General features: G+C 42.2%; 6 protein-coding genes and 1 long non-coding RNA gene across 23 annotated transcripts; 2 read left to right on the top strand and 5 right to left on the bottom strand.

Annotated features, from left to right (window-relative positions):
* Positions 1-15078: 15078 nt before the first annotated feature.
* CHST7 (carbohydrate sulfotransferase 7) lies at positions 15079-22098 on the bottom strand. Its single transcript, XM_075093948.1, is given in 2 exon segments — positions 15079-21525; positions 21528-22098. Coding segments are annotated over 2 exon segments (1392 nt in total). The 5' UTR covers positions 21688-22098; the 3' UTR covers positions 15079-20293.
* A 148-nt stretch (positions 22099-22246) lies between these two features.
* On the bottom strand, positions 22247-56131 carry LOC142057616 (uncharacterized). The gene is made up of 4 exons (XR_012660696.1): positions 56037-56131; positions 51394-51431; positions 41000-41234; positions 22247-30901 (listed from the first exon to the last, which is right to left on the bottom strand). It is a non-coding gene; the product is annotated as an uncharacterized LOC142057616 (long non-coding RNA).
* A 36-nt stretch (positions 56132-56167) lies between these two features.
* Positions 56168-82901, top strand: TUBGCP5 (tubulin gamma complex component 5). 3 transcript variants are annotated; one of them, XM_075093923.1, is made up of 24 exons: positions 56168-56331; positions 59402-59455; positions 59534-59642; positions 61691-61787; positions 62383-62493; positions 63083-63162; positions 63659-63794; positions 64825-64942; positions 66890-66979; positions 67519-67612; positions 67908-68154; positions 68371-68573; positions 69309-69424; positions 70729-70997; positions 71975-72173; positions 73610-73798; positions 74726-74908; positions 75189-75273; positions 75377-75497; positions 76475-76653; positions 77376-77501; positions 78084-78172; positions 80662-80762; positions 81825-82901. In XM_075093923.1, the coding sequence occupies exons 1-24, from the start codon at positions 56168-56170 to the stop codon at positions 81869-81871; spliced, it is 3207 nt and encodes a 1068-aa protein (XP_074950024.1). In that variant the 3' UTR covers positions 81872-82901. The 3 variants fall into 3 exon arrangements, 2 of the variants coding, with proteins under 2 accessions (XP_074950024.1, XP_074950032.1); XR_012660691.1 differs by lacking the exon at positions 78084-78172; XM_075093931.1 differs by lacking the exon at positions 62383-62493.
* Positions 82902-90696: 7795 nt separating this feature from the next.
* Positions 90697-169023, top strand: CYFIP1 (cytoplasmic FMR1 interacting protein 1). 4 transcript variants are annotated; one of them, XM_075093761.1, is made up of 32 exons: positions 90739-90881; positions 93144-93249; positions 109284-109407; positions 109558-109647; positions 111004-111081; positions 112142-112243; positions 113486-113667; positions 115070-115166; positions 115304-115432; positions 116725-116829; positions 117007-117098; positions 118332-118449; positions 119173-119295; positions 121773-121898; positions 122205-122371; positions 124339-124486; positions 126329-126482; positions 127702-127858; positions 128425-128521; positions 128872-128948; positions 129042-129150; positions 129746-129865; positions 131654-131853; positions 139343-139430; positions 152087-152230; positions 153785-153875; positions 161791-161921; positions 164166-164238; positions 165416-165510; positions 166650-166888; positions 167782-167929; positions 168401-169023. In XM_075093761.1, exons 3-32 carry the CDS (start codon positions 109291-109293, stop codon positions 168563-168565), a joined length of 3762 nt encoding a protein of 1253 aa, XP_074949862.1. In that variant the 5' UTR covers positions 90739-90881; positions 93144-93249; positions 109284-109290; the 3' UTR covers positions 168566-169023. The 4 variants fall into 4 exon arrangements, with proteins under 4 accessions (XP_074949891.1, XP_074949862.1, XP_074949872.1 ...); XM_075093771.1 differs by lacking the exon at positions 126329-126482 and adding an exon at positions 125878-126025; XM_075093790.1 differs by lacking the exon at positions 93144-93249 and having other exon boundaries at positions 90697-90881.
* On the bottom strand, positions 144999-146539 carry LOC142057592 (fibronectin type III domain-containing protein 9-like). Its single transcript, XM_075093910.1, has 2 exons — positions 146485-146539; positions 144999-145889 (listed from the first exon to the last, which is right to left on the bottom strand). The coding sequence occupies exon 2, from the start codon at positions 145752-145754 to the stop codon at positions 145086-145088; it is 669 nt and encodes a 222-aa protein (XP_074950011.1). The 5' UTR covers positions 145755-145889; positions 146485-146539; the 3' UTR covers positions 144999-145085.
* Positions 169024-171860: 2837 nt separating the features above from the next.
* On the bottom strand, positions 171861-185035 carry NIPA2 (NIPA magnesium transporter 2). Of its 11 annotated transcripts, none has more exons than XM_075093843.1 (9): positions 184744-184982; positions 183990-184028; positions 183869-183908; positions 177592-177652; positions 176996-177218; positions 175268-175324; positions 174394-174484; positions 173705-173865; positions 171861-172830 (listed from the first exon to the last, which is right to left on the bottom strand). In XM_075093843.1, exons 5-9 carry the CDS (start codon positions 177132-177134, stop codon positions 172199-172201), a joined length of 1080 nt encoding a protein of 359 aa, XP_074949944.1. In that variant the 5' UTR covers positions 177135-177218; positions 177592-177652; positions 183869-183908; positions 183990-184028; positions 184744-184982; the 3' UTR covers positions 171861-172198. The 11 variants fall into 11 exon arrangements, with proteins under 11 accessions (XP_074949944.1, XP_074949935.1, XP_074949925.1 ...); XM_075093834.1 differs by lacking the exon at positions 184744-184982 and adding an exon at positions 184456-184596; XM_075093824.1 differs by lacking the exon at positions 183990-184028 and having other exon boundaries at positions 184744-185035.
* Positions 185036-190447: 5412 nt separating this feature from the next.
* NIPA1 (NIPA magnesium transporter 1) lies at positions 190448-207540 on the bottom strand. Of its 2 annotated transcripts, XM_075093742.1 has the most exons (6): positions 206932-207540; positions 203676-203723; positions 198452-198499; positions 196809-196899; positions 195402-195562; positions 190448-194094 (listed from the first exon to the last, which is right to left on the bottom strand). In XM_075093742.1, the coding sequence occupies exons 1-6, from the start codon at positions 207332-207334 to the stop codon at positions 193583-193585; spliced, it is 1263 nt and encodes a 420-aa protein (XP_074949843.1). In that variant the 5' UTR covers positions 207335-207540; the 3' UTR covers positions 190448-193582. The 2 variants fall into 2 exon arrangements, with proteins under 2 accessions (XP_074949843.1, XP_074949851.1); XM_075093750.1 differs by lacking the exon at positions 198452-198499 and having other exon boundaries at positions 206932-207349.
* Between the last annotated feature and the right edge of the window lie 18162 nt (positions 207541-225702).

Here is a 225702-nt window from a genome sequence, read left to right as displayed (position 1 = left end):
TTCACATGCAACAATTACTTAAAACGCTTATCCGACATGGTGAGGAGAGGCCTGTCTACACAAGCTTAATTTTTATTCATATATTACAACAATGAATTTTATTCCTTGATTTTTATCTATCTTTCATTTTAAATCTTCTAAAATCAGACTTTGCCGCCAACAAAGGGTAAGCTAAAACATCTAGCCTCTTCTTACTACTGACACCGATCCTTGTACCAAATTCCCAAGGGACTCCTTTTCAGTAAAGGTGGGAAAAACAAACAAAAAAAACCCTCTCCTTGTCCTGAAACACTGCATATTTCACCAACTCTCTAATGAATCCTTTTTTCCTTATGTACACCCGTTTGAAAAAATAATTTAATCCTTTCAGTTCTTTTCCAGTAAGATCCTGAGCTAGCAAAAACTTGACCAAACCATACCAGCAGATGCATATTTTCTTATAAACTTGGTGTGAGGTTTTTGAATAGAAAACACAGCTTAAGATTGTAATGAACAGCAATCGATACATGTTAGTACCTTCTTCAAACGGAAAAAGACAACCTGTAAGATGATACTCTCCACTGAAAAAAGTATTGCTATGCTAGGATAGGGTGTTGCAGCTTATGTGGCTGCCCGTGTTCTTGGGACTGAGTGATTGCTCTTTGTAGTTTTTTCCTTGCCGCATCGTCAACTTACTGCTGAAAATCTTCACCTGAAGCTGCCACAGAATCTGCTAACGTCAGTCCCTGGAGAAGGGCAAAATGAAGTCCTTAACCTTATTTCAGTGCTTCGTAGGAGCTAATACGGACAGGAAGGCAAGCCTGTTCTGTGGGTGCGTGAATCCCCATGCAAACAAATCTTTCCAATTTACTTGTGCTAGAGGCCACAGCAGTCCACAAACAGTACGCTAACGTCATATTTAGACTAAAAAGTTATCTAAACCCTTCTGTGTATTCATATATAACACTTGGGGGGAGGGAGTAACTGGAAAGATTTTAATCAACAGATTTTGGAAGAACACAAAACACCTAGAAAACTGGCATTTTTGTGCTTTGCTTGCTGGTCAATTCAGGGTGTGTGAGAAATGATCATGTTTTGAGGCACCTGCACAACACTGCACGTGTTTTGTGCAAAAGAGCACATTCTCTTGAATTCTGTGGGGCCACAGGCAGTTTATCAGTTAAAGTTGAGTAGCTACGGGCAGATCCTGCGGCTGCTGAGAGCAGTGCCATAGCAGCCTCGCTACAAACGTGGGCGTAACACTGGATTTTTCAGGGTGCTGTTTGTGAGAGGTGTTCAAAGCACTGCTTACACTGGCTTCAGCAGTAGCTCTGATACTCTGATCTCAAGTTATCAGAAAGGAGGAACGCTGTGACAAGTGTGTTTATGCTGTATGTTCCATGTCTGCTATGCAGACAAGGGGTAGTGTAAGCTACCTTTTCTGATAAGATGGAACACGGGTAAAGTATCACATATTTGGTACTTGACCGAGTCTAGCCCTATTCCAAGAATGCAAGTGTTTTGGCCTACAGAAGGACCAAAAAAAAATTTTTTTTTTTTTTTATTACATTGAAGGAATGGACTTTGGGGAAAGGACTGCAGAAATTTTAACTGGAGGGGGGAAAAAAAAAATCTAAGCTTTTTTGGCTGAACCTCCAAAGAGCTGATCTAGAGCAAGTACCTAGCAAAGGTTAAAATGATGCCTACTGTTAATATGATAGCTTCTGTTTTACTCCTGGGGGGGGAAGACCTCATAGTAGGAAGTCTAGCAACCTTAATAGATAGCATGAGTAGCTTATAATAACTAGGAGGACAGATCCTGTGACTTTAATCTTTATAATCAGTGAGACAGTTTGCAGATTGGCATGGAAAGCATAGTCCTTCTTGCATAAACTCAATCTAACTTGAATTGTAGTCTCTCTTCGGCCAGTATTGGTCAGGGGAGATTCTTTGAGTCTGATTAGGAACAGTAAAACCCTGGAAACTTGCTTTTTTCAAAGAAAGGTTCAGTGTTTCCTTTAACTCTGAAGTAGCTCACGGGAATAACATGCTTGACCTCAGCCTTGGCAGAGATGGTCTCTGCCTCTGCACAAGTGTGGGAATGGAATTTGAGTAACCACGAGCCTCAACTTCATGTGCTTTTCTTTAAGATGTGGGTGAGGGGAGGGCCTTTTTTGGGGGAGAAACCAGAGAACTTACAGATGCATCAGCAGGGAGTATTCCTCTCCAAAATACTGAACTTGTGACCCGCTGAAACTTAAAAGCAAGGGAGAATAAGCCACGACCAGGAGACAGAGACCATCCAGCAGGAAAGCAGGTTATTCATAGCCAGTTTTGGGTACACGCTATCTCGGTCATAATCAGAGCCAGAGAAAGTAGGACAGAGGTGTATGAACACATTCCTAAGAGAAAAACATGTAGAATAACCATTTCAAATGCCCCTATATTGAAAAACCCTCTGTAAGAAGGGGCTTGCTTCTTACAGGAGGAGGGTCTCTCTTCCCAGGTTTGGGGAGGCAAGTTTAATATTGTGCAATGAGAAACCACGGACCTTTCTTGGCCTGGGATTTTTGGGAGTGCCCTTCTGAAAAACAACTTCCAGTAGAAATGAGCTTGCAAAGTGAAAGAGAAGGAAAGTGTGGAGGAAATAGTGAATTACAAAGCCAGGAAATGGCTTAAACAGGCAGCTTTACTGTGGGAACAGCACCGTAAACAACTGTTACTCTTCATCTTGCAGTCCAAAACACTGAGCTGTTTTGTGGACTTGTGCATACCTTATCCTGAAATAAAGGCAATGGGAGAATGCAAAAGTAATTAAACTACCCCTATCCTAATCGATCAAGAAATCCAAGGCTTTCACAGGAAGGCACTGACTTGCTTCTACTCCAGAGCAAGGCAAGTAACTTCAACCAATTTTAAAAAAAATAATCTCACATCACTACTATGTCTTCTTCAGTCAAAAGCTTTTAGTAATTTTGAAAGTAGTTCTAGGGTAACAGTCTGATAAATATGGAGGTGCCTTATGACATGTGCATACATACAAATGGGCTGGAAATGTTTGGTCAATCATATCTGAATCTGTGTTGCAGACTCAAATGAAATTATTTATCTTCATTTGATAGCTGCAACTTATACAAGCTTTTGCTATGGAAATTAAACGGTTGTGATAAAGTACTAGAATTGATTCAGATTTTCAGGTAATAAAACGATCTATCTGGTTTGGACGCTTTATCCAATACACCTTTATCCTATTTTACTTTCTTGATCATAATCTATTTTGCACCAGCCTACATGGACTTGCAGACTTCCAAAATGCCATTGGGTTTGAAGCTTTTTCAGTCCCTAGATACTTAACTGGGAAAGACAGCTCATAATAATATATACCAGGATAAAGGACTTTGTAGTTCACCTGCACTGTCTACATCAGGGAAGTTGGCGATGTAGAAAGGTGTCTGCAGGGAGGGAGAGAGGCCCTGGCTTTTGGAATACCTGGTTATGCCAGTATGGCTAAAGCCTGTGCCCCAGCCAGGTTAATATACTGTCATACAGAGGCAGGAAGGATTTATACTGGTGCATGCAAATGAGCAGCAATCTTCATTCTGGGGAAATTAAAAATGTTTGGGTTAATTCTAGCTCTTGTTCACATAATGCTTTTTTCATATAATGTTCTGATGCCCCTAGTTTCCTGCATTTTTTTAACCTTTTGGAGCTTGAAAGCATCCCATAAAAACATATTTGATATGCATTTTTAAAAAAGGGGGGGTGGGAGCAGAACAGTCAGACTTCATTTTTGTGCCTAAGCATGATGTCAAAGCTGTGCTGCATTGCTAGCTTACGCAAATTTGGTTAATTAGTAATATTTTGAAATGCTGCACTCAAAAGTCACTTTCCCAGTTTCATTTGGAAAAAAAGAGATTTGCATTCCCTTAGAGAACGTGAATGCTCATCTTAAAAGGCTTTTGCTGCAATGTTAAAATACTTACCTTCAGGCTATGAGAAATAGATTGGATTTATTTTTTAACTAGTGAAATCTCTGAAGTTGTTATTACAGAGGCAGGGAGAAGTAGGTCGTGCAGTTCCACGTTATTACATATTCATTAATTTAATTTCCAGATTTTGGCTTAACCAAGGAGGTTATCATCCACTGTCTGATTCTGAATTTCAGTCCTAAATTGCCTGGCTGAATGCCGTGATGTTGACAGAGCATAATACCAGGAAGCAGAATACCAGAAGATATTCTTCTGGATCACAACAGCTGATTAGTAATAGTTGTTGGGAAATAAGCTTCCAGCACAAGGGGTCAACTGAGGTAAGTTTGGCTGATTTTAGTTTGGGATATCGGAAGTAAAGAAAGGGATATGACCCATGTCTGGTTTCGGTGGAGCAGGGAGGATGTAAGCCATCTAAGGATGTCCCACATTCGCTTCCTTCCTTTCAGGGAGGCAGGCTGCTGTGCCTTTCCTTTGCAAGTTACAGGACATGCGTTACTGGTTTTCTGTGTATTAGCTTTGGTCCATTCATAAAGCAGAAAACCAGAAGCAGCATCTTACCCAATTTTCATCAGTCTACTCTCCTCAGAACTCTTAACCTCTTGTCATTTAAGATACAAACACATCAGTAAGGTTGCAGGTTTCAAACATAAAAACACACTAGGCATCTAAAGCATACCATGCCGTCCTGACTAAGACCGCTGTGGTAGATGTTCTGTCTAAAACTTTTGGTAACTTGTGTTCCCTTGTTATCAAAGCACCTAAAGCCTGCGTGGTATGATAGGGGTGGGACAAGTGCTGTGCTGGGGAGGGCCATAACTTAATATATTAAGTTCCATCCTTCCTCGAGGTAGTGTTTATTTCTTGTGTGCAAGAAATCAGGTGCTACTGCACCAAACGTCTTTACCAACGCTGAAGAACTTACTGTAAATGAAGATTTGGTAGAACTGGGATATAATACTCTATCCCCTGATGCATCCTCTTCATAGCGTCGATAGCTACAGCAACAACATTCTTTCCAATCTTTGCAGTTTAAGCTGTGAGGAGTTAAGGAGGACAGCAACTCTGCAGTTTCAGGCCTTGGTGTTTTGGTCTAAAGCAGTGAGTGCAATGATGGCGTGCAGGTGCTCTGAGCCCTAGTTTGGGAGCTGAGTATCCTAACGAGGTGAAATGGCAAGGGATTATCATTTAACTACAAGAGTGGGTGGAGCAGAGAGAAAAAGCAAAATATTGTGACAGCTCTCCATGCTGTGGGGGGGTACTAGTAGTGGAGGAGGGGTAACAGAAACACCCGCTGGGCTTTCTGCTGCTGGCTGATTTGTGTACATACTTAGCTAAACATTCAATTGTGTGGACAAGATATTGCAGTATTTTCAGTTTTGTTTGAGCATGCTGATTAAGGCCTCATCCACACATTACTTTCTAAAGAGAAGTAGCGGTGGTGCTGCTTGGAGCTCCTGCCCGGTCAACAAGTTGCGGTTAGATACGAGGTGGTAACACAGCCCTAGGTCAGCAAAGAACTTCATCTTTCCACTACTTCTCAGTACTCCCTTACTTCACACAGTCCTTGGGGTCACTGGGAAGTAGGAGGCACGCAGTGTTGTTAGCTGTTGTGGAGGTCAGTGTTTTACATGGAGTTATCCTGTTAGCTGTACCAGAACAAATGATCACGTTTGTCATCTGTGGTCAAGTCAGAAATATATCACCTCTTCTTATTTGCTTAATAATAATGGAAAGCTTATTGTGGTTTGACACATACATATAAACTCCATATTTCAGCTCAGAAGGTAAAAGGGTTGGTACTGGCAGGTCTTTCCTCAAGACAAAGCTAGCAACTCAACCTTCTTCTCACAGCGCAGAATTGATTTGGAGTTCCCTTCCTTAAAACACGATTAATGATTCCCACCTGGAAGCATCCAACAGTTGCCCCAATATCCTTTTTATTTTAGGAAGGGCTGCAAGGTACAACTAAAAGTAAACAATATTATACGCAGCAATAAAACATAGATTTATGTCAATATGGCTGTGACAAATAGGAGGTACAACTTCTAACTCTGCTCTTAGAAAGAGTGAATGTTCATACAGGCAAAGGACGGCATACTTCATTTATAACAAGATATTTGGAAAGTCTGTTAGCAGGAAGTCTTAGTTCATGCTGTCCTAGTCCCTGTAGGAAGAGGAATCTATCAGGATTAGTATGTGACCATTTATTCTTGGATCTCTTATCTTTTCATCAGTTTTCACAATGGAGAGGAGTTGCTAGCAATGTCATCCAGAGGTTTGCCCTGCTGGATCTGGAGAAGGGAGTGAGTAGGAAAGTGAAAAACATGTGGGATACTCGGTTACCTAGGATTATGGAATCCACAGTTGACTGTAAAGTGTGGGGTAGCACTTAGTGAAAAGCACCTCCAACTATACAAATTCACTGGCCTATAAAATGGCTCTTTCCTCATAAAAAGAGCTTGGAATCGTTCTGGTTAGTGTTCAGAAGACAGCAGGAACGTTGGGATCTGAAGTCAAAATAAAAAACCTGTTGCTCAGTAAATCCCCGCTGTGTCCCTGCTATGAGCACCCCATGTAGCTTTGGTTGTCTTTGAAAGTACATAAAAAAACCTGGAAAGGTACGGAGCAGGTCAAAAAGGTAACCAGAAGTACAGTGCAAGTTTCACGTGATGAGTAAACACTTGGGCTGTTTCAGCTGGGTGGAAGAGGCAGCAAAGGAAGATCTGATGTTTGTAAAATTAAAAATGGTATGGCAAAGGAGAACAGGGAATGTTTTCATCACAGAGCGCAGAAAGTTCACAACAGGTACCTGCTGACATGAAGCAGCAAATCAAAACCAAAGGCAATGTTGTTACCCTAAGCAAATAGCAAAACTGGCTGTCACGGGCTGCATGTTCAAAAGCATGTCAACAGGTTCAAAAGTCAGCGTTTCTGATAAGACCAGTTGCACCGATAGTCATTCAACGTGATCCAAACCTGGCCTCTGCCTTAGGCGCACCCCGAACACGCGCGGGGTTGGGGGAGGACTAAGGACGTATTCCGTTGCATCGCTTTCCCTAAGCGTGTCCCGCTAGCCTGGGTCAGGGACCACTGCTGTGAGGTTTTTCCCCCTTACACATAGGGAGCTAGCCTGAGCTTTGCAATAAGATATGAACGCTGCGGACAGGTGCCTTTTATGTTAACCCCTCTGCTGTACCTGCCCAGACTCCGGCTGGGGTGTTGAGGGCCCAGTGCAGAAGCTGCTCGTTGGCACTGTCCAAGGCAGCGATGCACGGGTGGCTTTGCCTGTCTTCGGAGAGGATGTGAGGTGGAGCCTAGGCAGAATGGTAATTCCAGTGTAAGATACCAGTGGACAGCCTTGTTTAGCTTGCATTATCTTATCATGCATTTTACACCAAAACCACACTAATTGCCTACAAATTGAGGTATCTGTTACTGTAATGACCAGGTAGCAGTGCAATTATTTTTCAGCTTAATGAAATCAGGAACTTATACCTCAGGATAAATGTTTCCCTCACACTTTGCACTTTTTCCATAAGAACACTGAAGAAATGGACACTTCTTGGTAGCTTATGAAATCACTGGCAAGGCTTCTGCTCACAGCGTGACCTTCTTTGAGCAGGGGTGGTCTTCCTCTTCCCAGTGACGCAATCTGAGGGCTTTGCTGTACTTTGCATGCAGTGACTCCTTTATTTTTTGATGGCAGTATGATCTACAGAGTCAGCAAATCTGAGCATGAAATATTACAGTTCCAGTCAAAGGAGGTGAAACCCATCTTATGCTATTCTTGTCTCACTTCCTTACCAATAGCTGGAAGCAGCAGTCATTAAGAGTTGCTGCATTTTGACTCTACTTGTCCATTCTTGTCAACAACGAGGTTTTAAAGAGACTGGGACTTGTTTTTGGAAGAAGTAGTTCTTGATCCCTTCCAGACGGAAAGTTTGGCTGCAGTGGACGGGTGCCCTACGTTCGGGAGCGTGACTTTGCTAGCTCACTCTCATACCGTACGTGCAAAGCGTGAGCTTGCCGACAAGGTGGTGCAGGTACCTCTGCCTGCTTTCAGGGAGAGCAAACTGGCCCCTGGACTGAAGTTCAGCCTGCGGTCAAGAAGGGAAGCTCTGCAGGCAGTCTGCAAGTGAGAAGCATATCAGGTTTTACAGTAACAAGTAGGTTTTAGCATCGTGAAAGCTTGTAATCAGGTAAGTTATGATGTTCAGAGCTGTTATTTAATGAGAAAGGGACTCCTTTTCACCATTACCAAGTGTTATCTTGGAAAACTAAGATCTAAGAAAATTGCAGCTATTTCCTGTTTACAACTACAGAACCCCTTTGTTTGGGAGGCTCAAGAATAGATACTTTTAATGGTACTTGTTTTCAACTTGTTTTTTTTTTTGTTCAATCCAAATAAACCATTCTTCTTTTGCTTTTGTAATATGTGTTCCTCAAATATGTGGGAATTTCCTTCTAAAAATAAGCTTTCTAAGAGTACTCAGAAAATTGTCAGAATGCTGACATCAGCTGAATATTTGAACTGGCTCAAACGAGGGAGGAGTGGAAATAACAATAGGGGGTGGTGATCGGAATAATACTGTGCTTGGAGAGCTCCAGACATTCTGCACACTTTCTGTCTTTATCCCACCCATTCTGTGTATTCTTAAATATAATCAGTAAAGGACGTTTAAGTGTTTATCAACCTCACATAGCTTCTGTTCCAAGGTTAACACACCTATGATACAAGTGAGTTCAGTTTTCTCAAAGAAACTGAATTTTGTTAATCCATTTACCTCCTATCACCAAGAGTGGTTTCACAAAGGAAAAACTGTTCCTGCTAAACTAATCCACACTCCAAGACAAAGTGATTTCTGTGAAGCACTTCAAATAACATAAGCTCTGTGTGTTTTTGAAGTTAGGAGGCCTTTTCGAAGAGAAAAATGTGACAGCTTACATTGTTTTGTGTAGTGTAATGCTTGAAAATGTGACTTTTTCTAAATACACTACGTGTTCTGAGCCATCTGATCAATGAAATAAAATTATCAAATCTATCTCTATTAAAAATCTTAAACAAAGCCAAGACTGCTATCTTGTTATGGGTCAAGAAATAGTACTTAAATACTAAATTATTACATACAATCTGAAAAATGGATGCAAAACCTGAGGTAAGACTACAGCTATCTTGAAAACATGCTTTGCTCTGGAAAGGATGAGTAATTAAACACATGCCCCAGCTACAGACAGAAACTTGGTTTATGGCATGAAGTTTTCAATACCAGCCACAGTGCTGAACTGTGCTTGCCTTTCTGTAGAAACTCCAACCTCGTCTTTCTGACAATGCTTTTAGTCCTTATACTAAAAAGAGGAGAGAGCTCTTCTCCATGCTTAGTCATACCCCACCTCTCACTGTACGCTAGTCGTCCTGTACAGAAAATTTTTTCTGTACTATTATACCGGTGCGTTTGTCTGTGGGGCAACAGTGGGGTTTTAAAACGGCAAAGAGGTAGGAGGCAGAGCATCCCTTCCTGGCCACTGTGGGGTTGGATGCAGCTGCAGAGCTCCAGCTGCCTGCTCCCACCTGGGTCCCTCGCTGCCCCCACCTTGAGAAACCAAGCACCGGCTGGGTTAGCCAAAGAGTGCAATTTCATCTGTATGTATCTGTTGGTCAGGCCTTTCAGCCAACAGTAGGAACAGTAGGGGTTTAGACCCCACAGAAGCAGCAGCGCTGAGTGGTTTAAGGCAGTGAAAGGGAGGACAGCCCAGGCGTGCATAGGTGCAGCTTTGTCCAATAGGCCATGGGAGAAAGTCTCCTCAGGCACGAGTAATGCATGTGTTGGTAAACCCCTACTGCAAAAATAAGAGGGACAAAGCAGGCTTTAGCCTGGCTACTGTTATTTAGAAAAGGAGGGGAAGGGAATACCATCAAACTTCTCCTATAGTTCTCCCTTCACTAGGAAGAAATTAACTGTTATAATATTATGGGCAAATGTAAACAAAGGCACCCTCTGGTTACTAAAGCTATCAGTAGCTGCATGCTTCTACAAAGATGCTATAGCTGTGTGGGACAGAGGCAGCAGTAAGGAAAAAAATGCTTCTAAAAAGGAAGGTTGTCTATTCTGGGCCTTTATTCAAGAAAACTTGCAAAGACCGATGCATGTTTTTTTCTTGTAGGAGTTCACACTTTATTTGGAGAGTAATATTATGCACATACAAAAGCACTTGGTTACAGTAATCAGCTTAATTTTACCTTTTGGCAGTTATTCCGAAACCTGACTGTCCAAAGGATGCAAACTTTGCTCTGTATTGCACTTAAACCATTACAGGTAGTCAAATCACTGCTTGCAGTTAGATGCTTCTAGTACTACAGCTGGCTTAGTCCAAGAAGTAACTATCTCCTTCCCTACCTAGCTTTTACCTTTACTGGTTTAAAATCACTCAATGTGGAATGAATATTTCATGGGCAGAGCAGTGATGAAGCCCTGCAGACATTCAGAAATAAGTCTCGGGAATTATTCTGTAGGGCCCTATACTGCTTCTGCATTCCCCAGATCAAAGCATCTTTAGAAGATGAAAAAGTTGTATTAATTAAATGTCTACCTCAAAATTATTCTAGCTGGTCTGTAACAGATCACAAGAGACTTCTCCCCCACTTATCCTTGGTCCTTCCTCTCCCATGCAATAGTGAAGATTTTTAAAATAAACTCTATTAAAGGCACAGCCTGACTCTTCAGAAGGGTGGGGTTTTTGCCATGGGGATGGGGCACCACCCACCTGCTCTGTAACCAATAAAGGGGTTTCACTTTCTGCCTCCAGCCGCTGAGGAGCGCGCCAAGGGCAGCTCAGTGTCTCGGAGCTGGAATTCCTCCCGGCAGGAACCTGTGGAGCTGTAGGTACGGGCATGACCGGACACTCTTTGACAGCTCCAAGCAACCTGCAACTCATTTTAGAAATAAGCTGGGTTTATTCAGTCTTAAAACTGCTTACTAGCGATTTCCTTCAAGGTTGGCGTTGCCAGTTTACGAGCAACACGTTAACCTACAGCAGAGAGCTAAGAGCAGCAGGATGGCCATTTTCCGGTGCAGAAGTATCAAGGCAGTTACACACAACCTATATCACTTGCCAAGATTTTAACTCCTTTCCCATTAAGGGACAAGGCTTAAGAGATATTGGCTAGTTACCTCCAGCCTGATTGTAACTAATTGCTTTAATCGTAAGAAGAGCCAACTAAGACAAATAATTTACTAAGAATTTACTGAGAATCAATAGGAAGATACAGTTTCCAAGTTACTATTTAAGGTGCAAACTGAAATTCATACTGAAGTGACCCCCCCCTTTGCTGCAGAGTATAGCCAGCAATCACTCACTCGATCAGAAAGCAGCTCGAGGCTGGGTCCTGCCTTCTCTCAGTTTCCATCAGTTTCCACATCTTAGACATTAGACAAACCTTTGTGAACAGCCAAGACTAAGTTTAGGAGATGTGGTAGTGTTGGGCTGACAGTTGGACTTGATGATCCTAGAGGTCTTTTCCAACCTTAATGATTCTATGAGTGTATGATTCTAAGTTTCCGTTACGCAAAAGCCTCTCTTTTCATGCAAGAGACTGACATTATATAAATGACTGAAATATTTATCTGGTATCTGATCTGGTGGCATTAAGACAGAACTGGGGAGTGAGTCAGACAGAATATAGAAGTTGCTGAATATGAGAGGATGGACAAACTGAAGTGCTTTATCAAAAATGAGAGTTGTAAAATTGAGACCTGGATGGGAAATGACCAGGCTTGAAAGCTGATGAGTTCGGTTTTTTGGTTGCTGTGTAAGAAAGAAATATACAATTACATGCTTGTGATAAGACCAGGTTAGCACAGAGCAATGGTAGCAGCCTGTTTTCCACATCTAGTAAGAGAAGTAACAGGCTTAAACCGAATTGAGAATGATTCAAGCAGGTGACTGAGAGCAGTTTTTAACAGTGCCTGTACTGACATAATGGGCGAAATGCCAGCTGGAGGATAGGAAAGTCTCCACCCTTAATGATTTTAAGAACTTGGGACAGGTGACAAATGTCCTGCCCTATCATCTTTAAATCTGAGATAAAGCTAGCTATTACTAATTGTTATTAAACTGTTTTGTTTTGTTTTAAAGGGGGAGAGACACGACAATTCACCCAAGTCACCCCTGCTCAAGCAGCAGCTGAAATGATTGTGGAAAGTTTTCCAAAACTTCCATCAGAGAGGCCCTTGCTGTACTTAGGCTGATCCCCCGCAGTCCTTTCCCATCATTTTAACAAGTGCACTTAATCTTTGCTGCACTTTAAATGCTATCCTGACTACCTGAAACTAGTACTGTTTCACACGTGTGTATAAATAAACAAGGGGCTAAACCTTTCACAGCTTTATGGCAAAACCTACACCCTACGCTTGCCTACACAGCTGGGATGTCTACCCATTGCGAGGGAACAACCACACAGGTTTTTCTTACACAAACACACACCGCCTCTCCTTTCCCATCAGTGCCTGCCTTCTCAAAAAAACAGGGCAAAAATTACTGAGCGAATGGTGTGGAGTTTGTTCTCTTGATTTATTGTACAGCTCTAATATATTTTATTCGAATCTTGGCAAAGACAAAACTACCAGATTTCTTCCTAGGAAATGTTATGAGACATTAACCTATTGCACAGCACTCAGAACAAACTCTTTTACAACATTTCCATGAAGGTCAGCATTGCCTCCTTCCCACACAGCACAAACAAAATGTACAAAGCATCTTTAAACAGGGGGCTTGGGTCTTTTTTGTACAGTAAAGCTGACTTTTTTTTTTTCCAGAAGTCTTCAGCACTCTATACAGAACTTTCCACAGGGCTCCTGGATTACACAGCTTCATCTTTTACCATCACGTGTGTGTCTACCATATCAGTTACTTTCTATTTCTAAATTAATGGAGTTGTCTCTTAAAACGCATTCTTTTTTCCCTCCCATCCTGCTCCAGAGCCACGCTGTTCTCATGGTTAAAAAAAAAAAACCAAAAACAACCCAACTTCTTCCAAGTTCCAGGCTGAAGTGATTTATTGCTCGTGTACAAACATCTGTTCCTATGCCAGTATTGTCCATGGCTTGATTACCTCGCTCCCACACTGCTGCTCATGCTGCCGTGCACCCCTGTCCTCTTTCAACCTTGACTTTGAGGCTAAATAAACCACACAGCTCGGTCTTCTCCAAGACAGAGGGCTGTTATTTCACTTGACATTTCTCTCTATCTATTAAAAATCTGAACCCACCCGCTTGGGCCTTGGACGACTAGGAGAAAGAACACGTTAATGCCACCATACGTTTGTCCTTTTCACAACTGGCTTGCTCAGTGCTTCGGAGTGCCCCCTCGAGCCGCCGGTGCTCCCCGACCAGGCACACCCACGTGCTGACTGCTGCTACAGCAGTTCTGCAAAGCCAGCTCCAGCATACCAAAAGTGTCACTCAGCATCTGGCAGCCCAATACGGACTTGGCTTCTTCAGAAGAGCTAACTCATTTGTCTAACATCTCACAGATATAGTCTGGCGCCAGGGACTGAGTCCAGTTCCTCTGAGAGCTTTTGAATACCTCAGCCATGAGACACTGCCCCCATCCTTTCTCCTCCTCCAGTCTCCTACTAGATTCCTGTGCGCTAACTGGCCACAGACCAGGCAATGCTCATGGCGCCAGACCTGCCGCATGGTCTGTTCCTGCCCCGGATGGGGCTAATCTTGTGCGTTGACCAAGTGCCATAGAGGAGAAAAACAAACCACCTGTAATAGGGGACTGTCAAGGCGCATGAAAGGGGAGGCAGCGGATTGCCTTCAGTGCTTGACTTTGCAGCACAGACATTGAATGTCTCTGTAACAGTGTGTGCATACAAGAGGTTTCCTGGCATTTTTTAAAAAAGCAGAGGTTTCCTGGCATTTTTTAAAAAAAGCTCATACTGAAATCAATAGATGTCAGTGATATACACGTGACTCACTGCCAGAACTGGGACTTTTAAATCCAATGTGCAAACATCTGTCACCAGGGCGATGGGCAAGGACCTCCTCCAGACCCCTCTGCTCTGCCAGCTGGTGGTGGTGGCTACTGCAGAAGGGACCGCAAAGGTGCTCCCAAATGCACTTCAGGCAAACGCAGGTGGATGAGACAGCTCTCACATCACCCCCTGCACTCACAAGCTGAGCCTGACAGTATCAGGAGGCGGGGGGACTCTATTTTTACAAGCTTAAGCTTTACAAATTCAGTTTTGCAGGAGAGCACTTCTTCCCATGCCTCCCATCCTGATGCTGCTAGGGGAGCTGCGGGACAGTTAATAACTTCCTTATGCAGCACAGAAGAGAGGAGTCTGGTTTGCAGGAGAAATGTGTTTGTATGGGCTAAGAAAGGGATAGCGGAAGGCAAGTCGCCATTGCTGTGTGGACCGGTGGGGCTGGTCCGCTGCCAGTTGTCTGCACAGGCATTTGAACAGAGAAGCGGGAAGACCCGATTTTGAAGAGCTACCGGTTTTTCCTCTAGTTCTGATTTGGCTTTCCATCCCCCTGAGCTCTCCCCCTCCATCTCCTCCAAACAAAGCTCTCGGGACAATTCTCAGCGCCTCACTGCAGTGCAGCTCTTGGCCCTACTTTGCCCCCCAGCTTGCTCTCCATGTCCCTTTCCTCCCTCCCACATGTTCCCAGCTGCCTTTTCCAATTAAACCAGTCACAGCTTCCAGCTGCCTCTCATCAAATCCCAGTCCCTCATCCTTCTCCCACCCAAGCCCTTTGACAACAAATCCCCCTCTCTACAACTCAAAGGCAACTCCTTTCCCCTGCCCCACGTTCACCCCACCCATCATCTACATCTTCTCCCTCTCCCCTATAGCCCTTTCCATTATTAAGCACTGGAAAGCTGAAGGCTGGATTCAGGAGTCTTCCTTAGGACCACCAGCAACAGGGAAAGAGGGGCTAGAGGAGAAGGCATCAGTGGGAGCACAGGAAGGGCAGACTCCTCCATGCACAGCCCCAGCACCGCAGCCCCAGCCCTAGTTACGTGGCTTTGATTCCCACTGCTGCATGTTCTATACCACATTGAGCTTTCCTATGGGAAAGAGAGGTGTGAGCATGCTCACTGAAGATAAAACCAGTGCAGATTTTATTTGGTATAATTAAAAAGATATGCACACATACCAAAACCACTTTTTACTGAGCACATGCTGGTTTTTTTTAACAACCATTAATATATTTGGCCAAATCAGAATAGAAGGCAGAGGTAAAACCAAAATGCAGCAGGCATCCTCTACACAGAGGTCACTTCCCCAACCTCAAATGGAGTTCCTGTCCCAAAGCACTGAAGTGACAAATGATTTCAAAGAAACATCTTCGAGTATTTGAACATAAGCAAAAAGGCCATCACATCCTAACCCTGGGTTCAAAAGAACACGTACGGTTTTGACTGAACTTTCCCAAAGAGACATAAACCCTAAGTTAAACCTTAAGTTTCAGCCTACGTGCAGCTGAAGTTTGGCAAAGTTCGACAACTGGAAACAGGGCGACAAATGTGGAAGTGCCAGGGAAAGACCCAATTCCCATTTAATAGTGCCAAGAAATGGCACTGCAGGTGCTGTAGGTCAGCAGCAGAGTTTAACGCCTCAGTGCTGGAAGCAAGTATTTCCCAGGACTCAATACCCAGACACGCTCCAAGTACTGAAGAGTTAATCAGCTTTCAGCTGTTTGCCTGGTGCTGAGACTGCCAAAGGTACGCCTCAGCAACAAGCAACAGGTCCCTCAGTCACTGAGAACCACCACCGTAACAAGGTTCGATTTAACGGTCACCTCTAAATCACAGTCGGAAGGACAATCCGGTCCCCGGCCCCTCACTCACGCGTGAGTAGCCAGGGAGGCAATGAAATCTTCTGCTAATGCAAGATTTGCTTTGACAATCTTGTTTTTCCCACATCCTTCTCCAGGGTGGTTGGTGACAAGTCAAGTTAGATAGGAATGGCGAAATAATGCCCAAGATAGTCCCAGCGCTGCATGGATCGCAGCGTGGTTCTGAGAAGTGACATGCACCGTACTTACTGTCCCTGTGCTCCAGATACCATCACAGAGTCTCAGTGGCAACTCCTCGTGTTCAAGAAGGGAACAGAACGTGCTGTCAGACTTGTTGGCGCGCACAGTCTTTCTCAGGAGCTCGGTTCTCCACTGAAATGTTATTTAATTGCATTACCATAATAAACCCAGAAATTCCGCACTATTTTTTTTATCATCGGGCTTACTGAAAGCGGTAATATCAAGAACTTAATGTAGAAACTCTGAACTTTTCTTGATGCACAGACTGATGGGGCAGAGGGGGAGATAAAACGACCCATGCGATACTGAAGTTGTTAAATACGTAACTCATGACCGTTTAACACCTCTCAGAGGATGCTGCAGCCAGCAGAGCTACTGAACTACTTCTGTTGGGCCTGAAGCATGTGAGTACATACCATGGGTATCCACAACGACTCCATCAGTAACGTTCCAGGGTGTGCAAGTAATGCCGGGGCTAAGTGTTTCTTGACCCTGGGCTTCAAGCATTTCTCACAAGTATGTTGCTACAGTTGCCTCACCAAAAGCAACAATTTAAATACAGATAGAATGCTGTAAGAGAGCAATTAACAATTCCAGCATGGAAATATCACAGCCTTCTATGTCCAATTACAGCACTCAAGTTTCCACCTCCCTTAAGGCAAACACACGGTGACCAGAAGTTAAGTAAAAAAAGATGACAGAGTCTTGTGAGCATTTGTCAGTTCTGTTCCCATTTCCCACTATGACTTTTTAGTATATTAAAAAGTTGTTAATTCATGATACGTAATGTAGCACAAATAGGTATTTTTCCCAAATCTCAGCCTGAACTACTAGAACTCTGTGGCTCAGTCCAGCTCTCCCATTTCAAGCCTGCCAAGTTCAGCTTGGCTGTAAGACATGTGTATTGTTCCCTTGCTTATCAGGCCATCCTCTGCTCTGAATGATGACGTTTTCTGCATCATTCAGGAGAACCAGGACTTCAGTTCAAAATCTCAGTTAAGCACAGTAACAGTAAAAAAAAAAAAAAAAAAAAAAAGCAGGTGACCGAGCCATAAACCTCCAGCTACTCTGAAAATGCGGTTTAGTCATGGGTGTCCTGCCTTCAGCAGGTTCTGCTTACTTCCAAAGACCTCTGCCAGTGAAACTCCACACTGGTCGTCCTAATCAGACCTGTTTCTCTCTTTTCAGGTAAGTACCAACACTGTCACTTGACAGTACTTTTTTTCTTCAAGCTACGGGTTACAGGGTGGACAAGGATATGCTGGGAGCATCTGGAACGATGCTTTCAGACACCTTCAAAACACCTTGACGAGAAAAATGGGATGCATTTGTTGGTGAGCCTTGGTTGTCCGCCTTAGGCGAGGGGATTTTAGAAAGCCTTCTAGCGACCAAAGCACACACGTTGCAACATCAGTCATTAAGCAACCGTCATGCAGTCTTAGATGCTCTTGCACGTCCTGCTCAAAGATCCCACTCTGGGCTACTTACTCCTTTTTCAGTTTTGGATATTTCTTGTAGATTGTTTGAGAGTCTTCTAATGAACTCGGGCGACCTGAATGCAAATCAGGAATTGCACTTGCTATATTTTGTACGCTTTGCCAGACAGAGCCCTTTTCACAGTATACAAAAAAAAAACCCAACCCCACAAAACCCCAGAAAAACAGCTTGGGGTGAAAAAAAATTTGAATTAATCACTAACAAAGAGCAACTGTGTCAGTGAACAACTTCTGCTGAGAGAAATAAGTCTTGATACAGAAAACGCATGTGTATCAAACATGGAAACTGCTTCAGAAAATAACAAATAATTTGCAATTAGTGGATTTCTTCCTGGCTATAAACTTCAAGTTAAGCTAGATGGCAACACTTCTTTCTTCATCATGATGAACTGGTGTAAGCGAAACTAAGCATGGATTTCTAACAACTTCTTACGAAAAGACATTTACCACCCGAAACAGCAAAATTAAATTCCCTGTTGGGGTGAAGCGGATGCTTAACAGTTGCACCGTACAAATCTGTGACAGCAGCTTGCTAAAAACAAATCAGCAAGATATACTGGACTTTAATCTGCCATCCGACATAAGAAAATAAGTACCGTATCATCATTTGGCATGCAAAAAACAAAATCTTATTTTCTTCCCAAACCTGCCAGTACAAGCCAGGCTGGGTGTATTCCCAGAAAAGCTTTCCAAATTAGGCTACCCAGCATAGGTTACCAAGGCATTAATACAGGTATTGTCCATCTATACAGATATCATTATTAAATACCACTAGAACACCCAGAGACAAGTTTTGCTCTCACGGTGCCTGTGAGAGAATGCAGAAACATCCCTTGGATAATACGAAAGGTTGTTCCAGCACAAAACGATTTTTACTTCAAGCAGAAGCCAAAGGATGCAGAATTGTATGAAACGTGCTACTGTGAAACAGATAGATTTACTCAAAAACATTCTTTATGACGTTTTGCCATCAGATAATGAAAGAAACCTGCTTCTTGTGCCGATGTACTCTCAGGTGGGAAGGTCAAGGAAGAAAAGGAGCTAAAATAAATGAAGGTTCATCCTAACTAACTGACGTGTCTTACAGCACAATATTCAGAGCACCAAAACCTACAGTGCAACTCAAATGTTTCCTCCAAGATAACATAATGTCTTTGAACCGCCTTTATTTCCAGCACTTCATATAAATATAGCTTTCTTCCTGATCCTAGATTATCCCCAAATTGAAGTTCATGTTTGGTTTGTATTTGAGGACTGCTTGTAAACATCCCTATAACCCTGGATACTCTTACGGGGCCATTTAAATGCTGCCAGACTGTAACAGACTCAAAAGCGGTCTCTAAGAAGTTAAATACTACATCCCTAAGTTACAGTTGAACCATCCATCCCCAAATTAAGACAAAAAAAAAAAAAAAAAAGATACCCGAACATACAAATACACAGATATACACTGTTCTCATAAAAGTTGCAGGATGTCTAAAGGAAAATGTCATTTTAAAATCCAAAATGAAACTTAAGTTTTTATTTTCTTTTCTTCTTTTTGTAATAGAAGTTTTTATTTGGGAAGTTTGTGATTAATTTGTCTTGGCCTCGTGAGGAAACTTTTGCTTTTGTCCAGGAGTTGCCAGCTGACAGGATGTTATTGTTCAGAAGGGATGTGACCAGGAGGACCCTGTGCACGGCACAATGCATCTGCCCGGAAGTGAGGGGAGAAAAGTGATTCTCCCATCTGGCTGAGACAACGAAATGGAAATAGCGAGCGTTTGCCTTCCAGTTACAGTCACCTCTATACACGTCCCCAAGAAATATGTTAGTCACCTGTACGTCACATGAGTACCACCACCTAATTAGATCAATGCTGTACAAAGAATCCCTATTTTAAAAAGAAATACAGATTTCTTCAGAAAAGCAAAGACTTCTGCCACAAACACCTTTGAAACACATAAGTGGGCAAATGCTTGCCCTCTCCGCACAACCGCTTACCCTGCTGCTCCGAACAGACAGAGGGAGTCGGACAGGTTTCCCCTTCCCTCAGCCGGCACCCCCCTCCCCGGAGCATTGGCACCCCGCAGGGCAGAGCCCAGCCCCACAGGGCCACCGGCCGGCCATTCCTCCGCGGCGGCTGGCACCCTCCTGCCTGTCCAGCTCCAGGCCTGCGCTGATCTCGGCAGCGACCTTCACAGAAGCCCCTCGTACGCCTTTCAGCAGCGATATGACAGAGCCGAGTGTGCTTCAGCACTCGGGAAGGGCGACACTCTTATGGCAATGCCTTTCAAGCCCTCTAGTCCCTTGCCAAGAGTCTTCATTTGGGGGATTTTTAGGTTTCGAGGCAGTTTTTCTGGAATAACACCCGTGCTTCGCACGTGGTGGCCGTTTCACATTACCGGGGCTCTGAGATCCACACCTTGTCCAGAGGTCGCCTCTTACCAAATCCTTCTCTGAAATAAAATATCGCTGGTGCCCTCTCCACACACCGGGGTGCAGGGCAGCCGCGGTCCCCAGAGGGCACACAGCCCCACCGACCACAAGGGTGGGAAGCGGGGGTCTTGGGCCCTACTGGGCGTCTTTGCTTCTGCCAGGGCTGCCCTCGCCCGGACAGCCAGGCGAGCCAGGCCGCCGCCATTCCTCCGCTCAGCCCCCGCCGCCTCTCCTCAGGCCGTCATGACAGAGCCGGACCCCTCCGCCCGCCCGCCCAGGCGCAGCTCCCCGCCCGGCCCGGGCCCGGGCCCCGGCCCTCACCTGGCGGCGGGCTCTCCCCGCCGGCCGCGGGGCGCGGGCGCTACCGGGCGTCGCCGCCGCTGAGGGGGTAGGCGAGGAGGCTCATGGCCTCGCTGCAGGCGGCCTCCACCTGCCGCACCTGCTGGCGGCTGAGGCGCTCCCGCCAGGCGTGGATGGCCTCCCGCGCGTCGCGGGGGGAGATGAGGAAGGGCCGGTCGGAGGAGTAGGCGGCGCCGCGGGTCATGTTGAGCACAAAGGTCTCCAGGGCGGGCGGCACCGGCAGCCCGGCGAAGCGCAGCAAGCGGCGCAGCTGGGCGCGGGGTTCCCGCACCAGGTCCTCGTAACGCAGCTGCGTGTAGCGGCGGCGGAGCCAGGCCGGGGCGCGGCGGGCCAGGAGGAGGTCGCGGAGCCAGGCCTGGCAGATCACCTCCAGGGCGCCGCCGAGGAAGAACTCGGCGCGGTGCTGGGGCTGCGGAGCCCGCCCGCCGCCCAGCAGGCCCGGCGGCAGCGGGGGCTGCTGGTGGCGGGGCGGCCCCCGCGGGTCGGCGCGGTGGCGGCTGCGCAACACCTGGATGCTCTCCCGCAGCAGCGCCTGCCGGGCCTTCAGGCGGGAGTTGTGGACGGCGCGGGGGTCGCGGAAGAGCTGCACCACCCGCAGGTTGAGGCCGGGCTCCCGCAGCAGCGGCAGCAGGGCGCCCAGCTCCAGCAGCCTCACGTCCTTGATGACCACCACCGGGTACTTGCGGCACTCGGCCTCCAGCTCCCGCAGCGCCCGCGGCGGGCACCTCTCCTCGCAGGAGGCGCCGTCGACGAGGCCGATCTCCCGGCGGGGCCGCGGGGCGGCGGGGCAGAGCGGCGGCGAGCAGATCACCTTGTTGGTGCGCCAGCCGAAGATGCTGGCTGTGGTGAGGTTGGCGGGAGCGGGCGGGGCGGGGGCCAGCGGGTCGCGGGGGGCGGGCGGGGCGGCGTAGAGGCGCAGGACGGAGAAGTCGCATCGGAAGAGGGCGCGCAGCATGTCGCGGAGGGCGCCCTGCAGGCTCAGCGCATCCCCCGGGTAGAGGGCCTGCCACAGGTGCCACATGGGCTCGTACAGGTAGAAGACGTCGGGGTGCTGGTTGAAGAGCTCCCCCAGGAAGGAGGAGCCCGTGCGCCAGGTGGCGTGCAGGTAGATGTGCCGCTTGCCCGCCGCCGCGCTGCCGTTGCCCGCCGCGCCGCCCTCCTCATCCTCATCCTCCTCCTCCAGCGGCGGCTGCTGCTGCTCCCAGCCCCACTCGCTCAGCGCCTCCTCCAGCTGGGGCAGCGCCGCAGCAGCGGCTCCTCGTCCGCCCGCCCCCGCCTGGCCCCGTAGTCCAGCGCGTAGGGCACCAGCAGCAGCAGCAGCAGCGTGTACAGCACCAGCACGGCGGCGAAGCGCCGGTGCTCGCCCCGCCACCGCCACCGCCGCCGGCCCTTCATCGCGGGGGGCGGCTCCGGGACGCCGGACAGACTCTGTCAACCCTCAGCCTGCCGGAGGGCGGCTCTTCCCGACGAGGCAAAGTTAGCGGCGGCGGGGGGTGTGGGCTGCGGGCGGCCCTCCCCGCCGGGGAGCACGCCCACGGGCACGACGGACAGGCTCGGGGCCGCCGGCCCCGCCGCCCGCCCGCCCTCGCCGCCGCCTCCTCCTTCTTCTCCTCCCCCTCCTCCTCCTCCTCCTCCTCCTCGCAGCGCGACGCGGAAGGGCCCGCACCTGCCCTCGCCGCCGCCTGAGGAGCCGCCGCCGGCGGGCGCGGGCTGCCGCTGCTCCCGCCGCTGCTGCGGCTCCCGCTGCCGCGGTGCCGGGCTGCGGGCCGCCGGGCCGCCCGGCCTCCCTCCCCCCGGGCAGGGCCGGAGAGGCGGGCTCGGCACCTCGGGAGTCGCCCCCGCCCAGAAAAGGGAGCAGCGCAAAGGAGGTACGTTAGCCAGGACAGGTGCCCTGCAGCTGAGACTGACCTGAGGAGGAGCGTTTGGTCCTCTTACCTGCCAGGTCTCCAGATAAAGAGCACGCTACAGTAACAAGAAGAGGTGTAAATGTATTTTTAGGATGGATGGCAGCTATTAAAATCTGCAGCAGGTTTCGGAAACACTGCAGTTCAGCGCTGTAGAGAGCTGTGGGATTTCTCAGCCACGCTTTTCTCTATGTGTGCGTGCTGATGGGATACGGACATCTTGATTGTGACTCATTGCTCCAGTTTATGAATCTAAAAGTTTTGCATCCACCCGAGCTGGTCACCCTTTGCAGTTGGTAGGAAGAAATGGGACATCCAATCTGTCTTGGATGTCTGATAGCCTTCTGGTAACCCTTCTCTTTATTAACTACAGTGGGAGCATAACATTACTGGCTCACGCTTCTAGTTTTTTTAGACAGCTAAGATTAGTTTAAATAAATCTCTTGTGGGATGGAGAGTCAGCAAGAGGTTGACTTCAGGTGTTTAAATTCAAATGTATAGTCTCAAAATCTCCAGCCCAGCCCCTGCCTGACCTTGGAATACGCTCACAGAAAGAGAGGGATCACAATCCTGTGCTCCTGCTTAAGGCCTCCACCTGGCAGAAAAGCAATGTCCCCTTCCTGCTGACCGTCCTAACCTCTAGGCAATGAGTGGTGTCCTCTGTAAAACACTACTGATATTTCAGTATGGGGTGCAGAGTAAAACTTGGCGAGGATAACACAGTTCTCACCCTCAGCGTGCGATGCTTTGTATGCACCTGTGGTAAGGCATATGACACAACCATAGGCAATGGTTTCACATACAACAGGGCACAGAAATGACCCACTAGATACATAGGTTCTAAAAATGTTCCTTCTAGAGTATAGAGGTCTAGATACGGAGTCTGCAGCTGCTGCATGTAGTCTGAATGTCTAGCTATTAAAGGATAATCTTTGTCAAATTTATTGGGCAAAATACGAGGAGCACAAAGCAATGTGAGAGAAAAAGCATGCTTCCCTTCTCCAGGTGGTGAGCCAGCAGTCTGCCTGCTAACACTTTACTTGACCTCTGTTAAGTAAGTGTTAAAGACTGGGTTTCCTGCAGTTTATGGCGTGCTGAGTGAGTAGATGGTGCCAAGCAAGGCTTATAGGCCCCTGAGCAGAAGAATGTAGAAATGATGGCATTGGAAAGGAAATTCTGCCCCAACATACCTTTCACCACTTATATTCATCATGGCTTTGGGTTTTTTAAACAGCAGGATACACCAGTGTGGGTTTCAGCTCTGACTCTGTAAAGGCCAGGATTTCATACAGACCCTCAAGCAACCAAAGGAGGACAACAGAATAAAAATACACTTGCCAAAACCAGGTCACAGTCTTCCCAAAAAACCTTCCCCTATCCAAAGAACATGCATATCTAGTACTTTGAGAGGTATCTCCAGCATAGTTGACTTCTCTGGCATCATGCAAAATAGTAATTTTGGAAGATTTACCAAGCTGGGGTCCTGAGAAGCGCAGAGGAGAATGGATAACTCTGAGCTGCTGGGCTTTCCCCTTTGTAAGCAAAATACTAAGTTGGCAGTAGCATCAGCACCACCACTGACAAAGGAACCACAGTGCAGTACATGCTACCTTAAACTAATTTTGTATTGGTTTCTATGACATGTACTTGTCTAGAAACTTAAATCAAGGTCTTTAAATTGCCTAACTAAAGTAAAGCTGACTTGAAAAGAATGAAACAACTCACTGAGTAAGATGGCCTGCCAGACAAATGAGAGACCTCAGAAATAAAACTACGTATATTATGCTGATTTTTTTTCAGACAATGGAGCTACAAATTTCTGTGGCAGCTGTTCTGGAAAAAGTGAACGACGCAAATCGCTTTATTGCAGGCTATGTCTCTACTAAGGTAAAAACACAGTCAGCTGTTAAAAGATTATCAAACCAGAAAAGAATCACAGAAAATGTTTTGTTCTGCACCTTCACATCGGTTCCTCGTCTGAAAGAGGATTAGCCTGGAAGTGTTTACTTTGGTTGTTTTGGGTTAGGGCTTTTTTGGCGTGGGGAGGTTCCAACAAAGCCAGTATTCATTCTGCCACCCAGCAGGTGCCTGCGCTAGGCTTGAAATCGCAGAGCTCCAGCCTTCCTGAAGGGTCATGTGAAGTACCCAGTTTGAGCATTGCTGGTCCGAACAGAGCTGGGAAGAGACTGGCTTTCGTTTTTCTTGCTTTTCAGTAATGTATTCATTTGTTCTCTCTTCAGAACAGATAAGGGTGATGATTTTCCCTCATCTAGGCTTTTTCTACGAACCATAATGACACCATTTACATATATATGATCTTCTGCATCTCCTTCCCAGAGCAGGACAGTTCAGTACCCGAGAGAGGCAGCCAGGTTCTTCTTCATTGGTCTGCCAAGCAGCCTGCCCATTTGGAATCTAGCTCCTGCATTTCTTGGTGATAATTCTGTGCTTTACATTATTTTATAAAGGGGAAAAAAAAAGAATATGGGCATAACATGTTCTGCATAGTTTAGTATAGCAGTATTTCCTTTCTAGTTTCCAAGCTTGTCACTGAAAGTACTGGCTGTTTTTAATCTACATAACATTGGCTTCCTGTGTATTATGTCTCTACCTTAATTTTTGCTTTTCCGTCTCTCACAGTACTTCTACTGACAGGAGAGACAGCAAACGCTGGAATGCCACGTTTCAGCCTCAGAATAATTTTTATCTCCTCAGCAGGATTTTCAAAACAGAATTAGTTGCCTCTATATGTAACCATCTTTCAGCACTTGCACGCTCTTGTCATTCTCAAAGAGCACTTTGTGATTAAAAATAGCTCGAATAGCTGATAAAATTAAATATGCTTTGCACAGGGAGCACCGCCCTCAAACATCCTGGTTGTTAATGAGTGCTGTGCTTGTATGTATTGCCACTGACAGGCTTCAGCCAAAAGGAAGTCAATGGTTAATGGCAGCTTAAAAAGCTTCAAGAAGCCGACAAACTAGGACAATATTTTTATTTTTGAAGTTGCTTTGTCATCAGATGTTTCAACATGTGCAACACCACATGTTTCACATATGAGACCAGTCTTAGTAGCTCACATTTCAGAAGGGACATGTTGAGAATAGCGGGATGGAGAAGCCGGTCCAGGCAAGGCGGCCAGTGCTGAAGGGATTTTTCACAGTGGGGTTTCCCCCAAAGCGGAACAGAGATTGAGAGCCTGCAAAAGGTCAGAAATATCACAGAAGTTTTGAGAGACTCAGTGGAAATTTACAGGATATGAATAAAGTGGAAAGTTGGACAAAAGGAGAGGAGACTTCTAACCCAGCGGCTGGCGAGCAGCTGGGTGGAAGGGACTTCAGATGCAAAGCCACGTGCAGAAGGTTGTAATTCTGCTCTCTGCACGTCTCTGAGGTCACTCTTCAGTACCTGCAAGAAAGACCAGGAAATGGGACAGGAAACCTGGGGTTCACAACTGTCTTGGTCTGTGTACTCCTTCTGCTAGTTCAAACCTTGAGTTTGTGGGCTGATTTGAGAGAAGGCAGGTGTAGAGCTTCAGGTTTTGGTTAATATAATCAATCAGTCACATGCAAATCATACCACCCAATGGCTCTCTGCAAAAGAGCGGAGACAGCAGCAAGGTACGAGACCCCTCAGTGCCCCTCCAGACTGAGGGGAGCTGGCAGCTGAGATTGCGGACCATGTGGAATTGGAAGGGAGGAGGCATATTCCTTGCTCCTCTCTCCCAAATTTCTCCACTTCTCACTGAGAACTGGTAAAGTTAACTGTAAAGTTAGGTGTGCTGCTGCTCTCCGCTGCCTGACGTAACAGCTGGGCGCAGAGCGTGAGCTGGGGAGGTGTTCAGATGAAGTGAAAACCAGCACTGCAGCCTGCTTTTGGGCTAAGGGATGCTTGATAGCACAGTCTGGCATCCCTGAACTGGCTGCAGCAGCCTGACAGGTACCCAGCTAGGGGAGCTCTTCTGCACCTGAAAGAAGAGCTACACTTCATTTCTGCTTCTGATTTTTAAAGACGAACCTATTGCTAATATACTACACTGTTAAGTGTCAGAGTGGGGGTTGCCTGTGGTCTCAGCTGGCTTCTCTGGTTTTCCAAGATGCGACTTTTCCAAGAATGTGAGACCTGGGTACTGAAATGGCGGAAATTAAAAAAAAATTGAAAGCAGGGTTTTTAAAAAATTTAAGTCATGGTCCCTTTTATGTCATCAGTGATCTTGTGATGCTCCCTTTTATGCCTCTAACTTCCTCTAAGAAAAGAAGATAATGCCCGCATTGAAGGTGATAGAAAATGCTACTAGGAAATGCAACAAGAAAATGCAGGAGGTAGAAGGCAGAGCAAAACAAGTTGATGCTCAAGAGGAAGTTCAGAAAGAAAAATATATCGTTATTTATAACAGTGGAAATTCAGACACATCAGTAACAATAAAAGAAGAAAACCTCTATTCTGTGATCCAACTCAACGCTAATGTAACTTGAGTATTTCTAAGTTACGCCAAGGATGACTCTAATCTCAAGTCTTTAAGCCTTTCCCCTGCAGAGCGTGCTCTGTTATCCCATTAGCAGTGAGACAGTCATCTCACAACCCAGAAACGGGCTCACGCTACACAAATAGCCAGCACCTCCGTCGAGCCTCCTGCTGCCTGGCAATTTACAGTAGCTGCCGAAGAAAATTATTCCAATGGTAATGTGTTTCGGGTCTCGCAGCTTCGAGTACAAGAAGTGCCTCAATGCTAAAATGCGTGGGAAATAATTGTTTTTAATGGCAGAAACCGTGAATCTTTTTCTGTTTTCTCCCATTGTCACAGACTTACTATTGCTGAGTTAGAGATGCTGATTAAGAATAACAGCAAGCTTCTGCAACTCAACAAGTTAAGCCATTGTGTCGGTATAATTAGGGAACTAAATCTTTTATATTTCAGTCAAGCGAAGAAATGAACTGGAAATTTGAGGCCTATTTTTAACTGGGGATTATTTTTTTCCCAAAAAAAACCCCTCCAACAGCCACTGTAACAAAATACAGCTCTCCTGTGCCTTCTTAAGGCAATACTTTCATGCACAGAATATAATTTTTGGACAGAGAGCTATCAGCCTTTTTGTTCATTTCAGTCTTATCCACAAATCCATACTGGCATGTGCAAATGAAAATGCTGAGGGCTCAATTGCTGCACCTACTTTATAAATCTGTCTCATCAAGCTTTCTAAAGATCATTTTGTCAATTCCGAATTTCTGATGCAAATGATTTCCAGGAGCCATTGCTGTGCCTGTATGGGAGAAAGACAAATGCCAGAATGTACAACAAGTCGCTTGAAATTCACGCTTGTAGATGCTTGTTTCAGATGACCTAACTTTGATGAGGAAAATGTTAGTGGGCAAAAAGGTAGCAATTCTGGGAAACTCCTGGATTCCTGGAACCTCTGGGAACCAGTTTAGATCCCTGGCTGTCATTACTGGTTATTAATGAGGAAGTCTTCCCTGGGTTTGTTATGCTGTTAATTGGAGTTTCCCAACTTGAATGGTAGTCAGCAGTCCATAATTTCTTTTTTCAGCTGTCTAATGAGTGCCACAGATTTAAAAATTGGCGGTAGTGTCTTGCTTTGGGCCTCGACTACAAGCCTTACAAAACCTGGCCAAAGGGATCAGAGCATAACTAGGTAGCTGCAGCACACCATTGATTTAGTGATGCATCCATATGCTTAAAACACTATATGAAAACCGTTTTGGTTTGACTGTAGCCTTTATCAGCAACGAACTTGCACACTAGCTAACCACACTTCCTCAGGCTCTGCAGGACAACCCTGCTTAAGTTTCCAGTGGCACCATTTCATTTTGTGGCTCCTAAACAGAGGTCTTTATGAGTACAGACATGTCCCACCGAAGCTGAGCCCAAGCTGATCATAAGCTGCTAGATATCAGTAGTTTTAAAAGGAAATCTTCATGGTTAAGGTTTAAAATAAACTACATATAGTTTTTTATATTAAAAACTGGAAGCAATAAGCTGTGTTATTTGCCTGTGAGGACAACAGAAGGTTTCCTGGTAGGACCCCGACGCATGCCCACGTGTGCAGACTGATGCATTTCAGAGAAGCCCTGTAACTACCAGAGACAACTGCATTGACATGCACATCAGCTATCGTGGATATTTTACTCCTACTCACTCTATCGAGTTTGTGGTTGTCAGGTAAGAGAGATTTGCTTCTCAAAGCTGCAGAACAGGGACAGGGTTCTGCTGTCTTGCAGTCCCAGGACAGGCGTCTGCTACCTGCACTTCTCATTGTTGGGACCGAGCTTAGGTGGGAGTGAGAAGTAAAGGATGTGTTTGGTATCAGTGCCCTGGCAGAAAAAAAGTGATCAGGACAAAATGCTTACACAGGTTTTCTGTGAAGGGGGGACTGCTTAAATTTACTCTGGGCAGTTAACAAGCATTAATTGTTTAGGCTTTTTGCTGCTTTAGCTATGTAGACAATTTAATGCAATTTTAGGTTTTATATGACAGTGAAAATCGTCTCACAAAATTTACTAAAGCTTTAGCGCAGAAGTCATCCGCTCTTCTGCTTTCGCAGTAGCTTCACTCTTACAGTATCTGTTATAACAATGAAAAGAAAACCCACAAATGCCACTCATTAAACAAATGGGTGAACAGAAGAAAACCACACGGTAAAAGGTCATTACAGTTAATTTACAAATGAGAGAGAACTAATATTCTAGCTGAACAACAAAAAAAATGTTACATGCAATTGCAGAGCTGCCACGCAAATTCATTTCAACCATGCAGCTCAAACAGAAAGTTATTTAAATGCATCCTGAAAACTTCAAGCTGATCTCAGCACAGTTTCTGCAATACTCCTCATGTTCTCCTCCCAGAAGAAATTCCTGCCCCATCTGCCTATTGCCTTCAGGCCAACTATAGTAATGTTTTTTATGATCTCTGCACCTCCTGGAATCATCCTCTGTCCAGGCAGCCTTCCCACATCATTCATTAGCTGCTGGTCTTGGTTCTACGGAGAAGAGATTGCAGGACTGAATGGGTCAAATCAGGCCATGAGGTTCATCAGCCAAGGTCTTAACGCCCTATAGGTCTGCTCTGCTTACAGGAAGCTTTATTTTAGTTTCCTTTGCTGTATGGTTTTTTTTGTTGTTGTTGGTTGGTTTTTCTTTTGTCCTTCCCTCCTTCCTCAGTCCTCTTATCTGTGGCCTTTTTTTGTTTATCTTCTTGCTGTATGGTCCAGTCACCCAACCTCCAGGGATGAGCATTGACCAGCTGAGGCTGAAGCAGCTGCCCAGGCAGGAGCTATAGAGAGCTGTTCACATTTGTTTTTGTACTGGGGTGAAATGGAAGGAAGCCCCTATTTTACATCTTGTTTTGACAAATTGCCATACTTTGTGGTTTTACTGTTTGGGGATTTTTTTGTGATTTCCCCTTCAATCTGCTGTTGGAAAACACCCCCTGAAAACACTGCAAGACTTCTGGTAAAACAGGCAGAAAATGTTACTAATTTTTCAAATATTTTAAATATTTGAAATTGTTGCCACAGCTGCCTCTCTCTGAGTTCTGATGAAGGCAAATTACCTCAAGCAATGTAACTCTGATCGGGACCTTCCTGACTGATGGCTCTGGACTGGGCTGAAATGGGGTCCTGGGCCATGTGAGGGTGGGGGGAGCCTGGTGGGGCTGGGCAGGGACAGTTTCTGCCCTCAGGGGCCCAGCACTTTGTAACTGACGGTTTTCTGCACTCTCAGCTTTCATTTCTGCCAAGAGTCACTTTGAGGGATGTGCTAGACACCCACCTACATCTGAGCTGACTCGCTGCTGTATGAACCGGGCTCTCCCATCTGTACTCGCTAATAATTGCTAAAAGAATAGAAACATACTAGTGGGTTACTGGCTGTATATCCCCAGAGTAAGCATAACACAGACGTGGCTAGGGTATATCTTCTTGATGCACGCACAGTGGTTCTGCAAAGGAGGCGGGGTGTCCTCTTTGAGTACTGGGACTGAGTCAAGTCATTTCTCTGCCATGAAGTCATGCCTGCTCCCAAACTGAGCAGGACCAGGTAGCTATCAGCCCCTTACATTTCAGCTATTTTGAGGTTTTACCTACACGGTCTTGGTGATAGGGCTCCCAAATGGGTTTCACCCAAGCTCACAGTCTACAGAATGACTTGAAATAAAGGTGATTTTTAGCAGTGGTGTCACTTCACCTCTTGAGTAACTCAGCCAAGCAGACTTTCACTTGATGAACGCTGTGAATCTTCTTTGAGGCTCTGGTTTGAGTCATCTCCTGAGGGACACCTCTTGAATACACAGACTCGGTCAGAAGTACATGGTCCTCTTCCAGCTGTCCTGAGCCCTGGCGTCCTGACTTACTGACAGTCATCAGGGTGTCAGTCAATCCACCCATGCCTGGTACTTTGGGAAGCTCTTTAATCTCAGTTCCCTCATTCTTGATCCATTTTGTTTGTTGTTCTTCTTATAAAACTTTTGTTGTTGTTAATTTACAGCACAAACTGTCTTCATCCGAGAGTATCTTCGGCTTTGATATACCACACCTTACGGTACTGACAAAAATGTTCTGTAGGAAAATCTAAATCACTGCTTTTCACAGTAGTTTGGCTTTACTGATTTCAAGGGTTCAGATGACGCCTAGGGATTGCTCAGGGATTGCTCAGTGCCGTCCCTTTTCCTCTGGGGAAGCCTGACGATTATTCTGCAAGGAAGTCAAATAGATCAGTTTGCTCAAATGTTTTGCCTGGGATCTAAGATGCCCTGTGTCTATTTACTTGGTTAATTTATCTTTATCCTGTGGGAGTCCTAAAAAATTGAGTTTCTCTTTAAAGGGCTCCTGCAAAAACAATTAAAGTAATTAAAATTATCTGTGTTTGTGTTAGGAGACCTGTTTTCCTTCCCTGCATGGCCCAAATAAGAGCTCCCTGTGATCCGAGTTCCAGCCCTACATATTGCAGGACGGAGTTTTATTGCCTCAACCACAATTCCTTCTGCCCAGCAATGTGCTCAAATAGAAAGCGTTTAACGCCCTTTCTGATTTAATTAACGATGCCTCCAATTGACTCATGATGAAAGTAAAACTGGCATCAACACCAAACTGTGTGGCTTTGCTGAATGCTGTGTGTCTCAGTTTCTGCTGCCATTGAATGAGAAGGCAGTCAAGAAAATTAAAACAATTTGATAGGTTTAATAGATTATAGTGATATGTCTCAAGTTTTCAAAGGATGGACGTTTGTCAGTCATCAGTACCTTCATCAGCAATCAGTAGGTAAGGAGATAGCTTCTCAGCTGAAAAATACACAGGTTTCTACTGTGCTCCAAAACATCTTAAACAGTATTTATAGGAAAATAAAAGCACGAAAGGATTTTAAAATTCAAAAAGGTTTATCTATTCCAGTTTGGGAAAACCCCAGACCAAATGAAATAGCACATGACTAATATTTCAATCCCAATTAATTTGCCAATCAAATTGGACTGCTGTCTTTCTATTATAGTTTTAAGATGCGTAATTTTGCAGTTCAGGAATAAGAAAATAATTCATTTTCTCAATCTGTCTTTGAGTAACATAGCTTCTGCAACAGACTAAAATAAATTACTTATAACCAAACCAGAAGGGCGATTTCCTGTTTGCACCCTGCAGTTCTCCTGCTCTTCTGCTTGTATTAACTCTGTTTGCCCTTCACACTATCCCTTTCTGCATCAGCCTGCATCACTCCAGAAGCACCATGCTCAGAAGGCGATTCTGTGGATAAGGCTGCAAAAATTGTAAGCTTATCAACACAAAACAGCTATAGTTTCAGTGTGGTAGGGTGATGTACTCCTGTTACCTGTGTCACCTATCGACAGAAATGCAATTTCTTGTGTGTTTCTGACATAGAAAACTGTATTTAGGGGTTGAAATACAATAAAATTAAATCAAGAAAAGATGTCACCAAAGCTACACGATGTATTATAATACTAAGTTGCAATAAAACCAATTAAAGTTTAAATGAAACTAAAGTCAGGTCTTGGTTATTTTTTTTTTACTATGCTATGCTCAGTACAATAAATTCAACATCAAAATCATTCTGTTAATACCAAGATTACCTTTCCTTATATAAACTCGAAAAATGACTTTGAGTTTGATCAGGAAGTCTAGACTAGAGAATTTTACTGACTAAACATAAAATGTAGCTTAACAGAAAAGCAGAACTGTTTGTTTTTGCATCACAAACTCAGAACCAGTTACAGAGCTCCCTTTAGTTTTTGTTACGATGACGGGATTATTCTTGTTATTCTCACATTACTGTCACAGAGCCTTTATACTACAAGAATGAGCAAAATAGTTTCAGTAAGGACCCTAACAACCCTTAATGAAACAAGAGCACATGACAGACTCCAATCTCTAAGTTCATTTAGGTGCATAGAACAGTCCAGAGGCTCTCTTTAAGAAAATATTTAGTATCAGGAAATTTTACTCACTTGCACTCTCCTGTCATTGGCCTTATTGACAGCTTTCTTTTTTTCTGCCCAACCCTACAGCCTTCAACTCTAAAAATCACTCTAGCAGTTTGGGACCTCCCCGCAGCTCTGGCTGGAGCGCTGCTGCTGTACTCCGAGCTTCTGCATTCTTTGAACTTCTGCTGGCCCCCACCATTGCCTGTGCAGGCACCCTGGGCAAACTTAAAATGGTTGGTTTGACTAACGCTTGCTGGACATGTGCAGACCGATTGCAGGAGCCCAGCTGATCTGCGTATTTGCAGCAAATTTGTCAGGTCTAAAAGATGCTGAGACTTTGTGGCCTGATCGCTAGTGTCTTTGGCTGCCGATGTTGGCTGGGCTGCGTATAGATACGTGCTCCTTACACGTGGCGTGCACAAAGCTATCACTTCTCTTGCAGCAACATTAAAAAAAAACCACACAAAAGAACATGGGAATGGATGCCCCTTCAGCAATATAAATAAACAAGAGAAAAAACAGGGAAAAGCTGTGGGCTCGCCTATTCTGTTTCCGCAGCCCTCGGGACTCTGGAAGGGCAGCGTCTGGCACTGCAGGCAAGGAGCTTGTCATATAAAATGGCATTTTCTGGCACAGTCCTTCTCGCTGGTTTGAGGGGAACTGGAGACCATCCGACAGACTTAGCTGTTGACATCAGGATGTTTTCTTTTCCCATGGTTTTCTGTTTTGGAGAGTCTGGAAAGTCAGTCTTTCCTCAAATATCAGACATCTCAGCCTCACTTGATTCTTTTTTTACGGACTTTTGCACACTCCAGCCTCCAAGATCTGCAGATCAATCAGGTATGAGACTCATGGCCACTTGAATTTGAAGTAGGTCTCTAAAAACGCAGTTATTTTTAGGCAAGCAAGAGAAAAAACTGCTCACCATTCTCCACATTACAGACTCTGTTCTGATGTCTTTCTCCAGAAAAACAGTACAAACGATAGAAACAGGTTTTTAAATTCTCAACACAGCCTTATCACTCTGAGTAGTATTAAAAACATGTTGCTAGTTTTTTAGAAGTCACTACAGAAATTACTGTAAGAAAATAACCTGTTACACAACAAAGCCAGCTGTACAAACAAATTAATCAGAAAAACACAACTAAGAACTACCTGCTTTTCCTTGGTGTTACCTAAAACAAGATGACTATCCTTGCTATTGGTAACATAGCAAGGAGGGGAACTTTCCTGTTTAAAACTGGGTCATGGATCACCTGACTCATTTCTGAAATCTTGGTCGAGGAAAATTGCATAAAGGCTTACCAGAAGGAAACCATTTGACATATAAACCTATTCCTAGGCCAGCTTTTATCTTCTCACATAAGCCTGTGCCTCAGCAGCTGCAGGTGAGGTACCACCACCCCGCTGCGGCACTCATTAGCCCGCACTGCTTTTACAGCTGGCGCAGGCTGACTGTCATTGGGATTTTGCACCCGAGGCAAGCCTGACTCAGCCGTGTAGCTCGTAAGCCCACGTAGGGGTTTGAGGGTGTTACGTTGGTTATCAAAAAGAATTACTAAATTAAAATCCCACTGCTCAGTTTGAAAAATCCCCTGTGCCAGCAGCTTTCTAATTTTTTCAGGCATTTTGGCAGAAAACATCTGATGGAAGTAGCTGGCATAAATGAAGGAGGGTATCAGAGGAGACTGCAGAACATCACCAGCTACAGCAGGGGGATTTTTCTGCATGTTTATAAATATATGAATATGCCAGTGTGTCTCATTGTTATTCTGATATGCCCCTATATTTATGTGAGTTGCAGCTATAAAATGCAAATGAGGCTAGTGAAGTTCTGGTTATTTAGGTGCCAAAGACTGATATTCCAGGCGACTGAGCATGGTCTCAATAAATGCCTGATATTCTCTGTCACCAGAGCTGTATACAGTGTATGGAACACTGCAAGTCTATCATGGCTTCATCCTGCAAAATGCTGAGCGCTCCTACCTCTCTTTCTCTGCTGAAAGTGAGAAAGTGCTGCACCAGAAAAACTCAGCTGATATTCTGTTGGATTGAGCCTTATATTAACCTACCATAATTACGTTTATTTGAAATGCAATGGTGTAGTCATACAGTTATGCAGTCTTATAAAAAAATAAAAACAGTCTCCATTTAAGAAAATAAAGGTTGGGAACACCAGCTTTGTTAATTAATTGAAGTTCCTGGTGAGGGACATTTAGGATTTAAATGTCCTAATAGAAAGCACTGATTCAAAGGGTAAGCGACAGCCACACAGCAGACAGTGTGTTGTTACAGATAAGGCATTAGAGTAGGATTCAGGATACCTGGATGCCATCACTTTTTCCTTTATACTGAATTATACTGCATGGCCTGGGACCAGTCATTTCCCATGTCTGAGCCTCTCAGCGTTTGTTCATCTGTGTTGATCTTGACTGGCAATACTACTGTAATAAATATAATAGGGACAAATATGTAGCTCTTTGCAAGAATTGAAAACAGTATTATCGTTCAAAGGACACAACATAAATATCCAAGTTTCAGGATAAATTGGAAATTCAGTGCTCTCTAGACACACCATCTGCTGAGATCTAAAGGCAGACCTTGACTGGTGTAGTATCTAGATATAAAACAATTTGCAGTGCAGGGGAATAAATGTATCTCTTCAGTGGACAGATTAAGCTGCTTTTTTTTTTTCGCATTCTAAGCTGTTAATCATGCACAGGGCTTAAGTATAGCTCAAGGCAGACCAGACATTGAATGATTCAATTTTGCGCTATTTATTGAACTGGGTTTAATTTGAAGATATGCTGTTATCCGCTGCTCAGCAGTTCTTAAAAAAAAAATGATTGTCCATAATGAGATTTCTACCATGAATCAGTGATTGTGTGTTTAAAATGGGTCACGGGGCTGGCCTTTCCGGGCGCCTGCAACTGCAGCTGCCTTTACGACAGTCACGCGGGCTAACCTTCGCAGGATTCAGCTGACAGTCAAATCTAGGGGCACTCCATTTAAAGTGCTTACCATCCCCCCCCTTTTTTTTTATTTTGTTTAAAAATAAGTGGTGGGGATCAGTAACTTAAGGCAAGTTCAGCCAGCACAGAAAGCAGAGAAGAAAAATTAAAAGAGGGAGTCACGTTTGGAGGTGAGGGGACGAAGTGGTAAATCTGAGCTCAGTCAAGAAGATGGAAGCCAGTGGCCCTGCCAGCCTAGGAAAGAGTCCACAGCAATTTCTGGGGAGAAGGGGACAGGCCCCAGTTTCAGGAGCTGAGAAGGGCTGGGGTGCTGAGAAGGTGTAAACATGGTCTGCCACCCATAATGCATGTAAATACTGACAGCATCACAGCAGATCCCGGAGAGAGAGAAATGACAAAACATGGAATACTACTTTGGGACAAGATAGAAAATCACCTAAATAATGGAGATTGTTAAAGCATGCTGAAAAGAGACTTCTATTAATTGCAGATTTTTTGCTTTTATAGTTTCTGGAAGGCTGTAAGCTCCTCCTGCAATGCTTTCACCAGCAAAGCTTTTCTTGGTTTTGTGCATGTGTGTGATTTTAGAGTTGAGTGCACCAAACACCAGAAGGTTCACTGGCCTGGTCTGGAGACACTGTGCTTGTTCGTAGGGCCAGATATTCTGGAGGCACTACAAGATACAGGACAGTGTATTTTAAAGTGACCGGTGTCTGCACCACAGCCTTGCTGATGCTGTGCACAGGAGTCCGTGTTTCTGAGATTTAGTCGTGGTTCGTGTCGGTCCTGCTGTGACATCTGCTGCTGTTCCTTAGCTCATCTCACATGTGCGACTTGCAAGTGCTGACCAGCAGCAAAGCCTGTGTGCTCCTTCAGGGCAGTGATTGTTGGCTGCCACGAACATTTCTTTTGGCTAGGAATGTGAGGAAACACTTTTGTGAGGAACTGAAAAATTAAATGGGACTAACCTAAAATATTCAAGTAAATAGGTCTGTTAGTTCGTCTACTCCCTTGCTACATAAGCTCACTTACTTCATTTAGCACAGTGAAGGACACAGGTATTACCTTCCACGATTTCCTCATTTAAAACTGGATAGTAAAGTGGAGAATCAGATCCCTCATGAACTGAATATATCAGGAAAGCAATAAAAAGGTTGAATATTGTCCTGGTTTCAGCTGGAGTAGAGTTAAATTTCTTCATAGTAGCTGGTATGGGGCCATGTTTTGGATTTGTGCTGGAAACAGGGGTGATAATGCGGAGGTGTTTTAGTTGTTGCTAAGTAGCACTTACACTGGTCAAGGACTTCTTCAGCTCCCCAGGCTCTGCCGGGTGCACAAGAAGCCGGGAGGGGGCACAGCCAGGACAGATGACCCCAACTGACCAACGGGGTATTCCATACTGTATGACATCATGCTCAGTATATAAAGCTGGGGGAAGAAGAAGGAAGGGGGGGACATTTGGAGTGAAGGTGTTTTTGTCTTCCCAAGTACCCTTTATGTGTGATGGAGCCCTGCTTTCCTGGTCATGGCTGAGCACTTGCCTCCCCATGGGAAGTGGTGAATTCCTTGTTGCGCTTTGCTTCCGCGCGCAGCTTTTGCTTTACCTATTAAACACTCTTTATCTCAACCCATGAGTTGCCTCCCTTTGACTCTTCTGATTCTGTCCCCCGTCCCACCAGGGGGGAGTGAGTGAGCAGCTGCGTGGTGCTTGGTCGCTGACTGGGGCTAAAATACAACAGTCCTTTTTGGTGCCCAACGTGGGGCATGAAAGGTTTGAGATAACGACAGATTTGATTGGAATGTGCTAGATGGAATTTATAGCGGTTATTGCTGTTTAGCTATTAATTGGCAGGCTTCTATGCTTGCTATGGGGCTTGCCTGCCTTACTGTATATACATACACTGTATGTATAGTATGTCTAGTGCTCGTTAGCGGCTGCTTTTTGCTTTTGCCGCTTGCTGTCCTGCTTATCACCTTACTCTGCTGTGCCTGGGAACACTCTGATAATAGCCATGGCCAGGTGCCTGCGCTGGCAGATGGCCAAGGCCCCACTGCTGTTCCTGTGCTGCTGTACAGGACGGGCTGGAACTCCAGTGTGAACTCAAGTTGAAGGGACTGTGACCTGTGGTTGAGTCCACGTGGGAGAAGGACACCCCGAAGCATCTGTGGCTGCATATAAGCCCATGCCAGAGCAGGTATTTCTCGAAGCATCTGTGGCCTTGGTTACGTCTGTGCCACAGCAGGTATGCCTCTGAGGCAATTGTGGCCCAAGGATAAGTCCATGTTGGGGAAGGTACACCTCAGAGTGTCTGTGGCTGTAGATAAGTCCATGCTTGTTGTGGTTCAGCCCCAGTCAGCAACTAAACACCACGCAGCCGCTCGCTCACTCCCCCCACCCCTGTGGGATGGGGGAGAGAATTGGAAGAGTAAAAGCAAAAAAAAAAAAGGAAACTTTTGGGTTGATATAAAAACAGTTTAATAATTATAATAAAATAATAATGACAATAATATTATTATAATATTAACGGTAATGATAACATAATAAAAAGGAAAAGGGAAAAAGGGAAAAAACCAGAAAACACAAACAATACAACCACTCACCACCCACCAACCAACGCTGCCAGTCCCCGAGCTGCGATTGCTGCCTCCCTCCCCCTGCCAGCCCCTCCCAGGTAACATACTGGGCATGACGTTACATGATATGGAATATCCCTTTAGCCAGTTTGAATCTGGTCTCTTAGCTGTGCCCCCTCCCCTCCCGGCTTCTTGTGCACCCAGCAGAGCATGGGAGGCTGGAAAAGTCCTCGACTAGTGCAAAAGCTACCCCGCAGCAACCAGAACATCGGTGTGTTACCAGCATTGTTTTCATACTAAGCCCAAAGCGCAGCACTAGGCCAGCTGCAGTGAAGAAAATTAACTCTATCCCAGCTAAAACCATGACAGTGCTGCAGCAGGTACACCTTGAAGCATCAGTGGCTGTGCATGAGGTCATGCCAGAGCACCTCAAAGTACGTGGCCATGGATAAGCCCACAACGGAGCAGGTTTAATTCTGGAGGCACTGCATCCATGGGCAAGGCCGTGTTGGAGCAGGTTTACTTCTGGAGGGACTGCAGCTGTGGGTAAGGCCATGCTGGAGCAGGTATAGCTCTGAAAGCATTGAGGCCCATGCAGAAGGTCACGCTGGAACAGGCGCACCTCAAAGCGACCATGGCTCTGGATAAGTCTATGCTGCAGCAGGTGTGCCCCTGGAGGGACTGTGGCTGCTGGGTAAGGCTCTACTTGGAGGAGGTACAACCCTAAAGGACTACAGTCTGTGTATAAGTCCAAACCAGAGCAGGGGCAAGGGGAAGAGTTCATTACAATGTTAAACCTGATGGTCTGGTCCAAACGGACCAGGGGTGGAGATTGTAATGGAAATACCTTTAAATTGTTGTAACCCGGGATTTGAGTTCCATGTTATGGAAATTACTATAGCAGAAACCCCTTGTTGCTAGCCAGGATAGGAGCAAGGGGAGGAATTCATTGCAATGTTAAAACCTATAACCTGGCCCGAAGGGGCCAGGGTGGAGACTGTAATGGATATACCTTTAAATTGTTTTAACCTGTGATTTGAGTTGCATGTTATAGGAATTACTACAGCAGGAACCACCTGAACCAATGGAGGACAAGCCTTTCAAGAAGCAGTGCGAGTGCAGCAGTGACCCGACCTGAGCTGGCTTTGGTGCCCAGTAACTCCACGCAGCACACCACCTCTCCTGTCTGCGTGACCACAAGAACAGAGGGAGCCCAAAGCTGTGGACTAAATGATATCTGTGTATTTTATCAAAGGATGGGAAGGGGGGTGGAGGTTAATGAGGTTGTACTGGATAGTGTAGAACCTGAGCATGATGTATATGGTATGGAATAAGGGGTGGATACTGTCCTGGTTTCAGCTGGGGTAGAGTTAAATTTCTTCATAGTAGCTGATATGGGGCCATGTTTTGGACTTGTGCTGGAAACAGGGGTGATAATGCGGAGGTGTTTTAGTTGTTGCTAAGTAGCACTTACACTGGTCAAGGACTTCTTCAGCTCCCCAGGCTCTGCCGGGTGCACAAGAAGCCGGGAGGGGGCACAGCCGGGATAGATGACCCCAACTGACCAACGGGGTATTCCATACCATATGACATCATGCTCAGTATATAAAGCTGGGGGAAGAAGAAGGAAGGGGGGGACATTTGGAGTGAAGGTGTTTTTGTCTTCCCAAGTACCCTTTACGTGTGATGGAGCCCTGCTTTCCTGGTCATGGCTGAGCACTTGCCTGCCCATGGGAAGTAATGACTGAATTCCTTGTTGCGCTTTGCTTCCGCGCACAGCTTTTGCTTTACCTATTAAACACTCTTTATCTCAACCCATGAGTTGCCTCCCTTTGACTCTTCTGATTCTGTCCCCCGTCCCACCAGGGGGGAGTGAGTGAGCAGCTGCGTGGTGCTTGGTTGCCGACTGGCACTAAACCACAACAAATATAAAATTTAACCGATTGCCAACCTATCCATCTTTCTCTCTCTACCTGTTTCTGAGTAAGACAAGGAGTACTTTCAATACTCACCATGAATGTTGATGTTTTGTTTTTCCTCCTCCTTCTCTCCTCAGTTTTCTCTCAGCCACATTCTGGCTTGGTTAAAACATTTATTTGCATAGTAAATGTACATTTTTGGGATATGAATTGGAAAGGAATGCTAACCACCAGAGGGAAAACTGTATTCTGGGGATGAATGCATACCTCACCTTGCAGCTCAGAGAGGGCTCTAGGTCTTGAGTACAGTAGGTAGGATTGGTGGGGTGGTGGAATTAGGGAACAAATTCATTTGTTGTCACTGTACTCCTAAATATTTCCCTTGGGTTTACTGATAAAATTGTGAGGGCTGAAAGCGCTGAAAAGAGGAAGAGTATATAAAGCAATATAAACTCTTTCCTCTTTCTGAGCAGCTGTTAGTCCAGTACAGCTGCCATGGATGTTCTTCTGTCCATGTAACTTGCTGGTACTTAGCAGTGTTTTGGACACACGAGAAAGGTTACTTCTGATTTTTTTTTTCAATTTCATGAAAGGTATGGAGGACCTTTTATGGTTTTCTTGGGTGGGAATTATGGCCACCGTATGTCAAGGTGCTCCTGGAGGGCCTAGCCAACTGCATCAAAACACCTAAGGGACACTGAAAAACAAATCCTATGATGATTACAAAGGGTATAACATTCCCTCTGTAATGCGGTCAACCTATGGGCAGTTAGATGCTGTATCTGACAGCAGTCGCAGAGGAGCACTTTCTTTTCCTCACACCTCCATACTTCTTCACACCCTACCAGCCCACTTTAATCTCTGACTCATAAACAGCTTGGAGATGACTACACTTACTCCTCTGAGCCGATCTATTTCCAGAAATTAATGTCAGGATGAGACTTTCAGGCAAATAAGGTGACCTCTTCCAAGATAGTTTCTTCTTTGGCCATTACGGTTTCCTCAGAAACACGCCATTTTGCTTGCAGGCCTCAATTTTCCCTTTTTCTGTGGCAGCTGCACATTTATTCCCTCCAGCCCAAGGCACTTTATATTCCTCAGCAGCTTGGGCATCAGTTCAACATCTGTTGGTCTGGTCATACAGGGATTAAAAAATGATTATTTAGTCATTGGCTAACTCTCATAATGTAAAAGGTTGTTTATTCAGTTCCCAAGTGCCGCAGTTTCATGTCTATCTGTTCTTGACGATGACCGATGGCAGACAGATCAATATCTTAACAAAATTAGGGCTGTCTGTAATAGGATCGACCTTTCAGTAAGTCTTCCTTTACTTTCCTGACAATCTCTTAATAAGATTCTGTATGAACTATCTTGTCAAAGCTTGCATATCTTACCCAGATGAATAAACAGTGACAATATCACTGCCCCCTCATGACTGTCCTGTTATCATTTCAAATGTTACAAAAGACTGGACTTACAGCTAGTTTGGATACATGCCTTGAGGGGCAGCTGCCTTTGGCTGTTCCAATTTTACATTTTGGTACTGCTGGAGCTTCACAGAATCACAGGATGATTGAGGCTGGAAGGGACACATGGAGGTCATCTGGTCCAACGCCCACTTCTCCTGACTTGGGTTCATACATCTGTTGGAAGCATTTACAGCTGAGCCGATCACCCTGTCTACCCTTTGCAGTCAATGGAGAGAAAGTAGCAGATTGTTTGATCTAGTACAAATATCAGTTTTCAGATGGGACAAGTCATACCCAGAAACACTGTTGCTCTCTATTGACTACAAAGAGAGCCCAATGCCAGAGCAGATGTCTGTACTGGGAATGTAGAATCTGAGCAGATTTAGCCTCCTCTCTCATCTTTGTATTTGTCTTTTAAGGTCTCCTGACACAGCTCTGTACACTCTTTGTGGTCTTCCTCCTTGCTGCTGAACTTGAAAACTTCACCCATGAAGACTGGGTTAAACCTGCATTGTCCTGTCTGAATTAGTTCACCTCTTGTAAGTGTACTGAAATTCCCACTAAGTGATGAAGGCAGAATTTTCCCATGCACCTTCAGATCCAGAATTTGCTTACTAGGAGTCCTTAAAGAAATGAAAAGGGCCTCTGCATACTGACCATACTGGTCAAGAAGAGCACAGTCCAAGAAATCTCTTGGTAGGCAAAGTGAAAATGGGGTACTATCACACTTCAGGCACGTCCTTTCCTACTTTCACTCATGCATACCTTCAATAATTCTCTTGCCATTTCCAGCTAAGTGGCTTTTTTCTGAGTGCTGAAGAACAGAGTCCAGTGCTTCTTCCTTTTTAACCACCCGTTAAATAAGAGCAATCTGTTTCTACTTTTATTTCCTTGAAAGAACTTAATATGTTAAATACACTGGGCAATACCCCCTCCCAGACATAACTTGTGCACTTAACCGTGTAATTGCTTTCTGGCAGCCCTCTCTAAGAATCTGGTGTCTCCCAAATGTATTTCTGCATATTTCCTGTGCATGTGAGGAAGTTTCCAGTATTTTTGACTGTAAGTGTCCCACTGGGTTGACATGCTTAGGCTGGAAGATGCAAGATCCTCTTCCTGCCCCCAGGCAGGCTCTCTCTGACTCCCACCTACACAGAGAGCAGATGCAAGATGAGAGATGGATGTCTCAGCCTGTGCAGCACCGAGCTGGGCTTATTCTGGAGACCCACCTGCAGTAAAGAAAACCACTCCTCAGCCTCTCCTTTCTTTTTAAAATTTTCTTCTGTTATTATAGTGTTAACTTCACTGTGTTTTGGACACAAGAATACAGTTTGAGCATTTGGTCAAAATCTAAGGTGGCCAAGTTGATCTTTTTTCGTGAGAACTTCTTCAAGTGTCTAGTAACCTGAAAAGTTACATCTGCCCTCTGATATCAGATCATCTTCTCGGTGTTGAGCTTCCTTATCTTAGTTCCATGAATCTTGGAACTGTCCCAATTTATTGCTATCTGCTTCTTGGTCAACAACTTCATGGCATTGCTGACTGATTTTTTTAATCTTTGTTACAGTTTTTCACTTTCCATGTCTTTTTTTTTTTTTTTTTTTGACATTTCATGTTTTATTTAGCCAGTATTAGCCTGCTTCTCTCCTAGTTTGGCCTGCTTAGAATGCCTTCTCTTACTCTTACTCTTGCTCTTACTCTTCTTTCACAGCTTCTCCTTGCACTACTTTCTTTCAGAAGGCAGCAGGACAGACTCTAATTTAAGCATGTGGGGCTGAATACCATAGGTGCAATTCAGTGGAAGTTTGTTGTATTGCTCTCCCCTGAAGACAGGCCCCTGAGCTGTTGCCAGCTCACGCTGAAAATGTTTTCCAAACCAGGTGACATTTGCCAGATGACCAGATGAAAAGTAAAATAAATTAAGAGACTAGTAAGCAGATTCAGAAAACAAACAAAAAGAAACAGAGCGGCCACAAATTTTATTGGCTATCTGTGTTTGGAGAGATTCCCAAAACCCTCTCTCTGTTTTGTTCAGCTAGGAGCTGCCGGGGCATGTCTGTGGCTGGTTGGAGCCAGGAGCTGATTCTCTTGACAAGCTGTATGCCCTGGCACTATCTCCCCTGCTACAACCTGCTGTGTACAGCAAAGCTCTGCCAATGAATTTCTCGGTACACTGGCGATTCAGCTGAATATAAATGCACTTCTGGAGACATCCTGTATCCCACGGTCACAACACTTCAGTTTTAAATAGGGTGCTAATTTATGACTTCCCAGTTTGTGAAACATGTCTCAGCATTAGTCTACGATCTGCCACTGCGCTTTGGAGAGGCCAGGCTGGCCACCTGACCTGCCCTCTGTCAGTATCAACTTATCAATGGACGGTTCACTTACCTAGTGCAATCCCTGTTGACAAAGACCTTAATTAAGAGCTGAATTTATGAGAAGCCAAGCATATACATTTCCTATGTTGCAGGCCCCAACAGCTACTTATTTTATGACCGTTTCAGTGCTAACAAGAAACTTAGCTTATTACCAGCTTTAGATAAAGAGTAATTATGATAACTTGGGGATTGCCTTGATTACAGCATGCAGGTTCCCATATTTCTGACAGAAAGATGACAAGTTTGATGGGGCTTGTAGGAATTTGGAGGTCATAAAATAAGGTGTTCTTCCTTAAAAGGATTAGAATCTCAGTGTTATAAAGCAGAACTAAGTCCAACAAAAATATGCAGGTGTTCCAGCCTCAGAAGGAAGTTCATGCATATGCAACCAGACGGGCAGGAATGACTTGTCTTCAGGCAAGTTAAGTACTCGTATGGCTCATGGGACCAACAGAAGTACAAGTTACTAATGTATACCTGATTATAAGAATAACCTGCAATATACTCTGGAACCCACAACCCTTCTACAGCTTTTCTGCTGCTTGTGGCAGCTAAAAAGACATTTCAAAATTGTTAGGATCCATCATGACAAATGACGGCAAAGTCAGCCAGTTTAGGTCCTTTCCCTGAAACCTTGCAAAATGAAACATTTGCTCCCCCAAAGCCATTAACTCTCAGAACTTCTCTGCCCATAAGTATGCTAAGACAGTGTACAAGAAAGAGAATTTTTATTATATAAAAATAATCACAGTCAGGAACTTGCACAAAAAAATAGCAGGAAAAAAATAGGGATCAACTTTGACAGAAGCTCATCCACATCCAACTCCCTTTCTGTGATTTCCAGATGGCATCCATATCATCACTTGTTATGGAAGTCATGTTGGTGTTGTCCTAAATGTGTCTGTCAATCGTCTTGCTGTGCTTGATGCTGATGTGGGCTTGTCCTAGTTAGAATTCTTGATGTTGTCAGATGATCCTCTCTGAGGATTTCCTAGGAGCATTTACTTTGAAATAGGTCAATCTTTTTATTAGTTACCCTAGTGGTTTTCTATGTCCCCTCACCGAAAAGTATGAGGTCTGCACTGAAAACATATATTTCTGGGACGTTCTTGATTTATGAAGGTTGGTTGCTGCTTAGACTTTCATTGCTTATTGCCTATGCAGATAAGTAAAACTACTTTATTCCTGTTCTTCCTGTAATACTTCTCTATGCATCCGGGTGTTTTGAAATGCATATAGCAATACACTTTGATTTCTTTTATTGAAGAACAAATTTCTTTTGCACTGACTAATATTTTTAACAGGTCAGGGCATTCGAATAATTAAGATAATCCAAAGAAATCCAACTGCTCGCTATAGTTACCTTCTTCATGGTTAGTAGGGCAGAAATAATACTGCAGTTAGGGTGATGTGCATCACACTTCTAATTCTGGAAAAGTTATCAGTGGCAGGTGCCACGCTCTGTGAGTACAGCTTGTGTCCAAGCTCGTAAGTCCTACCAGTACCTCAGCTGCCGTGCAGAGCTCACTGCCTTAGTCCGTATGGAGACAGTCTGTAAGTGGAAGGACATAATCAAATCCTGCGTGTCAGCTCAATGAAGAAACACTTCAGTGTTGCAATGCTGGGCTCCTTATGGCGCTGGGCTCCTTATCACAGCTGGAGCATGGCGCAGAGACATCTGCGTAAGCTAGGTGTAGAAATCTATTTGAACCTGACAGGTTCAGGTTATTCGCTTGGGTTCAGAGTAATGAGAAAGTGTTCATGTTGTCTCTGGACTTTGATCCCAAAAGCAACATAGCTACATTCATACTGTCTGGCACCCAAGCTAGTGGGACATGCATGAAACCAGCCTGTACAGCTCTGCACCTGCACCACTCTTCTATATAGGACCAGTAGAAAACGGCAGGCAGACAATATACCTTCCAGCCACTCCTGGTGGCCTGCTTAGCTGCTCTATACAGAGCTCAGGATATTCTTTGGGCAATGCTTGTCTCTTTACCTGTTTTGCATTCATGAAGCTTGCTTTGGTCTTCTTTCTTCTGCTTCCTGTTAAGCTGTTTTGCTATTGCTGTTGTTCTCCCCACTTTAAAAGCAGTTCTCTTATGTTTTTGCATGTTTTTCTTTTTGCAGCTGCTGTTATGAAACTGAAGCAGCTCTTCAGTTGTAGCTGAAACATTAGTGTTTCTGTCTTTTACTGGTGGACTACTGGAGAGGTGCCTATTGGCCCTCTGCATTTAAATGAGTTACATGCTGGTGTCATGACCATGTTCGTCAGCCAACAGGGCATGTACATTTGCCTGTAATTGTTAGATTTTCTAGAAGTGACTTTTCGCAGCACACTCTGGAGAGTTTCATGGCATTTTTTGTATCTGTAAGTAGAGCTCTGTGAACCAACAGTGTATTCACACAGCAAAATTTTACTCAATCATTCACCATTTTGACTAGACTCAGAACCAGTCCAAACATGCCCAAGATTTTAAACAAACCATCATTGTTATTTTGCATTAAAATTGCTACCTAGGCACTAGATATCATCCCTAAAGACCTGAAGGAACACATGCTGTAGCAAGTTATAACAAGAACCTTCACCTTTTCTGTTTTAAAAACGGGTATTCAATACTGTATGATTGCTCTTTTCTTATGATCTAGAAATAAACTCTAGTAGTTCTTTCACTGAGGGGTTCTCTCTGAGTCAATGCTTGCTCTGTTTCCAAGAGCCCTGAGACCGTGCTGCTAGATTTCTGTCACAGAAATTCTGGAAGTGGACAACGGTGATTTTTGTTCTGATGTATAATTTGTTCTAACTGGGCCACCTACTTATAGTAATTTTAAGGATATTAAAAGTGCTCTATTTTACCAGTTTCCCTCATTAATTTTACATTCTTCAGTTTTTCATTACTGATGTGGCCTACAGGACTTTTCAGGACCTGGCTGTCTTCTGTGTTTTGGCAAAGGGCCATTGCATTCTTCAGATTAAGCTACGGCCTCCCTAGCAACAGAGCTAGCTGGGGTTTATCACCTGGGAATGACCTACTAAAAAACCATTATTATGCATTCCCAAATCCTCCCTCCTTGCTTGTGTCTTTTTGGCAATGCTGTGTGAGGTCGTGGTGGGTAAACTCTGGTTAGTCCCATAACTCTCAAGGAAAATCATACAAGTAACTTGGTAAACATTCCTCATCCCTGCTCCCCAGGTTTAAACACTTGTGGTATCTCAGTCATAGATCATCTGGATGAAGATTCCTAGTTCCCAGATCACCTGGACAAAATGGCTAGTAAAACCTTCATAATTTATATAATTTATCTTGCTGAGCATCTCCAAAGGGACATATTTGCTAAGCTCAGCAAAATGTGTAAGCCAGCTACATTGTAAGGCATAAAGCAAATGCTAATTTGTCTGTAAAACTGCAGTCATGATCTATTGCAGATACTACCTTTTTCTACCGGCTACCTGCACAAGTCATGGGACTAAATTGCATGCAGACATAGGTTTCATCCCCACTAACGTAAAAGGTTTTTGCGGTATATACGTGTGGGATTTGGTGCAGTTGAGTTGATTTTAAAAGGAAAAATCATGAAGGATCCTAATCTCCAGCACAGTTCTCTGTACTAAAACAAACATACAGTGTTCTGCTTTTTTGAACATACAGAGAGTCAGACAAATTGGCACAGTTTTCATCACCAAGCTCCTTCTCACCAAGCACCCCACAAATATCTCTTTTCAGGATCATGCTGCTATGTTTGTTTAGGCTGCTCTGAGGTCTGCCTACCTCTTTCACCATCTGGACTATCTCTCATCCTTCCAGATCCCACTGGGTCAAAACAGTTCTTAGAAAGCCCATGGTAGTTCCTGAGAAACTTCTGAGCAGCTGTCATTTTTCTTTCTTTTAGGCAGGGATATTACCAGTGTTTTGGGTAAGAAGGCTGCCTTGATCCCTGCTGCCAGTTCAGATAAAGGAAATTGTAGATTTCTCACAGTTTTCTCAAATGAAAAATGAAGTTTGCTCCAATTATTTCAACTTGTTTTAATCCAGCTTGTAATCATATTAAATTACCAGGTTTTCTGTAATTTAGCCTATTATATAGCAATTATGTCATTTGCTATATGTTCATTAGAAATTTTCAGCTCAAGGACAAGTCCAAATTAATTTCTTGTACTTAATTTATTCTTGAATGTCACCCTTCCACTGCATCTTCCATTCTATGCCTGGAAATCAGATTCAAACCCCACCACCACCACTGGAGCCCCAACAACATGCTGCAATTCAATTACTCAGCTGAATAAGAAGAAATACCCTTAACAATACTAATGCTGTCACAGCTCGGAATGGGAAACCTCTCCAGCCCAATAGACAAGGCATTGCTCATTCCAGCATAACACCTGAAATGGTTTCAGATTTGCTGATTACCTCTACACCCAGGACCTAGTAACAGATTCACCTGAGCTTAATGCCTGGAGATAACCGAAAACTATGTAGGCTCTTTCGGAGAGGTATAAAGAGGTGTTTTCCAAAAAGCACCGCTTGGAATCTTCTGGAGGCCATGCAAGACAGTGGGACCTAGTAGTATTCCGCTCCCCTCTCACGTTTTCAGGAGGTAGAAGGCAGTAGAAAATCAGGACCAGATGACTGAGGTGTGTTTGGGTACCAGGACCAAGGCCGCTTACTTGTTTCAAGCGGGACAGGGAGTGCTTACTAGTACCATAATATAAAATCCTAGCCCTCTTATCGTTTGTCTTTGCTTGTCATTAGATTCTTCTTAAATGCAGACAGGTCCAAAAGCAAATACATGCTTTTAATTTCTGACTAGCTGGTGTACCTTATGTGAGAAACAGTGGTCAAGGACTTGGTATCAGTGTGTCAGCCAATGTGAACTTTTAGGATCATGGAGCTATGCAACCTACAGTAGTTGAGGATCTCTCTGGAGCTTTTTTCTTCCCAGGTGAATGACTGGACATTTTCTCCCATGACGCATGCCCTAGCACTCTGTGCTGCAGTGTTCTAGCAGTGATAATAAAACGTGGTGATAGGGAAAAAGCCTAGTGAATGCAGAGGAGTGCTAGAAGATAGGAAGGGGCCCAAAGGCAGTGGTGGATAGAGGTTACAATGGGTACACAGTCACAGAATGGCTCAGGTTGGAAGGTACCTCTGGAAGCCAGCTGGTCCCTGCGCCCTGCTCAGGCAGGGCCACCTACAGCCAGTTGCCCAGGACCATGTCCACACACTGAATATCTCGAAGGATGAAGACTCCACAGCCTCCCTGGGCAACCTGTGCCAGTGCTTGGCTACCCTGACCATAAAGAAGTGTTTCCTGATGTTCAGAGGGAACCTCCTGTGTTTCACTTTGTGCCCATTGCCTCTTGCCCTGTCACTGGGCACCACTGAAAAGAGCCTGCTTCTGTCCTCTTTGCACCCTCCCTTCTGGTACTTATACACATGGATAAGCTCCCCCTAAGCCTTCTCTTCTCCAGGTTGATCAGTCCCAGTTCTCTCAGCCATACCTCATAAGGCAGATCACCTCCCTCGGCCTGCTGGCAGCACTCCTCCTACAGCAGCCCAGGACACCCATTAACCTTCTTCATGGCAAGGGCATATTGCTGGCTCATGTTCAACTTGGTGCCTACCAGGACCCCCAGGCCTTTTCTGCCAAACTGCTTTCCCACCTGGGTGACCCTTAGCATATATTGGTGCTCAGTTATTGTTCCCCAGGTGCAGGACTTTGCACTTCTCCTTGTTGAACTTCTTGAGGTTCTTGTCAGCCCATTTCTCCAGCCTGTCAAAGTCCTTCTAATTAGCAGCACAACCCTCTGGTGTATCAGCCACTCCTGCCCATTTTGTGGCATCAGTAAACTTGCTGAGGGTATCCTTCCCCATCATCCAGATCATTAAGGAAGACATTGACCAGGACTGGACCCAGGATTGACCCCTCGGGTACACCACTAGTTACTGGCCTCCAACTAGACTTTGTGCTGCTGATCACCAGCCTCAGGACCCAGCTGTTCAGCCAGTTTTCAATCTACCTCACTGTCTGCTCATCCAACCCATAAATCACCAGCTTCTCTATGAGGATCTTATGGGAGACAATCTTGAAAGCTTTACTAAAGTCCAGGTAGATGATATCCACTGCTCTCCCCTTGTCTACCAGGCTAGTACATGCCTGAAGAAACTTAATCGGATTTTGAAAGTTAGATGCTCCGCTATTTAATAGGTTGAAGAGTTTTACAAAGAAAGCTTATATGGCCAGATGCCTTTGTAAAGAAGAGAAATCTGCATTTAAATCTGAGAAGATTTAGATGGTCTTGAAAGCCCATGTATAAGGTACTTTTTATGTACGAGGGAAGAAAGCTGTTAGCACATTCTTGTTTCTCTATAGATAAAATGATTGCACATCAGTGCAGCTGACAAAATCAAGCAACCATACTGCTAAACAAGTTGTAACATTTCTGCACATAGGAACAGGATAGCAACATACTCCCAGAAGGATCTGTCATGGGTGGAAACTTAAGCTGCTGCATTTACAATGGAAAGAAAAATCAAGACAGTTCTAGAAGAGCAAAATATTTTTAGCTGGAAAGGGTACATTAAAAGAAGAAAGCATCTACATTTTTTAGCAAAAAGAAAAGCAGCATATGGTAAAACTGTCTAAGAAAGTTTGAAGGCTTCAATGGGTGGGAAAAGTGAAGAAAGCAGAACCAGAATATAAATGGCTGTTGACAGGCTCCACAAAATGAAACACTCGCTAGCATTCATGAAGGTCAAGCCCAGTTCCCACATAGGATTAAAAGAATGGTTCCTCAGCCTAATCCACAAACAGGTAAGAAAACCTGGGGTCCAGGGCATTCACCTTTTGGAATTATATTACCGAAGGAAAATGCATTATATCCAAGTAAAAATTCAGAGTAAAGTGTCACAATTTCAGCAAAGAGGCTTTCCATGGATCCAGTTTCACTAAGCTACAACCTGACTGTTGAGGTGTAATTATTCAGTAACACTAGAGATATCTCAATATTCTAACAATTTGCTGTTGACAGTGAGATAGTGACCTAGGATGCAACATGAATTCTATGTTCTGTGGCTGAGTCTTCCATGAAACCAAACAGCGCGAGGTATTACAGCGCTACCACTACTGCCCTGATGGGATGAATCACATAAACCTCAACTGAACCTTACAGTCTGATACCCTCTATGTTATTTAATCTGTACCAAACTATATATCACACATCTCTTGCCTGTTCTTTTCTTTTTAAAAAGAAGGTTATTTTGAAGTCTCCTGCCCAGCTCTTGTTTTCATTTTTCTCTATTTGCTGCCTGCATCCCTCAAGGCCTCCAGAATCTGCTTTCTATCTCTTTCTTTACCCATCATGTCACATATGTTTGTGGATTTTTTTGTTGATGTATAAAGAAAACTTTACGAGTCTGTAAGGTTTCAGAAATATGCATACCTGAAGGGTGACTGCTGGCCCAGTCTGTCCTCCAAGGTCTGTAACAAAAAATTACACATAGTCAGAATTTTACCTAATATCCTACTCTAGTCAAAATAATGCCTCAGGTGCATCAGAACTGTGCAATGGTCTTTGCTGAAGCTGATGATAATGGTGTAACTGGAAGACTGGTAGTGTGCATTCTGTTTCAATAGACAAATAGACCCCTGCGTGGAAATTTAACTGCACATTAAATCCTGATTTTTAAGCAGGATGTTAATATAATAGCAAATTCCTCAAATTACCCCTACTGACCTACTGTTTTCTTTTCAGTTAGTCAGCTTGGTACTCTTAGAATTTATCTGCATTCCTATATCCTCTTTTTCCTTTAGGGCTACATCAAGTCTTTACCAGTCTCACACAAAAATCTGTTGGACTGGCAGTTAATGATACTTTTAACTAAGGCCCTGAAATGTCTGTTTAAACATATACCCAACTAACAGGAAGCATGAACCATTATAAATTTCAGACTTAAAGTCAGTTTCAGCAGTTTTTTAAATCTGTCCGTTATATTCAGTTGTGAAATACCATCAGATGGAGAATTGAGAGTAAGAAGTTCTGGTGCACTTCAAAAACTATTGTAGTAGAAAGTTATCAGATTACAACCTTCCTGTTAAGGATAAAGATCAGGTACATCATCTTCCTGTTGCTTTTCAGATGTATTTTTGCGTAACTTTGGGTGTAAATCATGAGCTTATAACCGCCCCCAGTATTCCATCACCTGGATTGATTTTTGCATGACCATAGAGGCAGGTCTTACTCTTTACTGATAGTTTAGCATTCACATTAGCCTTGTACATCCTAAATTTAGTGTTAAAGGGAAGAATAGCCACAACATGTTTATGATAAATAACGGTTTTCTGTAACCCCCTCCAGCTAATTATGACATAATAATTCCTATAGATACACTGAACATGAAAAAAACCTCAAAATGTTAAGTACTTCTTTAAACACAGTCTTTTAAATATACTTTCCATCAGTCCTGTGGAATTTATCCTATGCTTTGCTGGTAACAGAGGTGACTAATGAAAGTGATGGAAGACCTGACTAGTCTCATGCATGAAGCGTGAACCTCAGGTAGCTGGCTTGTCAAATGGTCCACTGCAGCCTCACACGTTTCACCTCATGCATTCCTCCTCCTGCCTTCAAATCCTGCTTGACAAATTGCCTCATCAACTGAGGTTGAGAAGCAGCGCAGAGATTGCCTGCTCGGAGAAGTTTCTCTAGAGGGCACAGAGTTCAGCAGAAGACTTGCATTGTAATTCCTCCTCCAATATGTGACGGGACACAGGTGTTCATATGACGTTACAGAGGGGGACACATCTCCCACATATGACCTAAACCTATGAGCAAGGGAGATCTTAGCTGAAATACATCTAGTTCATAGCAGTGTGACCTGGCAGGATAGCTGGGTGGGAAGTGACAGTTACCACATGGAAATCAAGGAACATAAAAGAAACTATTCCTAGCATTAAATCTTATTTTTAAAAAGTAGTTTAAATCTGCTTTTAGAGAGGGCCTTCGTGCCTTCTCCCTGCCCAGTGCTCCCTCCCCCAGCTGAAATCAAATGCCAAGCCTTGCTACTGTAAATTGGCAAAATGAAAATAGAAATGAGGCTTAAGATGAGGGAAAGGAAAAAAAAAAAACCGATTTGTAGCATTAAAGCCTTTTATGACTGAGGCAGCACAGATGTTATACATTTGTCCCAGCCCTTGTATCCTGTTTTGATAACCAGCCACAGATTTCTGATTCACCAGCTACAGAGCGTGTACTTTCATTGCCTGGGGGCTTTAGGGTACGTGGTTCTTCCCCCACTTCTTTATGCCTCCAAGGGAATGGATCAGCAAATTGACCTGGGTTAGAACTGCTGGGAAAACAGAAACAAGACTCTTTTTAACCTTGATCAGTTCCCTGATATTGTTCACTGTGTTGCTCCACAAAAAAAAAAGAGCTGAGGGTGTGGTGTGAGGGGAAATGGACTTGTACGGGGCAGCCGGGAAGCAGGAAACCTTTCAGACAGCGCTGTCATTAATCCCATGTTTCATAGTACGCTGCTCATCACAAGGCAGCTGTTAAGATCTGGAATTCTCACTGCAAAAATCTCTGTTTTTATTGATGGGGTGCTGAAATGGGTGGGTGCCATGCTCCTCACGCTACAAAGGGCGTGGGTGATGCATGCATGCTCCTGTCATGCTGCAAAGCCTGGAACCTCCACTCTGAACAACGATCAAAGCAATAGCACAGGTATGTTTAAATATATAGGAGTTAAGTGATAACCACAGCTACATTGTATAAAGAACACTTGAAGCCTTAATATCTAATAATTTTGTTTAAATGCCATTCACAGTATTCCAGCTATTAATTACTACTCTACATACATTGCTGCATCTACTGACTGAGCAGACCTTTAGTTAACATCTAGGGTGACAAATTATGGCTCAAAGCATTGTTTGGCTATGTCAACTACAGAGTAAAAAGACTGCTGCTAATCTGAAGTAGGAAACACATACAAAGTCAGAGGAGGTGTAGGAACACCAGTAAAGTTTTATAGACTTTTCCTTTGAATGTTTAGCAAGTTAAGGCTTTATAAGAAAGGCCCTAGAGCACAACCCTTCTGAGCTCATGCTCATGCTAAGCATCCTGTCCACAGGTGCACTGAGGCCATCACTTCCTTGCAGTTCTGCGTCCGAATCCTCTGGTAAGATTTAGCCTACCCAGGTAAAAACAGGCTGGTGTTTCTTAATACACTATAAAAATTTTGCAGAGTCACAGAATGGCAGGGGTTGGAAGGGACCTCTGGAGATCATCTTGTCCAACCCCCCTGCTTGAGCAGGCACACCCAGAGCAGGGGGCACAGGACTGTGTCCAGGAGGGTTTTGAATGTCTCCAGAGAAAGAGACTCCACAACCTCTCTGGGCAGCCTGTTCCACTGCTCTGGCACCCTCACAGGAAAGATGTTTTTCCTCATGTTTAGGTGGAACTTCCTGTGTTCCAACTTGTGCCCATTGCCCCTTGTCCTGTCATTGGGCACTATTGAAAAGAGTCCAGTCCCATCCTTTTGACACTGACCCTTCAGATATTTATAAGTACTGATGAGATCCCCCCCTCAGTGTTCTCTTGTCCAGGCTGAACAAACCCAAGTCTCTCAGCCTTTCCTCATAAGGGAGATGCTCCAGGCCCCTGATCATCTTCGTAGCTATCTGCTGGACTTGCTCAAGCAGTTCCCTGTCCTTCTTAAACTGGTGGGCCCAGAACTGGACACAGTACTCCAGATGTTGTCTCACCAGGGCAGAGTAGAGGGGGAGGATAACCTCTCTCAATCTGCTGGTCACACTCCTTTTAATGCATCCCAGGATACCGCTGGCCTTCTTGGCCACAAGGGCACGGTGCTGGCTCATGGTCAGCCTGCTGTGCACCAGCACTCCCAGGTCCTTCTCAACAGAGCCGCTTTCCAGCAGGTCACCCCCCAGCCTGTCCTGGTGCCTGGGGTTGTTCCCCCCCAGGTGCAGGACCTTGCACTTCCTCTTGTTGAATTTCATCAGGTTCCCCTTGGCCCAGCTCTCCAGCCTGTCCAGGTCTTGTTGGATGGAAGCACAGCCTTCTGGCGTATCAGCCACTCCTGATGCCATTTCAGTGTCATTATTGCTGGGAATACGAAATGACACTAACTACATTATTTCTACATAATTATTCACATTATGTTGGTATATTAAATATATTTTAACGTAAAAAGGACACTTCTGCCACTCCTCCTGATCCATTGGCTACTCCTTTCATTGTGCTAATATAAATGTTTTAATGGAGAAGAATAAAAAAATTTGGCAGAGTGAATTACACTCCAATATTTGTTGATGAGATCAAGCAAGACAAAGGCCAACTATGAAGGATGTGGCAATTGCAGCACAGCAGGGACTGTTACAGGAATCAGTCAAGAATAACATTTCCCACTGATTCAGTTAGTTTCTTTTGAGGGGGAAGCTCCCAGCCAGAATGTTGCCCTTGCTGCCCTATAAAACCATATGGAGGCTCAAAAACATTTTAAGCCATTCAGCAAATGTTTGACATGGAGCTAGGATAAAGCTGGTTTCCTACTCTACACCCAACACACACACACTCATGTTCTGTGTACTCCACTAATGGCAGTTTACCCAGCCTTGCAAGAGCAGAGGTTCAGTCAGGGAGGTATACACCCAGCTGCCTTAGAAGAGCTGGGTGGCAGCCGGGCCTGTTGGTGCAGGGTGGTCTCAGCAAGACACTGAAACGCAGCCTCTTTAATATATACTAAATAAGTATGACTGAGAAGGGTCGCAGGGTGGCCGGTGCGATGCAGAGCATATACCTTTTGGGAACACCTCAGAGCGATGGAGCACTCTATGCAAACTAACCGACCTCTGACCCTCCTGCCAAGGCAGGTATTGCGTTTTGGTTTGCTGAAGCGAACTCTGCAACGCAGAGCCAGGCCCGGGCCCTTATCTGGAAGGCAACTAATAGCTAATTACTCATCCCGGGCGATCGTGCCTTTATGGGGGCGTTTCCGAAGACAAGTGAGATCTCCCTGAGAGGAAGACGCGCCCCCTCCCGCCATCCTCCCAGCGCATGCGCACCCGCTCCGCCATCGCAGTCCCAGGGGAAGCTCTCGCGAGAAGTGCGGGCCCGCGGCAGCGGCCGTGAGGGGAGGTTCCGTGGCGCCTCCCAGAGGTGTCACCGTCCGCCCCAGCCCCCACCCGCTGTGACCATGGCGGCACCGCTGCTGGTCTCGCCCGGCCACCGCAGCCGGTTCGAGCAGGAGCAGGACCGGGCCGTCCGTGCTCTGGTGCGCAGCGTGACCGGCCTGCCTGAGGAGGAGCTGGGCGGCGGCCGGTTCCAGACGGCGCTGAATTTCGCTTGGTCCAACTTCAGGTCAGCGCCCGCCCGCCTGCCCGCCCGCCCCCGGGAGAAGCTCCGCGGCTGCGACGGCCCCGCGGTGCGCCTCAGCAACGGAGCTAGGGACCAGGGAGCGAGCGGGGCCCCTTCGCCCCGGTCCCACCGCGGGGGAAGGAGTCTCCGGCAGGGCCGGCGCTGGGCCGGGCCCTTCCTCCGTGCTGAGGGACGGCGGTGTGGTGCGGCCCGCTGACCGTGAAACGCGGGGGGTGTCTTGCCTTGTGGCTGCTGGGGTGCGGGTACGGGGCCGCGTCCTGCCCTGCCCTCCCCCAGGGTGCGGGGGTAGCGCGGGGGGGGGGGGGGGGGGCGCTTCTGCGAGCCCTGGGCAGGGGCCCTGTGCCTGTTACTCCGTCGCTTTTAAATCACGGTCTTTCAGGGCTTTTCGCCTGATCTGAAAAAAGGTACTTTTCAACACCTTCCTTCAGCCATCCAGAATTTTGTTTGTTGGAGGGAAGTAAAGAAATAATCATTATATGTAACGAGCAAATAAAGAGAACTCCACTGAATAGAGATAAAGCTTCTGACCAAGAATACTGTGCTGCTTATATGAAAGGCTATCGATCTGCAGAAGATAATGTGTTTGATGTTATTTGAGCTTGTAATAAACATGGTTTTTATTAACCTGTAATATATATCATCTGTATCCCTTTAATTGTAGTACACTGCCATCTAAAATGTCCTCACTAAAGTTTTACCCACTGCTTTTTCAGTCATCGTGGTTATCATTTCAGTGTCTTCTGCCAGTTTTTACATGATCTATTTCCAATTTCCCATACTATCCCTAACTGCTGCCTCTTTAGAGTCTTATGTACTTGTTTAACTTCATGCAACAAGTACCTAATTCATTTAAAATCAATGCTACTTACTTTTTTTTTTAAACGTTATTAAATACGTTTTTGGGGATGAGCAATAGCATAACTGCATTGCAGCAAGCCAGACGGTGAATCCTAACTACTAATAGGCTCAAATAAGACTGCTTTAGTAACCAAATAGCCATTATTCAACAGCAAAAGTGAATCTGAGGTGTGGGAGAGCTGGGTGTGACCTGTAGCTGGTGTTTTGACAAGTTCAATTCTAAGTTTTGAGGAGGCTAGTTGTGTATGTTGATAATATAGGAATACGGTATTTGTAACTGCTGTCCCCCTGCGTCCTTTATATTTACCAGAAATATGTTGTGTAATGCATCATAGGATTGCATTTATTGGTTTTGTAGCTGCATCAAAATAGTTGCTTGTAACAGTCGTTATTCTGAGTCTGCAGATTGGTAATGGTAGAAGGGTTTCCTGAGCCAGGTGAATGTGCCCTGTCTTCCATCTCCTCTTGTGACATCTCGCTCTGTTTTGGTGACCCAGTTGCTTGTGTAGCTGTGCACTCTTTTAGATTGGGGAGTTGTTGGTTTGAGGTCTTTTTTTTATTTTAAAAACAACTGGGCAGGAAAACACAGGGGGTGATGTAGAGTTGACGGCAGACTGTTTTCACAGGGAGGGTTGGAAAGAGGAAGGTTTTTATGCCAGAATTGTTGTCTAAGAAAATGTGTGTGGAACTTCAGCCTGAGATTGACTAATATGGTATTTCCAAACCATGGCACCTTAGGTTGTAGTAGAAGCTCTTTAGTTTCAGGTCTGTGAAACCTGTGGTTTGTATTGTTAGATTTGATGATGTTTCTGTGCTGTAATTCTCAGACTCATCTGTTTCTTCCCGTACATCCCGGCAGTCCAGTTCTGTTCATGATGTTCCCAACTTGCCTAAAAAAACTGATACTTTTTTTGTGTGTGTTTGTTAGGGTCATTAATTAAAGCTTTAAGTACTGGTAGACTAAAGGAGGTTCACTAATAACTTCCCTGCAGCTTAATTTTTCTTTTCAGTGCAGATTCTTTTTTTGTTGTCATTCCAGTCTGTTTTTCTAAATCTTCCAGTTCTTGTATGTGCCACCATTTTCCATTTGAACTAGTGATTTCCTATATAAGCTAATGTGCTGGAATAAATGAGATAAGCTATATTTTCTTAGCCTAAATGTCAGCTACCTAGTTAATATTACATTTTATAATGCTTTTATTCCAAAGCCTTACACACAGCTGAAATCAGACTAATGGGTCTGTAGTTAACAAAGTAATTTTTTTTTTTTTTAATATGGGCATCCTCCAATGGTGCTTGTTAAAAATCCTTGCTACTTGCCTGTCAGTTTTTCTAGTTTATTACTTTAACACTGAGGTGATTTTAGATTGTCTTTCTGATTTCAGTCTGTTTAGCTTAACTTTTGCTCCTGATTTAGATGCAGTTGTTCTCATTTTTGTCTGTGGTCATGAGAGTTTTACTCCTGTGTCCTGTGCAGTTGTTGCTGGAAACCGGGGCAAAATATTAGGTTGGCTTTGAGGGCCTACGCATAGAGTATCTTGACCTTGTGCTCACTGCTGCCACATCCCATTCTCTGGCTTTTCTCTATATGTAACTGAAGAACCTTATTCGTATTCTAATTTCTTCTGCAAAGTCCATCATACCTTTTACAAGTTCTTACTTTGTCCCTATACGTGCTAGCTTTGGTGGTATATCTTCCTCCATTTTGATTAAGCTCTCTTATCTTTCAGGTGCTTTCCTTTACTATTTATAAAGGAGCTTCATTTGTGTTTAGAGACCTTCCCGTGTGGGTGTTTGTTTTGCCTGTTTGTGATGCAAATCCCAGATAATTTTTGTGTGTTCGACAAGGATGCCTTTGACAATGCAGTTCTTGATCTCCTTGCTCCACTTGACTTAACTGACAGTATACTTTACTATTGTATCAGCAAACTAAGCAATTAATTTTCCATTCAGCTTGAAGTGCTAGTTAAGTGTGACCTGCGTTCCATTTTTCCATCTTTAAGGTCAATTGTAGTTAATCCTGCTTGAGTTAAGAAGCACTGAGATTAAATTTTGTTGATATTTAATGCTGTTGCTGAATTAGGCATGCATCATTAAACTAATAATATTGTCCTCATATATGTCAATCAGCTTTATTTTCTTCCTTACTTAAGTTTCCTTTTAAAACATATTCTAATACAGATTTCTTACACAGATTTCATCGCTTTCTTGATGTGAACAGTCATAAAGTAGAGAGGACAATAGAAGGGTAAGTTTTATGCTTATGGATTAATAATGCATTAGTTAAATTTTTTTGAAGTATTTTTGATACTATTTCTCTTATTAGAATACATGAAAAATTGATGGTTCATTCTGACCTTGGAAAAGCTGCAAGCTGGAAAAGACTAACAGAAAAGTTTCTGAACTCCCCGCTCCCGAGTATTGAAGAAACAAAGGTATGTATGTTGCAACTTCCTTGTTCTTTTTTTTCCAGCACTCTTGCATTTATACTGACAATGGGGACTTCAGTTGTAATATTGTATTGGAAATGTCAGATGACTTAGCAGTAGAGTTTGCAGTTGCTGTTCAGGTCGTGGATTTTCAGGGTTGTATTCTTTAGTTTTCGCATTTATTTTAGAAATGTATTTATTGTCTTGTCAGGGTTTCAGCACGTGCAGTTTCATGACTTAAGGACATCTCATTGCAGAGCAGATGTTTTATGGTCAACATTGTACAAATGTTGTAGCTAGAATCTAGGTGAATGTAGATTCCCGTCTGTTCTGGAACAATGGCGAACTGAGCAGTTCTTACACTTTGCCCAATTTTTTTACCTTACGTAATGCATCTGAATGTTTTGATTTTAGTATTTCCAAATGGAGTGCTCCTGCCCTGTGGCTTCCTTATTGAGACTATATATATGTTTCACCTTTGATACACTTTGTATGAAATCAGTTCAGGATGGGTATGGCAAAAGTTGTTTTACTTAGACGCTTTCCATTGTGGTAGTGTAATAATTAACTTGATCTTTGAAAACTGTGCGTTCCTGCTATTGGGAAATATAAGTTTGCGATTTAAGAGGTAGTGCTCCCTATTATGATATTCTTTAATAGGGCTGTGTGTTCCGAGTTGTAATCCAATTTTCCTTCTCATTGAACTGACATTTACCTTTCTTTGCACTGTTGTAGGTTTCCTCTAATTTACGCGGAAAACAGTGGAACCTTCAATAACTTACACATATCTTCAGTTATTATACTGTATATTTTTGAAAAAGTACCTTTAGTTGTACTTGTTTTGAGAGTCAAATAGAATTAAAGCTAAACAAATGAAAACAAAAGCCCAAGCAAGCACTTAAGGCTTGAATGTTGCAGTATCCTAAGATTTGAAAGAGCCTTTTTTTTATTTTCTTTTGAAAATGCAGCTGGGGTATAGCTGAAGGTAGATAATATCTCATAATTGGAAAGGTAAACTGCGTTTAGTTTTTAGCAGTGGCATGTGACTGGGAAGATTATTTACCAGCTTTATGACTGGCAAGTGAAATACCAGCTTGCACGTGTGATTCTGTCTATGACCTACTGGTGTTCTTTGACAAACTCTTGTGGAGTCAGTAATGTTTGGCAGGAACATATACCATATATACTAGATGAGTATGATGCTGCTTTATCAGAAATTTGAATTATTTTTTTTAAATACAAGTGGATCTCATTCCGAAACAGCTTTGTAAGTGTGTGTATCTGTGTCAAAGCATATAGGGTGTAGATAGGAGAGTCTCCATGTGTCTAGATATGAAATGGTCTGTTGAAGAACTTCGGAAAGTTAGAATCAGGCCAAAGAAAAATCTTCCTTTAGTAAGAAATGATTGTGCTGTGAGCTGATATTAGGGAATAGACCATAATGCAAACCTCTGCAGCATACCAGTGTTGGCACAATATTATAATCTGATTGAAGGCCTGTGTTTTACAACTGCATTAGTGCAATATTGGAGTTAAAGATGCATCTTTAATGCTTTGTGTAGATTTTCAGATGAGGGAAGATAATGTGAACGGTTTTAGCAAAGTGTTTTAGCTTCATTTTAGCCTCTGTTTGAACTAATCAGCTATACAAATAAGGGAATCTAAGACTTGGTTTCCTGCAGGCCCATTGCCTGTCCTTCTGCCTCATCTGTGTTAATGCAGCTGTCCATTATACCTTGTCCTCTGGTGACTTCTTACTTTCACAGTACTTCAGGGTTCCTCTTACCTATCTCCATATTCTCTGATTATCAGCTCAGTAAGAGGCAGCTTATGCCGTGGCTACTTTTGAAGTATTTGTATATTGATTGGCTAATTAGTAGGCAAAGAGAATGGATAATATTCAATATCAAGTTGCAGATGTTATTTTTGTAATTTGGGTCTGGGGAATAGGAACTAATGGGGAGCGTTCATGCAGGTAGTAGGCTGAGTTTGTTCCTAACCGAGATCTTTTAGACCACTTACTGATTTGCTTTTTTTTAAAATGTGTTTTAAAGACAGATACACACTATTCCATACTGTCTCTTCTGTTGTGTTTGTCTGATTCTCCATCTAACACCACCTATGTGGAAAAGCCAAGAGTCAAGGAAGTGGGTAAGTTTACAAGATGCTTATATTGCTACTGAAAGCAATCCATTAATGCAATCTGATAAGAACGGCATTTTTTCTCTTCATTTTATTATCTCCTTCACTTCAAGGTGCTTTATTGATTGCCTTTTCATGATTTATACATTTAAAATAGCCTGCAAATCTTTCCTACCCCTGTTTATGCTACATCGCCTCATTAAGTCTTGCAGCCATCAAAGTACCTCGGGAGCTCTTTTTGGCTTGTACCGCTATCACTTACTAATGTTCTCCACCAGTTCAGCAGTGCTTACATGCTCAAAGACAGACAGCGGGTTTCTATCCTCGGGTCTCTGTCTTGCACCTCAATAGGAGGTCTGTTGAAACAGCGTTGGTGATGTAAATTCCTATATTCATAGTCAGGGAAAGGGAGATACCTTTGAAGTTTTCCAGAGGGAGGTCCCAGCTGCCTGCTTTCTAAAGTAGGGCTGTTTCACTCAGTGCCTAAAAATGAGGCTTGTGCTTAAGTTTGAGTGGATACCATCCCCCATTTGTTTACAGTGTTGTATCATAGACTGAAAGAAGACTATTTCAGACTAACCTAAAGAAAATCTTGCATCTTAAGATTCCTTTTTGAATGATCTCTGCACATTCCCTCGGCGGTGTTTTGAATGCACTTTCAGCCCATTCCAGGAATGTGAATATGAAGAGGTTATCTCAAACAACACTAATTACAGTTGAGTAAACTTCATGTTTAAGATATAATATATTGTAAGTGTGATTGTTATTTTTAAAGTATTACACATCACCTCATGGATATGTGGTGTCTTTTTTTGAGATTAAAGACAGTTCTTTATGTTGTTTACAGTCCAGGATCCTTGTGCATATGTACATTATACATTTAGAATGTTTCCAGCGAGCTAAATGGTGATATATACAGTGAGCTATATCGTGATATAAACATATCACGATAAGTGATATGTTGCGTTCTTGCATGTCTTTCCAGGATTGAAGTGTAGGGTAGTGTAACGCAATACAGATGAATGTGCTGATGGCACGCTGTGTTGCATATTTTGAGTGTACAAGCAACAAAATTGAGAATTAGTAAATAAGGAATATGTGTGGTTGATACGTCACAATTTACATGTCATGTTGAAAGTGTAGAACCTTGTTAAAGGAACAGTGGTGTAACCTTAAGTGGACAGGAATGCCTTTTGTTTTAGATTTAGAGTAACAAGGTAATTTTAACTTCAGAAATACTTTTAGAAGAAAAGAAAGTCAGAGTTATGTGATACTTACTATTTTTATATTTATACTTCTCTTAGAAAAGGAAGAAAAATTTGATTGGGGAAAGTATCTGATGGAAGGAGAAGAAATTTACTTTGGCCCAGGCATAGATACACCAGTAAGTAATTTCTTAAGGTAAAAAACCCAAACCGTATAAATCATTTTGAAGTATGTTAGAGACTTGTTTGGGTTGTCCTAGTTTGTATGCTCTGCATGCTGCTTCTCACAGGATTCCCTAATATGTTGCTTCTTACCTAATACCATGAAGCAGACAAAGACCCAAGCAGAGTAATAGTAATACAAATGATTTGGTTTTCACCATGTTTCGACTTAGTCCTGCATCTAAACTGGCTCGTTCTGCTGACCCCTGCCTGCTCCTAATCAGAACTTACTGTAGTTCTGTGATCTTTTTCAGTTTTCTGATTTGTCCGGTTATTAACCTTATGTATAGCTTAAACCAGCCTCTGGCAGACAGCTATGTTAGTCTTAGTGTCCTGAATTTACTTTATAGTGGAAGAAAGAAGAAAATAATTTGTTTGGCTTGAGTAGGAAGTAAATATAGATCTGTCTGCTATGTTGTACTGAAGCATACTGGGTTTTGTTGCACTTAATAGGATTGGTCTGGAGAAAGTGAAGAGGAGGAAGACACTCAGCCTTTAAGCAGGGAGGACTCGGGTATTCAAGTAGACAGGACACCTTTAGAAGACCAAGATCCAAATAAGAAAACAGTACCTAATGTTTCCTGGAAAGGTTAGAATAAGCTACAGTTCTTCTGATATAGTCATACATATTCAAATTTCGCAAGCTATTGCAGCTTTATTTATTCTTCAGTGAGGCATTGTGTTTTAGATCTATAACTGTAGTTTTAAGGTGCAGCTTGCTGTTCACTACTGCTTCTTTTTATTTTTAACAGTAAAGATGCAATAAGGAAGGTTTGGTCTGATTACTCTTGTTGTTAATGGAGAAAAATGCTGTTTAATTCCGTGGAAATATACATGGATATTCCAATATAGAAATGAAAACTTACACAGTAAATGTAGCATGTAGTTTTATTGATATAATGTAAATTTTTATTATTAAGTATCAGAATGCTGAAACAAAATTTGGTTGACAACAGAAACATTTGACTTGGTTCTAGGTGTGAAGCATTTTTTGAAAAAATAGTTTTGTGTAATTAAAACACTAGTGACTTACTCTTGAATAGCTTCAGCGGGTATTAACTGTAGCTGCGTATTTTTGCATAGAATATTGTGGGATGCAGGATACCTTGTATAAGACGACTGCATAATAGCCATATGTTGTATAAGCAGTAGCCATCTAACTGGGATTTGGAAAAGTTTCCCTGATAATTACATTTAAGAAAAAAACATTTTTAGGTAACATACTAAATGCGTAGTAAAAAGAAATCTAGTGACAAACTTGGTGATACTTGGCAGTCTGTTTTTTAAGTCAGTTTGGTTTTGTATATATTGTTTGAGAACTGCCTGAGACAGGAGCACGTTTTCTGAGGAGGAATCGGAAACTACATAAATCTCCAAGTTTATTTTTTTAGGACTTCTGCAACTTTTAGGAGATGAGACATTTCTATGTAAATTAATTTGTGGATGGCATCATGTATATGAGTGCAGTGAAATGTAAATATTTGTAAATTGTAACTTATTTGAAAAGATCTGTGATTCTGCAGCTGTGCGGATAGGTTTATTAATACCTTTTTCCTGTGTTTTATAAGCATTTCCTGAATAAATAAAAATACCTCGCTGACAGTCATGTGTTTTCACAGTTGGTGAACCTGATGCCCGCAGCTGGCTGGAGCAGCATGTAGTTCCTCAGTACTGGACAGGAAGAGCTCCCCGCTTTTCACATAGTTTGCACTTGCATTCCAACCTTGCTGCAGTCTGGTAAGAAAACAGTAGCACTTGCATATTTGTTACTGGTGTATAATGCTACGTAATGACTTTATTAACCATCTTCACTGTGGAAGCATAAAGATAGTATAGTTATCACTGATTTAGTTAAAAACAATGAAAAGGCTATGAATTGCTAAGATGAACAAATGAGCTGTTGTTTCTAATAACAGATTCTTTTCCTTGTCTTCAGTTTTTATTGCGTTTGTCATATCCTTTTTCAGAGAAGCAAATCTTCTTGTTGCATTTTGTTTGGGTTGACCCTTACAGAGGTCTCTGAGGAATTAATATAGCTGGGTTGTAAGTGGTCCTGGAAGTGAGGAGTTCCCTAAAGTTTAACTTTTTGTTTGTTGTTGGTGCCTCCTTTACAAAGGGTTGTGGCTTAACCCCAGCCAGCGATCAAGCACCACCCAGCTGCTCGCTCACGGCCACCTGGTGGGATGGGGGAGAGAATTAGAAGAGTAAAAGTGAGAAAACTCATGGGTTGAGATAAAGGCAGTGTAATAATTGAAATTAAAAGAAAAAAGTAAAATAGTAGTCGTAGTAATAATAATCTACAGAGCAAGTGATGCATTATGCAACTGCTCACATCCTGCTGACCGATGCTCAGCCAGTCCCCAAGCAGCGGTCACTGCCTGCCCTGGCCAACTCCCCCCAGTTTACATACTGAGCACGACATCATATGGTATGGAATATTCCTTTGGCCAGTTTGGGTCAGCTGTCCCAGCTTCATGTGCACCCAGAAGAGCATGGGAAGCTGAAAAGTTCTTGACTGGCACTACTTAACAAGAACTAAAACCTCAGTGTGTTATCAACATTATTCTCATACTGATTCCAAAACACAGCACTGTGCCAGCTGCTAGGAAGAAAATTAACTCTATCCCAGCTGAAACCAGGACATGAAGTTAGTTTAAATGCAGATTTTGTGTGGGCAAGGAATGTAAAAACAGTATATCGTCATGATCTGCTGTGGTTTTGGAAAAAAATGAGAAGGAAGTTCAGTTTTAAAAAAAAAAAAAAAAGACTGATTCTTCCCTCTGTCCCTAATTCTGATGTGTCAGTACTGCAGTAATGCATATAATTAGATTTGTCTGTGGTCCCTTAATTTAATGAATTTATTAATCAAGGAGTAAACCAACTGACACCAAAATAAATTTATCTAGCTAGTTATGAACCAGAATTTACAGAGAATATTAGGAAATCAGTAACATAAATAAAGCAACGCTGTTTCTGTTGCAGTGTTGTTAGCAGATGTATGCTGTATGCATGTATACTTTATAACCAGTATTACTTAATTTGGATTTTTGAATTTTGAACATGATGGCGTAAATTTTGCCACTGATTATATTAATGAGTCAAAATACCACGAATGTGAATTATCATTCTGTACTTCATTAAAATAAGAAAAATACTATGGAAGGTTTACAAAAAATTGCTTAACACAGGATTGCAAGGTAAGGTTCTTAGGTGGCTGTGAAAGTTTCCATTTCTTAAGTAAACTTTTGAGCTAAAGTGTGAGTTTTCTTATACGGGCCAGGGAAATTGATGTTTTAGTTTTTAGCTTAGTAATTTTGACAGAAAGTAACTATAAATTTTAACAGTGTTGAATGAGAAACTATAGTCAAGGATCAAGAATTTAAAAACCAAAAAAACTAACCCTAAACCAATGCAGATACAGTGCTTCAAGTATGTGCTACTTAATTGCTTGTATTCCTATGTATAACTAGATGATATTTGAATGCTTTCCACAGTATTTTGCTTGACAATAGGAAAACAAACTGCTTTTGTTTATATGCTTAATATGCTCCCATGAACATCGAAGGTAGAGTCACATAAAATTAGAACAAAACTGAGCCTTAAGATCATTGCTTCATTCTTAATTACGGGTGATTCAGCTGTTACGTCAGCCATTAAATTGTTTTCATTTCCTTTTTTCCTAAGGGACCACCACTTGTACACCAGTGATCCTTTATATGTACCAGAAGAGAGAACACTAGTCACTGAAACTCAAGTTATACGGGAAACTCTTTGGTAAGAGCAGCATCACAAAGCTTGCATTTTAACTTCTGGTATTTCTCTCAAGGAAATGAGACATTTATCTTTGAAGTTGTGTCTGAAGAAGGAGTTACTGCTGAGCTTTTATCTTACACGGTTGCTGACAATAAGGATGCTGCTTATGTGTGTTAACCATTCAGGTTCACAAAGTAGCTTACTATCTTGGATACATTGATTCTTCAAGTCTAACTGTTAAGAACAACCAACTTGTTCTTATCCTGCCCCTGTGGATTTGTAATACAGTGTCCAATTTTAGAAAGTAGGTTTGAGTCATCCTGCAGCTGGAAATTATCTCAGCTGGGAAGGAATTTCAGGAGCTGTTTACTTGATGCCAGTGTTCTATTGTTCTTGTTCTAGCAACAGCTTACAGTACCAGTAGCATCGTAGTTGATCTGTGGTCCCCTTTTATTTGAAGAAAAGAAACTTTTAGGCAAGGGAGAGCTAATTCTTATATTAATATATAGTTATGAGTCTGTTAAGGGGGAAAATTACTACTCTCTCTGTTTCTTTTCAAGGCTACTTTCGGGAGTGAAAAAGCTTTTTATATTCCAGCTGAATGATGGAAAAGTGGCTGTGCGGAATGATATTATTGTAACTCATTTAACCCATGTAAGTTGTTTCTGAATCTCAGCTGAATATATCTGTCATTAGGAAGATGTAATTTTGGGGAATAGGAAATTAAACCGCATATGGAAAATCACATTTCCACAATTGTGTTTTGACTAAATTAAGAACATCTGACTTAATAAAACTGACTTAATAAAACTTAATAAAAATGAAGTGATAGAGGTGGCAGAATTTTATTACATTTTAATCCATAGAAATATCTTGTGATTTAATTTTTAGGCTTTACAAAATACAAACTTTTATGAGCTGATTCTAAAAAGTTTTTTTTTTTCCCTAGAATTGCCTGAGATCTGTATTGGAGCAGATAGCGGCATATGGTCAAGTTGTGTTTAGACTACAAAAGTTTATTGATGAGGTGATGGGACACAGCCCGGAAAGCATAATGCATGGAACAGTTTCTACTCCAAAGAAAACTACAGAAGCCCCGTTCAGAACCTACCAAGCTTTTATGTGGGCCTTGTATAAATATTTCATTAGTTTTAAAGAAGAACTTACTGAAATTGAAAAGTGCATAATCAACAAAGGTACGGTGCAAGGGAAGTTTTATGAGAGGGGGCACACAAGGAAATTTTTATAAGAGGGAAATGTGAAAAATGTTACACAGATACATTCTGAAACTGTGAAAGATGCCATGCTATGTTCTAAAACCTCATTAATAGCACTGACAAAATTTGATTTTTATGTTGGGTGTTACTTTTGTATGTATTTGGTTGTTTGTTTTTTTTTTTTTCCCCCCCTAGATAAAACAGTCACGCTTTCAATAGTAATAGATAAGTTGTCTCCCCGACTGGCACAGCTGAAGGTACTTCACAAAGTTTTCAGCACAGGAGTAGCGGAAGTGCCACCTGACACTAGAAATGTTGTACGAGCATCTCATCTGCTTAATACTCTCTACAAAGCTATTCTTGAATATGACAGTGTTGGAGAAGCATCTGAGCAAACGGTAGGGGAAATGATGCCTTCCTTAATAGAGCGACACACTAGAATATTTAGTAACTTCAATTTCTTTATGGTGATGGAATACACTAGCCTTCAGCTACCAAGGACTGAGGACAAATTTGATAGCTGTAATGCATTACTGTTTTCTAACATGAGTTCACTCAACCTGGACAAACTCAGATTTATTAGATCAGCAGTGTGTTTTTAGGACTGAGGGGAGGAACTGTGGGGAATCAGAGGCCAGGAAGCTGTTAAGAAAGAGAGAGCTTTGGAATAGCTTTCCCTCCTATTTCTACAGCTGCATAATTCAGTTAATGCTGCAATGTAGTGGTTTGGGGTTTTACAGTAACTTGTTAATTATACTACTGAAAATATAGTAGATTTCATTAAGTCCTTTTGTGTCCCTGTTTTCTACATTTTGAAACCACAGAATGTTTTATGACTATCCCTTACTGTTTAAGAGATGTTAGGGTGAAAAAAAAAAAATAAGAAAACTGCTGTTTGGGTCTAAATGCGATGACAAAAGTAACAAGAGGAAGCATGCACAATGCAGGCTTCCATTAAAACTACTAAAGCTGTAATTTTTAGTTTAACATTTTATCTGTAAAAATCCTTAAGTGTAGTTATGTATATCTTATGAACTATAATTGAACAATTAATAGGTTAGGCTTTGCCATATTGCTTCTAATGCTTAGTATATAAACATTCAGCCACTTTTTCTTCCCCCCTTTAAATTCAGGTATCTCTTCTGTTCTCTCTCTGGGTTGAAACTGTGAGGCCATACTTACAGACAGTGGATGAGTGGATAGTCCATGGTAATTTGTTTGATCCTGCAAAGGAATTTATCATTCAGAGGTAGGGATGCTGGTACTGGATACACATAACACTGTGCAAGTATGAATGCAAAACCTGCTGTAGAACCTAGGAGGTAAAGTGTGACAATAAAAGTAGGTTTTTGCATTTGTTATTTTACTTGAAGTAGAATTAATTTATTAATCATACTTTTACAACTTGTCTAAAACTTCACATTAGGGAAGTTGCATTAGATATGGAGCCTTACCAGGTATTGTTCAGGAATAGAAATCAATTGTTTTATTTTTTCCATCAAGAATAAATAATCAGAAGCCTGATTCTGAGTGTGTGGACTTTTTAAAAACATTTGCAAAAATTATGAAATTTACTTCTTAATTCTTCTACTAATCAATAGTTGTCATAAATCAGATGCTATTTAGAATTACAACACTCATTGCTTCTGACTTGTAGTACAAGTTAGTACGGTGTGTTGAGTAACATGCACATATCCTAAACATTATTTGAGCTGTTAATTTCTCTTCTGTTTGTATGCTATGTTTTGCTGGTCCTTTTTTTGACAGCTTGAAGTGGAAAGTTAATATAGAAATTAGAATTTTGGCTTGTAATTACGAATCTGTTTCCCGCTCTCTGCCAAACTTAATCGAACCTCTGTCTGTTAAGGCAGGTCAAGGTGAGCATGAAGTAAGAGAACAGCTCTAGTGCTATTGTAATTAATCCGTAGTAGCTGAGATCTTTAACATCCTTATTATGTCCTACTTGACTTTTCTTTCTGTAGTTGTGTTTTCAGTGCTACCAACGGGTGATTTCTACTTCTATTTATATTTGCTTCATTTTAATTGTCTAAATTAGGTTGTTTTCCATCTGAATTCAAAGACCAAACTCTGTATCTGATGTAAACAACACAAAAAAGCAAAGTCAACTGAGAACTGAGTTTCACCTACTCTAGAATTTTTCAGCGTTCACAGTAGTAGTTGTTTCACTGTGGGTTTTAAATAAATCTGCAAGTCAATCACTGATTATTTTGTTATTAAGGGTGCATTGCTCTGTGAATAGTTAAATTCCTGGACAAATGTAATTATTCTGTTTGCCTTGTTTTGGGAGTTTATTTGATTATACAATTGTTTTATTTCCTGTGAACTGATTCTTTATGCTGCTAAAGCCATCATCCTTTCTAGAGGTGTCTAGATAGTTTGTAATGTGAATGAGCTTATTTTATATAGTTTTGAAAGCACTTCTTGACTATTTTAAGAGAAAGGCAAACATAGAGCAAAGGTGATGCATCTTCTAGTAATGAAGTTTCACCTTTTGAAAAGGGAAATACTCAACAGCTTTTTATTTCTTCGCAGAAACAAAAATGTTCCAGTTAATCACAGAGATTTTTGGTATGCTACCTACACTTTATATAGTGTGTCAGAGAAGACTGAGAATGAAGAGAAAATGAGTGATAATGCCAGTGCCAGTTCTGGCAGTGATCAGGCCCCTTCAAGCAGGCAACACACTATGGTCTCCTTTCTGAAACCTGTGCTAAAGCAAATCATCATGGCTGGAAAATCCATGCAGCTGCTGAAGAATCTTCAATGCAAAGATGGCTCTCCGCAGCAGGCAGCGTCCAGAGGTGAGATGTCAGTTTGCGGACTGTCATGCCTTAACGTACCTAAGAGTATGGGTGTGTCTTTTGTAGTAGTGTTTCCATGGGTTTAGAACAATGTAATGCTCTGAGTGTCAGTATCATGATTGGTAACTTCAGGTCCGATTGAAAACGCTCTTCCAACGCAAACAAGTGAAAAGAGCAAAGTGAATAAAGATTGAATGTTCCCTTTGCTTATTACTGCTTTAAATTTTTCTTAAACTTGTTTTCATGTGCTTGCAAAACATTTTTTTTGTTATGAGACAAATGAAAACAGCTTATATGTTCTAGTAGTAATGCTGTTTTGTTTCAATAAATAGTTGTTTTACATTACTAAGTGGTTGAATAATTCTGAGATAGCATGTGGAACTTTTTTTTTAAAAAGCTTACTAATAATTAGATGAAAGATATTTGGATAGTTAGGATATTTATCTTGAATGATTGTAAAATGTAGTACAACAGTGTAACCAATGTTGATTTTTTTTTTTTAATCTTTTGGAGGGGGGGGGCGGCACAGGGAAAGAAAATACTTTTTTTTGTTGTTTGTTTTGCTGTTTCTTGATATTTAGAAGTAGAGATAGTTAAATTATTTCAGAGACTCTAGGTTTATTTCCCCCTTTGTGAGAATATAATCTGTTCTAGTGAATACTGAACGGTTGTTTCAGGTGCCAAGGATTAACTGCCTTTGCACCTGAAGGAGGAAGTTCTCTAACGGTCTGTGAAATATTTCATATTTCAGACACCTGTTCAGCAATCCATTTGAACACCTGCCTGACCTTAGGCATGGGACTAGCCCTACCATTTTAGCAGCTTATTTCAATAAGTATTTGAGGGTTTTTTCCTGAATAGTTGCCTTAATTTAGTATGTTAAATATTAGCAAGTTGGACTACGGAATTCTTCTTTTAGTTCAGGTGGTGTTTTCTCTTAGAACAAATCTTACTGTGGAATGTGTTGCCCAATTTAGATGCTGAACGAAAGAGTTTGTATACACTGTTCTTGGAATCGGTGCAGTCTCGCCTGCGGCATGGGGAAGATTCTGTTCCAGATATTATTACAGAACAGCAGGCCACAAAGCAGAGCCTGATAAAGATGCAATCTATAGCAGAAAGACACTTGGAGCTGGATGATGTCCATGACCCACTGCTGGCTATTAATTTTGCCAGGTAAATGAATGATCATCTTGCTGTTTTGTTGAGAGTAGTGTTTTGCCTGGTGACATTTGGTAGACCAAATTTTTAGTGCTGCTGCTGAAAGCGAGTGAGCGCAGAATAAAGAGGAGCACCAACAATCAGTGACAGAAGCTAAATAAACACTACCCTTGTGCTTAGTTAAAGAAAAACAATTAAAATAAGGAAAGAATCTGCTACTCACATCTGTCAGTGTAGAAAATGGGAGTAGTCTTTCTCATAACAGACTTTTAGCAAATAAGTGTTTTAATAGTGAATGCTGTTGTAAAATCTAAACTTTTAAGTGTGTTTTCTTGGGATTTGTACACAATGCCTTCGATTTGCACCGAGTAGAGTGTTTGAAGAATGCAGCTTCAGTTAGGCTGTGCTTAAATAATTTAACTTTAAAAGCCTTCCAAAATTCATGTTAACTGTATAAAAATTCTTCATTCCTCATAATGAGGGAAGTCATATAGAGGTTATAAACATCTTGGAAATGAGCAGGAAAGATGAACTCTCAAACTCTCTTATTCGGAATTACAAAATAAATAGCTATTTATATTTCTCCTAAATACTAGTTGGTGATTTACATGTTTTCATTTAATTTTAATTTCATAGGAGTGGTTTGTTTTAAAGAAATCATAATTAAGAGTAGATAAGACTCTGTTGCTTCCATTGTTCATTGGGACTATTTTATTTGTCAAAATCAATAGGTTAATTTAATGTCTGACTCATCCAGTCTGTCAAGGCAATAGCTGCTATGAGCTGGGCTTTCTCTTACAATGGATTCAGCTATCAAGTAGCTTTTTGCAAATATTATAACAATTTCATCCTTACTGTGACAAAATAATTAAACTTACCAAGTGTAGACTGCAGATACTCTCTTCCCATGATATAATATTACAGATAATATATAGAGACTCATATTTAAGGTGCCTCAAAACAATTCTCTGTGTGCGTGGTGGGTTTTTATTGTTTGGTTGGTTTTTGGTTTGTTGTTTTGAGGGGTTTGGGTTTTGCTTTTTTGTTGTTCAAATTTTTACGTTGTTTCTTTATTTTTCTTTCCTGGGAAGTTCATCTGACTGCTGTATATGCACAATACATAGTGTTAAAAGTTCCTATGACAATAGGTTTTTTAATTACGCTGTATAGCGTTTGAACTTGATGTTGTTTTTCGGAATTATTCCTTGAGCAATTATGTGATTATAGTATGCCATCCTTTTTGATGTTCTTATGCCTGCTCATACAAAAACAGTATGAAGGATCATTTAATAGACTTGATACGTACTATAGTTAAGAAACAGCTTCTATTACTTCTGCACTGTATATTTTAGGGCAATTTTGATTCAAATCTTTGAACGTATGACATTTTTGTCATATATATTGTATGAATTATTAACTTTCTTCCCTAAGTAGTATGTTTTATTTTGGAGATTGTATTTGGAACAGAGTGACTTTCATGAGAAGTTTACTGGTGGGGATGTTTGTGTGGATAGATCCTCAGAATCCGTCACCTGCCAGACTTTTGAACTGACATTGAGGTCTTGCCTTTATCCGCACATAGACAAGCAATACTTGGAATGCTGTGGTAATCTAATGCAAACTTTAAAGAAGGATTATAGGTGAGAAAGTAGATTTGTTTTTCCGTAACTTTTTTTTAATTACCAGTGGTACGGCTTACACTAAAAGCAGTAATTTTATGTTGTGTTTCTACTCCAGTTTGATAACCAACAATAAAATCATTAAGGAGGAAAGGGATCTAACATGATAGAATGCTGGGTGAAAACTTAGTCTAGCTTAAATCAGCAGCAAAGCTATCATTTGTCTTAACAATTTCCCTATTGAACATCCACTTTTTAAAGTACTTTTAATAGTGTTGTCATTTGAAACTGGAAGGTAGATTTTAGGAAGCTAGAATATTCTTAAGATGAGATTCAGTTATGCTACTGTAAAATGTAGAGTAGACAAAAGAATATTTTACAGTATTTTTATATTACTTAGAGTAAAATGGCCTGTTCCTTTTACCTTTTAGGTGATCATAAGTTGTCATACTTTTAATCTGTCTGAAATACTTAACATACAGTCACTGTTTTTGCAATAGTTGTAGTGGTACTATTCTTTCTACTTTATCAGAAAAGGAAAATCCATATAATAATTTTCTGCAGCTCCATATTACTGTCTTTTCTTAGACAGAAGTCTCCCTGAAACTGTATCTCCTTCCCTAAGTTCTGTTTAGGGAGAGGGACAGGATTTCCAAACCCTAAGCTATTTCTGAAAATTGCCTAGCCTGTAAGATAGCTGAATACCATGAGCACTTATGTTGAAGTTAACAGGGCTCTTCAAGCTTACAGAAAAACATGGCTTAGTTATTTTATTTGAACGTATGTGAAGGTAATCTGAGGGTTAAGCAAAGGACTTAATGAAGTTTGTGTTCAGTACTGAGTTCTTGTAGTGAAGAGTGTTTAAGATTTTTCTTTCTGTAACAGTTGTGTTTGATTTCACTTGTATGATTAAGACTGAGGAAATGTTATATGTTTGTTCCTGTTTAGGCTTGTAGAATATTTGCAGGCAATGAGAAACTTTTTCTTACTTGAAGCTGGAGATACCATGTATGATTTCTATACATCTATTTTTGACAAAATTAGAGAAAAGGAAACTTGGCAGAATGTTGCTTTCTTAAATGTTCAACTTCAAGAAGCAGTTGGGCAACGCTATCCAGAGGACAGTGCAAGGTAAAATGCAAAATGCTGCAAAATATAGTTTAGTTATGTTTCTTTCACACTTACCTATACTAATATACTTAACTTGTATAATGCAATACTAATTATTGCGCACTCATTGAAAGAATCTGTTTTAATTAAGTTTTGAGCTGTTGTCATCTCTTCTCCCCAAGCCCCCAGATTAAATCAGACAGTTGGTATTTAGCAATAAGAAATAAAAAAAAAAAATCAATGAAACTAACCACCAATTTAACAGATTATCACCAATTAAATCACTTGTTTCCTTGCATAGGTTGTCTATATCATTTGAAAGTGTTGATGCAGCAAAGAAGAAACTCCCTGTCCACACCTTAGATGGTTTGACATTGAGTTACAAGGTAGAGAGTTAATATTGCTGTAGTTCTTATTCTAGAACAAATTTGAAATGTTGTATTAAAGTGACTTACATTTCCTGTCTTGATCATCCTCTCCTCTTCTTAGGTTCCTTGGCCTGTGGATATAGTTATAAGCTTAGAGTGCCAAAAAATTTACAATCAAGTTTTTCTGCTCTTGCTGCAAATAAAGTGGGCCAAGTATAGTCTAGATGTTTTACGATTTGATGGTAAGAAACTTCCTTAATGAAAGGTACTCTAAAAATTTGCTCTGTGGTCTAAGGATATAGTCTGCTGCTTTCTGCAGTAAGTAGTATAAACCAGTCAGAATTTTGATTCATTCTATAAAATATTAATCTCTATTAGCTTCTCAAGTTAGATATATTAAGCAGGGCATGTTTTTTCGCTGCTTTTCAGCCTCAGGGACAACACTATTTATTAATGCATTCTCTTTGTCTCTTTGATTCAGACCTAGTTAGTTATATTGGAAATGTGTTACTTCATTCTTCAGACCTTGCTGTTGAAAGAAAGTCTGTCTATCACACCCTAATGTTTTGCTTTATGTATCGTCCAAGTTTTTGTGGGCAATACCTTGCAAACAAGTCAAGAAAACAAGATGAAAAAATACTCTTAATACAGGTTGAAACAGTAAGCTAGATAGTTTGGAATACTAAGCTACTCTTTAAATATCTGAGGATTGTAGGTAGAGATGTCTTAGTGTCTCCTTCACCAGGTTAATATTTATACTCGTTCTGTCCCATATGAAGTGGATACACACTTTATGTCCCAGAAAAATAAATTAGAAAGTTGATGGGTTCGTCTGTGTTTTGTACATCAGTTAAGTAATTCTCTTCCTGAAAGTATGTTGTTTTCTGTTGTTTAAACTTTATGGGTATGGCTTTTCCCCTTTGTGGAGGTAGTATACGCGTTTCTTTTTAATGTAATTTTTTTATCCTTGCACATAATCTTTAGCTCTTAAATAGCATTTCCTATTCTAGTATTTATCAAATTGCATTGTACGTACACTGTCAAAACTATTCCGTATATTGTTGCTGTGTTTTAATAATACATCTGAATAGCAAGAAAAACCTTATATCAGTCTTGTGTGCAGAATAAGAGATAACAAATTTCATTTTTAAAGTGACTTTTTAGCTACAGTTTGTCTTCATAAGCACTTCAATGTAATACTGTTGCCTTTTCTTTTTAGAACTAGTCTGTGCTGCAGAAAACCCACAGGTTAAGGAAGAAACTTCATTAGAACAAGGAACGCTTCCTCTATTTAGACCACAAACAGAAAGTATAAAACAACAAATACATCGCATGTTCCTCTTAAGAGTGAAACTTATGCATTTTGTTAACAGCCTGCACAACTACATCATGACTAGGGTTGGTCTTCTATCACAGCTTCATTTATATTAAGAACTTGTAACTGGAGGTGCAGTATTAATTTTCATTTAGAACATAAAGAACAAAAATAGAAAGCAAAATCGTAGTCTAATGTCCTTTCTGCAAAATAATTTCCAGCTAAACATGTTTTGGTTTTAACTTGGAAGTTTTAAATCTGTAATTCTAAAAATGCTTTAAAAGTTCTACATGCATATGATTGGTCTTTGGATATTACTAGTTCTTTTTGACTGTTTCTCCCAGTGCTAGATGACTGAAGCAGAGTAATGTAAAAATAGGTTTCTGTAAACTGTTACTCTCGTAAGAGCAATTATGCTCACAAAGTATTACTACAGACATTTTAGCTAAATGGATCCCCCTCAAAAATCCCTAGTACGTGTATGCAAAAGTGTATGCCTACTCTACTATTGCCTTTTTTGCCTTTAATAAAATTAGTATACTCCAGATCAGCTCCTCTGGGGATATCCTGTCTGCTCTCATGCAGCAGCAGTATTCCTATTTATATGAGGAATGTCATTGTGCAGTTAGAAGAAGAGCTTGAATTTTTTGCTACATTGATGGTAGTTTGGAGGGTGACCTAAAATTTGAAAGGAAGGAGTGAATGAATTGGGCAATTTTAGGCTCTTAAAAAAAATAACATCGGGAGGGAGTCACAAGCACTTGTGTGCAACATGGAATTTAACAGCTATGGTCTTCTTTTTAAGATTCTTCACAGTACAGGCTTGGAGTTTCAGCATCAGGTAGAAGAAGCCAAAGATCTAGATCAATTGATAAAGATTCATTACAGATACTTATCTACAATCCATGATCGCTGCCTACTGAGAGAAAAGGTGGGTAAAAAAGAACTGGCGTATTTGATACAGAGTTTAGCAGGACAAGAAGGTAGCTTAGTACTAATTATGCTGCCTATTTTGCGGTTCATATGTACTAAGCAATATACAGGTACTCTTGAGGAGATGGTAGCTTTTCCAGAGTTAACACTGAGATCCAGTTTCCCTTGCAAGCATCAGCTTAATTCTATCACAGAGAGAAGATAAAATCTTTATATTGGATTTTACATGACTCATTTGTTTCTAAGTTTGTTCAAATCCTCCCATCTCTGCGGCTTTGTAATGTAAAGAGGATTGCACGTACTGGTATGGCAGGAAATGGAGGTACATGGATAGCATTGTAGCCTTTTATCCCACATACTGTCTGCGTTTAGTCCTCATCAAAATAGTCACCCATGAAATGAATTAGAGAGCAAATACAAAACACATATTTGGAAGAATCACATTGTACTTAGGAGATTGTTTTTGCAGATCAGATTAAATGGCATGGGTTACCTTTGTATTGCAGCTTAATAATGAAAATTATTATGCTTAACAGTGGATTTCTGACTGTTACTCCTTTTGTTTGAATTGTTATTTTAGGTGAGCTTTGTGAAAGAAGCTATAATGAAAGTGTTAAATTTAGTACTGATGTTTGCAGACCGTTGGCAGGCTGGTTTGGGGGCTTGGAAGTAAGTACACATACCTAAAATTCTACATGTTCATAACTCCACAGCTCAGAGTAAGATACTGAGATTTTTTTTGGGTGTGAAATAACAGGACTTTGCTCAGTGTTTAACAGCAGATACCAGAGTCTAATTGCTATTTCTTAGGTAAAATGAAATCTGTATTAGAACTTAACAAGTTTCATGCACTTGTTCAGTGTGTGTTCAGTATTTTCTAATTAAAAATGTGGCCAATATATAACTTGTAAGTGTTTGAAAAGATTGTAGAGCATAGTAACAGAGAAGGTTTTCTTTTCCTTCATACTTGTTCATAATGGTAAAATGAGAGGTTTGCAGGTTTGGTTTATGATCACGTTTTCTGGTGATGATTAAAAATTCTAGGCAGCTAGATGCTGCCATTCATTAACTGATTTCTGAAAAGTGGGATTATTTAGTTTGTGCTTCATTCTAGAAGGCAATGAACTTGTTTTTCTTTTTAAAAAAAGTCTAAATCTAATCTCTAAACCTCCTTATTTTTCTAATCTGGTTGTCCAATTTATAAAGCCCTTGTGAAAAATTTGTGGTAAAAATGTGAAGCTGTTGAAGTCAATGAATGATCTGCCGTTGACTTTGGAGTTACGATTTTCATGCAGAATGTTTGATTCCATTAGTTCAAATGCTCAGATTTTGTGGTATTGGTAAAACCTGAAGTTATTTTTGGTCTATCTTCATATAGTATCTTTATACCTTATAGTAAAACCTTATAGTAGGAACAACCTGGGATGGGTGTTGTAGTTCGTATTTTTAGAAAAGATGTGTTCTTCCTTATGTGCCATGACTGAAGTCAGAAACCCACCTGTAATTTCCAAGGTAAGATTAATGTGTTGGTGTGTGGATCAGTTGCGCATCTCTAAGCCATCCCTTAGACAACAGTAAAAGTAAGAACTGGTTTTTTTTTTTTAAAGAATAGAAAAGACTATTTCAGATGGAAGGGACCTAAAATGATATCCGGTCCAACTGTCTGACCACTTCAGAGCTGACCAAACTAAAGCATGTTATTAAGGGCATTGTCCAATGACAGGCTTGGGGCATCGACCACCTCTCTAGGGAGCCTGTTCCAGTGTTTGACCACCCCCTCAGTAAAGAAATGCTTCCTAATGTCAAGTCTGCACCTGCCCTGATGCAGCTTTGAGCCATTCTCGTGGGTCCTGTCACTGGATCGAGGGAAGAGGAGCTCAGCACCTCCCTCTCCACGTCCCCTCCTCAGGAAGCTGTAGAGAGCCATGAGGTCGTCCCTCCGCCTTCTTTTCTCCAAACTAGACAAACCCAGAGTCATTAGCCACTCCCCACAGGACATGCCTTACAGCCCTTTCACCAGCTTTGCTGCCCTACTCTGGACACATTCAAGCACCTGCACATCCTTAAATTGTGGGGCCCAGACCTGCACACAGTACTCGAGGTGAGGCCACACCAATGCTGAATACAGCAAGATAATCCCTACTCTTGACCAGCTGGCTATGCTGTTTGATGCACCTGAGGATGTGGTTTGCTCTCCTGGCTGCCAGGGCACACTACTGACTTGTAATTTTGCCTGCTGTCGACCAGCATCCTGAGATCCTTTTCTGCGGGGCAGCTCTCCAGCCACTTCTCTCCCAGTTTATACTTCTGCTTGTGTAACCTGCTGCTTGAAAGATGAATGATAGTGGGCAAGTCTCCAAGGCTATGTCTAACACTCGAGGGTTGATCTATGGCCCGGAGGCCAGCTGGTGTGGACTGGCTCATGTCCATATTTTTCAGGGCTAATTCTCTATGGCACAGGTGCTACCTAGAGCTTGGATCCCGCTTTTCTGTGCCATTAGGAAGTTGCTAATTTTGGAGTGCTTTTCTGATTTGAAGTGTCATAAATAATTTGTGAAGTTCTGTCGATAAAGACTGAACTCAGGGTGCGTGGTTGTGCACTCTTGATGTGGCAGGAAAAAGTCATAGCTGATGTAGTGTCGCCCATATCCGCCTGGGAGAGGGGAAAAGGAGAGGAGTGACTATTGTGAGCTACACCTTCTCCCTCCTCTGGGGAGCGCTAGCTGGTACAGTCCAAAGTAGAATTCAAGGGTTGGCTGATAGTAAAGCAGTGTGGGTGTCCCTGTGTTATTTGGCAGTGTGGGTTTACCCCAAGGAGCTCTGAAGCAACAAAGACCGGAAACGGCTGTCTTGTAATGCAAAACTATGTAGGAGTAAGAGTTGTCAGTGGGAACCGCGCAGTTCCTCCTAGTGACTGCAGAGATTTCTAAGATGATGAGGAAGTTATTAATGCCATTGTGATAGTGCTCAGATGCTCCTGTCAAAATTACCTTTGTTTTCTAGAAGTAGTATACACAGGCATAACTGAAACATTGTAAGTTCAAGCCAGAATGCTATGTAAAGAGTACTTTTGTCATTTATTGTGAAGTTCTGGTCATATTTTGAAGATAACACAGTGGCTAGTCTGTTAAGCGTTCCTCTGTTTAACTGTTTTGTAGGATGGAATCCATAGAGAAGATGGAATCTGATTTTAAAAACTGTCACATGTTTCTTGTCACTGTTCTCAACAAAGCTGTCTGTCGAGGCTCTTTTCCTCACTGTAAGTACACGAGGCTTTTCACATACCTGCACTTACTGGGACACAAGCTTTACTAGGAATGTATTCATGTTTTAATCTTTCAGTGTTTGTCAGTACTTTTTGAAGAATCTCATTTTGTGAGGTATCCATAGAGGGACACGAAGCCTTATTTCTTCATAAGTTAACTTCATTTTTTTTTTTTTTAGTATTCGTGCCTTCTTTAATGACAGCTATCTTCAGTTTACCTGTTTTCTTGACAAGGGGATGCTGATGTAGCCAAGCAAGTGAAAAGCAGTTTTCTAAACAAATGAACGAAACTAAGTTCTGGAGGGCATAGAAGAACATTCTTTTTGTTGTTGTTGGATGACAGCTGTGATGTATCTTGCACAGATAAAATTTTAGTATTATGCTGCCTCATGTGCAATTGCACTGAGCACTTGGCTCTGCCCATCTGTTGGAAGTTACTTCCTCGGTAGCAGAAATAGCAGAAGGCGGCATGTCTGTGCTTCTACTTGCAGCCTGATATTAGCTTAAATTGCTAATCAGTGCCAGTTTGAGTAAGAGGGGCAACTGCTGAGTGGGGTTTGCTGGGATGTAGATGCACGTTCTAGCAGGTCTATACCACATGTAGATGTGGCACTTAGGGACATGGTTTAGTGGTGGACTTGGTAGTGCTAGGTTAATGGTTGGACTTGGTGATCTTTAAGGTCTCTTCCAACCTAAAAGATTCTGTGATTCTAAAAGAGATAATATCTGACATCACTGCTACTCAGTCTACAAGAGCTTGTCTGGAAGAACTGTCTGTGAGAATGGCTTACTGCATAACCGCCCCCCCCAACGGTTATTGAGCTATTTTGTGTACAGTAGTTAGTATTTCAGACAAAGGAGCTAATTTCTTACCAGTTCTTATCACCTGAAATAACGAACGGATAACTGATGATGAAAGTGCTGAGATATTGTCTAAACTGTCAAGAGATACAATTTAAAAAATAAGTTTTAAACTACAGAATTGAATATTGCAATAAATATTTGCAGACTGCTGCAAATGCAAATATTAACTACGCTTTATGGTTTGGTTTGCAGTGGAATCTTTAGCTTTGTCACTGATGGCTGGCATGGAACAAAGTTAACACCTGAGCCCGTTGACTTGATAAAGAACTGAAAGGAGCGTTTGTTGGAATTCCTGTGTTAAAAAACTGTAAGCGATTTACACTCCAGTTTGAAATGTGTATAGCTAAATGACGCTGATGGCTTTGGAGCTTTGTAAAATCTTTTAAAATGTAAATAATGTGCAGGTATTTAAGTGTATTGGTTGTGGCAGTATTTTTCTCTGTATATACATGTTTCAACATCAAAAAACATGTACAGTGTAAAATTCATCCTGTGTAAACAATCTTACTGGAAAATACACAAAATGTATTTCATGCTGTAAAAAGGATTTATTTTTTGTTTAATGATGACTAATTGCCAATTTACTTTTTCCATTAATTTTGCAGCTGTGAATAGGTCACAGGGCAGTGTGAAGTGGTGTGACTCAACTCTTATTATTCAAAAGGTTAAGTTAATTTTTGGCCTTTTTTCCTCTGAAAAAAGGCTAAGAAGTGTTCATCTTATTTGCTTAATGGTTCTTAAGAACTCTTTGGGAACAGTTATGACTGTTACAATAAGCTGATGTAAAAAATACAAGATTAACTTATCAAAATGGATTATTGCAGACCATAAAATACCAATATTTTTCATGTCAAATGACCAAATGCTGATTAATTTTAGCAGTAACTTTTTTGACAGTTTAAGTAGGATCAAGATCACAGTCTGTAATATATTAATTTTAACTATTGGATTGTTGAGGTGTTTCAGAGGTGGTCAGGTATGACTTGACCGTTATCCTCCTTCAAAGTCTTTTGCTAACAAACCTTCCACCAAATAGTTTTACAAGTTATTTGCAAGTAAAGTGGTAGACTGTCATACAGAAGGGTAAGTTTCCAGAGAAGTAAATGTGGAACCTGCTTTGCACAAGATGACTTGCCCTGTCTCCTCCCCGTGAAAGTTTCTCTGTAATTCTGGCATCACTACACCTGCATTTAAGAAGAGAAAATCAGTCATAGCCATTTACCTGTTTGTTTATTTTAATAAATAAAGGGTTTAATAATTGGAATTTCACCATTGTGTGTGTGTTTCTGCTGAAATCCAGTCAGTAACTTAACATTTGAGGGCTGTTCCTGCAAGGTAAATGAAGTATATTACTTTCAACTGTGAGACTGTGTGGCTCATATTATAAAAACTACTTTTTTCAGCTGTGAACTAATAATTACTTTGTATGAAAATGAATGTTGGGGTTCCTGTTTGAACAGGAGATCTCAAAAAAGGTTGGTTTTTTTTCCCCTGAAAACATTTTATGGCTGCAGCTTGGAAGAACCTTTTAAGTATAACACTGGGACAGCTTCTGCTGCCCCACGGCATGTTCTTTTTTGTTGGACTGAGTGGAGGTTTTGCTTTAGAGAACACTGTTTGTATTATCCTCTGCTACCACATGACACACTTTTCCAAGTGGATGTTTCTTGCGGTAGGTGGACACCTATTAACAAAAGTAATTTGTACTTCCAGTTTAGCATGACTGGTTCTTATTTGAGATTCCACGTTATTTATTGCATGCAGAGACAGTGTATGTTCTTTATTAGCTGTCTCTTGCTCACTCAGAGTAAAACTGAAAAGCATACTCTGATAGTTTTAAAAGGCATACTTGTACTAGGAAGTTCAGAGCTTGTATGCACTGGTTCATTACTCTTTGAGTATTTGTATGTTTTGTACTCTGTGCTTTTAAAATCTAACAAGTGGTTGCTTTATTTCTCCTTTCTATACAGTGGTTACCTTCAGTGAAATTACTGCTTTTGTAGACTTACCTTGGATATATTAGCTAAATACAGGAGGAAAAAATCCTTCAGTCCTTCATGTTGTTGAAACAATAATTCCTAGTAAATTCCTTTGCAGATTTTACTTATTTTATTTGAAAGACCCCGTGCCAGTGAAAGAATTTCCTGTTTCACCCAATTTCCTGCTTAGGAATTAACTTTGCATTCTGCAGACAGGCTTCTGTGCACTTTGGAGGTGGGTGATGCCTGCATGCCATTTTTCAGCCAGCTTGCAATATTTGTTTGCTCTTCTGTCATCACAAAAGCACAGTGGAAAATCTAGCTCTGGCAGTGTTGGCCAACTGTAGTCATGGACGCTCTCCATGCTTAGCTTTTTGTGTGTCAGTAAGATTCAGCTGACAAATTCTCTTGAATGAGTCCATCTCATGGCATCCCTTCCTCTTTCTGTGGTTCTAAAACCACAGAAAAATAAGTCCTTTCTGTTAGTGTGTGTGCCCTGTGATGCCATCAGTCCCCAGGCAGCAGCTAAAACGCCTGTTTACCTGTTGAAAAAAAGGTGTTTAATGACGTTTGGGGTATTTTAGCTATTTATTTGCTCGAATTCCCTTGTAAAGTTTTCTGATTTGACAGGACAAGGGGTAATGGTTTTAAACTAAAGGAGGGTAGATTTAGACTGGATATAGGGAAAAAATTTTTTTACTATGAGGGTTGTAAAGCACTTGCACAGGTTGACCAGAGAGGTGGTGGATGCTCCATCCCTGGAAACATTCAAGGTCAGGCTGGACGGGGCTCTGAGCAGCCTGATCTCCCTGCTCACTGCAGGGGGGTTGGACTAGATGGCCTCTAAAGGTCCCTTCCAACCCAAACCAGTCTATGATTCTATGATATATTTACAGAGCAGTGTTTTTACTTGGATTCTGTCCTCAGTCCATTTCTTCTGGACAGCTTTTGACCCTGTTTCCAAATTCCCATGTTTATCAGTTATCTCTGAATTGATTTGAATCTGAACTTTGGGATGTTCTTCCTCTTTGATGGAGGAGACCTAGCATTTGACTATGCTTTCTTGCACTTCTGAAATCTCAAGTAAGCAACTGCAGAGATGTTAGAAAAACGAAGCCTAATTTACTGTATGTGTGTGTAGATTTAAGGGGGTCCTGCCATAGTTCTCTTTTATAAATTGTCAAGTCTAGCTAAAGTCTAGCTAAAGGAAAGCATGAAAAAAATACCCAGCAAAGCAGTGGGGCAATGGGCTCAAGTTGGAACACAGGAAGTTCCACTTAAATATGAGACGAAACTTCTTCCCTGTGAGGGTGCCAGCGCAGTGGCACAGGCTGCCCGGGGAGGGTGTGGAGTCTCCTTCCCTGGAGACATTCAAACCCTGCCTGGAGGCGTTCCTGTGCCCCCTGCTCTGGGTGTCCCTGCTCAAGCAGGGGGGTTGGACAAGGTGATCTCCAGAGGTCCCTTCCAACCCCTGCTGTTCTGTGATTCTGTGAAACAATCTTCTAAGGGGGTATCTTCTAATTTAAAACCATATTTTTAAAAAGGCCCACTACGTGGCAGATATTAAAATTTCAAGGGAATTTTTTAGTGAGTTGATCTCTTTCCGAGCTTGGGGCTCTTCCTTTCATATAACATCAAAAGGCTGATCTGTATTTAAATGAGAAAAAGCATGTATTTGCCCCTGAATATGTCTGATCTAAAAAGCATAATATAAAAATAATTATTTTATAGTTTTAAAAAAATCGTTCTTGTTTATGGAGATGATGTTTTAATGAATTATTGAAGGAGAAGAAACATAATCTGATTTATAGTCATAGCCAGATTATTCTGATACTAGAGAACTTGAAACTATAAAGAGAAAAAACTTTAGATCCTGGTCTCAGCCATATTCTTTTATTTTATGCTGAGGCACAAAAAGGCCTGCTTGGGTTTTTGAAACATCAGAATATGTACTTAAATGATGTATGAGGGAGAAGTGAATGGCTTTAAATAGCAGCACTGAAATGGGTGGGAACTGCAAGCATGGATTTGGGGGCTTAAAAGTAAGGATTTGGTTAGCCGGTATTAGAGAAGACTATAAAACGGGAAGATGTTATACCTGATGTCAAAAAGCCTTTGGAAAAGAACACACAACATTATTGGATGCTGTCACAGTTTCAGCTATACTTCATTTCCACCCTTACTTTTTCTCTTTAACTTCTGGGTGCACTCTGTAATAAAAGCTGTGGTACAGAAGCCCTTATCTATCTGGCTCAGTACTTCTCTTCCTTCTTTTCTTTCCTATGGGCTTCTATAATCTCCAGGCCACATTTTACCACAGATTTGGTAAATTCTCTAATACTTTCTTCACTGTTTAGTTTTAATAATCCCTAATTAACCAGTGTGTCCTCGAGGACCTTTGCTTGTGTCAAGTTCTTGATATAAAAAAAGTCAGTTATCAGTTGTTGATTGTATGGTTTCCATGGTATCATGGATTAAAGACAGCATCTCTAAATTGCAGGCTGATTAAAAAAATGTAAAAAAAATCCCTCTGACGCACTTTTTAATCTTACTAACTGTAGAGATTTACAAATTTTCCAGCTTTCTTCCTATACTCCTTTGTACACTTAGAGAAGACCTTTCCTCGCTGATACAATTCATGTTTACTGGATGGTGCAGCTGCACAATCCAGCTTGTTGCTGCACTGTGGACTTACTGCTGGGAAGGCTGTAGGGGATCTCAGGTCTTGGGGCCTAGATAGCTAATAAAGTTACCAGCATTAGAGGTCCAGGGCTGGGGTGAAGAGCGGGCGGGACGAATTGCTTAACGTGTGTGCCCTAGTTTCTGCGCGGATGTCCTGCATGAGCGAAACGAGTGTAATTTATAATTTAGTCAAGACAGGATTTAATGTTTATTCCTGTCTGCCAGGGAGTTGGTGGGTGGACTGTGGCGTGGTTGGCAGCACCGCATGCAGCATTCTTGGAAAGCGGGGTGTGGGACATGGGCCCATTTTACAGATAGAGTTAAATGCCTCTGAGTTAGCAACAGAACGTTTGTCTAGCATTTCAGGGAGCAGAACTAGGAAACCCTGCCTGCTCAGATCCATTTGAGATGGTGGCATTCAGCGCTAGGACTGGAGAGCTACACATCTCGTCATGTCCTAATGGGTACTTACAAACGTGCAGCACGCTTGCTGTTGGCAGCTGTGCTCTTGGCGGCACATGTGCTCTCAGGGATATGAATCTGGCTTTTTCTGGCATGAGAGGTTGGTGTGGGTGACCACCAGATCACTCTGCATTTCCGTAAGGCCTTGTGAAGTGGAGAGCTCCTGGTAGGAGTGATGGTATGGGTTAGGTCTTCAGGTAGCTGGCCAGGCTTCCTGCTGTGGGCTGGTTCTTGCTTTCTGAGCTGGCTGCTCGTAGAGAGCTCTGAGAGACAGTTGCTCCGTTCTGCTTGGTCTCTTCTGCTTAAACTCTCCGAAGTGCTGTGCCTTTTACATAGGTGCCTATCTCCTCCTGAGAGCTGAAATAACAGGTTTGCTTATATGTGGTGTGGAAGCATATAATTTTTCTGTAGACTTGCTATGCCTTAAACCATTTGCCACGTCTGACACAAAATCAGGTCTGTGCTGACTTCTTGTGTGAAAAATCTTGTCCAGTCCTTTAGAGACAGGTGGCTGATATGTTGCCTGAGGTTGGATTCAATTTTTAAAGTGATTTATAGACAATTACCTATTTGCTTTCTTTGCAGTTTTGCATGATGTCCTGTTCTTGGGGTTGTTGCAGCCATTGCCCGTTGTGGCTTCATAAATACCTTTCTGTGTCAGGTCATGACAGCTTCCTGTGTTGCCTTACCTCACCTCACTTCTGAGGATGAAAAGATCTCTATGGACTCAGCAGGTTAAAAAAAATGTAATAGCTAGATAGGCTATTAAGCTTGATCACTTAAATATCTGAGCGGATGGTGCAAAACCAGAGTACAGCAGCATCTTAGAGACACCTAGTGGCAGGTCCAAAAGATTGCTGTTCAAGCTCTTGGGCTGCTGTGGAGTGGAACTCTTCTTTGGATTCCTGTGGGCTCCTGTGGAAGATTTTCTGTCGTTGACTTTAGATAAATATTATAAAGCCCAAAGAAAGAAAATTAAAATGAAGATAGCCGGAAGTCAGGAAATAGGCTTGTGGGTGGCTAAGCATAGTGCCTTGACCAACAGCATTATCTAGTCTTCATACAATTGCATTGAGCTTGTTACTACCATTATTTTCTGATGTTCATATGGTTTATTTGTAGGGTACATAAATCATTGTAAGGCATGGGTTAAATACCAGGTTTAAATAAATACCACCCGTGAAAGGGCTGTTTGAGATCTGAAATCTAGCCATTGGCCTCATAAATCCCACACCTAACTTCCAGTGGAAAGGAGACCAGTTAATGGCTCGATCATCAGGAATACATAGGTACATATATCTTTAGGTAGGCCCAGAAGGCCTGCGTTCAGTGTGGCAAGGATAATTAAGAAGGATGGATACAGTAGAGGGAGAAGCAGGTCATGGAGACCCGTTAAATGCCTTTAATCAAGTACTGTCATTGCTGTACTTGAATTGCGCAGTAGTGGAAAGAGCAGGGAGTCATGGGGGCGTTAGAGGATTAAATCAGGCAGCTGGAATGGTGTGATGTGGGCTTTTTAAAAATGGTTCTGATAGCATGCCTGATGCCACCTGAGAACATAGGCGTCCATGTGCTAAAATGTGATTTTCCTTTAATTCCAATATTAAATAATATAAAACCAATACAAATCTTGACTAGCTGCATATCATCATCAATATTTGTTATCTGACCTGATGGGTAGCTATAAACTTGAATATGGGAATGTTGATAAAGAGCAGGCTGCTCCAGCAGTGGGAAAGTAGCTCCTTCGCCCACTCAGTTACTTTAGAAGGAGCATAGCAAGACCGGGGGCATCAGCCAAGCCTTAGGACAAGCCGTTACTGCTCGGACAGCGTGGTGCCAACTGGCAGTGTGTTGCTTTCATGCAAAGCAGCCACTTCTGGCACCAGGTGGCTTTTAGCAAGTACAGGAGTTCCGGTGGACGTCGTGTACAGGAGTGCCTCAAAGCATCATCCATCTTGGGGACAAGGTGCTGTGGATCAGATCTCGCTGGGAGCTTCTGGCTTTGCTTGGATCAAGTTCCTTGTCCTTGCTGCTCCGTTGTGGCTTGGTGGTCTTGCTGCTGATGTAGGCCGAGTGGCTGCACTAAGACAAGGCTGTTCTGAATTTGCACTCACCCAGGACAAGGAAACAAACCCAAGCCCACGTTACAAAGGTGAGTTATTCTTTAGGGAGCTCGTTGCCCCAAGCAGGGTTTGTGGAGAAGGGTGTAGGATGGATTGCATGGGACAGTATCAGCTGCCATTTTAGGAACTGAAGCATCCAGCACTGGTTGTGTTTTACAGTTTTGAGTGAGCTGGGTGTAGAAGCTAGGCTGGTAAGGAGTGGTGATGGGTGAGATTCATTCATCTGGTATATGCCCTTGGAATGCTTATGAATATATACAAAGAGTCAGAGAAGAATAAGCAGCCACATCCTAGAAAATAAATTGTTTCGTAGAAAAGACTGTATCGCAGCACTGGGAAAAATATGGCTGAAGATGTGTCTGTGATACGATGAAATGGTAATGCTAACATTTTGCAATGATGCATAGCTTCTCCACAGCTGTGGGAATTCCTGATGATACGGAATAGGTGTAATAATTGGATTAGAGAGTACTTGAAATAATGAGAATTAGGGAGTTTGGCAACTTATTCCTGCTTTCCAAAGGCTTTCTTGTAGATGCCCTTACAAAGAGGTTATTTAAGGAAATTAATACAGTGGAAACCTGTTTGAAAAAAACAATAGGTGAAGTAAAGGACTAATTATTCTGTTCTCAGCACAAAAAGCATTAACAGCACAGTGTCCCACTAACTGCTGTTGAAAACAGAGACCTCAACTTGCTCGCTACAGCAGTACGGTGTAGTTTGCTGATGATTAGAGAGGATTTTCAAGAGTAAATAAAACGTTAGATGCAACGTCAAGCAGTCAAATACAAGCAAATAGGCTTTGAGGAGAAATTGTTTGGAAGTTCCCTTGCACGCAACTGCCTCTAACCCCTATGTGCAGCAGGTTTGTGGGTTCTGTCTGCCATAAAACAGTGGACGGAAAGAACAATCTTGACAAACTTCAGTGAAAAAGAGCCAGCAGTTTCGTTTTGTGGTGCAGCATCAAGTTCATTAGATGAATCTTGAAGAAATAAAAGAAAAACAGAACTTGGAATTGGAGAGCATTACATGAAAAAGGTAAGCGCACCTTAAAATGAGCAAGTAGACATGTTTGTTCTGTTTTACAGGAAAAAAACAGAGTGGGAGGTTGTCAGTGAAAAACAGCCATTCTTGTTTTTTCTATTTTTAGTTTGGGTGGACAGTGGCATTGCGGAGACGAAGAACATACGCGTGAGCACCCTCTAGAGGACATTTGAAAGGGTTTCCTGCGGGATACCCTCTGCTTGCTTTAAGGTTAGGTCCTCCATCCCGACGGCCGGGCTCTCTCCCTCGCCGTCCTGCCAAAACTGTGAAGTGGAAAAAACCCCAAGGGCCCAGCTTGGGCCGCCCCATGGCTCCTCGGGGCGGTGGATTTCCCTCCGGGGGCTCTCAGGGTGATGCTGGGGGCACCGGCCCCGCTCGAGCGGCGCCGTCTGAGGGTCACTTTGCAGGATCGGACTTTCTCTGGTTTGCGTACGGGCACGGCGGGGGCGGCACCGTCGCCTCACGTATAGATTTGTCTTCTTGGGTGTAGGTTTCCCTTGTGCGTACGGCCCAGAAAAGGCCTCTTTCATCAAAAGCAAAGAGGGAGACCGATCACCCCCCGGCGGCCGAGCGCGCAGCTCCGCCGCCTGCGGCAGCCTCGGGACGGCTGACGGCTCCCGGCTACCCGGGAGGAGGAGGAGGAGGAGGGAGGAGCCGGAGCCTGCCGGGGTGGGAGGGAAGGAAGGGGCGGCAGGTTTGGGATGAGGCGGGAGGAGGAGCTGGAGCGGCAGGAAGGGTGTTTCCCTGCGCAGCTCCCGGTTGAAGTGACTCAGGCAGGAAACTCCCCGCCAGGCGCGGCCCAGGAGCGGAGCCGCCGGCCCGACGCGACCATCGGCAGCGGCGGCCGGGCCGGGCCGAGCGGAGCCCCCGGGGCGGGGCGGGGCGGGCGGACGGACAGACAGAGGGGCCCCTCCCGCCGCCGCGCAGCGCTGTTCCCAGGAGCCGGCGGCGAGCGGGTGAGCAGCGCTTCCCCGGGCCCGGAGCGGCCTGGCTGGGGGCCCTCCCGCCGCTGCGGCGGCTTCACCCCCCTCCTCTCTCTACCGACGCTTTCTCTGAGGCGGCGGGCCGTTCCTCGCCCTCCCCCCGCGCCCCCTGGCTAACGGCCGCCGCCCCGATACGCTTCTTTTTGATTTATTTCTCTCCCCCCCACTCTGCCCCCCGCTGTGTTTTCGGTGCCCCCCGGGCTGACCCCCTGGCAGCAGGCTGCGGCCCGCCCCGCCCCGCCGCGGGGCCTCCCCAGCGCCGCCGCCTCGGAGGTGCCGGTGCCGCCGCCGCCGCTTGGGCGGAGCTGGGCCCCGCGGGGCGGGCGTTGCCTCGGAGCCGCCGCTGTGGCGGGACGGGACGGGAGGGAGAAGGGAAGGGCCGGGAGGCGGCTTGGGCGGGCGCTGCGAGGCGGCTGTCGGCGGCAGGCGGGTGGTCGCTCCCTCAGGTGGGCCCCGCCGGTGCGTAAAGCCTCTGGGGTAGTTACCTGAAAGGTACCTAAAAACTATGATTTTAGTCTCTTCTTTTGGGTGTGGGGTCTTAATTGTTCTCTCTCACGCGTAGCCCGTGTGCCTGTAGCACAGGGGAGGTGGGAGTTCTGCTTCCTGGGCTGTCCAGGAGCGGATCAGGTGGGGGAAAAAAAAAAGTAAAAAGCCATGTGCGAGTTCATCCCGCTCTTCAGATGGAGGAGATAATCTAGTGTCTGTCTAAGTACATAGAGTAACTTCTTGAGGAAGTTGAGTTTAATCCAGTTAAAATAATTATGCTGCAGCGATGTAAGCATGGAACTCCCCAGATGGACGTCTGGTACCCCGGCTGTCTCCTAGCAAAGAGATGAAGGCAGGCATGCACCTCATCTGCGTGAGAACTCCTGTAGTTCATCAGCAACGCTGCTAATCGTTTTTGCCTTTCAGTAGGCTCTCATTGCCTTCATTTTTATTCCTGCGTCGTTTGATGACAGGTTTGAGTAGCATTTAGACGTGTAAATGTTTGTTTGTGCCAGGGAGGCTGTTAGGAGGATGTTGTCTTTGTGGGATGCAGCCAGTCTGCCTAAAGTGATGGCTGGAGAGTGTGCATTGGAGCAGGAGGAATTTCTTCTTAATTAGAAAGTCAGACAACACTGTACTGTAAACTGTGGGAAATGGAAAGCTTGGGCTAATGAGTGACTCCAGTCCTTATTGCATTCCAGTTACTTATCTGCCATAACTTTATTAAAATATAAACTTATTGCACACATGCAGTGTTGCTGGTTAGCATGTTTTTCAGAGTAGAATTTCTAATAATACTGTAATGCAATTCTGTGATCTCTCGATTATGTGTATATTAATTACACTTATACAAACTGTTTTATGCTCAGACTGAGTACCTCTGAGCTATGCGCTAGACAACTGCATTGCTAGTCCTTACTTAAGTGTTCTGGTTCTTGGCTTTAAGTCTTACTTTTACCTTTCAAAAACTCTTTTTTCTGCATTTGTAAACACATTCTCCTGACCTAATGTAAAAGGTTCTTTAAGTCTTCCCAGACAACTGGTCTGTGAAGTCTGGCTGGGTGTAGGCAGCCAGTGTCTCTGTAGCTGCCAGGAAGGAGGAGGAGGAAGAATTCAGAAGCAGCCTGTACAGCACTGGGGTACAGCAGGAAGGCTTAGTCCCAGTATCATCAAAGCTTGCTCAGCTTGCCTTCTAAGAAATGTACAGCAGACTGTACATTCTCTGCAGCAGCTTTAATTTTTTTTTTTTAAAGCATGCTGTGGCTGATGGAATATCTTAACTGTAATTTATGGTTTTCAGATTGCTATATCTATTTTTTTTTTTAAGAATAAACCTCTCAGAATCTTAGAAAAATAAACAAGGCACCCCCTCTACCCTGCCTTCAACTGCCTTGCTGAAGATGAGTAAGACTGTGTGTGTTTTGGTTACAGACCTTGGGTTTGGTCAATTCCTGTTGAGGGTCATGATGAGGAGGGCAGAGTGGTGTTTGAAATGTGTTAGCTTAAAGCTTCTGACTTAATAGATATCACAGTATTTAAACCTAAGTGGAGCTGAATTATGTAAGTTGTTTAAAAACAAACAAACGAAAAAGAGATCTGCACTGTAAGAAAGGGAATGTTCCACAAACAATCCACACTTTTCAGTTTTTAACTCCTGAATGTGTGACTTACAAAAGCTGGTAGTCCTTTAGTGATGTGATGTACTGGTAATATCCAAAGTGTTGGTGAACAAAATTTTTGTTTCTTCAGTTTGCCTTAGGTGGAAATCGGCCCTTCGGCTTGAACCCACGAATTCTCTTGGCCCATTATGCAGACTTTAAAGCACAGTTAAATAAGTAACAGATATCTGCTCAAGGTATGTGCTTTATGTCATTAGAAGTTTGTCTGATATGCTCCTTAGTCTTGGTTAGTACTTTGTTTATTCATTCTGTGAGAGAGGTCTTTTGGAAGGTGGCTCGTTCCCGAGGGTAGGTTTCACAATCTTGTCATAACTCTCTTCTCAGAATCATCTGATTTTTATTTTTCATTTTCTCAAAGATTTCCAAGATATTCAGGCTGAGGTGAAAGCTTCAGGGTGGTTGGATTGGAGCTGCAAAGTTGGAACATAAAGATGGAACAAAAAATCCTCATGAAGCTCCTTTTCTTGGATTCAGTTTTATTCATCCTTTGGCCTGAAAGCTGCTAGAATCGCTTGCAGTGCTGTACGAGAGCGAATTAATTGTAGCATAATTTCCACACATGTTTTATGTGTGCATCAAGACGATCTCATTTTACAGTCATTGCTCTGCCTTCTCGGGGCAAGTTCGTCATGTGGTTCCTTTACTGTACCAACAAGTAAAATAAACTTTAATGTTGGGCGGGATGTTATGCTATAGTGAATCAGAAGTCAGCCGTATGATTGACTTAGCTTCCTTTGAAACAGTGCGAGTTTCTGAATTTTTATTGTTTATATATTTTTAAATAGCTGTAGTTACTATGGCAAGCCCCAACTTAATAAGCGATTATTTTTGAACCAAATTAAGCGCTTGTTTACCTAGAGGTGCTGCAGGAGCTTGACACAACCCAAGCGTGAATGGTCAGTGAAGTGGTTTGGTCAGATCAGTGCATCCACTTGGGAACCTAATTGTTTTAAACAGCACTGAACTCCCATTCGGACATGCTCTCAGATCACTTGGAGGAGATAGCAAATATACTTAGAAACTATTGACATTTAGAGCATACACCTTGTTACAAGCAGCCTCTGGCAGACCTTATTCTTGTAGGGCATTTTGGTAGTTATTGGCTACATTGTTATTTGAATACGTAACAAACGAAAGCCGCTGACATTGGGCCTTTTTTGTGCATGTGTGCAGATCTGATGCAGTAACATGAAAGAAGTATATTTTGGCATTGTGAAATGTGATTGTATACCTACAGAAACTTACTGACGACATAGTAAGAGTATTATATTTTAAGCTACAGCCATCAGTTTAGGATTCTTCTTTACATCTGCCTTTAGAAGCTGATGTTTGTAGGGCTTAAGGGTATGGTTTGCTGGTAATACTGATAACTGAGAGTGTGTATTGATTTGCTTGATTTATTCTATTAATCCACATCACCTGCTTTTCTAGTGGTAAAATTAATGTATGAGGCATTGATGAGACTTGCTACAGGAAGGCAGAGGGTGCAAAATAACAGATAATCTTTCTATCTCTTGGCACCAAAAATGTTGTGACTCATCTTTTGGGTAGCTCCTTATCTCTCGTAAACACACTGGTAAAAAAGCCTGAAGCTTGTTTTCTTCATAGGACTTAAAAGATTGTCTCTGTGTCAGTATCTACTGTTTGCTCTCTACCTCTATTATGCCTATAAATACATGTGCATTCATAAATGTGTGCATTGTGGAAAAAATCCTGTCTTCAAACAGTTCAGTGTTTTTTGAGAAAAGTCGCAGTCCTGGCCTTCTAACTGTAAAAAGTAGGGTGATGGTGATCGTGGGTACGGCACAAATAATTCTCAGGCATTTGCCACCTCAGCAGAAACCCCCCTGCCCTCAGGCTAGCCATTGGCAGGACAGCAAGTGAATTTATAGCTGTGTAGCCTTTCTAGAGGAAGACCATTGTAGGGGAGGTGAATTAAGGTTGTGGGCAGCAGAGCTGAGAGCAGAGCTGACTGAGGAGGGACCCCAGCTATGCAGGCCTCCGTGACGGGCGGGTGGTCCCAGGGATGGCTAAGAGCAATGCTTGTGCTGTGCTGCCATATCCCTTCCCCACATTGTCTGTAGCTGTTTCATCCCACTAGTGCTCTGCCTCTGCTGTCAGGGACCCAAACAGGGCATCTGCCTCATGGATTGGTGAGGCACTGAGCTCAGGGAGTGCTGTCTGGGATGGAAAACCCTTTGTAGCCAAATAAGCTGCTTGCTGGGTGCTCCCTTCGTGGGGCTTACCTGGCTGTGGATCTGTGACCCTCCAAGTCATGCAGCAAGGCCGTCTTTTCTCAATAACCTGAGAGAAGTAAAGGTGAACGTGGTGGTCCTTCAGTTGGGTGGTTGCTCTCTGGTTCTGCTTGTGTGTTGCGGGGACAGGTGCCCTGGCATGGGTGCACCTTAAAGTGAATGACCTCCCCAGGAGGGGGGAGGTTCTACCTACTAACTTTAATAAAGCTTTTCTTATTTCAAATAATTGGGTAACACTGACACATGAGGAACTGACACTTCTTGCTTTTATTAGGGGTAAATGCCGTGGCAGGAGGCTGTGGTGGCCCCCTTTCCCTGGCTGACAAAGCAGTTACTTGTGGAGTGAAATTGCATGATTCCCCCATGCTTGGACCAGATGTTGGGAGATTTTCTCAGTTTAATGGTGTGTCTCTCAGCAAGCCTCTCACAGGGCTGGTTTCTGCAGGTCTGGTTTTCAGGAATGTTGGTCAGGAGGCAGTAGAATGCCCAAGCAACTTTCAAAAGCCAAGAATCACTCATTTGGAGCAAAAAATGCCATTCCCCCGCCCCTCCCTCCACCAAAAGGCATCATTAAGACTTCAGACAGTGTGTAGACTTATGCTTATTAGATGGTACTCTCTACCAATGAATAGCAGGGTTGAACCTTAGTAATGTTTGTATGAATTAATACCATAGTAAGTAAAAGAAAAAAATAAATGGTGCTTTTGGTTTTAGAAACAAATTCTCAGATTTCAAAACCAGTACTGTGGTTTTATGTTAGGGCATGAGTCTCCAGAGCTGACATGCTAAGTAGTGACTGCAGCTGTGTAAATGGTACAAGTTGCTTTTGGAGATGCTTACTTTATACACTGCAGGTATACAAGAGATTTGTTTCTAGGGTTTAGATAAAAATATGGCAGTGCTGTATGTCGCTTTAAAATACTTTAATTCTGATAGGGGCAAGGATGCTTTATTGGCAGGAAATAAAAATGCTGTAGACCTGAACTTGATTTATAGTTGTCTTTCAGTATAGCTCTAATTATTTTAAGTGGGTTCACTGACATGTTAAATCAATAAGGAGAGTACACTGACTTATACATTCTGAATGTAAAGTCCAGGTAAAATATCATGATGTATTACTCAAGATAGATATCAGAAGTAAAGCTTTTGATAAATTTTTCACTGAAACTGTATGTTTTCATGTATTGAATAATGTAAAAAGGTACTTTGATGTATAAATGAAAGTACAAAATGTTACAGATGATGACCTCTTTTAGAGGAAAAAGAAAGTTTAAAAATGAAAAGCTATTTGCTTATTTCAGTTTTCTCCTCCACCCTGTCCTCTAGTATTTCCTTAATTTTTTAAGAGAACCATCAAATTATAACTCGCTTCTTGTCTGATTCTTCCCCTCCTCCCTAAAATGCATGTAGTGGTACTTTTTTTTTCATAACTTCTGAAGCCCGTTTTTAAGTACCGTACATCGTACGCTACTTCACAACATCATACATTATTCTTGTACTGTGTTGGATACTAAATAAAAAGCTACTTTTAGCATGAATGATATCTATTTGCCTAAAATATCTTCCAACTTATTTTTTGGATAAAGAAACATACTTTTTTTTTTTTTTCTTCAATGAAAATTGAGGGAGTTGTACTGCTGATTTTAGTAAAGACTTTCAGGTAGGGGGAAGGAGTGGGAATTACAGTGCACAGCCTCTGTTTTAAAGAGTAATTTTTATTGAAGCCTTCCTTTACTTTTTAAACTTAAAAATAAGTCTGTGTTGAAGCCAGAGCTTCACCTGCAGGTTTGCATTGAAAAAACCTGCTGGATATAATTAATGCCTGTCATGTCATCGGGAGCATATGCTGTAAGATGGAGCTGGATGCATAATATGGAGGTGCTGCGGAAGGGAAACTTGATGGCTGCCTCGGCCTCGGTGGTGCTGGGGCTGGTGCCAGGTGGGCTCCAACAGGAAGCCGTGAGACTCGCCTTGGAGCAACCATGTCTGGAAATGGGCTCAAGAGGAGAGTACTATCTCTCTCTCCCCTGAGAAAACAGCATTTTCTTCCTTATTTGTCCCCAGCCTTATGAAAAGAAAGTACTGCTTAAATAAACAGTTTGTCTAAGGCTGAGGGATTCTGTTATTACTTAAATAGAAATTGAAACACTCCAGACTCTTGTCTTCCTCTCGATCCTTGTGGCTCGTCTCCCTCACCAGCAGTGTGACAGACTGATGCTCAGCCCACCATCCACTGCTTCTTTCAGCATATGCACCCTTTTTGACTGAAGTAACAGCAGTACCCCCACCCCAAATACAAAGGACAACCAACCAAACCCACACTGAATAGGCATGAGCATGAGCAATCTGTGATGGTAGTCTTTCTGCGGGATGAAACGTGGTGTGTCTGAGGAATGCCAAGTTAACTCAGAGCGTACGTGCTTTCTGCTTTCTGGGGTGGTTATTGCTCTTGCTGCTTCCTTCCTTGTTCTTTACAGAGTCCTTATTTTGGGAATCTTATCCTTGCTAAAAAATGAGAGAGTTTTTCCCAACTGCTAAACATGCCGTAAGCGCTGTGCTTCAGTGCTAAACTTTAGTCTTGCCCAAAGCAATGCTGTGCAGCATTGCTTCCTAACACACCCATGCAACAGCAGGAAAAATCAGAAACAAAAGTATGGAAGAAATGCGCGTTGAGGACAGCTGCAGGAGATCTCCGCAGCAGCACGGCAAGATGGCCAAAGGGGCAAAACAAGAAGAGAAGATTAAACAGTGGGGGAGGGGAGGAGTGAACTGGGTGAGAGGAAAAGAACATGAAAAAGAGAAGGGGAACGAGTGAGTCAAGAAGCAATAAAAAGAACGGGAAGCTGAAGGACAAGCAAAACGTAAGTTGCAGTTGATGCAAATCAAAGATGTAGCATCATGGGAGTGTTAAAGGGGTGAGGCAAATAAGTGTAACACAGAACAGATCTCAGCGCACCCTACCTAGAATGAGGCAACAGTTAAATCTTTTAACTTAATTCCAGCCTGAAGAGAGGCTAAATATTGTGGAAGGGTTTTTAATATGTATGTAAATTTAGGATTATGCAGATTTAGTGTTCCGAGTGAACATGGAAAAAAAGTAAGAATTAATTACTAAATCAACACAAGCCCCCTCAGCCATCTAGCTCCACCAATAGCAGATTTTTAAATTTTATTTTATATTGGCAACTTATCTTGGACTTCAGGCTTAGTTACACAGATAAGACTAAATCAAGCACAAGTGCCGCTGCAGAGAGGGTTGCATGCTGCGGACCAAACTGCAGTGACAGGCCCTTCCTCCTTGTTCACATACATGGGATGCCTTTGGAGCAAAATTTACAGGGTTAGGCTTCTCCCATATCATTGTAATGGCTTCTAGAATAAAACAAATGGCAACAAGCAGAATCAGTTTTCCACTTTGGAATTGTGTGCATTGCGCTACTCTTGAGGTTCCTGCACGGGGATAGCATTTGGCCCTATGTTTTATCATCAGGTTGTTGCCTCTCTCCTCCAAAGCTTCAAGATGTGGGATGATACTGCAGAAGCACAGCACTAGCCAGGCAGCATATTGAAATTCTGAGTGATTACTTGCTGCATCGTCCACTGCAGGTACTGCTGCTGTAGAATTGGTACGTGCTCATTCATGTGTCACTGCTGGCTGCTAGCACAGCAGGAAAAGGTAAACCCACTCTTGTGCGAACTTGCTAGCAAGAATTTAGTGACTCCAGCCTTGTGCTGTGATACTGGAGTGCTAGGGTTACATGATATTCTCTAACATGGGAGAGTTTTCTTACTGCTGCTTTAAAAAGGAGTAGCCAGTAGATCTGAACCTGGTAGCAGGCATCAAGAAAGGCAATTCTGTCCCACTGTGGCTCACCAGTCTTGATGTAGGCTTTGCCCAAAGAGCCTGAGAGTTCCCATGCATAACCTGTTGTGATGATAGTAGGGTGTCAGACCTTCATGTCATTGGAAATGTGCTTGAATTTGCCCAGGATGTTGGGAGGGAACGCCTATAGTTAATTGACAAGCATGACCAATTGTCATCTGAGTGATGGTGGTCAGCGTGTCGGTGAGCTGTTTCAGCTACGTGATGGCATTGTTAGCGGCAGTGTCCTCCTGACCCTGATTATGGTGCAGGAACAGTACTGACTCATGAAAGCGTGGCTTTTGGGTTTCATAAATGGTGCTGCTGTTGCTTACCGAAGTATCTGATGCTGCCCAGAACTCGGTGTCCGAAGTGATAAGACTGTTGTATCTCTGAGCGCTTGAACCTTGGTTGCACAGTCATAGCATAGTTATTGCTTGTGGAAAGACACGGGAATCTCTTGTCATGATGTTTCCCTGTACGGGACAGAAGCTGCACTGGTAACAATGTAGGCTACCTTAATGAAGAAGGTCGCGTGAAAGATTTACACATGACTGAATGCAAAGTGCTTTCAGTTTGGGAAGTTGAGAGTTTCTAAAAAAAGATTTTCTGTGCGTTAGCATTATGTTTTCTTCCAAATCTGTGTCTGCTCTTGGAAGCTTGCTTCCTCCGATGGCAGGGCAAAGCAGTTAACATGAGCCATGCTGCCCCATAGGAGCCTAATACTAAATTAATTGTTTCCATTTTGTGGCCATTCTTCTGGGACTTGCTGTGGTGCTGGGGTGGCATAATTCAGTGCAGGAATTTTTGTTTTCCTTTTTGCACATATTGAGCCTTTTTTATTCCAGTCACAGAGGTATTTTTGAAAGCTTAAGAGTATGTCAAATCTGTTGCACAAAGGACTGTCAGCTGCTGTTTGCTTTCTTCTGTCTTTTACTTTAATCAGGCAGGCCAGGAAATGATGTGAAAAGCATTTTTCTTTGCTCCTTCAGTTTATGCAAATCTGTTGCTTAGGAACGAAGAGGAGCTCCAGTCCCAAAAGGAACATCTTATGCTGATCCCTTTTGCAAAAAGGCAGACTGTGCTGTCCAGAGCATGGAAAAAGAGCATTTGAATGGAGAAGATCCAGTGCATTGCTGTTCTCTGAAGCACTGTAGTTATCAGTCTGTTAAAATGTTTTCTGCTCGGTCTGAATTGCTAGGTTTAATTGAAATAGAACTAAAAGGGAAATTTTGAGAGAGATTGTGCAGGTTTGAAAGAAAGTGGATATTATAGTAATTGCTGTGCTGTTCTTGGAAGATTCATTCCTTTTGTTAGCTCTTCCCTTCACAAGGGCCTTTTGTGATCTGTCTCATGGTTTAACCTGAGTAGGAACATTACACAGAATATTTAATCGAATTTTCTTCGCAGAAAAATTATTTAATCGATTTTCTGCAAACCAGTAACATGGAAGGATGATACAATGGAACAGAAGAAACCTGGAAGTGTTGTGTTGCTATAGGGATAAAACTTCTGCTGCTGTGCAGACTGAGCCTATTCCTGTGGGAGTGTTGTCATTAGATCCCTTGGAGTTCACTGAAATTGATCCCATAGACCCCAGTTCAGCAGGCTATTCAGTCATCTTTTTCAATTTATCTCTATTTTAATTTGTCTCCTTCTATGCATGGACTGCGGAATGCCTTTTTGAAGGATATGCTTCTCTTGTCCCTCTAACTGTTGTACATAGAATTTTCCTGATTTTCATCATGGTATTCTGTCCTGTAAAGTAGGGTAAGCTTTGCTTTATGTATTTATGTATTTATTTATGCCTGTTTTAAAGAGACAAAACAACTCATCAGGATGCATATTTCAATTCACAGATTGCATGGCAATTGCAATCTTCAGTCTCCGGGCCAGGCTTGAGATTTTGTTTTAATTTAGGTTTCAAAGATGCTTTTGCAGAATTAGGAAAGAAGAGAGGCAATGTCAAAGGAAGTGCTATTTGAAGTACAGACAGACTTCCTCTTTGTCTTATTTTGAGCCTGGGAACATGTACAAGCACTTGGATATCAAATGCATCTATTTAAAAGCAAAATGGAAAAATGTGTCCAGTGGACTGCAAAAAGACAGGGGCCATCCCTTCTCAACACCTGTTTTCCATCAAATGAAACTGTGTTCTCATCTGCAAAGTCATAAAATAGTCTAAAATTTCTGTAATCCAGCAATTTTTTATTAGTTGTTTAGACTCCACCTTAATTATCTCACTTTTTGGCATGATTCTTCTCCACGTTTTTGGATGTGAAATAATTTTTTCCACTTATAAATTGCAGTGTTTGAGACCTTTTTGGGTTACATAGAGCATGGTCTTACCAAAACTGATTCCCTGAACATCCCAAAACACCTCTGCTTTCACGGGCTGTATTCTCACTCTAATATCTGCACGTGTTTTATTGGTGTTGGATGTATGCTGTGCAGAACTGTGGCCTGTTCTGTGCAGCAGGAGGTGGGGTGTGCGGCAGCATCTCTTCTTGCCCCACTTGTGCAGTTGCACTAACATGTTGCTGAACAAACTGGGGCAGCTTTTGCTGCATTGGAGAAAGAGAGAACAGCAGCATTCAGTGGGTCAGGCTTTGCTGATCCTAGCTCGCAGCGTGGCTGGGGGCCCCTGGCTGCCAGCTGCAGCCCCAAACTGCTGATCCAGCCATTTGTCACTGGAGGACCCAACCTCTCCTCTCGAGCAGTGGGAACTTGTCATGCATTTGTGGTAGCCATAGGATATGTTTTTCCTGTCCTGTTTCAGGCTGTTTGAAGTGCATTTTGAATGGATTCATGCTTCATTTAAACTTTAAGTTTTCTTGGAACTCATGGTTAAATGACTGAAAATGTTTGTTTTTTGAGATCTGTATTTAAGGTACTGGTATCCAAGAACGGTGAAGAAAATGAGTCCCTGTGGTCTGACTTGTACAGTTCGTGAAAACGAAGAGTTTATGATTATTTCAGTGCTCAACCCTCTCTTTTGCATTTGAACGATGACTCTGTTTTATGCCTTGTTCCAGGAAAAGCACTTACGCTGTCTGTGTGAAGTTGGGCCCTTCCATTTCCCTCTGCGTCCTGCTGCTTTTCCTTAACTACAGAGGAAGATCAGCCCGTACTGTTACTTGTCTGACTCTTCTCACCCTGAGATTCAGCGTGGCTTAACTCTTTGCCCATTTAGCTCTTCCCACCTGCCTGGCCAAGTGCGGCCGGAGGTTGTGGTGTGTGCGTTTGGGGCAGGGAGGGAGGGACTCTGTCAAAAGAGAAAGCAGTGGTAGATGGGCTGCTCCAAAGAGGACAGGTCCTCCGGAGGGGTTTGCTCTGCTATCGCTGCCGTGCAGACAGCCTAGGCGGCTGGCGGTTTGTTCAGGAACAGGTGGGACGCACCTCATTTTTCAGCACCCATTTTCAGACTCCATCTGAAAAGCGGGATGAACGAGTGCAGGAACTTATTTCATCCATCACTTTTTCATCTACCACTATTAGCTTGCTGTAGCCCTTTGTGCCAGGGCAGCTTGACGAGCCAGCTGAGCAAAGACTTTTACTCTCAGACTATTGGGATGTTCTGGTAATTCAGCTGAAGGTATGCTTTAAAAATCGGAGGTTAATGATAAAAGGAAATCACTGTTACTGAAGAGCTGAGCTGTTGCCTAAATGAGATGAGCCTTTGCTTGCCTTATCAGCTTGAGTGCCCTGGGCGGTGCTGTGAGGTTGGCTGCTGCACCTCCATGTGCAATATCGGTGCTGGGGAGGGGTTCCCTCTCTGGAGCATTGCCTGCTGACTCCCCTGATCTTTCCCTTGCTGTGCTATTCAGCTGAACTCTTCTTTTGTTTTCCATGGAAGTTTACCTACCAGGGCACAAGATGAGCATGTGGTAGCAATAGACCCAGTTGTGTGTGTTTGATCCTTTCCGGTACGCAGCAGTATGGCTAAAGATGTGCCATCTTTTGTGTGTAAGGAGTTTTCAGCAACCGCCTGGAAATTGTCGCCACATCCAGATTGTTACCTGTGGCAACCCAGCATGTGTCAAGTGGGAATACTGCTGGCTTACTGCTCTGATGGTTGTGTGGGGCTAGAAACTTAAAACTTCAAGGTGAGGGTGCTCAGGTGTTCCCAGGGTGTCAAATCTTTGAGTGAGTGATGGAAAGGAGAAAACTCCTGTCAGCTATATTTAGGTTTTAATTATTTTTGTTTATTTGAGGGAAGTTTAACGTTGTTACTCCTTTTTCCAAAAAGGAAGGCAAGGATTGCCTCAAAGTGAGTGCCTCTGCTTGCTGAGTAATAGTGTCTTCTGAAGAAAGGTTGATTTCAGTGGAGCTTGATACTCTCTACTTTTTTTTTAACCAATGGGCTCAATTATATTATTTTTCTGTTTTTTTTGTAGGAATGGTCACTTGACAATCTTAGTCCAGGGGATAATGCCAGTTTGCAACAGCATACGTACTTGTACCTTTCGAAGGAGTTACTTCCCATTCTTTACCTATATATTTTCAGGATACTCAATATACCTTTTGATTTTTTTTTTTATGTTTTGTGATAACATGATACCATCCTCATCATCTCCTGGTCTTGTCTGACACAGCCATAGAATTTCATCTGATAATTTTTTTGGTGAAGGGCTTTATTTCTCATCTGTAAGTAGATATTATCAAACCCAGTTATTCGAGGCTGAACTTTTTATGTTGGGAATCAATGTCTTTTTAAAGCTCAGCTGGATAGATTCTTAGGGCCATTAGAGGCTGTTTCTGGGGAAGTCTTGGACAGGTGGTTGTGGCTGAGGCTAAAGAGGAACCGCATGGTAATTTCTGCATTTATAACAAGGTCTCAAGAAGCCTGCAGTAACCTAAGTTCATTTGCTTTACCCATATTTATTTTTTTTTAAACTTAGTTGTGAGCTACAAGTTACATCTGTTGGATTGTGTACGCCGTTGCTGAACACATAGAATAACTATCTCCTATCATCAAGCATAACTTTCCTGTTTTAGCTATTTATAGACTGAGTCATCTTTTGATCTTCTTTTTGATAAACAATCTGACCTGCTTAACTCTGCCACTGGAAGAAATCTTAAAAGCTCTTTTTTTTTTATAACTACCTAACTCCCTAGAATTTGGGGGAATTTTTTTTAGTTTTGAGCTTGAGACCTGAATAGTATTACAGCAGTGATTCTGTAACACTATCCTGTAAGCTCCAGTCACTCAAAGATTTGACACCCTGGGAACACCTGAGCACCCTCACCTTGAATTTTTAAGTTTCTAGCCCCACACAACCATCAGAGCAGTAAGCCAGCAGTATTCCCACTTGACACATGGTGGGTTGCCACAGGTAACAGTCTGGATGTAGCAACAATTTCCAGGTGGTTTCTGCTCACAAGTGATTCTCAAGTTAATGCTCTTTACTCTCTGCTTTTTCTGTCCTTACCTTCTAGTTGTTTTTTTTTTTTTTTGTTATTTCTTCTGGTCACTTTTCTACTTTTTTTGTCCAAAAGGCTTTTTGCCATAATTTTCTTCTGCACATAGTTTTTTTCCAAATAGCCTGAAGCCTCAGGAGGCCTAAAAGGGCAAGGCTGAGAGATGCATGCTGGACGTTTTCTGATATGCTTAGAATTAAGAATATAGATCTTTTGCACAGACCTCAACATTATTCTGCAAGGATGGAGATGTGGAAATGGTGTCTCTGCTAGGATTGACACTCGTCTCCTCTAAATACCAGAGCAATTTTTGTAAGCAGGGCACTGCATACCACATGGCTGTGAACAACGGTACAGAATTATGACATTTAAAAAAGATGGGCAAATCTTTTGTCTGAATATGTTTCAATAATAAGCCAGCTCTGAAGTTAAAACAGAAATGTAAACAACTCTAAAGGGTCTTCAGGGTTTGGTGCCTTTTTTTGTTGTTTTTCTTATGGACAAAGTGCGATAGAGGTGGCTCAGTGAGCTTTTCTGAGCAGGTCAAGCCCAGCCAGTGCTGATCTCCTTCAGAACTGAAGAAAAGGAAGAATATATGAATTTAAGCTAGTCAGTGGACTTGCACTAACCTACTCAGTTTCCCTAAAAGCCCTGATACCTCTGATCCTTGGACGTGGTAAGGCTTGACACTGTAAGGCTGAAGCTTGTCTGTGTAGGAGATGGGGATTTTCTTGTTTTGAAATCCAGAAAAAGTGGCTGAGAATCAGCACAGATGCTGCTGTCTCCTGCTTAGAAAGCTGGGCGTGCTCATCAAACACCAAAATTTAGCAAAAGAGCATTCCTCCATATGTGATTCTCTCTGCTGGAGAGAGGATGTCAGGTAACGAATGGTTTTTAAGTTGTGTGTATGTCCAGAAAAACACATTCTTGGAGTGCATTTTGTCTCTACTGCTCTAGTGATGGGTCCTGATACAAAGGTAACAAAAAGAAAAAGAGGATTATTTCAGAAATAATTCTTACATGTCTCCTACCTGAGAAAAACCATCCTGGAAAATCTCAGGTAGGTGCAAAGCTGAAAACACAACATTGTAGGATTTTAGTAAGAAGGTAATTCTCATAGCTTGAATAAATTTACTGACATGACTATAATTATGACTACAGTGTTTTAAGCTGTTCTCATTTAGGTAAACTCCTAATCAGACTGCAGCTTCTGAATTTTTTAAGTAGGTCTTTGAAGTTTCTTATGTTCTCTACCATAAAGGAGTCTGTTAAAGCATTAGCTCTCCTGCCCAGTAATTTCACCTGTAACTCGTAGTGACTGAATCTTAAGCAGGCAAAACTATCCAATTTTGTGTCTTGGGAATGTTAGTTTTCTTCAATTAATTTTTCTGAGACTTAAGGGGAAAAGAAAATTCTTGTTATGCCAGCCGTCCATTGTTGTACATTAGAAACAGCTGATGTCTTCTGGAGCTGGTTTTATTAACAACAACAGCAGAAAAGAAAGGGGGGGGAACCCCAAAGTTAAAGGAAATCTTCTCTGTCCTGGTCCCAGGGCTTCTGCATCAGGTGAGGAGGTGGCTCGGACCGTGTTCTGGTGTCACCTGGCTGTGGGACGTTGTCTCCCAGCTAACATGGTGTGAGTGTGGCCAAGCTCCAGCTGTCCCCCCGCCGCTGCTGCCTGCTGCTGGCTTCCTGGGGGGCAGAGGGGAAGGGTGAATCATGCCCTCACAACGTTTGCAAATGTGTCAAAGCTGGGCAGGAAGGTGCTGCTTCCTCCTCCACGTCTTGCTGGGCACCAGAGTAAAAAGCTGGAGAAACAGGAGTGTTGAACTGGGCCAACAAAACGCCAGGTGTGTGGATACCTTCGGCAGAATTACAAACTGGAGCTGTCAGCAAGCGACCTTAAAACAAGAAGGCTTTTGTTACAGTATGTGCCCGATCACTTACGTTTTCGTGGTTCAAAAAAATGCTGATCCGTCTTTAGGAAATTGTGCTGAAGGCCTTGGCAAAATGCACTTTCCTGTATTTCTTTTCACAACCCAGAGGACAGCAGGAAGCTTCTGTTTCATAGCTGGTGCCTCTGGCCTGCTAACGGGGGTTTCCCAGACGTGTGCTATTAAGTAGATGGCAGTGTAAGTGAGATGGGATTTTGGTTTTGCTTATGCTTTGGTTGCTATTTTTAAACTATTTTCCCAGTATTAAAAAAAAATCCACACATAGTCTAATGGCTGACAGTGTGAACATAGAAAGCTGACGCTGGAGAATAACCCCTGCGCAATTATAAATGTTGAGGCAAAAGTGTTCAGGTGTGCTTTCTGAAATAGCATGTATGGGGATTAGGGGCCCTGTCTTCAGAATATTTGCTTGTAGTGCTGGGAAAACTCAAGTCAGGTTTTGTGGATGCCTGGCTCTCTCCTGCACCAGGGACCTGAGACACCGATGGATCATGTTTTAGGAGGAGAGGGAAGATGTGTGCATTGGGGAGAGGGTGTTGATACTTTCCTGGCGCTCAGTGGCAGCTCCCCTTTACGTGGATAAGAGCAGTAATTTTTGGTGTAGAATGGGCAGCCATTTTTCACTATCGATTTTGGAGCACAGGTGGAGCAGTTTTTTGTAGCATGCCTCTGTTGTGCTTTCTTGGAGACAGCATTTTGCTGGCCTGCCCTGTGGTACAGTGGGGGAGAGGGCTGTGGGCCCATCGGTCCCACCACTGGATGTCCCAGAGCAGCCGCACAGTCAGGTGTTTCTGCTTTGATAGGGAAGCGAAGAGGAGGAAGAGTTTCAAGCTGGAAGGAGCCTGTCAGACTAACCTATGTAAAATGTTGTGGTTTTTTTTGTTTTGTTTTTTTTTTTTTTTACCTAAAGCTTGATCTATAGATATTCAGACCAAGAATTAAAATACTGTCTGTTTGAAATGCTCCATCTTCTTAGCAACTCTCTTCCATTTCCTTTAGGGTAAAACTGTTGAGAGTCTGACCTCCTCACAGGACTTTTGCCCAGAAATGGAAATTTTTTGGCATTTGTTTATTTATTGAAGGGAGGTTTTTGCTGGTCTCTAGTTTGAGAATAACTGTGGTTCTTGTGAAGGAGCTTGAGCTGGGTGTAGGCAGGTGTTGGGCAAGTGTCCTGGTGCAGGTCTGCCAGCCAGCATTCCTGTCAGTCCAGTCTTTCCTCCTTTTTCGGCAAGGATTGCAAATTGCACAATATGAGCATTTATTTATTTATTTATTTTAACAAAAACTAAGATGCTCAGGCTAGAAGCAAGGTTTGGGCTGGGGTTTCAAGAGGCAAAAAGCCTGTGGACCTTTCTGATGGTGGCCGTTTAAAGTTGTCGGTGAGCTCTCTTTGTACATGGTGCGTTATTAACTTTGTGGCAATGGCTTGGGATGCAGGGTTGGTCTCTGAAGACAGATAGGTAATCACTTCCCTTTGCTTTGGGTTTTGGGGTTTTTTGTCAGCTTTGCCCTTTGTTTCTGTGGGGTTTTCCCCAGGAAACCTTAATTAGGTAAGAGAAAGTGAGGAGGTTTTTCTGCCAGGCCGCTAAAAGAGCAGCGAGTGGGGGGATTGCCTGCCCGTCCTGGGTCTCTCTCTGGGTAGGCTTTCGGTAAAGTTGCAGCGAGATCTGCTCGTTCCCTCACTGCACACGGAGGTAGCACAGCTCCACAGGGTGACACGTGTCATGCAGGGCACTGCCCCTCCGGGGTGCGGGTGCTTGTGCTTCAGGTGGTGTTCCTGCCCTCCTGGTTAGAGCCAAGGGCTGTACTCAGACACTTCCTTCATAGTAGGGGCATGGTTTTGCTCTTATAAATGGGGGAAAATAACTTGCAAAGCCCCATAGGGAAAAAAGACTCAGCTTGATTAGAGGTGTTACCTTAAAAATGAGGAATGACTCCACCGAGGGGGATGAGTAGGTCATTCTACAGAAGCAGATGATTGAGTTGTTCTTCAACCCACACTTTCTTCCTAAAATTTCTTCTTCTTGCTGTTCTTGGTTCAAACCCCCATGCAGTGACAGCAGTCAGAGATGTACAGAGACCACCGTGACCCTGAGGGGTTTTGTGCCTTTCTACCACTAACTTCTCAAAGCGGATCTGGATGTCCTAAGGCATGAAACACTGGAGACTGCTGGCACCTTCTGGCAGCCAGGTCTCCTGAAGATGGGCTGGCAGTAGTATCTGTGGATAAGGGTTTGAAGACTCGTTGGCTCAAAATGGAAACCTTACAGGGGAGTTGTATACCTGTGCTTGTTACAGGATTTTTCTGTTTATTGTAATTGAAGCAGACCATGGAATAACCTTCCTTCTAATTTAACCAGAGGAGATTACATAGTAGATTTCCTTTCTTCACTGCGATTAGAGGTCATCCTTTCCTCTATTTTTTGTGTGTTTCTGGTGTGCAGCCATGGGGGAAGAGAAACATTTCTCAACTCAGAAAAGTAAGGAGGAGGATGTTAGTCCTAAAAGTCATTTTTAAACTTGTATACAAAAACCAGCTGGGTTTCGGTTTGACTTGTTTCCCTTTTGTTGTGATTGAAAGGAAACTGCACATTTCCCACAACCTAAGTAGTTCCCTGCTCTTCATATTACTCGTTTGCTTTCTGTGTATGTAATAACACATGAAAAGTTGTATGTATGTATACATATCTGTAAGTATGCATGTGTGTTTTAACCAGGTACAAAATGACTGCTCAAGTAACACTGGAAGATGCCTTGTCCAACGTGGACCTCTTGGAAGAATTACCATTGCCAGATCAGCAACCGTGTATTGAACCCCCACCATCATCTCTGCTTTACCAGGTGTGTTGTCATTGCAGGAAAAAGAGTTTTTCCAGTTGCTGTTAAGGAAATAAAAAACCAACCAAACCCAAAGTATTTTTTTATTTGCAATATAGATAAAAATTCTTTTTCCTATCAAGGATTAAATTATGCATTTTGCTTTCTCTGCAGCCAAACTTCAACACTAATTTTGAGGACAGAAATGCATTTGTCACTGGCATTGCAAGATACATCGAGCAAGCTACAGTCCATTCTAGCATGGTAAGTAGATGTTCAGATATATACTTTTGTGTTAACTTAGAAAAAAAGGAGAGTAACATGTCTTCTTGCATTTCATTATGAGAACCATGGTCACAGAAAACCAGAAATCAGGTTACCTACAACACTTCCAGAAAGCAGTGAGGTAAAAGAGTGTGTGGCTTTTCTTTATTCATACATGTACTTCTTGATAATTTAAAAATGGTCGGTCGTCTTGATCGACCGATGTGGCTGAAAAGTTTCTTGCTTTCATTGTGCATTTTTCCAGTATTCTGAGGTGAGCTGGTTGTATTGACAGGTAGCTTCTGTAACTTGAGTGAAAAATTACCTTCCCTCCTCTGAGATTTTCACTACTACTCAGTCAGTTTAGTTGTATTCAAGGGTTTTTGTTGGCTTCCTCACTGTGGAGTGTATATGTTAGTGGTTTATTGGCATGCATTTGTGTAAGGTATTTTGTGGTTTTTAACAGTTCCACAATATAAGATAAGACTTCATACTAGTAACTCCATCCACCTATGCTGATGGTGTTGCTGTTTTGGGATACAAAAGATACAAAAAGAACTTCCAGGCTGCAAATGCTGGTCTGTACTGAACTTGTTGTTTCATGGCACCCTTGGAAGCTTGGAACCTGACTACATGCTGCTGAAAATTATGTAAATTTACACCAGTCTACTTACTCTTAAAATTATCTGGCGACTGCTCAGCCTGTCTTGCTCTTGTAGGCCCTCTCCTTTGACATATAAAAAAGGATATTGCTCTGCATGTGCTTACTCTTTCATCCTTGACCATTCCTCCTGCTGTACCCCAGTTTAAAAAGAAAACCAAACACCCCCCACCCCACTTTCAGATTAGCATTTTGATAGATCAGATTGTTTTTTGTGTTGTTCTTTCTTCCCAAAACTAGAGACACTGTGATCTGGGGAGATGATAGGTTTTTTTGTCATTAGGTAGGTATAATTGCTGCAGTTGTTGAATAGTGATTTGGTGATAGTGTTTGTTGGCTTATGTGATATGAAGAAGATGATGTGAATTCTTTCAGAATTAGGTTGGGTGCTAAAACAGATGAGTAAGAATAAATGAATTTTTTTTTAGCCGTTTGATTATAGCCAAGCTGGACCTCAGTAGCTGGTCAGCTCTAATGCATGTAATGTGCCAGCAGAGCTTATGAAATATGGTAATATTGCTTTACATACATTCAGTATGATGTATCATTCAGCTTGCAATATATTCGTGTTTGTACATATACATTCTGATAAGAGAAATGGGTTTGTTTGGGCAAGGGTTTGGAATGATGGAAGACAAGTGGATTTGACCCTTTTGTAGTATGATGCCTAATTATGTTGAGTGTCTGTCTTGCAGAATGAAATGCTGGAAGAGGGTCAGGAATATGCAGTCATGTTATACACATGGAGAAGCTGCTCAAGAGCCATTCCTCAGGTAAAGGATGAAAATTAAGCTGTCACGCATCATGTGAACTTCTAAATTCTATCTTCTTTTGGTGTGGAGTTGTATGGATATAGCTTTATCAAGGAGCTATGAAATGTAGTCTACTTTGACTCCCAAACAGGCAAGCTGGGCATGCCATAGTGTCTTTTAGCACTTGGGGACCAGTTGGTCTCTCTTTTTTAAGGGAGCTATATCAATACCTCATGGGGTTTGTGTTAATCTTACTTATTGGTTCAAGAGTAGTATAGGAGTAATGTGCTCTAGAAGGAAAATCTTTGATTGTCAAATCTGTTTGAGGTAAAAATTTAATTAATTTCATTCAAGAGAATGGACCCACCCCCAACTTAATACTTAAGTTCAGAACAGATTTTGCAGGTGGCATAGCATGTAATAATTACAATTCAGGTTTAAACATCTAAGTTTCTAGCATCCTAAGTAGTAATTTTCTGACTGTCAGAGCTACGCAGTGTTTTATTGATCTGTACACGAATTAAAACCCTGTGAATAGATGAGAAATCTACAGGCAGCCTCAGGTGTCTGGGAATATTTGTTCAGAGGTGGGGTGGGAAGAATATTAACATGCATCAGAAAACTGAACAACATGATAACCATGAGCTGACACCTGCCTGCTTTAAAAGGAGTTTGTAATGCAATTATCTTTGCACTGAAATGCAAGAAAGGCTTATCCTGTGGTTTAAATATTTAGAGTAGAAAGCAGGTAATCTATTTTAATTTCTGGTTTTGGCCCTATTTTAGTTCATGACTTTCAGCAAGTGGCTTAATAATGTGGAAAGAATATTGTCCTAACCATAGAGAGAAAAATCTTAGTTGTTTGTTTTTTGGGTTTTAGTTTTTGTGGGCTTTTGTTTGTTTGTTTTTTACCATTGTTAATCTTAGAAGACTAACATAAAATTCCTGAAACAGCAATTTATACCTTAAGTTTGTCTCTTCAGGATGATAATACATTTTCTCAAGTTGTCATTGGGATGTTAGTTTCTGAGGCTTTATCAGGAAAAGTCCCAAGTATAATGATCTCTTTAATTGTCCTCAGGTCAAGTGCAACGAGCAGCCTAACAGGGTAGAAATCTATGAGAAAACTGTGGAAGTTCTGGAGCCAGAAGTCACAAAACTGATGAATTTTATGTATTTTCAGGTAAAAGGAATAGAAACAAAATTTGTCAGTAGGCTTGTATCTTTATATTCCTGTTTTGTATGCTTGGCACTGTGTGCTCAGATACTGAACTTTGAAGTCATTATTCTCTGAAAAAAAACCCCATATTGTCTCACAGAAGGGGAAAATTTCGAATGCCTATCTTAAAAACCTCAGGCGATCTCCATTAAGACTTTTAGCTTAAAATTGAAGGTTATAGCATATGGTCCCTACATAGCACATGGGGACAGTTCTGGTGCTTTAGGAAGAAAGGAAATAGAAATAGAATATGTTTCACATGCATATATAAAAGCATCTCGGCACAGAAACCATTTGTTGGGGGGTGAGGGATCCGCAAGTCTGGACACCAGAGCAGCAGGTGCAACTTTGCTACAGAAACTCATAATTGAGTCAAGCTAACACAGTTGTTGTGACCTGCCAGCCACTTGAGCTACATGAGCCCTGGAGAATAGCAGTCTGTCTTGATTTCTCCTCCCGTGCCGGCAGCTTGCCATTTGGTTCAATAGACATTATTCCAGGCATTATTCGGAGGGAGCCAGAGCAGCTAGAGCCTGCAAGCCCCGGAGCACACAGGAAGAGGAGACTGAATGAAATGTAATATTTCCTGTTGTCTTCCCCAACTGGCAGATCTTACTGACTGCGAACAACCTCCTTTTGTTCAAGTAGATTAGTGCTCTGAACTCAGAACAGATTCCTCTTTACATTCAAAGTTGCTGTCTTTTTTCTGTACTTGTAATCTTCATCTCAAATGGCCCTGATTTGCACTTGGAAATAAGCCCTCAAATAAATATGTGGCAGGATGATTTTACGAGTTGGAATTTACTGCTATTGATCAGTGCACAGTGGTTTTTTTTTTGTTTGTTTTAAGAGAATATGCCTATAATCTGCCCTTTAATGCATATATGCTTTCTCACTAAAGAAGACGAAATCACTTGTTTCAAAGGGATTTTAAAGTTTTATGACTTTAATCTGCAAAGAAGAACCTTGTACTTTGTGCCAGGCAAGCTCTGTGGCAGAATCACTGGTGACGCAGCATACAGCAAGTACATGGAGGTGGAGTTGGAAAGTTTGTGCTGGTGCCATGTTACCCTCACATGCTTTAAACACTTCTCTGCTTCAGTGGTGCTTTTCATTGGACTGGCTCCAGTTACACGGTGAAACTTTTTTCCTGGAAACATCATGGCTTTTATTCCCCAATTCTTCTTTTTTTTTTTTCCCCATTAGAGAAATGCAATTGAACGATTTTGTGGGGAGGTGAGACGCTTATGCCATGCGGAGAGGAGGAAGGACTTTGTGTCCGAAGCATATCTGATCACTCTGGGCAAATTCATCAACATGTTTGCGGTATTGGATGAGCTGAAAAATATGAAGTGCAGCGTGAAGAACGACCATTCAGCCTACAAGCGGTAAGTGGCAAGGAGCAACAGGACCTGGTTTTCTGCTACCAGGGTACAGACCTCCCACGAGATGGCAGCAGTTGCTCTTTTTCTGACAGATTTCTCTTCAAAAGTAGTTCCTTCATGTGTGGGACAGATTACCTTGAAACTAGGGATGCACTGACTGCAGTTAGGCAGTTGAATAAATCTGCTCTTTTTATGCTGTTCTTCCAGCAGCAAAAAGTTCTTCTGCCTTTTAATGCCAATCTGCCAAATACTTCTGTCTTGGTGTACGCTGAATGTAATGAATGTACTTTGCTCAGTAAAGCTTTTGGTTTTAAGTCTGAGAGGAAACTGGCTTTCTGGTCACTTGTGCCACTTCTGTTCTATTCTGTCCTGTTCTATCCTGTCCTATTCTATTTGTGGCATCTACTTTTGGTGTTTGTAGTTGAGAGTTGTTACACTTATTCTTAAGACATTTCAGCTTTGCCATTCAAGTTTGTCGTGGCCGCAGGTGTAGCAGGGAGGGGAGGAAGGCGGGATATCAGTGGCCAAGTTTTGTGCTTGAGCTGCCAGATGGTGTTGGGTATCTTTTGTCGAACACTGTGGTCAGAGCATCAGGGAAAGACAGTCTTTATGCCAGCTGTAGCATCTGTGGTCTTTCATAAAGAAAACCGTTCAGGCAATGACTAGCCAATTGTATCTGTGCTGCTTCCACTTAAATGAGATTCAAATTCTACCTCTACCAGTAGCTGCCTTTTGTAGTTGTTGTTGTGCCTGGAGACCTCTTAAACTTAGTCGGTTTGCATTTTTTTTTCCTTTGGAGGTGTGCTTCTGGAGGACAAACCGTTTTCTGGAAGGCTGACTTTTCCTGGGTTGTTGTGTGCCTTGGATCTATACAGCCACTGTTGCCCCCACCAGTTGAGGGATATACCCAAAGGTTTTTGGGTTTGGTTGGATTGGGTCTTTTAACTAGGCTGCAGTGGGGGATTTGGGATTGGAAAACGGTTCATTTGGTGTAAATTAAGTCCATCTCTCTCTTATAGTAAATTTTCACTTTTCTTTTCAGCTATTTTCCTAAAAAGCCTTCCCTTTATCTTTTATGAAACAGCCTCTTGACGCAGATTTGTTGACTCCATAGCCTGTGTTTGGATACCTTACTTTTATAAAGCTGTGACAAAAAAGTACTGGCTGTGTCTGCCAAGATCCCTTTCTGCTTGATTCAGGAGTTTGGAGGCAGGAGATGTGCTGAGGTTGACAATCCTGTACAAGCAGTGAAATGTTACACCATTGTACTGGCAGTTCAAGATGTGCTGACAACTTAGAGTTCCCCTGGTAGATTTGGGGACGCGTGTGTTTCTATTGAGAGGGGACGGATTTGGTTACAAGCAGTCCTGCTGAAGAGACATACTGTTCTTTCTTGTTTTCAAAGAGCCGCTCAATTTCTGCGGAAAATGGCAGATCCTCAGTCCATTCAAGAATCCCAGAACCTCTCCATGTTCCTTGCCAACCACAACAAGATAACACAAGTAAGCTTTAATTGTCTTTTTGCAAAATACCTGATGCTTTACAAAACTATTAAAATAAAACTCTTCCCGTTTGGGTAGTAACTGTTGTTCCCCAGGGAGTATAACTAGTTGACTAATAGCCTTTTCTTTTTTTCCAGTCTTTACAGCAGCAGTTGGAGGTGATCGTTGGCTATGAAGAACTGCTTGCAGATATTGTAAATTTGTGTGTGGACTACTATGAGAACAAAATGTATCTAACGCCCAGTGAGAAACATATGCTTTTGAAAGTAAGTTTCTTTCTGGTACAAAATGAAACAAATAATTGTCCAGGCAGGACAAAAATGACTGAATTCCTGGGTTTTTTTGCTTTGCCCTTTTTTTTTTTTTTAAAAAAAAACAGGTTAACTAAATAAATTATTCCTTTTGCCTTTTTTTTTCCTCTCCATTGTCTTTTTTATTATATTGCATCCTAAATCTATTTAGAAAGTTTCTAATCCATTTTTGTATTTCATAAATTGAAGTTGACGCGACTGAAATGCAGCCTTGCTAGGACACCAGTTCTATGAAATTGTGTTTCTGTGTAGTATGACAACAGAAGAAAAACTACTATGTTTTATTTTTTGACATGTGGCAAGTTTGTATAAAAAGCTTTTGGAGGTGAGGCTGTGTATCAGAGATTTCAGAGAACAAGTAGCTTAAAATTAGGGTTAGTAAGTAGGTAAGTTTAGTTAGCTGGAATATGTACAGGTAATAAGAGTGCCGGGCAATGTGAAGTGTGGTTGATCCTATCAGCTGCATGTCTTGCAGTGGATGAAAAGGTATAGGGTAAGAATTGAAAATTTGCCTCATGACAAATATTTAGAGTCACTACAGTGTATAGATTCTGAAGGGCTCTGTTTATTAGGACCAAATGGAAGCATCCTGACACAATATATGCACTCTGGAACATTTGTGTTCTGTCTGCAAGGATATCCAACGTGTCTTTCATATTTAGGCCTTTTATTAGGTAAATGTGTGCTTAGAACATATTAATTGAGTAATGCTCAGCTCCTGCTATTGTAAGAACTGAATTGTAAGAACTTTATGTTAATGAATGACTTGGACAAAACATAATTAGATTTTTTTTTTGGATGCTTCGGAGCATGAGTGTGTATAATTCAGAGATATGCTGAAAGCCATAAAAAACTATAGCTCAGAGATGTTAGATCTAAAATTTTATTACAGATCAGTTTGCACATACAGAATTTTAATAAAATGGAAGTGAAAAAAAACCTGTCTAAAAATAGCCAGACTCTAGTTTCAGTGAGATTTTTTTTGTATGCTACCGCTTCATACAAACAAGTAGCATCTTATAAGGCTAATGTTAATATAAAACCTACTAATATACATATAATAAAAAAATACTACAGAAATGTATGTATTTGAAAATATATTCTGTTTGAAGGAGGGTGGGTGTTTCAGGACTGTGTTTTTAAAATACTACTTTTTTTTTTTTGTAATGATAAGAAGAATGGTCTTATTGGAGCATGTTTTTGCCTCTGAGGTCCTTTTGCGTTGAGGTTTGCTTTTCCTTTTTCAGGTTATGGGCTTTGGATTGTACCTGATGGATGGAAATGTCAGTAACATCTATAAGCTGGATGCAAAGAAAAGGATAAATTTAACCAAAATAGACAAGTTCTTTAAGGTTGGTTAAGGTGTGATCTTAATATGTGATTTTTCAATGGTAATTCCCCTTGCATTTTAAATGTAATTAAATTGAATAAAGATCACTTTGGACTATCATATGGGTAAATAATGGCTTCCTTTCACCAAGATTTGTGTTTTAATAATTTATCTAATCTGATTTATTCCCTGTGTACAGCAGTTGCAGGTTGTCCCACTGTTTGGTGACATGCAGATTGAACTTGCAAGATACATTAAGACCAGTGCCCATTATGAGGAAAACAAATCCAGGTAAAGGGGAGAAGGAAACAAAGAAGGGAGTGTGTGGGCTGGGGAAGTCTGACCGTTGGAGTATAGTTTCATAATCATGTTAGTCTAGGGCCTGTGGTTATTACTTTAATATGATTTTCACTTTGGTCTACTTTTTGGTGTGGGTATTTCACTATTAATGTACTTCATGTAATAGATATAACTAACTAAAGTTGTTTGAAGACCTTTCTATGCTGCAGAGATCATTCTTGCATCTGTAACATTTTTTATCACCTGGGTTGGAGGAAATTAGTTTTATCTTACACTAATTTCATTTTTATTTTTTCCTTTAAATATGAAACTTTCTTTAAAAGAAATGAAGGATTTACTAAGCAAGGTGAGCAGTAGTAGTGCATGGGTGAATAGGCATGTGTATACTGTATATGAAGCAGCAACTTAGCTTGTCTCCCCCTCTTTTTTTTTTTTTTTTTTTGTAGCTAGGCGTGCAGCACAGCAAAATGGCTAGAAAATGCAGCCAGTTTTTACATAAATGGTTCCATGGTTTATGGTTATTGCTTGGTTTTAGTGAACGTTTCCATGCTCCTCCAAGACCTTCCCTCCATGCAGTTACATGAATTTAGAATGTAGTGCTTTGCATTTTAATTCCTGCAGAAAAAAAACCCACATAACCTGCATGTAATTGCTAAGAGAAAAATCAACAGCGGTGGGCCTACTGAGCTACTAAAAATGAGGCTACTTAACATGACATACTTGGTAGCATGTCTTTTGTGTCCCTCTTGATAACGTGTTGATAGTACTTAGTAATGCCTTTTTTTATAGTTGGGAGGATACTGAAAGATCTTCATAGTTAAACAAGAATAATGAAAAACAATCTGAAGGTAGCTAGATGTGCCTTGCAGCCTATACCTATCCTTCTGCCCTGCCTTTCAGTACTTTTCAGTCCTGTCCCTAAGTGTATGCTCCAGAAGAGAGATGCCGGTTTGTATTTCATAGCAACAGCCTTTAAAAAAAATACAGAAAAGAAAAGGGTTTTTTAAGACTTGGAAGAAGTGCTGTTTGAACTCAGAAACGCAATCCAACGCTAATGCATTGTGCAGAGTCAGAGGCAGAGGTGTGAGGAGAGTAAAGGCTTCAAATAGAGGAAAGGAAGATTTTTTAAAAAAGTAATGTATTGTGGTTCTTTCTTTGCAGTATCAGTTGTACTGTTTATTGCCTAAACTGATTTAGGTGGGGTTTTTTTGTCATCTGAAACAGATGGACATGCACGTCTTCCAGCAGCAGTCCCCAGTACAATATATGTGAGCAGATGATCCAAATCAGAGAAGACCATATGCGTTTCATATCAGAACTGGCTCGTTACAGCAACAGTGAGGTGTGTGGGATTAGAGCTATTCACGCAAATTTCACGTCACTGATTAACAGTCTTTGTTAAGCATCTGAAGAGCAGGTAAACCTCAGGCTAGGTAAATGACAAAGCTTGATCACCTGAATCAAGCAAAGCTGGCTGCAAGGCTAGTACCCAGTCTCTGTATGATATTTACGCTATTAAAATTTAAAATAATAATGATACATTATGCAACTGCAGTATTCCTCTGCGTTTTTTTATATATCTGTATATCTATATCTAGGATATGTATGCTAGAACTTTTGGCATGTGTCTTTTGGAATAGGTTGTCTAGCCCTTACTCCTAATGGGCACTCAGACGAGTTTAAATGAAATTAAAAGTTAAGAGATCAGCTAAAAAACAAACAAAAAAACCAAAGCAAAAACCAAACGCACATGTATACACACATGTATACATATATAGAACCTATAACTTTTATATAATATACATAATCAGTGTCATGAATTCATCTACAAAAGTAATTTGGTGATTAGGGATACCAGTGATTTCCATCACTTGACCAAAATCTGTGAAGTTCAGTGATGTGTAAGTGTCTGGAAAAAAAAAGCTGATATTAATGCAGGAGTTGGTACACGATGCTTTTTTAATGCTTAGAATAAATCTGTTTAAAAATTTGGCTATGGATGCTGGATGCAGCATGTTCTGATGTGGATTTGGGTTTTTTTTGTTGTTGTTTAATCATGTTCTAGGTGGTGACTGGGTCTGGTCGACAAGAAGCTCAAAAAACAGATGCGGAGTATCGGAAGCTCTTTGATCTCTCTCTCCAAGGCCTGCAGCTTCTCTCCCAGTGGAGTGCACATGTCATGGAAGTGGTATGTTATCTGGGGAATAAAACCAGGTGAAAAAGAGGTGGCTTGGTGAGGTTGGACAGGCTTTGCTTTAATAGAATGAAAAATGCATGTTGTGTTTTGTTCCCTTAATTCCCCTCTTTCCTTCTTCCTTCACTCCTTTTCTCCTCCTGCTCCAAACCAGATTCTCAGAGGAAGGCACATGAAGTTTTTAGAGTGTAGAAGTACTGTTGCTGCTTTGAAGATCCAGTAGCACGTAGTCTCTTAGAGTACGTTCAACTCGTTATATTTAATGAGTAGGTGATCACCTGTGAGCCTTGACCAGGTGTTTTTGTTGCTCTTGATACATACATTTTGTAGACTTAGGCTTCATTATTTTCCTCTAAATGTTGTTTAAAATTATGTTCTGTTAGCAATATCCATCCAACATGCAGTCACACAGGAGGTGACAGTACAGCTTCAACTGGCTATGTTTGGACATCATTGCTTAGTAAATTGAAGCATGTAAGGTCTTAACCAAAGGCACAAAAATGAATGGGAAGGCTCCCGTTGGCTTTAGGTTTTTAGCTGAAAGGAAAGTAAATGTGAGGGAAGAAAAATTTAAGAGGAGATGAGGGAGGGGAAATAAAGAACCTGCAGAGTTGTTTCTCTGTATTTTAATAATGTATTTTAAAACAAAACACCAGTTAGAAAAGTGACTGTGTTCTTTTTCCACTAAGAAACTGCTTAAGCCAGGATGCAGGAGTTCTTTTTATGCTGCCGACACTTAGCTGCATGTCTTATCTGCACCAATGCGTGTTCTAGGAAGGGTTGAAACAGATGACGTGTTGTATGAGAGAAGACGAGAATTGCTCCTCCTCTGCCTCTGATGTCTGAGGGAGCATCAAGCCATTTGCACTGTATGAATCCAGTGCGGTCACAGTGGGCGTAGCTAAAGACCCAGTTTTCTTTCTCATCTGTATTTTTAACTGCCTCTTTTAAAAGCCAGTAGATGAGTCATGTTTTTTCCTGTATTATCCTATTCCTATTTAAATCAGCAGTGTTTTTTATAGCGAAAATCTTGTTCTCCTTTTCTCTTTAAGAGAGTTTGCTGTCATCTATTTCTGGCCTCTGCAGCTCCCAGACTTGGTCCCTTTATTTCTGTCATCACAAATTGCTGCATTCAGGCTTTTTCTTCACAGTGGCAATCTTCCTATTTTATTATATCTCTGCAGAAATTCTATTTTATTATACCCCTGTAGAACATCTGTCATTCTTAGCTCTGTTTTTGTCCTCCCAGTTCCAGAACAAACTTTCTCTGGGGATCAGAGCAGGTTGTTTTGCCTGTTATCACTGTTTTTCTTTGTCTTTCTGATTTGTATAGATTCCCGTAAGTACTTCTCATGTAAGTTTATGTTCACCTTCTCCCTGTCCTCCTACTGAGAATTTATTCTGCTCTGGATTATCCGATTTATTTACCTGTCTTCTGCATTCAATGAGTATCCACGAACTCTGTTACATGCATCGTGTTCAGATAAGTTTCAGCATACGTTTGATGTCCAGCCTAACCCCATGAACGTAATGCCCCCAAAATACTTCATCTTTGATCAATAATTTCCCCAGTGTCCTCTTTGTAGCACTTAGGTTGCAGGGCATGATGCTATTCCTTACCACAGGTAAATTGGTGCAAACATTAATCCATGATAGTAGCTAAATTTATATTGCTCTGTAATCTAACACTTATGCAAAGATAGTATCAACCAGACCTTACTATTGGCTGAACTCAAACTGTGAGAAAATTATATTTGAATGTGACTAGGATTTTTCACGAGAAGCACCCTGATGGATATTAGATCAGCCTGACACTGCTCAGGAACATTTTGAGCTGTGTTTGCAGTGAACTGAAAAGGCAGCATGAAAGAGAAATGCATGCTGTGCAGTTGATATTGTCACAGATTAATAAAGCTACTTCCACACCTTTAAGCCTAGTAAACAATAACACCTCCCCGCCCCAAAATGGGTAGTTTTCCAGTTGTCTTTTCAATTCTAAACGTGAATATTTGGCCAAGCTGGAAGCTCCACTTTTTGTGTGTAGGTGTGATGGATTATTTTGTTATGCTTTGAGATCTCTCTGTGTTTCTGCAGCTTGTAATGGAGAAGAAACTTTTGCCTATGCTAGTATTTGCTCAGTGAAAAATACCCTGAAGTGCATCACCTGCTGAGTGTGAATTGCATTTTTTGAGCTAAGGCAGGATCGCTGGCTTTCAAGAAAATTTGTTAGGCAAATTATTGTTTGGCATTTCTGCTAGATAATCGTTTCAAAATTTATGTGGGTTTTAAGAATGGTACCAAATATTAATTTTCAGATATTACTGAAAACACTGGAGCATTTCTTAAAGCATGTTATTTGGGTCCAGCTATGTTTTGTGTTTCTCAAGCCTTTTTTTTTTCTCTCCTTCTTCCCACCCCCCAAAAAAAAAATATATATCTTTTTTCTCCCTATTCTCTTGTGTGAACTGCAGTATTCGTGGAAGCTGGTACACCCAACTGACAAATATTCTAATAAAGACTGTCCTGACAATGCGGAAGAATATGAAAGAGCAACAAGATACAATTACACTAGTGAGGAGAAGTTTGCTTTGGTTGAGGTAAGATAAATCTTTTTTAATAGAGATTTTCCAAAGATTAATTATATACAAAGGAGAACATTCTCTATAAGCATTTTCTATACCCAGTGCAAAAAGACATCATGCCCTGTGTTGACTCTGAAAGAGCATATTTTTCCTCCATTCAGTCTGTAGGAGCGGCACAGGAAAACTGTCCTTTTTCTTTTGGGATTTGTTAATACCCCTTTCATAACTTTCTGTATTTAAAAAGAGGCTTTTTGAACAATTATACAAACAAAATAAGAAAAATACAGTTGTGGTGTGGTGTTTTTTTTTTTTTTTTTTTAGGTGATTGCCATGATCAAAGGTCTTCAGGTGCTGATGGGAAGGATGGAAAGTGTTTTCAATCATGCCATTCGCCATACCATTTATGCAGCTCTTCAAGACTTTGCCCAGGTGACACTTAGAGAGCCATTAAGACAAGCCATTAAAAAGAAGAAAAATGTCATTCAGAGGTAACATTCTTGTTTTCATCTTCTCCTGTATTCTTTTTCACAAATCTTACTACATTTGTCCCAGAATTGCACAGCTGTTAAATTTTGCCTCTTTAAGTCTGTACTTCTGTTGTGGTTTAGCCCCAGTCTGCAACCAAGCACCACGCAGCCGCTCGGCCGCTCCCCCCTGGTGGGACGGGGAAGAGAATCGGAAGATTCAAAGTGAGGAAGCTCATGGGTAGAGATAAAGAGTGTTTAATAGGTAAAGCAAAAGCTGTACATGCAAGCAAAGCAAAACAAGGAATTCATTCACTCCTTCCCATGGGCAGGCAGGTGCTCAGCCGTCTCCAGGAAAGCAGGGCTCCATCACACATAAGCGGTACTTGGGAAGACAAACACCATCACTCCAAACGTCCCCCGCTTCCTTCTTCTTCCCCCAGCTTTATATACTGAGCATGATGCCATATGGTATGGAATATCCCTTTGGTCAGTTGGGGTCATCTATCCCGGCTGTGCCCCCTCCCGGCTTCTTGTGCACCCGGCAGAGCCTGGGGAGCTGAAAAAGTCCTTGACCAGTGTAAGTGCTACTTAGCAACAACTAAAACATCTCTGCATTATCACCCCTGTTCCCAGCACAAATCCAAAACGTGGCCCCATACCAGCTACTACGAAGAAATTTAACTCTATCCCAGCTGAAACCAGGACAACTCCCCTACTAGTCTGGTATTCAAAGTTAGCTTGATTGAATATATATTGGAAGTGGAAGAAGTCTGAAGTTGAGTCAAAAATTAATGGCTGTGAACATGGCTACCGTAAGAGTCCAGGCTGTCTTAAGCCACTTAGGACTACCACAGGAAGTCCTGTGTGGCCTGTAGTTTATTTTTATTTTAAGGAAAGGTACATACTGTAATATTGAAAGCAAGACTAGTATTTTTATTTTGAAGAAGGGTGTTACTGTCCACCTTCTTTGACTCCAGTGTGTCTTCTTGTGTCTCATGTTTACACCCCACCCCACAGTCTTATCTCTGCCCTCTTAGCATCCTGTCTTCTTTCTCAGCTTCTGCTGCTTTTGGCTTATTAGCCTTATGCTTCTCTTCCAAGTGCTCTGTCTTCCCACAGGGACTGTTGGCATTTCATGACCTTATCTTTTGTCTCTAATTGTTTGCTTTTAATCTTGACTTGCTTACCATTTACTCCCATGTTTCATTGCAAAGCTCTCAGAGGTGAAAGTCTTTGGCTACTTGGGCTATTGCTAAATGCTCTGGCTGCCACAAAAAAAACATCATAAGCTAAAAATAAACAAATTACTTAAAATTATCAAGGGAGAGTCTGTCTTGGAGTTTGTTCCAGGGACTTTCATGAAATAGGGAACTATTATTTTTATACCTGCTCAGGTCTGGGAGGATATGTTTGCTTGATCATTCAGCTCAGCACAGGACATGGCAGGCTGTGTTTCTGTCAAGCATCTGAAGTCCAGTTCAGTATTTGGAGTTAGAAGTACGAGGCTGGCTATATAAATTCCAGCTGAATTCTGGGCTTCTGCAGGAAACAGGATTTTTACTGTTTCTTTTTATTTCAAACCTGAATTGTCTCTCTTTGGTTAGTAATCTGCTTTGGTTTGATGGAATAATTTGCTTTTTGTGGTTTAGAAGAACAAAATGGCTTGATGCGCTTGCTAAGGACTGCAGGGGTGATGTCTTGACATGTGACTTTTGTCTCTGGTAAACCAATTTCAGAGGTCAGCTTTCTTCCAACAGAGAAGGGCTCTGCACTATCCTTTCTGATAACAGTGCAAAGCGATTTCTTTTCACGGATGTGGCATTCTTGAAGTTGTTGACGAAATCGTTTGCGGCTGCTCTGAGCTAGCCCGAGCTCCTGAATGCTGTGGCAAAGTTTCTGTGCATGTGGAAGAGTGCATAAAAAAGTAAAACGATCTCCTCAATGCAATGGGATGCGTGCCAGTCTGAAGTAGCGTGAATTGTGTTCAGTGTTTTGCAGGCCATCAGAAAGACAGTCTGTGACTGGGAAGCTGGCCACGAGCCCTTCAATGACCCAGCTCTAAGGGGAGAGAAGGACCCCAAAAGTGGTTTTGACATCAAGGTCCCGAGGCGTGCAGTGGGACCCTCCAGCACTCAGGTATTTTCCTGTTTGGTGGTTGTGATACCTGTCAACAATTATGGCATGAAATGTTTTCTCTCTGGCCTGAACGATTTAAAATTTGCAGGGTCTTTTTTATTTCTTAATGTTCAAAACCTACTCTGACTAGTTTTATGTTTACAAAATTTATATATACTTAATCAAAATCCTCTGTCTGGGTTGCTGTCACTCTCTACTCTGAAAACTTGGAAAAATTATGAATCAATCTCTTTAATTTGACTTACTGGGAAGAAATATTTCCTCAATGAGCTCCTAATGTTAATTAATTAATATTTTTGAATTATTTGATTTATCTCTTGACTGACTCCCTGGTAATTCCTCTTTTTGTTAAACCCCATTGTACAATAGATGTTTATGTAGTTTTAAAATACATTTAAAATATAAATTATTGCCTGTAAAATATGGGAGAGTATTTGGCTTCTGACAAGGTCCCTCTTACTGTTCAGTAATGAATGATAAAACCGCTCCCTAAAATCTGTTCAATCTGCTGCTGCCACTAAAACAAGAGGTATTTCAAGTGTGTTTTCTGTGATAGTCATTGAAATCCCATACCTAGGTGCTTGTTCTTGTTACCTCCATATAATTATCTTTTTTATTTTCTTTGTGAATTTGGTTGGAGAGTGTATGATCTGGTATTCATAGCTCATCTGAGAAAATGAGGTACTGAGCACTTAGGGTAAAAAATTTAAGGCCACTGTGGTTTGTAAATAGTATATTTTAAGCTGTGGGGAAGAGAGCATGTATGGATAATAACCTTGGTAATAAAAAGTTGCTTAAATTGTGCTAAGATGTGTTTAATAAAGATTTTGTTTTGGGGATTGGAAAAAAATGTTTTGATTTTCTAATTTTCTGGGTGGAAAAAAATCAAATGTCACCACCACGGTGCTTCTCCTGTGCTTGGTTTGTTTAAAGGCTTTGTTTCACTGGCTGCAACAGGCTATTTAGAGTACATGGTTCTGTCTGCTTTTTCTGCTCTTGGGCTGGCACACTTGTCTGTCTTGGCTGACGGGAGGAAGGGGAGTCGAATATATCGATTTTTAGATAGGTTTTTCTCAGTTTTATGCAGTTCTAAAATGGCTATGTATGAATTGGTAATACATGGAAATCAGTTGAGAAACTAATGGCGCTCTGAGCGTCCTCTGAAGTGAACGGGAACTTTTTCCTTTCGCTTGAGGGAGCACCGGATTGCAGTGATTACTCTGAATGAAGAAACCTTTCTGTATGTCCTCCTCTGCATGCTTACTGTGCTGCTTTTCGTTTTTAACAAACTAACACATTTTCTCTGCTTCTGTTTCCCCTTTCTTATTTACCCATGTGTTTTTATTAACGGATTCTCTCTCCCCTGCCTGCCCCTGTCTGTTGGTTTTTAGCTCTACATGGTTCGCACTATGACAGAGTCCTTAAACTCTGCTGAGCTGTTGAAGCAGCTCAAGGCTCTGGGACTGGAAAAGCTAATGCATGTGACACACAAGTTTCTGAGGCAGTCCTACATCTATCCGCCTCTTTTAAACTTTGGTGGTAAGACATTACTTATTACTTTTACTTTTGTGGTGATGTGAACTGTTCCACTGCAAATGGTCTGCTGCTAAGTGTCAGTGGAGGTCCCCTTGGCATGGGTAGGCGTTCGTGCTGGTGCATAGGCTAGCGTTGCATCTGTTCCTCTTGCCTGAAAGGCTTTTACCCACACAGTGCCATTTTTCAATTTAAAGTGGAGCAGTCGCTTACTGATAGTAATTCTCAGTGTTGCTCAACTAATGTACCATGTGTATTTTCCTTTTTTCCCCCCCCTTTCCACCACAATTGTTTCCTTTAATGATACAGCTTTACATGGTGAGAACTATGTTAGAGTCCCTCATTGCTGACAAAAGTGGTTCCAAGAAAACCTTGAGAAGTAGCCTTGAGGGACCCACCATATTGGACATAGAAAAATTCCATCGCGAGTCTTTCTTCTACACTCATTTGATAAATTTCAGTGGTAAGATATGTAGATGATCAGTGTCCAGCTTAGCATGTCCTAACACCTCTAACACGAACTGGAAAATGTTTCCGATTGCCTAAGCCAACTTACCTTTGGTTTATTTATCAAAAGCGTTGGTCTGTCTGAACTTTTTCTGAGAAGTGATATTCAGTATTGTGGTGGGATTTTTATTTTAACTTGTTATACATTCGTTTATAATGTGTCAAACTTCATATGTTACCTCCCTTTTTTTAATGTATGTATTTATATAAACAAGGGACAGATAAGCCTATACACATTGAAATTTTGAAAAGGAAGTAGTTTTTGTGCTTTGAGTTTTTTGGGGTTTTTTGTTTCTGTTTTAAGTACAGAGGAAACAAATTCTCTGTTGTGGTAAATTTGATGTCATTTCACTACTCTTACTATTCAGTTAATTGTAATCGGAAACATGCTGTCCTAAAGAATTCACCTACTGACATTGAACGTACCTAGTCTTTGTCATCACCATGCTGTGTTGTCTTTCATTTTTGTTTTGCTAATGGACTCCTTTGGCCTCAGAGAAGGGGGAGCCTCTTAATGTCAGTCATAATGCTGCCGGGGAACAGTGCTTCAAAAGGCCTTCAGAAGATCTTAATGCAAAGAGTTCATTCCCATTTTGATTGTGAAGCCTTCTGCAAAAGGAGGCTTGTGCTGAGTGTTTCCTGGAGAGGTGGGAAGCACACCTTCGTGTCCTTGACAGTGGCTTAAAAAACTTCCTGTTTTAATTCCTCCTTCATGTGTCTGTCTGTCATTTCCTGCCCATCTGATCAACAGGAACCTGTGGAGTGATTCAGTCCTCCAGAGGGAGAGATGGTACTGGTGGATCTGGTACAATTTGGTCTCCCTCACCTGCTGCTTCCCAAGTTCAGTGTACGGCTTTCTCAGCCCCCAGCTGAGAAATCAAACTAGAAGTCCCCCTTTATTGGTGTACATAGTTTTTCCATTTAACTGGTAGCCTGGTTTACTTCCACACTTTTTCTGTAATGAGGCACCACTTTGTGGGCCAACATGAAGTTCGGAATTCTTTGAAAAAGTAATGGGCATTACGTTTTGAATTTGGTTTACATATTTGGGCTAGGTGTAGCTCTAGTGACTCAGGCCTGCTTTTTTGTTTCACATTGCATCATCAGAATCACAGTTGTATTGTTCTTAATCTATTTCTGTAAGAAGTGTAATTCTTCCTTATTTATTCCAAAAGAAACCCTGCAGCAATGCTGTGATCTGTCCCAGCTGTGGTTCAGGGAATTCTTCTTAGAGCTGACCATGGGCAGAAGAATCCAGTTTCCCATTGAGATGTCCATGCCTTGGATTCTGACAGACCATATTTTGGAGACCAAAGAGGCATCAATGATGGAGTAAGACCTACTTCTGCTCTTCAGTTGAATGATTATTCTTAACGATAGTCACTCTGTATTATAATGTTACTGCTTTAATTGGTTTTAACAAGCAGACACTGAGAAAGTATTCTAAACCTTCATATATTCTTCTCTTATATTTGCTGATTTACAGATTCTCAAAGTTTACTTTTTGAAATGAGTAATTGAAATAAGAAACCTTTCATTTAAGTATCATTGCACCAGCCAAACATGTTATTGCCTGAGTGAGTTCTCCTTACTTACTCCTCAAAGATGTCAAATATGCATAGTGGTAAAAGCACTAGTTCCATTTTGATGGAAAGCTACGTCCAGAAAACAAGTTTCAGACTGCAAACTTATTTATACAATTTCTTGAAGTAACAAAAGAGTTTTGTAAAGGAGAAAGTATGATTCGTTATATATAAAACTCAACCAAAAATGATTCTGTGGTTCATGCAAACATGTCGGTTATAATATTGACTGGCTTACATCATCTTGATTGCACCATCCTAAAGAATCATAATTTCTATAGAGGTGTAACTTTTTTTTAATTCTTTTTCATTCAGGTATGTTCTGTATTCTTTGGACCTTTATAATGACAGTGCTCATTATGCACTTACTAAATTTAAGAAGCAGTTCCTCTATGATGAGATTGAGGCAGAGGTAAAGTAACCTTACCTACTGGAGAAAAATAGTCTGTATCTGAATGTGAAAATTATGCTAAAGGCCAAGACCTATTATAAGAGATTCAGGACAGTTGGAGGTAATAGACAAGCTGGGAAGAAAGACTAGAAGATGGGTAACTGGTTGGGTGATACGTTGTGAGGAAACCTGTAGACCTGTGCAAAATGCCTCACGTTAATGTTGAAGACTGAATGTCATCTTCTCTTGTACAGGGAAATTTGCATCCATTAACTTTCTTAATTATATTTGATGAACAGTGGGAGGTCTTGGATAAGGTCCCCTCCTTTAATTTTAAGTATCTCTAAATGCACAATTTTTTTTCCCCCAAGGTAAACCTATGTTTTGACCAATTTGTCTACAAGCTGGCAGACCAAATATTTGCATACTACAAGGCAATGGCTGGCAGGTAGCTATTCCACTAGTGAGAACTTCTATTCATGCATTTCTGCTCTGCTTTGCTGTCTGATATACTGTAAGCATTTTCTTCCTTTCTTAATAGCCTGCTTCTGGATAAACGATTACGTTCAGAATGCAAGAATCAGGGAGCAACCATCCAGTTGCTACAGTCCAACCGCTACGAGACATTGCTGAAACAGAGACATGTCCAAGTGAGTTAACTCATACTTTGTATTCGAGTTGCTTGGCAATTTTCCAATGGTGCAAATGTAGCTTTTATATACCTACATAAATGTAGGTATATGAAACTCTTTCTGTGCTTTTTGTCTTGTCATGTAAGTGGCATAACTGACATTTGAGAATCAGCTTTTTTGTCATGTGAAGGAGTAAATTAAGGAAAAAAACCCAAACTTAAAAGATCCTGTTTTAATGCAAATGTCTGTTGCAGTTAAGGAAACACAAGTCAAATGGGAATGTCATGTGTGGTAGCGTTGTCTTCCTAATAATGTCTTTCACCAGTTTTCAATATGTTGTTGGCACCATGTCATGGAAGCATAAAATGCTGATATAAATACTTAGTTATAAATGGAACATGTGGTTTTACTTGTTTTTGTGAGAATTGGGATGTAATTGTAATACTTAATTTGTTCATGCATTATAAATTTCATCCATCTGCTTTTTTTCTGTGTGTTCGGAATGCGAGTTTACCATGTGAGAGTCTGTTAATCTGTGGAGTGTCATAGCCCTTGTACAGTTTGTCTCGTAACTTGACTCTCACTTCAAAACTTGATGGCATTTTTGCTTTAGCTTCTCGGGAGGTCAATAGACCTGAACCGACTGATCACTCAGCGAATTTCAGCAGCCATGTACAGGTCAATGGAACTGGCAATTGGTCGATTTGAAAGTGAGGATTTGACTTCCATTGTGGTGAGTGTTGTGTTGCAGTTTTGCCAGATCGCTAACGCTGCAGTTAGGACTCTAGAGTGCTTGTTATTTTTGTTGTTGTTGTTATTAGTAGTAGTAGTATTAGTATTATCGTCATAATTATCATCATTATTATTTTAAACTTAATGTTTTTATATTATGTTTTACTTTCTAATTTCTTTTATTTGCATTGAGATTGATAGACATCTAGCACTTTTCTCCCCCGTTATAAAGCTGTGTTTGCTTTTTAATGGCAAAGCAAAAAAGTTTTCTCAGGTTTTGCTAGATGTCCTCTAGACAGTCTCTCAGTGAATAGTTGTACATTCATTCCTGGAGGGAAAGGCTGAGTGACTAACTGGCAAACTCGTTTTATCCTAAACCTTAGTTAAATATATATACAAATGGGAAGGAATTTAAGCAGTCTTATTAGAAAAATAACAAAACGGTTCACTACGATGTTTTGGTTTCATTTTTCTGTAAGCATGAAATCATATGATGCTATGGTTGAAGTTCGTCTGGTTTACTAGGCCTAGATTGACAAAATCCCTTACCAGAGAAGCAGCTTATTCTTGCAAAAGGCATTTTTTTCTAGTGTAATTAGTCACCTGCAGCTATACCATAAATTACACTGGCAAATCCTCTGTTGCCATTGTAGTGTACTGTGGACTTTGATTCTGATGTGCTATCATTTTTTCACCCCATACCTTAGCCTGCATCTCAGTTCAAACCATGCTTTGGCCTGACCTAATGCAGTGCTCTGGAGTATGCTGCTGTACTCGGGACTGTGCGAGTCCTGATCCTGTTGAGACTGAGAACCTTGTTCTTTCCTTGCCCAGAAAAACATAAACATGCTGCAAATGAGGGCATCTGTAGAGAAGGCATATACTAGGGGCTATGAGGAAACAAGGAAAATGAGCATTCTTGTGATTTAAATTTTTGTAAATGCCCACATTGGTTCATGCATATAGGTAAATTGCAGACCAAAACAAAACAGCCCTGTGCCTGGTAGAATCAAAATGAATTTGTTTATCCAGGCAGCTTGGTTTTGTAGCATTGACAAAATAATAATAATTTTTTTTGCGGAAGAATGAGGTCTGACTTGTGCCTGTGGAAGGTGAGCATCTGTGCAATATTGAGGTGCCTTTTTGAGTAAGTTTCCTGATTAAAATGCTAACAAAGAAATTGAATTTCCAGACAGCATGAATTTGACAAGTAAATATGCAGTTCCCAAGAAAAATGTCAGACACATTGAGTTCTGCTGGAATGAAACAAAATTAAAAGTTATGCAAGAAGGTTTACCATTGGTCTTTCCATAATAAGTTTTTTTTACCTGTGAGATTGTGTCATGCAGTTAACTACCTTGATTTTGTTTCACCCTTTACTGAAGATAAATACTGAGGCCATACAGCTGTGCAGGAGCCTGGCTTTTCATGACTTTTCAGTGCTTGTGTTATAGCCTTTGAATGAATTAAATGTAGTTTCTCTTTGTTACGTAAGGGTTTTCTAAGTAGCTAAGTGAACAGAAACTGTTGATGCATTTCTTAGATCGTAGGCTCTCTCTCTTGAGTTATGAAGTGGCAGGGCTAAGGTAGTGTCCCCCCACTATACTCCTTTTTTTTTCTTTTAGTTTCTTTTTTTTGGGGTTTTGTTTGTTTGTTTTAAAATGCAGAATAATTTCTGCTGAAAACTGCTTGGTTTCCTCAGTAAGCAACTGATACTAATAGTTTAACTAATAAGTTTCTCCACTTTATTAAATGCACTGCTCACATTCTTTCCTCTTGTCTTTTGTAGGAGCTGGATGGCTTGATAGAGGTAAACAAAATGACTCACAAGCTTCTGAGTAGATATATGACCTTGGACAGCTTCGATGCCATGTTCAGGGAAGCCAATCACAATGTGTCAGCCCCTTATGGAAGAATCACTCTTCATGTCTTTTGGGAACTCAATTATGATTTCCTTCCAAACTACTGCTACAATGGATCCACTAACAGGTTAGCATGGGAGCTTCTTGTTCTCAGCAGTTGTTCTACCACCCCCCTGCAACTTCTTTCCTAGCAAATGCTGACAAGTCCCTCCATTCATTTAGCGTGTTTTTCACTTCTAATGCTTTACTTGAAGTGAAGCAGCATGAGTAATTTTACTAAGTACTGTCAAATGGATGAAAGCCTGTTATATGTTCACAATAGAAGTCAAATGTAACCACAGCATCCAAATTCTGTCATTTTAATGACTTAGCCTAAATGCTGAAATTTTTCAGCTGATATGCTGAAAAATAAAGCGTGTCCAAAAATACTGCAAAGTGCATATCAGGAAGGTATTTTGGTAAACAGGATCATCAACTGTGCGGTGATAGAAATAAAGTGATATTCCTGATTCTTCATTCTTGTGAAGAAAAGGATTGTTTACTGGAGAAGGGAAGAGTTCAGCATTCACTGCAACTACAGTTACAGCCTTTAAGGACAGTGAATAATGGAAATAGAGAAAGGTAGTATCTGAAGTCTGAATAACTGGAAGGCACAGTGCTTGGGACTTCACATTTCTGGGCTTCCTGCTTGTGGGCTGCTTTTAGGATTTGTGTTGCTTTTAGCCTTTACCCAGGTTTTGGTTAAAGTGCTGTGAAGTGACAGTAAAACAGTATTGAATATTGAACTGAAGGAGGAGGAGGAAGCCTGTTGTCATTTATCACTGTTGCCTTGGAGAGCTTTCCCTGACATCTTCCATATTGGTTACGTTGCAAAATTCTGTTGGGGTGGGGGGGGGAGGAGTGGTTTTTTGGGTTTGTGGTTAAGTTTTAGCCAAGGAGCTTCTGTTACATGAATCTGTCTGCACAGGAGGGTTGAATGTATTTCCAAGGAAGCTACTGTGCAGTTGATGTATCTAGAGATCGGTAATGGAATATTCTGTGCATTAAGAATTGTGTAAGCATAATTTTTAAAGAAAATCTTGGTAAAATGTAGATCCTTCACCTGTCAGCTTTAATGAAAGGCATTCAATAGCTCCTATACAATTCAGCCCATGTTCATCCTGGCTTTAAGGACTGCCGTACTGCAGACCACAGTGCTTGGGAAGTGAGCGTAGACAGCCAAAGGACATTAGCTGGATCCTGTAGGACTGTTGCTGGTCTGTTTAAAAATTGTATGCATTAATTGAATTATGCTGATCCTTAAGTTTGTTGGATAAGTAATTCAGGATCATTAATTTAAGACATGATAAGGGAGCCAGATCTTAGGCAGTATGTGTGCCATGTGTCCAGTTTCATCACAGAATTGCTTTTGTTTCAGTCAAAAACAGTAGAGTGGAGAGAATTACCCTGTGTGTTGCACATGCTAAACAGTGCCCATTGATACCTTTGCTGGGAGAGAGGACAGTTTCTAGCCCTTTTATAGTTCCTAAGCACATTCATTATATCTGTTGCTGCCTTACTGGTAGCATGAACTTGAAATTGATGAGCTCTCTCTGTATTCAGCTGTAGAGGTTGTTTTGTGCAAATACAGGAAGGAGTACACAGTGAGGAGCTCTGTGAGAGCTGCTAGTTTACCTATCAAGAGTCAAGAATTAATGTCTTGCATGAAAGCTATGTGTAAACAAGAGAAGAAAAGTAACAATGAAAGGCTGGAAGAAAGAGAAATAAGTATGATGAAAAGCAGAGAGGTTGCTTGGTGGTGAGGGGTTGAATACCTGTGGCTTGCCTTTTACTAATTTGACCACAGCCTAGGTGTAAGGATCCTTCTTTTAAAGTTAGTGTTTTGGTCAGATTAACTTGTACCTAGTACCTTTTGAAGCTGTTTTTCCAAGAATGCTTGAATGTGATGATTTCAAACATTTGTAAAAGAGTTCGAGTGTTTAGAAACCCTGCAGGCTTGGTTGAAAGACTAAAGCTATTCTTGCAGAAGTATTGAAACATGTTGCATGTTTAATTATTTGGGACTTCGGATTTGTTTGGTTTTTTTATATCTGATAATGTACTGAGATTAAACAGTGAGGTTGCTATTAAAAGATTTAGCAATTTAATAATTGCAGTTGCCAGTTTTCTGAAATTTAGTCTCATTAGTGCTGGCCAGCTGCGCAACTGTGTCCAGACTCAGGTGCAACTGTTTGTGAAGTGAATGGGGGACATGAGTGAGGGAACCTCTGTGGATGGGCATTAGCAGTGAAATCCAAGGTTGTTTTTAATCTACTTGTTGTCAATCAAGAAAGAAAGAGAATAAACTTTTGGGTAATGGCGTAAGTATACGAACTGCAGGTGAGGTCAAAGCCCTCTCTAGGCCAGTGTCTTGACGCTGGTAGCAGCCATGCAGAGGCCAAGTATGAAAATGAGGGAGGCTTGTGGTGATTCTTCTCCCAGGAAACGTGCCAGCCTCTAGCAATGATCAGGTTTTTCTATAAAACAAAAATGGTGGGATCTTAGTGCATTTCAGGCCCTTTACAGGTATTTTTTTCCCCCATTGCTTTGTCCAGTTCTTTTTTTTAAAGCCATGTGAGTCTTTGGCTTTCATGAAGTGCTGTAGTGAGGAGTCTGCAGTGAACCTTTGTGCTGCATGAAAAGGTTATCTCTTATTTTGCTCTTAAGTTGTTGCCTGTCAATTATACTGAAAGTGACCATCAACAGCCATTTCCCGCTTGTTATTTTTCCTGTGCTGCTTGGGTTTCTTTTTTTTAAGAGCCTTCTCTCATTTTGTCCTTCAGCTGCATGTTTTTTCAAGCCAAAGGTCTTTCCACACCAGGAATCTTTGTCATGCTTATGCCTGCCTCGGTACTTTTTTCATTCCCCTGTATCTTTGTGGAGTTAAGAGGACTAGGGCTGGCCAGAGGATTCAGATGATGCAAGGACAACTTCCAGATTTTTGTTCTGTGCTCCCACTATCTGTAATGTTCCTTTTCCTGCCTTATTTTCTGTACTAATTCTAAGCTGGTCTTGTGCTTCCATGATAGCATGTTTTGTATTCGGGGCTAACAGAGGAGTAAGTGTGAGACAAGCCTAGACATTTATTTGGATTGAGGGTTTTCTGTGCTTTCTTGACACAAATGATACAAACTTTCTGAGACAGTAGTCAGACTTGTAGCTCCATCTCCTCTCAACACATTTTCAAATCTGTATTCTCTGCTAAAAATTCATGTGTATAGCACTCCTCCAAATGCAGTATGACATGTTTCTTCTGAGGATACAGATTTGCCACAGAATGAACAAAAAGACCAGCTTTTTATTTTTCCGTCTTCCTGCCTGCATCCCCCTTCTTTTCATGAGCTCCCTGTCTCTCTCGTACTGCTTTTGAGACTAGTTTTCACAAGAGAACAGCTGTGTCGTCTTGTCTTGCATATAGTCTGTGATAGTCACTCCTCAGAAAAACTTACAGCCCATTCAGACACTGCTGGAGCAAACCTGAAAAGCAGCACTGGCAGTGAAAACTATCTAGTTTTCTATCTGCTACAAAGAGCCAAAAGGTGTAGTTATTTAGGCTTATGCAAAGGAGGGGTGACAGTAGTCAAATAATCCATCCAGTTTGACACCAAGCACCCAATCTTCCCCCACCTGAAAAAAAAAAAAAGCTGTCTTTCTGCCAAATCGATAGTGGTGGAGTGGCAGATATCCGGTATTCTTTCATGCTCTTTTTTTGTCTGCTGTTCCTTCCACTTCAGTTTGTACCTCCCTGTTCTCTGTATTTTGATATTCATGTTCCAGAAGGGTGGGTTAGATGTAGCGTTCACTGAGAGAGGAGGTGTAGGGCTACGCTTAGGTCTGGTCGACAGGACAAGCTAATTTGAGAGACTGGAAGTTAGAAGTGTTCACACCAACTAGACAAGGGAAGTGCAGAGGGACACTTTCTGTATAAGCAGGGAAGCGAGGATTGTGATATCTTCCTGCTTCTGAGATGGAGCTCAGAAAGTTTATGAATGAGATTCTGTCTGATCTGGTGCCTGCAGTAGCAAGGCAGCAGGTTCATTGAACAAAGTGGTCTCTTTCAGATTTCTCCTTACTTTCTTAAATATATCACGGTAATGAGAATCATAGAATCATTTAGGTTAGTTTGTAAAGTGCTTGCCATGAACTCCTTCCTGGTAGGTATCACAGAAACACTGATGTGACATTATCTGGTCCCTAAGATACTTACTTTGGAGCTCATGTTGTCCTTTAGCAATCACTGTTGCAAAGCTTGGGTAAGCCAGCAGGCTTTTCATCTGCTTAATCTACTTTGATGGCTTACAACCTGCGTTGATTAAAATGGATAAATTGCTGTGAGATCATCAGCACTGATAAAAAAATGAAAACAACTGATTATCTTGGAGTATGCCAAAGCCTGCATCCAGCAGTGTCCGAGGGAAAGTAAAAATTTGCCTAGCTTTAGCACTCATATTCAAAGAGCTTCTGTCCTTCAAAGAGATGTTTCTGTTTCCTGGAGGAGGAGCAGGAGGAAGCCAACCAGCAGGATGCCGAAAAGAAAACACACACGCACATTTAAAAAGTTTGAAGAATAGCAGATGATGCTGAACTGTAAAGGTTTCTATATAGCCCCTAGTTCTGAGAGAAGAAATCTCTAGTATTTAGCTGAATGTTATGTTGGGACTAGTCACATACCTCCTAGAATGGTGCGCTCTCTTTTCCCTGTTGTATCCTCAGTACTTACCATAGCCCCACTGTAAGATATCAAGTGACTGTGTCTCTTGCCCCTACTTCCTTTTCTTAACCTCTTTCTTCCTCTCTAGGTATCTTTCTCCCACCTCCCTCAAGAAAGTATAAAATGGGTACTTGCTTCAAGTCTTTAAGAAACCTTTACGGTTATCTTGCTACTGTTCTGAAACGTTAGAGATGAAGAAACCCCCAAGAGTGTAGAGGAGCACTGGGGAACACACAACAGTTACTTGTGTTTGTACAGAGCTAATGAAACTTGGAGACTCTGTCTCAGAAGTATTTCTCTGGTATTTGATTTCTGAGACTGTGATTTCTTCTCAGTCCAAATACAGTCTGGTTAGCTCCCAGACACTAATGACACTGTAGTTCAAATATATTCATAATATCTTTCGAAAAGAGAAAGAAATATAATTACAGCTTCCCAAGTCATGGGATGCACCCACATTTATATTCTGAAACACTCTTTTCCTTGTGAGGGTTTTAATTTAATCACCTCCTGCCCAGTACGTCTGCATGTTGAAACACAGTCTTATCTCAAATGACACAGTATCTCTTTTGATTTCTTTCATTTTGGAGGTTTTCTTAGGACTTGAAAATCTATGTCAGTTTAAAAAGGAATGGGATTTGGAGAGAAAGAAGGCAGAACAGAGTAATCTCTGGGACTGTCATATGTTGCAGATTACTTTGAATTCCATCAGATGTTTACATCATCTCTGGTAAACTCGTTAATGAAATATCTGTGCAGACAACAGATTCAAGTAATCTCAAGAGTTTTCAGTTGCTACCTAAGTGAAAGAGAAGGAGGAAAACTTGTAGACTGAGGAAATGTTAATGTAAGATTTAAATTATATGTATATATATAAAATAAAAAATAATACATGTAAATGATCTCTTTTTCCTCAAAATCTGTAAGTGCAATCACTTCCTGGACCTCAGCAAGTACAAGTACTTTTGGAAAGACAGGGGTGAAATACATATGAACATGTAGCTGAAAATATTGGAATACCTATTTTTGAGCAGGTTAAAAAACCGCAGAAAACCTTATCCAGAAGTTATAGATTCTCACAAGAATGATTCAGATTACTCAGAAATAAAACACAGTGGTAATAATTGTAAGCAACATGTTTGAGTGAATCAATTTTTTACTAGCATGGCTGTTTTTGTTTTCAGCTAGAAAATGGATGTATTAAAAAGAATTTCTATGTTCTTTCTAGGAAAAATTATTTATTACTCACTTATTTTGTGTATTGATTAAATTCAAATGTATTTTAAACAAAAACAAATCAAGATGTAATTGTATCTTATGATTTTATGATGTACTGCAAACTTCCTTTCCTGAAACCTTTTCCTAGATGCATTTGTTTTATTCGGCTATCACTCAGAACAGCCTGATTTGATATAAACATTTGATGTACCCTTCTTAAATAGCTGTTTTTCCTCTTCCTTGTGTATAGATAGCTTTGCACCATTTACCAGGAAATCCCTTTTATCAATTTAAAAAATGAAGTAGCCATCCAACCGGTAAACACAGGCACAATAGTTTTGCTTGGTTTAGTAATGTTAAGCAGAATCAGAATTGTAGCAGATGTTGATTAACTACTTTCTGCCCTAAAACTGTAGTGGCGCAAAATGTGCATTACACAGTTTACAGGCAACATCAGGGGAATAGGTCTGTGCTGCTTGTTGGCAAGAGGGCTCGTGCCTGCAGAGTTCTGCCCGAGCACCGTTCTTCAGACTCTGGGGCCCTCAGTTTGGAGTGGGCTGTTTGATCCTATCGTTTGCAATAGTGCATATCTTTGTAGTTCTCTTGTCATCCTCTTAACAATATACAAAGGTAAAGATAAACATGACTTGTAACAGTAAATGAACACACTAAAGTGTGATCAAACTTTTGAAACATCAGTTTTGCTACAAGGATTACAAAAGGCTACAAAAAATGATCCAAGAACTGGAGCACCTCTCCTACGAGGACAGGCGGAGAGAGCTGGGGTTGCTCAGCCTGGAGAAGAGAAGGCTGCGGGGAGACATTATTGTGGCCTTTTAGTACACAAAGGGGACTATAGGAAGGATGGGGACAATCTCTTTAGCAAGGCCTGTTGTGACAGGACAGGGGTAATGGTTTTAAACTAAAGGAGGGTAGATTTAGACTGGATATAAGGAAAAAATATTTTACAATGTGGGTGGTGAAGCGCTGGAATGGGTTGCCCAGGGAAGTAGTGGAAGACGCATCCCTAGAAACCTTGAAGGCGAGGTTGGACAGGCCTCTGAGCAACCTGATCTGGTTGAAGATGTCCTTGCTCGCTGCAGGGGGGTTGGGCTGGATGACCTCTAAAAGTCCCTTCCAACCCAAACCATTCTATTATTCTACCCTTCCTCCTGACCTTTTTTTAAAGGTATTAAACTAAAGTATTTCTCTTGCTTTGAGTTTCTTTGGGGGGAAGAAGCTCCAAAACATTCCTTGTTCTTCTTTGAAGGTGTAGTTCATTCTCAAGGACTTAATTTTGGAAGCATAAGGAACTTCCTTGCTCTCTGTGAGAAGTTATTGCTACTTTATTAGTTGCTTCTGTTTTCTGCTGGGCTAGGCTAGAGTAGAGGTGAGAAATATTTTGGACCCCTGCACACCACCGAAGAACAAGGTCCCAGTAAGTGATGGAGAATTGCATTGTGATTTGTGTCGAGGTTTTTGGCAATGCAGGCTTTGTACTTCCTCAGTTTCAACTTGGGCTGAAAGGCTACCAGTCTGGCTTTGATTTTATGTGTAGACAAAAGCAGTATTATACAGGGTAAGGTATATTAGGTGCACACTTAGTAACCTAAGTATAGTTAATGAATTCTTTATGTTGTTTTTATAGGTTTGTTCGGACCGTGCTACCATTTTCTCAGGAGTTTCAGAGAGATAAGCAGCCTAATGCACAGCCACAGTATCTCTATGGATCGAAGGTCGGATCTAATTTCCTTTATATTTATGGTTTGCTAATGTTTAAAGGTATCTTTTTTATTATAGAATTTATGGAATATGAAAGTTATTAAAAAAGGACTCATATACATCTTGTGAGTATTTTAAATTCAACATATGCTTTTTCCCAGACTTTGCTATGAAGCTCACCATATGTTTCAGCCAAAGTGCAAGTGATTAGTCTGATGGTTAGTCTTATCTGACATAGCTAAAAATAAATCCTTCTTTCAACCACCTTGCATTGCACAGTTTCTTACAGTGGCAGAGTAGACTGAAAGAAAAGATTAATTAGTCATCTGGTGAAGTGAGAACAAGAGCCTGTCTTGGGAGCAGATGCTCCCTTGTTACAGTGATGAAGGACTGTGATGGCAGGAGAGAGCGATTAAATAGGAAAAACTGCTTCAGATGTTATCTGACTTAAAAGGAATACAGATTTTGACCATCCTAAACTATCAGATACCAAACTGTTTGTTATTAAACAAACGAGCAAAAAAAGAAGTAATGTTTCTGTGGCATCTTCAACCCAAGGACCTCAAAGTCATTGTGATGAACTTGGCCTTGTGGCCATCTCATCTCCTGTATTAGCATCATCTTTCTAGCTTTGCCTAGAAGGTTTATACAAGTTTTCAGCAGAGGTGTACAAGATATGCAGTCACGTACTCTGTGCCTTGAGGCAATGCCCAATACTAAGGTTGGAAAGCTTACGCGGGTGACAAATTGAGAGAGTACTTGGCGCGAGAGAATAGTTATGGGCTTTTATGGAGCTACCCAAGTGAGGAAAGTTAGCCTGTGTTCACAGGACCAACGCTATGCTCATGTATGCAGTCTTGTATGTTGGGTGGATGGATTTATTCTCCCTGATCACTGCAGATTTATTTTATTATGCTTCAAAATTATTACCCAAGCCTTAACGACAGTTAAAGGCATAGCACGTGAATATACTTCTGCATTTTTAATATCCAGTCAGAAATATTGATCTACTTTCAACAGCAATAAAAACCAGCAGTGGTACCTTCAGCAAATAATCTGAGAACATCAAGATGTCACTCTTAATTTTGCATTGTTTTGTTGAGTATCAGGGAGGCAAAATGAAGTTATGGAAAAGATCAATAAAAATATAAGGATCGAATTAGAGGATTGTTGACTAAAAAATGTTTTAAAGTAAAGTACTCAATTATTCTTGTAATTTACACAAGTGCACTGTAAGCGTCATTTTCATGTCTAGCTACTTTCATTAACTAGCTCCTACTTAAACATGAGCACAATTAGTCCTTGTCTTACTGTTATTTTCTGCACATCATATCCTAGTTACACAGTGCAATCTCTGTGATTTGCCCAGCAAGCTAGTTTTTGAGAGCTGAAGAGATAGCTCAGAAGTTACAAATTACAGTCCTAACATATCTGCTGCGTCTGTAAAACTTCCATGCTTTTAAAATATAAAGGGGGTGGAAAAGGATTCACATGTCTTTAATGTGGAATGTAACACCCGATTGTCTGGTACCGTGAATAGTATTTTATATAACCGTTCTCCAACAGGGAACAGTAAATTATAGGAAAGTGGGATTTTCTTACATTAGAGTTATTGTGTTCCCTACTATTTTAGGAACTCACCAGATGCAGTGTAAAGAGCAAAAATCCCACTGAATTTAGTAGAGATTGCTAACTTAATTTATCTAAGTGATGACACAGTGGGGTGAGTGAGAGAGGATTAACTGGGGAACGCTTTTTTTTTATCAGTCAGGTTACATTATTCAAATTAGTTTAGTAATCTTTACTCTGAGAGCTATACATTTTCAGAAATCTGATTATTTTTCTTTATGAGCAGAAGCAATTGAGGGGGTTCTTAGATGCATTGCTGGAGCAAGTTTCATAACCAGATATGCCTATATTAGCAAATATTCCTGACTTTCGGTAGTTTTAAATTTTTACAGGAGTATGTTTTTATTCTTGAATCTGATGTGTTTTGGAATTGAGGATATCTGAATGGAATTTCAGGAGGACACTTCTACTGTATATAGCAAGTAACAGACAGTAATTCTTACATGGTAAAGGCTACATGTTCTAGTATGTGATATAATCGCATTATATTATTCTGTGGACTATATAGCCAGGCTTGTCACAGACCACATCCTTGTTTGGGTCCTTTAACAGTTATATTGTTGAATTGCCTCCTGACCTGATAATAGTGGGGTATGGAGTAGCTATGTGGTTTTATTTTGTTGTCTTTTTTGAGTTCTTGAACTACTCAAGATATTCAAGTGAGCACTTCATATTGATCATAGAGCCGAGGTATAGGACTTTTTACTTTCCTTATTGGACTTTTCTGTTGCGGGTTGGTTTGGGTTTTTTTCGGGTTGTTGGTTTTTTTTTTTTTTAGCAATCCATGATATATGTTTAGGTCGAGACAAGAGCACTGTGGTTTCTTGTACAAATGTACGCTCATACATGCACGTATTGGAGTGTAATGGACAAACACTTTCTGTGCAGAAGCTTTGCACAAGTAATGTTCTTGCTTAAGAGTAATTCAGGAAATTTTTTATTTTAATCTCAAAGTGTTTGTGTATTCTCAGATATTTCTAAATGGATCAGAGTATTTGGTCTATATTAATGTAAACTGATGCTTAGCGTAGTTGTGTCCACATTCTTTGTTGCATATGAAGTTTTCTGAGTGGTATCTCATCCAATTAGCCAAATGGAAACCTACAGATACAACTTAGTTCTCTGGGCTGACATGGGAGCAGAGCTGTCAGGGGGAAAGGAGCCAACCTGCAAAAGCTCATCAGGCTTTTAAGTGAGCTGGAGTACTTGGAATACTTTAAAAGCCCATTGAGCATAGTCATTGAAATCCCCTTACTCAGGTGAAATGTGTGTAGGGTTAATCAAATGAATGTTAGCAGATTGAAATTTGGCAACATGGGTTGGATGCATAAAATGCTTCATAATGTACACATAAGAAAGGGTCTCTTTGGGGGATTTGAAGCTAACTTCGCAAGTTAATGAAGTACCTGGTTTTATAGAGCTTGTGTAGACCAGAATTTAAGAGCTTCCTTTCTGGCTTACACAACATTGCACAAATTAACATCAGTTTGCACTGTGTTGCATCTTGTTATCAGTTTAGTAATCACTTATAATGTTTGCCCCTTACTAGATCACTATTAAAACTGGACAGTGAACTACCAAAATGCAGAATTGCCAGAATGAACCTGAATGAATTTGTAATAAAACTTGCTGATCAAGAGACAAAGAATCGTGTAGCTCTCTGAGTGTGTGATGCCATGAGTTCTTCAAAACTAGTGCAGAATTCAGATGACGCTCCTTATGCATTGCTTATTTGCAGCAGGTGCGAGGTAGTCCGCTGCTCATGAGGTGATACAAACGTTTACCTAAGTAGTGCACAGTAGACTCCTGAGGTGGAATGGTTGTATATTTAAATCCTACTCTTGGGAGCACTTCTGCGGTAGCTTCTTGCCTTCTCAATCTGATATATACATGTCTCTTTTTGTATATATGTGTTTGTGTATAAATAACAAAATTCAGTGGGTGAATTGCCTCAGAACTGCTTTGACTGAACTGCTCCTTGTTCTCACTATGGTGTATGCATGTGTGTATAACATATAAATGCATGTAAATATACGTACTGTACTGCCTTAAAACCCACATAAGGAAAGAGATGCGGAGAAGTAAACAGGTTTTCAGGTGCCTAAGATGTTGGCAGAGATGAGAATATATGTCTCTTGGCTCCATCCTTTAACGTTAAAATCATTGTTTCTCTCCTTGATGAAATAATAGAGAAGTGCTACTGCTAATTTGATTACAAGATCATTTTAAAGCATTTTTTTCTGTCCCTGCTACCCAGCCACCCTTTTTGGCAGTAAACCTGTAGTGTTGGCTTTGTGCTCTGAAGAGTGTCTGTTTCATGAACCACCTTCATTTGAAATAGCAGTAAACTGTTGCCATCTTCACAGTTTATTTAACACTGGTGTGTAAGACAAAGGGCATGTGTCAGCTGGAGGAAATGCTATGTAAGGGGTAGAATACACATTATTGCTAAGTTAACACAATAAAGATGCCTTTTGAAGTGTTTTCTAAAAGTAATACTCACCCCTATTCAGCACACGTTTCTGCATGTCGTACCTATTCTAGTAGAAAAAAGTAGAGATGACGCATCAAACTTATGCCAACTCGCGTCTTTCCAGCAATAGGAGAGCTGACGTCTTTCACAAGTTGTGGGAAGTGTTGTCAAAATACGGTAGCTGAAAAGACCCACTGCCTGCTGTGAAATATTCAGCGGGTGCTCCCTTGCCAAAATTGTACAGTGCCTCAGCTTCCAGGTTGCGGTGGAAAGGGATGGCAGCTGCCCAGCCAGCAGTTCTCCAGCCTTTACTGGTACAGCCAAGCTGCGTCAACAAGAGCTGACTTTACGCATAAGTTCATATCGATAGCAGTTTAAAATGCCTGCAGTCTCAGTGTATCTTTGTTTTTTAGACATACCATACTATACAGCACTACTGAGATTTATTATATTTTCATGGAACACAAATGCACTTAAGAGATTTAAAACAGGATGACTTATACATGTAAGCCAGACAAGACGCATCGTGTTGTGAGGGTGAACAGATTTCTGTCTGAAGGGCCTTTCCTGGCACTTTGCCATGAAGCTCAAGGCAAAGATGGATGATCGGCAGATTTGCTTGTTACAAAAACAAAATGTGTTTTGGTGTGTTTTTCCTTCCTTGCCGCTTCATTACACAAAGCGTACTTTGTGGTCGAATGGGAATTTGCAGCTGGTGAATGAGTTTTATCATTAAAACTTAAAGAGAAAGAGAGAAGGAAGAGTCAGAAGTTGCTTGTCTGAACTCTCTTTCCCCTACAGGGAGTCACTCACCTGCGGAGCAGAAGGTAGCTTGTGGTGGAAGCACAGAGTGCAAAATACAATGATTCAGGCTATTCCCTTAGTTTTATTAGAAGTGTCCTTACAGAGTCACTGTCTCGCGTATGTTTTTAGACAGAGGGGAATTTGAAAGACAAAGGGGATACCGTTAATGTCCTGGTGAGTTTAGCTTACCTGCTGAGACTAGGGGAGCTATGGAGAGTGCCAGGGTCGGCAAAGGGCGTAGTCTGAGTGTAGTAGTTTGTAGTGTACGGCTTGAGAAGCAGTTGGGTTTGCGGGGGTAAAACTCATGCTGGCAAACCACTGCACTTGGGGTGTATGTTCCAGGTGCCTGTAGCGTTAACAGTCTGGGTTGCCGTCTGAAAACTTCTACTCAGTTTTAATTTCTGCTAGTAAAAACAAAATATCTCTTGGTCACTTTTGATTCATTTTTATATGTTTGCTGTTTTAGACTAAAGAAAAGCAACCAAAAAATCCCCTCAAAATGTAAACCAATTACTTGCTACATGCTTCTTTTTTAAATAATGGAGTGCTGCTGAAGTGCTCAGTTCTTCGGAGTCTGAACCTTTCCCTCTGAGTACCTCTGACTGTGTCCGGGCTGTTGGAAAGGGACGTGACACTGGAGGTACAACCGGGAGCGCTGCGGTGAGCAATAGGAGCTCCTTGACGTGAACGGTGACAAAGCATACAGTGTGTTTGAAGCAGTTGGGGTGTCATATGTAGTGAAAATCTCCCTGACAAAAGGTTTCTAATTTATAGCACTGGCACTCGTCATTGGCACTCGTTCCCAGCTTTTGGAAGTCGGCATGATGGGCTCCTTGCATGCTGAGGGATTCTCTATGATTGTGGCCAGCTGAATGCCACCTGGATGCTTTTCCTCAGTGTTCTGCATCAGTTGGCTCTGCCTGCCAAGCTCCTCCAAGGCGTATGCCGTGCTTTTGGTCCACGCCTTCCCATGGTCTTGTTCAGAAGTCCTGTTTTGCCCTTGCAAACGCTCACGTCTCCTGCGGTACATGAGGTGCAGGCAGCCGTAGAGGAGGACTGCAGCGATGATGAGGAGCAAGACACTGCTGGTGAGCCAGATGCCCAGTGCCAGCTCTTTCTTGGTGTTTCTTGTGGATGCCAGGTCTTGTTCCAGCGTGTTAAAAACTCTGCACTGGTCACTGGAGGGGTTTGCGGACTGGCAAGTCACGCACACGATGTATGTTGTCAGTGGAGTTAGGTTTTCAACAACAAAGGATGAACGACTGGTGGGCACTCTCTCTTCCTTCTGAAAGCTCTTTCTTGAGTAACTCGATAGCATGCTGTTCCAGTTAGGGTGGTACATGACGCTGTAAAAGCTGTCGGCACAACTGGCCATTTTTGGCCAAATTACCATTGCCGTGTTTCCTGTGATGTTTTGGACAGTTATTCCCATCAGGATGTTGCTCAGGTAGATTTTTTTCTCTCCCAGTGCCGATCTCGCTGTGGAAGTCGGAGATATTCGTTTCCCAGTGAGGTAACTGAGAAGTTGCAGGACTGGAGATGTCGTGTGGATCTTAATCGTAGCGCTCTGTAATTTAGGAAAGGAGTTTATTAAGAAACTATGCTCCTACTGTTGGTTCTGCTGCATCAAAGTGAGAGTTGGCTTAAAGTCTGGAATATTTTAAACCGTGTACTTTTTTTCTCAAGTGAAAGGCTAGATACGTGCTTACAAAAATTCAACTGGAGCTGCTGCCTGTCCAGGTGATCATTGTATCTTTTCTCTGTGGGAGACGGTGTGTTCTGCAGAATTTGCAATTGGGGAACCACTTCCATTCACAGAATTTTTACAGATGACTTTGCACTTGCAACTGGGAACGAGGGGGATGCTGGCCCTCAATATCCCATTCAAAATTTGCCTTTATGTCAACTTTGGTATACACACTGCCTACGTATTTGGGACAGTCCCCAGAATAAGGTCACTGGATATTTTTCTCTTCAAGAATTTGTGGTTAGGTGACATTAAGGGAAACAAAACCTCTTCAAAACTGTAAAGGGGAGAGGTGAACATGCTTTGTACATCTGAAATATATATCCCTCCCACAGGGAAAAAGGAATGATCAGAAGTTTAAACAGATGCATCTGTAATCTCAAAGCTGGCTTTTGTGAGCAGTGAATTTTCTTACGTTAAGTGGCGAGTGAGGGGTGGCAGTGAGGAGTGGATCTTGAGGGACAAATTCCTCTGGCCATCCACAAGTCTTGATTTTTGCCTGTCACAGTCAACTGAAAAACAAACCAGGATGTGGAAACATCACCAGCTATTATTTTGTCTCCAATATAGTTTTACGTTAGTTTCTTACTCGCCAAAACTCTGTTTTCTGCTGGTGAGTTAGCGCACCTGTAGCCTCCGCTAGAGCAGCGGCTGTGGTGATTGTACATTGATGGCTTCGGTACCACAGCATTTAGCCTTGATGCTAGTCAGCCTCTTGGAAAAGCTTTCTCAAGCTAGGCTTAGCTGGTGAAATACAGCTTTCACTATAGCATGCTCTTTGGATAGATACTGTTTTTTAAAAAAATAACTCTTTTTAAAGAGTTTTTTAAAAAATACTCTTTTCTGTGTTACGTGATTGTATGTAATTCCATAATCTGTCTGCCCCGAACCAATACTACTCCTCATAATAAAATTAACATTAGAAAACGTGACAATATTTTGAGATTCTAAGTTTGTTTTGCCACTGTAAGTAGTGTAAGGAAAACATCTATTTTCTGCAATTTTCTAAAGGCTTCAATTAAAGAATATCTTCCCTTCAGTACAACAAGTTGGCTTCTGCCTTGGTAGGCTTTTAATTAAAATTTTTATTTAATAACAAAACAAACCTTAATAAAAGCCAGTGGATATTTTTGTTATTGGGTGTTTTTCTTTTTTTTAATTTTACAGGTGTGAGGATAAATTTTTCAAAAGAGCCTACCTCGGCAATTTAATCTGATTCTCTTGTAGCTTAATATTTAGTTTCTAGTGGCACTTGTGTGACAGTTTTTTTCCACTGTAAAAATATTTTGCTTTTTTTTTATGAACACAAATTCCCATGACAGTAACACTGTATGTCATTTGTTATGGCTTTGTTATAAAAATTACTTTTTTTTTTTATTATTATGAACAGGTTTCAGATGTTGTTAAGACTCTTGGCTAAGCAAAAATTTAGTATTCAAAATTTTCCTGATTAAGAAAGTTCATAACATATGCTCATAACATATTCTGAAATTATTTTGTAATACTTCTATTGTATTTTATACTAGATAGGAGTCTGGCAAAATACATCGTATTTTAGTGGGATCATGATTGTTACATTACATTAATAGTAAGAATTTTGTGACTTTATGAAAATTGCTGGTCAAGACTTCTGGATTATACTTATTGGGAAGTGGGAAGAAAAAGATGTGTGTTCATTTTCATTACAATGTAAAACCTTAGATATGACTGATCTGGGTAGGTGCTGCCTTTCTAATCATTTGGTAAGTGCACCCTTTTGGATATAAATATAAATATAAAGCAGTTGAGTTTGCTATCAAATAAACTTATTAGACACATTTTGGCATCTGCCCAGCTTCTGCAGATATTAAAATCGGGCGCGTTGGTCAAATCAGAACTTTCACTTGTTCATTTGTCTTCTTTTCAGCTGGTAGGTCCCAATTACTTAAAATTATAATTTATTTTTCTAGAACACTTCCTAACACAATCTAAAATAATAGTTTCATCCTCACAGCATTTTGTAAATTCAATGTTTGTATTTTAATTAAACAGCAATAATACCAGGTTTTATTATTACAAAACATCGACTATTAGAAGATAGAAAATTACTGGCATGTAAATGTTTGGAAAACCCATTTGATATATTATAGATTATAAAGTCAGTACTTACCGTCACTTCCTGACAGAAATTTCAGAACAGAATTTTCATATGGTGATGCTGCTGTGAAAATTACATAAACACTTAATTTCCTGTATATTTTTTCAACTGAGTGATTTCCTACTGATCTCTGCTAGCCAGTTTGCTTTTTCTTCCCCTCTGATTCCCTGGACTGAATTCTCATAGCTTGGTGCTTTCAGTTTTTTTCTGCAGTGCTGCTGGTGGCACGGTTTCTTTGTCTCTTCCACTTAAATTCATGCAAGAGCACATCTTGTCTAAAGATGCTGTTGCCGTGCTTTTCAAAGAATGTACAGGAGGAAAAATAATGTATTTTCCCCCGTCTCTTGCTTGCCTGCCCTTGGACAGTGTACTGCCTGAACATTCCTGTTATATGCTTTTGTGCCTCTACCAGTGATGCTGTGAGTGATTAATGTTAGCACTTTGATGACATCAGTAACTAGCAACTCTCTCCCCCCCCCTTTTTTTTTTTTTTTAATTTAATTTAACTAGGGGAGGGAGCAAGCATAGCTTAAAAAAACCCCACAGAGCTCCCTCTCTCTTCCCTTCCCTTCCTCCCCCCCAACTTTGTTAGTGGCTTCTTCCCTACACATTTTATGCTTTCGTGCATCATGGGGGGGAAGCAGCGGTGGCATGTGATCCCTTGTCACAGTGTATAAAGCTCCACTAATCCAGCGCTTACAGGTGGACCATTTTAGGTACTTCCCCATGAGGCTTACATTAAAGAAAGATGTGTTTTTAGATTGGCTGGCTTCTTATTGTTCTGTATTGGTGAGTTTTTAAATACTGAAATCATGTTTTTAGGGCTTGCTCTTCTATGACAAATTTATGCTGTGTGAAGAGGAGTTCCCTCCCCTTAACCTCACAGCAGTAAAATGCTTTAACCTACTGGAGTAAAATTCTCCTTGTGCTATAGCTTAAGTAGATCATTTGGACGCATTTATTGTGGAGACCTACCTGATTGGAAACATCAAAAGCAAAAGACGAAATCTCGCCTTTTAGGGACAACTCTATAAATGCTTTGTGATAGGGACATTCATCTTGCACATATTTGCTTAACGTTTTACCAGTTCTCTTCGCCGTCGATGCCCCACACCCCTTTTCTGTAAGCAGAGAGGTACGCAAACGGTGTGCTAGAGGGATGCAGCTTTAGGCTGTCCACCCCGTGGGCGGAGTGTTTGGGGTTTAGCCTTTTAGCCAGCTCTGATCTAATAGCAGGACTGTGTTGTGTATTAGGAGTCTAGTAATTAGCCAAGTGTCTATTTTAGTTTGCATTCACAGAAAAGATGGCTGAGTATTTGGAAACAGCCCTCCTCCACAAAATCAACACAAGCCCACGGTCCATAGAACAGACCTTTCCAGACTGACAGACGGCTGAGGCCCAGGGACCTTCCAGAGCAGGGTGACCTGTGGCAGGTTGCTCAGGGATGCGTCTCGTTGGGTCTTGAACATCTCCGAGTACAGACTCCACAGCCTCTCTGTTTGACCACCCTCGCAGTAGTCAAGTTTTTTCTGATGTTTAAATGGGATTTCCTGTTTGTGCCTGTTGCCCCTTGAACTGTCACTGGGCAGAGTTGGCTCTGTTGTCTTTACTGCCCCCATCAGCTGCTTACGCATGTGGATGTGATCCCCCTGAGCCTCCTCTTCTCCAGGCTGAACAGTCCCAGCTCCCTCAGCCTTTCCTCACTGGAAAGATGCTTCAGTCCCTTAATCATATTTGAGGCCCACTGCTGAACTCTCCCACATGTGTCTCCATGTCTCTCCTGTACTGGGGAGCCCAACAGTGGACCCAGCACTCCAGGTGTGTCTCACTCACGCTGAGTAGAGGGGACGGATCACCTCCCTTGACCTGCTGGCAGTGCTGTGCCTGATACAGGACTGCTGGCTGCCTTTGCCACGAGGACACGTTGCTGGCTCATGGTCAGCTTCTTGTTCACCGGGTCCCTCAAGACAAGAAAAACAAAAAATCCCCAAAACCCACCTTCTGCAGGTCAGGCTGGTTTCCAGTATAGTTTTTCACGTAGATGGGGATGGAAGTTCAGGCATGTAAGAAATATAACTAAATCTTTAAGTGAATTCCAGTACTGGCAACTTCTTGAGTTTTCACATTGCAGAAATAAATTGCTGGTTATGACTTTCTGTGATTGTTAAAGCATGATAAAACTTATGTAATTTTCTGTGTGTGTGTTTTAATAACATATGCAAAATTTCCTACTTAGGTCAGGAGTTGCCTGATTCAGAAAGTTGGTTTTGGATCTCTAGTTCTCTTTTTACGACCTAGATGGTCTCTTCTGAGCCTGTGTTTTCGTGTATGTCTTTCATAATGCAACAATTTTTGACCCACAAGTGTTTGTGAAGTACATCTAGGGCATCCACAAAACATGTCCCAGAAGTGTTAACCTGATGCCAAGTCAGACTAGAATCCAATTTTAAAATTTCTAAGTCCACAGTTCAAAACATGTCAGAAACTGGTGTTTATATTGAGATTTACAACATACATGAAAATGTGTGTCTTTTATCCCAATATCTTCTAAAGACGATTTGTAAGACTTTTTTTTTTTTTATAATGAGACTACAATCCCCCAAGAGTGTGGTAGACTTTCATGACTTGAATTCCTAGTAGTTTCTTTGTGCAATGCCATGTATCACAGTATCTGGTGTCGACTTGCATGGATAATTGGGGCAAAAACTTCTTCACTGAAAGAGTGGTCAGGCATTGGAACAGGCTGCCCAGAGACGTGGTGGAGTCACCGTCCCTGGAGGAGTTCAAAAACCGTGTAGATGTGGCGCCTGAGGGCATTGTTTAGGAGACATGGTAGTGCTGGGCTGACAGTTGGACTTGATAATCCTAGAGGTCTTTTCCAACCTTAATGATTCAATGATTCTAAGATCCGCATTGGAGGGAAGGTCAGTGTTCTTCCTGGATACTGGTGAAGGAAAATTTTGTTACAGCTGATGTGTGTGGAGTTGAAAGTCTAGCAGTATGCTGTCTTCATGCATGGATTAGAGAGAATGAAAACTGCAGAAAAGGAAACAAAACAGAACCTTCTGCAAGAAAGGTTCACAAGATTCCCCTTTAAAATTAAATTTCAGGGTATTAGGAGAACAAGCCACTTACAGAAGTGGAGGATGTTAAGTTAGCTAACTCCCCTTTGATCTGCTGCTTCAGCAAACAGTTCCTAAATCCCTATGCAGCATCAGTCTGTACAGTTGTGTTCACTTGTAAGAAATAGTCATTGATATGGCAAAGCACCTGATCCCATTTACACAGCTCTGGAAGAATTTCCATGAGGTTACATCCCAGACTTAGATTTGCTTTGATCTTTGGTACAGCTAAGGGATTGGAAAAAGAGAGATCCTTATTAATTAGTTGCAAAGACAGGACCTGCAGAAGGCTGTTCTTCTGTAGTTGAGTCTTCAGAGACTTAAAAGACCTATTATGAAATGAAAACTGAAGTAACTTCTTTCAAAGTGCGTTGTGTATAAAATGGACAACAGGAATAGAAGCTGTGCTTTAAATTCAGGGATCTGAACATTGGCATTGACTACTCTTATCCTTTTATACATGTGTAAATAGAAAAATACGAAAGAGGAAATGTTCATGGCTTTATAAATAGTAAGTGGAAGATGCCTGGTGAAAAACAAAAAAATACGTTCACAAATTTTTCTTGCTAATACAGAAATTTTGGTCGGAGTTCCTGCCTTACAAAAGGGAAGCTTTCTATTTTAGCTTCCTAGAGAGAGAGAGATATAAAGTTAAAATTTTATTTTTAATATGCTTTAAAATGCTGTTTAAATTAGAGTATTATAGAGATGCAGTCAGCTGAAATTGTCATTAATCACATCTGTTCTCTCATTTTAGGCGTTGAATCTCGCATATTCCAGTATCTACAGCAACTACAGGAATTTTGTTGGACCTCCTCACTTCAAAGTCATCTGTAGACTTCTTGGGTATCAGGGTATTGCTGTGGTGATGGAGGAGTTGCTGAAAGTTGTCAAGAGCCTGGTATGCCAATTGTCTTTCATTTTCTGCTATTCCAAATGGCTTCTGATAGGAAATAGCTCAAGAAAAACAAAGTGAAAGTAAAATCTCAGATAAAACTAGTTAAAATGTTACTTCCATTGAAGTTCATTATAATCTGTGTTTGGGAGTACTGAAGGTCTTGTGAAAGCAATAGATGGTACGCTTTGGTAGCCTAAGCAGAGTTTTGAAAACCTTGGACTCTGCATTGGAGATGAATTAAATTTCTGGAGACCTATGCTGTTAGGTCCTGGGTAAACTCAGGAAAAGTATGAATGTTTCAAATTAGCTGATTTCAACTTAAAGGTTGTCTGTAAATTCACTTTCTTGATATTTTTTGAGAACCACTGGAATGTGTTTTCTGCCTTGCCTATCTTCAGGGCTTTCATTAATAACATCATCAAGAGATGACGCCTTAATAACGAGGAAGGTTTAATCTCTGTGCTTGATCTAGCAATGGATATCACCAAGACTATTTAGAAGAGTGCTCAGACCAGATCTTGAAGAAGTTATCCATACGGCCTGGGCATCCTGTATTGGAAAAGACCTTTTCTGTAGCTAGGAGGAGGTTGAGGGGCTGGCTGTTCACTAAATTATTAATAACTATGTATACATTCATAAGGCATTGCAGTTAAGTTTAAGCCAAAGAAATGGCCTTTTCCTCCCTGTCCCTGCTGCCTGTAAGGAGCATGCTGACAAAATAATCCAACTCTACTGGGGGATAGATGTATTTTTTATAATCTCACTTCAGACACTTGACACGTGGCACTTTGTTTACAGAAATTCCCACAATGTTCTAAGTATGGTTTTGACATTCTAGAAAGGCTGTAGCCTACTTGAAGGGGTTTTGTGGTCTAATCTTCAGGAAAAGAGGAAAACACAGATATTTTTTGTGGTTTGGGGTCAAGTGTTGGTTTGCTGGTTTTGGGGGGATTTTTTGTATTATTTATTTAGGTGGTAAATTGTCTCAATTCATTAAAGATAGCATTGAATGCTTGGGCATTTATAAAGGAGGTTAAAAGGTGGGGGTGGGCATCCTGCTGATGCCTGATGCAAGTGCTCAGATGTAGGGAGATGGGGATGAGATAGGTGTCTTATGGGATGAAGGCAGACTGGCTGTAGGCTGGGACTCTGCCTTAACTGGTATGTCCGGAATAGCCAGTTTAAGCTGTAACAAACATACCTGATGTTAAGGATTTTTCCATTGTTGCTTTTGAAAGCGTTCAGATGCATCTTTTTCACCAAAAATCTAAAGGTTGGTTAGACAATAGAGCCAGTCTGCAAGAGAACAACATAATTTCTTCTTTTTTACCTTTTTGGCATTAGCTGTTGTGCCTCCAGCAAAAGGAGGCTGATGCCATATGAAGGAAAGGGCAACTGTATTCATTTGAAAAACTTGCCTTTTTGAAGATGATGGCTGACAATTAAATGCAGGATTTTTAGAGCTTGTGCAATTCATGTGTAGTTTGAATGCAATTTGTTGTAAAGTTTCTTAGTTCAATAACACTGACATGTTTACACACATCTGTTTTCTCTTAGTTACAAGGGACGATTCTTCAGTATGTCAAGACCCTAATGGAAGTGATGCCTAAGATCTGTAGGTTACCAAGACATGAGTATGGTTCTCCAGGTTAGTTCACATTTGGTGTTACCACAGTAGCCTTAATACGATGACACTAATAGCTGTCTTCTGGATCATGTGTACCTCTCTCTTTCCCTCCCTTTCTTGTTTCTCACAATAATCAGCGCTTGGTCTTGTCTTTTTTCTTCATAACAAAAATCATTGAACACTGGGCTTTCTGAAAGTACTTAAAATTTTAAGACTTCTATGCTTAGGGCAAATAAAAGGATGACAGTCTGTATATAGACAGCCATATGACATTGATCTTCAGCTGGGATGTCCACAATAGTTTCTATTTCTAGTCTTTCTCATAAGTGTGTTGAGCTTTTCCTTCTGCAAGTTAGCCTCTCACACTTGCTCTGTTTAAACGTCTAATTTAGGTAACCCTGATTCTCTGGAAAAGCCTCTATTCCCTCTCCCTTTGCCCTTATGAAATGTAAGATAAAAGGAGTGCTACTGCTGAGAGGCAGACCAGTCCTGCCAGAATAGTTACATCTGAGGCTTGTGTGGGTCTCAGCCACTTAACAGGAGGTGTGACAGTTGCAGAAGAAATTACTTTGAAAGCTGCTTGCCACTATGGAGAAATAATTGGCTAATTAGTATTTATCACATTGTTCACTGAAATTCTGAAACTGCTTCCCCCCTCCCTCCAAAATATTCCTCCTCCACAACTTCTAATTAACACAAATTAATCATTCCATGTGCCGCCCACCTCCTGTACATCTTCATTTTTCCAGAGTCGTTTAGGTTTATTAAATGCCACTCCAACTGGAATGAGGTTGTGTTTTTTCTGCTTCCCACAGCTTGTTTGACGCTCATTACCAATGTTAAACGAAATTGAGGACTTACTAAGTGTTTCCTTCCTGTTTTTCTCCCTGAAGCGTAGAAATGAATGAATCACAGTAGTTAGCAGTATAAAAATAACCTATCTGAGGTTTTTAGCCACTCATTAAGGTCTGACCACAGAAGCAGTAGGGATTCTCAAATACAGATTATGCATCGCCAGGGTCTGCAATGCTGCAGGTGGTATTAGGAAACTCATAGTCTCTTGCCAGAAATCCTCACCTGTAAGGAAGTAAGTATTTGGCAGGGGATGCCCAAGGGACTTAAGCAGAAACTTTTTCTTGAGGTGAGAAGGCAATCTATCCTATAGGAAAGGCAAAACTTTACTTGTGCAGTGGTAGCCTTCACAGTATTGATTAAAACATTTTAAAATCCTTCATCGCTTTCCTGTTTTGTAGAGATCACAAACTGCTTTGACCTCATATTTACTTCTGCAAAAGAAATCCCGTATGTTTAGTTGCCTGCTGTACAGAGACACCAGGGTAACTCTTGGTGTTACGATGGAAGATCACAGTAACCTGATTTGGACTGGATCTAAAAACCCACTTGATTCTGTCCTCGTTCACTGTCCTGGTTACTAACATGTTTTGTCTTGACATGTGTATTTTTCCTCTTCCGAACTATTTCTTGCAGTGGACGCTTAACTTCCCAGAGAGTCTCTTCCAAGAAATGGCAGAGACAGGCTTTATAGCACTGTCACACTGCCTTTCTTTCCCTTTGCTTCTGAAGATGCTAGACAGAAAACACATGTGGAAGCTCAGGACATCTCCATCCCTCTCTCACATCACTGCACAACTGCGTTGCACTCTCTGACACTTCTCCATCATGGAACTGCTGCCCTTGGAGCAGCTCTGATTCATAAAGGAAAATGTTCTCTGCGATGGGAATGTGCTGCTGTAGATTTTAGCCCTCATCTGGCATCTTGAGAGGAACTGCCAGATTGTAGAAGGGCAGGCTCAAACCGTGCTTGATTTGAATCCCTGTCCTCTCCTTTCTGTGCTAAATTCTCCTCTGTAGCGTTCTTTGCCACACTTTGTTTACTTGGTTCGCCACAGAAAGTGCAAGCTAATACATGCCAACTGTTGTCTGTTCCCCCCCCCCGCCTCCAAAAGCTTCCTGCAGAAGTTAGTAGTTGTAGTAGTAAGTCTGAGTCTTAGAAGCAGGATACAGACATGCTCCATATTCTTTCATGACAAATCATTTCTTCATAATTGGCACTGCCTATACATACAGAGCAAAACTGATTCTCATCTACAGATTAGATATGTAGATTCTTGTCTGTCTGGATGTAACATGCATTTATCAATTCAGAATCGATTTCCGGAGTCCAGTGTCCAGATGCAAAGTGATTTAAGTATGTAAGCCTCTAGCTATTTCATGCACTTCAGACTTTTTGGAGAGCTGTGTTTGGACTCTGTTGATTGCAATTCCCTGAGCCCTACATAATCAGCCCTCTAGACCTGTGGATTCCTAAACAATGATTAATTCCTTCTAAAAGGAGCAGGGTACAGACAGTGGCATCAGAGTTGTTCAGGACTCCTGTTTGCCAATAGGTTTGTTTCCATAGGAACAGCCAAAAGCAGTGGGGAACTTGCTCATCTTGTAGTCTTTATTTGTCTAAAAATACATTAAGCATAAGGATTTTTAAAGGGACCTTTTAAAGTCACTAAAGCTCTTAAAGGAATATTGGCCTATGAGTTTAAACGTGAAATTCCATCTTGGAGGTGACGTTTTCTTATGCTGTTTTTCTACTATTTGAATATGGCATTCCTGCTTTTGATAAACGAGTATTTCATGTCCTGCCACTCTGAAGTGTGATTGGACACGGTGAGGAAGGCAGTTTGTCAGCTCTACTGTGAGATGAGGCTTAGATTTTTGTCACTGGTATATCACCCTTCCAAAAGAAAGTTTTTTTTAAAAAAAATCGGTAAACTTAGCAAAACATAAACCTGGTGAGAAAATAGCCTAATTGTGTATTTTTTCACCAAGTATAACATGGAAATGTTTCTTCTTTTTAAATAAATAAATCAAAAACCAAAATCCCACGGCCTGGTGCAGGGCAAAACACTCATTGCACCAGGCCATGATCTCTTGAAATCCCATGTGTTTGCACGGCAGTTTGGGGAAGCCTCCCAGTGCCCTGTGCTCCTGGCTGCTGTGTTCCCGTGTCTCCCGGGGCTGACTGCCGCTGGCAACACCTTCTGAGCTGCTTCAGCACAGCAACCTGGCAAAAAACAGTCTTCCAACCCACCTTTTTCCAGAATACTTTGGGTCAGGGTCTAACAGGAACTGGAGCTAGCCTGGGCTGGGAAGTGTGGTGGAGGACAGTAGTGGCTAGAGGCTGCTGCCAAAGCATCACTTGGCACAGCAGATGGGCTAGTAATGCTTCCCGTTATCCCAGGTTTTTGGTCAAACTTGGATGAATAGGAGAATAAGTTAATTTCTTGGTGGGGGCGAGATGGCTTGAGTCCTCATGGGGAAAAATATGAAGGGAGTTTATTCATGGGTTTTTCTGGAACCTGTCCATTGGAGAAAGATTTGGGAGGGCGTCATGGACTAGTTGAAAGAATTTGGGAGGTACCCAAATCACCTAGATGATTGCGAAAAGGGCAGTAAGGACTGATCAGTTATGCAGAAAAATAGATTTCTTTCTACCAAAATAAACACAGTGCACAGGCTCAGTGATCGTAATTCCCAGATACATGTATATGCTTAAACCTTACAAACATTTCTGTTGAAAGGAGTGGCATGACTGCTGATATGCAGAGTTAATGATGTCCCTTGTGAGCCAGAGAAGTATTTGTAGCTACCATTTGAAGGTCTGTATGAAAGTGAACATAAACTATAGGTCATTGTAGCATCCAGTTTCTTGGGAGCAGTTTTGCTGTTGCAGATTAGCAGATTTTACTTGACAATAGTGAAGTCAGTACTCGGCAGAAAATAATCCATAACACAACTAGGCCAAGAATTATATTCAAGACCTAGTTCGTTGTTAGTCAGCAATTCAGTTCTAGAATTAACAGCCAATTTTTGTCCTAATCTTTTAGGTACCAGAATCGTTACAAACTCTGGAACATGTCTGATTTGAGTCTGTAGGTGTGGCTGAGATTGCTTTATAGAAAATGAAAGGTGGCCAAAGCGAAGAAATCCAACCAGCTTCACATCGCATGTGTTGATTTGGTCTGACATCCTAAATCAATTTGCTGAAACTTGGCATCTGCTGGTTGGGTGCTGTTGAGATAGGATTTTGGAAGCAGAGATGGAGCCTAATCCTTTACTAATCTTCTATACTTTACTGGATCTATTTGATATCAACAGCCTTTGCTTTTGTTGAGATCTGTGTAAATGAAAAACTAGGATTATAAGATCAATTATTATGACACCTAACATCATCCCATCTGCAGGAATAGAGGGGCTTAGTTACAATCGCTTTCTTGGAGAGAAGGAGCAAAAGGCTCGATGCTATGTATATGTAACTAATTCAGTAACTTATGAATTGCACCCATAAATAAAATCAGGAGAAAGAGGAAGGTTGCACGCAGTTAAGTTAAATTAACTTTTCTAAGACACTTGTTCTTTTTTCAGGGCTTCAGTATGCACGCATATTCTTTCATAAAAACATAGTTCGGTGTACTGCGCAGTGTAAGGAGGTGTAATCAGGAATGCCGTTGCTCAAATATTAATGATAACATAATGATGTATTTCTGCCACAGGACTCCACTGGGGAGCAGATCGTGCTTTCGGTGTCATTGCTGTTCCATCAAAAATATCTTGTGTAGCTTTGTAAATTTTTTTCTGTTTTGCCAGAAAATCAAGCCCTTCGTCTAAGGGGAAGCAGTGTACTGTTGATAGCAGCATTTGGAACAACTGCGTGCTAAATACTGGGTGTCAGCTTTTCAAAATAATGATACAATTTGTTCATGAATGCGTATGTGTGGGTGTGTGTATTTACGTATCTGTACATGGAGACGGGGGCTTTGGGTGAAGAAATAAGGAACTTTGTTAAGCACTTTGAGAGGAACTCTGTAACTTGGAGTGACTATGAAAGACAATATGTAATTTTTACAGTGTGAACCTCAAGCCTCTTTGACTTCTGCTATGCTGCTGCTTTTGGGTGGACTTACTGTCTTGCCTTGATTTCAGTTGTGCCTTTGGTATGAGCTCCTTGTTGCTGGTCGCTGTCCTCTGTGTTGCTCCTGGTTTCTCTGTGTGCCATCCTGCTCCTTTATATCTGCTGTAGGGGACATGGGTTATTCTCAAGATTTCACTTCAGAGCTGCCCATATAACACTGATACAGTTTTCTCGACGTCATTCCAGGCACCAACCTCTTTTCTGAAACTCCCCACAAAGTCCACAGGCTGGGTGGGAGATTGAGTGAGTCTGACCTCGCCCTCACCCCTCTTTCCACCTCCTTCATGACCAATGGTTGTTTCTGTGTGATAGCAGAATCATCCTTGCTGCTCTGCTCAGCTTCTATTTCTCACCAAATTGCTCCCGACTCACCATACAACATAAAGGGAAGAACATCCCCATGTCTGTACTTGTCATCAATATCCTGCTTGCTCGGGTAGTGCTTTCTCACCATGGTCACTATGTGGAGAAGTCTACGGTTAGTCACTGGGTTTCGGAGAGTCTTCCAGCCCTTCTGTTGATTCACCATCAATCTCTGTGTACATCCTATGGATAGTAAGTTTGATTTCCTCTGTGGCACAGACCTAAATCCTGGGTAATACAATGGACTTTTGCTTCCAGAAGGGCATCCAGTCTTGGTATGAGGAAGGGAATTGACTTGACTTCTAGCAGTTGATCCTTAGAAGACCTTTCTTTCTAGGTGTGGAAGCCCTTTCATCAACAGAGAAAACCACAAAGGAAATACCAGGGCGTGTTACTAAAACACACTGTAGACTCGTGGTAAAACTTGCTTCAATGACCTCACTCTGCATTTTTTTATCCTAGCAATAACATTTGTTTTGTGAAAAAATTTCTGCCCTATCAATCTGTCTTTTGAACCTCATCTTTAAATAGGAATGCCAGTATTTATCACTGCAGCATCTCGTTGCTATGGTGGGCACAAGTGCTCGCTGCTGCTCAGACACCTGGGAATTGCAGTTGGTCTTTATACCACAGTGTTGGATGTACACCAGTGGTCTTCTGCAGAGCTTCTTCATTGCATGGTCCCCATGGTATGGGAAGAGGGGGAGGGGGTTGGTGGTGCGCTGGCACAGCGTCTTTGCTTTTTAGCTAGATTTAAATGTGTTTTCCTTTGAATAAATCAAGCTCAGCAAGCACTTGTTGCATCTGACCTATCTCCATTAGTTTTCCAGTTCTGCTTTTCTACTGAGTCACTAAACTGCTCAAGTTAGGTCTGAAAAAAAATTATCTCCATGGAATGTGTGTGGGAACACTCATTTACTGCAGATTTTCTATTGACAAACAGTTCTTTGAGATGTAACGGAGCCAGCCTTGCATCCCCTCGCCCTGCACTTTATTGATGTTTCATGTTACTAATTTTATGATGTGAGGCTTTCTGTAGAAGTGCGTAGGTTAGCTGTACAGTCCTTCCTTCACTGTACACTTTCAAGTTCCTCTGCTGAATTTGAGGGATTTCCTTGGCATAGATATGCTCCAGGCTATATTTTATGTTTGCGCGCTCCCCTCTCAGCCGTTGCCTAGCTGGGTAAATACTAATCTCCTGCACAGGAAGTGTTTGTCAGCTGCACGCAAGGAACACATGGGAAGGTGGTGGTGGGGGGGCATCTGTGCTCCCTTTCCTTGTCTCCTCTCAATTGCTTTAGATGTGACTGGGCGGAGATTTAACTGTGTGACTTAATTCAGTGTAATGGAAATGAGCTGCCGTATGTAGCACTCAGTTGGAAAGCTTAGCGTGATGTATTTTCTTCCCTAATCAGTTGAGGGTTTTGGTGGCTTTTTAAAAGGGCCAGGCTTGTGCAGACAGATGGAAAAATGCTGATAAAAATTAACTTGTAAAAAGCCAGAAAGCTGTCTGACCTACTGCAGTTCTCTGCTCTTCCTCACCTGTCCTGCCCATCGCTTTAACCTCTGCAGTGCTGACCAGATTGGGTCCCTGCAGAAGCTGCCGAGCCCAGGGTCTCCTGGGCTTGTCTCTGACCAAGGCACTGTGCAACCTTTCTGGGGCTGGGGGGAAGGAGCTGGAAATCCACCAGCACCTTAAGCGTCAGCATTGTTTGGGAGAGATTTGGTGGAAAAGGCATATGTTTATGTAAATTATGTGGTTATTAAATTCATCATTTAGCTGCTTTTTAACAGCTTTTGGCAAAACTTTGACAGAAACAATGTTCTGACTGTGCTTGTCAGCAGGATCTGATGTACCGCAGAGCTTGACTTGTGATTTCTCTATTTAATTGTTTTGTGAGGTTGCAGATCACCTCTGGCTGGCTGTGGCACTGTCAGAGTCGTAGCCTGACACCACCCCAGCTCCCTGTATCTTTAGCGCTCTGCTCCTTGCTGGCTCTGTCATCCTTGAAAATAACAGCCGTGTCGGGTGGTGCGGCAGGGTAGGGACAGAGGCTGGAACAGGACTAGTAGCAGATGAGAGCCCTAGTCTCTCTTCCTGCCCTGGAAATTATTTTCTTACCTCTTACACTGGCTCCCTTTTCTAGGAGCGAGAAGCTAGGCACTCCATTTTGCATGATTTATCCAGTTAAAAAGGTTAACATACCACTGGCTTAACACTTCATAACCTCTGATTTTTAATGTATTTAAATACCGCTCCTTTCAGTTTCTAGGCTGCATGTCTGGGGATAAATCTCACGTGCTGCTACATAGAGAGAGAACTATAAAACTGCACCCTTGGCTAGCTGTGCTCTGATACGGTGTATTCATGCACATTCAGTGCAAGCTTTGAATAGGCAAATTGGTTAGAAAATTGGAGGGCTTTTGAGGCAGAAAGAAAAATTAGTCCTGCTCCATATGACTCTCATCCACATGACCAGAATCTTTTGTCTGCATTCCCAAGGTAACAGGTTTGCCTGTGTGATCATCACTAGATTTCGTTCTGGCTCCTGGGATTTAATTTTTATGCTTCTCTCTTGATTTCAGGTATCTTGGAGTTTTTTCATCATCAGTTGAAGGACATCGTTGAATATGCAGAACTGAAGACTGTCTGCTTCCAGAATTTGCGGGAAGTGGGAAATGCTGTCCTGTTTTGCCTCCTCATTGAACAGAGTCTGGTAGGCGCCTGCTGTGCTAGCTGAAAACCCATCTGTCTCTCAAAATGTACTCTCAAATTTTGTTACTAACGTCATAAATAACAAGGTTGAGATCTGCAAGTTTGCTGTTGCTGATGGGCAGATGGGTAGAAACGGTTCCTTGCTCTCATCTCTTATAGTCTTGCAGGGCTTTAATGTCTGAAAGATAGCAGTGATGCCTGACTGTGCTGGGTGAGAGACATTGCCTCGTGTATGGTACCCGACGATCAGATATTATGACCTTCATCATAAATTATGATCAAATATAGTATTCCTGCAGTCGGTCACAGGGTGGCTGCTCTCTTTATGTCAATGAGTTGTGCCTCTGGTACAGTTATTTTTCTTCCCTGTTTGTCACTCCTGTTGTCATCTGAAACATCGCAAAGTTAACATGGACTTCTTGGACATCCTTCTTGCTGCTAGCATGGCTGACAGTGGTGCCCGCTCCACCAGGCATTCATCTGTCCTTGTTTGAATGAAGCTGTGAAACATGTCCAGTCTTTCAGCTGCTTCCCATATGCCTAGCCTCTACCTTTCAGCATGCGAAGCTGCCCACTGCTGAGGGCACGGTGCTACAATTGCTCTTTGTCCTTAGCTCTCCTTCTCTTTTCCCACTCTTCTTTCACGTTGTATAATCTGCTGTTCAAACAAAATGGCCAGACGTGTTATTTCTTTGTCTTCACGCTGTTGGGTGATAACAGAGGGAAAGGTGGGCATTGCTAACAGGCCAGAAAAGCAACAGGTGTGCTATCTTCCCTTTCTTTACCTCCTTTGTGCCTTCGGAACTTGGGTGGGGAGTCTCTCCCCTGCCTGTGCAAATGGGGTGCTCTGCCCCCACTGTGCAAGCACATGCTGCCGCTGAGGCTGGTCTGCCCGCCATGTAGACACCTTTGCTGACTGCAAACCAGCTACATCATTTCCTCAGCAAGCTGTATGGGGGCCTGCCGTTGCACAAAGAGACTCCTCTAGGATGTATTAAGGCTGTTGATGTTAGATAAGGTAACAAAAACATGCTGTTCCTCAGAGCACTGTTCATGGTGTTAGAGGATCCCTGGAGAGTAACTGTAAAGCCAGGTGACACGCAGCAAACCCGTATTCAGTAATGAGATAGCTGAAACAAAATGAGCAGTTGGATTGCATTGGATTCAGGCTAACAGGTTACGTGGTGAAAGGCCAGGCAGGCGAGCACCCTCACTGCTTGAGGGTGCGTCAAAGTGCCACTGGCGTTGGAGGAACCTTCTTTGGGACGCTACCTTGGTGACGCTTCCTCGTAATACACTCCTGCTCACTGCCTCTCCTCTTGTTTTTGCTCTCAGTGGTGCTCCTGTCATATAGTTCAGTATTTTTTCACTGTGGTCATCTATCATAGCTAAACAAGACCTTACCCCGGTGGAAAATGCAGGTCTGTAGCACGTTTCTGCCAGTGGGTGGGTCTTGTTCATCTTGGCTGCCTCACACATGCATTTTCATGGTGTTGACATCAAGGAATTAGACCTTGGAAAGGCATGTGAGGCCTGGTACCCTGACCTTGCTGAGGGTATGGCTGATGAACAGTATCTGCTAATACTAGCGCTGAGGGACTACAAATGAGCAGGGCCTTTGCTCCAAAAATGAGCAGAGAGGCTTAGCAAAGTCATGCGTCTGCTTCTGGTCATCTCTGCATTTTCTCCGCATGTCCACAGAGCGGCCAAGAACCAGGAGACATCTGTCTTCCTTTGCCCCACCCCTAAAGATGTCAAATGCTTCCTGAGAGGTGGTCCACTGCTGCTGCCGTGTGTCTCAGCCAGCCTAGCGGGGAGATGCTCCCACCATGATAACAGGTTGTGGGAATAGCATTGGTAAAAATAACCAAGGAGTGAGTCATCTTCTTCACCCCTCTGTTCATCTGCGCAGGAGCCGTCTGCCGCTTTCACACTGAAATTACTCATTCTGCATTAGTCTTTTTAATAAATACCCTGTCCTTTACGAACTGCCAGCTGAGGGTGGGAGGAGAGCTGCTGGAGTTTATTTGGGAATCCAAGACAACCCGGTGAAACCACATTGTCTTTGGGAGCGATCCCGTGAGGAGCGCGAAGGCTGGAGCGGCTCCGTGCGGTGGCAGCGGAGGCTGGCTGCCCTCTGGTGTTTCTGCAACATCATCGGCATGCTTTTGGAAGCCTGTTTTGGGGTCTGGTGTGGTTTGCGGATTCTTCGGTCCTAAATGACTCTCGTTTCCTTTTGTTCCAGTCCCTAGAGGAAGTGTGTGACCTGTTGCACGCGGCGCCGTTCCAAAATATCCTGCCCAGAGTTCACGTCAAAGGTATCGGCTAAGTGAAAACACCTTCTTTGGGTAATGCTTTCCACTTGTCTTGCCTGCTGCTGTGGTTTCAGTGACCGTCCCCAGCCATCATTTACAACACTGCTGTTAATTACAGGACAGGCGTAACAGATTCAGGCCTGTTTGCCTGGCTGAAAAAATACATGCTTCTTAGCAAGGCTCAGTGTAACTTACAGAGGAAGAGGAGGAATGCCGTGGCAGGGAATGGATCCTGGGTGGATACCCAGGGCAGTATTACTGCTCCATGTGGATATGGCGAGAGGCTTTTCTGAAGGTGCTGTTTAGCTTATGTGATTGTCAATTAAATGAGACAGACTTGATTGTACAGGGTATAGAAAGTCTATCAGCAGAGTAAGTAAATACAAGTGGTCCCTGGTCCCAGCAGGCTTTTCACATGCCTTTTACTAAGCTGGGCACGCAGCAGTGGATGTTTGTAGGATTGCTTCCTCTCGTACCTGCTTTCCTCATCCTTCATCATCAGAAACTGAGCTTCCCCCCCCCACTTTGCTTCTTTCCGTGTTGCTCCTCTCTCTCCTTTCCTTTCTCTTTCTCGCTGACAGAGCAGCTGATTTGTTCTGCTCAGAGAAATCCTGTCAGCTAAAAATCTTGCGGAATGTTTCCAGACTCACCGTAGCTACTTGCATCTCTGCATAAAACTAACTAGACCATTGTAAACAGCATTTTCCCATTTGCCGGAGAACATTTCCTACTTGCCAGTGATGAGGGGATGCCAATTGCTTTTTTTAAGCCTTGTTATACACAGAATTCTACCCTTGTTATACTCCACCTTCTAGAGTCAAGCATTTTACGTACAGTAAGGACAATTTAGTTGGTTTAGTACAAGTGGGAGTCAAATACATTAGTGGCAACAGAAGCATAATAAAGCCTTATAGTTGGCCTTCTACTACAAATCCTTGGTTTCTTTTTGTTTGTACGTACAACGCAACATTTTAAAATAGAAATATATATTTTTCTAAAAGCACATTGAAGATAAACCGACTATGTAGACCGATAAAAATAGCTTACCCAGTTTTCTACTACACTGAATAAAGCTTGTGTAAAAATAAGAATTTTTGTGCTTATTTTTAATATATAAAATTATGTCAGCTACCAATTAAATGAAGGGGTTCTCTTTTTTCTTTTTTTTCTCCTCTTTCAGAGGGTGAAAGACTCGATGCTAAAATGAAGAGGCTAGAATCAAAATACGCTCCACTACATTTGGTTCCTCTCATTGAAAGACTAGGAACACCCCAGGTAATCTCCCTCATTTGCGTCAGAAGCAATTCCAAGACACTTCTGAGCATGACAAAGCCTGTCCTTTCACGAGTGCCGATAGCTGTGTCCGACCTTCAACCGGCACATCCACCTTGTTCACACAACAGGAGTGTTTTTTCAGATCCATGGAGTTGGTAAAGCTGTTAAAGCTCAGGAATTAAAAACATTTGAGACTGGGGTGGAATTGATATGTTTTGGGGAAAATGCTAATTTGTGCGTATGTTGCTCTGTGATACCCTGGAAGGGCCAGCCTGGGAGGTCCTAGTGCAAAAAACAATTGGTTTTCTTGTGCATGTATAAATTATTTTAAAACAATTTACTACTTTCTTAGCCAGATAATTAGAAACCCTTGGAAAATGAGCGGAGTTGAGCTTTCCTGGAAACACAATTTCCAAAGAGAACACTCTTGAACTGCCTTTGCAGCTTCAGCTCTATTTTCTTGTCTCTCAGCGAGGGGCACGTTAATTCCCTGCTAACCATAGCAGTTTACAAGTGATTGAGATGTGAACAGTAGAAACTAAGAGCAGAGTGCTCTGAAGCAGGCTTCAGACTGCTGTTATCATACCTGCTGCAGCTCGGTAGGTGCTGTTGGGCTGTAGGGGAGAGCTCTCAGTGTGATGGCACAAGCTGGGACAAGCCCTCACCGGCGCTGCCATTTATGGGTTTTGTCTGTGCTGTCTTTGGAGCGTTCCCGTCTCTAACAGCAGCAGCTGAGGGAGGTTTGCAGAAGGGCACAGGCATGAGCTACTGCCTGTACTAGCAGCAGAGCACTGAACTCCCTGGTTTTGCTTTCTGCCTCCATTCAGGCAAAGAATTCTTTACACTTCCCTGGGGCTAGTCCAGGATCAGCATTACTGCAGTTAGCGTTACTTACTTTCAGGCCTGTCTGCTTGAAAAGGCTTTTAAGATTTTCTCTGAATTTTATTTTTTTCACTGAACAGAACCCCAGGTTAGCGGCCCCTGACCTCACTTAAAGTCAGGAGAAATATCTCCTAGAATAATCTAAGTGAAACTGAAAAACGTGGTCGTGTTGTGTTTTGTTTTGTTTTTTTTTTTAAAAGTCTTGTGGTCAATTGGCTTTTACCAGGATTTTGCACTTTTCTTTCTCTCCACTTCAGCAAATCGCAATCGCAAGGGAAGGGGACTTGCTGACCAAAGAACGCCTCTGCTGCGGCCTGTCCATGTTTGAGGTTATCCTGACGAGGATCCGCTCCTTCCTGGACGATCCCATCTGGCGCGGGCCCCTGCCCAGCAATGGGGTGATGCACGTGGACGAGTGCGTGGAATTCCATCGCCTCTGGAGCGCGATGCAGTTCGTCTACTGCATCCCCGTGGGAACGCACGAGTTCACTGTGGAGTACGTACCGCCAGCTGCCGGCGGTCTGCCTGCGGGCAACAGCGCCGCGCTTGTCCTCCCCGTGACTGGCAGCGGGGGCCTAGAATGGAGGCGGTTGTTTGCCCGTCTGCGAGAGCGTAGTGCGAAAACAAGGGAGCGTGCTGCAGTCGCTGGGAGGGGCTCATAATCCATGAACACAGATATTATTGTATCTTTAACAAAAGTAACCCTCTATTTTAAGTATTGCCACTGTAAAACGAATGATCCCATGACAAACAGCCCCTAGCACGCACCCCTACGGACACTGAACTTAAAATAGCTGAACAGGGGTGCACGTATTTCTAACAAGTTATGTTCTCTGGATTAAGAGCAAGAAACAGCACATGGAAGTTAACATGGATAACAAGTTAACTGTAGTTCTTGGTTTTGTTAATTTAGATAATACCCTTGTTTTTCAAAACCCTTGAGCTGTAACCTGCTTTTCACTGAGTAACTACGGAGGCAACAGCATAGGATGTTTGCTTCCTTTCTTGCCTGCAGCCCCAAGGAGCAGAGCGGTGTTGAATTCCCAATCTGTTTTCTTTGAAATTGTTGTTTCCTTTGGAATCTAACGGGCAGTAAATGTTTTTGAAGTAACTCTGTGTTGTGTAAAATTGGGGGGGGGGGGGGGGGGGGGGGGGGGGGGGGGGGGCGGGGCGCGTTTTTGTTAAGCATCCATTTGCATCGCTCATGGTGTCTGGAAAGGGAACTTAATTTACTAGAGATTCTGCAGTATTTTCTAGATTAATGGATAACATATTCTGGAGTTATATATATGTAGTTTAGTAAAACATCAGATTACTGAGCATTTCTCGTGGACATGTTCCTGAAGATTTAAGTGAAACATGCTTTACGCAGTGTGTTTCCTGTTTCAGGCAGTGCTTTGGAGACGGCTTGCACTGGGCTGGCTGTATGATCATCGTGCTTTTGGGGCAGCAGCGTCGCTTCGACGTGTTGGATTTCTGCTACCACCTGTTGAAAGTCCAAAAGCATGATGGCAAAGACGAGGTTATAAAGAATGTGGTGAGTTGAAAACATCTGTTCTGTCTTTGCTGCAGTAATAAAGACGACAATAAATCAGAGCTGTTTCTACTCGGATGCAGTGTAGATGTAGCAATCGCTTTTTAGAACGAAATGCTGAAAATGAGGGCACCGGTGCTTTTGGGAACAAAAGATTATGGCATTAGTACTGGAGTTTGAAGGCTGGTCAGTGAGAATTCTGATTTCCTGAATATGTGGGATTTTCTTAATGCTTTCCATCTCACGTACGTGCATTCAGATTATGACGAGGCTGCTGTCAATTGCCCTTTTTTGTACAAAAAGCAGCACTGTCAAAAACCAAGATGCACCTTGGATTTTCACTGCATTAGCAGTGGAAGGGAAACATTCGTAACATTGCTGGGAGAGGCGAGGTAACAGCATCCCTGCTTTTGCGTCTAAGGCTTTTTACCTCCACAGCTAATTCCGGTGTATCTGGTTTTCTGATGTTTGCAGCCTTTGAAGAAAATGGTTGAGAGAATTCGCAAGTTCCAGATTCTGAATGATGAAATAATTGCTATTTTGGACAAGTATTTGAAATCCGGCGATGGAGAGAGCACACCCGTGGAACACGTGCGCTGCTTCCAGCCACCTATTCATCAGTCCCTTGCCAGCAACTAGACTTCCCACCTGCCGATACTTTTTGCACTGATTTAGGCTAAAAGTATGGGGGGGGGGAACCCCAAACAAACCACAAAACCCACCAACAGTTTTAAGGAATACTGTCACTGGCATTTTTCAGTATGCCTGTGCCCCTTAAGTGGTGCGCTGTCCTCTTCAGTCTCCAAGCACAGTAACTGTATACAATCTATACTTATTTTTCTAGACTAAAATTTTATACACTTTGATTAAAAACCTGCAACTGTAAAAGACTCTTGAAATCTCTTTGCATTCCTGTACTGAGGTGGCCATTTCAGACTGGACTGGCATAATTTCCCCCTGAAGCTGTCAAACTAATAGCTATGGAGGATACGCAACTGGGTTCTGTAGAAAAAAATTTTTAGAAATCAATTACTAATTGTTTGTATTAGAGCATTAATGGCTTAATTAGCCTTTATTAAAACAAAATGAAACAGACACTGCTGGTGCTTTGTGAATAATTTTTCTAGTCAGTTGATTCTTTCCTCTTTGCAAAACTATTCTCTGAGATCAGTAATTATGGAAATGAAGGCTAATTAAGGTGATTGTTTCAAAGTTATTTAACATGGAGGTGACTGATAGAATTCTGATCTTTTTAAAAGGCAGCAGTTTGATTGATTAGAATGGGGACTGTTTACTTTTTCCTACTGAGAGTGTCTAACACAGTTTATATTTTGGTTGGAGATACATACCTGTGTACCAAAATACACACTTACAGGTGACAAGGGACTGTTGTTTACAAGAATCTTGAATAGAGTGATCAGGTGTAATCTATCCCAGTACATAAGCTCTAATGGCGTTAATCATGATCTACTTATTGAAAGTATTTGTTTAATTACACTTACTTGTATTATGCACACACTGCATCAGTAAAATTGTTTGTAAAACTTTGCAATTGTAAAACTTGAGTTTTCAAGCAATGTGTTGAGCCAAAAGTAGTAACTCCTGCTTGTTTGCTGCAAGGTCCTAACAGGGCTTTGCAGTGGTGTTGGACAGCCAGCCAGCTGTTAGGATCAACCCAAAAGTCTCTTCCCAAAACAACCGTGAGGTAAGACGGCTGGAACAGACGCAGATGGATAACTGCCCAGGATGTGGATTTCTGGAGATGTTATTTGGTTGATGTTTCTAACCCTTAGTGTGAAACCAAGAATCCTCCCTTTGAGACTTGGTTTTCTCCCTTCCTTCTTACTAGTTCAAGGTTAGGTTACAGCCCAGCTTTTCTCCTGCACAGCTCTTTTCAGATGTTTCACAGCAACAGAATCAAGTCCAGTAACAGGTAGGAGTGAGCATCGGACGGAGGAGGTATGCAGATGACGAACGTGTAGGTGCTGGGGTGGCAGGGAACTGGGTTTTGAGGAAAGAAATTAACGGGGCCATCTATAAGCAAATTTCCACTACCCCAGGTTTTCCCAGGACACCTGTGGACGCTGACGCTCTGGGCAGCGTCTGTTGTGGTGAGAGCACACACGAGGCTGCCCTGTGCTGGGGAGGTGGACGCAGGTAACAGTTGTGCTTTGTTACACCAGCTCATTGCAGGATTTCTTTTACAAGACGCTTAACCCACGGTTTTCTTTAGAAAACAGGTTGGTGTTTTGGTTTTTTAGTCCTTCACGGCACTCTGCAAAGATGATTTCTAGCCAACCACACATTTGCCTGTGCTTCAGCCTTCAATTAAGGAAATGAACGACTGAATTTGTTGAGATGATCACTGGTTTAGGGATAAGTCTTACACACTTGAGGCTTTGGCTTGGTGCTGTGGTGCAGAAATGGTTAATTAATAAAGCCTGGGATTGTTGTTTAAGAAATATTTTAAAATAACATCATGGTGTGAATAAAGTAAATTCTAATTCTTGCCAGTTAACTGGCACCAGCAAGCAACTTGGTCTCTAACCTCTTAAAACATTAATACAGACTTGAAGATCTTTTTCTTTCTTTCCCTTTTGTTAGTATGGGTTTAAGATAGTTCAGATATTAGTCCTACAAGATGTTTATTTCTCTTTTTTAAAGGTAACTTACTATTTTCTTCATTTTTTCAGGATATTAGGCTTTAAGTGAGTTAAAACCGCTTCACCTGGTATAAGTGCTCCTCCTACCTAACAGGAAAGGTCGAGCAAGGTGCACAAAAGGCATAACGGCTTCATTTTAAATTCTCTCTCTCATCAAAAACAGTGGGGCTGGAGGCCAAAACATAAAGTAACAGACGCCACTGTATGACATTGTAGCCTGCTCTTTGGTTAGGCTGGTGCTTTGGTACTAAGCGCAGCAGCCAGGGCTTCAGTGATGCCTCAGCAGTTTGGCTTCTTCCCTGCCACTCCCCCTTACTCTGCCCTTCATTGCGTAAGCATGGAGGGACCCGGTTCCCTGACTGAGCACTGCTGACAGGCTGTCCTGTAAAATTAGGTAAAAGTTCAAATCCCATTCTTCACCCAGAATTTAAAGTACGTTTTTGTTGCTTGACAGCGTGGCCCCCTCCTGCACGTAGGACACACAGAGGAAGGCACCAGAGTTAGTTTCCCAGGTGGGAGCTGGTTGTGTCCTGGTGGTGATCTTAAGCTGTACTCTTCTAACAGTAAGCACAAAAACTGACACAGCAGTAATTAGTACTCTCTGTCCCAAGTAATTTCGAAGCTTCACATCTACATTAGAAATGTTGTTATAACAATATCACTGATTTTTTACTTTTTGCCTTCATGAACTTAAACCAGCGCCTACCTTCCCCGCCCCTTTTTAAGCAATGACATGTTCCGTTTTTTAGCTTTTTTTGTTTGTTTTTAAACTTAGTGTCCCAGCCAGTAACTGTGTTACTGCAAACAAAACTGCAATTCTGCGAGTTCAAGCTGTTAGATCAAAGCCACAGAGCAGCTCTACAGAGCCAGGGCAGCATGGCCTAGCAAACAGAACCCGGCCTCTCCCACAGAAGGGGAGTAGCTTTTTTGGTTACTATTAACGACTCAAATCCTTCCTCCTGCACGAGGTGGCACCGCAGGAGCTCCCCCCTCACCTGCCCAAGCAGGGCAGAAGCTCCTGCCTTGTTGTTGCTGTCAACCAGTTTCTCCGATTGGGTAAGGCTGGGGCTTTTTGATGTAAATCCTGCAAGTTTTGCATACAGCTTTAGTTAAGCAGTGTTTTCAAAGGATTAGCCTGGCTTGGTTGTAGCTTTCCCTTTCCCCTTTTACAAACTGGGACAAGAGTACTTACTGCAGCTCCTTTACAGTCACTCAGCGTTCAGCTAGCGTTCAGCTAGGGCCCAAGCACAAAGGATTTGGGGTCACTGCAATCTTTTTACCACCAATGCAGAAATAAAGCGATTTATTTTTGATAAAATTGTCATTAGTGCAATACATCTTAAAACAGAAGAATGAAATGAAAGTATTTACACATAACTTAAGCCAACACAACCATGGTCTGAGGTCATTTTAGTATTTTTTAAAGTAAAAATAAGGCAAATAAAAACCCCTTCAGTGTTCTTTATCCAAACTAATCAAACTTAAAAATTAACGATTGTCTATATATACTGTTAAAAAAGGGCATGAGTTTCTAGACAAGCTCAGACATTTCACAGCCGAAAAGAGAGTTCCAGAATTGTTCTTTCCTTAAGTAACCACGTAGGTATTTTCAGAAGGCTGACAGACTTCCATTTCTCCTGGCTGAGAGGCTCTCAGTGGATTGTATTTCACAGGCAGAACTTTCTTCATCGTGATTAATGCAGTCGAACGTGCTCAGCAAAGTACCATTTGCTGCTCTGTCATCTTTCCGCAAAGAGAGGGGCAGATTTGCTAGGGTGAAATTAACATCTTTGAAGGCATGCAATAAAAAGATCCCCACAATAATAGTCAGGAAGCCACTGAAGGTGCCAATAATGTCGTCAGCCGCCATGTGTTGCCATTCCTTGAAGAGGATGGCAGAACAAGTTAAAACAGATGTTGTAAAGATTACGTAATATATTGGAGTCACTATCGAAGTGTTGAATATATCCAGAGCCCTGTTTAAATAGTTGATCTGCGTGCTCACACAGACAATAAGGCTTAGCAGCAGAATCCAAGACAAGGGATGTTTCAGCACTGGTTTTCCTGCAAAAAGTTCCTTTATAGTGATGCCCAAACCTTTTACACAGGAGACTGATAACGCTCCAATTACAGAGCAAATTGTTATGTACACGAGAATGTTGGTCTGTCCGTGGCGAGGTCCCACCACAAATATTAGAATTAAAGACACAATGACAACAAGAGTTGCGAAGACCACAAAACCTGTGGTTGGGGGGAAAAAAAATTATCGTGTTATTTATGTACACCATCAGAAGCATCTTAGAGGTACCGAGAAAACACTCGGCGACACTGCGATCAGCTCAGCTTAAACAGAAGAGGTCAGCATGTTTCTCATTACTCCTCCAACAAAGGTAAAAGAACTTGTAAGCTAGCTAAAACAAAGAATGAAACTCGGGCATGTTGTATGACCTTTAGCAGTCTGTCAGCAAGGTGACTGTAGGCTCGGATTGCTAAATTGCCTTACACACAGACTCACTGAGGTGTAGATGCCACTCGATACAGGCTTGTGTCTGAAGGCTCTTTAGGGAAGTACACTTTGGCAGGGTGCTACATTCACTGGCAGATTTCCAATAATCAGGTCGTTCCTTCAGATCAGCTTTTTAATCTGTGCTGGCTCTTTCCTTGTGTTTATAACGGGAATTGTCTTGGCATATGCAGTATTTCACAGATGGGTATTTGAAAGCGCCTCATCTTCCACGTACGCATAGCAGCTAGTCTCCAAGATGACACTTCTCAGCAGACACTTACCAAGCACCTACTTTTTCATTTTAAGGATAGCTCAAAGTTGGACTTACAGACTGACACTCTTCTATTAAAATCTACAGAAGCTGTGCATTTTTTATAAACTGTCGTCTCAGTGGTTCGCATCAAGACACTCTGTTCAAGGCCAGACAACTTCACTACATCATGCAGAGCTGCCTGTGATGGAATTCTGTCACAGAATTCAGATCTCTACTTAATTTTGACAACATGAAGCAGACACGGGCTATCTTCCTGGAACTTGAAAGCTGGAACTAATGAAACTACAACAAAGAAGTGACTGGCTGCGTACAAATCAAGCCAGCATTTTGCTTACCTGGATCACCTAGCTTGTGGGACATTTCATTCAAAGTTTCTACTTCCTCCTCTTGTGGAGCGTGAATTACCATCACAGTTGATCCCAGTATACTTAGCAAACACCCTATTTTTCCATGTAGATTAAGTTTTTCATTTAAAAAGAAGGATGACAGAATGGCACTAGTAAGAAAAAAAATGCACGAGCAAACACAGAATTAGTAATATCTCATTCATTTACTCATCTACTTACAGGTTGCTTTGACTGTACAGGTCACAGCTACATAGTTGATTTCCTGTCTCAAGACACTTGCTATGGACAGAACTACCTGCAAGTATTTGGCCTGTCTCCCCAGAATCCCTTTTTTATGCTGCCTCCCAAAAAACTCTGTACCTAAGCACTTGTAAAAATAATTTTTAGAAGACTAAAATCTTTATTTAACATGAAAATACTACTCTGTTGTATACGTGTTTTTGCCATGCAGAAGATAGATAGCTTTTCACAGATCGAGGTGTAGCTGCATTGCTAGAACCCTTTTATGGCATGGTCACTTCACGTTTGGAGAAACTTAAAGTTACTCCTGATGTTTATAAGCACTCTTTATCTATTGTTAAGAACAAACCACATTTATTACAGCATATTTCAGTGACATATTTCTAAAATATTTTACTTCTCTCTGAATCACACTGCTTTCTGTTAGCATGTCTTACCTTACAAGAACACTGAGAGCTCCTAAAGGAGTCACTAACGTAGCTGGTGCAAAAGCATAGGCAGCAAAGTTAGCTACTTCGCCAGCTCCCACTGCAGAGTAATAATAATAATAATAATAAAAAAAAAGGAGTTAGGCTGTCTTACACAACAAACCTGTGAATCAGTGCAAGTGTCCTTGTAGACACAAACATGCAGTAGGGGAACAATGGAAAACTCTGATTGTAGTGTTTGGCTAACAGTACTAGCAGAACATCCCCCTCCACCCCCACTATTATATTTTAGAAACATGCTGAGGGACTACAACAGGTATTAAAATTAATTCAGCCAAATTAGAAGGTGTTTTATTTTGGTGCCTGTGTTGTAGCTCCTCAGCCTGCCAACCTGAGTCACGAACTTCCACATGGAGAAATCCGCAATAGCAGGATACAGGGCGAGGCATATGTTAAGCCATAGTTACCCAAACACAGCCAGTAAGTGGAGAGTTTAAACAATACAAAACCAAAAAAGAGTTCAGAAAATAGACATCATCCCAAAATATGCTTCCCTCTAAAGAATCAATATATCTAAGCACTTCTCTGCTAAGATGAAAACCAGAATGCATATACTAGCAAAGAGCTACAGGAAGACCAACGTCTGCCTAGCTCCACTGCCCAAAGGGGGCAGTTAAATTAAATTAAAGAATGTCTGATGTGAGAGAAGCTATATTAAAATCATTAGAGCTGCACCCATCACATCACCAGATAGCATGACCACACATTGCAGAATCCGCGTCTCGCTCCGTTTTTGTAACCATTGCTGCCACCTGTGACGTATTTACTTATATAATGCAGATTATATTTTTCATACTTACTTGAATGTATTTTTGATACTTACTTGAAAGAAGTCCAGCCCACCACAGCCACTCCTTAAGATATGCATGACCACCTTGACCTAAAATTGAAAGAACATTTGCTACTCCATTAAAAACACACATCAACAAACAGGAAGCCTCATCACTGATAACATCACCAAAATAATTTTTGCAGCCCATGCCCTTAAAAACATGGGCAATCTTTTGATACTTAGGCTTTACAGTTAGAAGGGTTGAAATAAAGTCTTCAAATTTCTGATGTGCATACACCTCCTACAGCCTACTTTGAAAACTAGTTATTTCTTTTGTATTAGAAGTGGCACTGATGACCATATCTGTATTACCCTGAGAAACACTTCTTTCAACTCATTGTAATGACATGAAAAGCCAAGCTTTGTCTCTCTTATGAGAACGGAAATAATACGTGGCTTATGTGGTTGGTTACGTGTACAAACCCATGAAATGCAGTCACACTTTCCCATTCCAAACCAAGGCGCATGATTTATGAATCTCCAGATCTTTTAGAAGCAGAGATGACAGGTTCTGAATTAAAAATATAGATTCAACCCTCTGAATCATCTGAGGATGCTGCAACCATCCTAACTAAATCTACCCTCTTTCAGTTTAAAACCATTACCCCTTGTCCTGTCACTACAGGCCCTGACAAAAAGTCTCTTCCATCTTTCTTATAAGCCCCCCTTAAGTACTGGAAGGCCACAATAAGGTCTGCCTGCAGCCTTCTCCAGGCTGAACAACCCCAGTTCTCTCAGCCTGTCCTCATAGGAGAGGTGCTCCAGCCCCTGGTCATTTTTGTGGCCTCCTCTGGACCCACTCCAACAGGTCCGTGTCTTTCTTGTGCTGAGGCCTCCAGAGCTGGACACAGCTCTGCAGGTGGGGACTCACCATAGCAGAGCAGAGGGGCAGAATCGCCTCCCTCAACCTGCTGGCCACGCTGTTTTTGATGCAGCTCAGGGTACAACTGACTTTCTGGGCTGTGAGCGCACATTGCCAGGTCACATCCAATTTTTCACCCACCAGTACCCCTGAGCCCTTCTCTGCAGGGCTGCTCTCAATCCCTTCATCCCCCAGCCTGTCCTGACACCGGGGTTGCCCCAACCCGGGTGCAGGACCTTGCACTTGGCCTTTTTGAACTTCATGAGGTTCGCACAGGCCCACCTCTCCAGCTTGTCCAGGTCCCTCTGGATGGCATCCCTTCCCTCTAGTGAATCAGCCGCACCTCTCAGCCTGGTGTTACCTACAAACTTGCTGAGAGTGTGTGTGATCCCACTAACTTTGTCGTTAGTGAAGATATTAACTAGTACTGGTTCCAGTATGAACCGTTGAGGGTCACTATTTCTTACACATGATCATTACATGTGATTTTTAGTTTTTCTAAGACAATCTCCTGACAGTCAAACACAGTTAACACTCTCCTAAACTCATTCATTCAGGAGCACAGATGTAGTGACTAGTGCTGGTTCCAAGTTCAATTTGCAAGCACAATTCAGATTTAACTGACATGTAAAGGAATGTTCAACAAATGTCCCAAGAGGGCATTACATGCAAATTAAATAGCATGTATCCCAGAGTTTCATGTATCTGACACCAGGCAAAAAACCATATCATCTATATGTTTTCAGTTTCATATACCTGTAACAAACAAAAACAGTCAAAACAAGATCATATGTTTAGCAATCTCCTGTTAAACAGCAAAACCTAAATGTCACCGAGTTTCTTCAACATGTATTTACCTGCTCTCATGGAACCTTTCCTAGCTAACCGGAGAAGGCCTTTCTTTTTCAGGATGAAACTTCCTCCAATGAAAATGCTGGAACTCATAGCCAACACCAGACCAATACAGAAGTCATATCTCCCACGAGTTTGGCTCATCTCGTAAACTACTGAAGACTGTCACCTTGACCAATGAACAGCAGAACTTCTGTTACTCAACGCAAGATGATGCAACACTGAAACCTGAACAAAATAAACACATCAGAATTAAACTGGTAGGAATACATGCTGTAGAGGAAAATCCTCAACAGCTCATGTGACTGGTTCTCCTGTGAATGGTCTCTGCTACGAGCCTTTAAAACAAAAACAAAAAAAAGGGGCAATCTTTGAAGCATGTGTAAGCTTGAACCATGGCTGAGTAAGTAACAAGTCTGAACACACAGAAGGAAAGGCTTCTGACCTGCCATATAAAAACTGAAACCCAAACAAACAGAAGTTCTTTGAAAAAATTTAAGGAAAACTTAAAGATGCGTGATTTATTGTTCTTTTCATTAAGCAGGCAGATCTATGTCTGGCACACCATGTAATTGACAATACTGATCAAACAATTACTTACACTGAAATCAGTTTGTAAGAGAGGTTGAGAACAGCCACAGCATTTCTTCCATATAAACTCACTAGAAAAAAAAAAAAAAGGAAAGAGAAGGTTAGAATGGGTATTTAATCATAGAGTAATCTCTTCAACACAAACAAGCTTGAGATGTATGCACAAGCATTTAGCCTCTAACGAACAGGGAAATCTGGAACAAGAAATAAGGCATCTGTTTATTGATATATTTTACAAAGAGGTTCCCATACCTACATGAAGCATCTCTTCAGCTTAGCTACAGTAACTGTTATGAGTTCACAGTTTAAAAGCTTTCACCTAGCCTGCTAAGACTCCATATTTAGTTAGGTAAGACCTTGAAAAACAGCTTCGCAGAAGATAGCAATTTTTAGGCTAGGCATCAAGATTTTGCATATTCAACCTCCAGTTTAACAAGAAAATCTATTTCAGTGCATCTTTTCTCCTGTTACAAGCTGCAATGAGGATATCCTGGATTACATCTGACAAGATTTTGAATTTAAGGCATCTCTATACATAACCTTTAAACTGAAGAACAAAAAAACAGCTCAAAGTACTTTCAAGGTGATTACCCTCTCTGTAGTATGAAGGGAAATGAAAACTGTTTTTAGGGTTTGATTTCAAGACAACTGATAATTATGGCAGTACAGGGAACTGTTCTAAAGGAAGAAAAACCTGGTTTATCTATAGGTGTTTACTTCCTAGGAACACCAATCATAGATGTGTCAAGACTAGCATTTACTTCCCTAAGCAATTATTTTCCAGATACTCAGAAGCACGGCATATGACATAAGTTGCATTAACAAGCTTTTCATTTAAAAGTAAAAGGGGTGAAAGAAGAAGAAGGAATAAAATGTTTCCATTTCAGTGCTTATCGAAATCTGAATTCCACAGCTTTAATACTGAGATACAACAGCAGCTTCCTCAAGCAGGAATACTATATTGAGCACCCTCTTTCATGCCCAGGCAGATACGGACGCACCCACTGGAAGTTCATGACTAGATGAAATCACATTCCAGTCTGCCATGCCAGTTCACAGTTCTGATTCCTGCACCTGTTTCTTCAAAACCTGTTTTCTTCCAAAACTATCTTTCCCTGTATGTTCTGGCTTCCGACTTTGATTAATTTGCTACACCCCTAGGAAAAACCTAGCAGAGCTACAGGTAGGTTAACATTAAAACTGAACACAGACCCTCTTACTTGCAACCAGTTAGGCTGTGAAAAAGTATAGGAAAACAGTCCCATTTAACCAGCACTCAGCATGGCACTATTCAAAATGTTACAAGATCCACAGTTCAAAATTCTCAAATCCTCTTCCCTTAACCCCTGCATATTATTTTTTAATATCTTATTTTGTAGGAAAAAAATAAGTAAATGAACAGCAAGGGTCTGCTTTCATTTTCTAGCAACTTTTAAAAATAAACTGAAGTAGATTCTCGCATGATACAAAATCACCTATCAAACAAAACCAAAAAAGACAAATCCTTAGTGCAGGAGACAGACCAGAACAAGCCACCTCACTAGCTGCATCAAATAGTTATCTGGCTGTGAATTCAAAGCAAGACTTTCAGTCTCCTGAAGAATAAAGGTATTTTTTAATGCAAGGAAAAGCCATCGAGATACTTTTGCGACTGTTCTCTCTAACATCTTTTCTAGCAGTCGTAAGTCACTCCAGGTAACCAAGCTAAGAGTGCTGTTCTAGTTCCAGCTGGTGTAAAGTGTGATACAGGCATAGCATCCCCTGGGGGAGGGGGGCTGCTTTTGCTGAGCTTTTCTACTCTACCCATGTTTTCAACAGTTGTTACTCTAGTTATATTACTAATGGGAGTATTTTTACTAGTGTAGCTTTTTACTACAACAGAACTCAGCATACTGGCAAAATTACACACACACACACCCAGCTTGCATAGCTTTATCTACATGAAAACATTTCTGACAGAGGTAAAAAGCATCAGTTAGCCCCATTTTGACATCTTCCACCCACCGCATTTCAGAGACAAGGGAAGAAGCATAGGCTGCTTTTCTTCAGAGTAGAGGAAGAATCTGATTGCAGAATAATGAGGACAACTTGCGAGCTAAGAGGTAATTTTCTGAATTTAGACTTAAAAACACCCTAAGGATGCTACACTTCAAAACTAGTAGTTCTACCCTCCTTCACATCCCAAATACATTAAAGAGTTTTCAATTCCCCGTCAACCACTTTGTTAATCTTGCAAACGATTCAAATCTTAACCAATTCTTCACATAAACTACTGGTCGCTCTCCATGTTAAGTATATTTGTCCTCACAGACACGTCCAGTTCCATTTCTGCTTGGGCTGGACTGCCATACTTCCACCTAAGGTTTATACAGATGCCAACATTTGATGACCATTTCTGCCACACAATCTTCTTTCTGAAGATATTTGGTTGACTCTGCACACAGCGCAGATGTAATTCGCATGTGTAGAACTGACACGTATTGCCGCGAAGTGAAAGCACTAGCAGGCACAGGAAGTTTTACGCTTCAGGAAATCAAGGGTTTAATTCTAACCCTAAGACTTAGTAAAAAAAGAGGAACTAATGCATCCTCATAAATATCATCAAGAAAAATTATGATCTTTGGAAATAAGGGAAAAAAATTCCATGAAATGAGCAGTTTCTGGAATAAATACTCATCTCATGTTTCAGCTTTGGGACATGGCAAAGCTGTCCCATTCCAGCATCCACTACTAAGTTATAAACAGGAAATAAAAAATAGAAAATGTAGGAGTTAAACAAAGCTGGCAGCAGTTTTAGTTGTGTTTGGTGTTGTTCTGTAAAGGTTCTTTAATCAACTTCACAGCTGTGTTTAACACAGGGTATTTCATCCATCCAAGACTAGCAGGTTCACGGAGGAATATTAGTTTGCTGCTCTGATTTCAGAGATGTAATGAGGGGGTGAGACTTTCCTATCCACAGAAGCAAAACATTTACAATGCCTCAAAGAACCACCCATCTATGAACTGCCTGTGGATCATCCAGTATCATGAGTCATAAGTCTCAAGTGTGCAACAGTACAATGACAGACACCACAAGGAACATATTCTGAGTTTGAAGGTTATCAGACAGGGAGAGATGGAGAAAAAGCTTACTGAAAAAATACTATGGGACATAAGCAAGTCTAGATGAGCCACAAAGTTTGTTTGCTTATTTTTAAGATGTAACCAAGTAGTATCACAAATGCTGACAAGATACAGACTCTCCGTTCTAAAACACAAGGTAACACTTCTTTGTCTCTTTGCTCAAAAGTCCTTTTCTCCCAAAAGCTGCACATACACAGCACTCAGAAGATGTTACAGATTTACTGTAACAAGCTCTCTAAACGTTCAGAAACCCTAAAAGTGGCGTCATGAGATGAAATAATATTTTACAGTATATTTTACATACAATACATACATATTTTACAGACAATTCAGCCAAGATTGTCCCAGGAAGTACTTCGAAGGAAGCTTCGTGAACACTGCAGCCATGCTTTGATGCTGTTAGGAACTCTCATTATCTAATGACCTTCACCTAGGCCTTCACTTTGATTACCAAAGCCCGTTATGCTTGTCCACTCTGGACTTGGAAAAGTTGCAACTCCCTTTATCTTTGCACCCACTTCTTAACATTACTCTGCAGGTTAGGTGCTTGGCACTTCCTGCTGTGCCACCTTCTTGGTCCTTTCCCAATAGCCCACTTTTTTAATTTTTCTTTTTATGAAGTGAAACTTCCAAAGCCACATACAGCATTTTATCTGAGTTACTATTACTTCTCCAATACAGTGGAAGACTATGCTTCTTTTCACATACGAATGGGTGGTTTTCTTAGCCTTTCATGAACAGTCATCTACTGTTGACTCATCTTCAACTTCTCTATTAGCATAACCTCTAAATTTTTTTCTACAGAACTACTCTTCTCTTAACTGTATTCATACAGCAAATGATTCCTGTCTGGGTGTAACAACTTTCATTTACTCCTGTAAAAAGCATCTCTTTTTTTCAGAAATATTTCCTGAAAATATTCACCTGAGTTTACATACTGGCAACCCTTCCCTGCTCGATACCATTAATTATTTCTTTGTCCTTTCAGCCAGATCACTAATATTAAACAGCACAAGAATCAGACATGACTCACATGGAACCATTTTTAAACAAAGGTCTGTTTTGACAAGATAATAGTAATAGTTACTCCAGGTACAGCCATTCAGCATCTTTTGATCTGTTCTGTGTTTTCAACTCTACTTATTTACAAGAGCTTGGGAGAAGTTTTATGTTTCTAACATTGAAATAGAGCATCTACTTAATGCCCTCCCAGCCATAAAGCTTTTCATAAAAGAAAAAGGGGTTAAATCAACAAGTTGCTTTCAACAAATACACACTAATATGTGTCACATTGACTATTATGTGTTCCCTTCTTCCATTCCGCAGGCTTAAACCAGTAAACAGAAACACTCCCTAACAACAAAAGTTCAAATGTTCAGTGGTGAGCCTTTCGAAGGCTCATTAAGCATACCAATTTTGTTCCAAAATCCAGAGGCACTCACTTCTTAAATATTTCAGTGTTAGGTTTCCAAAATATAAGTTAAAAATTATATTAATTGGCGTTTTCAGAATTCAACTAAAAAAATGACATCTATCATTTCAAGTTAATTTCATTTTCATGCATGACACATACGACACTACGTTGTCCCATCTGTGCTTTACAAAGGGACAGGATTTTTGTTTTAAAAACACATGAATAACAAAGTAATGTGATTTTAAATTTTATCTTCCTTAGGTATGTCTCACCTGAAGTGTTACAGTTATTTCAACCCTTTCCTTCGCACTTCACTAATCAAAGAAACTGATCTGCAATCTAAGCTATTCTTTAGAAGGTGACATACTAAAGTTGAACTGAAATACTATCCCAGTCCTTTCAGTTTTGTTCTGTAACTTAAGCACTTTTATTACAAAAACTAATATGAAGTTTTAATTATTGACTTCAGTATGGTGAAGTTCAGTATGAACTCCGGTGCAGCAGGGAGTACGAACACAGAAATATTCCCAGTAAGACTAACAAAATCCCCAAAATATACCCTACTCCGTAATCCAACTCTTCCTCAGTTATATTCTGTCCACTCATGAACATATCTTTTAAACACAGGTATAGAGAGAACATTGAAAGGACAGATATAATATAGCATTAAGATAAAAGAGCTGCTGGTGCAAAACTTAGTCATATGCATTTTTAAAAGGCCAAAATGCACACATACAGTACCCAAAGATTCTGCATAATTTAGTAAAGAGTACCTTCAATTTTGCACTGTAAATCTGCCCCAGTACAGACACTGTTTTCCAGCTTTGTCAAAGTTAAAAGACACTGCAAGCTTATAACGATTTACATATTACGCAGGCAAGGTTAAAAAAAATATTTGTTTATAAAGATGTTATATACATGCATACATGTAACATAATGTTAGAGGCACTAACACAAGTACTCGGAAAGAAAATAGTATGTTAACATTTCTAAAGTTGCCTATTTTAAAAGTTTTAGTTAAACTGTGGGAAAACTTACCCTTTACAGCAAATTGCTATTAATATAGCAAGAGCAGCAAGTGTTCCATTTTAAGAAACTGGGAGAAAACAAGAAAAATGCCACTACAAAAAAACTTTTGTACATCTTATTCTTTGTATTTACTATTTGTAGTAGCTCTCTTCTATAAAAAGAATGACCTTCAGTTAAAGCATTTTCACAAAAAACTGGAAAGTTTTCTTCACTAAAACAGAGTACTATTCATTAGCTGAATGCGAACCACGGACCATGCTTTAGAGCTGAAACTATATTGACTGTATTTCCTAGAAGTCCATCAAAATAAACTCAAGATAAGAGCAGATGACATGACTTGCTTTGTCTTTGCTATACCTAGTTCACTAGCTCCACTCTCAGTAGGATAAGTCACCAGCACGGGTTCACTGAAGTTCTACCTTTAGTATTTAAGATGGGCAGTTCCAAATTTAAGATAACTCAATCAGTTAAAGTTGAATTTAGACATTAGTCCTTTGCTGTAACTGCTGATCTGTTATAACCTGCTATTTACCAGGATTTTATCCCGAGAATTAATAACTTTAGTGAAAGCAGAACTGGTGTGACATTGAATTGTAAATATGATACTGGTGAAAACTTACGCAATAATTTCTTATCAATGAACTTGTTACCTTTCGGGGGAAAATCTTAACTATACAATGAGGCACATCAAAAGCATTCAGGAAGAGCCAGGATGACTTACCTTTACTATGTTTTAATTAAAAATAACGTTGAAGATGTTGCTGGAAAACAGAGAAAGTTGACCGGTTGGGAAACAGATCAGAAAAAATCCCAGGTACTAAAGAGTCAGACTCAGCTTGTACCTTCACAGCGTAAGAAAGAACACATATCGTCGCTCTGAACTGCAACGCAAAGCTGAAGTTATTTTTTTCCACCTCAAACTAAAGCACTGGCGGGGCTCTGAAGTTCTGCTGATCTGGAACCAAGCCGCACAGTCCTCAGCCTCAGCTAAACTCAACCCTGAGCCAAACCGAAGACAGGCCGGCGTAGCTCCCTGATTAACACCAGCCACACTCCACTAAGCAGTACAACGGCTCTGGAGCTCCGGCAGAACTAGCTACCCTAACTCGCCACTCCCGTCCGCTTAGAGAACCTGACAAACATCCATATTTTCTTGTTTTAATCTTGGCCTTCCGAGTCCAAACCACAGAGAGCTTCCCACCGCGGAGAAACCAAGGCGGCGAGGGTCCCCCCGGCCCCCCGCACCCGGCTCAGCGCCCGGAGCCGCCGCCCGCCGGGAGGCAGCCGGGCTCGCCCCCCGCTCCTCACCCGCGGCGCCCGACGGCGAGGGCCGGGCGCGGCTCAGGGGGAGGGCGGGCGGCACCCGGGCCCCGGCGCTCCACAGGCGGCATCGGGCAGCCGCCGTAACAGCCGGAGCCGTCCCGGAGGCCGGTGGTAGGGCCCATCCCGGCGCCGGGGGCGGGGAGGCACCCACAGGCACCGCCCCGAGCGCCCCCACCCGCCACCTCCCCTCCTCACCCCGCCCCCCGAGGGGCCGGCCGGCTCCACCGCCCCCGCCCCTCAGCCGGGCCCGCCCGCCAGCCCCTTCTCGGTTACCTGCGGCCACGGCCCCTCACACCCCCGCCGGGACGGGCCCCGCAGCCGCCGCCGCCGCCGCGCGCGGACAAAGAGGAGGAGAGGGGGAAGGGGGAAGCCGGAGCGGGCGGCGGCGGGAGGGGCCGGTGCCCGCGCGCTCCACCGCCATGAGGGGAGGGAGGAGGAGAGGGGCGGGGGGAACGGCGGCGGGAGGCGAGGGTAGGCAGCAGCGGCGTCCCCGGCCCGGCCGCCCCCACCCCGCTGATTCCGGCAGCGCCAGCCGGAAGGGGCGGGGCGCGGCCCCGCCCAGAACGAGGCGGTCGTGCCGGGCGCCCCACCTAACTCGGGTCACGTGCCCCTTCCCTAGCCCCACCTTCGCCTCTCCTCCGGGGCGCCGCCGTTAACGGCCGGCAGTCGCCTCCCCGCGCGCCCCCCAGCGGCCCGCGCGGGTCCCGCCGCCCCTCCGGTCACAGGCGCGGCGGGCGGGCTGGCGCCTACCCCCGGGACGGGGGAACAGCCCGGCGTGGAACGGGCGCTGCCTCACCCTGCGGCGGCTTCGGCTGTTAAAAACCACGCTGTACCGGGCGGCGGGCGGTGTCTGGGGGCGACGCTACCCACGTGCAGCTGTGCCTCGTTCATCTCCGCCTGTGACCTCAGGCACTCCCACCGCGATCCGCGTCACCCAGCTTTTACAGCCTCACACAAACGAAAGACGCTTACAAACCATATGCAGTAGGGAAAGGGGACGTTTTACAGTGTTGGGTAAACGGCGGTGGTTTAGTGTGCTTTATTCTCCTACTTAACTCGAGTCCCACGCTCTTTCTGCATGCTTTACAACCAAAAATACTTAAATCTCATACGAAGTAGAATTGATACATATGGTTAGAGAAATATTTCTCCTCAGCTTAGAGTGAAGAGTCTTTAAAGCAACCGTGACAAGTTTTGGGCCCAGAGGGCTCTTTGGTTTCTTCAGAAGTATTTAAACAGGCTTTACAAAGCTGCCTTGTAACATGAGGTCTAGATAACCAACACGGCCAAACTCCATGTGCTAGCTCCACATGGAAGATGCAACTCCACCTTTCCCAATAGGACGGGACTGTTTTGTCATGTCCCTTAGTGACAACATTTTCTTCTTTAACCCTTCTTCCTTGGGGTTTGTGCTGACATGGCCATACTCTGCACAAGCTGCTGCTTCATTTTTACTAGGCTTAGAAACAAAACCAGAGAAGCAATCTTGTGTTTCCCTCACAGGATGCCTGAAACAAAGCTATTCCTCATCGCGTTACCTGCTGTGTTCTTTCTCAATAAAAATGGTCTCTCACTCCATCACAAAAATGAAATTTCTACACCACTCAACACAAATGGATACATTTTAGGGCTATTTTGTTCACTAAGGCAATATTTCATTCCCCACTTTAAGCCTAGTAGACATGACATGAACTTTTCACCTGAAGTAGTTTTTTATATATCTATATGTATATAAAAATATTTTTATATATAAAAAACCACATAACTACAGTATTATGTAGTTATTACCTACATAATTACACAGTAGAAGCCTGGCTTTTCTGTGTTGTAAAAGATAAAATGATCCCGAAACTGTGAAGTCTTTGAAAAACTTCAACAGCTAGTGAACAGGATTGCTCAAATGGATTAAAAAAAATTAGCAACCATGCCATCTAAAACAGTACTGTATAAATGGGACCATGTAAGTACCAATATCCAAGACAGTTTAAAGGAGCTAAAGAAATTAATGTGTCTGTGATCATGCCAAATTTTGGGAACATGTACACATACATATTCCTGAGTTAAACAGCACTGATGTCTGAAGCATGTGAATTTAGTCCTCTCCTTGCACTTTCCTCTGCTTCTGCTCTCCTTTCTTGAAAACCACCTCCCAGCTGACCTAAAACAACACTGAGGTGAATAAACACCTGAGCGTATTAAGTGGATGCTTTTAAGCATTACAGACTCTTTGTGTCTTTATCTGTTAATCCTCATATTTCTTCAACTGCTAGTTCCACTTAACATACTGTCATCCATTCACACAAAATATGAAATCTTTTTAAGTGCTCTCAATTTGGCACAAATCATTAAATCTTTACTTCAAGGCCGGGGTTGTGCTCAAAGCATCTCTGAATAATTTACAACAGCATGGCATGTTTGCAGAGTATCTGGAAAGAACTCTAAATATCAGAATGGTGGTAACCTGCCTAACCTAACCCATTCTTGTAGTGTAGCTCAGCAGCGCAGTCCATCTTGTGCTCAATGAATTTCACAAGAGAGGTCAGCTAGCGAAGGTACTTTTCCAAGGCTATGGACAGGATTTTTCAGGGCACAATATCTGCTACGTGTATGAAAAACTCATAAGATTTAAAAAGGACAAGGAGCAAAAATGCCACCAATACAACCTCGGGAAGCATTACTGGGTTAGCAGGTAGTCTAGCTTGTGTTGCATACCGACTGACCCTTGCGCAGGAATTTCCAACCGCTTACACGCAGCAAAGGGTTTGTGATCCACCACGCGCCGGCTGCCCAGAGCTGCTCCCTGGCACACGGTCCCTGGGCAGAACGGTGCCAGCTGGCAGAGATTTGAAGCATCCCACCAGGGTGGCGAATTCACTGAGGTCTGTAGCAGGCAAAAAATTGATCAGGGAACTGGGCAGCTGTAACAGGGTCTCTGATGGCCACGTCTCTGCTGGATTTAATGAAGACACCTAAGCAGAACAAACCGCGAGTCTACTCGTACAACATTTTCACTGTCACATACAGAGGACTTAAGAGACTCTGCTTAAGACTTAAGCTTTTAGAACAAACCTCAGAAAAATCAGTGGGTTTTTTTTTTTCTTTTGGCACTATCAGATTTTAGTCTTTAACATACTTTCTACACGAACTGTGTGGGTGAGATACATATGCTCAGGATTGGTTATGTCCCAGACATTCAATGGTAATGGTGGTGTAAATACCTGCTCTTATCACAATACTGCCTTAGAGGCCTAACTCCAGAGATACACAAAAAGAGAATAGAGAACCAAATTTTCCTGCTAAAAAGGTGTTCTCAAAATGCATACTCCTTATCCTATTTACTTAAAAATCAGAAAGGAAAGCCTCTCTAGTTTTCTGGTCTGTCTTTGGATGTTGCATTCATATCATCAACACCTTTAAAAATAAAATTGCAACAACATACCCAGTAAAGAATCCATGCCAGTCTCTTCCACTGCATACAACTTTTTATATTGGAGAGGAGCTAATTTCCTTGTTTAAAAATAACTTTTCGTTTTGACCAGCTGCAATACTGATGCATCCCCTAAAGCACAAATGCAAAGACTGAAACAGTTCTGAATCATAAATCCCACCATTAAAAAAAAAACCAACTCAAAATACAACAACAAAAAAAGCACCATGCCTGAAAGTCATGTATTTGCCAGTACCTGGTATGAGGAGCTAGGAGTTTCAGATGAAGGATTAGATGGGCAGCCACCGTAATTTTCCAAGTGATTCTTTCTGCAGGAAGCTCTTGTGACAGTAAATCAGGCTGGTGACACTGACTTCCTTACAGCTGTTGCCACTCGATGCAGACCCAGCTGTGGAGTAGTAGATCTTGCAATAAAAGCTCTAGCAAGTAGCCAACGTACAGGAATGCATGAAGAGAGCACATGATAACCCTTAAGACACAGTTTGAAGTGACTCAGGCCCCAGCAAACATTTCTGCCAGAGAAGCGTTCATTTTACCCGTGAGCAAACTTCAGTACAATGAAGACATTAAGACTCCAGCTTGCTGGTAGACACCGCTATGTGACAACTGAGCCCTTTGTGTAGCAACTGATCTGTACACGTGAAAGACTCTCTTACTATCAGTAAAGGCAAGGCTGCTATTTTCTTAAAGCATAATGGAAATAGTTTGGATTTAGGAATTGAGATTAGGTTGTACAGCGGTTAGATGTGTGGGAAACTGATATTTTTTTTTCCCCCATGCGATAAAGAGGAGGAGTCACGAAACAAGCATTGAGCTAGAAATAAATCATTTATTTTAAAACAATACAGGTTAATAAATAGATTAGTTATCAGAAAACTTAATAAATAGCCTTTTATAATTTACACAAGGCAAATACAACATGCCTATATCTATTTCTTAAAAAGCAAAGAGATTAAGCTTGACTTGTAAGCCATTAACAAATCTATATATACATTATTTGGAAGCTAATAAAATAAACCATTTTTTTGTGTAATCTGTAATAACTATATTGCAATAGCATTGAAGCAACCAAACCTAACACTGTATATTTGTTGCCGTCCACCTTTTCCCCATAACCCATTAGAACTATTTTTTACATTCCAGGAAATACAAAACTAAGTTGAAAGAAAAAAAACCCAAACAAAACCAAAAAGAAACTTCCACAGTTGAAAAAGGATTTAACTTAAAAATACCCCTTTTGTGTAATATTTTCCACTCCATAGAGCAACTGTCTGGCAGGGGGGCGGAGGGAAGGGGGGGAGGGGAAGGGAGGACGGGGAGCGGGAACCACAACAAAAAACAATAAAACCCCACTTATTTGCAGCTTGTAAAAGTGATTTCTAAATCCGTAACATTTCAACACTGCTGTCTGAAACACTTGGGCACTAGGGATAACAACTGTTGACATCATTGGTGCCTAACATGGTACACACTAAAATTCTGCATCACTTAAGCCCACATTCAGTAGCACCAGAGAGTTATTACAGAGACTATTCTCTGTAAAGATAACAGGTAATAGATAAATATTTGATACCTTTTGATTTAGCAGAAAAATTTCAGCAGTTACACCATCTCAAGACAAAAGAGAAAGATCTGTAGAATCCTTGATGTTTTATATTTATGAAACAAGAAGGTGAGAGGGGTATAACGTGCAAACAATGGCCCATTTTATGTAGCCCATATTTAATAACCCCAAATCTTTCTTCAAATACAAACCCCCTATTTTTAAAATAAAAACGAAAGCTAAACCTCAGTTTCTAGTATTTCAACAAAAAAAATCCAGTGTTTTCATTTTTCAGTGCTAGTTACTTCAGAAAAATACATATGTTCAATATAAACAGATTATTAATAGGAAGCCTCACTTGTCAAACAGTGATATGACAGGTTCTTATTAATGTTAGTTGCAGCTCACTAATAAATCGGCTCTATTTACACATACAGAGTCCTGGAAAGTCAATACAGTAGATAACTCGTTTAGATATTTTTCTTTTTTACGTAAGTATTTAAGGTGTAACAAATTTTTTGTTGTTGTTGTATCAAAAAGGTTGCTATTCTCCTACTGAACATTTGAGGGGTTTTGTGTTTGACACCTAATAAAGATCATGACTGACACATGTAAATCCTCCATAGACTGAAGGGATAATGATCAAAGAGCTATCTTCAAGTGAGTACCAAGTAAATATGTTTGACGAGTATAATAGAAGCCAGACCTATGGAGTGAAACACCCTTCACACGGATTTGCATTTCATTCAAATGCATCCCACCACTGTAATGAGTCCACTTTTTGCATGTGTAGCCTCTCCCACTTGTACCTTGGAATCAGAACTAAGGTCACCTGGCTCACAGCTGTCGATAGATGTAATGCAAAGAGAACGTCAAAAGGGCAGACCCGTGAGAGACACCAAAGCTCAGGAGACAACTATGCACATTTGCTCCCTGAGATGATGGAACTCAGATATCTGTCTTATTCAAAGTGCTTACTTGTCAAAGGGCTGGGTGGGTGGGAAATAAAGAGGGAAAGGCTAAAATTCAACTTCAGCGGTGCCTTCTTTTAAATCAGAAAAGCAACAGGACTAAAAAAAGGTAGGACACCTAGAATGAGGAGGGTGTGGGATGGAGGGGAGAAGAATCTTACCAACAGTGACAACAGAAATTGCTAATACATTTCTAAAGTTAGAACTGAACCAGATCCAGGTACAGCAAACCTCAAAAGAACACTGCTGCATACTGAACAAAGTAGCAAAAATAAACGTTTCTGTTATTTAGCATTCATGATGTAAAAGGCTGCAGATATAAATTATGGGCAAGGCCACGAGAATTTTCTTCACCTTATGTGCTGGCTTTTGACACCTCTGTTTTAAACAAGGTTAACTAGACATTTCTAGAAAGCTCATCACAGATGAGGAGCAGCTGGGGAGAAGAGAAGAAACCTATGCAGACATTTACCACCTGTGAGGATGGTCAGAGGACCACAGAACACAGCTGCTACTTTATTCTTACTCTGCATAGTGAGTGCTTATCAAGCAAACTTGTGTGTATGGAGCAGAAAATGGCAAGGTTTAGACAGGGCAGTCAAGTTATTTTGGATCTCATATTTACTAATAATTTGCATACGCACCTAACATACTAGGATAGGCACTTTCTAAATAAATAGGAATGAATTTTAAAACAAAACAAGACAAACGAATATGGCCAAAGAAGGACTAAGACCACAATCATTTCCATTCTGTCCTAAAGATTTTCACAGAAGTGTTCAGAGATTAAAGGCTAGTACAAAACCAACATGCAACTCATGAACTCTGAATCTGAATTTTTCAAAAGACAACTTGACTGCTTCAGAAAACAGCTAACATTGATTTGAAAAGTAGGTCACTACAGGTCTCATAACCTATGTACAATTCTAGTTTCAATCAAAAAAAAAAAAGGGAACTAATATGACAAAAGATAACTGTCTGCTGAGAACCAAGATACCATCTTCCAATCAATAATGGACAGAGGTTAGTTTTAACCAGCTTTCATAGTCCAATTCCCCTCAATTCTCAAACTTTCTAGAAACCATACACAATATTTGAAAATCCATGAAGATGGCCTTTTCTCTGCTAGCGCTATGTTATCTCACAAGATACCCAGTTTCCGTGCTGGCCTATCTGCCAACTCAGTGTCATTCCCCCACAGTCTGAAGTTATAAAACAAGTTTCCAAATAACATAGCGGGGCTCTTACTCCCTCAGAACAGTCCCTTCAGAATACTAAATCCTTAGGATTCACTGTTGACGATTATTGCTGCCTTTATAAGATTCCTTTTAAATGAAAATGGAGGCTGAGTTTTAAGGTAACATTAATTCAGGTCAACAAAAAGCCATATTGAGAGTGGACAGTATTACTCCCCATTAATCAATGTCCACATTCCTCTCAGCCAGGCACAAAGCTACATTCATGATTTCTTGATAAAGTGTCATGAACTTTTTCAAATACTGTCTCATAATCATGTTGGGGTTTTTTTGGTTGTTTTGTTCTGAACTAGAGATGTTGAGAGTTCCACTGTACCCTTCCATTTTGGCACTTAAATCAAACCCGACATTCATTACTTTTCAAGCTTTTCTGAGAAGTTTTTGACTTGTGATGTTTTAACTCCCAAATATAAGTGAAAATTAACTATTTCTTTCACATATCAATATTCTCAAAATGGTTTAAACTGAACAGTTCAGAATCGTTCCAATCATAGCTTAAGCTATCTGTACTACCTGCCAAAATATTATGGCTGAACTGTTCACATGGGTCTGTAAATTACTGGATCTGGGTGTATATCCCTGTCAGTTATCTGAAACTCAGCTCTCCAAATGCCTATTCTTTTTCAGTCTTTAACCTCCTTTTCCCACATTACAAGAGGATCAGACCATCTGTTTTTTGAGCTATGAGAAATCTCATGCTCTTCCCTCTCTTAAATTTCTTTTGTTGTGGCCCCTGCTTATTAGCCACTTCACAAAATAGTTACCTGTATTTCATCACTTAACTAAAAGTAAGGTATGCTGGAGTGCTTTAAACAGTCGCCCCGTAGATTACCACTTCCCATTAGGACTATGTCTTTTTTTCAGAAGCTGTCAAGGCATCTAAGGGTTTCAGTTCAGGTTTGTAAATTCTTCCAAAAATGTGTGGCTCCTTCTGGATGCTTTACATGTTTAGAATTTTAATACAGCTCAATATTATTGACAGTGAAATTAAATTATTAGACCGTTATAGGCCATCTGAAACAAATACATTCACATTTATGCTGTATTTTTGGATTACAAAGGCACTGAAATAGTTCTGATCTGCTTACAGATAAGCCACCATATAGGCAATGAATCTGTGCATCATATTCACATCTTTCACAGTCTTTCTGTCTGCTCCTCATTTAAAACTTTCAGATGAACGTGGTATGTCTTAATGCACATAAGTTACAAAGAAAAATGCATACCTGGACACTACCATCAGCTGATAAGTAATTAGTGAAAGATTTTTTAAGGGTCCACTGCTCTGTATAAAGAATTCAGTTGCAAACCCCGGAGTGTCTTCACCGCATGGCAGACCAAGTTGCCGAGACAGTCACTAAAAAGGACAAATCTGCAGTCCATGGTTCAACCAATATTTGCCTCAGGATTCACAGCCTTGATGGTGAACACATTGCTATATTGAGATTAACAAAATTGTTTCACTCACTTCCCCCCCCCCCCCCATATTTTAAGGTATACATCACTCATGAAAGGTATCAGATTGAGTGCATTAGAAACTGATGTTCTCTGCCCACAGAAACAGTACCTCAGAAGCCACAATGCAAGCTTTCACACACAGGTCCATCGGAATATCCCCAGATCTTTTCTGATGGATTACCTTTTTACAGTAAGGAAATACATCGGTCTCTATGCTGACTCAATCAGTGGTTCCAATTAAGGTAATTTATTGTGTTGACTGGGGTACATGGACAACTGTTCCTTTGAAACTGGATGGAGACCTCCAATTCATTTCACGTAGGCCACCAAATCGTCAGAGGGTAACTACCAACCTGAATCATATTGGAATCAGTGACCTAGAAATGAAAGGCTTGCATCCTTCCCTGAGCCATCCAGTTTCCTCTCAAAAAATATTTTAATCTGTCTTCATGTTAGGTTTATTTAAATCCCCAATATTGAAGTTGAATTCCTTGAAGACTTGTATAAGAACAATTCCAATAGATACTGTGGTGAATCCACAAGCCATTCCCAAGAAATCTACCACTCCTACATTACTCCATTCCCTGAAAAGGATGGCCGAAGCCAGCAGGACTAGGGTGGTAAACACAACATAGTAGATGGCACCAAATACAGAGGAGTCGAAACATTCCAGTGCCTTATTGATGTATCTGAACTGAATGATAATGCTACATCCTAATACTGCCAGAAGTACCAGACAGAGGTACAGAGCCCTTTGACTCGAGGGGTTATTGTGAAAGATGTCTTGAGCAGCCAGCCCAATGCCTTTTGTGCTGGGAACAGTGAAACTGCCCAACAGAGAGCAAATACTGATGTAAACCATGATATTAGTAGGTCCATGAGCTGGAGCTATCCAGAAGATAAGCAGGAGAAGCATTAGCAGCACTATGCAGAGGTAACCCACGAAAACTGGAAAACAAGAAGAAAACAAGATAACAACAAGGTGAGAACTCTGGGTCTTCTAAAGGTTTTAGTAGGCGAATCATGTCATACCAGTGAACTTCAGCTATACACCAGGATTAAGATTTGCTATTGAATATAGATCCAAATCACTGTGCTTTTAGAGGTGTTGTGGGCATCTGCAATTGATTACGTTGTCATGTTCTTTGGGTAAAACAAATCATCATGTAGTAAAATATACACTGCTGCACATCTGAACTGGATTTAAGATGGCTTTTTTTCCTTTCCATTCTCTCTTCCACGAGGATTATACACCTTAAAACCCTCTATGACAGACAGCAGTGATAACACCTCATCAATAACCAGTTCAGTAAAGCGTGATACATGGATCTAGCAAAGAGCTTAAACATAAAGTTAGAACCCATTAAGCTGAGCAGGGGGAGTTGGAAGAACTGAGAGGCCATAACATTTACATTACAGCATCAGTACACAGATTAGACTGGTGAAAAACATTTCGTGCTCTACAGTTTTAAAGCAATATATTTCCAATTCACTTTGGCCAGACTGAAATGGGAAATTTAGACCAGGGTATTTGCTTTCTTTTCTTTGTTTGTAAATTTTTTTTTGATAGCTGATGTTATTAGGTTTGAGTTTCTCTCACCTAAAGCAATTAAAGGAAATAATAGTTGGCAGTTTAGCTCTTATGCAAGAAAAATAAAAGTGGGTCTGGCACATATAAGCACTGGCCTGTGTCCTCCAGGAACTAGTGGGATTTTACATTCCCTGTGAGAAAGAACAGGCATTTCAGCGTATGTCTCAACAGCATATTTCTACACATCTTTATTGTGCAAAGAAATGTGCTTGGAACATAACTGGTACCTAGTATAAACTTTTAATAAAAAAAAAAATGCAGAATTACAGAACAAAAGACAATCAGTATTTTTTGTTTTGTATAAAACAACTTACATTGAGATCCTAGAATTATACCCTTCATCTCTAAGTAGCAAGATATACTTTTTCATAATTTTAGAAAATCAGAAGTTCAAATGGCCATCATTCTGAGCTTGCTGTGCAGGATAACATTTTCAAAGGTATCCACATTTTCCTTTCTGTACACTTTTATCAATAAATCTGATGAGTGCCAAGTACAGCAAGGCATCGTTTTCCCACACAAAAGCTGTACTGGTTTGCCTCTGTCACATCACAGTTTCTTCAGAAGTCAATTTTCCTGCCTGGTGGCAGTGGTAAGCCTCTTCCTCCTGCACGCTCTTGATCAATCTCACAAAATCATTATGAGTTAATAAAGAGCAAAGTACCTGGATTTGTAAGCTTCTCTTCAAGCTCAGCCTGAGTTGTTACACTCTCGGACTTTGGGGAATGGATGATGAGAACAACAGACCCAGCGCAGCTCAGCAAACATCCCAGCTTGCCAAGAATGTTCAGTTTTTCTTTCAGTAAGTAAGAAGCCAAAATGGACCTTTCACAAAGAGGAAGAAAATTAAAAGTTTGACTACATCCTGTTAATAATGCTCCAACAGTCACGTCCCACATGAATTTCCCTCCTAAAGGAATAGTATCAAATGTTGGTGGATCTTCAGCTAAACATTGGTGGATCCTCAAAATACATTTCTGACTTATCTTAGGAAAGATTCCTCCAGTCTCAGTCTTACTCAGTCTTTGATGTTTCATCTCAGCAAAACAAAACAAAAACCAAAAACACCCCAACCCAAAACAACAAAAAATGCGACTACAACATCACATGACCACCTCCAAACAAACCCAAACCCAGGCATCTGACATCTGAGGCAGATCTCTACCTAGGGTTAACAATTTGGTGAGTTTTCACAAAGCCCCCTTTTTTAGGTGCTACACAGTCAAGAGATAAAAGCGGACTTCGGTTACAAACATTACAGGGCTCAGTTCAGACATGTAGCTGCCTGAAATACACAAAATTATGTGTATCAGGATGAAATAATAGGTGGTAAGTAGAGCACCATCAGTGTGCTTCGTGGTGTATAAAACTAAAGACAGCCATGAAGCCCATACAAAGCAATCTGCACTCTGAATTAGATGACCAGTACAGCCAACAGTAGGCAACAGAAAAATCTCAAGGCAATGCACAGCTTGTTTTTAAAGAATTGTGTTTTTAAACTGCAGTAGGTTCATAAATGTAGTTCAGCTATTCACAAAACATTTAGTCGCATATTAAACTCCTTTTAGGAACACTCACTGCCTTTTTTGTTCCCTCCCTTCACATGAGCATAACATTCAAGAAGCTGTGGGCATGCATATGCAAGGGACTCCCACTTCTGGAAACAGGGCCAAATCCAATTAAATGAAAATCAGCATCAATAAACACATGTGGGTTGTGGATAGCAGGGGAGAGAAAGAATGTGAGGCAAAAGGACAGATCTACATAGTAAGGGAACTGTGAATAAGAGAATAAGTAGGAGAGTCCAGAACAACCACAGTGAAAGGGGAGGGGGAAAAAAAGTTTCTCTGTTCCATATCGTAGTGACAGTTAAAGCAGAAGGTACTCAGGAACCCTCTCTTCCCCACCACCACTTTGCTGGGGAAAACAGGAATAGGGGACCTTATAATACATCATTAACACTCACAAGCCTGATGTCTTCTCAGCGGACCTCCAGTGATCACTGAGTCTACCTGACATTTTATTAAATAGTAACAACATTCAGATAAGAACAAGAAAAGCAAACTCTTACCCAAATGGAACGCCAAGAGCTCCCAAGGGCGTCACTAGCACAGTTGGGACTGCAGTGTAGGCCAAGAAATTCCCTATTTGACCCAGAGCCACTGTCAAGAGAACCAGAAATAAGCCTTTAAATCCCTTTGTAAAAAGAAGCAATGAAAACTTACCCAATACCGTATGGGGAAGACTGACCTAACTAGAAAACAGATATTACGAATTTGCTTAGCTCTTGTTAATTTTGCACTTAAACAAAATGGCTGGGATTTTTCTATATTTTTAAATTACTTTTTAATATAGGATCTTTATTTGCTGCACAAGAAGATCCAAGAGGGCACAGTAAATTATCTCATTTGCAACTTCTCTTAGTTGAATGTAAATAAAACTATGAATTAGAAACACTCATGGATTACACTTAAATGTCTCAACATTACACTCAAATACTTATATGAGGAGGGCTAAAGGTATATATAACCCACAATTTCAGCTTTGGAACGTGCACACACGTAACACGAATGCGCTCGATTATAGTTCCTAACAGCAGTGTTACCTTTTGGAGGGAAAAGAAGGACAGTACTGAGGGAAGGAACCTACTAATGAAATAATAAGCACCTGCATAAGGGCTCTTCAATATACAGTAGGCCACATCAAATTTTCACATCACTATGCATCAAAAGTAATTCCTGACCACTGTGAAAAGAACAGATCCCTGACAAGTCACAATAACAGCCTCACAATCTTCTTTTTTTCTTTCCCCCAATAAAAGCAAATTCCAAGATGTACCACACTATTGCACATCACAGCTGTGATAAACAGTTCATGCCTTCAAGTTTTCAGTTAAAAAAAAAAAAAGCTGGATGGTTTTGCAAGGGCTGGCAAGTTTATAACAAGTCAACACGATGTTTGCATAGTTACAGGGTCTGTGGTAACTGGCAAAAACCTTGAGAGTGAACATAAATTCAGCTCATTTCACAGCTCAAATTTCCAGTTGATGTAAAGAGCCATTATCAGCATTTAAAAACATTTCAAGAATCCAAACTGTCTTTAAGTTCAGGCTGGCATTGCCCTTGACTATCACATATCGTTACCATCATCCTGTTCTTTACACCTGCAAAGCACTGTGCAAACATTAATTAATTTACCCAATTAGCTCACATTATCAGTAGAGCCAATGACCTGTGTAACCTACAGGAGACATGAAGGAGATAAACAAACTTACAAGACAGCAGTGTGTGAGAAATTATACTAATTCAATTGACTGAGGCTTTCTCTATGTGCAGGAGTGAGCCAGAGAAGTTAATAAGCAGCATTTCTAGAGCACAAGGCTCAGTGATGATCTCCTGAATTTTCCCTGCCCCTGGGAACAGAGTAACTCAGCTATCAGCCTTGGGCTTGTTTTTCAGCAGATGTACATGGTGACTTTGGCATTATCTTCAAGGCATCTGAAGGCACCAGGGCATATCTTGCGTGGAGGACAGGACACAGCTAGCACACTGTGTTTCTGCAGATTACATGCATTTCCAAGTGACTTTGACAAAAGGCTGCTTTTTTTAGAGGTCAGCTGTCTTAACTTTTTGTTAGAAGAACCAACATTGATCCACACATTAGGGGTCTGAAACTTCAGTCAAACTGCACATACTGTAGAGCAACTGAACTTACCAGAAGTTTTCAGTAACACCATGGAGTAATAGTAACAGTCTCCTAACACTACGAACAACAGACCAGGACTAATTAAGACCAATTAAAAAAAGAATCTCAGTAATCGTTACCATCTACCTGACGTTGAGGACTTCTGCTGCCAACCTATCCAGTCCTCTCTGGACAGAAATTCCTCTCCAGATACATCAGTGCTGCAAGTCAATTCATGACTTCAGTTCTTGAAGGCACACCAACTTTAAGCTTGCTAAAGGAGTACCAATATCCCCAAAGTTATTGCAACACAAAACTTGATGCACACTGACATGTCTACATTAGCCAGGAGACCAGAAGTAGATCCATACAGCAAAAGGTGTCTGCTGTATGCATGTTGGGGGTTTTATTTCAGACTAATTTCAGCCTGCTCCCACGGACTGAAAGTCTGTTTGCAGCTGGTGTGTGTTAGGCATGTTCCTAGAGTGCATCTTCCAGCCTAGTTTTATCTTCAAGTCCAGTTCAGCTCAAACACTGCTCCACATGAAAGAAAGCTCAATCCATGGAGACAAACAGGAGAGTCGCTTCACAGGTGCATACCCCATCTGCAATAAAACGCTAACGTAGATGTGTCCACCACAAAAACCAGCCACACCTACACTGCTATGAAAACCTGCACTGAAATGAATTAATTAGCCAATTAATTAGTTTAATGCTCATTGAAATACCTGTACACATGCTGCAATTGCTCTTTTGACTCTTAAGAGAATCCCTTAGCAGAATCCGTAGCCCTTCCTTTGAAGTCTTCAGTAATCCAGTGGATCCCAAGGCCCCAAAATGGTTAGGCAGTGTTATGCTGAGTCAGCATGCCAACACAGTAATGCGTGTTCACCGCTTCAACAAATATAGTGAAAACAAGTGGATAGAGTTTATGGGGGTTTTGTTAGTCATCCAAACTCCAAATTCCCTGATTGAGAAAATTATGTCAGCTGTTATAATTTCGCACAGGTAACTGGGGATATTGCTAATTCCCCAAACTTCGCCTTTCTCTGCATCCCATGGGTGCCTACCTGGCCCTTGCTATTGCTGTTTGAGACTCTGTTGCAATTCTGAATCTATAATATCCTTAAGCAATTCTTCCCTTGGTTCCTTTGTAAACTTACTGAGGCTTATTTTGAAATACCTGCACCTAGCTACTGGACAAAAGCCAACTGATACCATTCCCTTCAGCTATTTTGCCTTCATTCAATTCTGTCAGCTCTTTTAAACATGAAATCACTTTCTCTGATTCACCAGGAAAAACTCCTGTAATAAAACCTCTCTTATTTTAACTCCTTCTGCTCAGAGATTCAAGACGGGAGCCTCACAAGCGATGAACAGCAGTGATTAATGCACAGATTTCTTGGTACTTAGGCAGTAGTGATCCTGGCAGAGGAGGAAGCTGACAAAGTACTACTTAAACTCAGATTAAATTAGCCAAGAACTTTCCTCCGAAGCTCTCCTGGCTTCTCCAATTGCTGTGAACTTTGTCCTTCAAGGGATCTATCTGTTCCCATTCCTTTTGCATACCTTGAAGGCAACAAAATCAGGGACTTACCTTGTTGCCACAAAACAAGGGGCACAACTGGATGCATACACTTCGCAGAAATAGCAGCAGAACATTTCCAAATAATTTGCAAAAGGCTGGGTTGGAGTCTAAAAGTGGGGTATGATTTTAGGCTCGCAGGCAGAATTAGGGCTGAACTGCAAGAGGAAAAAGCTAGCTGCTCCTCACGCTCTGGATTCACATCAGAGAGTGAACTTAGCCTGAGCAGAGTTTACAAAGATACAAAGAGTGAAATTACACTGATCTCATATCAGCACCACACAAGGTTTTCACATTAATCTTGTAGATTAAAAGCAAAATTGAAACTGTATCTGTCAAACTAGAAATGAAAAAGGATTTTTTTCTTTTCTATTTTTTTAGTTGAGGCTGGCTAAGTGCTTTCTGATCTAAAGAATAACATGTGCTCAATGAGCCCTTTTGTTCAGAGCAACAATTTCTTATTCAGCTTTGACTTTTATTAAAAACTGAGCAGACCAGCACAAGGCTGCACCTCAAATACTGTGTTCAGTTTCGGTCCCTCACTACAAGAAGGACATTGAGGTGCTGGAGTGTGGCCAAAGAATGGCAACAAAGCTGGTGAAGGGTTTGGAGAGCAGGTTTTATGAGGAGCAGCTGGGGGAAGTGGGGTTGTTTAGCCTGGAAAAAAGGAGGCTCAGAGGAGGCCTTATTGCTCTCCAGGTAAAAAACTGGCTGGATGGCCGAGTCCAGAGAGTTGTGGTAAAAGGAGCTAAATCCAATTGGCAGCCAGTCACAGGTTGTGTTCCCCAGGTCTCAATGTTGGGGCCAGTCTTGTTTAATATCTTTATCAATGATCTGGATGAGGGGATTGAGTGCACCCTCAGTAAGTTTGCAGGTAACACCAAATTGGGTGGGAGTGTCGATCTGCTGGAGGGTGGGGAGGCACTGCAGAGGGACGTGGACAGGCTGGATCAATGAGCCGAGGCCAACTGTGTGAAGTTTAACAAGGCCAAGTGCTGGGTCCTGCACTTGGGTCACAACCACCCCATACAACGCTACAGGCTTGGGGAAGAGTGGCTGGAGAGCTGCCTGGCAGAGAAGGATCTGGGGGTGGTGGTCGACAGGTGGCTGACCATGAGCCAGCAGTGTGCCCAGGTGGCCAAGAAGGCCAACAGCATCCTGGCTTGTATCAGCAATAGTGTGGCCAGCAGGAGTAGGGAAGGGATCGTGCCCCTGTACTCGGTACTATCAGAAATAGTCAACATGGATTCACCAAGGGAAGACCATGCTTGACCAACCTGATAGCCTTCTATGATGGCGTGACTGGCTGGGTCAACAAAGGGAAAGCAGTGGATGTTTTCCATCTTGACTTCAGTAAGGCGTTCGACACTGTCTCCCATAGCCTCCTCACAGGCAAGCTAAGGAAGGGTGGGGTGGATGAGTGGACAGTGAGGTGGGTAGAGAACTGGCTCAACAACAGAACTCAGAGGGTCATGATCAACAGGGCACAGTCTGGATGGAGGCCTGTCACTAGTGGTGTTCCCAGGGGTCTGTGCTGGGTCCAGTCCTGGTCAACATATTCATCAATGACCTGGATGATGGGATAGTGTAACCTCAGCAAGTTCGCTGATGACATCAAGCTGGGAGGAGTGGCTGATACACCAGAAGGCTGTGCTGCCATCCAACGAGACCTGGACAGGCTGGAGAGCTGGGCCAAGGGGAACCTGATGCAATTCAACAAGAGGAAGTGCAAGGTCCTGCACCTGCGGAGGAACAACCCCAGGCACCGGTACAGGCTGGGGGCTGAACTACTGGGAAGAGGCTCCGCTGAGAAGGACCTGGGAGTGCTGGTGCACAGCAGGCTGACCATGAGTCAGCACTGTGCCCTTGTGGCCAGGAAGGCCAACGGTATCCTGGGATGCATAAAAAGGAGTGTGACCAGCAGATTGAGAGAGGTTATCCTCCCCCTCTACTCTGCCCTGGTGAGACCACATCTGGAGTACTGTGTCCAGTTCTGGGCCCCCCAGTTTAAGAAGGACAGGGAACTGCTTGAGCAAGTCCAGCGGAGAGCTACCAAGATGATCAGGGGACTGGAACATTCCCATTATGAGGAAAGGCTGAGAGACTTGGGTTTGTTCAGCCTGGAGAAGAGAAGACTGAGGGGGGATCTCAGCAATACTTACAAATATCTAAATGGTGGGTGTCAGGATGATGGGACTTGGCTCTTTTCAATAGTGCTCAACGACAGGACAAGGGGCAATGGGCACAAGTTGGAACACAGGAAGTTCCAGCTAAACATGAGAAGAAACTTCTTTCCTGTGAGGGTGCCAGAGCAGTGGCACAGGCTGCCCAGGGAGGGTGTGGAGTCTCCTTCTCTGGAGACATTCAAACCCCACCTGGATGCGTTCCTGTGCCCCCTGCTCTGGGTGTGCCTGCTCAAGCAGGGGGGTTGGACAAGATGATCTCCAGAGGTCCCTTCCAACCCCTGCCATTCTGTGATTCTGTGAGGCCACACCTCGAATACTATGTTCAGTTTTGGGCCCCTCACTACAAAAAAGACATTGAGTTGCTGGAGTGTGTCCAGAAAAGGGAAATGAAGCTGATGAAGGGTCTGGACAACAAGTCTTATGAGGAGAGGCTGAGGGAGCTGGGGTTGTTTAGTCAGGAGAAGAGGAGGCTAAGGGGAGACCTTATCACTCTTCTACACCTACCTGAAAGGACTTTGTAGCGAGGTGGGTGTTGGTCTCTTCTCCCAAGTCACTAATGATAGGATAAGAGGAAATGGCCTCAAGCTGCATCAGGGAATGTTTTGATCAGATATTAGTAAAAAATGTCTTTACTGAAAGAGTGGTCAGGCATTGGAACAGGCTGCCCAGAGAGGTGGTGGAGTTGCCATTCCTGGAGGTGTTGAAAAAACATATAGGCATGGCACTTCAGGACATGGTTTAGGAAGCATGGTAGCATTGGGTTGATGGTTGGACTTGATGATCCTAGTGGTCTTTTCCAACCTTAATGATTTTATGATTCTATTCTATGAACTACCTGAAAGGAGGTTGTAGCGAGATAGGTGTTTGTCTCTTCTTCCAAGTAACATGCCATAGGACAAGAGGAAATGGCCTCAAGTTGCACCAGGGGAGGTTTAGATTGGATATTAGGAAAAATTTCTTCACCGAAAGGGTTGTCAAGCATTGGAACAGGCTGCCCAGGGAAGTGGTTGAGTCACCATCCCTGGAGGTATTTAAAAGACATGTAGACTTGGTGCTTAGAGACATCGCTTAGTGGTGGGCATGGCAGTGCTAGGTTAACAGTTGGACTTGATGATCTTAAAGGTCTTTTCCAACCTGAACAATTCTATGATTCTATGATTCTGTGATCCAGAGACACAAACCATGCAGAAACACGGAGTCCGAGCAGCGGCGTGGCTGCCAAGGGCTGCAAGTACCAAAGGGTTCAGAAATCTGGACAGATGTCTGACTTGGGATTGTCCCAGCTCTTTGCCTTCTCAAACACTGTCAGACACAGTAGCCAGAGTGAGAGTTTACTGAAGGTGGGATATTTCTGAGCGATGGGAATTTCATGACAAGTGAGTGTGAGATTCAAGACGAGAACCCAGATTTCCTGATATCTCATTTCACCATCTAACTATAACTTCTCCCTTCAAATAAAAATCGGACCTTTTAAGATACTTACTTGCAATAGTGCCAGACCACCATACTATATCCGTTAAGTATGAAGTACCTGGAAGAGGAAGTACAGGAAGATATATTAGAAAAACATAAAATTGCAATACTGGAACTACAAAATAGAATAATTTCAACAGTCTCAACTGCTAAGGACCCTCATCTTAACCCTTTTCTTCAAGGCAACAGAGAGGGAGAAAAACAAGAGAGAAGGTGCTTGGATTTGGCCTAAGTGTCCTAAGTTGGACCTTCTTAACATATTAGTCAGAAGTTCTGGTTTCCATTGAAGTACCTATGCAACGCTAATGTGGTATTAGAAGAGCATCCAAAATGTCACCAAATGTTTCCGAGGGTGCCATTTAAACACAGACATTAGAAACACTACTAGGAGAATGGGAAACCTATGGAAACAAAACATAATTTGGTAATATAGCCTCAATGAAATTGTGTCAGAGAAATTGTATCAGAGTAATTGTTTCAGCATGCAGTTTTGGCAGTACCATAGCATGGACCAATCCTCCTGTATTTGAGCACTGGAAAATGCTACAGCTGAAGCCTCTGAATTCCCGATATACTGCCACACGTCAAAGAGAGGAGTGAAAACTCTGGATTGTCCCTTAGTGTCTCCTAAACTCAAGGATGATTATTTTCATTGTCAGATTACAGGCTCTTGCCTTCAAGTTTGCCAGGGGACCCTGTGCACCACATTTTGTAAGTCCTGTTTCTATAGAATATCAAGGCTAATGACGGCTTACTAAACTGAAGCCTGGCCTCCACCGAGCATGACCTTGGCATCACACTACGCTCTTACGTTCTATTCCTCTTTCTAGCAATTCAGCTGTGCATTTAGTTGGGAAGATGCTCTCTCAAGAGCTGCTGGAGCATTAGGCAATGTTGTACCTACCCTGAAATCCCAAATGAAAGAAAAACACAGTAATCTATAACTCTGGGGATGTATAAAGCATTAAGCGCTTGGAAATCACACTATATAATTGAAATGAGATGGAAAATGACTAATGAAAATGGCCAGCTTTAGAGTGGGTGTAATCATTTTTTAGACTTTTGTTATTGCATATAAAATAAAAACACTGTTGGGGGCACAAATTATAGAAAATATTGACTCAAGTAAGATAACTTTGCAAAATATTTGTCACCCACTGCTATTTCTAACTAAGTGAGGATTACTAATTGCATTGATACTATATTATTGATTCAATACAGAAGACAGAAAAGACGAAGTGCCTCCTTGTTAATTATACAACACCTTCTGAAGCCAATGGAAAAAAGACATCATCTGACACTGACAATCTTGGGCTCACAGCTCCAACTGCTAGATTCAAGGCAGAGCCACACTGCTTCACAACATTAAATTGAGGGAAACCTAGGGTATTTGCCTGGATGTCTCCATACTGAGCATGGCAGTAGGAAATACTCGAATCGCTTGGCAAGATACACGGATAAACTTCAGTAGTATCTTCAAAACAGGATGTTTTACAGCTGCCAGTGCTGACAAGGCAGGCACACACCCATCACCCGCTTAACCCAGTGCTCCATCGAAAGCTCTTCAGGAGTAATTAGACCTAACTATACTGCAGAATGGAAACTTATCCAGCTGCCTTGGGATGGAAAGTCATTCCTTTCTCTCGTATTTTCTCATTGTTTCCCTTACAAAAAAGGATTTGTACCTATGATGCAAACGTGATCTCTCTGTGGACAATAAAAATGGATTACAGCCATCTTGGAGGGAAAGGGAGACTATGCTTGCAAAACAGTACTTTGAGGCCCTTAACCATAAGGTCATTGCAGAAAAGGCAAAATAAACTTGTTTGATCAGGCTGCCAGCTGATCAGCTAGTAACACGGTTGCAAGCTTGCTCTGCTCCACTGCATCCACCCTGAACTCTCTAGATGCAGCAGGCACTAGAAATGCAATGCTGCTCTAGCACTAACCATCTGGAATACATATATGTATATATATCATATACATGCACACACATATACAGAGAAAATACCATGCATGTCCTGGTCACTAAAAAGGATTTTTCATAAGAAAGAGTTCCCAGAACCTACGGAAACATGCTCACACAGACATGATCAACTGCAAAACAAATGGCTATTGACCACAGAACTACAATTAAAAGGCCTCATGCAACCTGTGTTTACAACTTTCCCCTCACAGAAAAGGATGATATCAAGAACAAAGAAATATATTGTATTTTCCTATATTCAAAGCATCAAGATGCAACTAGCAAAATGCTATTCAGAGGCCGCATGCTTTGGGGACTTCCAATGTCAGAATAAAATACAGAAAATCTTCACGCTCTGTGAATTTACAGCTTTTTTTTAACTAAACTGTCTAGATAGCACAGTCAGTTCCTGAATAAGTTCATCTCAGAGAACAATAATGAGGCATGAGATTTCAATATTAAAAAAAAAACCAAAATGACTGATTTCATGTAACTGCTGTGCCTTTCTTCCCTACAAAAGGAAACCACTTCATGACTGGTATAACTTGTGGTGTGTATTTGTGGAAGAACTAGAATAAACAAGTGACAGGATGCGCTGGTGCTATTCATGGCAAGAAACTCTCTGAGCCAGAGAAACAGGTAGGAAAGTCCCACAAGTACATGAAAATACTGCAAGAGAAACCTATGTGTGTGCACACATGTGCACTCAAGTCCCCAATGCCGTATGACAGCGTGACAGAAGATCAGCAAGCAGGCCATACATCGGGAAGCTGTTGGTGATGACTACACTCAGCATACCCTCACTGCTCTCTACCTGTCGTCTCTTCAGTAATTCATCACATCCCTCACGCCACGCTCCAGTCATTGACCTCTGATGTCAAACACACTTCAGGTGACAAACTAAGGCCGGCTCCCCCGCTCCAGCCGCCTGGAAGGTGTCCCCTGCTCCAGGCGACACCGTGACCACCCACCTTGGGAGGTCTTGGGGGGAAGAGGGTCTGCCAAGACCCGGGGGTGCCTGTCCTCTGCGGCCCCCGGGACGGGCTGGGCCCCACGCACCCCCACCCCCCACCCCGGGCCGGTCGCTGCCGCAGCATGGGGCAGCCGCGGCCCTTCCGCAGGGGGGCTGCGCGGGGGTGGGCGGCCCCGGGGGACCCGTCCCGCACGGTGCCGGAGGCGATGTTCCGGGGTCCGGGGAGGTTACCCCAGGGGGCGGCGGCGCGGAGGGGAGAGGGAGGCCCCGGGGAGGTGGGGGGGGGGGCGCTCCCGCCCGTCGCCACCGCAGCGGCGGAGCCCCTACCTCGCCCGCGGGCCCGCACGATCCCCTTCTTCTGCAGGACGAAGGTGGAGCCGTTCACCAGGCTGGAGATCACGGCCACGCTCAATCCCAGCGAGACGGCGGCGGGGCCGGGGCTCTGCGCTGCCCCCTCGCCCGCTGCCGCGCCGACCGCCATCCGCATCGCCCCGCCGAGAGGAGCTGGAGCTGCTGCTGCTGCTGCTGCTGCTACCGCCGCTGCTGCTGCTGCTGCCACAGCGGCTGCCCCGGCCCAGCGCACCCGCCACCGGCTCTGCGCCGGGACCCGCCCTGCGCTGCGCTGCGACCCGCTCCGCTGCGCCGCGCCGCGCTGCGCTGCGCGGCCCGCCCCGCCGGGGGCGGCTCCTGGCGCCCGTCCCGCGCGGGGACGGCAGTAGGATGACGTCATAACAATGGCATTTCTTAGCCTCACTAGCACCCCGCCGCCGCTCTGGCGTCACGGCTGCGTGCCGCCCTTCTCTGCGCTGGCACCGCGGGGGGCGAGGCGGCAGCGGGTGGGGGGTGTCGTGCCGGCTCCAGTGCTGCTGCTGGCGGCTCGAAGCGTTCTGGGGCGCGGGTGGGGGGTTGCCAGCGTGGGGCAATGCGGTGGAGAAGCCACGGTCCCCGCTGGAGGGGAGCTGCGAGCGTCCGTGGGCAGGGGGGCGTGGGAGGGCGTGCAGGGGGATGCCGGAGGACAGGGGGATGCGGGACAGGGGGATGTGGGAGGATGTGCAGAGGGATGCGGGAGGACAGGGGGATGCCGGAGGATGTGCAGGGGGATGCAGGACAGAGGGATGCGAGAAGACGTGCAGAGGGATGGGACGTGGTCTGCAGGAGGACAGAGGGAGTCTACCGGGCCAGGGTTTCTTGTGTGGCAGGAGGGCTGCTTTCCAGTGCTGTCGCTTTCTCTTGGGATTTTAAAAATTTGTCTCGGCTTCCCAGTCCGATCAGGAACATGGTGTGCTGCAGCGGCAGGGCAGGAGTGACCTGAAGGCCAGACAGGGGCCCGAGGCCGCTGCTGCAGCCCCCACCTGCAGCTTGATTCACCCCGCCACTGGCTGGGTCGATGTGCCGGGCAGAGCTGGAGAATCAGCAAGTGAGCATGTGGCTACAGACTGGGAAAGCTCGGCCACTTCCAGGGGTCGTGGAGATTGCCTGAAAACCATGGGATCCATAATCAGTCTGGTTTTGTCCAGCTGTAAATCCCAGAATCTGCATTTGTTTCCAGGAAAAATTTCCCCCTCTCCTAACAGCAGGGGCAGCCAGCTTCTCAAAATCACAAGTCTCCCAGCCCCTTCTCAGCTACAATTCAACAACTTTCAGGCAGAGCACAAGTCATCCCACTGTCACGGAGGAGGGCTGGAGGTCTCGCTGGTAGCAATATGCCTGGGCCACCACTGGGCCAGGGGTGTCTCTTCAACAGAACTTAGTCTCTCAAAGCACGAAGTGCTGAGCTGAAAGCAATCTTCCTTGCTAGGCAGAAATATTTTGTAGCATGTATTTCGTTGCAGTTCTTACCATTCCCAGATACGTGTTGAAATAAATCAATCCATAAATTGATTACTGTAGCAGTATCCATTGGAGGAAATGGGATATGGTATCTTGGCCTGGTGTAACTGAAAGTGGACGTTTTTGGCAGTCGTAACTATTGAGCATGTTTCTTACCATAAATTTCAGCATTCCAAGGAAATATGAGTGTAGAGAAGAGGCAAACACTTGAAAATGTTTCTCTTGTTAGCATATTTCTCAGTTTGCCTACACTGCTTGAGGCAGCTGTCCTAGGAAGGCACAGGAAGGTTGCAATATGCTTTTGTTTAGGTTTAACAGCAAGAAGATGTAATTCGTGTTGCAGTATTGCCTGTATTTTCACCTAGGTTGCTTCACCAGGTCATTGAATAAATATTTAATGCTATGGAAGAGAGGATTCATCCTTGTGAGGCTCACAAGAGCTGCAAAATGAGAACACAGGAGGTGGAAGAACAGTTATCCATAGCAACCCTTGGAAACAAAGATAGAGGTGAAGACAAATACAGGCTAATTATAAATATCCATTGCTGATCTATATACAGCCTAGTAACATGTACAGTGAGATTTATTATAGGAAATAATTTATGCTTGCACAGTGGAAAAAATATATATATTTAACAGCCTTTGCATCTAATTATCAGGCAAGTTTCTAAACAAAGCTCAAACCTAACCAATTTTTATACTCAAAATACCTCACTGGCGTGGTTGAACCAAGACAAAACCAGGTACCAGCGACCTCAAGAAAAGAGTTTCTTTCTCTCCAGCCATGTCATTTTAATCTCCTAATTGTAAAACATAGCCGTGCCTTTCTAGAGTACCTATTTGGATAGGTAATTCTAACTACACTTACTTTGCCTTCTTCAGTTAGTTACTATTACACTTGCCATATGATAGTTGTAGTGCTCTTAAGAATTACTGATAGACTAAAATAATAAGCACAGGGCTGATAAATACTAAATTCACAAATATCTTGAAAAACAGAGCCCGACTTCTCTAATGTCTTATAAGATCACTTGATGAAAGAAAAAAAAATCTGCATTGTTTAGTTTACAAACATTTTGCACCAAAACATAAAGGTACCTCAAAGATAACAGCTGTTATCATTACTTGAACAGAAATTAGATGATCTTCCTTAAACCATTACATCTATACAGTATATAAACTCCTAAGGTCCATCTAGTCTTCTGAGACTTGAGTTTCATTGTGATAGCATCATTCCTCCTGCTGAAGTTGTGTCATCATGTTTGTAGTACTGCAAAACAACATGCTTTGGGTTAGGTTGGTTTGTACTCTGCAGTATTTCCGATGTCTTCTGAACACACGCTGGACAGGAGGAACCTCAAATTTATGTGGCATTTCCTCCAACAAACTCTGCTTCTCTCCAGCAGCCTTATCCAACTCCAATCTAAGCACTCATAGTACTTGTAGTTCCACGCTTGGCCACTTATCGCTTAATTCAAGCAATATGTGAGAGCTGATATAAAAAGGGCACAGGTAGCTTTATCAAAGTAGCTAACTCTACTCTGGTCAAGCAAGGGTGTTCAGGATCAGTCAAGAGGTAGGAGCAGCATTTAATAGATTTATGGAGGGCTCCTACCCAGAGGAAGGGATGAGTGATTGAGGTAGGTCTCTTGGAAGTGAGTGAGCAAAGTTGGTAGAGGTTTCACCATTCCACATTTCTTTTTGTGGGGGTGATGGACCTTTTCCAGTTAGGATGGGTTTTTTCCAGATCTGAAGGGGAAGAAAAATGCTTGTGCCTGACCTAAGGGAGTGTATTGTTTCCTCTGTAATGGCTTGGGTTCTTCTGTTATGTTCATTTTATGTACATAAAATATTTTTTTTTAATTAAAGCAGTTGTTGGAGTAGGCTAGAGGAAAATCGGATCAGTCTATCTGACACAGAATGAGAACACAGTAGCTGTGCCCAGAAGATAATTTGAAGCTCCTTATAAAATAGCTGGGTGAGCAGGGTGGAAGTTTACCAACAGCTGTATCAGACCCTGAGGCAACAGCAGTAATTCAGCTTGGCAGAAGCACTATAGAGATCCACTCTGCCAGCAATTGAAGCAGTAGGAACTGAAACTGCAAAGAAAACATCAACAAGACTGTGGCAATCCTTGCTATTTTTTCTGGCTCTTGAGAACCAAAGACCACAGTAAAGGCAGTTATATGAAGACTTGTGTAACAGTCCACTGAACCTGGGCCTGAAGATGACCTAAAACTCCTTTCTAAGGAGTCTTGAGCAGTTGCCTGGAGTATAAACTTTGGTATAAGTGGTATGAGCGGGCCCTGCTTTGGGAAGGAAGTGACTTGAATCTTGGTTGTGATACAGATGGATTATATAGGAGGTTGCACAAGCTTCTGTGGTCTCTCTGTCTTATGGGTTACAAGGAGCAAGGCACCCTTGGGCTACAGCGGCTCTCTTCCAGGGCAGAACAACAGGCTGCAAACACAATCCAGTGCAGTCTGAAACTGAGTGCAAAAGGGAGGGCTGGTTAGGTTTCCTTTGTTAAAGGGTCCAAGGTTCATGCACTGGAACCTGTTATTGATCTGCAATTTGAAAGTCTGGACCGAATGAGTAATAGAGGCTTGCTGTCACTTTCGCCCATGGAAGACAAATTCTCTGCTAAGTGATAGTGGTCATATATAATTCCGAAGTTTTGGAGACCTTCAGCATCCTTCCTGAAGAGGTGGTGCAAGACTGATGTTAGGTTATCGAAATAGAAAGCATGGCAGGTGTACTGCAGGCAGATCATACCATTTCAGCTCTCCTGCAAGAACAGATCTCCTCAGAGAGAATCTGCCCTTTGTGCAGCAGGCAGAAGCTAGATAGCTAGTTCTGATGTATGTTCACGATCATACTGTGGAGTACCAATGTTAATTAACATGGTGTCTACTCACATATGCTGTGTAGCAATCACTTCTAGATCCCCAGTGACTAGGGAACACAGGAAAAAGCACAGATTTTCCATTTAATCTTGTAGCAAGTGATATACTCCTCCTACATTAGCTGCAAGCTCTGACCAGGGCATACTCTTCTGAATGCTGATTTCCAGAAGTTGAATATGCCATCTTAATGTCATGATAGTATACGTATATCCAGCTCATTGTCTTCATATATTAGAAGGGTGCTGAAAGCCGAGCACATGCTAGTATTTTAGCATGAACCTTCAGAACAGCTAGTGCCTGGGGAAAGAGGCTTTCCATGAAGTTCCTCAGCTCCAAATCTGAGCAGTTGTAGAGCCAACTACTTTAGTATTTAATATTTAAAACTAAGTTTAGTATTTAAAACCGAGCTGGTTTGAGAGTTGTAATGAATGGCAGCTGTGGTAGTTACTTATTTAAGCTGGAAGGAAACCAGTTGGCATGATGTTAGTCTTGCTGTGTTTGGCAGATATTCAGTGTTATCACACAATCATTGCACATGCTGACCTGGACCTTTTAATAAGATAAGGCTATATTTATATGAAGTGTAAAATTAAGATCTTAGCCAATATCAGAAAGGCATTGTCCCCTTCTAAGGAAATTGATTCGTCTTCTATAAATCCTGGCAATCTCTACACTTAAAAGTAATTTTTTCTTAGTAGTCATGGTGCTTATTATATGATAGGTCAATAATAATACCCTGTTGTGATCCTAGCATAAAGTGGGTTTTAGTGATGACTAAAATGCTTGGGTTGAATTTGGTCTGAGTTCACGCAAAGCAGCCAACAGGAATGTGAACTAACTTAGGTGAAACTGTAAGTAATGTTTCTGGTCCTTAGCAGATGAGGTACCAGGGATGTGGGGCAATTATTTGACTGAATTACTGAGTTTCTTCTTATTTCAGCTATTTCACTTATGTGTTTGGGGTGTCTTTGTCATACATCTGTCTTAAAAATTTCTCTGATACCATTTGTTCCTCAAATACTTACTCCAAAGGGGTCAGTCCCTCTTACAGTTCTACTAGTATGTTTAACCTGAATATATGAAGATTGTGATTACTGGTACCCTGACAACAATGGACTTGCACACAAAAGGTAGTGGGGGTTGCTAAACTGTCAGAATGAGATCCAAGAACAGGAATCCCCATGCTTAGCTGTCACTAACTTTGAAGTGCCTAAAAGCATTTACTGGCTATATGACATGTCCAGCAAATATTGTAGGTAGTGTCAACCTTCATGGCAAGTCCTCCTCTGTACGGACTGCAGAGAGATAAAGTGGTCTTTAATGTACATCACACTATCTCTAGCTTTAATGATAAAGAGTATTTTTATGATGATTTTAATGATAACCACTGCTGAAATCAGATTTTGTGGTTGAGAGTCAAGGACGACTGTAACAAATAATAGTGTCTCAGGTCTAATGATCTAATCTTGAACTCAATGAAATGATGAGGTTCCTTTGTCAAATACGTGTGACTTAAAAAAAAACCAAAACAGAACAAACCAACACTTTTTAAAAGGAACTTGCGAACAAAAGAGTATTTTAAAATCTTTTGTCTCAGGGTACCTTTCCTTCAAATGAGGCTGACTGCATAATAGCACTGTGAAAGGCAGATAATTGCTACTTCAGCAATAGAACAGCAGGAATATCTGAAGCTTCTTCCTCTCTGTGATTTAGCCAGTAGCTGAAACAGAATAATTCTCTACCTTAATGTCTCTTTTGGACTCTGTTTGGCTGACTTCAGTTTTGCCAACCCCCAAAATTAATATCTGGGAGACTTCCCTCTTTTGGCCCTTAAATAAATCATTGCTTTGTCTGTTTGTTTTGTTCTTTTTAAAATATTTTTTAACTTCTGCCCCAGTCTGAGTTCAGGGACAATCATAGGTGTGGTCACACCTGCCAGGTTAGAGCAGGGAGGGCTTTCAACCACCACTGTCAAAAAGCAAAAAGCCAGCTGGATTTTGAGAAGAGCATTAGTCAGGTGCATAGGGAGAAGGAATATGCCAGCTGCAGTATCAAGTAGGAAAACAGAGATCTTAGCTCAGGAACCAGAAGTGTACTTCACTAATACTGCACTGCACCCAAGACTACTGCCTGGCTAAGGAGGAAGACACGTTTTGGGTGGAGGCTGGTTCTTTCTGCAGGTTCCTATACCCATGCCAGTTCTTCCTGCTGTGGGAATGGCGGAGGAGCACTGTGCATACAGGCTATCCTGCACAAGTCACGGTGGGGGCACCAAGCATTAGCCTATTCTTCCTTCTGCCTTTGTGATGAGAGTGTGGCCAAGTGGTTGCTGACAATATAATGGGATGTAAAAGTGATCTTTCCTGTAGAACCTGGGCACCTATATTGTAAAACACACACTCTTATCAAATTATCTAAATAATGAGAAAAACAGTAGTAGCAGAATCAAAGCCATGGCTTGCTTTGCTGCTAGAAGGTAGGCTACCGCCACACAGTAGCTTGAGGAAATGACCACCATCCTGAGATGCTGGGACAAAGTGGATGGAAATTTTGTTTTCTATCAACTAAGAAAACAGCCTGCTATTTGCAGTACCGCTTAAAGCAAATAAATGCAAGCACTTCGTCACCTGAGCTGTGAAATGAATGGATTACAGTTAGCCTCTGAGACTCAGTACTGAGCTCTTCTCAATATTTGAGATCAAGCACATGGGGCATGCTGAGCAGGAAGCAGCACACCTATATGGAACCTGAGTGTCTGTGCTGTGATCCTTCTTTTCCACAGGTTCACTAATATTTGAATATCTTTTTCCATGCTTAGAGGCTTCTAAGCAGGAGTATACAGGTTTTGAAGTACACAACAGTTATTCACGGTGAAAGCACACAGAAGATAACTAGGTCTAACGTGCCTAGCATCCAAGCATTGAGACTGTCAGCACCCCAGTGCAGGGTGACATGTTCTCGTTGGCCACACAGTCGTCAGTCACGTGGGAAGACGCCAGGCTTTGTTGTTCCTTGGAGCAGGCTAATCCTCTGTCTTGCTGAGTTGTTGTCTTGTAACTACCTTCTGTTTTTTTCTCAGTTTTATAACTTTCACATTAGCAGTTTTCTCTTGAGGCCTTGAGTTAATAACTGACATGAGTCAACAATTTTACTTCTTTTTTTTGTTGTTGCTTTTGTTATCTTGCTTGGTTCTCTCACTGCCTGACAATTTTCTTCAGTAAAGCCACACATCTTGATTAATTAATTGGGTCCTGGGCTGTGGGCTACTGTTTATGATCTTTGGAGAGAGCATGGCATTTTAGCATGGCTATTCTCAATCTGATAATGGTTGCTCCTTTAGGGACCTGAGGAATATACGTCCTAGTGAGGGAAGGTGGCCTGTCCCTGGGGAGATGATGAGACATGAGTAGGGGAGGGAGGAAAGCAAGAAGATGGCCTGGGAACAGTCAGGAGGTGAAAAAGTTCTTAAAAGGTTCCCTCTACGTGACGAGACAGGCAGCACCAAGAAGGGTGGCTGAAGCAGTCCACTGATTTTGAGAGGTGTTGGAGAAAGCCGCCTTCTCCTATAGTCTCTGGTCCTGGTGTCCCTACTGAGGAGTACTGGTTTGGCTGTGTGGCTTGCAGCACACACAGACTTCTCCTGCTTCCTTTCTCAGCCTGGCTGTCAGGAGCTCCTTCACCCCCTTCTCCCTCTGCCCTCTCCTTGCCATGTCCCCTGCTACACTCCAGCCAGCACTGGCCCTGCACCCATCCAAACCAAAAGCAACTCTTATGTGGGAAGAGGACCCAAAATCCAGAACGTGCTGATGGTGAGGGGGATGTAGAAAAGCAATCTGAGGACTGCTGGTTCAGTGTATCTTCTCCCACACTGCTGAGGAGGAAGTGGCACTGCTCTGCATCCCAAAATAGCATGGCAACATTCAAATGCCCAAACGGCACTGTGTGCATATTCAACAGGGGTTTCTCCTTTGACACAGGAAATATCTCTGTAGAGGCCGACCTATGCTAGTACCTGGCTGGCTCCCAGGGGAAGAGCTAGGGAACCAGTAGGGATAGATGCTCACCCTGAAGGAATTTGCTGATATCATCCATCCATCTTCTCTGGACCTACCAGGCAGTTGTCCAGCCTGTCAGCCCTGCCTAGCAGTGACTTAGGTGTAAATATTTCAGTGCATTGTTGTTGGTAAGCTTCAGCTGTCCTGTGGGGTGGTGCTCAGAGGAGCTCTCTCCATCAGAGGGAGCCGTAGGTCTATCTCCTGTCATCATGTGACAAGAACTACAATCTGCATCATTCATACAAAACCTAACAGCTGGGAAAACAGTCGTTTTGGCTGCTGATTTTTACTTGTTATTTGAGTGTCAACAGAGTACCTCTTCTCTGGTGTTCCCTCTCTGCTGTTTTTTTAGTGGGTTTTTGTTCTTAGATTTTTTTTTTCCAAACTTCAAACCATTCTCCTGTTCTATTCTGCTAAGTATTTTCTGTTTGCTTACCTGTGTTCCAACGACTAATGTTTTTGAAGGGGTCAGACTATGTACTTTTTATCTCTGTTTTAGTCAGACATTTAAATATTACATCAATATGTCCTACACTGAAATGAAATGTTGGAGAAATGGGATATCAAGATAGTTTCTTGAACATTTATGAACATTTGAACAATTATTAACATTTATGCAACAGTAATTAACTTTGACCCCCTACCTATATGCTAGAATTAAATGAACAAAGTCCTTGCTGTGAAACTATTTTTCTTCAGTAAAACAAATACTTACAAAATGAATCAGCAACTTAACAGTAGCATGTGTATTTTTATAGTAATTTAGTTTGACAGACTGACCAGTTTAGGTGGCCCATGTGGGTTGAACACAAAGTATGTTTAAAATGATGGTTCAGACAAGAAATGCCCAAATTCAGCCTTCCCATGCAATTGGAATATGGCCCTCTAGTGAAAGTATATGCTGCTATAGCATTATTTTATCATAAAGCTGTGAATCATTGTACCCATACAAGATGGAAGATAGAAGTCAGGAAGGAGGCTACTATGAAGTGGAGGTCCTAAGCTGCTTGGAGAAGTTGCAAGATGTCAGATGATGTAGGGGTCCACAGGGTGAAGACTCATTTTCTTCAACAACTGAATATTGTGTGGAACAGCTGGACTGTATTGCTGTCAGGGCCATGAGGGCCCGTGTAGATACAACATGCCCTGACCAGCCTCAGCTGGGACCCCCACCCACCTCTGCCATTGATGCAGGATCTCCACTGAAGCTCGGGCCTGGGTGTAAGCTATGTCATAGCGGTGTGTGGTCCCAGTCAGGTCCTGACATCCCTGTTCTGTTATTTCCATCTCCAAGACTCACCTCAGACCTGACTTGTCATGTTGCCTTTGCCTGTCACCACCCTGCCATGCTTGCCCAGCTCAGGGACTGTGCCTTGTTGGTGAAGGCACTGCCTGTGCTCTGGTCAACCTCAGCTCCTGGCTTGCCCTCCCTTCTGGAGTAGCTCTGCTCCTGCTCCTCCCTGGCAGTTAGCTCAGGTCTTCCAGAGCCTGTCCCCAGGCTGTGCCAGGGTCTGTCCCCAACAACTTGCCCACTGGCTCCCAGGCTGCACACAGGGACTTGTCGTGTGGTTCCCCTGCTGCTTCTGGCTGACCTCCAAAGCCTGCTGGAAGCTGTGTTCAGGTCAGCATGCAGAGGCAGACAGCAGTCCATCAGCCTTCTTTCACATCCTCTGCATCCAAAGCAACCTCTGTCCCCCAGCTACTTGAACCCTTCAACTGGAGTTGGGCAAGGTGTAGTGGTCCTGAGCAGCAGACCATTGTACACTGAGGAGTTAGTGGTCCACATAATAGAATCCCCAATAGGTGCAGCACTGTACTGCCTGCATGTACAGGTTGGCCTTCAGGCTTGTCCCATGCTGCAGATACCCCTTGGCTGCAGGACAACCTCAGCCAGCTCACTGCAACAGCTCCCACTTGGTACAGGTGATTATACCCCCCCCATGTCCTTGCCCAGTGCAGCAAGAAGTTCTCATGTAAGCATCCTTTCTGTCTGACAGTAGAAATTATGAATAGCGTTGTTTTAATAAAATCCCATAATAGCTTGAATGATCAAAATGGTGGAACTTTTTCTGTGGACAGGGTCTGCAGAGTGTGCTGCGCATGGATCAGAGGCCCATTTGATGCTGCATGACTAGGGGTTCCTAGCATCTAAAGGGATATAAGATTATTTATACTATTCTCTCTTTATAGTGTTCATCACGGACTTTATTGTATCATCATGGACTGGCATCTCTTGGTGCAAAACATAGGGTACAGGAATTTATTAGTCAGATGCAGATAATCTTCACTGCCTACTCAGGAACCCACTCAACAGATAGCAGCTGCCTAGCAGTGGCAATTGGTGCACCAGAGCAGAGTGTACCTGAACCCTTGGAGAAGCCCTGCCATATCATAGAATCATAGAAGGGTTTGGGTTGGAAGGTACTTTAAAGACCATCTAGCTGCAACCCCCCTGCCATGGACGGGAACACCTTCCACTAGACGAGGTTGCTCAAAGCCCCATCCAACCTGGCCTTGAACACTTCCAGGGATGGGGCATCCCCAGCCTCTCTGGGCAACCTGTTCCAGTGCCTCACCACCCTCATAGTGAAGAATTTCTTCCTTATAATTAATTTAAATCTACCCTCTTTCAGATTAAAGCCATTAACTACCCCTTGTCCTATCACTACACACCCTTGTAAAAAGTCCCTCTCCAGCTTCCTTGCAGGCTCCCTTCAGCTACTGGAAGGCTGCAATAAGGTCTCCCCAGAGCCTTCTCTTCTCCAGCATGAACAATCCCAACTATCTCAGTCTGTCTTCATAGGAGAGGTGCTCCAGCCCTCAGATTATCTCCATGGCCCTCCTCTGGACCTGCTCCAACAGGTCCATGTCCTTTTTACGCTGGGGGCCCCAGAGCTGGACTCAGCACTGCAGGTGGGGTCTCACCAGAGCAGAGTAGAGGGGCAGAATCTCCTTCCTCAACTTGCTGGCCGCGCTGCTTTTGATGCAGCCCAGGATACGGTTGGCCTTCTGGGCTGCAAGCACACATTGCTGGATCATGTTGAGCTTCTCATCAGCCAACACTCCCCAAGTCCTTCTTCTCCCAGAGGAGGAGCCCACAGAGTTGGGTGTCATCCAACCTCACTCCTTATCCCAGAGGCAGGATGCAGACAGAAAGAAGGAATGAGAAGGGCCACTGCGCTAGTAGAAACTCTACCACCCCATTGCCCATATGACTATCCCATTGACTTGACGACAGGAAATGAAGTGCCCTGTGGGCACATCTATGCCTTGTCACCCCTTGATTTAGCAAAGTAGCTTAAGGACAAACTGGCACGTGGGTTCATCCACCCCCCTGCCTCCCTTGCTGTGGCTCCTATGCTTTTCTTGTCAAGAAGGATGGGGTGTCCGTCCCTGTGTAGATTGCTAGTCTATAGCATTAGACTAAATTAAATAGCTGTGAATGTCAGCTGATTTGTGGATAGTTTTAAAGGTAAAACTATGGGGAGAAAGCAGTATTTTATTGAATTTCTGGTTTTATCAGCCCAACTAAGAGGCAAACCTCCTTCATTCAAGTCTTTTCTTTCATTAAAGGTTCATGTTATTTGTAAGGTGCTGCCTCAGTGTCTGTTTTTCATCATCTAAGCACACTGTGAAGTGACCTAGAGATGGGCCCAAGCTGCAGTGCCAGAGTGGAAAGGAGGGAAAGGCTTATTGCTTGCTAAGTTTTGATGAAGCGTAAACATGGAAGATTAAAGGGCAGTGAAAAAGATGATGGCTGGCTTGTCAATGGTAGGGAAAGGAAAGTATTGTGAGCAGGAAAAAGCTAATTAGATTGGCAGCTGCAAAAGAAGTGGGACCTAAAACCAGAGAGAAAATGGGTAAGTCAGCATATGGTGATGAGAGAGGGTGATTCTGAGATTAAAAATTGTGTACCACCCAGAGGCAGCAGAATGTGATTCAAAAGAAAAGGTGTCACAGGGCATAGGCTGGCCACTGTCACAGGGTGGAAGAAATCGGGTGGTTTTTATTTTGTTGTTGTTTTTTTTTTTAATTATTGGCACAACAAAATATCACCCAATTACCTCACACAAACAAAATTTCATGGTACATGAGCAACTTCGTTTTTAAAGGTCATGGCATTCTGATTCTCATAAACTGCATTTCGGTTAACTAATAGGCAGTGCCTCCTTTATTACATTTTCTTGAAAATAAGGGAGGTAAGCATGTGCCTTAGACTAAGACAGTTTAGTTTTTAACATCTAAAATGGATTGAGGAACTAAACAGTTATGGAATGCCAGCATAGAAAATTCTAGTACATGCACTTTCTAAACAAATCATCACTTCAGCAAGAGGAAAACATTTACTACCTTCAGATTTAGTTGATTCTGGATGCTGATCTGTGCCTATGATTCCAAGACATCTAAACTCACCTTTAGCTTAGCTGGGTATGTATTTAAACAGCTGGTTGATCACCCTGCCTTTCCCTATTTCTGTGCTGTATCTTTCTCTACGTGTGTTGACAGGCTTGGGAAGAGTAGAGGAAAACAATGTTGCTATCATAAGTTGATCCCCTTTGAAAGAGAAGATTAGAGTTTTTGCCTGACATTCCCTTATCAAAAAGTGATTAGTGAAATAGCAGGGTAACTTTCGTGTAATGCTTTCTCTTTTCAGCATCCCTTATTTTTGTTGCTCACCGTGCATGATCTTCCCACAATGTGGAGCTCTCTCACCAGGGAAATGGGAGGATGGGCCGGTAAATCCCAAACTTGCACTGAAGAGCAGCACTGTGCTAAATTCTTAGGCAGTAGGCCATCATTTTGGAGGGGAGGATGGTTACTAAAGAGGGGAGAATCAGGGCTATATTTAGCACCTTGTTCTAATGCCTTAAATGATTTTCTATTCACTTAGTGAAGGAAATCTGATGTCTAAGGTAAACAATCAGTTGCAAACCACCAGGCGAATACTTTCAGCTCTCTGGTTAGCTGCAGCCTGTTATTCCAAGGGTGCCAGAGCAGTGGCACAGGCTGCCCAGGGAGGCTGTGGAGTCTCCTTCCCTGGAGACATTCAAACCCTGCCTGGACACGGTCCCATGCCCCCTGTTCTGGGTGTCCCTGCTCAAGCAGGGGGGTTGCACAAGATGATCTCCAGAGGTCCCTTCCAACCCCTGCCGTTCTGTGATTCTGTGATTCCCAGGGTCCCTTTCCCTTCCTTGCCCAGCACTAAACTGGATTTTTATAAATTACATCGCACTCAACGGCAAGATGTCAGAAAGCTCAGCAGCTCAAAGACGCAGTCAGCTCTTGTGAAATATGCAAAAAATAGGTTCTTAAATGCATATGTGAAAGGAACACTTTATGTTTCTTTCAGAGAGATAACTCATTTAAAATCCTTCAGAGCTAAAAGCTGACCTCAAACCCTGACAAATTTCATTTGTAAGCCATTTCAGAATAGCTTACTTAGGCCAGCAGCTGTGTCTGTACCACATGGTTTACTGTACCTGTATAGTCTGATTCCACCAGTGTGTGCATTTCCCCCCCTCCTGTATGGCAAAGGAGGGGAAAGGGGTCTGAAAGATTTTGGCTGTTGTACAAGCCTTGATATATTTTAGCCTTCTGATATGTGGCTAGAAAATGGAGAACACCAGTATGAGTGTGAAGTAGTATCCCTGTGACAGAATGATTTTTATCTCACCTGTGCTTCATCGTGGAAATATTGCATGTTGTATACCAATGAAAAAGTCATGTTGTGGGCAGGAGGGAAGAAAGATGCCTGTTTCCCTCCCCAGCTGCTGAGCTTCGGTCATGCTGGGCCTTGTGGCAGGGAGGCAGGAGGGATTGTGGCTCCTGTGAAAGGACTAGCAGAACAGACTCACTGGCAAAGTGGGGAGGAAAGCAGTCAGCAAGAGGGGAGCAAATATGAAGAGGGGAAAGAAAATCTGGATGAAACAGGGAACCTCTCTCTGCAGAAGGCAGACCCACAGCCATGCTTCAGAGGTCATGGAAAAGATGGTTTCCATATACTCTTCTCTGGGTCCCCCTCTGTTGGTTAGCACAGAAACCGACTTTGAGGTGCTTTTAGACTTCAGAGAAATGGAGGGGGGATCATATGGTTCAAAGGACACGTTTTCAAGTCTTCTTAATATGGCTTACCCAGCAGATCTGAGGCTGGGTGATCTTGCCACACTACAACACACAGATTCACACAGAAGCCCTTTGTCATGCTTACTTCAGGAGAAAGGGAGGAAGGAGGGAAATCCAGCACTGCTCTTGGCTGGCTTATGGTGCTCTGAGCCATGGAGAAAGGTTTGGCCTCCAGATGGACTGTGCGTGGTCCTACAGCCATGACATTTAACGTTCCTAATCCTGTGATCCTCCATACCAAAACACAATGCTACTTGTACCTACCCTTTTATGTTAAGGGTGCCATTTATATGAAGATACTGGAGCCTACAGCTTGTTACTTACATTGCATGTAGACTAAGGTCACAATAATTTTTATATTTTATGTTCAACTACCCTCCTAATGCTTAAATCAGTAAGATTTATTCAAAGGACTTATCATTCACTGGAAGTTGTAAATGGTGAAACTATACTATTGCAAACATCGTCGAAGTTCAGATGGGACATAAACCCTTAGATGTATCTGTGAGAAGGGAAGGTCTGGAGGAGAACAAAGCACTTACTTGTTCCTCTACTGAAAGAGCTTCAGGGCTTTACAGTGCCTGCTGGCTCCTGAGGCTTTTACTCTGTTTCAAGGAGCAGCCAGGTAAACATGAAAACAGAGAGGAGTGTTCCTAATTCTACCACTCACTGTGTGCAAGTGCTCACTGATGTGCAAAAGGCTATAGTCTAGTCTGCACTAAAAAAATAATCAGCTATGCAATCTTTCATACAATTGCTAAGATATGTGCACAGTAAAAACTTTTTACTTTCTTGTAACTTTGGCTCAAACTTCTCATTCTCAGTCTCAACCCAAGGGAGGCCGAGTTAAAGTTTGAGGGTCATATTCTTTGATACAGATTCCTGTACTGAGAATTTAACCATATGCAGTATTACTTTTGCCATTTCTGCCTTAAAGAAAACTTAACAGAAGACCTGCATTGTTACAGAGTTAAGGCTTAAAATATTAATGCATCGGACACTGAGACAGAATCAAATGTATATGCTTCCTTATAGTATTAACCTATGTGCAAGTACCTGTGTCGCCTGTTATTTCTAAAGCCTAAGGGGAAAAGATTGAAGGAAAAGAAGTGTCAAATGGGAATTCCCATTTGTCCAGGTTCCCTTCAGGCCCTTCCCTGAGGCTCAGAGCAGAGGCAGCAAGGAGACTGGAGACTAAAGGCAAGCAGGGTTAGATGACAATTAATCATCCCCTTGCTGCTCAAGGACTCTTTGCTGCCAGTAAATGTCAAAGCTGAATTATCTTCTGGAGCACTCGCTTGGCTATTGAGGAGCAGGATTTGCAGGTTTGCTTTTAGTAAACGAGCTGGTGCTGCTGAGAAAAATGGACCTTCCTTTGAGTGGCAAGGTCTATCTATAGCAGAAGCTAAAAACAGCTCAGGCAGGTGAGTCCCTGACAGCACTACATGGGGAAACTGCATTGCCTACGAAGGTAGCCCCTTATGGTCCTTGCTGCTTCTTACTGGACACACCTCTAATAGCCTTTTCCTCCCTTGGAAAAATAAAGCTTGAGGATATCCCCTGTTAACACAGGCAAGAGTCCTTTCCCTGTTCCCACAAATAGTCTTCCTCCCTCAAAATCCAGTTTCTGTGAAATTACTGTATGAGTAGGTGTCTTGGAAATGAGACCTAGCTGGCTCTGAGGCATTAAGTAAAAAGAGAAAAATGTTTGTTCCATTTACATAATTCTTTTTTCCTCTTTTTTTCCCTCAAAATCCAAGTAAAAACAGAGGTTCTTTTTTTTTTCCTCTAGAATAATTGTCTTTTTTTTTTTTTGACTGGAATAGGAGCTGGTTGTCCCTGACAGCATGGGGGTAAAACTGAACTCATCCAACAATTTTAGTCACACTAATGCTGACAGAGGCACTGAATCAATTGTTTTCCTGCTCACAGTGATATCCTAGGTATAAATCGATAATTATGTTTCTTGGCTTGATCTCTAGTGTGATGAGGTAGGAGCAATATCTGATGCTGCTGAAAATGAGCTGCATTACAGCAACTGTAGAGTCAAAGAGCATGAACTGTGAACGAGAGGCGCCCATAGAGGCAGCTGGGCTGGGATTAAGGCAGGCCACGTGCTCTCTCTGCTCTGCCCCTTCATAAAAGGCGAGGATAAAGCCTGTTAGTTTCCTCAAGTCAGAGAATGAGGTGCCTTCCCTTTCTGAGACCCTTTGTGGGAAAAAAGGTTGGCCAGCCAGCTCCAGAGTGTTTTGGGGGCAAATGTTTGCCAATATTACACACCTTACGCTGCCAGCCAGCTAGAGGAGCAGCAGGCAAGATCTCAAGCTTTTTCATCTTTCATACCAAAAGCCATCTTCCTTTTCAGGGGCTCAAGATAATTTTGACAGCAACTAAGAATACTTACTCTACTATAAAATATTACTAATATGAGGACAATATTCAATGTGAATTTTGCAATTATAAATGGCTGTTCTTTTTTGATTAACTCTTGAAGGCTGTTGCAGGAATAGCTGCAGTTACGAGACCAGGAAAAATTGAACAGTAGCTAGATTTAACCTCAGAGAGAACAGGGTTCTCAAAACAGTCCCAAACAAATACATATTTCTGAAAAGCATGATAGAAGAAAATAAAAGCAGGAGGACAAGATGGGATATGACTTAAATAAATTTCCTTAGAGAGACAGCTGATACTGGCATTGGTCCAGAAACATAGTTTAAAGAGGGTGTAAGAAATATTAAGAAATAAATCAGTCTGAAGCATAAATGTGTGGGTGTTTTGATAAAGTGGAAGGGATTCTGGAAGGATGATGGGTGGGGAAATAGGCTGAGCTTCTGACATTATGAATTAAAATTTAAACCTATTTTTCATTGTGATTAAGAGTGCAAATCTAAGTCATTGTCTTCCAGGCTTTGTACATTCAGCTCTTTGGGGCTGAAGACTTAAACTCCAGTCCTTCAACTACGTAGGACCTATCTGAGCAGTTCCAGCCAACAGCAGTTCGTGTCCCATTGTTCTCTATGCTCTTTCCAGTGCTCCTCTGGCCTCATGGCACCATTAAAACCCCTGTTCTTCTCTTTCAGGAGCCAAAGGATGTGGAATTAGGCTGTCTTTGTGATCGCCTTTCCATGGACACTTTGGAATCAGCAGGCCTAAGTAACTTCCCACAGAGATATTTGAGATGATTTCTGCATTGCTTATGCTAAAACACCTGGGAATACTATGGAAATTAAAGAAAAATGGGGTGTTAATGGTGGCCCAGCGTTAAGACATCTCACCTACCCTTTTTGGATAATTAGGTTTGTTGGATTGACATTGATCCTAGGCAAAATAACAGGGGAAAACTGATATAGCATTACACTACAAAAGTGTAGGGATCGATGTAAGGAGATTTGGAAGGCTTCCTTGTTAAGCAAAACAGATCTTTGTCTTTGCTGAGATGACAAGTTTGACAAAAATAATTTTATATATTTAATAGATGTAACTTCTTGACATTAGACTTTGTTTTGACTGGAAATAAGCTTTGTACAGCATTAAGCAAGTACATATCAGATGAAATAGTTGGCGGGTAACTGAGTGATGCCAAGATCACAAATATACGGTAATGGAGATGTGATTGTGGAATCACTGAATAGGTCTGCTCTGGTGGGGCTCTGTACTATTCCCAACATGCAGAAGATGAAGCTTGCAGACGACAGGGACAAGAAGAACGCCCCGCTCTCATCATGCAGAGAAGCCTGCACTGTCATGTAATCTGGGTTTTATCAGATTTAGCCAAAAAAACAAGGAAGGCAAATTACCACTTGCAGAAGGGGGCTGGGAGCTGAGGAAGAAGAGAAAAGGAGAAGTGTATCCTCAAAAGCAGTTTGCTATGAATAGGATTAGGCACATTAGTGGACAAGCATGTGAACATGCAAACTTGATATGGCAGAGCAAAGAGGACTTATGGAAGTAGGTAATGCACTGTATATAGCATACTGAAATAGGATGTGTAGCTCTGCTCATAATGTTTTAAAAGCATGTTGAAAAGCTAGAGATGTAGCAAAAGCTTGTAAATTATTTGAGAGATAAAATGTCTGAGAGTGAACAACTTCAAGAACTTGGTTTACATCTCAACAGGCAATCAAAGGCCTATTTGATCAAAACATATAGTCCCTTCCTTCGTGGTGATGGGGCATTGATGTTCT

Source organism: Phalacrocorax aristotelis, chromosome 1 (genome assembly GCF_949628215.1).
Source record: "Phalacrocorax aristotelis chromosome 1, bGulAri2.1, whole genome shotgun sequence".
Lineage (NCBI taxonomy): Eukaryota > Metazoa > Chordata > Aves > Suliformes > Phalacrocoracidae > Phalacrocorax > Phalacrocorax aristotelis.
Note: the sequence above shows the minus strand (reverse complement) of the source record. Positions and strands in the feature narration are given on the sequence as shown.

What these genes read in the sequence shown, in the direction of transcription:
- TUBGCP5 (XM_075093923.1), top strand. Translation starts at nt 56,168, where the DNA reads ATGGCGGCACCGCTGCTGGTCTCGCCCGGCCACCGCAGCCGGTTCGAG. An exon ending in ACTTTAAAGAAGGATTATAG is followed by an intron (nt 73,799 to 74,725) that starts GTGAGAAAGTAG and finishes GTTCCTGTTTAG; the next exon opens with GCTTGTAGAATATTTGCAGG. An exon ending in TATCCAGAGGACAGTGCAAG is followed by an intron (nt 74,909 to 75,188) that starts GTAAAATGCAAA and finishes TTCCTTGCATAG; the next exon opens with GTTGTCTATATCATTTGAAA.
- CYFIP1 (XM_075093790.1), top strand. Translation starts at nt 109,291, where the DNA reads ATGACTGCTCAAGTAACACTGGAAGATGCCTTGTCCAACGTGGACCTC. An exon ending in AGGATTTGACTTCCATTGTG is followed by an intron (nt 129,866 to 131,653) that starts GTGAGTGTTGTG and finishes TGTCTTTTGTAG; the next exon opens with GAGCTGGATGGCTTGATAGA. An exon ending in GCCCAGAGTTCACGTCAAAG is followed by an intron (nt 164,239 to 165,415) that starts GTATCGGCTAAG and finishes CTCCTCTTTCAG; the next exon opens with AGGGTGAAAGACTCGATGCT.
- LOC142057592 (XM_075093910.1), bottom strand. Translation starts at nt 145,754, where the DNA reads ATGGGAATAACTGTCCAAAACATCACAGGAAACACGGCAATGGTAATT.
- NIPA2 (XM_075093824.1), bottom strand. Translation starts at nt 177,134, where the DNA reads ATGAGCCAAACTCGTGGGAGATATGACTTCTGTATTGGTCTGGTGTTG. An exon ending in GCTCTCAGTGTTCTTGTAAG is followed by an intron (nt 173,866 to 174,393) that starts GTAAGACATGCT and finishes TTTTCTTACTAG; the next exon opens with TGCCATTCTGTCATCCTTCT. An exon ending in CCACAAGCTAGGTGATCCAG is followed by an intron (nt 172,831 to 173,704) that starts GTAAGCAAAATG and finishes CCCCAACCACAG; the next exon opens with GTTTTGTGGTCTTCGCAACT.
- NIPA1 (XM_075093742.1), bottom strand. Translation starts at nt 207,334, where the DNA reads ATGACGTCATCCTACTGCCGTCCCCGCGCGGGACGGGCGCCAGGAGCC. An exon ending in GCTCTTGGCGTTCCATTTGG is followed by an intron (nt 195,563 to 196,808) that starts GTAAGAGTTTGC and finishes TCTTTGTGAAAG; the next exon opens with GTCCATTTTGGCTTCTTACT. An exon ending in AGAGAAGCTTACAAATCCAG is followed by an intron (nt 194,095 to 195,401) that starts GTACTTTGCTCT and finishes CTTGTTTTCCAG; the next exon opens with TTTTCGTGGGTTACCTCTGC.